General features: G+C 43.2%; 3 protein-coding genes and 1 pseudogene across 10 annotated transcripts; 3 read left to right on the forward strand and 1 right to left on the reverse strand.

Moving 5' to 3' along the window:
* The first annotated feature begins 1,890 nt into the window (after nt 1-1,890).
* Nucleotides 1,891-59,576, forward strand: LOC101422941 (lipocalin Can f 6.0101). Of its 8 annotated transcripts, XR_011649491.1 has the most exons (11): nt 1,891-1,988; nt 2,965-3,051; nt 9,411-9,514; nt 37,646-37,782; nt 38,537-38,610; nt 39,280-39,390; nt 39,732-39,833; nt 40,016-40,061; nt 41,011-41,190; nt 51,691-53,089; nt 55,786-59,576. XR_011649491.1 is itself a non-coding variant. In XM_071217050.1 (9 exons), the coding sequence occupies exons 5-9, from the start codon at nt 37,715-37,717 to the stop codon at nt 41,018-41,020; spliced, it is 309 nt and encodes a 102-aa protein (XP_071073151.1). In that variant the 5' UTR covers nt 1,905-1,988; nt 2,965-3,051; nt 9,411-9,514; nt 9,765-9,845; nt 37,646-37,714; the 3' UTR covers nt 41,021-42,574. The 8 variants fall into 8 exon arrangements, 3 of the variants coding, with proteins under 3 accessions (XP_071073151.1, XP_071073150.1, XP_071073152.1); XR_011649489.1 differs by lacking the exon at nt 39,732-39,833 and having other exon boundaries at nt 1,905-1,988; XR_011649492.1 differs by lacking the exons at nt 51,691-53,089; nt 55,786-59,576 and adding an exon at nt 9,765-9,845 and having other exon boundaries at nt 1,905-1,988; nt 41,011-42,574.
* Nucleotides 59,577-85,185: 25,609 nt separating this feature from the next.
* LOC105744900 (zinc finger protein 420-like) lies at nt 85,186-200,497 on the forward strand (the record flags this gene model as incomplete). The annotated part of the gene is given in 12 exon segments (XM_071216537.1): nt 85,186-85,867; nt 85,940-85,998; nt 144,468-144,481; nt 166,093-166,910; nt 166,913-166,924; nt 196,066-196,103; nt 196,855-196,991; nt 197,748-197,821; nt 198,486-198,596; nt 198,947-199,048; nt 199,231-199,276; nt 200,229-200,497. Coding segments are annotated over 12 exon segments (2,103 nt in total), but the record flags the coding sequence as incomplete, so codon positions are not given.
* On the reverse strand, nt 100,051-101,660 carry LOC101424255 (nuclear prelamin A recognition factor pseudogene; annotated as a pseudogene).
* LOC139439519 (lipocalin Can f 6.0101-like) lies at nt 119,520-124,088 on the forward strand. Its single transcript, XM_071217048.1, has 7 exons — nt 119,520-119,661; nt 120,457-120,593; nt 121,344-121,417; nt 122,082-122,192; nt 122,532-122,633; nt 122,816-122,861; nt 123,808-124,088. Exons 1-7 carry the CDS (start codon nt 119,566-119,568, stop codon nt 123,815-123,817), a joined length of 576 nt encoding a protein of 191 aa, XP_071073149.1. The 5' UTR covers nt 119,520-119,565; the 3' UTR covers nt 123,818-124,088.
* Nucleotides 200,498-244,268: the final 43,771 nt, after the last annotated feature.

Genomic DNA, 244,268 nt, shown 5'->3' on the forward strand with positions numbered 1-244,268 from the left:
TTTAAAAGTATATATAGTTACATAGTTAAGCATTTGCAATTACAATACATATAATTTGTATATACATGCATAGAAATAGCCTATGTATTTAAGTATACAATAGTGTGTGTGGCAGTTTGAGATAATTTTATGAATCCCCAAAAGAGAAAAATTATAACTTACACACTAATCTATTTCTCTGGGCCTAATATCCTTTGATTGCATTACATTCAGTTGAAGGGCCTTTGATTATATTATCTGTTAATACTGACTTGGGGCTTTGGATTCAACTATGTCAGTGGGTGTGACATAGGTTGAATCTCTGCCCCCTTGCTGGGTGTGCTATAAAGGACAGGTACACAGCCAGAGGAAGAGAGAGTGTGGTCATTTTTGATCAGACAGAAAGGAGAAAGCTCAAACATCTGAGGTCTCGGGAAGAGATGAGTCATCTGCCTGAGAGCTTATAGCTGACCTTGGGAAGAATGAGGAACAGCAGACACTGATATAAGAAACTCTAAGAAATAAACCCTATGCCAGCCTGCAGCTGAAAGCAGGAAGAAGCGGAGCAACTGTGAGGCAGGCTAGATTAGGGAATCAAGAGATGGATCTGGAACCTGGCAGAAAACCCATGTGGCCATGGAAACCCCACAGGTTGGCTGCTGGAAGAACCTCAGGAGAGCCCGGTTCAGAACAGGATTTCCTCCAGAATCAAGGAGAAGCCAGGATAGTCTCAAAGGGCCTTACCATTGGATCCTCCCAGGGATTGAGGGTTGGGTAATCCATCAAAACAGCAAACAACTGGGGTTCCTCTCCCAACATTAGCAAAGGGGCAGAATAATTAGAAAAAAAGTTATGCACATTTTCTTTTAATTCATTTTGGACTTTATTTTCAAGAGCAGATATGGGGAAGGACACAGATTCATCCAAAAAGATGTATGAAATCACTATTTATGGTAGGATTAACAGAAAGATATTTTATTTTATTTTTTAAGAAGATTTATTTATGTATTTCTCTCCCCTTGGCCCCCCCCCCCCCATTTGCCTGTTCTCTGTGTCTATTTGCTGCGTCTTCTTTGTCCGCTTCTGTTGTTGTCAGCAGCACGGGAATCTGTGTCTCTTTTTGTTGCATCATCTTGTGTCAGCTCTCCGTGTGTGCGGCGCCATTCCTAGGCAGGCTGCACTTTCTTTCGCCCTGGGTGGCTCTCCTTACAGGGCCACTCCTTGCACGTGGGGCTCCCCTATGCGGGGGACCCCCCTGCATGACACTGCGCATGGGCCAGCTCCACACGGGCCAAGGATGCCCTGAGTTTGAACCCCGGACCTCCCATGTGGTAGGCAGACACCCTAACCACTGGGCCAAGTCTTCCGCCCAGAAAGATATTTTAAAAGTTAGAATTTTTTTATCCAAAATGTGTTTCCTCATTCTTGGTTGGAAAATCGCTCTCGTGCTCCTCCTCTCCTCACTCTTCCCCCAACCTTCCCTCCCACCCTCTCTCCCTTCCCCTCTCACACACACATTGAATGCGGGTACATACATGTGTCAAATATACTTTTAGGATGCTATATATACACTACAGTGTTAAGAGTGATTATCTCAGTGTTACAGAATTCCTTTTTTTTTTCCCCATTCTTTTTTTGCTTAGCTGTTGGAGAGAACGTATTTGTAGATCACCTATTACAATGAATAAAATCATCACTTTTTCGTATAAGGGAGAAAATGTTAACGAAGACTGTGCAGCCCTTCAGATGTTTGCTTATCGTGAAAGAAAAATTTTTTTTTTTTTACCGATTTTCTCCTGTCTTTAAACAACGACAGAAAACAATGCTCATTTGCAAGTCGCAGAAATCGGTCAAGGCTTCCTTGGAGCTCCTAGGAGACGCCAGTTCCAGGGCGCCGCGCCTTGGCAGAGCATCCTGGGAAATGTAGTTTCAGGCGTCCGCGTGCGCAGGCGCTTCCTGACTCCCGGGTCTGGGTAACCCGACTGTGCTCTTCATTTTCGGTGGCGTGGGTAAGCTTTTTCCTACCCTGCACTTTGCATCCGGGCCAGGGTAGGGGAAGGAGCTAGGCTCGGGATGCTCCCCCACCCCAGGGGTTGTGGCGGGGCGGGAGGGTCCGCAGAGAGTGTATTGTGCGAGTACGGTGGTTGGGGGGTGAGGTGGGGTGTGAAGAAGCGAAGAAAGGCGGAGATAGGGGAATTAGGGCTGATACGTGGTTCTCCTTGGAATGGGGTGGGCGGGGAGGATGGTGTGCCGAGCCAGGGCGGTCTCTGGATTAGAGGCAGAGCCCTGTGGGCGTGTCCCAGGTTAAGGGTCAAGGGTTTGGACGGCCCTGTTTGAGGTGGAGGGTCCTGGGGACGAGCTGATGGCGTTGGGGTCTTTGTGATGGGATGGATTGGTCAGGTACAGAGGAGAACGTGGCCTCTTCAATCCTTGGAATTGCGAGAAAACGGTGACCTAGGTAATTAGTAGCACCAGACTTTAGGTCTCCAGTTGTTTGCTCTTTCCTGTGAATACACCTCCTCTCTAGAGGTAATTTTTATTTTGTTGTTTTTAAATTCCTGAAGCCACTTATCTAAAGAGCTGCGGAATTGACTCCCTACTTCCTAAAGGCTGTGACAAGCAGTTGGCTATGGAAATGGCATTTATGAATGAACTTTAAAAATATTTATATGTTTTACAAGTGTTGCTTATTTTCTTGTCAATAGATGAAGAGGGGGCTTGTGTCCTCTGTGTCACCCATTATGGGGGAACTAGAGCTTTGAAGATAACCTTTGTCTGGACTGCCAATTTAGGAGCTTTGAGACAGGGTCAGAGCTCCAGACAGCAATGTCAATGGCCTTTCCCTTTGTACTCTGCAGGGAGGATATCTGCCCCTAGATTCATTGTAATCTTATTTTTAGGGAGAATGTGGGTTACATCCAGGGAGTCAGACAGGGTTCCTATAAAGACAGTCCTGGTATTTCAAGGCCCCTTTTCTTTTTTCAGCTCTGCCTCCTCAGGTCTCTCCTTGCCTAGATAAGATGGTATTAAGGAGAAGTTCCTGACCCCTGGCTCCTAGCTACATTGTCCTCGGTGAGCAAACCTTTTCTTCAAGGTTTTTATACCACTTAAGCTGGGTTTGATTTCTAGAGTTGTCACCTAAAGTCTGAAAAATCACATATCGTCCAATATGTCTTTGAAAAAAATCTCTTAAATTGCTCATAATTTATACGTACATGTTATGTGTATATAACTATACAGTTACATATATGTATTAATGCACCAACACATGTTCTTTAAACATTAAAATAACTTTTAGCTTGGCAAGATGCTCACTTATGAGAGCTATGTGGGAATTGAGAGCATGTTTTCCACCTCACACTTTAACTACAGAGGGCATACTTTCTTGATCCTATTTGGTGAATTTATACATGAAAACATGCAAGTTAAGTGGGTCTGTAATGCAACTCTGCTGTACTTTTTTCTTTCCTGAAAATTTCTTTGTGCCCAGCGGTAGAAATGATTTTTTTTTTGCTTCCATTTTTTGAACAGATATTATTGAGGGCTTACTTTTTGCCAGGTAATGTTCTAGCTACTAGGAATACTGCAGTGAACAGAACAAAGTTCCTGCTTATATGGAGCTCCCAGTCTGGGGGCCACACAGACAATAAAAATGTTATCAGTGAGAAACTGGAGGAAACTGCATGGAGAGTAGAGAGTAAAGAGGTTAAGGAGAGCCAGGGGCAGCTGCTATTTTATGGATTCACTAATGGCATGACATTGAGTAGAGACTTGAAAATGAGGGAGGGAACTTTGCAGATATTTGGGGAGAGTGTGGGGGAAGGGGGAGGCAGCAAATGCATAGGTTCCAAGGTACAAATATGAGATGAGCAACAAGAGAGCCAGTGTGGACAGAGAAGGGTGAATATGGGTAGTATCCTTGGAGTTAAGATGAGAGAAGAGGGGTCCAGATTATTCAGGGTTGTGTAGGCCACTACGAGGAGCTGGGCTTTTATTCTGAGCAAAAGGGAAGCCATGGAAGGGTCATTGTTGTTTAATCAGCTTTATTGAACAGAATTTATATACAGTTTACCAATTTTCTTAGGACTTTGAGCAGAAAAGCGACATGATTCAACTTGTATTTTAAAGGAATCGTTCTGGATGGTTCATTGTGAATAGACTATAGGCAAGCTAATGTGTCTTCTCTGACAGGGAGACTGGTTAGAAAGCTATGGCAGTATTGCAGAAGGAAGATGGCTATGGCTTGGACTAGGGTGATAGCAGTGGAGGTGGCAATAAGTGGCCGAATTCTCTATATACTTTGAAAGTAGAGGATTCACTGATAAGAGATATGAGAGAAAAAGAACAAGAATGATTTCAAGATTCAATCCGAGCAACTGGAATGAGGAAGACTGTGGGAGGAGAAGACTTGCAGGGAGTGGAGAATGAGTACCTTGAATCTGGATTTGTTAAGTTTGAGATGTTTGTGAGACATCCAAGTGGAGAAGATGGATTTGGGAGTTAGATTTGAGTGGGCAAGTTTCAGGGCTGAGGTCTGGACTAAAGATTCATTTGGTGATGGTCAGAGTATGAATGGTGTTTAAAACCAGGGAAGGAGATAAGGTCCTGATGGGAGTGAATGCAGATAGAGAACAGCCAAGGTGGAAGGACTGTGCTCTGAAGCAGCCACCCTTCGGAGAATGGCTGATGAGGAGGAACCAGAGAAAGAGGCCGAGGGGAGCACTACTGTGATAAAGGAACTAAGGGAAAGTTGTGTCCTGGAGTCCAAGTGAAGAAAATCTTTCAAGGTGGGAGTGTTCAGCTTTGTCAGATGGTATTGGTAGGTTGGGTGATGACCAAGACTGATTATTGGATTTAAAACAAGGAAGTCCTTGATGACTTTGACAAGGGCTGTTTCAGTGACATAATCAATGCAGAAGCCTGATTGAAATGGGCTTAAGAGAGAATGAGAGGAGAGGAATTGTAGATCCTTTGTATAAGCATGTTGCTGCAGAGGGAGATCTGGGCTGTTGGTGATAGAGCTTGTTTGTATGCAAATGGGAATGATTCATAATAGAAAGGAAAAAACTGATGATGCAGGAGGAAGAGGAAGACAATTACAAAAACACTATAGTTGAGAGGAAGTGGAATCTGATGTAGATGTAGAGTGATTGGCCATAAATTACAGTGCAGACATTTCCTCCGTAGTCACTTCCAGGAAGGTTGGTGGATGTGGTGGTGAGAGCATTTAGGAGTTACTTTCTGGTCTCTCTTTCTCACTAAAATAGGAAGCATGATCGAGTGAAGATGGGGGTGGGGGAGGTACAGTTGGAGGTTTAAGGTGAACAAAGTATCAGAAAATGTCAGAAGGCTCAAAACATGGGAGAGTGAAGGGAATAGGGAAATGCGTAATTGCCAACAGCATTAAGGGCCTGCTTGAGGCTGGTAGTCATAAGTTTAATGAGATCATTCTGCAAGGATGTATGATTTATTCAACTGCATTGGTGCTAAAGCACTGTCCTGGAGAACTGGGTTTAACCAGACTGAATTTTCTAAGCAAATATGGCAGAGAGAGAGAGTGGACCAGAGGAGTGAAGGGTATATGCTAGGTAGAGATGCTAATATTGGATCGTGAGATCTAAGCTGGAAAAAGAGAAAAGTGAGGATGATGAAAAGGTGGTAGGAACTGTGGGTTAAAGATACTGATGAGGTGTTAGATTTAGGAACCGTTGTACTGGAGAGAGAGCTGGTAAGGGAGGAAATGGTGGTATCTTGAAAGAGAGATGAGAGAAGAGGTACTATCACTGATAATGACAAAGTGTAAGTTACCATCATGGGAGGCTGAGGGAGGTTGGAGGACAAGGTCATTACAGGAGAGAGCTCAAGAAACCGAGAAAGGGCATCTACTTGGATATTGAGATTACCAAGAATTAAGACAGTGATAATTAATGTAGCTATACAGTATTTCGATTTCTGGTATGGGAAAGATCTCCCTCATCTTTTCTTTTTTTCAAATATTTGTATTTATATATGTTTATTTGGAGGGAAATTGGCATGCTTTATCTCTAGTTCTCTGTAGTTTGAGAAGAGAATCCTGTATATGGTTTTATTGAACTTGCTTATGTTTTGAGCTCATCTTGAATCTATGCCTCCACTAGGAAAATATGCAACATATATTTCTTCAAATATTCTTTGTTTCCATTTTACCCCCTTTTTTGAGACTCCAGTTGCATGTATGTTAGACCTTTTGAGAGAGTCTCATATGTCTCCTACACGCTAATCCTTTTTTTAAAAGAGAGAATCTTTTATTAATGTCTGAATTATGAAAAGAACTATATAAAGTATACCATCAGGGTGTAAAACAAAAAAGCAAGACTACATTTTGACCAAAAGAAAAACAAAGGAAAATAGTTAATGTAAGTTGGAAATTAAAACGTAATGAAGTATCATTTTTTTAGTTTTGTTTAACAAACTTTTAATTTTAGAAAAGTTTTTGATTTATAGTAAAATTGCAGATACAGTACACACAGTTCTCATATATCCCCTAGCTAGTTTCCATTATTAATATCTTATATTAATATGATAATTTGTCACAATTATTGAACCAATATTGATATACTGTTATTAGCTAAAGTCCATAGTATTCAGATTTCCTTAGTTTTTACCTAATGTCCTTTTTCTATTCCAAGAACCCATCCAAGATAGCATGTTACATTTAGTTGTCATGTCTCCATAGGCTGTTCTTGGTTGTAATATTTTTTTCTCCTTTTTTTGGTTATCATTATTCTTTTTTTACCCTTTCTGTGTTTCAGTTTGGGTATTTTTTATTGATCTGTGTTCCTGTTAATTCCTGCTGTTTTCTTATGGGTCTGGTCTGTTGTTATAGCCATCTATTGAGTTTATAATTTCAGATATTCTGTTCTAGAATGCTTATTTGATTCCTTTTTATTGATTCCAAATAGCTATTAAAATTTTCTATCCTTTCCTCTATTTTGTCTCTCGTCCTATTTGATTTTCTCTTAATTACTGGTTATATGTTAATGACTCTTTGCATGTCAGGTAAGTTTTGATTGTACATCTATCATGATGTATGAAAGAACCATAAAAGTCCAAGTTGATGGCATCATTTCCAAGAAGTATTTTCCTTTTTCTCTTTTAGGTAGATAGGATCACTTCAGTCCAGCTGAATTAGGACGTGGTTTCTGTTTTGACAAGATTTAATCAACTTTTCGTTGCTTCTTTTCCTAGGGTGCAGATGTCCTGAGCATTCAGTTGAGAATATGGTAGGTCTTTGTCTCCTCAGCTCTGAAAATCTGTGGGAGACTTACATATGTCATTCAGAGGTTTTCAGCTTAGCTCTTTAGACTCTTACCCCTGTGGCTCCAAAATTCAGCAGATGCTTTGGGAGAGTCTAATCATGGGTTTGAGGCCCCTTCGGTCCCCGGTTTTGTTACTCTGGCCTCTTGTGAATGTCAAAATCCATGCTGGTTTCTCTGTCCTTCTTTTTTTTTTTTTTTAAGATTTATTTATTTATTTTAATTTCCCCCCCTCCCCTGGTTGTCTGTTCTTGGTGTCTATTTGCTGCTTCTTGTTTCTTTGTCCGCTTCTGTTGTCGTCAGCGGCACGGGAAGTGTGGGCGGCGCCATTCCTGGGCAGGCTGCTCTCTCTTTTCACGCTGGGCGGCTCTCCTCACGGGCGCACTCCTTGCGCGTGGGGCTCCCCCACGCGGGGGACACCCTTGCGTGGCGCGGCACTCCTTGCGCGCATCAGCACCGCGCATGGCCAGCTCCACACGGGTCAAGGAGGCCCGGGGTTTGAACCACGGACCTCCCATATGGTAGACGGACGCCCTAACCACTGGGCCAAAGTCCGTTTCCCTCTCTGTCCTTCTTGAGTGGCCTTCTGCTAGGTGGTCAAACTTGGATTCTCAGTCTCTAGCTTATGCCAGAAGTAAGAATTTAGTTCTCCCAGGTAAAATGTGGTCTGTTCAGTACTTTTCTAGATCTTTCTTTTTTGCCTGTTTTGGTTTCAGGCTCCCTTCCCTACCACTCAAATTTTTCTTTCCAACTTGAGGACATGTCTTTTAATAGCCAGTTTGGTATGTGTTCTATCTTTTCTATCATTTAGAGAGTGTAATAACAAAGGAGGGTCTACTGAAATATGAAATAAAGCAGACAGTGATATCAAAGTTGTCTGGGGAAGTTGATTTGGCTGGTTGATAGCCAAGGAATCTCATACTGTGACATTTATCTCGTTGAATTCCTCATGGACTAAGGTCTGGTCCTCATATTTGCAGATTCAGAAACTTGAAATCAGGGTAAAAATGGAATCACACTATGCAAACTTACAAGGGACTGAAGTATTAAACAGTGTTTTTATTATTTTACATTGAGATCTAGACCTACCAAGGAGTTCACATCTTTAGTTCCTCCGGCAATAAAAAATATATGAGAACCAAATTGGAATCCAAGGAGAGATGATGGCATGATGTAAATGTTTAATGCATTCATATTATGCTGTCTTTGGATTTTAGCTCCTTGGTGCCAGTCTTTTTTTCCCAAGACTACCTATATTATATAGGAAGAAATTACCGATGTTTGCATCTCTAATTTTCCTTCTCTCTGTGCTCTGGTACAATTACTTTACTTGTTTGTTTGTTTTTTTAAAGATTTATTTATGCTTCCCCCTCCCGTCCCCTGTTGTTTTGCATTCACTGTGTGCTGTGTGTGTCCATTCACCATGTGTTCTTCTGTATCTGCTTGTCTTCTCTTTAGGCAGCACTGGGAACCAATCCTGGGACCTCCTGGAGTGGGAGAGAGGCCCCTAATCTCTTCTGCCGTCTCAGCTCCCTGGTCTGCTGTGTCTCGTATTGTCTCTCCTCTGTGTCTCTTTTGTTGCATCATCGTGCCGGCAGTCCTGCACAGGCCAGCACTCCATGTGGGCCAGCTCTCCACTGAGGCCAGCTCACTGCGGTGGCCAGCTTGCCTTTACCAGGAGCCCCAGGATTCGAACTCTGAACCTCCCATATGGTACATGGGAACCCAGTCACGTGAGCCACGTCTGCTTCCCTAATCACTTTACTTTTGATTGATCCATTTTTCTTCATGTGTATTGTTACCACCAATAGGATTGTAAACAAGTCCTTGTCTGCACTACCTTCTTAGGATATCTCTTCACTTCTTGAGTTTATATTTCACCTACTAGAGGTCAATTTTATGTTCCCTTATTTTCAGTATCTTGGTAGAGACCCCTCATTATTGCTTCTTTATAATTTTGACATTTACATAGCAGACACCAAATGGAACCTTTGGGCACTTTTGAACTTAAGAACTTGTACCCTTTCTGAACATCACGTCCCTCCACTTTGTCATTTCTGGTTTCCAGCTTTATTCCTTCTTCCATTAATTGGGTGCATGAGTGATCCCTTAGAAAGTATTTGCTTGATGTTGTAGGAACCAGTGACACCAGAGGATGTGCCAGTGGACTTTACGTTGTAAGAATGAAAACAGACCATTACCAGAGACCCTGAAAAACCACATGAACTCTGTCTCCTTGGGTAAGTATAGCTTTATGATTCTATAGACTGAAGTTACTATTTCCTTAAATGTCAGCATCTATAGGATTTACAAGTGCTCGTCTGAGCCTGGGCTTTGAGTTTAGGGGCAAGAGATTTTTTGTATTTAGTAATGTATAGAGACAAGATTTTCTTTTATTACTAACCAGGTGAAAGCTATTTTGTTTTAAAACATTCTAAATAGATAGCTTTAGTGTGTTATCTGAGAGGCATCAAAATTCCTCTATCTCAGATTTCCTGAAGACTGCTGAGGACAAAATTCTGAGATGCTTCAATCCATCATAAACACCTAAGCCCAGATCCTTTGACAAAAGTAAGCTATCACCTTTTCCTAATCATTTATCTTCCAAGTGAGAAGAACCTTATTAATGGGTAACGGAAGAAAAAAAAGGAAAAAGTCACAAAATACATAGCCAAAAAAGAATCATCTAGCTAAGTAACAACCGAGTAGGTGGGATCCTTTGTAAGCAGCAGTCCATCTGTCCCTTGTGGGGATAGTAACAGTAGTGGTTCTAGGAGGTAGCTCTGGAAATGTGGGCTAGGGTCCTCTGCGCAGATCCCCCTTTTATGTACAGAAGATTGGTTTCACCTAGTGAGAGTATAGGGAGTATAGTATGGAGAAAGGAAGTTGACGTTGCTCCCACATGTCTCTGTGATCTCAGAGAAAGACATAGCCCTCTTCCATTGCTATTTAATCTCTCCAGATTCCATTCTTTTCTACTTATTCTAGGACGTTGCTTTAACAATTATTTTATGTTTCAGTCTTTCCCTGTTCATTAGCTCCTTTCCTTCTCCTTTCAGACGTTTAGGAGTTTATCCTGCTTTTAAAAACAAATACCTTGCCCAACAGCAATTTAATTTTTGTCTTCCCTTCAATTTTACTCTCTTCTTTTATTACCAAACTTTTAAAACTTGTAGCTAACAGTCTCAATACCTATTTTTTTAATATTTGAATTTATATTCTTATCTTCTGCTTTTCTAATAAACTTATTTTGAAGAGATTCCTGAAGTTTTTTTTCCTTAAAGCAGCGTATTCATAGTTTTTTCCTTAGTCAAACTTTCTTGTTGTGCTTGATATTTTATCTTTTCTGGTGTGACACCACCATGTTCTTCTCTATTCTAACGTCTTTCCAAATGCTTTCCATTAACTTTAATTCCTCTGTAATGAAAATACATAAACTTCTAGGGTTTATTCCCTAATTGTTTTTTTTTGTCTCAGAGAATCCATACATTTTGATATCCTCATATAGTTAGTCCTTCCATGTCTTAACCCTCTGTTTTAGTAAGGGTTCTTTAGAGAAACAAAATCAACAGGCTATATACGTATATAAATATTAAGAGATTTATTATAAGAATTAGCTCATGTGACTGGGGAATGGCAAGTCTGAATTCTGTAGTGTAGAATGCAAGTTAGAAACTCCAATGAGGGTGAAGTTGAATTACCCAGAAGAAGCTGGCTGGCTGGCTAGTAACAGTAGAGGCAGAAATTCTTCCTTCTGACCTCTGAAATCCTCAATTCCAGTGCCCAAGACTGCCAACTGATTGGATGAGTAGACCCCTCACGTTGCTAATGGAAATCTCCCCAATTTGCTGAAGTTGCAATCAACTATAGATGCAATCAAACTGATTACATATGCCAGTCCATTTACAAAATATTCTCACAGTAACAATTAGGCCAGTGCTGTTTGACCAAACAGCTGGATACCACAACCCAGCCAAATGAACACATGACATTAACCCTCATACTCCCTGAAATAAGTTTTTTAGCCCAGATATCTAATTTGCATTCTATCCTCATGGTTCCTCCTCCTTTGTCTCCACTTGAATGTCCCCCTTCACTTTAAATCACTTTAAAGTCAATATGTTGAAAAGTGAAATCTCCAACTTTTATTAAGTACCTCTTTTTCCTTCTTTACTCTTTCTGTCATTAGTGCCATTGTTCTTTGAGCCTACTAAGCTCCTAGAAACCGTTGTATTTTTATGAATCTTAGTTTGAAAAATTCCCCATAATCAATATCAATATTTTTTGTTTCTTCCTCCTTATATATTAGATTTACTCCTCCACTAAATTCTTATCAGTATTATCCCAGCCCAGGACCATATCATTAATTTCATGCTTTCATGCTGAATATGATAGCCTTATTCTCTTTTTAACCATTTTATTGGAATTAACAAGCATTTTCATCTAAACCATTACGTATTTTTAGTGATACTCTGAAAGAAAATTTAAACTCTTCTATCTCCTGCTGTATGATTTTGAATTTCTCTAATTGTGAGAACTCTCCATTATCTGATCTTATTTCATATTTTTATCTCTGTGTTCCAAAGACATGTATTAATATTTGAATTCATCTCATGGGCTGGTAGTCACGTCATATACTTTTCTGTGTTTTATCTTTGATTATACTATGCATTTTGTCTAAATGCTAGCATTTCTTTACCATGCCTATCTATATTGATACTTTCCTTTTCTAAACCCTCCTGTTAATCATGACCTATAGTGTATAATGTTACATTTTTAAATTGTACTGCCTTATTTTTATATTAAAATGTTTTTTCTATAACTGACATATGAGTCTTGTTTTTCCCTCTAGTTCACAGAGGGAAGAGATAGTGTCTTCTCCTTAATCTTGAATACCTTACCTGAAGTCAGAGCGGCACCTCCAGAGCAGAGCATTTCCAAAAGACAAATAATATTCTCACATGACATTAGAAAAATGTTCAAACAATGGTGCCTGAGATTCCACATTAGAAGAATTGGAATTCAGTGACCAGTTTGAAAACTACCAGTGTAACAAGATTGTAAGGAAAAGCTTATTCAAAAGAAAAATCATGAACATGGTAATTTTGGAGAAATAGTTAATTTGAGTGCAAACAAATTTAAACAACTGAGTTTCTCTAGGACAAAGACCTCATAATTTTGACACAAATGGTAGGGCTTGAAATACAATTCACTTTAATTGACATTTCAGGAAGGTCATGAATAAAAATTTATTAGATATAAGAAATGATGCATTTGTACCTCAAACCTTACTTATTCTGGGTACAATTTAAATGTAAAGCTATCGTTCAGTACTGATGGGACCTGAGAAAATTTGTATGAGAGAGAAATCTTATCAGTGTATTAAATGTGGGAAAGGGTACTCTTGCATTGCAAAACACATATTGGAGAAAAACTTTGTGAATGCACAGTATGTGGTAAATCCTTGAGCTGAAACACTAATCTTATTCAACATCAAAAAATACGTACTGGAGAGAAACCTTATGAATGTAGTGAATGTGGAAAAGCTTTTAGTCAGAGTACTAACCCTATTCAACATCAAAGAGTTCATACTGGGGAGAAACCTTACGAATGTAATGAATGTGAAAAAGCCTTCAGTCGTAGGTCATCTCTTAGAAATCATGAAAGAATTCATACTGGAGAAAAACCCTATCCTTGTAATGAACGTGGGAAAGCCTTTAGCCATATTTTAGCCCTTACTCAACATCACAGAATTCATACTAGAAAGAAACCACATAAAAGTACTGAATGTGGGAAAACCTTCAGCCGGAGTACACATCTTATTGAACACCAGGGAATTCATTCTGGGGAGAAATCCTACCAGTGTAAAGAATGTAGGAAAGTTTTTTGCCATAGCACATCACTAATCCGACATCAGAGAACTCACCCTGGAGAGAAACCCTGCAAGTGTGCTGAATGTGGGAAATCCTTCAACCATACCCCAGCCTTCATTCAACATCAGAGAATTCATACTGGAGAGAAACCCTGTGAGTGCAATGAATGTGAAAAGGCCTTCAGTCAGAGTGCACATCTTACAGAACACCAGAGAACTCAAACTGGAGAAAAACCCTTTATTTGTAAGGAATGTGGAAAAACCTTCAGCTGAAGAACACACCTTATGGAACATCTAAAAATTCATTCTTGTGAGAAACCCTATCAATGTAATGAATGTTAGAAACTATTTTGCTATAGAAATCACTAATTCGACATCAGAAAACTCACAGAGGAGAGAAAACCTACCTTTGTAATGAATGTGGGAAAGCTTTAGCTTAAGCTCAGCCCATACTAAACATAAGCAAACACATACATTAGAGAAACCCTACCAATCTAGTAAATGCGGTGATGTTTTTTTGTCATAATACATTGTTAGTTTGATATCAGAGAACTCATTTCAGAAAGAAAATCTTACCAGAGTAAGGAATGTGGGAAAGCCTGCAGCCATAATGGTCACGCATGAGCATTCACAGTGGCAAAAAACCCTAGGTTTATTATGTGAGTAAAACTTCAGGTGAATACCCATTCACTCAATACTATACTCTTTCTGCTAAGAAGAAACACTCTTCTTATAATTAATCTGGAAAACTTGTTAGCATTGAGAGAAAAGTTGCAATGGAATTATTCATCCAGACTGAGTTTTTTTTAAAAGACATTTAGGAAACTTTTTATAAAGACAATTTTTTGCAGATGTACATATTTACTTATAATTTAAAAATAAAGCCTTTCCAGTACACAGAATTTCTAGTGAAATGAAAATTGTTCACTGCATGCATAATCTCTTGTCTTTTTAGTAATTCCCATGTTAATTCGCAATGTTAAATACCTTTTAAAGAGGGTTTGAATAACAAAATTGACACGTTTGATTAATAGCCATAGGAAAAAGTATTTTTTACTCAACAGTTAAGATAACATTATTTTTCCAACATTCATCAAATATTTTTAATATGCTATAAATATGCCTAAAAAGAAAATCTGAACAAATTCCCCCAGAGCAAACTATTCAGAACCTTCCAATTTTTTTCTTACCAATAGAAATGGAATTGCAATAAAATTACAAAGAAAAACTAAAGGCTCGAAATTATTTAGAAATTAAAAATAAATCAGAAGAGGAAAAATGCAATTATTGGAAAACAATAAAGCTAGAACATAAACATTCAATGTATTGAAAATAGGAAAAAGAATAACAACCCCAAAGAAAAATAAAAGGAATGCCTTAATATAGATAAAAGCATGAATTCATAAAAGGAGTACAAAAATAGATTTGATAAACCAATAGACAAACTTTTAGGAAGTAGGAACAAGGAATAAAAGAGTAAACCACATCCAGGAGTAAGGAAATGAATAGAAATACAAATAAAACGGACGTTAACATTTCTAATTCAGTCACAAATCAGGTTTAGCAGTTTAATAAAATTAGTCATTAGGTTTATCCTGGTATTGCCCAATAGTTCAAAAGTATAAAAATACATTACTAAAGTAAAGAAGAAAAAGCGTATACATATATATATATATATATATATATATATATATTTTTTTTTTTTTTTTTGAGGTACTGGAGCCAGGAATTGAACCCTGTACCTCATATGTGAGAAGGTGATGCTCAATCCCTGAGCCACATCCACACCCCTGGGATGGGTTTTTTCATTTGCTTTTTTCATTTTGTTGTGTTTTGTTTTGTTTTTGGGAGGCAGCAGCTTTCATTGGGAAGCAGGCACTCAACTGGTGGAGCCACATCCGCTCCCTACATAGTATCTTAATAGATGCAGAAAAAGTATTTGATAAAATTCTGCAGGAATTGATGGTGTTTAAAAATCCAGAATAGAAGAAAACTTCCTTAAACTGATAAATGATATTTACCAAGAACCTGCAGTAAGCACCCTAAATAACTAGAAGCACTCTTAACCAGAAACAAGAGTTTCGTACAAAGAATGTTTGGTGTCACCCCACTGTTAGTCAACATTCTTCTGAAGGTCCTAGGCAATTCAATAAGAGAAAAAAGAAATAAGCTGCTAATATTTGTAAGAAAGAAGACTGACATCATTTGAGATGATGTTTGATTATCAAAAAGTCCAACTAATAAAAATAATAAGGTGGATATATAAAAGTGACATTCACAATAAATTTCTAAAAACACCAGAAATTTAAAGATTCTAAGATATAAGAATAGGTAAACCTTTTCTAATGAAGAGAGAGTATAATAGTTAATAAATATACATGATTGAAAATAATAGTATAAACATATCACTTGTCTCAAATTTATCTTTAATTTTGTACATTTACTCAATGGAATAAAAAAATTACAGCTCTATTGAGATGTCATTTACATGCCAGACAATAAACTTTTGAAAGTGTACAGTTCAGTGCTTTTTACTATATTTACAGAGTTGTGTACCCATCACCACAGTCGGCTTTAGAATATTTTCATCACTGCAAAAAAGAAAACCCTTATTCCTTAGCAATCACCCCCCATGCTCTCTCTTCCCTAGCCCCTGGAATACATTCATCTACTTTTTCTTACTATGGATTTGTCTAATCTGGCCATTTCATAGATGGGATCATAAAAGATGTGGGCTTTTTTTAGGGGGGGGAGGTGTACTGGGGAATGAACCCAGGACCTTGTACATGGAAAGTAGGTGCTCAACACTTAGCTACACCCACTTCCCCCTTTTGTGACTGGGTTCTTTCTCTTAGCATAATTTTTTCAGGTTCATCTATGTTATAGCATACATGCTTTTTATGGCCAAATAGTTTTCTCTATAATGGATATACCACCTTTTCTTTATCCAGTCATCATTTGATGGATTTTAGGGTTGTTTACACTTTTGGGCTATTAGGAATAGTGCTGTTATAAATGTGTGCAATATATGTTTTCATAAATTTGGGGGCCAAATAGTAATTCTGAAGAACTGTCAATCTGTTTGCCAAAGTGTTGCACTATTTTACATTCCTTCCAGCAATGTATGAAGTTTATCCACATCCTTATGAACATTTGTTATTATCTGACCTTTTGGTTATATCCTAGAGGGTATTAAGTGGTATCTCATTGTGATTTTGATTTGCACTTCATTAATGACTAATGATGTTGAGCATCTTTTTATGTATTTATTATTCATTTGCATATGTTCTTTGGAGGTATGTCTATTTAGGTCTATTGTCCATTTTTAATTTAGTCATTTATCTTTTCATTGTTGAGTTGCAAGAGTCCATTGTATTGTTTGGATACTACTTGATTTGCAAATATCTTCTCCCATTCTGTGGGTTGTCTTTTCACTTTCTCGATTATGTTCTTTAAGCACAAAAGGTTTTAATTTTGGTGAAATTCAGTTTCCCTAGTTTTTTCTTGTCCCTTGCCCCCTTGGTTTCATGTCTAAGAAATCATTGCCTAGACTAATGTCTTCTAACTCTGACATTTAGGTCTTTGAATTAATTTTATGCACATGGTATGAGGTAAGAGTCCAGCCTTTATTTTGTGGCATGTGGATATCATTGTCCCAACACCAGTTTTGAAAAGACTATTCTTTCCCTTATTGAATTGGCATGGCCCCTCACTCAATGGGATTTTAAAAAGAGGTTTGGTATACTAGAGATAATGTATGAGAATAACCAAAAGGATGTTAAAAACTAAAAATAATGAAGAGGCTTGCCCTCCAAGTAATTCAAATGTTAGTTTATATGAAATAAAACAGCTGGTACACCAAAGGTGTACAGATCCACAAATGGATTTGTAAAATGGAAAACACATATATATGGGAATTTGGTATTTGAAAACTGTCTTAGTTTGTTTGCTATGACAAATAACACTCAGTAGGTTGGCTTAAACAACATGAATTCAGGGTCTCATGGTTTTCAAGACTAGAAGTCCAACATCAAGTTCTCACTCCACAGGCTGTGCTTTCTCCTGGAGTCTGTAGCTTTCTGGTGCTGGTTTGCCACAATCGTTGGGGTTCCTTGGCTTGCATCTGTGCCTCCATCACTTGGTGATCTGCCTCATTCTCTGACATCTCCTGACTTCTGGCTTTTACTGATTGTGTCCAAATTTCCTCTGCTTATAAGAACTCGAGTCATGGGTTAAGGCCCACTCTGTTCAGTTTGGCCTATCTAAACAGGACCTCTGAATATCCTATTCACAAATGAGTCTGTACCTTAATGTTAATAATAATATCCTCAAGGTCCTATTTAGAAATGAGTTCACATCCACAGGACCAGCTGTAATGAATATGTCTTTAATGGGGAACATGATACAATCCCCCCCCTTACCCCAAAAGCATTTGAAAGCAGTAGAGAAATAATGGACTAGTCAATAAGTGATATATCATTGGCTATTCATTTGGAAAAAATAGGTCCTTATACACAAAAATTAATTCTGAGAGGAATAGAAATTCTGGAATAACTGATGCCATTTTGGTAGTCTTTCAGGATGTAGGAGCTAGGTACAGAAATTGCATATTAATTAAATATGTAAAAATGAAAAAAACATTTTGGTAAGGAAGGACCTGCTATCCAGGGAGACCTCTGTTGGTCTGGTTGCTTAGACCCTGGTTTCTAGAGTCAGTATTTAGACCCTAAGGCATTTCAATTAAAATGGGAGAATAAATGAAACTTCCAACTCAAAAAAACCTAGTAAAAATATCAAGAGAAAACTAGTTTCCTAGGACTGCCATAACAAAGTGCCACAGGCTGTGTGGCTTAGATGAACAAAAATGTATTGCCTTACTCTTCCAGTGCCTCACTCTTTTGGATAGAAGTCAAAAATAAAGGTGTTGGCAGGACCATGCTCCCTCTGGAAGTTTCTTGGGAGGACTCTGTTGCATCCCTCTCTCTTGACTTCTGGTGGCAGTCAATAATTCTTTGTGTTTCTTGGCTTGTGACAGCATTTCTCCAGTCTCTGCTCTGAATTCACATGGTCATCTTTTCTCTCCTGTCTCTTCTCCCCTTCTCATAAGGACACCAGTCCTATTGGATAAGGAGACAGCCCTACTCCAAAAGGGCCTCATCTTGATTTAACTAATTCTGTCTACAACAACCCTATTTCCAAATAAAGTGACATTCTGAGGTACTGCGGGTTAGCATTTCAACACATCATTTTGGAAGACGCAAGTCAACCTAAAAACGAGATAACACAGAAGGAAAAGCAGTAGAACCAGTATAGAAATCAAACTCATCTGAATCGTCTTTTGAAATACAGCTGCACAACCACCAGTTAATTTAATAAAGAACAAAGGGGGTGAGAGAAGCAAACAAAATACAGTTGTGAAAAATAATAAGGGGGAAAAGTGATCTCAGAAGCAGGATTACACAATTTGTATGGCCCTGTGCAAAATGAAAATATGGGGCCCTTTGTTCAAAAGGCAGGGAAAAAAGTGCCATTAAAGGTACTAAAATAGAAGGTTTTTTCCTTTCTGCCATGGTCTTCATGTTGCTTTTTATTTTCTATTTAATGCCTTTTTAAGTAAAAAAATAAAAGAATTCTAGCATAGTGTCCTAGCAGTTTGATGTAATTGATGAATTCCATAAAGAAATATTGGCTTATACTTGTAATTTGATCTGTACCCGGGCATGATTGAGTTATTATTAGGGTGTTGTGTTGCCACTCCTTGGTGGGTGGAGACTCACAGATAAAAAGGCACAGCGAAGAACAGAGTTGGAGATTTCTGATGTTAGAGTTTGATGCTGAAGACCTGGCAAGTCAGCACCCAGAGGAAAGGGAAGCTAGCACCAGGAAGGAAGGAACCTTGAACCCAGAGAAAAGCAAGCCCCAGGAATATAGGAACCCAGGGAGCCTGAGCCCTTGCAGACGTCGTCAGCCATCTTGCTCCAAATAGACTTTGGTGAGGGAAGTAACTTATGCTTTCTGGCCTGGTATCTGTAAGCTTCTACCCCAAATAAATACCCTTTATAAAAACCAACCAGTTTCTGGTATTTTGCATCAGTACCCCTTTGGCTGACTAATACACATGTATTTTACCCTTCATCTTTACATTGTGCAATGTCAAATTTAAATGCAAATGTAACAGCATTTAACTCATGCTGAATTACCAAAACTACATAATTTGCACTTAGTTCATATACACATATATATTACGTTCTACCAGAATAGTATACATGGTGCACAAAAATAATCATTCCCTGTGTTTATTTCACTTCGTGATATACACACCTTCTATCTACACTTTCCCTTCACCTTACTGATGAGTAAGAAAGGACTGAATGGGAAAGGAATTGTATGTTGTCTTATCTTTCTCTTTGTCATCATTTTCTTTTTTTTTTTTTTTTAAAGATTTATTTTTATTTATTTAATTCCCCTCCCCTCCCCCGGTTGTCTGTTTTCTGTGTCTTTTTGCTGCGTCTTGTTTCTTTGTCCGCTTCTGTTGTCATCAGCGGCACAGGAAGTGTGGGCGGCGCCATTCCTCGGCAGGCTGCTCCCTCCTTCGCGCTGGGCGGCTCTCCTTATGGGTGCACTCCTTGCGCGTGGGGCTCCCCTACGCGGGGGACACCCTTGTGTGGCACGGCACTCCTTGCGCGCATCAGCACTGCGCATGGGCCAGCTCCACAAGGGTCAAGGAGGCCCGGGGCTTGAACCGCGGACCTCCCATGTGGTAGACGGACGCCCTAACCACTGGGCCAAAGTCCGTTTCCCCTGTCATCATTTTCTGCATAAGTAAATATAGGGAAGTAATCCTAGTATAAAAGGATATGATGTATGGTTCCTTAATTGTTTCTTTTTTTTTTTTTAGATTTATTTATTTCTCCCCCTCCTTCCAGTGTGTGCTCTCTGTCCATTTGCTGCGTGTTCTTCTGTGTCTGCTGGTATTCTCATTAGGCGTCTCCAGGAACTGATCCTGGACCTTCCAGAGTGGGAGAGAGGTGATCATTTTCTTGAGCCACCTCAGCTCCCTTGGTCTGCTGTGTCTCTCATTATCTCTCCTCTTTGTCTCTTTTTGTTGCATCATCTTACTGCACCGCACCAGTTCTCTGCATGGGCCAGCACTCCTGTGTGGGGCAGCACTCCAGGCAGGCCAGGTTCCTGTGTGAGCCAGCTTGCCACACAGGCCAGCCTGCCTTCACCAGGAGACCCTGGGTATTGAACCCTGGACCTCCTATATGGTAGACGGGAGCCCAATTGCTTGAGTGACATCCACTTCGTTGTGTTTCTTATAGTGCAGTTGCCTTCTTTTTGAGTTTGAGCTTCTGGTTCAAATGGAAAGTGTGGCCTCTTTTAGTTGTCAGTACCCCGACTTAGTTGTAGGCGTAATGCCCTTACCTTTTTTGAGTCTTCTATACCCTGACACATTGTATGTTCATGTGACATTGTGAATGCTATATGCAAATGGAATGGCAAAGAATTACAGACACACATTGTGCATATATCTTCTGTTCATGCTCGTGCCGTTGTCCCACCAGACTTCACATACAAAGCATAAGCTTGAATATTAAAATTGTTAAGAATTTCAAGATAATGACAGTAGAACATTAAACCAAGAATGGGTCCCTTTTGAGCACTGATTCCTATGCAATTGCACAAGCAGCACACCCCCATGGCTCAGAAGCACATGCACGTGCATAGCCCAAACAGTTGATTTATCTGTCATTTTACACATTGATCCCTACTACAAGATATGGGCTGCATGTCACCAGGGGGCACGCAAAGGAAGTTGTCCACCAGAGCCAACAGTTCATCCAGGACCACCTCCAGTGCGTCCTTGTACTTGAAGAGTGTGACTATTATTCTGGTCATGCAGGCTCTGAGAGACGTGTGTCTGTGTTGTGTGGGGTCTTTCTATTATGTGATCCTTTTAAATATGATTTATACTGGAATTTCAATACTGGTAAGTTATTACATATCTTCTAAAAACTTTTGTTTTCCTTAGTTATTTATTGCTCTATATTATTCTGGTTATGTATTTTTCCCTTATTATTAAATAACTGTCAGAAGTATAAATCCCTTTTAGTTATTTCTTTTCTTGCTCCTCCTAGTCTTTTATTCTCCTCTTTCTTCTTCCGTTAAACACGAAGACATTCCTGGAGCTCTTGACCCACCCCAATAAGATATTTGCTTTCAGATCTACTTTGTTGCATTCATCTTGGGACTTTCCTTTTCCATTATCCTAGGACTTCCCTTTCATTCTCTCTTGTGTACCATCCCCTGCTTCTTGGATCCTTCATTTGTCTTTTTCTTGGATTTCTTCCTCATTTTGTGAGTCTCTTCGTCCATCAACTTCCTGAGAAAGGATACATGAAAGTAAAAGTTTTCAACTTTTTATAGGTGAAATTGTCTTCACTCTTATGCTTGATTGTTTGGGTAGATATAAAACTATAGGTTAAAAATCATTTTTTCCAGAATTTTAAAGGCATTTCTTTATTGGTTTCTAGCTTCACTGTTGCTAAGAATGCCATTCTGATTTTAAATGCTTTTTATGTGACTTGGATTTTTTTCCTTTATAAGTTTTTTAAAACTTTATTTTGTACATTTTGTAATTGAAAATATAAACAAAAACTAAAAAGAAAACAGTTGAAAAACATTTCTCAATTAAATGTACTGGATACCTATAAATTTTTTAAATCATACAATATGTTACACAATATATAGTGTCTAGTATAATGTATAGTATATGGTTCATAGTAATGCAGTCACCCAGTATTTGTCCTTTTGTGTCTCACTTGCTTCGCTCAACATAATGTCCTCCACGTTCATCCATGTTACATACTTTACGACTTCATTTCTTCTTACAGCTGCATAATATTTCATTGTGTGACTAGACCATCGTTTGTTTATTCATTCTTCTGTTGATGGAGATCTGGGTTGTTTCCAACTTTTGGCAATCATAAATAATGCCGCTATGAATGTCAGTGTGCAGATGTCTGTTCATGTCATGCTCTCAGTTCTTCTGGGTATATACCCAGTAGTGGCATTGCAGGGTCACGTGGCAAGTCTGTATTCATGTTCTTTAGGAACTGCAAACAGTCCTCCACAGTGACTGTACCATTCTGCATTCCCACCAACAGAAGATAAGTGTCCCTATCTCTCCACATCCTCTCCAACACTTGTAGTTCTCTGTCTTTTTAATAGTGGCCTTTCTGATAGGTATAAAATGATATCTCATTGTAGTTTTGATTTGCGTTTCCTAATCATTAGTGATGTTGAGCATTTCTTTTTTTTTTTTTTTTTTTGGCCGTTTGTATTTCTTCTTTGGACAAATGTCTATTCACTTCTTTTGCCCATTTTTTAATTGGGTCGTTTGTCTTATTATTGTTGAGTTGTAACATCTCTTTATATATCCTGGATATTAAGCCCTTATTGGATATGTGATTTCCAAATATTTTCTCCCATTGAGTTGGCTGCCTTTTCACCCTTTTGACAAAGACCTGTGAGGAGCAAAAGTGTTTAATTTTGAGGACGTCCCATTTATCTTTTTTTTTTTTTGTCTATTGCACATGGTTTGCATGTAAGATCCAAGGAAATCACCACCTACTATAAGATCTTGAAAACGTGTCCCTACATTTTATTCAAGTAGTTTTACGGTCCTGGCTTTTATATTTAGGTCTTTGGTCCATTTTGAGTTGATTATTGTATAGGGAGGGAGATAGGGGTCCTCTTTCATTCTTTTGGTTTAAGATACCCAGTTGTCCCAGCACCATTTGTTGAAGAGACTGTTTTGTCCCATTAACATTAACTTGGTAGGTTTGTCAAAATCCAGTTGACTGTATAGGTGAGGGTTTATTTCTGGGTTCTCAATTCTGTTCCACTGATTGATGTGTCTATCTTTATGCCAGTAGCATACTGTCTTTTTTTTTTTAAAGATTTATTTATTTACTTACTTATTTCTCCCCCCCCCTCGCCACCCCCGGTTGTCTGTTCTCTGTGTCTATTTGCTGTGTCGTCGTCTTTGTCCGCTTCTGTTGTTGTCAGCGGCACAGGAATCTGTGTTTCTTTTTGTTGAGTCTTGTTGGGTCGGCTCTCCGTGTGTGCCGGCACCATTCCTGGGCAGGCTGCAGTTTATTTTGCGCTGGGCGACTTACCTTGCGGGGCGCACTCCTTGCGCATGGGGCTCCCCTATGCGGGGGACACCCCTGCGTGGCACGGCACTCCATAACTGCAAAAACTGCAATAACTCAATTCAATTCTGACCCTAACTACTGGGAGTTAGACCAGACTCCAAAGGTACGGGCGATCCTCCCTCTAAAAGACTGTCTTACAGGCACCAACGGCAAGTTTGGGGGCCCAGGCTGCCCATGCTTCTGACCAATTGGCTACAAATTTGGGGGTTCCCACCATACCCATTAGGTTCGATAATTCACTAGAATGATTCACAGCACTCACTGAAGCCAGATACAGAAATGTGGGAATAGACACACGTGTGCCCTGCAGTACCCAGAAACATACACAAAAGATGTGGACGACTCATCTCAGTAAACATTTTCACATGCAGGTTATTGAGTGTTGCAATGAAGTTCGATTGCTGATCACCCTAAGCTAGCAATTACTCTCCACACTCAGATTCCCAGGTGTTTATTTTGCCTCAACCTCTTCTTTAGCCTTGAGTCCCAGGTGGCTCTGTACCTGTTTGAATTTTTTACCTAGCATGTTCAAAGCCAACTAAAAATCAATGCATCCAAACGGAATCATTTTTTCCTTCAATTCTCCCTCCTTCAGTGTTTCCTGTCTTCATGAGTACATTTGCAATTCATCTAGTTAGACTAATCAGGAAATTGGAAATTAACTTTGATCCCTCATACTCTGTAAACCCCATATCTACTCTGCTGCATTTCCAGATCTTATTTATTTTGCTTCTAAAAATTGCTCAGCTCCATCCACTTCTGTTCCAGCTAACATGTTCTCTTGACAGAATGCTGCAGTAGACTCCTAAGTCATCTCCCAGCATCCTCTCCTGCCTCCCCACTGCCCACTGCTATCCATTCTCTACACTGCTGCCAGAGTGAGTTCTAAAAGACTCCCTTCTGATCATACCTCTCCCCTGCTTTTTTTTTTTTAAGGGTTTAGAAGAATATATTTAGTGGTTTTTATTTTTATTTTTTAAAGTTTTATTTAGATTTACTGGTATTCTACTTTAGTCCATCGCTCATTCCCCAATCCTCAGGATTCTGGGATGGTCATGTCCACTCTACCTCTAAAATGAGATGGGGCTGCGATTCCATAGGGCCAGTGGATGGAACTCTCTTGCTTGCAGTTGTAAACACTCTCAGTTCCTCAGCCTGATAGTTGTCCATCATCATCTCCTTGTTAGTTGTCCTGGTTGAGACCAATGAACTGGAGTGTAGGTGTTGCAACTCGGTTGAGATTCAGGGCCCAGGTGGCACATGGACAGCCCAAAGATTTAAGTCTCTCTCGGATGTACACCTAACACCTCTAGTACTAATTATAGGTTCAAATAGAAGGGCTGAAGAGCCATGAGTAGGGAAACCACAGCGTCCAACTCTGTCACACTGGGGAGCATATATTCCAAAGTAGGATTCACTGGCAAGGCACCAAACTCCTGAACTGTCTGCCCTGACTTTAGTGTCTGGATGTCTCCAGAGCCCTCACAGCCCTGCTATCTGTGATAGTATCTACTTTGGCAGTCAGTGAGTTCTGCTGAGATGTGCAAAAGTGTAACTTCTGGAATGATCTCCTGACTCACTTTGGAGTCTCTTAACCATATAAACTCATTTGTCTTTATCTTTTCCCCCTTTTGGTCAAGGTCTTTTTCCAGTTGCCTTGCTAGCTGGTGCTTGGTGGTAATCCCTCAGTGCCAGGGAGGCGCATCCCAGGAGGCGCATTCCCAGGAGGCTTCCCTGCTTTTAAAACTCTTCGTCAGTTTCCCATTTTGATAGAGCCAAAATCCTTAAAATGACCTTCATGGCTCTGCATGACCTGGCCTTTGTCCCCCTCTCTATGCTCAGCCCACTTTATAATCTTGTTTCTATCTCTAGCAACACAGGCCTCCTTTTATTTCCCTGAACTTTCCAACTTCTTGACACAAGACCTTTGCTTATATAATATACTCTTGCTTCGACCTGGAATGCTCTTTTCCTCTTTCCTCTTTCTAATTGATTTATAATCATCCTTCTACTCTAAGTTTCCTTCCACATTCAATCATTTAACAAATATTCCTTGAGTGCTAATTACCTGGTTGGCACTGAGCTAATTGCTGAGGATGCCCTGGTGAACTAGGCATAGTCCTTGCCCCCAGTAGGCTTGCAAGTTTCCCCCAACTATATTGGAATCCTCCATTCTAAACCCTTTTGTTACTGTATTTCTATGACACTTATTTCGGTAATGTATTTTTTTGCAGTAAAATAAGCTCCCCTGCTGGACGCTGTATCAGTTTACTGTGGCTGTTGTAACAACTTACCACAATCTTGGTTTGAAACAATCACATTTATTGTCTTACAGATCTGGAAAGTCCAGAAGTCCAAAATCAGGATCACTGAGCCAAAATCAAGGTCCCAGCTGGGAGATGCTCTAGAGGAGAATGTGTTCCTATCCTCTTCTAGCTTCTGGCCCCTGCTGACATGCTTGGCTTATGGCCCTATCGTTCCACAGCCAGCATTTTCAGTTCTTTCTCTGTCCCATCTTCACAGCATTTTCTCCCCTCTCTGTGTGTAAAATCTTCCATTGCTTCCCTCTTATGCAAATTTTTTCATCTCACAACATGCAATATCACAGCAACAACTTTCTAAGCCAGTAAAACTAAACTTTCATTTCCTCATAGGGCGCCTGTAGGAAAATAAAATCTTTCCTATTCTGCCACCTTGTGGCTGTATCTTATTACTGCTTTGCAAGTTTTTTTAAAAAGTATTTTATGTGTTTTATTTTATTGTTTTATCTTATTTTATTTTTGAGATACTGAGGATTGAACCCGGGGACCTTGTATGTGGGAAGCAAGCTCTCAATCACTTGCGCTTCATCCGCTCCTCTTTGCTAGTTTTTTTAATGAAAAAGTTTCAGTGGACGCATCATAGGAAGACTGATTTTCCAAAAGAAAAAATCAAGATCCTCAGCAGTCGTCTGCCAAGATCCTTTTTGACCATATAGGATAACATTCACATGTTCCAGGGATTCGGATGTAAATAACTTTAGAAGAATGATTTTTCAACCTTTCCCAGCCTCTATACTCCACAAAGGGAAGGATCCCATCTGCCTTCCTTATTTTCTCTAAGCAGTAGCCCTTGCACAGAGATGCTTGCTAAATATATTTTGAATGAATGGATGACAGCACCCATGTGTAGTATTTCATAGCAGTCATGGCAATTTCCAGTTTTATTTTCATCTGCGTGCTTGTTCATTTAATGGCCATTTTCCCTACATTGGGCAAGAGTCTTGACCCTTCTTGGTTATTGCTGCCAAAATACTATCCCTGAATGAGGGCCAGGCATGGCGTATGCCTAATTAACAATCAGATTCCCCAAGTGGCTGTGTGAAAGGAGGGATCACAACTAGGGAAATGCCAAGTGTCCTCAGGAGTAAGCATTCAAAGAACTTTTCCCCCAGAATTGTCGAGGTTCCTCTCCAATAGCCTGCCTGACCACACTCACCTACTCCCCAGGCTCTGTTCCCTTCCAGTCTCCCCTAAATATGGTCTAGCATATTTGCTATAGACTCTGATTAAGCTAGGGAAAGTGATTCCCCAAATCACCTACCCAAATTTGAATTGCTTAAACTAATTGTAGTTGAAAAAAATGCAACAATATTTCCTTACAGACAGGTGACAATTAATTAGCAGATTTCCACTGTTCAGCCCACTGTCATGATTCTTATCAACGTATCACAACATGCAACTTTATAAGTGAGTGGTGCTAGGCATTTCCTCATTGGGTCCTCTGCAGGGAAAGAAAATCTCTCTTTTCCTGCCACCTTGTGGATACCTCCTAGTTCTGCTTTGCTGGTTTTTAATGAAAGAATCTCTGTGGAAACATGAATCTTATCAGGATTTAACATTTCTAGAAGGAAATTTATTTGGTTCTTTGGCTTATAGCACTTACTTCTTTTCAGGAGGTCAGACAAAAGGGTAGCCAATGAGGAAACTAGGTTTGGATTGAAAGTATAAATTTGGTGCCTGCTGTGGGCTAAGCTCAGCCATTCAGTATGTTTGGAATCAGAGAAGAATACAACCCGGTTGTTTTCCCTCCAGGGCTCAGTGTCCAGTGGAGGGAGATAGACAATTATGTGGTACAAGGCCATGAACAAAAGAATGAAGAGAAGGTAGGCTCTTTGGAAGGGGTGCACATGGAACGGAGCTAAGTGGCCTCAAGCTTTCTCCTGGGAAGCTGGGATGCCGTGGGTTGGTGCCCTCGGCAATAGGGTGCTTGTCTGTTCCCTGCTGGTTGTCAGGGACCTGTCTTCACCTCCACTGCTGTTCTTTGCACGGACCTGGGCACTCGGCAAAAACTAATTGGTTCCTAATTTGGATGCTTGCAACATTCTTTTTATCCATAAAATACGTCAGATCTTTGTGGCTGTAGGCAACAAAATGCAATAGCCTTTCTTCAGATGAGTCATCAACAACATGAAGCTTCATTTAAGGCATGGAATAATGTGCTGAATTGCTCAAATGTTTGGAAACTGTTAGGCAAAACAGGTCTTTGGAATGCAACTGTTTATCTCCCATCCTTTGAAGAGAACAGTGCGGAAGCATGAGTTTATTGTCAGAAGGGGCGATGCAAAGACCTATGGGGAAGAGCCGGTGTTTCTCAGTGGGGCATTACTGCTGTGCTGGCTGAAACAGCTCCTCCTTGTAGGGGGTTGGCCTCAGCACTGCAGAGCGTCCATCATCCCCGGCTTCTGGGCACCAGATGTCAGTAGTGTTTCTTAGTGACCATGAAGACCAGAAATACCCCTATTCCTCCCAGAGTCCCAAACCCCTCCTTCCCCCAGGACTCGTGCTGCCAGAGGTAAAGAACCACTGACGCTTCTCACTGTCATTGATGGGTGAATTGAGGGCCAGATTGAAGGAACTTGCCTAGGTCACAGACAAGCCATATATCAAACAATCAGAGAAGGTTTGCTGAAAACCTACTATAGAGAGCTCAGGCACTTTACTAGAGCTTGGGCAAGCCACAGAAGTACCAGAAATGACCAGTTTTCCAAAGAGGACAGAAAGAGTGAAGGAGCTAAGATTTATTGAGCATCCTTTGCATTCTAGCACCTTCGAAACCTGTCCATGTAAGATTTGCCACAACTCTGAGGAAACAAAGACCCAGAGAAGTTAATTGTGGAGTAAGAATATGATCCCAGGTTCTTCTGACTCCAAAGTCAGTTATCCATTCACTTATTACCTTTCCAGTGTATGTGCAAGCTTAGAAATTAGTGTTAAAATATTTTCCAAAATTTGGAAATAAGGTAAAAAGGATGATCATGTATCCTTTAAAAGTTATGCTGGAGCACTGTCTAAAAAGCCTTGCTAAGTGTCATCTGGCTCTCTAGTAAATATAACTATTTAACTTACTATTTACGATTGTTTAGAGCCCAGACTCTAAAGTTCGAGATCAACTAACAGAAAACCAAGAAAGTATAAATGATTTTTTTTTCCCAAGGAGGATAGATATGTAAACGATTCTGTCCAATAGAGAAGATTACTATAAGGTTGTAGATTTATTGCCTTGTAAAACACTCACTCCTTGTATCTAACTTAGCAGTTTTATTCCAGATTTTTTGTTTGTTTGTTTCTCACATCCTCTTTTGAACCAGCTGCCCTTCTTCTTGTTTCCTCAGTAATGAATTAATGAAACCATTGACACATGTTCACTATATAGTACGAGAATTAGGTTTTTAGTTCCTTGGAGATTATATTTTTTGGAGGATGGATTATATTTTGTACTACCATAAGCCAATATCACTTGGCTGCTGCAGTGTGAGAGTAAAACTCCAACTGCTGTATAGAACAAATGAGAAGGCTGAGAGCCGGGAGGGTCAAAGACAGGGCTTTGGAGGAGGGATAATATTTGAATAGGTAGCAATAAAGGAGGGCTCTCCAGGGGAAGATTGCAACACAAGCAAAGAAAGAAGGAAATTAAGCTTTTTGGTAGAAGCTATGATTAGAAGAAGGGTGCCTGGTTTAGTCTTTCTCCTTGGATCAAGTTCTTGACCTCATGAGATGTGATTGTGAAGATTTTTGTTTAAAGACTACTGTAAGTGGCCATGGTAGCTGTTGGGTGTGGGGAATGGGAGGAAGAGATGAGATATGGAGGCGTTTTCGGGATTGGAGTTGTCCTGGATAGTGTTGCAGGGACAATTACAGGACATTGTATGTCCTCCCATGGCCCACTGGATGGAACGTGGGAGAGTGTGGGCTATGGTGTGGGCCATTGACCATGAGGTGCAACGATGCTCAGAGATGTGTTCACCAAGTGCAATGAATGTCTCATGATGATGGAGGAGAATGATGCTATGGGGGGGGGAGTGGGTGGGAGTATAGGGGGACCTCATATTTTTTTAATGTAATCTTAAAAAAGACAAAAAGAAAAAAAGAAAAAAAAAGACTACTATAGGGGAGTGGCTGTAGCTCAGTGGTTGAGTGCCTGCTTCCCCTGTTCAAGGTCCTGGGTTCAAATCCCTGGTACGTCTTAAACAAACAAGGAAGCGGATGTGACTCAAGTGAAAAGGCCTCCACCTACCATATGGGAGGACCTAGGTTCAATCCCTGGGGCCTCCTGGTAAAAAAGAAGAAGAGAAAGCGTGCCCACATGGCAAACCGAGTACCCCATGGTGACCCAGGTGCCCATGCGGTGAGCCTAGTGCCCGCATGCTGAGCCAGTGCCCATGTGGCAAGGCAGTGCCCATGTGAGTCCCCACATGGTGAGCCAATGCCTGCGCGGTGAGCTGAGTGCCTGCACAGTGAGCCAGTGCCTGCGCAAGTGAGTCACGCAACAAGATGATGATGCAACAAAAGAGGTGAAGGGGAGAGTCAAGGTGAAGCGCAACAGAGACCAGGACCTGAGGTGGTGCAATTGACAGGGAACAGCTCTCCACATCAGAGGTTCCCAGGATCAAATCCCAGTGAATCCTAGAGGAGAAAGATGAGAAGACAAGAAGAGAAATAGAAGAGAAGATCACACAGCGAATGGACACAGACAGCAAAAACAACAGGGTGGGGGTGGGGATGGGGTGGAGGAGGAGAAGGAAAAAAAAACAAACCAAACAGACGAAAACTACTATTCAATGAGGGCAGAATTTGGAGCTAATTTATTCAACAATATATTCTTTGTTCCTGGACATAGTGGACCTGGAGAGGCTGTTTGTTGAATGAGTAAGTTCATCAAAATGGAAGACTATGATTAGGTTCCATTCATTGACCTGACCCTGTGCCAAGCTCTTTACATAAATAATTGCATCAGTTCTCACTTTGATCGTATGAAGGGGAATTTTCTAATTTTTTTAAATGGTTCTGCCTATGATAAAACTGTAACATGGATGATCTTTAATTTGGGGACCTCCTTAATCCTTTCTCCATGACTCAAGACTTATAATTATTCCTTCCATTGCCCAAACTTTCTCTTCCCACTCCAAGGCTGGTGGTGTCATCATTGGAATGAGTCAGTCCCAAATTATGTGCTGTTGAGAGAGGCCCAGAGGGCAATCTGGGTTACCAGGGACATGCATAAGTAAGTACTTGCTGAATTAAAAAAAAAAAAACTTGTATTTTCTTTTTTTATAAGATACTGAAATCAAACAAAATGTTACAATAAAAAAATATAAACGGTTCCCATATACCCCACTCCCACATCCCCCTACTCCTCCCACAACGACAACTTCTTTCATTAGTGTGGGACAGTCATTGCATTTGATGAGTAAATTTTAGAGCATTGCTACACAGCATGGATTATATTGCTGAATTTTAATGAGTGAATCTGGAGGCAACAATCCCTGAGGTCCTTGGTTTTCTGACCCACAGGGCACCCTGGTATTGTGGTGGGAATTTTAAACTAAAACAGAGGGAAAGTGGTTCTGCTTTCACCCTTATCCTTATCCCATGTGAGAAGAGATCTCTGGACCTCTTATGAGAAGACTCTCCATGTTTCTGGGTACTGGAATGGAGTCCCAGACAGAGATGTGTCACTCCAATTCTGCCTTCAAGAAAGGACTCACTATACTGCCCAGTTGTGAGGGGTATGGTTGACTGACAGCCTCCAACTGGTGACTCATTCAGATTCGCCTGGACCCTTGAGTCCAGGTACCAGTCTAGGATGGCTCCAGCCAATGACCGAGCAAGCGTGTGATACAAGGGCTTATCCATTTCTGCTTGATGTAGGACTCCTCTGATAACCTCTGGAGCCCCCCATTGGGAACAGAAACTTTATCTGATCTGCATGATGGTCTGATAGCTCCCCTTGTCCAATACTGCTTCCTCCCTTTCCCATTCACAAATATTGCTCCCTAATAAACATTAATCATTCTCAAGTCTGCTTCAGCATCTGCTTTTTGGAGAACCCAGCTAACACAGATGGGATGTTGGTAGTGCCAAACAATTTTCCAATGGTGAAGGGAATGGAGAATTTAAAATTGGATTTGAGCCAACATTAGCAGCATGTATATTGACCTGACTGCTAGGGACCAACAAATATTTCCACTCTGGCACGTGGATCAAATAAGCTTGTGTTTCTTGCTATTCTTCTTGGCACAGAATATGCCTTGGTATAGTGTAACATGGCTTAAATGTTGCCACTGGCTTTCTCAATGAGGAATTTGTCCAACTGATTGAGAGTGTAACTGAGGACAAGGTCATGAGTACTTTTCCAGCCAGCCAGTTCATTTCATTCAAGTTACCCGGTTATAGATGGACTGTTATCTGTTCACACATGAATTCCATAAACCCCTTGCCCACCCAAAGTCATAGTCATGACTTGGGCCACTTGCTTCTCAACAACCTGGAAGACTGTCATCCTTTTCTTGGGCCTCTTATAAAATGCCCTATATTTGGTATTGGTGCAAGAGTCTTAATGTGGTTATGACCAGGTATTTTTTGGTATGAAAGCAACTCCTATAATTCCTCATCAGAGGAGAAATACCCCTAAATCATCCATCCATCCATTCATCCATCCAATGATTGTTGATCGCCCTTTATTGCTCAGACTCTTGCAGCCACATGCCAAGCACCACATCTTTAAGAAATCTGCATGCAGCTTCTTCAGTAGCAACTACCAGGCAGACTCCTTTGAGGGCTGACAGCATTACTATTCCTGTCATCTGTTTTTCATGTCAGAAACAGCAGGCCCCAATTCATGTAGTGGAGCCAATAAGAGTGAGGGCTCAGGCCTCAGACAATCTCAGATTCAAATATGGGTTCTCCCATAGATACTTGCATGATTTTGGTAAGGTTACTTAACCTCTCTGAGCATTAGTGCACACGATTCTGTAAAATAAGATAAAATGGCAGCTCCCATGCAGAGCTTATGAAGATTTGATAAAATAATGTGCGTAAAGTGATCATTTAATGCTGACTGAGGGCTTACCGTATTTCAGACATTGAAATATTATTTTAATATATCTGGCCCCAGGACAAGGGAGATTTGGACTGCTACAAAACATACTTCCATTGTAACTATTTGTCTTGGTAAATGGACCTTGGCATAATCCCTGCTTGGAGCGCCCTGAGCAAATATGACTTTGTGACAAGATGTTCTTTCTTTGGTTACCAGGCTTTTGCCACAATTGTTGTATTGAAATCCAAGGGCCTTACATATTAAACTAGCTGATGCAATATGGCTCTAATGTAGCAGTTTGCAATCTATATGAGTGCTATGCTTGAAATGTGGAGATATAACTAGATAAACACTCTGCTCTTAAAAGATTGATCGATTGGGGGGCAGGTGACTGGGCAGCTCAACCCTGGAATGGCTGGCCATTCTTGACAAGAGTCAGGACCATATTCAGTGGTCCCATTAAAGACAAGGCCCAAAGGCCAGCTCTTCAGGGCAGCAGTAGACCAGAGGGTCACTTGTCCCATCTGCTGCTGTTCTGCTGAGACCCACTCATCAGAATTGCTCTTCCTCCCTCGGCAGAAAGGCAGGAGTCAGTGCCCCTGGACCTGTAGGCTGGCAGAACAACTCAGTTCTCACCCCTTTCTCCCTAACAGAAAGCACAGAACCTTGTCGGGAGTGGGAGAAACAGAAACCCTTTACTCCTCAGAGACCCTCCTTTTCCTTCCCTGCTGGATCAGGAGAGGACAGGATGTCACTGAAGAGTGCTTGTTTTCCGTCTTTACTTCTTGTGAATTTGTGCTCCTTGGGTAAAGCCCCATTTACCTGGAGGAAGAAACAACCATTCTGGCTCCATACCTGGAATTGGGAGTGCAGTCTTTAACTGGACCTGATCACGTTTCCCTTTTTTTCTCTTCTTATTCTTCTTCATTACTATTGGTTCTTCTATTTTCCTATATGAAATTGTTTACTTTCGACCTTATAATCAAATTGTTTTTAAATCATCCTCATACTGGCCAGGAGTTTCTTCAGGGCCCAGCCCCGACCTTGTCTATCTCTTTAGCCTTCCAAATGCCAGGTGTATGCCCAGCACATAGTAAGCATTTGATCATGATAAATGAACTAAGTTAAATCATCATTTTTCGAAATCTTTTAGAAACATCATCTTCTAAAGCAACTTGCTACACCACAGACAAAATTCCTCTGCAATCAAATGCTGAATCAGGTATCTTGCATTATACAGTAGATGCATTTCCTATAGATGGGTGGGTAAGTGACCCTTTGTAAATTAACTCTTTGTCCCATGTGTTTACATTACCATCTGAGAAATTCTATAACATGAGTACTTACTTTTCCGTTTCCACTTCCTCTTTTTTTTTTTCTTTCTGGTCATCCTTCCTTATCTCTCTGCCTCATTCAATGCTCCGCAATACAAAAGTTATTCTTTCATTCAACTGTGATATTTATTGATCACCGACAACCTGTGAGAGTGTTTTCAGATCATAGGTCCACAGCTCTTAGCACAAATATTTAAATGCAGCGCAAGTGTATTATTTAAGGGAACTCTTTTTCAAAGCAAAGTATCCCTCTTGACTCATTTAATTAGTTCATCTTTGGTTTTGTCTGGATTTTCTTCCACCAAGTCTCTAGATGGATTGCATTGCATCTATTGGGTATTTTTGCAGCCTTGTCCTTGCCATTTCAGTGCTTCTAGGCTTTCCTGGCAATGCCCAAGCTATTCGCCAAAACGTGGCAGATTTGAAATGGAAGCAAATAGCCAGAATGGGGAATAGTCAACCCTAATGTCTTAGTACATAAGATTTTCCAAAACATAAACTTTTGCTCATAGATTTTAGTTTAAAGCTCTCCCTCCACTCCATTGATACAATAATATAAATTAGGAGGTGAATGCCCAAAAGCAATTGTTATTTACAAAAGGATTTCCAAGAAGATTCACTTTAATAACAAGAATTCCTAGTGCTTTTAAAGATAGGATTTCGCATACAAAGCATTCCAAAGGTGGTGCTATGTAGCAGGTGCTACGAGAGGTACAAAGTTGACCAAGGTAGATATCTCCTCCTTCAGGGAAATTATTCCTTGTATGGAAAAAAAAAAAAATACCAGAATGTGACAGTATTGCACTACGGTATAAGAGTCCAGAGTTAGGAAAGCTGCGGGATGGGATAGGGATGGTGTGTGCAGCAGCGGCTGCTGACGCTCATGTCAGCCTCATAGCCCAGGAAGAGTTCATTGTGCAAACTGGCTGCTCATGGGCTGCCATCTTATTCTTGGAGAGAAGCAAATAGAGGGAATAAGGCAGTCAGCCTTTTCCACCAGATGCAAGCTCAGGTCAGCAAAACCCACTACCAGTCCATGATGGGTGAAGTGACATAAGCTTCAAGATACCAGAGATTGGATATTGGTTGAACATGAACAAGGAATGATCACTAAGGGGCTGGGGTGACTTTCTTTTGTAAGCAGGCCACAGATAGAAAGCCATGATTCTTAGGTCCTCTACCCACTCTCTTGTGCCCAGCTCCTCCCATGAGCTGTTTTCTGTTTTGGGAGTACACAGGATTCTGCCTCAGTATTCCTTCCACCTAGAGAAAATACTCTTCTCATCTGCACTACACATTTCCATACCTTCCCTACTTTTCAAGGCTTACCCCAAGCCCCACCTTCTCCAGGGAGCATTTTCTGACCTAACCGTCCAGACATTATGCTGCGGATTCTACACATATTGAGTCCCTACAGCCATCTGTTAGGTAAATTATCCCCAAAAGAGGATGCTTCAGTCCGGAGAGGTTAACTGACCTGTCCATATGGTTTCCTAATGGCAGAAATGGGAGCGAAGCCCAGCTCTGCATGACCCGAAGTCCATGCTCTTAAGCACTTCCTACATAATGGCTTATTTCATTATGCTTTTTCATTAGATTTTTTAGTGAGTATATGAAGCATTACCCCAACTTCACTTGAAAGAAGGGAAGCTATCCATTTCTCCCATGGGGCCCATTGGGTAGGGATATAGGCATCATAGTTAAAGAGTTCGTCATTAATTGTGGGGACAGGAAAGGCTGCAAAGGTTGGATGCAGAGAAGAAGGAAAAGTAACTAAAGAGTACTGAGTACCAGACACCGTATTTTAAAGACTATTTTATTCAGTCCAATTTTTATGCTTTATGACAGGTACTATCATCTTTTTTTTTAAGATTTATTTTTATTTATTTCTCTTGCCTTCCCCCCACCCGCATTGTCTGCTCTCTGTGTCCCTTCTCTGTGTGTTCTTCTGTATCCGCTTGCATTATCCAGCGGCACTGGGAAACTGCATCTCTTTTTTGTTGCATCATCTTGCTGTATCAGCTCTCCATGTGTGTGGCACCACTCCTGGGCAGGCTGTGCTTTTTTTGCGTGGTGGGCTCTCCTTGCAGGGTATACTCCTTGCATGTGGGGTACCCCCATGCTGGGACACCCCTGCGTGGCACGGCACTTCTTGCACGCTGCAGTGCTGCATGTGAGCCAGCTTACCAACCGATCAGGAAACCCTGGGGATCGAACCCGGTACCCTCCATATGGTAGATGGATGCTCTATCAGTTGAGCCACATCGCTTCCTACTATAATCTTTAATAGAGACAATTTTCTGTTTTGAGGTTCATGAAAACTTAATTCCTCTCATTATCTTTGACTTTTTTATTCCAAGCCAGATCTGCGGTTAAAACTGGTTCTAAAAGACAGCTCTTTATAACATCCACTATTTTTCTTGAGAACGTGTTTTGAGAAATTCAAGGTCACCAGGTAGATCTAAAAGAGATGGGATTGCCAATTTTCAAAAAGGGCAAGGATAATCCCTGGACCCACACCAGTGAATGCCAGACCATTTCATGGAGTGGGAGGAGGAAAGGTGGTGACCCATGGACAGAAAACTGGGCTCTGAATGGATATAAAGACAGAGGAGCTGGGGCATGGAGTCACTTTAGGCAACAAGTCACCCCAGGTGCCTGTAGAGGAGACGTGCTGTCCCCTGTCAAGATGAAGCTGCTTTTGCTGTGTCTGGGGCTGTCTCTGGTCTATGCCCACCAGGAAGAAAGCCATGATGTTATGACGAGCAACTTTGATATGTCAAAGGTAGAGTCTGTGAACTTCTGAGGGTGGATTGGGGGATTTTGAAACTAGTTGAGTCCTACTGGAGGGTAGGGGTTACTTGGCTTATTAGATAAAAGGGATGGTTTCAGACCTTGGACTAAAAGTGATTATACCATGTCAAAAGACGTCAACAGGAAGCAGACTTGGCCCAGTGGTTAGGGTGTCCGTCTACCACATGGGAGGTCCGTGGTTCAAACCCTGGGCCTCCTTGACTCGTGTGGAGCTGGCCCATGTGCAGTGCTGATGTGCGCAAGGAGTACTGTGCCACGCAGGGGTGTCCCCAAAAAGGAGTGTCGTGCCATGCAGGGGTGTCCCCGCGTGTGGGAGCCCCAGGCGCAAGGAGCGTGCCCTGTAGGGAGAGCTGCCCAGTGCGAAAGAAAGTGCAGCCTGCCCAAGAATGGCACTGCACACATGGAGAGCTGACGCAACAAGATCATGCAACAAAAAGAAACACAGATAACTGTGCTGGTGACAACAACAGAAGCGGACAAAAAAGAACACACAGGAAATAGACACAGAGAGCAGACAACTGGGGCAGGGGGAAAGGGGAGAGAAATAAAGAAAGAAAGAAAATCTTAAAAAAAAAAAGACGATAACACTTGGGGACCTCCATTCTCACTGGAGGGACAATGGAAAGAGTCCTGGGTGTTTTGCCAGTTGACCTGAGTCCTAATTCCATCTTCATATCTTATCCCATGGGCCAGCGTTCAAGGTGAGCATCATGTTCATATGTGTCTTCTCTCTTCTCTTCTTACCTCATCATTTTACTGATTTTTTTGCAGGTTGAAGGTGAATGGTATTCTGTTCTCTTGGCCTCAGACAGGAGAGAATCTATAGAAGAGAATGGTTTCATGAGGGTTTTTGTGAAAAGCATCCATGTCTTGCCCGACTCATCTCTGTTCTTTCAATTTCATATGAAGTAAGTGTGGCCTTTATTATCTGGGAGAGGAAAGTAGAAGCCTTGGTTTTGTCTTGGACCTCTACACCCACACACCCCCACATACACATGCACACATATGCATGTTGTGCATGCATGCTGGGCCTGTGCCCAAAATCAGAGTTTCTCATCTGGCACTGATCGAGGACTTGAAGGACCTAAGGCTTTTCCAGATTCAGAGACAAGAGTTGGTAACAGAAGGAAATGGGAGTGAGGGAAGTAGAGGACAGAGACACATCAGAGTCACAGGAAGTGTGGCAGTATAGCTTAGGTAAAGAGCAAAGAATTTGGATTAACAGCCTGAATTCTAATCTATCTCTATTCTTACTAGTTGTTTGACCAAGAAAATTCCTTTCTTTCCACTTGCATTTTCCCTTTGGTAAAAGTGGGTGATAATAACTGTCCCTCCTGGCTTTTTTTGTGAGGTAATGTTGTAAAGCACTCATCTGAGAGGCTGGCACGTGATGAGGACTCAGCTAACTGTCTAAACAAGTAGTTTCAGAAAGAGTAATAGTGAAAATAGTGGTAGGAGTAACAATAACAGGAAGAGTTGAGTTATTTTTATAGTATCAAATCAAGTGAAATAATGTAAATTAAAGTTCTTTGGAAATGGTATTAAAATGTTCAAAAGGTAAATGGAATGATAAACTCAAGTTATAGGTAGATTGGAGGTGGGGGGGGGAGGGAGCCTGCCCCTAGTGACATCTCTTGGACATCAATCCATTCTGTTTTACAGAATAAATGGAGAATGTATTTTATTAAATTTTACTTGTGACAAAACGGAAGTGCAGGATGAATACAGTGTTGAGAGTAAGTAAACAGAAAACTCTTTCTTAATTCTACTTCAGACTGCTAGGAATTTACTGAACCCCAATATCTTTGGTACCATGATCAATTGCTGATCAATGTTATTGTTTTTTTTTCTTAAGTAATATAATGGGGACCACCTAATAGTCAACATCCTGAGTTTGGGAAAACTTTGTTGTAAAATACCGATGCCTGGCTCTTAATGCCACTAGATGAAGAGAAGTGATTTGGTCATATGTCCCTCCTGCAAAAAAAGTAAATTGGCAGGACAGTCTCTCTCTTTCTGATGATGCCTGGTGGCCACTGAACAGCACATTGCTGAGGATGTAGCACGGGGTACATAGGCCAGTGGGGTTTAAACAAGAAGATGGAGACACGTCACGGCAGCGATGCTGAGGGAGGTGGGTGGTCTCAGGGAGGTAAAGAGGGTGAATGGCTGCTAGGGCTGAATCCTTCTGCCACTAGTGGTCAGTTTACCGGTATCCCTTTTCTTAGAATTCACCTCATACAGCACAGGTTGATGCAAATGGAAGGCATTAGCCATCCTCTGTCTCTACCTCTTACAGGACATGTACTTGAATTTATTTTGTGAGAGAGAACAGGTGAAGAGTTTCGCTTGCTTCCTTCCCATGGACCAATGAAGTTCTGAACTGTGTTCTGTTTCCTCCACAGATCGTGGAATTAATAAATTTCACATAATTGAAACTGATTATGAGAAATATATTTTTTATACACTCACAAATTACTACGAGGGAACACAATTCAAAGTGATGGAGCTCTATGGTAGAGTATTTTCCTGCTGGCACTCATCTTGGGGTGGGAAGAAAGGAACCCTGGAGACAAAATGGCCTTCCCAGGCTTAGCCTAGGAGATCCTCCCTCTCTGAAGACAGATGTTCACTTTGGGGATTCCTCAGTCTCAGTGATGGGAAGATGATGAAATCTTTCATCATGCCAGAAGGGAGAGTCTACTGATGTCAAATTGCAGGACAGCTCATATCCCCCACAACTCTGCCACCTGAGCCCCCAGAAAGTACCATCCATTCCCTGATCCATCTCTAGCCCCACCCCTCTCACTTGCCTCAGTGACAAGAGTCCCAGTAGTTACAGTCACTTTTCCTACAGCCCGAAAGAAAAACATTAACTGAAAAATCAAGAAAAGGTTTGAGAAACTTTGCCAAGAGAATGGAATTGTTAAGGAAAACATACTTGACCTGACAAAAGTCGGTAAGTTCAGCGATTTCTAGCTTTCTCTTCCTCGCTTTCCATATCGCTGAAGGGAAAAATCCAAGGGACAGTAATGCCTCCTCTATTCATTGCCCTTAGTCCCAACCCAGAGAATCATCTGGTTTCTCTCTGGGAAAGGAGCTGGGGTTGGGGTCTAAATGTGTTCTGCTCTGCCTCTACAGATCGCTGTCTTGAGGCCCAAGATACGGGAGACGCCCCAGCCTCCAGGTTGGTGATCTCTAATGCTGGGGAAGATGGGGTGGTCCAGGAGCTAGTGCCTTCTGAAAGCATTGGGAGTTTGTTACAATAAAAGCAACTTGGTAAGGAAGCTGGTGAGAAGAGCTTGAAATTTGAGTTGGAGGCCCTGGGTTCAGGACCTACTCCTACCGTGAGCTTTCCAGCAGATGACCTAAGGAATTAAGAAGCAAACAATGACATCGACCTTGTGGAGAGTGGATATAATGCTGGTGAAAAGGCACAGTCGTTGATAATGGGCTAAAGAATTACTGGCACTTGAAGTTTGAAATGGAAAAAGAGTAGCAGAGTAGCAGTATGAAACTCAAATACACTTCCTTGTTTGTGGCCCATCTGCCAAGCACAGGAAGTCCTCTCTGCCTCCACTTATAAGAATTTCTTCTTTTGTACTTCTTTTGTACTTGGCTGTGCCTGCTCAATCTCGACAGGGAGCTGTGTGGCCTTCCCATTTCCTCCAACCTGGCAAACAGACACTGAGTTTCCTCATCTGATTCCTGCCTCATAGTAACTGTGGGGCTTTATTCAGAGAACGTGTGAAATGTCTCAGCACCTAAGGCTTGCATAAAGTAAGCATTTAGTAAAAGGTTGCTGTGACTGTTTGCCATTATTCCTTAATCTATCACAAAGTCTTCAAAACTTCTAATTCTGGTAAATGGCAGATGCAAGCCTAGAAACCTTCAGTGCATTCTTTCTCTTTTCTTTAGTCTCAGTTAGAGGAAGACTAAGATGGCATCAGCCACAGAAAAGATGTCATTTAGTCAATGCTCTCCCTGCCCTCTTCTGGCAAATAACAGGTTAGATAGAATGCAGGCTGATATCTATTCCTTCACTATTTTTCTCTATAATGGAAGTTATTTCGGTCCTCAATTCAATGCAAAGAAAACTTAAGTTTCTATGTTCTCTTTCTCCTCTTCTTACTTAGCACCAAGTGAATGCTTCCTCACTTGGGCTCCAAGAGCTTCCTTTCCATGGTCTCTTCATCATCTCAAGATAAATTCTGCAACCTGATTTCCATCACTGTCGCATATAAAAGCCTGATCCCGCATCTTCAGGATCTTCCCTGATTGCCTCGGAAGACTCATCAATTCCCCAGGAATCAAAGGTTTTCTCTGAATTTCTGACTCTCTTTGCCATACCCAGGGAACTGTACCATGAATATATCCTTCCTCTAACTAGTCAATAAATGATAAACCTTGCTGTCATGTGATATGTCTTTGGATATGGGAGAAATGTGGGCTGATAGCAAGTGAATGAGGGGATTTCCTTGGCCCTGCACCCAAATTCCTCCACTGGCTTCTTAGACTCTTCCTAAGTTTCAGGACTCTTGCTCCTCTGCAGTACTTCTCTGTCCATTATCCCAAGTCCCTGTGAGCACTGCGTGCCTTTTGATTTTTCTACTTCTTAGGAAACTGATAAGACTGTTCCATGTACTATAAGAATGTAAGAATTTCCCCATAACTTCTCCATCTTAGAATTATCTACTGAGAGATAAAAATGCTGAGGCTGGTACCATATTGATGTGTTTCAAGACATGCCCCTGTAACATGAATATTGATTATTATTCATACTGTGAGATTGTATCCTTTCACACTTTTTATTTTTTATTTTGTCTTTATTCATTTTTTTAATATTACATTTTACAAAATGAGGTCCCCATATACCCCCCACCCCCTCTTTTCACACTTTTAGAGAGTATGTAAAACCCTTCTTCAACCACTGCTATTATCTACTGTGAACATATTAAGTGAGGTTCTATTAAATGTGAGATAGCAACGCCTCTCTTCTGTACTTGGTTATGTCAGGAGATATCAAGGGGTTAAATGTTATTAACTTCTTCTTTGAAGAGCTAACAGTCTTTGGGAAGAGGGAAATTATTGATCCTTCCCCATTTATTGTCCTTTCCCAGCACCACCAGCACATGAAAACAGCATAAATGTTACACATGGGTGTTGGGGCAGAGCAAGACGTGGGTGGAAGGCTGTCATGCCAAAAGAATGGTTCAGTCATAATGGAATAAAGGACTAATGAGATTCAACACAATCTCAATCAAAATTCCAACAGCCTACTTTGCAGAAATGGAAGAGCCAATTAGCTTTTTTTTTTTTTTTCAAACAGAAGGTCTCACATATTTATTACTGAACCAATATATTTATGCCAAAGCACAAAAATAACTTTTTCTTCTAATAAAGTCCAACTGTTAAGAAAGAAAAGAGTCTCCTCCAATAAGGTGTAAGTGAACTCAATACAGCGTAAACATGTGAGTTATTACATGTGCGATTCCTTACAGACCCACCTTGGTTCTTCTCCAATGTCTTCTCTTGGAGTTGTACCTGATTTTATTGCCAGTTTTCATTCGAATCCACCGAGGAATGGGACGATTCTGTTTTTGTTTCTTGGCCAGGAATCGCTTGATTCTAAAAGTCTTATGAGAAGACATGGTGAAGCTTGAAGTCAAACGCACACACAATGGCGGAGGAAGAGAGAAAGAGTCCAATTAGCTTTTGGAAGCTAATTTGTTTGGAAGGGTAAGGGGAACCAAATAGCCAAAAACATTATGAAAAAAAAGAATGAACTTGGAAGACTCACACTCTCTGACTTTAAAGCAAGTTACAAAGATACAGTTGTCAAAACAGTACCTACATAAGGATAGATACATTGTCCAGTCAAATTGAGTGTTCAGAAGTAGACCTATGGCCAATTGATTTTTGACAAGGCTGCCAAGTCCATTCAATTTTGAAAGAATAGTCTCTTCAACAAATAGTACTATGTAACAATTAGTCTTAAAGCCATAAAGAGCAATTGCATTTCTTTGTAAGATACATACCTCCAGTGACTGTGATCCCTCCCAGGAAATAAGTGGGTGCATTTTTTTTTTCCTTAGGTAAAAAGCCTCAATACTCTCTGGCCCATCTCCTTTTGTAGCCAGTTGCAAGAGATCAATGCCTCTAACAGATTGATTGAATAACTCATCATTATAAGCAACATAAATGTGAATTTTCTTTGACAAGTTAAAAAGGAAAGTACTAGATCTATAATAGCATTGCTAGAGCTAAAAAAGAAATTGTTGAGCAAGAATATCTAGTTGTTGAAAGCTGTTCACAGTGTGATACATTTGTATTAATTTTAAATAACATACAGAACACATGCTATATTATTTATGGATACCTATATGTATCTTAACACAGTTCTCATAATGTGCATAAATATCACCTCGGGATCTTGTTAAAATGCAGGCTCTGATTCACTAAATCTCAAGTGGGCTTGATATTTTGCAATTCTTTTTTTAAAATATCTTTTTCTTTATTTTTAAGGAAGTTTTAGACCACAAAAAATTACATTGAAAATATGAGGGATTTCCATATACCCTATCCCTTCCCTCTCTCATGTTTTCCCCTAATAATAACATCTTTCATTCGTGTAGTACATTTGCAATTCATAAGCAAATATTGAATCACTGGTACTAACCATGGTCCATAGTTTACAGTATGGTTTAACACTTTGCATTACACAATTTTATGTTTTGACAAAAGGTATTATGGCCTGTATCCATCATTGCAATATCATGCAGAACATTTATAGTGTCCCCAAAATGCCCCATGTTAAAGCTATTCTTCCCTCTCCCTCCCCTCAGAACCTCTGGTGACTACTGTCTTTACATCAGGGCTAAAAGTTCTTCCATGACTAGAATAACAGTAAGTCTACTATGGTCCATAGTTGCATTCCCCCCTTATGTTTGTTCATTCTCAATCTTGAGGATTTTGGGATGGTGAAGCCACTCTCCTTCTGATTGAGAGAGGGCTTAGATCCCAAAGCACAGATGGATTGAACTGTCTTCCTTGCAGTTGTAAGATACTCTCTGTTTTCTGGGATGGGCATTGTCCACCATCATCATTTTGTCAGTTGTCCTGGGTGATTCCAATGAATGGCAAGTAGGTGTTGGCTGTAACTGTGCTGAGAGTCAGGGCTCAATGACATATGAACAGACAGAAGATTTAAGTTGCTGGAACATATATTTAATAGGTACAGTGCTAATTAGAGGGTAAATAATAGAGGCATAAGAATCATGTGTAGGAAAATTCTATTACACTGGGGAGATAGATTAACATATATTCCAAGATAAGTCCCACCAATGGGCTGTTAATTTCCTGGGGTTGTCTGCCCTAACTATAGGTTCCAGATGTCTCTAGAGCTGTCAGGAGCACCCCTGCTTGAAGCATTGTTTACTGTGGCCATCAGTGAGATCCTCCACATAAATGTAACCTCTGGAATGACCTCCTGACTCCCCTTGAAAACTCTTAGCTGGAGAACTCATTTGCATGTAATATTTCCCCCTTTTGGTCAAGGAGTTTTCCTAAATGCATTGCTGGTTGGTGCTTCGTCACAATCCCTCAGTTCCAGGGAGGCCCATCCCTGGAAGTCATGTCCCATGCTGGGGGGAAGGCAGTGAGTTTATATGCTGAGTTTGGCCTAAAGAGAGTCCACATTTGAGCAACAAGGAGGCTTTCAGAAGGTAATTCTTAGACAACATATATTACTAGACTAAGTTTAAATTTTACAAGAATAAGGTTCATAAGTACATGCTTTAATATCAAAGGCCTGGCGTATTGGTCTGTCCTCTATTTCTAGGCATTGCCTATGTACTCTAGAGATTCTTGCAAATCTATTAGAGAATGTAGCAGGACTCCCCAGAAGATAATCTGCGGTGCTAACAAGTCCCCTAGTGATGTCAATGCTGCTAATCTGTGGTCTACATTTTGAGTAGCAAGATATTAAATTATTAACAAATATTGGAAGGGCATCTACCGGCTATCAATAGAATTTACTTCTGAGCAGTGAGTGAAGGGAATGAGATGGGGATGGTAGTCAGAGGGGATACAATCTTTTTTAAAATCAGTTATTGGGGAAGCGGTTGTGGCTCAACTAATACAGCGTCCGCCTACCATATGGCGGGTCCAGGATTTGATACCCAGGGCCTCCTGACCCGTGTGTTGAGCTTGTCCATGCGCAGTGCTGCCTGCGTGCAAGGAGTGCTGTGCCACACGGGGTGTCCTCCAAGTAGGGGTGCCCAACATGCAAGGAGTATGCCCTGCAAGGAGAGCCGCCCCATGAGAAAAAAGCACAGGCCACCCAGGAGTGGCACCGCACACACAAAGAACTGACGCCCCAAGATGATGTAACACCACCACCAACAACAAAAACTGACAGTTTCCTGGGGTCGCATGACAAGCATATAAGCAGAAACAGAAGAACATACAGCGAATGGACACAGAGCAGACAACAGGGGTGAAGGAGAGAAAAATAAAGAAAATGAATCTTTAAAAAAAATAAAAAATAAAATCAGTTGTTTAATTACTAGTAATTTTTTTAAAAGAGTATATGCATTACAATTTTGGAAAACAGGAAAAAAGGTTAAGAGTTGTTAATTCTGGGCAAGGGACATATAAGTGATTGTTGTTTTCTTCCTCCTAGCTTTCTGCATTTTAAAAATTTCTCCAAAAAGTGCTGGGGGGGGGGGTGGTAAAGGAAGGAAAGAGAGAAAAAAAAGGGAAAGAAATGGAGAAATGGTAAAGAATATAGAGAGGTGAGCTGAGAGCCAGGGAATGCACTAGAATCTACTTTTCTCCAGGGCTCATGGTTAGGAAAGCTTTTGGTGGAAGAGGATGAATTCTGAAATTCAGCAAGGCTTTTACCTGGACTGGAGGCTCCTCCCACCTTTCCCCAAACTCTAACTAAACCAAAAAATAAACAGAGTGAGTAAGGGGTGGTGAGGGGAGTGAGTGGGAAAGCTTAGGTCAACAAATCAATAGGCAGATAGTGTAAAAAGAAATGTTATATATCCATACAACGGAATATTATTCTGCCACAAGGAATGACGTTCTTATACATCTTACAACATGGATAAACTTTGAAGACATCACGTTGAATGAAATAAGTCAAACACAAAAAGACAAATATTGTCTGATTTCCCTTATATGAAATAACTAGAATATGCAAATTCATAGAGACATAACGAGGATTATCAGTTAGGAGGGCAGGAGAATGGGAAGTTAATGCATAATGGGTATAGTTTATGTTTGGGGTGATGGAAAAGTTTTGGAAATCATAGTAGTGATGGTAGCACAACATTGTGAATGATTTATATTATATATATATAACCACAGTAATTTTTTTTAAGTGAAGCAGGGTACAAGATTTCATTGGATATAACTACAGCTAAAGAAACAGGTTTTGGGGACAGACACAAAAAAGGAACCTCCCAGAACCACACTGTGGTTCTTGGTAGAAGTTTCTAAATAACTGGCTTTGAGAAGTTTGAGAACACTAATAAATAACATCCTTTTTATCCCTGACTAAATTTAGAATGAACCGAGACAGAGACTCAGGAGTCATGTCACTCAAGATGACTTTTTTTACCCAGAAATCTGTTGGAAAATACAAGTTGTGGCCAGGTGGATTTGCAAATCCACCCTCCCTTTCCCGTTAAACATCTCCTCCACATCCAGCAGAGAGCAGAGTGGTGTACCACGCTTACAGCCTGGTCAAGAGCAGACCAGAATACAAACTCTCAGAAAAAAGAACCCAGAATGGTCTGCAACAGTCATGTCCAGTTCCTTTTCTCCAAGTTATTAGGCAGACAAATCCTTCCTCCTTCCCAGGAAAAGGTTAGGAAGGAAGTGAGAGAGGCCAGGAATACTACTCATGGAGAAGTCTTCCTCTCTCATGAAAAGCATGAGGAAAGGGACACAGGATCCCCTCACGACAGCATCGCACTGATATTCTCTTCGGGGAAAGGATTGGTGCACCTTGACCATTTTTTCAATCCCACCCCACAATCACTTTCCAATCAGTTATTATCTAAACTAAAAGGCAGAGTGACTTTTCAAACCTCATTTTAAACTGGCTAGAATATCTAATGAAATCAGGAATCACATGGAAGTTATGGTGGAAGCTGCCATCAAAGGGAACTATGCTACTGCTTCTTGGTGCACTTTGCACAAGAACTACAAGTCCTTGCTCCCAATCAAGTGCCTTTGGGGATTTTCCACCATGATATTTGAATTCTAAGGTATTTTTCCCCTATCACTCTACCTCACTGCCTATCATCGTGTTCTTTGGGTCTGAAAACAAGTTGAATAAAGGAATGGAAAGAAATCCGTTGTTGAAGGCAGGGAGAGGAAAAAGAAGGTGTGATACGGAGGCATTTTCGGGACTTGGAGTTGTCTCGAATGATGTTGCAGGGACAGATGCAGGACATTATAAACCCTGCCATAACCGACTGAATGGAGTTGGAGAGAGTGTAAACTACAATGTAAACTATAATCCACGCTGTGTGGCAGTGCTCCAAAATGTACTCCTTAAATGCAATGAAGGTACCACACTAATGAAAGAAGTTGTTGATGTGGGAAAAGTGGGGGGTGTGGGGAGTGGGGCATGCAGGAACCTCCTATATTTTTTAATGTAACATTTTGTGTGATCTATGTATCTTTCAAAAATAAACATAAAATATGTTTTTTAAAAAATCTGCAAAGAGTACCACAGAATAATATGTCAGAGGCAAGCAAATGTGATATGCTTACTCAGTGACCATTCATGCAACACTTTGTTCCAAGAGTTTAAAATATTTGCAAGAAGACCCTGCCTGTGTATCAAAACAGCTATATTCTTTATGATAGGAGAAAGGGGTCCTGGATTAGTTTTCTTTTTTCTTTTTTTTTTTTAAGATTTTTATTTATTTCTCTCTCCTTCCCCCCCCCCCCCCCGCCCCCCGCCTCCAGGTGTCTGTTCTCTGTGTCCGTTTCCCGCGTGTTCTTCTTTGTCCATTTCTGTTGTTGTCAGTTGCACAGGAATCTGTTTCTTTTTGTTGCGTCATCTTGCTGTGTCAGCTCTCTGTGAGTGCGGCGCCATTCCTGGGCAGGCTGCACTTTCTTTCACACTGGGCAGCTCTCCTTACAGGGCGTACTCCCCACGTGTGGAGCTCACCCACGCAGGGACGCCCCTGCATGGCAGGGCACTCCGTGGGCACATCAGCATGGGCCAACTCCACACAAGTCAAGGAGGCTCGGGGTTTGAACTGTGGACCTCCCATGTGGTAGACGGACGCCCTATCCACTGGGCCAAGTCCGCCTCCCTGGATTAGTTTTGTATTACTGCTGAAGCACTTTACCATAAACTTGGTGGTTTAAAACACCACCAATATATTGTCTTACAGTTCTGGAAGTCAGAAGCCTAACATGGGCACTACTGGGCTAAAATCAAGGTGTTGTCAGGGTGGCATGCATTTCGGGAGACTCTAAGTGAGAGTCCATTTCCTTGATTTTTCCCCCTCCTGGAGGTCACCCATACTTACTGGGTCATGGCCCCATTCCTCCATCTTCAAAGCCAGCAACCCCAGGCCAAGTCCTTCTCACCCCACCATCTCTCTGCTTCTCTTCTCTGGCCCCCACTGCCTTCTACTTTTTTTAGGAGGTACCAGGGATTGAACCCAGGACCCTGTACATGCGAAGCTAAACCACTGAGCTACACCCACTCCTGCCTTCCCCTCTTAAGGACACTTGTAATTACATTGGACCCACCCAGATAATTTAGAATAATTTCCCATTTCAGGATCAGCTCCTCAGCAACCTTAATTCCCATTTACTGTGTAAACTCACAGATTCACAGGTTCTGGGGATTAGTATGTGGACATCTTTGGGGAACTCACCACAGGTCTCCATAGGATTTCTCCATGCCAGGCTTCCTCCACCTACTGTGGGAAATAGACCCTCCAAACCAACATTCATGCTTTGGGCTGCTTTTCTCTCCTTTTTCATTCAGGTGTTTCCACAATATTTTCTAAAAAATAGCACTCCTTTTTGTTTTTTTAACTTCTAATAAATTTAATTGAAAGAGGATAATGACATTACAGACCCATTTAAGTCTAGATAATTGGGCTTAGAGTTTATACACATTTGGGGCACAGTGTGGAAAACCTCATCATTCATAGTGCATATGCTAGAGTACTCAGAAATTCTTGCATCAGAAATTTAAGTAATAATTAAGTAATAATTAATCAGTATTAAGTAATAATTAGCCCAGACTCCATACTGCCATTGTTTTGATCAAATCTTAAAAGCAAGACCTAAAAGGATCTAATAATTTTCCAAGTTATTTCATTATGTCCCAGAACAAAGCTGAAGAATATTTATTGGAATACAAAATACACAACCTCGAAATCTGGCATTCAATCAAAAATTACCTGGCATATAAAAAGTAGGAAAATATGATCCACAATGGAGAAAAAATAACAATCATTGAAAAATTAACCCAGATCTAGCACAGGCATTAGACTCATTAGAACACCTTAAAACAGTTATGAAAATTGAACTTCAGGGAGTGTGTGTAGCTCAGTGGTTGAGTACCTGCTTCCCATGTATAAGCTCGTGGGGTTCAATCCCTGGTACATCCAAATAAATAAATAAATGTCCTTATCATACTCAGGGCCCCCCCCCCCAAAAAAAAGTGAGTGTCTACAGATGAAAACTACAATGTGTGAAACAACCTGCCCTGGATGGGATTAATGGCAGATTAGACAGTGCAAAGGAAAAGATTAGTAAATTTGAAGATAGAGCAATAGAAACTATGCAAAATGAAACAAAGATAAAAACTCAAAAAAATTATCTGAAAGTCACTGGGCTAAGGGACAACTTCAGGTGGCCTAATATACTTACAAATGGAGTCCTTGAAGGAAAATGGGGGGGGGGTCAAAAATAATTTGAAAATTTTATATAATAATGACTGAAAATTTTCCATGTCTGGTGAAAACTATAAATCTGCACATGCGAGATGCTCAATGAACCTCAAGCAAAGAAACATGCAGAAAACTACCACAAGGCATTTCACAATCAACTTATTCAAAACCAGTGAAAGGGAAGTGGACTTGGCCCAGTAGTTGTCCCGGTTCAAACCCCAGGCCTCCTTGACCCATGTGGAGCTGGCCCACGCACAGTGCTGATGTTAAACAGTGAAATTCTATTTTCTATACCAGGGATTGGCAGGTCAAATCCAACTTGCTGCCTATTTTTGTATGGCTCATAAGCCAATGACATTTGCAAATGATTTGATACTAGGAAAACCGACTTTCATCCCTAACTATTCCAAAAAGTGAATTCTAGTCTTCATATTAATAATCAATATTATAAAAAAGTACTCAATATTATATTTTTAATTTCATTTTTTAAATGTGGAAATGTGCTTTTTCTATTATATTAGCACCTATGTAATATCTACCACTTTGCCTCTTGGCTTGCAAAGACTAAAATATTTACTATCTGGCCATTTATAGAAAGTGTTTGTTGACCCCCTTTCCTATAGGACGGCCTTCAACCCTGACTGCTATTTACTATAGCTATTTCCCCTCAACAATCCATGGTTTAGGCATTTTAGGCCCTTTTTCACCACCTGTAAGATGGAAATAGTATTAAGAATACCCTAATCATGGATTGTTATCAAACTGAAGCCCTCAGAACACCTTGAATAGAAGAGGCATTAAATTACGTGACCGTGTAATTAAGGAGATATTTTTAAGTAGTCCTGTTATTCTCACCTTTAAATATCATGAAAAACTTAAACATGAATGAAGGAAATATGGATAAATGTTAAATAAACTTCCAGAATAAATATCAAACCCGGACACCCTGAGGTTATTTTGGGGCTTCAAGGACAAGGATGAAGACTCCAAATATCCATTCTTGGCTAGAGTACTTTGTCATTTGACTCTTTCCTCAGGACAGAACTTTGGTTGAAACTGTCTCATCCTGGAAGCAGGCCCATCAAGATACTGGATGTTGTTTTTAAAAATAAGCATTTCAGAGACACTGTTTTGTTGGTTTCAAAAAGTTTATAATCGGGAGGCAGATTTGGCCCAATGGATAGAGGGTCCACCTACCACATGGGAGGTCGGCGGTTCAAACCCAGGGCCTCCTGACCCACGTGGTGAGCTGGCCCACGTGCAGTGCTGATGCGTGCAAGGAGTGCCCTGCCACGCAGGGGTGTCCCCCGTGTAGGGGGGCCCCATGCTCAAGGAGTGCGTTCAGTAAGGAGAGCCGCCCAGCGCAAAGAAAGTGCAGTCTGCCCAGGAATGGCACTGCACACATGGAGAGCTGGCACAGCAAGATGACGCAACAAAAAGAAACACAGATTCCCGGTGCCGCTGACAGGAATACAAGGGGACACAGAACACACATTGAATGGACACAGAGAGCAGACAACTGGGGGGGGGGGGAGCAGAAAGGGGATAGAAATAAATAAAAAACCAATCTTTAAAAAAAAAATTTATAATGGGCCTGAATTGGTTATTAGAATAATAGACATAGACAATTATTGGCTAACCTCTGTGAAAAAGTCAGAGAACTGGAGAGCCACGTGGCTCGGAGAGTCTGGACCCAGAAAAAGGTCCAGCCAGCAGGAGTGCTGAGAGCCTGGGACACTCTCAGGAACCAGTCATTTCCCGGCCACCTGGATTCCCATGCCTAACACAGCTACCTGCATTTCCCCCATGTTTCTTAAACCTAATTAGTCATGAATGCAATTTTCCTCAAACACTCCATGAACAATCCCTCCTCAGGGTCCTTTCTCGGAAATACTCATCCCCGAGACATCGGCATGGCTCACCCCCTCATGTCCTGCTGGACTCTGTCGCCTCACAGAGAGTAAGACCCTGGCCCTTTCCCCCACCCCCCTTGACTGGCTTCTTATATTTATTTGTTAATTGCCTCTACCCACTCATTCTAGAATGTAAGTGCAAGGACATGCAGTTTAGTTTGTTCGCTGCCAAATGCAGTGCCTGAAAGAGCGCTTAGCCTGGCACAAGTACTGAGCGTGTATTGCCTTAAGAAATGGGTTCTCATGAGCTGCACAGAAATAGAGAACCCATTCTCCTTCTCCCAGGTCTTGTCCTAATATTTTAGAACAGATCAAAGAATGTGGGGTCTTTAGGGTTTTGCCCATTGTGGAATTGGAGAGATGGGACGTCTAAGGAGATCTCTTCATAAAATCAGTCTGGGTTCTTGGAACAGGGGCCTCGTTGGCCCTCATACATACAATCAGAGCAGGCCCAGTAATAAATCTCCTGAAGAGGAACAGGAGCCTCGTGACCCTTCCTTCCCACTTCCTACAGCCCTGGCCACAGTGCTATCCCACTCCCACTTCTATCCAGCCTCCCAGGATCCTGAGAGAACCTGGGATTTGAGAAGCTATCGAAATGGCAGGCACATGGTTGGTCAAGGAGGGGGATAGATATTTCTGGCATGTGACCAAGACCTCTGAGTTGAGTCTGGGTGGGTCCAGTGTTGGGGACCCTTAAGACAGCACTTGCCTTCAGCAATATCAAAGAGCACATAATGGCTGCCAGAGCTGATACAGTAACGGTCTACAGTATACTCAGCCTCCTTCATGGAAGAAGGTTCGCGTCCTTTCTCGCAGTTACCGCCCAGCCAACGCCTCAGGCAGTCAGTGCGACCACCAATCAGTAATTACCTCCTAACCTTACTTCTGCCATTTCCCTCAGTAACAGCCAGAACCAATCACCTTACCTCTGCCACTTCCCCCAGCAACAGCAGCTGCCAATCCCAAACCGCCACCTGTCCTTACCCGCCACCCCCCCTCCTCCCTAGAGTATATATGCTCAGCCCCTTCAATAAAATTTTGCGGCAGCAGCTTGATCTGAACTCTGTCTGACTGTCGTCCTTCGTGTCTCTTGTCCCATAACATTCCTCCCTGACTGGTACTTGAGCCCCCATCAGTGTCCCGCGGGCCGGGACGACCTTCACAGCTGGCGCCCAACGTGGGGCTCAAGAAACCACGCCAGGACAGGAACGCCACTTCACCACGGAGGGAGAGCGCTCTCCAGACACTTGGCTGAGGAAAAGGCCAATCTTCAGCGGCGGAAAGGAAGACTACAGTTGGCAGTTCCGTAGCAGCGGAAAGAAAGACTAGCGGAAACTCCACAGAAGACTTCAAAATAGGTAAGCCCCCCCACCTTCATTATGGGACAAGGATCCTCCACTCACCTGTTGTTTATTAGCCAAGTAAAAGAAGCCCTCAAGACACAAGGAGTTTAAGTTAAGAAAAAGGGTCTTATTCGTTTCTTTGATTTCATACTCAGAACCTGCCCTTGGGTTCCCCAGGAGGGTACTATCGATCAAAGGTGCTGGGAGAGGGTAGGAGATTGTTTAAATGACTATTATAGAACATTTGGTCCAGAAAAGATTCCGGTAACAGTCTTTAACTATTGGCAGTTGATTTATGATATGTTGAAAGTCACCCCTCTTGCCCCAGATATTAACAACATTATCAAAGAAGGAGAAAATATCTTAAAACTACATTCCCGTCCCGCCTCAGTCTGTAGCTCCATTACCATCAACATGCCTGAAGAGCCACCAATTAGCCCTACCACCCCCCCACTCACTCCTTGAGCGCTCCAGAAACTTCCCATAACATCGTAGAAGGCGCAGATTCTAAAAACGGCGGTGTCTCCTATAAAAAGGGTGAGCCGCGTCACCTCCCAGCCTTCCACCCCCCCCCCTTATGCGGTCACCCTGCAGCCAACTTTACACCCGCCCTGAAATTTACACCCGCCTCTCCTCTACCCGGCGGCAATTAAATCGGCCGCCGCCCTTGCATGAAGCCGTTGCCGCCTTTAAAGATTCCCTCACCCGGCAACTTGAGCAAGCCACTGAACTGCTCGCCGGTGTTCAGTTAGCCACCCAAAGCGTTTTATCTCTTACTTTCCCAAAACTGCAACACTCGACTTCCCGGTCACCAGAAGCCAGGCCCGACAACCGCCTGCCTCCTCTAGCGGAGCCCGCCAATGCTCTGGTGCCCAGGATGGCGACCAAGAACAACCTGATTCAAACGCACAAAATGGCAACGCGCCAGCAGACCCTGAATCCCAAAATGGTGACCAGGACGAAAATGGTAGTGAAGCCAACTCCCATTCTGATTCTGGTTCAGAGGATGAAAATGCCCCAAATGCCCCCGAGAGTGCCCCCCCTCTAAACCCACCGCTAGATACAAGCCCCTTAGTCTAAAATATCTAGAAAAACTAAAAAAAGCGGTGCATTCCTATGGCTCTACCGCCCCTTTCACGCTTGCTCTCCTCAAAAGCTTGAGCGATCAAGAGCTCGTGCCTAATGACTGGTTTCAGCTAGCCAGAGCAGCCTTAACTGGTGGAGATTTTCTGTTATGGAAATCTGAATATGAAGAGAATAGTAAAAATTTCGCCACCCGTAATATCTGTAAGGCTGACTCCAAAGATTGGACACTAGAAAGGTTTTTAGGTCAAAAACCCTACCAAACTAATCAGAAGCAGGCTCAATTTAGTTCTGGCCTCCTTGCCCAAGTACAAACGGCCGCGCTTAAAGCCTGGAAAAAACTTCCTCAAAAAGGCGCTACTACTTCCTCACTTGCGTGTGCAGGGTGCCGAGGAGCCACACACTGAGTTCCTTAGCCGCTTACAAAGCACTGCAGAGCTCCTGTTTGGAGATAGTGAAAGTGAAAGTGACTTTATTAAACATCTGGCTTTCGAAAACGCTAACGCTGCGTGTCAGGCTGCCATTCGTCCTTTCCGCAATACTGACCTCAGCAATTACATAAAACTTTGTGCCAATATTGGACCTACCCAAACCCTTGGGCTAGCCATCAGCGCAGCCTTTCAAGATCTAAAAAAGAGTCTAGATAGTCCCCCTGTGTGCTTTACCTGTAAACAACCTGGCCACTTTGCTAAATACTGCCCTACTAAAACCACCTCCCGCCCCCTCTTCACTCCCTTAGGCAATAACAACGTCAAGCGCCTGTCCTCTATTTCCCACGATGCAAAAAGGGCTTCCACTGGGCGTCTGAGTGCCGTTCTCAAACAGATATCAATAATCGGCCTCTCACACCCCAATGGCAGGGAAACTTCCAACGGGGCCAGCCCCAGGCCCCAGCCAAAACAAACCCAGGGGCAACGCGGTTTGTTCAACCATCCCCACCCACAATACCTACACTCCCAACTATTCACCACGCTGCTGTATCTCCGACTTATGGAGAGCAACAGCAGGGAGCGCAGGACTGGACCTCTGTGCCGCCTCCGAGTCAATATTAACCCCAGAATCCAGTCCCCTCCTCATATCAACAGGAGTCTATGGACCATTGCCTCCAAACACCTTTGGCCTCATTCTAGGAAGGGCTAGTGCTTCCCTTCAAGGAATTCAAGTCATCTTGGGCGTGATAGATAACGATTTTAAAGGCGAAGTAAAAATAATTGCAGCCACTTCTAATAATATAATCCCCGTTCCCGCTGGCACCCGGATAGCGCAGCTTATCATTCTCCCTATTCAACATGTTAATTCAAATTTCAAAAAGCTTCAGCGCTCCTCTGAAGACTCTGGATATTAATGGGCAATCTGCAGCCGATAGGCATTGGCATCCTACCACACAGATGCAGCAAGCCACCGTTATGTGGCACAACCCTTTAACATCACAATGGCATGGGCCTGACCCTGTAATCATTTGGGGACGAGGCTCTGCCTGTATATATGATCAAAAAGAGGATGGCCCTCGTTGGCTTCCTGAATGATTAATAAGGCAGGTTAATCCTCCTCTTCGAAATCAAACTCATACTAACCCTTCCAGGGAGGAGATCTCCCCCTGAGAAAAATATTCTCTCTCTCCCTTTCAGCCCTTCCATCAATCCAAGAAAAACGTCCGCTCCCGCTGCAACCCACCTCGAGAAGGCACTTCGTCTCAATCGAGTGGCCGCCAACAACCACAACGCCTCTGCCTTAAGTCTCGCTGGAGCCGGTACGGGATTGCAGCCCTCACCACGCAACAGACATCTCTCTCCTCTATTAGGCAAGCCGTGGATGAAGATATAGCCCACATCGAAACCTCCATCCTCCCATCTAGAAAAATCCCTGAATTCATTGTCCAAGGTTGTCCTCCAGAACCGCAGAGGTCTAGACCTCCTCTTCCTTAAGGAAGGGGGGATTTGTGCCGCGTTAGGAGAAGAATGCTGTTTTTATGCCAATCATTCCGGCCTTATCAGAGACAATATGGCCCAGCTTAGAGAGGGACTAGCAAAGCGCAAAAGAGAAAGGGAGGCCCAAGGAAACCTCTCCTGGGGATTTAATGGAATCCTTCCTTACATTCTCCCCATACTAGGCCCCTTAGTAACCATACTCCTGATAATATCTTTTGCACCTTGGGCCATAAAAAGAATTATACAACTAGTAAAAGACCAAATTGACTCCACTCTGGGCAAGCCTATTCAAGTGCACTACCATCCACTCCATCTTGCTGACCAAGGCATATCCTTGAAATATCTGGACACTGTCCAGCCCCCTCCTACGGGAGCAGCATGGAACTGGAAAATATGCTCCTCGCCAGGCAAGAACAACGCCTGAGCTGAGGTTGGTACCGCTGGGTGCGAGGCAAAGCACTGCAAAGGAGGGCCAAAACAAAAGGCCGTTTTCCAGCTCCTTGAGAAGCATGCCTCATTAGCATAGGGGTTCGCTCTGCGCAAAAGCAAGATTCGCTCAGTGCGAGTCCTACTCCAAAATCCCCTCCCCAGAAAAACAGAGCCACAAACGGCATGGGGAATGAGGCCTCTACTTCCCCCAGCAGGTTAAAGCCAAAAGAACGCTCAACGAGCATTCTTCCTCCAAACCCTTTAGAGAAAAAGGGAGGAGATGTTGGGGACACTTAAGACAGCACTTGCCTTCAGCAATATCAAAGAGCACATAATGGCTGCCAGAGCTGATACAGTAACGGTCTACAGTATACTCAGCCTCCTTTACCGCCCAGCCAACGCCTCAGGCAGTCAGTGCGACCACCAATCAGTAACTGCCTCCTAACCTTACTTCTGCCATTTCCCTCAGTAACAGCCAGAACCAATCACCTTACCTCTGCCACTTCCCCCAGCAACAGCAGCTGCCAATCCCAGACTGCCACCTATCCTTACCCGCCACCCCCCCTCCTCCCTAGAGTATATATGCTCAGCCTCTTCAATAAAATTTTGTGGCAGCGGCAGCTTGCAGCTTGATCTGAACTCTGTCTGGCTGTCGTCCTTCGTGTCTCTTGTCCCATAACATTCCTCCCTGACCAGTACTCGAGCCCCCCTCAGTGTCCCACGGGCCAGAACGACCTTCACAGTCCAGAACACAAGAAGTCACTGAATATACAGATAAAAATAAATATTCACAAATTAATGTCATCCACCAAATCAACAGGCTAAAGAAGAAAATAAGATCGTATATAGAGATGCAGAAAAGGTATTTGGCAAAAATCCAACATCCATTCATGATAAAAACTCAGCAAATTAGGAATAGAAGACAACTTCCTCAACACGATAAAGAACATCTACAAAAACCTACAACTAACATCATAATTAATGGTAAGAAAATAGATGTTTTCCTCCTAAGATCAGGTATACTAAACAAGGATGCCCCCTCTCAACACTCTAGAAGTCCTAGCTAATGCAATAAGATAAGAAGAGGAAATAAAAGTTATACAGATTAGGAAGAAATAAAACTCTCATTGTTGGAGATGACATGGCTGTCTTCGTAAAAAATCCCAAAAAACTGATTTTTTATAACCCTAGATTAAATGATTGTTAACAAGTTTAATATACAAAAACCAATAGCTTTCCTCTATACCAGAAATGAACAATTGGAACTTGAAATTTAAAACACAACACCATTTACTTTAGTACCATCTGTAAAATGGGAATCATATAATAATATCTAAATTGTTTATTGTTTAATAAGCACAATCTTAAGTGTTTGCTGTCATTCTTTTGAAGCATTTCTTGATTCAGTTTGCTAATGATAAAATTGTAATTTTTAATTGCTGATGCTTATCAGATTTGGGGGTTAAGGTAATGCTAACGTCATAAGATAAACAAGAGATTTCCACCTGAAAATAATTCAAATAGTTTGGAATTTTCTATTCTTTAAAGATTATACTTTAAATTACGGTGAATGTTTATATAAAACCAACTAGGCCATCATCTTCGGTAATCAGTTTCTTCTGATTTTCTATTTCTCTCAGGCGGTGCTCATTAGTGCTGTTCCCTAAATAGTACCCTTCTCCTAAGCACATTGTAGTTGGATGTGGCTTGCTTTGATGAGTGAGTGAAAAGTGAAAAGAATGAGATTTTTAAAAGCTCTCCAGGTGGTTCAGAAGTGCAGCCAAAGTTGAGAGCCTCTCACGAAGGTCAGAACTAGTTAAGCCACCTAATTCTAAATCAGAATCGGGAGGGATCTCCCAAAGTCATGGCTCAGTTTCTTTCCCTCCTCTTCCTCTTTTCTTCCTTTCCTCAATTCCTCTCCAGAATTTGCAGTGCGGGGAGGAAGCCAGGAAGGCGCGGGGGAGGCAGCAGCCCGGGGAGGCGGTGGGGAGGTGGGAAAGTAGCTGCCTCCGCGGCAGCTGGTGGAAGGCCCGTGCAGAGATGTCCACAACCCGGTGCACACAGGGCGGCGAGGACAGAGCCTGCAGCCGGTCAGTGGTTTGTCGTTCTCTGTAGCCGGCAGGTTTGTTCGGGCCAGCCCCTAGCAGCGTTGGGGAACCAGCGGCCTTTGCTTGCCAGAGCTGGGGCCCATATCTGTATCCCCAGAATCCAGATCTCTGAACCAGGTCTTGGAAGCACCAGGTGGTGCAGAACCAGCATCTGGCCTAGGTGCCCTAATTATTTTGGAGTCTTCACTTGCATCCAGCTTCCCCAGCGTCCCCAGCCCAATGCCTTTAAGAACTAAGGGAGGGAAGCGAACTTGGCCCACTGGATAGGGTGACCATCTACCACATGGGAGGTTCTCAGTTCAAACCCCGGGCCTTCTTGACCCGTGTGGAGCTGGCCCATGTGCAGTGCTGATGCATGCAAGGGGTGTCCCCCGCATAGGGGACCCCCACCCACAAGGAGTGCCCCCCATAAGGAGAGCCGCCCAGCACAGAAGAAAGTGCAGCCTGCCTAGGAATGGCTCTGCACACATAGAGAGCTGACACAGCAAGATGACGCAACAAAAAGAAACACAGATTCCTGGTGCCACTGATAAGGATAGAAGCGATCACAGAAGAACACAGCAAATGTACACGGGGGGTCAGGGGGGTGAGGGGGGAGGTGTGTGTGTGTTAAAAAAAGAACTAAGGGAGGAGCCTCATCTCAGCTACATCCCTGCCACCCCCCCCCCCCCAGGGCTTTGAGCTCCCTGCCTGGTGGGGCAAGTCCGTAATTCTTCTTCCAAATATTGGCCTCTTCTGCTTAACATCAGAAATGTGTGTGAAAATGCTGATTGGAAGGTTATTTCCTATTTTTAAGTAGCTTTATTGTGGTGTAATTGACATGCAATAAACAGCACACCATTCATGTGTAAAATGTGGTATTGATTATATGGATATGCCCGTGAAACCATCCCCACAGTCAAGACTGAATATATCTGTAGTGAGTCAAAATAAAATAAAGGCTTTGCGCTGTCATGAGGCCTCAGTATCTCAGACCTTGCCATTAGTAACAGAGGTCCCTCAGCGATCACCCCGAACCCCCACTTGTACAGGATAAACCATTTCTCCCTGTCCTCCCCTCGTCCTGTGTTGGCACCTCAAGTTCAACACAAACTCGCCAGTCCCCACTCTTCCTCCACCAATCCCACAGCTCATCCCCTGTAACCTTCTGAAGGCACAGGCCCAGGTCCACTGTAACCTTCCTCCTGCTTGGGGGAGCCTGCACCCCTGATGTGTTACTCCATGGGACCCTGCGAGCTGCAGGCGCCTCTCTGTTCTAGGACCCGTGAGGACGAACCAACTTTCCTTTCATACTTCTCCGGTGCCCCTGGTCCTTGCCACACCTGGCTATCCATATGAAGAGCCTTGCTGCTCATACAATTATCCATCACCCTCCAGAATGTTCTCATCCCCTCCTGACTCCTCCATCCCTCAGTGCCACCCCACTGCTCAGGTGACCCTCAGGTCGAACCGAGACCTGAGGGAGGGAGTGGGAATGAAAAAGGGACAAGAGACACAAAGAATGGAGGCAAGACAGGATTCTGATCAAGTCTCGTTTATTGAGGGTCAGTCAGGGGTTCTTATAGCCAGGGATGGATGAGGTGGTACATACTGACAACACATGTGTCAGTAAATGATTGGTTAACACGCACGTGCAGATGGTTATTTGGCAATGTCGGTAGAAAGACTTTCCTGCTTTTTAGGGAATGCCTAATTGGAGCCCCAGGGAGTGGCGTAAGAATAGAAACTTAATTGCTTTAGCGAGGGTGGGGAAAGGAAGCTTAACCCAGGTTAGTATCTAAAAATAGCGCTTAGCAACAAGATGGCCAATACAGCACCTGTGCCAGAGGCAGCTTCCCACAGGTCCCCCTTTTCTTTAATATTTTTAGCAGAAAAGGAAGACTGACAAGACGGCCTGTTCTGGGGGGACTGTGCCTGTCTTAGGTTAGGGCTGGCAAACAGACGACCGCATTAAACCTTACCCGTCATTGAGAATCGTGGCAGCGAAAGGCCACGTCCCTGTCTTAGGTGGTTGCTATCGTGAGAATGCCTTGCCCAGTTGCCCATCATTGACTAACCAGTCCAGCGCCTCAGAAGATGCTGACAAGATATTCATGGTCTGGGATCAGGCCTACCGGCTGGATCCATTTGCAAGTAGTGGTTAGATCCCTCGTCGTAATCGGCCATGTCCAGTCTATGATAATAGATGTGGGTGGGCTGCATTTTTATGGCATTTAGTTTGTTGCTTTAAAAAGGCCATAATCTTGCTAAAGAGAATAGGTCCTAGCGATAGAAGTATTAGTAAGCCAAGCAGAGGTCCCAAGAGGGGGAGTATGTAGGGTAACAGTCCATTCAACCCACTCCACAGGGGGCTGTCGCCGTAGAAGCGCGTGATGGCGCTCTGCAGGGCGGGCAGCAGCCGCTCCTGCATTTCGCGGCTGCACAGCATGTAGTCGGGCAGGTCTGGCCGGCGTATAACAGAAGGGCTCCAACGATAGTGATGAAGCTGCAGCGACTGAACCTGCGAGGCTAATTTTTTACCAATATAGGGAGGAAGGCGGCTCTCTTTGACACAGATGGGGATAGTAAAATTTTTTACTTTGCCTTCTCCATAGTATGTTAGTTGCGGGGTAATGGCTACTAGGATGCAAGGCCTCATTTTTATAGAATAGAGCATTTTTGGGTTATAGTTAATTTTCCAACCACAAACACATAAGGATCTCTTACACATGCCTGAAGATGAATTTGATTTAAATGCAGATATTGGCCATTCTTACTATTATTCCCAATCCATTCTATAGCAGGAGCTATTCCTAGAAAAACTTTCCACAAATTCTTTTGTTTATGTATAAATGTAATTATTTTTTGTTGTCCTTTACTATTTAGACCATGCCAAATAAATCTGTCATTATATTCGATGGGACTCCCCATAGGGGCACTTTCCCACACTATTCCATAGGAATCATTAAAAATGACAGATTCTCTTCCTATATGGCACTCTTGCCATCCTTCTTCATTCCTACTGTCTTTTTGTGGACAATCATAAGTAGGGTTTTTGGTTATGAATAAATCATAAGAGGGAAATAAAGTCACAATAAACTGAATATTATTTTTGCATTAGCTAATTGATCGTTTGGTGTTATAATACCATTATTTCCCCCTTTTTGTTTTAAAAGGGTAGTTTTCAGGGTATGATGACTGTGTTTAACTATGGCTTAACCTGTAGGATTATAAGAAATATTAGCAACATCTGGCTTGATTTGTGTAAGAAGACACTAAAGAAAGTCTTAGCAAGTTTTAAAACAAAGTGATAGCAACACAGCTGGACATTAACTTCTTGCAACAAACTAGCAGTGTTTGGGATAGCTGAATCTATGATAAGAGGTTGTTTCTGTGACATATACTCTTATAATAATTAAAACCATAAATAACCACATTGTACTTTTTTTTTAAAGATTTATTTTTATATATCCCCCCTCCCCCCCGCGGTTGTCTGTTCTCTGTGTCTATTTGCTGTGTCTTGTTTCTTTGTCTGCTTCTGTTGTCGTCAGTGGCACGGGAAGTGTGGGCGGCACCATTCCTGGGCAGGCTGCACTTTCTTTCGCACTGGGCAGCTCTCCTTATGGATGCACTCCTTGCGCGTGGGGCTCCCCTACACGGGGGACACCCCTGCGTGGCACGGCACTCCTTTCGCGCATCAGCGCTGCGCATGGGCCAGCTGCACACGGGTCAAGGAGGCCCGGGGTTTGAACCGTGGACCTCTCATGTGGTAGACGGACGCCCTAACCACTGGGCCAAGTCCGTTTCCCCTGTTCTTTTCTTAATATTATGCTGAAGTATTGGTAACTTTATACACTCTTAAGCATTCATAGGAACTTAACTGTTACTTTCATTTTTCTTCCAAGATAAAAGAACAAATCTCCTGTAATTAGTTTGAAATAAAAAGCTGCTTTTCAGGATCTGATTTTTTAGAAAGCAGGTTTAAACATTATTTCCTTTAAAAGAGATAAGACCCTTTCTTCCTTGAACACTGAGGAAATGATGAGGTTAAAGCATAAGAAGCTGTTTTGATAAAACAGACTCTTTGTATATTGATTATTCAGGATATAAACTTTCCATAAACTTTCACCAGAACAGACTAATGATTTCAGAGACTTTGAAAAAGAACAACATTTTTAACTTTGATACATACTACTTGATACTAAGGCTCTTTCAAACTTTATAGACAGACCCATCAAATCTTACTTAACTTTAACCATAAAAATTTCTTTCCACAAACCTTCTACACTTTCAGTATTAATTTGTCCCACATTTTACTCTTTCTCAATAATCAATCATTTTATTTCAGGATGAAATCATCTCCTTAGTAATAAAAACACATTCCATATATCCCACATACTAAGTTACCAGGCAAACTTCTTACAACATATCACTGCCATCAACACTAAATGAGCTTATTAAAATAATGAACTTTTCTTCAGTTTAAATACTTAGTAGCATGTAATACCAGAAACAGTCCCCTAGAAGCCAGTTTGCAGGGAAGACTAGCCACCAACAAGTTTTCCTGTTATAAAATTACCTTTTATTATTATTGTATCAATTCAGTTTTATATATATTTAATAATGACTTTTGGAATTAGCCATTTAAATACCTTAATTTAAACAATGCTTCATTAAACTTCTTATAATTATTTATAACCATATAGACTATATTATTTTAAGACAACTTTTACCTTCACAGAACACATTCCCTTACTTAAAGTTACCACAATACCTTCTACAACTCGCCACATGCAAATTAAGTTCCAAGAGTTTATGAAAAATTAGCCATCCTATTTTAGGGCAAAACTTAGTAAATTTCAGTCAGCATTCCCACAAACTTTTAACCTTCTTTAATATTTATTTAAGTTTTACATCCTTCATTTTATCCTGTGAAGAAAAATATTCATTTTAATCTAAGCAAGAATAATTTTTATGAAGACTTATAGTTAATTTTGTTAATCAAGACTTACAATTTTTATCATTGTAGATATCTTATTAACATTTAAACTTATGTATTAATATCGCTTATTTAATTTTTGGCCATTTGAATAGAGCTCTTTTATAAATTTTTATTAATTTATATTACCATCTGGAGATATCAAAGTATACACTGACATTGAACAAACAGACAGACAAACACAAAACAATTACAAACTTATAATTCTTACTTTCCTGGTATAGCTGCTTTTAAATCCTCTGCTATATAGCACATCTTAGATTATACCTTTCAAGATTTCTTCTGGAATTCATGTTGCCTGTAATATGCAGGCTTGTGCTTGGAAACATTATTAGTTATCAGCAATCAGTTAAAATAACTTGAGCAGCATAAATGTAGTTAAGTTTTTATTTTTGCAGTTTAGACAGACCATTAACACACATTTTTGGATTATTACTTTGTAAAACTATGCTGAGACTTGGAATTCTGGAGAAAACTATTGATTTAAAACTGAAAATTCCTTTTAGACCTTGATAAAAATTTTGTACTAATTTTATTATCTTGGTTAAATAAGCCCAATCAGAATTAGCATGGAAATAAAACAAAACACGAATGTTGCCACGTTTCTCTCTCTTTCCAGTGGATTAACTACATTAGCCCTCACTAGCCCAGAGCTACATTGTCATGTAGACAGTAGGGAGCCCGAAGAGTTGTGAAAGGGGTCTGCGTTTGCCGGAACAGAGTTGAAGCTTGTTTGGGTTTGGGGGCCTGGGGCTGGCCCTGGTTCCCCTTTCCCTGGGCAGGAGGTAAAGGTTGACCCTGGGCGTCAGTTGTTGATTTACATTCGTTAGCCCAGTGCCTTCCTTGTCGACATCGAGGACATAACCTAGGAGTAACGCTTTTCCCTCCTGAAAGCTTTTGACCCTTGCAGTTTTTAGCAAAGTGTCCCTCTTCACCACAGGTGAAGCATTTCCCTTTATTTTGCTGGGCCAAATATTGTTCAACTGTAAATCCTTGTAATGCCACTGCCATTGCTAGACCCTGTTGATATGCAGCTCCTATGTCTGAGCACAATCTAATATAGCCAGACAAATCTTTTTTTCTATACCGGCGGATTGCAGCTTGGCAAGCGGCATTTGCATTTTCATATGCTAATTGTTTTACAAATTCAGTGCCTGCCTCTGCATTTCCAAATATCCTCCCCGCAGCGGTTATGAGCCGATGTACGAAGTCTGCAAAAGGCTCATCCGGTCCTTGTTTTATGCTAGTGAGGGAGGAACTAAGATCTCCTTTGGCAGGTAATTTTCTCCAGGCTCTAGTGCCTGCAGCTTGAATTTGCGCAAATAAGCCCGCATCATATTGCATTTGGGTTTTGTTGGAAGCATAATTTCAATGGATTCTACAATAGCTAGGGTGTAGGGAGCGGTAGTTCCATATTGGGCGACCGCGGTTTTAATTTCCTTAATGAGTTTAAAGTCAAAGCCGCTATGGTGTCTCCAGGCCTGATTCTGGTCATCTGTGGTTTCAGTTACAGGAAAAACCTCGGGTTCACTTAAGGTAGTTAAAGGATTAGAAGCCTGGGGGTTCCTTAACGCTGCTCCTCGTGCGGGTGGCTTGGCGCGGGGCTCTATATTTTTAGTTTCACTTTTTGCTTTTCCTGTTTTCAGCTTTTCTAATTGGGATATAAGTTCTTGGTGCGCTTCCTCTAACTGGATTTGTTCTCTTAGTTTCTCTATTTTTTCTAATAACTCCTTCCTTGGGTCGACTACCGGCATAACTATAGGTGGGGCTGAGGGATAGGGAAGGTATGGCGGAGGTGGAGACTTTACCATCTCCTCAGATTCACCCGATTCTATACTAGAAGATTCATCATCAGTTTCCACCTTTACTCCTTGTGTCTTTAATGCCTCTTGGAGACCTTCTACAAATGTCTCATGCTGGCTCATTTCTTGCCCCATGATCGCTGATCCTAACCGCACAGCAGGTTCCTGGCGGTGTCTCTTTGTTCTCCGAGATCCTGACCGCAGGCTTTTGGCGGTGTCTCTTTGTTCTCTCTTCTTGCATTCTCTTTTCTTGCGAACTGGCCAGTTCCTCCATCCGCATTCCTCACTTGATCCCTCGTACTCAGGCCCCACATAGGGCGCCACTTTGACCTGACCCGCGGATGAGTCGAACCAAGACCTGAGGGAGTGGGAATGAAAAAGGGACAAGAGACACAAAGAAAGGAGGCAAGACAGGATTCTGATCAAGCCTCATTTATTGAGAGTCAGTCAGGGGTTCTTATAGCCAGGGATGAATGAGGTGGTACACACTGACAACACATGTGTCAGTAAATGATTGGTTAACTAGATTGATTCTGCAGATGGTTATTTGGCAATGTCCACGGAAAGGCTTTTGTGCTCTTTAGGGAATGCCTAATTGGAGCCCCAGGGAGTGGCGTAAGAATAGAAACTTAATTGCTTCAGCGAGGGTGGGGAAAGGAAACTTAACCCGGTTAGTATCTAAAAATAGCGCTTAGCAACAAGATGGCCAATACAGCACCTGTGCCAGAGGCAGCTTCCCACACTCAGGCAACCACTGCTCTGGTTTCTGTCACTATAGTTTGCATTTACTAGAGAGCGATACAAGTGGAATCATCAGTATGGACTCTTTTGGGTTTGGGTTGGCTCCTTTCACTAAGTTGATTCATGTCACCGTGCGTAGGCTGAGTAGCTTTCCATTGTACCGATATAGAATAAATTGTTTATCCAGTCGCCAGTTGATGAACATTTGGATTGGTCGCAGTTTGTGGCTACTACAGATAAAGCTACTGTGAATATTCGAGTACAAGTCACTGTATGGAAATATGCTTTTCATTTCTCTGGGGTTGTACCTAGGAGTGGAAGGCCTGGGTCATATAGTAGGAGCATGTTTAATTTTTTAAGAAACTGCCAGACTGTTTCCCAAGGCGGTTGCACTATTTTACATCTCCATCAAGCATGAGAGTTCCACATCTTCCATGTCCTCACCAACACCTCATACTACAAACAGGGAAATTGAAATGTTATCCATAACCCAAAACTCCCCACCAATTTCCTAAGCACAACAACGTGCCTATATGAAGGTTGCAAACTGTAATGATGGGACATAAAAGGCTTAAAACATACGGTTTTAAAACTGACATGGTTGCTTGATGTTGGACAACCTGTGGTGCTTTTCTTAGCACAGCAAAGATTCATGTCTCTTTTGTGGCTGAATCTGAAATTCTACCACTTGTATGTGCAATGTAATTCTAGCTTTTCCTACAGATTGTTAAAAACGTTGCATTATTTTTTGGAATGTCAACATAAAGTCTTCATGGTCAGGCAGCTGTCAAAAACCCCATTAGAATGAGAAATACATATATTCTATGAAAATTTGGGCATTGAAAACTAAAAGGTATTCTACTGGGGAAACATTCTGTACATATGTCTATTCCTTGGTCGCCCCTGGGGCACGCAATAGGATGACACTCTCCACCTCCTTGAAGTTGGGTGTGACCATGTGACTTGTTTGGTTAGTGATACGTGAGCAGAAACGTGTGTCCCCCATTGAAAGGCACATCAAGAGCCAGTACACAGCCCTCCCGTCACTCCCTCTTTGCCACGTGGCCAGCACACGTCTCCTCCATCCACCTGTCCCAGAGGACAAGGACTCAATGCTCAGAGACGAGCCACCCTGTGATGAACGATTTGCTTCGAGAAAGCAACCTTTTTAGTGTTAAGCCACTGAAATATTGAAGGTTTTTACCACAGTAGATCATGACTTCACTGCCTTCACGTTTTGCTGGGAAATCAAAATTCCTCCCGATTTTCAGGTTCATTGCCATGGAATTACATGCAGTAGTCTCATGTATTTTGTAATCTCTTCCAAATATGTCATTAGTTATATTGCCTTTTTTATTTTCAATTACATTTTTACTCTCTGCTATCTCTACCAAGCATACCAGGAATTTATATATTTCACTACTCTTTTCAAAGAGCCAGATTTTGGCTTTATTGGTTCAATTTTGTTTGTAGTCTAATTTCAGCTTTTATGTGAAGAAGAGTGTCTAGTGTGGTGGTTAAGAGTATGGGCTCGGAAGCAACTGCCCGGATTTCAATCCCAGCTTTGTCAGTGTCTGAGTGTGGCCCTGGGGAAAATACCCTCCCTGAACTTCAGTTACCTCATTTATAAAATGGGATAATGAGAGCACCCACCGCAGGTGGTTGCTCTAAGCATTAATGCAAGTAAAACAGGTGATTCGTATGTGTTCAGTAAGTATTACTATTTCTCTCCTGTTTCGTTCCTTCCAAAATGTTGAAATTAACTTCTGGTTCATTTCTTTTTACTCTTTAAAATACGAAAGGCATTAAAGCTAACATATGCCCCCAGAATGCAGCTTAAATTTTTCTTTTGGTACAAAATATTCCCTTTTTGATATTTTACAGTGTGCCTTAAATTATTTTGACTTCCTATTTGATCCAGGCATTTAATTTCATACTCTGTTCAAAGTAATTAAGAATTTGTCATCGATCATATTTTTTATTTTATTAATCAGAAAAGGACATGGGTTTTATGTCCTGTTTTATACGTTCCACTGAACCTACATTCTTTGCATTGTAAATGCCTTGTGTAGTTCTCTATAGATCTAGAACTGCAATTTCTTTCCAAAAAAGAATTTTTTTTGCCCACTAAATAGTCTGGTCATTTTTATGAGGTATTTTCAACAATTCCACTAAAATTGTTCCGTATTTTGGGAGATGTTTTGCTTTGCTTTGCAGTTGGCTAATGTAGGCCAAGTTTCACTGCCATATTTTCAATTTAAGCTCCAATTATCTAACATCCTTTGTCCTCTAAATGCGTTTAACAACCTTGACCTTCCTTAAATTTGTCAAATAACATTGCTTACCTATTTTGTTTTGATTTCCCCTTAATCTCTTTGCCTTTCTTTACATCACTCTAAAAACATCACTCTAAAAATCACAGCTATGCTTTTTAACCCACTCTGACAGCCCATTTAGTAATAGGAGTAGTCAGCTGGCTCCTCTTTAACTGATTTTTACAACTTGCTTCCTATTTTTACTGTTTACTCTTCACTCTTCCTGTTTCTTAGAATGGATGATTTGATCATGGTTTTTCATAATCCTTTTTTCTCTCATTAATTTAGAAGTTCTACAATGTTCATTCTAGGGGTTCCTATCCTGTTCTTAAATAAAATCTATTTCTTTATTGCTGTCATAAATTGGCCAGTAAACTAAGATAAGTATAAGAACTTGTTCTGGAAAGATGTTAAGTATTTTATACTTCTACACTCTGAACTTGACTCAAGTGGACTTAAGCAGAAACATGTTTTGTTCAACACCAGTACACCACATGCAGTAGGAAGTCATGTTCTTGATGTTCAAAAATACGCTTTAAAATTTGTAGACTAAAAGCACAATGCTAAAGAGGACTATGTTGTTAAGAGAGAGGGCTAATGCAAAGCACATATTTACTGGTAAATTGAGTTCTATATCCAGATGGTTTTTAGATGTTCTCTCCATTACAAACAGCTCCATCTTCAAAGTCCTTCACCTTGTTAGGACACTCTCTCAACATGTCTAACAGTTAACTTTAATGTTCTAGCAATGCCCCTTGGGCTTTGGAGGCAGGGCTGGTGAAGCAATACATTTAAATCTAAAGTGCTTGAAGTTAGTAGTAAGGAAATGCACAGTCAGCCAGGTACTCTGTAAGGCTAGTATTCAAGGAATTACCACTTGGACTGCCAGTTAAACACAGTACACTGGATACATGCTGGATATCTTCTGAAACCCTGCCAAGATGAATTGAAGATTGGGGAGGAGGGAAGGGAAATGGGGGCAGAATCCCGCAAAGACAGAGAGGACCAGCAGAGAAGCTGAACAAGGTTTTGGAATTTGGCAAGCACACCTCTGAGAGCTGCCTTAGCACCTAGAGAAAGCTGGAAGTGTAGCCTCTGCAGGGGCTGGGGGAAGTCAAGAAGTAGACAGAGCCTTAGCGCAGTACTCTGGAAAGGCACAAGGTACAGGCCCAGGGAACTGAGAATCCAGCCCAGCAGACAGCGAGGCAAAAGAACACCCAAAATGGTGGGCTCAAAACCCACTTCACCGTCTCCTCCTCACAAGCCTGGAGAGACAGTCCAGGTGAGGGTAGTAGAGGCAGTGAGAAGTGGAAAGTTTCTGGATACATTTTGAAGGCAAGCCAACAGGACTTCCTGATGGATAGGACATATAGCATGAGATAGAAAGAACGTTTTTGGCCATGGCAACTGGGGGAAAAATGAAGTTGACATTAACTGAAAAGGAGAACTGCAGGAGTTGCAGATTTAGGAATAAAGAACTAGAGTTCAGATTTCAATGTGAAGTTTGAGATGCCCTTGGGATTCAAGTAGCAATGTTGAGCCATTATCTTTATCCTGGTCAGAAACAAATCTGCCCTGTTACAGGCTGTTTGCCATACAGGCATCCTTAAGATATTCCAGGACATAAGCTGTCATAAGATGTGCAGAAATGCTGTTAGGGATTGCCCTCCCCAATATTTACCCCTTGTTTCCATTCTGTCCTGGCCACACGGTCAGCCACTGAGTAAGAGGAGCCAAGGCCAAATCTGCTCAGTTTGTATTCTAAGCAGAATTAGACCAACCTGCAGTGTTAACCTCAGCTATGCCCTCAGGGTTCCAACTGAGCAAATCCTTCACGCTCTCAATGTCTACCTTAGAGAACCAGGTGTCTGTCTTAAGTTTCTGTATTAACCCAATAAAGAAGATATTAGGTATGATTATAGGTTCTTAAATTGGTGGGACATAAGGACTTGGAGTGTGGAAAGGCAGAAGTCTTACAACTCCAAATGAGAAGGCTTCTACACAAGGCCACATGGAGGGTTGCATCCAGGGAGATCACAGAAGGCAGCTAAAGAATAGCCAACAAGGTAGCATTAGCTAGGTTGTGGGCACTTGACTAATTTGAATGATTCCATGAATTCCGGGGCCTAGAGGCTGATTGCTTGGCATGTGACCCCAGGGTGATGAGGATGGGCCCAGAGTGGTCCTGAAGGGCAAGTAATTGGGGTGTAGACTTAACACAGCTGCTCATGAAGGGGAACCAACAAGCCCTCCTAGCCATGTCAAGACAGAATTTCAAAGAAAACTATTATAGGACCCTGAAAAGTGGGCCCTACATTAGCTCACAGGCTGACAGTGACTAGCCTTCTACCTAGTTCTCATTTGGGGCATGTAATAGTTGGAAGTTCTTTTATGAATCCCCAAAGAGGATTATATTTTTTAATTAACCCATTCTGGTGGGTATGGGGCCTTTTGATTGGATTACATCAGTGAGGCGTGAACCAGCTTGGGTCTCCACCTTCTTGCTGGGTCTGATATGAACAGAGAAGGCGCCGCCATATTGATCCTGCCCTGTAAGGGAAGTCTGCAGGGAAAAGAAGCCCTGAGGGCTGACAGGTCCTGGAGTCAAACTACCAGAGCATCGAGGCACAGAAAGAGGCCTTCGAGGGATTGGGTCCAGGGAGCAGCTCAAGGTTCAGGAGACTAGCCCTGCCATAGGCCTGATGGCTCCCAGCTGAACTAGGAAGAAAGCTGAGCTGGCAAGACAGAAGAGGCAGGAAAGAGACAAGCCCTATGGCTGGTTGCTCACAGCTGAACTCCGGGAGCTGGGCTCCAAAAGCTGGTGAGCCTGGAGGGGAAGGTGGAGACCTGGCAAGAGATCGCCCACCATCTTGCATCACCACGTGGCTGCTGACTTTGCTGAGAAAGTACCTCTGATGGTACCTTGATTTGGCATTTCACTGCCTTAGAACTGTAAGCTTTTACCGTAAATTGCGGTCACCCCTCGGGCTGAAGTGTGGTTTGCTGGCCTGGCGGGGGAGCAGCCGCGGCAGGCCAAGCCGCTGCCCCCATAATAGGGTGGCTGGTCTGACTCACCGCCACCCTTTGAAGGGAGCTTGGCATGGGCGCAGAGTGCCCTCGGGTCTCCCCTTCTCGGCAGCCATGCTTCCGCGGCCGCCCCTCCTCCCGGGTGGCGCCACACGATGCCTGTGGGGCAGCACCCTTCTTCTTCTTTCTCCCTGCGCAGGCGCAGGGCGGAAAAATCCAGCCCGCCCTTTTCCCCTCCCCCGACAGCAGCAACAGCCAGGCATGGGCGGGAAACTCAAGTCTGCCCTCCACCCCAGCAACAGCAGCCACCAATCCCTAAACCCTGCCCCTTCCCCCAGCAACAGCGACAACCAATCCCTAACCACCACCCCTCCCCCGTCCAGTACCGCCCACTGACCTTTCGCCGGCAACCAATCAGAACAGGGCTTGGCTTCGACCAATCAGCCTTCCCCAGCCCCTATAAAACTGTTGCCTCTCCCTCAATAAAGTGGACTTGCGTGTTTACCTTGTCTCCACGGTAGTTCTTCTGCCGTGCGCCCTCCAGTCCTGAGAGCCCCCGACAAGGGCCTGGCCTCCCTTGTCCCCAGTTCGTCGCCTGCTTCTCCGGGCGACCCCTTCGTCGCCAGCTTCTCCGGGCGACCCCTTCGTCGCCGGCTTCGCCGGGCGACCCCATCAGCCGAACCGCGCAACCCCTGTGAGACCGATCCCTCGTCTGCTGCCGGACCGACCCCTCGTCCCAAGTGGGACCGACCCCTCGTCCCAAGCGGGACCGACCCCTCGTCCAGAGCTGGACCGACCCCTCGTCCGCAGCCAGACCCCACCTCTACCGACGGAGCAAGCCGCCGCAGTAAATAACATTCCCACTATAAGAGCCAACCCATTTCTGGTCCTGTCTTGGTTTGCCACAGGGCTGACGCAGGACTCTGAGGAGAGTCAGCCCAATATGTGCAATACCAGCTAGGTCTCTGGTATGTCGGGCAAAGGAGGGCAAACCCATTATCTATTAAGTTTCTTACAAAAGTTTAAGAAAGCCACACCAAGTGTCAGCATTCTGAAACAAGGCTCCAGGGGAAGTTCTGAAAGAAAAGGTCATTATGGCCCTCTCCCCCCAACACCTCCCAAGGTCTAACTAAAGTATTTCCTCCACTGCCACAAAACTTGGGCAGCCCATTCTAATAGCTGTAACTTCACTTTTATCCTCACCCTCCAGACCTTTCATCTGAAAGGGCCAGGTATACGAGAAGGATTAATCTTAAATTTTGAGTCCCCCAGAAGATGAGCTGACAGGTAAGCCTGGAGTTACTGTTAGGGGAACAAAGGCACACCGTGCCCAAGAGGGGTCAGGATCGCCATCCCTCTCACCCTGGCTGTTACTCAGGAAGCAGTCGAGGTGATCCCCTTTCTGGGGACAGCTGCATTCAGTGCCTCAACTACTTTAAGCTGTTTAGTCCAGGCAGAAATAGAGGTGAAGTCAGACTATCAGCCCACTGTTGCTTAGCTTATAAGTCACATTATCAGACTGCAAGTCATCTGGAAAGCTGAACACATGACAGATTAGCTTCAAGGGCCACAGCAGTGTGCCTCAGAGTTGATGAAACAGTTCAAGGGAGAGCAAAGGTCTGAGAGTCTGACCTGCTTGCGGTGGCCTCCCTTATCAAGGGACAAACCCGTCAGCTTCTGGCAGGAGGCACAAGTCTGTACACAGGAGTAGTTTCTGCATCAAAAACAGCTGGGTTGGAAGCAGATGTGGCTCAGGCACTTGGATACCTGCCTGCCACATGGGAGGTCCCAGGTTTGGGTCCCAGGGCCTCCTAAAAAGAGAGGGGCAGACGCCACCTCCCGCTGTAACAGAGCAGGGGCCACAAGCCAGCAGTGGCTGCAGTGCACAGAGAGTGGGTGTGGCTCAGCTTCTTGGGCACTTGCCTCTTATGTGGAAAGTCCCAGGTTCTGTTCTCGGGGCCTCCTGGAGAAGGCAAGCAAATAATGAGCAGACAGATGAACGAACCATCTGTCGGAGGAGGCATAAATAAAGAAAAACACAAATAAAAAGAAATCTTTAAAAAGGAAAAAAACCCCACAAAAACTGCTGGGTCCAACCAGCAACTTGAGTCCAATCTGTATAAACCAATCTTGGCCATGGGCATCTACATAAGAAGCAGATCAACAAGCACAGGACATCTTTAATCCACCACACTAGTTTTCCAAGCAGAACAAACCATAGGCCACTGGCAATAGCACGTGACTCAGAGTTACAACCCATGAGCAGGCCAACTATGTCCATTTCAGATCTGTTTGACTGGTACTGAGGCTGAATATATATATCATCCCAGAAGACACCATCAGATTTCAATTTAGCTAAACCATTTTTGGTCAGGCCCAGGAAGGTTGAACAGGGCCCTGATGAGTGGGGACATAGTTTTCCCCAGAGGGACTACAGCTATTTTTTCCCACGTTAAGCCAAGATGCCATTGGAGTCAGAACAGCTGTGTCCTTAAATCTACCATTTCTATTCCTGTGCAAGGCTTCCCTTTTTATTAATCTTGAGTCCAATTTGGTCCACCCCAAAACAGGAATTTCAAGATGGAGAGTTAAGACCTCTACAGGTCAGGTATTCCATTTCAAGAAGAGCCCAGCAGCTAGCCAATGGCTGATTTCCAAAAGGGGTGCACTTGGTAGCTTTTTCAGAGAGCCACGGGTCCGATACCCAAGGGCATCTCCAAGTGGAGGCAGCCTCCCTTTACCAGTGGCTCCATTTGACAGACACTCATTTTCCTTTTAATGCCTAGAGTCCAGTAAGGTGCTAGGGTTACTTTTTGGTGGAGGTGGGGAGGGGGAGGGCGAAGAGAGAGCATTTTGTCCTTGACTGCCAAGAAGATAGCAAGTCCTTAACTCACCCACATACTCCTAAGAAACTTTGATTGGCACACAGTCCCTGAACTTTCAGCGTTTAACAGCCACACCTGCTGAAGCATGATGGCTGAGGCTTTTGACTTGCCAACAAACACATTCATGTAGTGATAACTTTGCACATCAGAGGGTAGAGGTTCTCATGCTACATCCTGATCCATCCACCCGTGCCCAATGGCAGTGGAGTTTGTCCCACTAGCCCCTCTTACATGCAGTTCTTCCAAATGGGATAATCCCCTCTGGTTCTCATTGGATGGAGAAATACAAGCATATCATCAATTCCTGGTAGGTTTAGTATAGCCACAACAAAAACAGCATATTGAGGGAGCTGATGTGGCACAAAAAGTTGAACTCCTATCTCGCACATGAGAGGTCCGGGGTTTGGATCCCAGTGCCTCCGAAAGGAAACAAAAACAATACAAACAAAATAAATGAGAAAACCAATGCAGGGAAGCCAGTGTGGCTCAGTGGTTGAGTGCCGGCTTCACACAAAAGAGCAATATTGAATTCACTCAGATGAACCCATTCAGTCAATTTGTTCCCTCTCCCCTGCTCCAGTGTGAACTCCCCCAAAACCCTGTCCAAGCACCCCTTCCTGCACAAGACTGAGTAGGATGGCGATGTATGTCTTTATCCAACAGAGCTATTGTTCTTCCCTACCCAAAGTTCCCCCGCATACTCAGCTTTTTCCTTAAAGTGCCTGAAATGGGGGGGGGGGAGGGGGTCAAGGAGAAAAGAAGAAGGGAGGGGTGAAGGGAGAAGAGGGCTCCATGCCAGTAAGCACGACATGTTTGCTTTGTCTCAGCATCCCAGCAGCTGCTTATGGCCCAGCCAAGCCCTTCTGGTTCACTCCAAATCCTGTATCAGCTTTGGGGACTCCTTCCTCCCACTGAGAGGAAGGACAACCACTACCAAAAGCACCATTTGGGCTGCTTGTCTCAATCCTGCCTCACCTCTCAGTCTCACTGACAGGCCTGTGGGAATCTTACCTCCCCACCATTTGGGCAGAAGTATTCCCTGCCAGATCCCAGGGCTACCCACTTCTCCTATCCCTACCCCCCTGCCAAGGGTCTTCGTCCTTTCTCTTGCCAAAAGCCATGTCTCGGCCAGCCTTCTACTCTTATTGCCAAAGTTTTCAATAATTGGAGGGTCTGAGATTTCTATCCTACTGGCAACAAGTTAGCCTTCCACAGTTTCATGGATGCTGGCAGAAGACGTGAGCCCCCTGGGTCAGAGAAGACGTGAACACAGCAAGCAGCAGGACTTTCATGTTATCTCAGTTCCCTTTGCCCAGCACCTATAGGAAGTGTGATTGGGCCCATGTGTGCTGCACTCAAAATGGGTCTAAGGACAATTGATCTTTGGAAACTCCAATCTTTTAAAGGAAGTGCTAACAGTAACCTCCATTCCCTATCAAGATAATAGGGTTCCTTAAGATTGTTTAGAGCAAAGTCTTAGTTTCAGACAAGGCGAATCTGACAAGATGAGCAATCCTCACAAAGAGGAACCACTGACCGAGTTCCTATTGTTTCTCCTCATACTTCAGTATACTCTTAAATCCCAAACCTTAGGCTGGATGGCTAAAATGCAGAACATGTGCTCTCTAGAAGCTTTATTATATGGTCCTGATGATGGACTTCTTTTCTAGAGAATTCCATTTTTCTGATGACTTGGCTCCTTGACTTGCTCAATGCTGTAGGTGGAACCTGTGGAGGTGGGCAGAGAGATGAGACATATTCCTTCCCCTCTCCTAGGAGAGGTTCTCCTCACCCAGCCTCCATTGGCAAGAACCAGAGAACCCAGAGACCTACCTTCTATCAAGACTGTTCTTCCCCATCCCTTTTTAAGATTTCACTTCAGTGCTATTCACTGGTATTAACCTCTTCACAATCCAGATTTGGGGCCTCTAAAGTCTGGGGTCTGTCAGGAAAGGCTGCTGATTGGTGAAAGCAAAAGCACTGCAGCACTGGCTTTTTGGCCAATGTAAGTGGACTTCGTGGTATGAATAAGAATCTCTTCAAAGTTTTAGTCAGGGTCTAGACACAGGCTGGTGTCTCATGCATCTTGCTCAAGAAACTCTCAGAGGATTGAAGTGGTGGCAGGAAACCAGAATTTGAAGCCAACTGGGAGAGCTCAGGAGGGAAGTACTGGTTTTTTTTTAATCACTAGTACAAATTCCACAATATGACCCAAGGTCCATGTACAGTCATCACTCCAAGAGGATTTTCCTGAGCAAGAGAGAAGTCAGCGCAAGTTGAGCAACTCCAAAGTTGAGTTTCCTACCTGGAAGAATAGACCCATTGTGGAGTGCCTTCTAGCCTGACTTTCAAGATGTGTAAAACCCTGGAGAAGATAAAACAGGTGAACTTACCAAGCTGCCAAATAGAGTCATTAATGTATGACATACCTAGTATTCTCAGGCTGACTTTAAGAACCAAGGGTCATCCTACACTGTCTTTCAAAGGTGCTGGTCAGCAGGACCACTTGGTTCCCTCCAGCCTTTCTCTGGGTGTTAAGAAGGAAAAGATGGGTTTTGCCTAATTAAGGCTCCTGCTCTCCTTGAGTCTTTTGGGGCCTGACAGAACTGGAAATGGCTGCAATTGTTAATTAGCAATCCATTGGAGGTCAGCTCAGCGCTTTTCAAAGACTCCACAAGTGGGAGAGGAAATAACCTTAGCCTAGGGATTCTCAACTGAGGGCTATTTTGCTCCCCTCCCCCAGGGCACACGTGGCAATAGCTGAAGACATAATTAGTTGCTGCAACTGGTGGGGGAGAGTGCACTGGCATCTAACAGGTGGGGTCCAGGGATGCTGGTAAGTGACGTACAGCACAGCCCCTCAGAACTCTCTAGCCAAAAACACCGATTATGCCATGACCCAGATATCTTGCAGGGGGAAAGTATGATACTAACTTCAAATGAACTTGGTGGATTGTTTATTGGTCAGCTACTCATTCTAAGGCACTGCATTGTGAGGAAACAAAGCCCTCACTCAGATTCAGGTGCACTGAGTTTAAGCAGTATTGTCACCTATTAAGGAGGTAAAACTACTTTTCTGTAATTTCCAAGTTCCAGTGGCTGCTTCTGGCAGGAGATAATCTTGGTTATTATAGTTTGGAACTATGTCTCTTTGGGTTAATGTTCACTGACTTCAATTTCTCTCCCTTCCTCTCCCCATTTCCTCTCTACTCCCTCAGGATAGTCTAAATTACTAGGGGTTATTGTTCTGACTTTAGGGAAGAGCATCTGGACAATTATCCACACACGCCTGCAGATCTCCACCGAGATCTCTTTGCTCACCTGCACCCATCCCCACTCCCGTCATTGCCGAAAACTTCTCAGGCCCCATATCCTCCCCCACCCCCAACCTTTAGGTGTTAACAGCTTAGTTTCTCTTCATCTTCTCTTCCCCAAAAAGGCCCATTCCAAGTCTGCTAATTCTCTTTGCAGGAGGTTTGCCATTCCAAAGCAATGGTGAATTGTTACCCACTCCTACAACCCTCTGCAGCCCTGGGAAGCTGAGGTGGGGTGGTGATGGTAAACTAATCAGGCCTTCTCTTGGCCTTCAGTGCCCTGCAGCCATCTCCACTCAGCTGTATTTGCCCTAAGCAGGTGAGGCTCTTCTAGCCCAGGATCTTAGGCAGAAGTTCTGTACAACTCACTTGGTTTACTGGCCTCCCTGCAGATTCATGCAGGATTTCTGTTGTGACCCCACCCTTCAGATATACCCCCCAGGGGCTGTAGCAGAAGGAAGCAGCTCAGGGTCTCCCAGGAACACTCACTGACGTAACTCTTAGAGTCTTCTTCCAATTCTCAGTCCTTCCTCACCTGGGGTCTTCCTTTTGTGTCCAGAAACCTCTAGGTTTCTTCCACATCCTTTGCTTTTAATAAAGCAACATATGCTAGACAGAGGCAGTTGTGAGTAAAGAGGCCAAGAACAAGGAACAAGTGGCCATGCTCTGGCCTCAACTTAGAACATCTGTAACTAGAAGCATTGAGGAAAAAAGCGGCCTCTCATGTGTTCTGCTGCACTTTGCTGTTAACAGAGAAGGGATAAAACGTGAGTCGGGAAAAACCTGACTTTTCAGCAAAGCAGGCTGCTCCTGTGGCCCTCCACTGACCCCTGGGACCATGGTGAGAAGCACTGTGAAAGTTGCTGACTTCCCCAGGAGAAGCCACAGTCCTGGACATCATGTGAAGTGACTCATTTTAAGCATCACCAGGACTGAGTGAACTAAATAAGCCTGGTTTGCAGTCCTGACTTGCTCGGCCCTCAGGCCAGCGCTTGGCTGACCAGAAGTCCTTACAGAGAGTAGGAGGAGACATACCACCTGGAAGCGAGGAAGCCCCCTGTCACCAGCCCAAGTCCATTCCCACTGCCCCTCGAGGTTGTCAGGCCAAGCGCTCTAGAGTCCTGGGAACCAGGCCTCCCGGCTTAAATCCCTTCCCCCTTGAGTTCTCTGTAGTTTGAAAAGAGAATTCTGGATTTGGTTTTCTTGCTTATGGTTTGAGATCATATTGATTCTATGCATCCACTAGGAAAATATGCAACATTTATTTCTTCAAATATTATTTGTTTTCATTCTCTCCCCTTTTTTGAGACTCCAGTTGCATGTTTTGTTAGACCTTTGAGTGAGTCTCATAGGTCTCCTATGCGCTAATCCTTTTTTTAAAAAGAGATCATCTTTTATTAAATGTCTGAATTATGAAAAGAACTATATAAAGTATACCATCAGGGTGTAAAACAAAAAAGCAAGACCACATTTTGACCAAAAGAAAAACAAAGGAAAATTGTTAATGTAAGTAGGAAATTACAATGTAATGAAGTATCGTTTTTTCAATCTTAATAAACTTTTCATTTTAGAAATTTTTGATTTATAGTAAAATTGCAGATACAGCACACACAGTTCTCATATATTCCCTAGCTAGTTTCCATTATTAATATCGTATATTATTATGATAATTTGTCACACTTATTTAACGAATATTGATACACTGTTATTAGCTAAAGTCCATATTATTCAGATTTCCTTAGTTTTTATCTAATGTCCTTTTTCTGTCTCAAGAACCTATCCAAGATGTTACATTTAGTTGTCATGTCTATAGGCTATTCTTGGTTATAACATTTTTTCTCCTTTTTTTGGTTATCATTATTCTTTTTTTTACCCTTTCTGTGTTTCAATTTGTGTGTTTATTATTGATCTGTGTTCCTGTTAATTCCTGCTGTTTTCTTATGGGTCTGGTCTGTTGTTATAGTCATCTATTGAGTTTTTAATTTCAGATATTCTGTTCTAGAATGCTTCTTTGACTCCTTTTCATTGATTCCAAATAGCTATTAAAATTTTCTGTACTTTCCTCTATTTTGTCTTTCCTCCTATTTTATTTTCTCTTAATTACTGGTTATATGGTAATGACTCTTTGCATGTCAGGTAAGTTTTGATTGTACATCTATCATGATGTATGAAAGAACCATAAAATTCCAAGTTGATGTCATCATTTCCAAGAAGTATTTTCCTTTTTCTCTTTTAGGTAGATAGGATCACTTCAGTCCAGCTGAATTAGGACTTGTTTTCTGTTTTGACAACATTTAATCAACTTTACATTGCTTCTTTTCCTAGGGTGCAGACGTCCTGAGCATTCATTTGAGAATATGATAGGTCTTTGTCTCCTCAGCTCTGAAAATCTGTGGGAGACTTACATATGTCATTCAGAGGTTTTCAGCTTAACTCTTTAGACTCTTACCCCTGTGGCTCCAAAATTCAGCAGATGCTTTGGGAGAGTCTAATCATGGGTTTGAGGCCCCTTCGGTCCCCGGTTTTGTTACTCTTGCCTCTTGTGAATGTCAAAATCCATGCTGGTTTCTCTGTCCTTCTTGAGTGGCCTTCTGCTAGGTGGTCAAACTTGAATTCTCAGTCTCTAGCTTATGCCAGAAGTAAGAATTTAGTTCTCCCAGGTAAAATGTGGTCTGTTCAGTACTTTTCTAGATCTTTCTTTTGCCTGTTTTGGTTTCAGGCTCCCTTCCCTACCACTGAAACTTTTCTTTCCAACCAGAGGACATGTCTTTTAATAGCCAGTTTGGTATGTGTTCTATCTTTTCTATCATTTAGAGAGTGTAATAACAAAGGAGGGTCTACTGAAATATGAAATATAGCAGACAGTGATATCAAAGTTGTCTGGGGAAGTTGGTTTGGTTGGTTGATAGCCAAGGAATCTCATACTGTGACATTTATCTTGTTGAATTCCTCGTGGACTAAGGTCTGGTCCTCATATTTGCAGATTCAGAAACTTGAAATCAGGGTAGAAATGGAATCACACTATGCAAACTTACAAGGGACTGAAGTATTAAACAGTGTTTTTATTATTTTACATTGAGATCTAGACCTACCAAGGAGTTCAGATCTTTAGTTCCTCTGGCAATAAAAAATATGTGGGAACCAAATTGTAATCCAAGGAGAGATGATGGCATGATGTAAATGATTAATGCATTCATATTATGCTGTCTTTGGATTTTAGCTCCTTGGATTTTAGTCTTTTTCCCAAGATTACCTGTATTATATAGGAGGAAATTGCCGATGTTTGCATGTCTAATTTTCCTTTTCTCTGTGCTCTGGTACAATTACTTTACTTGTTCCTTTGTTTGTTTTTTTAAAGATTTATTTATGCTTCCCCCTCCCGTCCCCTGTTGTTTTGCACTCACTGTGTGCTGTGTGTGTCCATTCACCATGTGTTCTTCTGTATCTGCTTGTCTTCTCTTTAGGCAGCACTGGGAACCAATCCTGGGACCTTCTGGAGTGGGAGAGAGGCCCCCAATCTTTTCTGCCGTCTCAGCTCCCTGGTCTGCTGTGTCTCGTATTATCTCTCCTCTCTGTCTCTTTTTGTGGCATCATCTTGCCGTTACTCCTGGACAGGCCAGCACTCCATATGGGCCAGCTCTCCACTGAGGCCAGCTCGCTGTGGGGGCCAGCTTGCCTTTACCAGGAGCCCCAGGGATTGAACCCTGGACTTCCCATATGGTAGATGGGACCCAAGTCACGTGAGCCACGTCTGCTTCCCTAATCACTTTACTTTGGATTGATCCATTTTTCTTCATGTGTATTGTTACCACCAATAGGACTGTAAACAAGTCCTTGTCTGCACTACCTTCTTAGGATATCTCTTCACTTCTTGAGTTTATATTTCACCTACTAGAGGTCAATTTTATATTTCTTATTTTCAGTTTCTTGGTAGAGAAGCCTCATTATTGCTTCTTTATAATTTTGACATTTACATAGCAGACACCAAATGTACCTTTGGGCACTTTTGAACTTAAGAATTTGTACCCTTTCTGAACATCACATCCCTCCACTTTGTCATTTCTGGTTTCCAGCTTTATTCCTTCTTCCATTAATGGGTGCATGAGTGATCCCTTATAAAGTATTTGCTTGATGTTGTAGGAACCAGTGACACTAGAGGATGTGCCAGTGGACTTTACGTTGTAAGAATGAAAACAGACCATTACCAGAGACCCTGAAAAACCACATGAACTCTGTCTCCTTGGGTAAGTATAGCTTTATAATTCTATAGACCGAAGTTACTATTTCCTTAAATGTCAGAATCTATAGGATTTACAAGTGCTCGTCTGAGCCTGGGCTTTGAGTTTAGGGACAAGAGATTTTTTGTATTTAGTAATGTATAGAGACAAGATTTTCTTTTATTACTAACCAGGTGAAAGCTATTTTGTTTAAAACATTCTAAATAGATAGCTTTAGTGTGTTATCTGAGAGGCATCAAAATTCCTCTATCTCAGAGTTCCTGAAGACTGCTGAGGACAAAATTCTGAGATGCTTCAATCCATCATAAACACCTAAGCCCAGATCCTTTGACAAAAGTAAGCTATCACCTTTTCCTAATCATTAATCTTCCAAGTGAGAAGAACCTTATTAATGGGTAACAGAAGAAAAAAAAGGAAAAAGTCACAAAATACATAGCCAAAAAAGAATCATCTAGCTAAGTAACAACCGAGTAGGTAGGATCCTCTGTAAGCAGCAGTCCATCTGTCCCTTGTGGGGATAGTAACAGTAGTGGTTCTAGGAGGTAGCTCTGGAAATGTGGGCTAGGGTCCTCTGCGCAGATCCCCCTTTTATGTTCAGAAGATTGGTTTCACCTAGTGAGGGCATAGGGAGTATAGTAAGGAGAAAGGAAGTTGACGTTGCTCCCACATGTCTCTGTGATCTCAGAGAAAGACAGAGCCCTCTTCCATTGCTATTTAATCTCTCCAGATTCCATTTTTTTCTACTTATTCTAGAACATTGTTTTAACAATTATTTTTTGTTTTGGTCTTTCCCTGTTCATTAGCGCCTTTCCTTCTCCTTTCAGACATTTAGGAGTTTATCCTGCTTTTAAAAACAAATACCTTGTCCAACAGCAATTTAATTTTTGTCTTCCCTTCAATTTTACTCTCTTCTTTTATTACCAAACTTTTAAAACTTGTAGCTAACAGTCTCAATACCTATTTTTTTAATATTTGAATTTATATTCTTATCTTCTGCTTTTCTAGTAAACTTATTTTGAAGAGATTCCTGAAGGTTTATTTCTTTAAAGCAGCATGTTCATAGTTTTTTCCCTAGTCAAACTTTCTTGTTGTGCTTGATATTTTATCTTTTCTGGTGTAACACCACCATGTTCTTGTCTATTCTAGCCTCGTTCCAAATGCTTCTCATTAACTTTAATTCCTCTCTAATGAAAATACATAAACTTCTATGGTTTATTTCCTAATTGTTTATTTTTGTCTCAGAGAATCCATAAATTTTGATATCCTCAAATAGTCAGTCCTTCCATGTCTTAACCCTCTGTTTTAGTAGGGGTTCTTTAGAGAAACAAAATCAATAAGCTATGTATGTATATAGATACTAAGAGATTTATTATAAGAATTAGCTCATGTGACTGTGGGGAATGGCAAGTCTGAATTCTGTAGGGTAGAATGCAAATTAGAAACTCTAGTGAGGGTGAAGTTGAATTCCCAAGAATAGCTTGCTGGCTAATAGCAGTAGAGGCAGAAATTCTTCCTTCTGACCTCTGAAATCCTCAGTTCCACCTCCCAAGACTGCCAACTGATCAGATGAGTAGACCCCTCACATTGCTAATGGAAATCTCCCCAATTTGCTGAAGTTGAAGTTAACTATCGATGCAATCAACTGATTACATATGCCAGTCCATTTACAAAATATCCTCACAGTAACAATTAGGCCAGTGCTGTTTGACCAAACAGCTGGACACCACAACCCAGCCAAGTGGACACATGACATTAACCATCATACTCCCTGAAATAAGTTTTTTCAGCCCACATATCTAATTTACATTGTATCCTCATGGTTTCTCCTCCTTTGTCTCCACTTGAATGTCCCCCTTCACTTTAAATCACTTTAAAATCAATATGTTGAAAAGTGAAATCTCCAACTTTTATTAAGTACCTCTTTTTCCTTCTTTACTTTTTCTGTCATTAGTGCCATTATTCTTCCAGCCTCCTAAGCTAGAAATCATTGTATTTTTATGAGTCTTATTTTGAAAAATTCCCCATATTCAATATCAATACTTTTTGTTTCTTCCTCCTTATACATTAAATTTACTCCTCTACCAAATTCTTATCGGTATTATCCCAACCCAGGACCATATCATTAATTTCATACTTTCATGCTGAATATGATAGCCTTATTCTCTTTTTAACCATTTTATATGGAATTAACAAGCATTTTCATCTAAACCATTATGTATTTATAATGATACTACCCTGAAAGAAAATTTAAACTATTCTATCTCCTGCTTTATGATTTTGAATTTCTCTGTCTAATTGTCAGAGCTCTCCATTATCTGATCTCATTTCACTTACCCTGTCATATTTTTATCTCTGTGTTCCAAAGACATGTATTAATATTTGAATTCATCTCATGGGCTGGTAGTCACGTCATATACTTTTCTGTGTTTTATCTTTGATTATACTATGCATTTTGTCTAAATGCTACCATTTCTTTACCATGCCTATCTATATTGATCCTTTCTTTTCTAAGCTCCCCCCCATTAATCATGACCTATAGTGTATAATGTTACATTTTTTCATTGCACTGCCTTATTTTTATATTAAAAAAATTTTTTTAACTGACATGTGAGTCTTGTTTTTCCCTCTAGTTTACAGAGGGAAGAGATAGTGTCTTCTCCTTAATCTTGAATACCTTACCTGAAGTCAGAGCAGCACCTCCAGAGCAGAGCATTTCCAAAAGAGAAATAATATTCTCACATGACATTAGAAAAATGTTCAAATGATGTTTCCCGAGATTCCACATTAGAAGAATTGGAAATCGATGACCAGTTTGAAAACTACCAATATAACAAGATTATAAGAAAAAGCTTATTCAAAAGAAAAATCATGAACATGGTAATTTTGGAGAAATATTTAATTTGAGTGCAAACATTTTTAAACAACTGAGTTTCTCTAAGACAAAGACCTCATAATTATGACACAAACAGTAGGTGCTTGAAATACAGTTCACATTAATTGACATTTTTCAGGAAGGTCATGAATAAAAATTTATTAGATATAAGAAATGATGCAGTTGTACCTCAAACCTTACTTATTCTGGATACAATTTAAATGTAAAGCCATAGTTCAGTACTGATGGGACCTGAGAAAATTTGTTTGAGAGAGAAATCTTATCAGTGTATTAAATGTGGAAAAGGGTACTCTTGCATTGCAAAACACATATTGGAGAAAAACTTTGTGAATGCACAATATGTGGTAAATCCTTGAGCTGAAACACTAATCTTATTCAACATCAAAGAATAAATACTGGAGAGAAACCTAATGAATGTAATGAATGTGGGAAAGCTTTTAGTCAGAGTACTAACCTTATTCAATATCAAAGAGTTCATACTGGGGAGAAACCTTATGAATGTAATGAATGTGAAAAAGCCTTCAGTCGTAGGTCATCTCTTAGAAATCATGAGAGAATTCATACTGGAGAAAAACCCTATCCTTGTAAGGAACGTGGGAAAGCCTTTAGCCATATTTCAGCCCTTACTCAACATCACGGAATTCATACTGGAAAGAAACCCTATGAATGTACTGAATGTGGGAAAACCTTCAGCCGGAGTACACATCTTATTGAACACCAGGGAATTCATTCTAGGGAGAAATCCCACCAGTGTAAAGAATGTAGGAAAGTTTTTTGCCACAGCACATCACTAATCCAACATCAGAGAACTCACACAGGAGAGAAACCCTGCAAGTGTGCTGAATGTGGGAAATCCTTCAACCATACCCCAGCCTTCATTCAACATCAGAGAATTCATACTGGAGAGAAACCCTGTGAGTGCAATGAATGTGGAAAGGCGTTCAGTCGGAGCGCACATCTTATAGAACACCAGAGAACTCAAACTGGAGAAAAACCCTTTATTTGTAAGGAATGTGGAAAAACCTTCAGCCAAAGTACACACCTTATGGAACATCTAAACGAGAAACCCTATCAATGTAATGAATGTTAGAAACTATTCTGCTATGGAACATCACTAATTGAACATCAGAGAACTCATACAGGGGAGAAAACCTACCTTTGTAATGAATGTGGGAAAGCTTTAGCTTAAGCTCAGCCCTTACTAAACATATGCAAACACATACAGTAGAGAAACCTACCAATCTAGTAAATGCGGTGATGTTTTTTCGTTATATTGTTAGTTTGATGTAGGGTGGCACCGTGTGGGAGCGCAGCGACAGCAAGGGTCAGCTCGTCTCCAGGCGTCAGTGCGAGTCGGACCCGGGTGACGGGAACGGGCGTTAAGGCCCTCTGCTTGGGGTTCGGGCGTACTGCCCACCCCTCTGCCCAGCTGCACCCGCTTCCCCCTCGGTGGCCTAACCCCGCCTCTCCCCCGAGGGCCACCGCCGCGCCATGACAGCCCCGCCTCGCTGCCGCCGAGAACCCTGGCTACCCTGTCTTCTGCCCGCAACCAGTGATGCACCCCTGCACGAACCTATCAGCCGTCTGCCACCCCCCGGCCACGCCCCCTGCCCCTCCCCCATCTTCGCCCTATATTAACCGCTGTACTTCCTGAATAAATCAGACTTGCGCACAGATCCTCGTCTCCTCGGTAGTCTTCTTCCTACCGTGTGTCCTCCGCACCTTGCCGGCCCCGGAGCGCCTTCTCGGAAGGCCCCTCCGTGTGTTGCAGCCCTCCGCCCGAGCCCACACCGCCCCTGCAGCGGCCCTCCGGGCGAGCCCACACTGCGACATTTGGTGTCCAACGTGGGGGCAACAACTTCCCGGCCGGACCACCACCCACCTCGCCCGCAAGGTAAGGACCCCCGTCTTCACTAGGCCCCGCCGTCGGCGCCATGGGCGGTCATCTTTACTCCCGCCAGGCACCTCAGGTTAGGGCCCTTGCCGGCCTTTTAGACACCAATCATATGAATGTCTCAGTAAAGCAGCTCCAAACGTACTGGGACCTTTTGCTGCCTTTCAACCCCTGGCTCTCCACTTGCCAGCTGTGGGACCCGGACACGTACACTAACCTCATTGACTGCGTCACGGCGGCTATGGAGTATGAGAACAAGCGTTTTCCCCCCAGCCTTCTCCCCACGCTCATCGCCATTCGCTCGTGCCTCCAGGGCACCCCCGTCAATCGGGACGCTTCCCACTGCACCTGCGGTAAGAGCAAGGGAGAGGGGTCTCAGTCAGACAGTGATTCCGACACCGAGTCCTTGTCCAGCCGCCTCAACAACGCCCTGGACTCTTGCCCGCCCAAACCAGACGTGCCTACCTTGCCCCAAGATGGCGAACTTCCGCCTTCTTCTTGGGAGGATAAAGGGAAGTCCCTCCCCCTATACCCGCCCCCTCTGGCCACGGCGCCATCTTGTCCCCCACCGGAAGAGGAGCGGCCGCCATCTTACAAGCCGCCTACCCCCTGGGGCAGTCCGCCATCTTGTGAGGCACGGCCATCTTGTGACGAGCCACGTTCTCACCCCACCCCCTGGGCACCCCCCGCCGCGGATCCCTCATCCACCAGAGGGCCCATGGGTACTTGGCCCCCGCAGGCAGAGGCTCCCACGCATCAGACGCCGCTCTTATACCCGCTGAATGCCGCCCCCTTGCGGCACCGTCCGCAGGATTGGTACCCCTTTACAGCCGATGAGATAAAAAACCTCTGCAAGGCTGTTAAAGAGGACGGCCTCGGTAGCCCGTACACCCAACATTTGCTTGAGGAGCTTAGCACTCAGCTCGCGGTTCTGTATGACTGGGTTTCCCTCGCTCGGGCCATTCTAACCCCCGGCCAATTCATCGACTGGCATGCTCACTTTACATCAGAGGCAGAAAAGCAAGTGGCACACAACGCCCGTGTCGGGGCTCGCCATCCCCTGGACGCTTACACAGGCACGGGCCAATTCGCCAATCCGGCCCAATATCACAACGCCCCCCCCGAGTTCTGGCTCCAACTTCGCGAGCTGGCTTTATGCGCTTTCCGCAGCTGCTCCGCCACCAGACCTGAGCCACTTGCCAAGCTAGTCCAAAGAAAAGACAAAGACTTCGCCGACTTCGTATCCCGGGTTCAGGAGGCCTGCAAGCGCAAGGTCCCTGGCGAGCGTGCGCAACAAGCCCTTGCCCGGGAACTCATTCTGGAAGGGGCCACCAATGCCTGCCGACAAGCCATCCTACCAATGAAGGAAAGGGGAGTACACGACTGGATCCTGGCCTGCTCCCACATAGACCCGCAGGCCACCGCGCTGGCTCAGGCCATAGCCACGGCCATGTCCCTCTCCTCCAACTGCTTCAAATGCAGAGAAACCAGACATTTTGCCCGCGAATGCCCTCATGCCGCCCGACCACGACCATCCACGAACACGCCTCAAGACACCGGAGGAGCCAGACCACGCGCGCCTCCCACCCCATGTCCCCGCTGTGGCAAAGGATACCATTGGGCCTGTGACTGCCGCACCGCCAACAGCCAACAGCCAACAACAGCCTTTAAACGTGAGAGGGGGCAGGCCTCAGCCCCGCCAGCAAGAGGCCGCTCACCCATGCCACCACCCCCTGCCGTAATGTGGACCGTTCCACTGGGACCCAAGAAACCAATAATGGAGTTAGAGGTTGAAGGCCAATGGTTCGAGGGAATCCTTGACACCGGGGCAGAAATATCCTGCTTCCCAGAAACAGCCGCACACAACTGGGGTGTGCTCCCCAGCCCCCGCGTCATTGGAGCCACCGGAACAGCTCCCTCATTCCAAACCAGCCGAGATCTTATTTGGAAGGACAAGGAAGGCCGCCAAGGCACCTTCCACCCCCTTGTCCTGCCCGGCATCGACAATATCCTCTGGGGCCGGGATGTCCTCTCGAACTGCGGAGCCATTCTATCCACGGCTCCCCCCCAATGATATACGCCACTGCTCGCATTACACCTCCAGCACCCACTCCTCTTGAATGGGATACCGAGGAGCCCATTTGGGTGGAGCAGTGGCCCATCTCATCCCAGAAACTGTTAGTTCTCCAAGCTCTTGTCTATGACCAGCTCGATGCAGGACACATTGAGCTATCCACCAGTCCATACAACTCACCCGTCTTCGTCATTCAGAAGAAGTCAGGCAAGTACCGGCTCCTCCACGACCTGCGTGAGATCAACAAGCACATCCGCCCAATGGGCTCCCCCCAAACGGGGTGCCCCCACCCCATGGCTATACCTAGACACTGGTGCGCCGCCACCATCGACATCAAGGACTGTTTCTTCTCCATTCCACTGCACCCAAAAGACCGTCCAAAATTTGCCTCCACGCTCCCGTGCACCAATCACCAAGAAGTAGCTGAGTGTTACCAATGGCGAGTCCTCCCGCAAGGGATGCGAAACAGCCCGGCCATCTGCCAGCTTTATGTCAATAAGGCAATTCAGCCATTAAAGAACTTTGCATACATTGTTCATTACATGGACGACCTTCTCCTGGCGCATGAAACCCCCGGAGGCCTCCAAGCCATCGTCACGGCATTACTGCGCCATCTCAACGACCTTGGCCTACAAGTCCAACAAGATAAGGTACGCATGGAGCTCCCCTTCACCTTTCTAGGCTTCAACATCCACAACACCATCACGCCTGCGGCCCCCCAACTGGCCATTCCGCAGAAGCTATCTCTGACAGAGCTACAGCAAATCTGTGGGCACATCAATTGGCTCCGTTCGACTCTCCCGATCACCACCGCTCAACTACAACCCCTCTTCGCCCTCCTGCAAACCGACCAAGACCCTCCGCAGGCCGTAACAAAGAAAATCGCTATTACCTCGGCTGCGCAGGAGGCCATCCGAGCTGTCAATGATGCCCTGCGAGAATGCCAACTGCAGCATCATGACCCCAACCGAGCCATCTTGGCGCTGATCCTGCCTACCACGGGTACGCCCACAGGGCTCCTCTGGCAGAAGGGGCCCCTTCTCTGGCTCCATACCACCAAAAGCAAGCTCAGAAAAATCGGCCCGCAAGTCACCCTCTGGATCTCCTTGGCCATTGACCTCATCCAGCAATGCACCCACACATATGGTACTCCCCCTGACACCATTGTGTGGCCGCTTGATGCCAAGAAAACCACCGCGCTGCTTCTGTCCATTCCAGACATGCAAGTCCTTGTGGAACTCTTCCATGGCGAATTTGACAACCACTACCCCAGCCATCAGCTGCTTCAGGGCATCTCCCAGTTATCCTTCATCCCTCCGCCGCACCACCCCTTCTCGTCTCGCCGCCCCTACCCACATGCCACCACCGCATTCACTGACGCCTCCAAGCACAAGTTCGCAGCTGTCATCTACTCGCCTGGTACATCAGAGCCTCAAATACTCATCCACATCAACGTGAACTCTGTCCAGGTAGGAGAGCTCCAAGCCGTCATCCTAGCTCTCCGCGCCTGTCCCGACAGACCCCTCAACATCTTCACCGACAGCCTGTACACCTTGCAAGTCTGCCAAGTCTTGGCTTTCACCACGTTTTTTCCTGCCAAAAGGCCTATCGACCAAGCACTCCTAACTCTCCAGAGTCTCTTGGAAAACCGCACAGCGCCCTGGTACATCGCCCATGTGAGGAGCCATTCTGGCCTTCCTGGACCTATCGCCACCGGCAATAACCTCGCCGATCAAGCCGTCCAAGCCCTCCCAGCCTCAGTAGAGTGCTCGGGAGGCCGACCGCCCGCCCCTCCACCTGGCGACCTCCTCAACCAAGCCAAGCTACTCCACTCTTGATTTCACTTCTCTGCCAGGAGCCTTCACAAGTTGTTCCCGGAACTTTCCATCCAGGCCTGCAAGCACATGGTCAGATGCTGCTGAACCTGTGCACCCCTTCTGCCCCTTGGGCCGCTACAGCCACAAGGAGTTAATCCACGTGGGCTATGCCCCAATGCCTGATGGCAAATGGACGTCACCCACGTGCCCCAGTTCGGCAGGCTCAAGTGTCTCCATGTGGCCATCGACACCTTCTCCCACCTGTGCTATGCCGTTCCCCTCCCAGGAGAAACAGCCAAGCACTGCATTCAGGCCCTCAGACAAGCCATCCTCTTCATGGGAGTCCCATGGGACCTAAACACCGACAATGGACCAGCATATCGCAGCGCTTCCTTCGCCGCGTTCCTGAGGCTATACAACATCACTCATCACTTTGGAATTCCGTTCAACCCCCAAGGTCAAGGCATGGTTGAACGCACTCATCTCTTCCTCAAGCATCTTATTCAAAAGGAAAGGAGCAACCATCCCCGCCACACACCTGGAGAAATTGTCACCTCTGCCTTAATCCACCACAACCTCCTCTGCTTTGATGAGGATGGCCTTTCCCCAGTACATGCTCATTGGGGCCCGTCCTACCGGCCCACACAGGCCCCCCTTGTTCAGTGGAAAGACCCCAAGACTAACATCTGGTCAGGGCCTGCCCCCCTCCTTGCCCAGGGAAGGGGTTTTGCTTGTGTCTTTCCAGATGATGCCACCCAGCCCATCTGGATCCCAGGACACCTCATCCGGCCTGCCACCGCCGAACCGCCTGACCCGGAGAGAGAAACGTCGCCAGCGACACCTCGCCCCTCGGATGGCCATGATGACCCTGAATGCCGAGCCCGACCCTCTCCGCCAACAAGTTCTGCGGCTACTCTACCTAGCCCAAGCTGAAAGGGCCCGGCGGCCGCCGCCACCCACCTTCACCCCCCCCAAGACAGGCTTCTCGAACGCGCTGCCTGGCGAGGCCCCCCCCAACAAAATGAGCGCTGGCCCTTCCTCTTCCACCTTCTTCGGCGCTTAATAAAAGAAAAGGGGGAAATATAGGGTGGCACCGTGTGGGAGCGTGGCGACAGCAAGGTTCGGCTCGTCTCCAGGCGTCGGTGCGAGTCAGACCCGGGTGGCGGGAACGGGTGTTAAGGCCCTCCGCTTGGGGTTCGGGCATACTGCCCGCCCCTCTGCCCAGCTGCACCCGCTTCCCCCTCGGTGGCCTAACCCCGCCTCTCCCCCGAGGGCCACCGCCGCGCCATGACAGCCCCGCCTCGCTGCCGCCGAGAACCCTGGCTACCCTGTCTTCTGCCCGCAACCAGTGATGCACCCCTGCACGAACCTATCAGCCGTCTGCCACCCCCCGGCCACGCCCCCTGCCCCTCCCCCATCTTCGCCCTATATTAACCGCTGTACTTCCTGAATAAATCAGACTTGCGCACAGATCCTCGTCTCCTCGGTAGTCTTCTTCCTACCGCGCGTCCTCCGCACCTTGCCGGCCCCGGAGCGCCTTCTCGGAAGGCCCCTCCGTGTGTTGCAGTCCTCCGCCCGAGCCCACACCGCCCCTGCAGCGGCCCTCCGGGTGAGCCCACACTGCGACAGTTTGACATCAGAGAACTCATGTCAGAAGTAAAATCTTACCGGTGTAATGAATGTGGGAAAGCCTGCACCCGTAATCGTCACACATGAGCAGTCACAGTGGCAAAAACCCCTAGGTTTATTATGTGAGTAAAACTTCAGGCAAAATACCCATTCACTCAATACTATACTCTTTCTGCTAAGAAGAAACACTCTTCTTATAATTAATCTGGAAAACTTGTTAGCATTGAGAGAAAAGTTGTAATGGAATTATTCATCCAGACTGAGTTTTTTTTAAAAGACATATTTAGGAAATTATTTATAAAGACAATTTTTTGCAGATGTACGTATTTGCTTATAATTTAAAAATAAATCCTTTCTGGTACACAGAATTTCTAGTGAAATGAAAATTGTTCACTGTACACATAATCTCTTGTCTTTTTAGTAATTCCCATGTTAATTTGCAATGTTAAATACCTTTAAAGAGGGTTTGAATAACAAAATTGACAAGTTTGATTAATAGCCATAGAAAAAAGGCATTTTTTACTCAACAGATAAAATATACATTATTTTCCAACATTCATTGAATATTTTTAATATGCTATAAATATGCCTAAAAAGAAAATCTGGACAAATTCCCCCAGAGCAAACTATTCAGAACTTTCCAATTTTTTTCTTACCAATAAAAATGGAATTGCAATAAAATTAGAAAAAGTGAAGGCTCGAAATTATTTAGAAATTAAAAATAAATCAGAAGAGGAAAAATGTAATTATTGGAAAACAATAAAGCTAGAACATAAACCTTCAATTTAAGAAGATAGGAAAAAGAATAACAACCCCAAAGAAAAATAAAAGGAATGCCTTAATATAGATAAAAGCTTACATTCATGAAAGAAGTACAAAAATAGATTTGATAAACCAATAGACAAACTTTCAGGAAGTAGGAACAAGGAATAAAAGAGTAAACACCATCCAGGAGTAAGGAAATGAATAGAAATACAAATAAAAAGGAAGTTAACATTTCTAATTCAGTCACAAATCAGGTTTAGAGGTTTAATAAAATCAGTCATTAGGTTTATCCTAGTACTGCCAAATTAGTTCAAAAGTATAAATATACATTATTAAAGTAAAGAAGAAAAGCATATCTTTTTTTTTTGAAGTACTGGGGCCAGGAATTGTGGGAAGCTGACACTTCAACCCTGAGCCACATCCACTCCCCTGAGATGGGTTTTTTCATTTTGTTTTGTTTTGTTTTGTTTTTGGGAGGCAACAGCTTTCATTGGGAAGGCGGCACTCAACTGGTTGAGACACATCTGCTCCCTACATAGTATCTTAATAGATGCAGAAAAAGTATTTGGTAAAATTCTACAGGAATTGGTGGTTTTTAAAAAATCGGAAATAGAAGGAAACTTCCTTAAACTGATAAATGGTATTTACCAAGAACCTGCAGTAAACACCCTAAATAAGTAGAAGCACTCTAGCCAGAAACAAGAGTCATACAAAGAATGTTTGGTGTCACCCCACTGTTAGTCAACATTCTTCTGAAGGTCCCAGGTAATTCAATATGAGAAAAAAGAAATAAGCTGCTAATATTTGTAAGGAAGAAGATGGGCATCATTTGAGATGATGTTTGATGATAAAAAAATCCAACTAATAAAAATAATAAGCTGGATATATAAAAGTGACATTCACAATAAATTTCTAAAAACATCAGAAATTAATGATTCTAAGACATAGAGAAGAATAGATAAGGCTTTTCTAAAGAAGAGTATAATAGTTAATAAATATACATGATTGAAAATAATAGTATAAAACACATCACTTGCCTCAAATTTATCTTTAATTTTGTACATTTACTCAATGGAATAAAAAAAATAACAGCTCTATTGAGATGTCATTTACATGCCAGTCAATAAACCTTTGAAAGTGTACAGTTCAGTGCTTTTTACTATATTTACAGAGTTGTGTACCCATCACCATAATCAACTTTAGAATATTTTTATCACTTCAAAAAGAAAACCCTTATTCTTTAGCAGTCATCCCCCATGCTCTCTCTTCACCAGCCCCTGGAATACATTCATCTACTTTTTCTTACTATGCATTTTCTAATCTGGCCATTTCATAGATGGGATCATAGAAGATGTGATCTTTTTTTGGGGGGTGGTGTACGGGGGAATGAACCCAGGACCTTACACATGGAAAGCAGGTGCTTAACCACATAGCTACACCCACTTTCCCCTTTTGTGACTGGGTTCTTTCACTTAGCGTAGTTTTTTCAAGGTTCATCTATGTTATTGCATACATGCTTTTATGGCCAAATAGTTTTCTCTATAATGGATATACCGCCTTTTCTTTATCCAGTCATCATTTGATGGATATTTGGGTTGTTTACACTTTTGGGCTATTAGGAATAGTGCTGTTATAAACATGTGCAATATATGTTTTCATAAATTTGGAAGCCAAATAGTAACTCTGAAGACCTGCCAGTCTATTTTCCAAAGTGTTGCACTATTTTACATTCCTTCCAGCAATGTATGAAGTTTAGCCACGTCCTTGTGAACATTTGTTATTATCTGACCCTTTGGTTATATCCTAGAGGGCATTAAGTGGTATCTCATTATGATTTTGATTTGCATTTCATTAATGACTAATGATGCCGAGCATCTTTTTATGTATTTATTGTTCATTTGCATATGTTCTTTGGAGGAATGTCTATTTAGGTCCATTGTCCATTTTTAATTGAGTCATTTATCTTTTTATTGTTGAGTTGCAAGAGTCCATTGTATTGTCTGGATAGTTATTTGATTTGCAAATATCTTCTCCCATTCTGTGGATTGTCTTTTCACTTTCTCGATTGTGTTCTTTAAGCACAAAAGGTTTTAATTTTGGTGAAATTCAGTTTCCCTAGTTTTTTCTTGTCCCTTGCCCTCTTGGTTTCGTGTCTAAGAAATCATTGCCTAGCCCAATGTCTTCTAACTCTGACATTTAGGTCTTTGAGTTAATATTAAGCACACTGTATGAGGTGAGAATCCAACTTCATTTTCTGGCATGTGGATATCATTGTCCCAACACCAGTTTTGAGAAGACTATTCTTTCCCTCATTGAATTGCCATGGCCCCTCACTCAATGGAATTTTAAAATGATGGTTGGTATACTTAAGATAATGTATGAGAATAACCAAAAGGATGTTAAAAACTAAAAATAATGAAGAGGCTTGCCCTCCAAGTAATTCAAATGTTAGCTTATATGACATAAAATAGTTGGTACACCAAAGGTATACAGATCTACAAATGGATCTGTAAAATAGAAAACACATATATATGGGAATTTGGTATTCGAAAACTGTCTTTGTTTGCTATGACAAAAAGCACTGAATAGGTTGGCTTAAACAACATGAATTTATGGTCTCATGGTTTTGAAGAGTAAAAGTCCAGCATTTAGTTCTTACTCAACAGGCTGTGCTTTCTCCTGGAGTCTGTAGCATTCTGGTGCTGGTTTGCCACAATCGTTGGGGTTCCTTGGCTTGCATCTGTGCCTCCATCACTTGGTGATCTGCCTCATTCTCTGACATCTCCTGACTTCTGGCTTTTACTGATTGTGTCCAAATTTCCTCTGCTTATAAGAACTCGAGTCATGGGTTAAGGCCCACTCTGTTCAGTTTGGCCTATCTAAACAGGACCTCTGAATATCCTATTCACAAATGAGTCTGTACCTTAATGTTAATAATAATATCCTCAAGGTCCTATTTAGAAATGAGTTCACATCCACAGGACCAGCTGTAAAGAATATGTCTTTTATGGGGAACATGATTCAATCCCCCCCGCATCCCAGTAGCATTTTAAAGCAGTAGAGAAATAATGGTCTAGTTGATATATCATTGGCTATTCATTTGGAAAAAATAGGTCCTTATACACAAAAATTAATTCTGAGAGGAATAGAAATTCTGGAATAACTGATGCCATGTTGGTAGTTTTTCAGTATGTAGAAGCTAGGTACAGAAATTGCATATTAATTAAATATGTGAAAATGAAAAAAACATTTTGGTAAGGAAGGACCTGCTACCCAGGGAGACCTCTGTTGGTCTGGTTGCTTAGACCCTGGTTTCTAGAGCCAGTATTTAGACCCTAAGGCATTTCAATTAAAATGGGGGAATAAGTGACATTTCCAACTCAAAAAAAAAACAAGTAAAAACATCAAGAGAAAACTAGTTTCCTAGGACTGCCATAACAAAGTGCCACAAACTGGGTGGCTTAGATGAACAAAAATGTATTGCCTTACTCTTCCAGTGCCTCACTCTTTTGGATAGAAGTCAAAAATAAAGGTGTTGGCAGGACCATGCTCCCTCTGGAAGTTTCTTGGGAGGACTCTGTTGCATCCCTCTCTCTTGACTTCTGGTGGCAGTCAACAATTCTTTGTGTTTCTTGGCTTGTGACAGCATTTCTCCAGTCTCTGCTCTGAATTCACATGGTCATCTTTTCTCTCCTGTTTGTCTCTTCTCCCCTTCTCATAAGGACATCAGTCCTATTGGATAAGGAGACAGCCCTACTCCAAAAGGGCCTCATCTTGATTTAACTAATTCTATCTACAAAAACCCTGTTTCCAAATAAAGTGACATTCTGAGGTACTGCAGGTTAGCATTTCAACACATCATTTTGGAAGACACAAGTCAACCTAATAACGAGATAACACAGAAGGAAAAACAGTAGAACCAGTATAGAAATCAAACTCATCTGAATCGTCTTTTGAAATACAGCTGCACAACCACCAGTTAATTTAATAAAGAACAAAGGGGGTGAGAGAAGCAAACAAAACACAGTTGTGAAAAATAATAAGGGGGAAAAGTGATCTCAGAAGCAGGACTACACAATTTGTATGGCCCTGTGCAAAATGAAAATATGGGGCCCTTTGTTCAAAAGGCAGGGAAAAAAGTGCCATTAAAGGTACTAAAATAGAAGGTTTTTTCCTTTCTGCCATGGTCTTCATGTTGCTTTTTATTTTCTATTTAATGCCTTTTTAAGTAAAGGAAAAGAGTTCTACCCTAGTGTAGCAGTTTGATATAGTTGATGAATTCCAAAAAGAAATATTGGATTATGTTTATAATTTGATCTGTACCTGGGCATGATTGAGTTATGATAAGGGTGTTGCATCCCCACCCCTTAGTGGGTGGGACTCACAGATAAAAGGCATGGCAAAGAATAGAGTTGGAGATTTCTGATGTTAGTGTTTCATGCTGAAGACTTGGGAAGTCAGCACCCGGAGGAAAGGGAAGCTAGCACCAGGAAGGAAGGAAACTTGAACCCAGAGAAAAGCAAGCCCTAGGAACGTAGGAACCCAGGGAGCCTGAATCCTCGCAGACGTCATCAGCCATCTTGCTCCAAATAGACTTTGGTGAGGGAAGTAACTTATGCTTTATGGCCTCGAATCTCTAAGCTCCTACCCCACATACATACCCTTTATAAAAACCAATCAATTTCTTAAATTTTTATCAGCACCCCTTTGGCTAACTAATATATGTGGATTTTACCTTTCATCTCTACATTGTGCAATGTCAAATTTAAATGCAAATGCAACAGCATTTAACTCATGCTGAATTACCAAAACTACATAATTTGCACTTAGTTCATATATACATATATATTCCGTTCTACCAGAATAGTATACATGGTGCACAAAAATAATAATTCCCTGTGTTTATTTCACTTCGTGATATACACACCTTCTATCTACACTTTCCCTTCACCTTACTGATGAGTAAGAAAGGACTGAATGGGAAAGGAATTGTATGTTGTCTTATCTTTCTCTTTGTCATCATTGTCTGCATAAGTAAATATAGGGAAGTAATCCTAGTATAAAAGGATATGATGTATGGTTCCTTAATTGTTTCTTTTTTTTTTTTTAAGATTTATTTATTTCTCCCCCCTCCTTCCAGTGTCTGCTCTCTGTCCATTTGCTGCGTGCTCTTCTGTGTCTACTTGTATTCTCATTAGGCAGCTCCAGGAACTGATCCTGGACCTTCCAGAGTGGGAGAGAGGTGATCATTTTCTTGAGCCACCTCAGCTCCCTTGGTCTGCTGTGTCTCTCATTATCTCTCCTCTTTGTCTCTTTTTGTTGCATCATCTTACTGCACCAGTTCTCTGCATGGGCCAGCACTCCTGTGTGGGGCAGCACTCCAGGCAGGCCAGGTTCCTGTGTGAGCCAGCTTGCCACACAGGCCAGCCTGCCTTCACCAGGAGACCCTGGGTATTCAACCCTGGACCTCCTATACGGTAGACAGGAGCCCAATTGCTTGAGCCACATCCACTTCACTGTGTTTCTTATATTGCAGTGCCTTCTTTTTGAGTTTGAGCTTCTGGTTCAAGTGGAAAGTGTGGCCTCTTTTAGTTGTCAGTACCCCAACTTAGTTGTAGGCATAATGCCCTTACATTTTTTGAGTCTTCTATACCTGACACATTGTATATTCATGTGACAATGTGAATGCTATACGCAAATGGAATGGCAAAGAATTAGACACACATTGTGCATATATCTTCTGCTCATGCTCATGCTCTGTTGTCCCACCAGACTTCATATACAAAGCATAAGCTCAAAAATAAAAATTATTAAGAATTTCAAATTTTTTTTTTTTCACATTCACACACAACTTTGTGCTGTTTATTCCATAATCAGTTATTTTGAGGAATGGAAATTCGATTGAAAGCAAAAAATATACAATTTAACACAAAGTATGCTATTACCAACATATAGTTACACAGGGACAATCTAGACAGGGGAGGTAAAGGTCACGTGACACGCTGAGCACTAAAGAACGTCTTCCGCCTCCTCATGGAACCCGCCTGTTTATAAAACCACCCCCAGGCCACTGGCAGATGAACAATTTTGCAGGGTGACCCCCGATGGAAAGTTCCTGGATGCTGTCCGTGGCCAGTTGCTCAGCGGCCCTCTCCTCCTGTCTGTGCATAGGCGGCTTTCTGCGCCTCCCCATCCCTCAAGGCTGATACACCCGCCAGCAAGGGTGCCACGCCCAGCCCAGGGAGGTGTGAGGGAGGGTCCCCGCAGAGCAACGGGGGCCCCTGAGGCAAAGGACAGTGGGGGACATGGGGACACAGATGGGGGGATAGGGGAAGCTGTCCCAGCCAGCCCGGGACCGGGCAGTACCTCCCCCCTCGGTGGGAGGCAGCGGGCACCCAGAAGCGCAGGGCTTGACCCACACAGCCTGGCAGTCGGGCCCCAAGGCTCAGGGTGGCCTTCCGGCTCTCTAACCTGGTTTACATTTTTTTGCCTTTGGATAGTTAGATAGTTCTTAGTACCAGGGCCGGGTCAGACAGGTGCCCAGTGCTCGAGCCACCTCGCTCCCAGCGATGACCGTCTAGACCGTCAGCCCTCCCCCTGGCCTCACGGCAAGTTCACCTTGAAGCCGCACACAAGAGGGGCGCTGAGGGCACAGGGCCTGCGCCTACAGGGTCCAGCTAGAGCTGGGTCCCAGAAGGGCGGCCCCCGTGCCACCCCAGCACACAGCCTGTCACCTGAACTCGAGATCTTTCAAGAAAAACTAGAAATCCTGATTTATCTGGGAAGCCTCCTGGTTCCCAAGGCTGGCAATCCATTCAACTTCTAGGCACAACCATTTATCAGGGCCCACGGGTAAAACGCAGGGGCCGCGCTGGGCAGGGGCAGGCCGGGAGGTCGCAAGGCGGCGAGTCAGTGGCCCGCGGCCCACGGCCCAGCCTCCGCCATGCCTGCGTCAATCGTCTCTGAGAACTTGAGACGGGACCTCTGGAGGCTTAGGTTTTCCCAGGTCACCTTCATTTTTTTTTTAAACACCTAAAAGATAATAGTTTGTCTCTGTTTGTGTTCTTCGGGCTTTTGTCGTGGCCTTAGGATAAAGCGTATTTAATTGGGGAGCTCCTCTGTTACACCATTCCACACTCCACAGGAGAGCACCAGGAGCTGAGGGCGCCGGGCGGGCAGCGAGGTGAGCCCCAGCAGCCTGTCGGGTTTCTCCCGGTGCCCGCCACCCACGGCGCCTGCCCCTTCTGCTACCAGGTGATATGCAGGCCACTGGCAGGGAGCTTGGGGCCCGGGCCTGGGTGCGCGGTGTGCAGGGCCTGCTGGGCTCTGGGCGAGCCGGCGCCGTCCAGCCACTCCCGGTACAGCCTCTGCACCTGCTCGCTGCTTTCCGGGGGCCGCACCGGGAGCCCTGCGTAGATGCCTTCCATCTGCCGCAGCAGGGCTCTGTCCGCCTGCCCGTCCTTGGCCTGGGCCTGGCCTCTGCCGTTTAAGCACCCTCCCGGGCACGCGAGAACCTCCACGAAGTGGAAGGGGGACCCGCCCCTCCGCAGCCTCAAGACCACGTTCCGGATGTTCCGGAAGCCACAGGCGGCGGCAAAGCACAGCAGCACCGCCCCGTTCTTCTCCAGGGTGGCCTCCTGCAGGTCCTTGTTTCTCAGGGCCCGGCAGGTGACCCCCTCCACGTCCTCGCCGAACAGCTCCTTGGCTGCGTGTCTGAAGACGTGCGCCAGGTACCCGGCCGAGTTGGCTCCGTCGTGGCGCCTGACCTCTTCCTCCAAGTCTCCAAATAGGGTGTCAACGGCGGCTTCTGTCACCGGGAGGTCACTCTGCTCCATCATCTGTGCAACCTCACCTGACGTCAACACGCAGTCGACCGCCCGGCAGCAGTGCAGGGCCGCGTGAGGATCTTCTCGCAGTGCCTCCAGCTTCCTGTCGTGGCAGCGCGCCACGATGACATGGACCACCTTCTCTGGAGGCAGGTTCTGCCGCCTGGCAAAGTAATCCTTCACCAACGAGCCCATGATCTGCTGGGGGGACCTGGCGGTGCAGAGGTGGGGGGTGACGGGCTCGCCCAGCACCCGCTCCGGGTACTGAACCCAACCAGGACAGGCAGAGGTCAGCATGGATAAGGCCCGGTCGTCCTCACGGTGCTGGCGGTATCGGCGCACAAATTCTCGCTGGCTCTCCAGGATGCTGAAATCTGCAGCTATTGTCATGTCAAATACGTAGTGTACCCCAAGCCCTTTGAGGAAGCCACAGAGTCTTCTGGATGCATCAGTCACTCCGAGGCCGAGCTTAGCAGCGAAGTACGGCAGAGACTGAGGGCACACAGACACGGCCAGCACGCTGCGCGTCGAGAGGTCGCGCTTCTTGTTCAGGTTCAGGATGTGGAAGAACCCCCCCCCGCGCCCTGCCGGGCCACCTGGGCGCCCTCCTCCGCCGTCAGGCAGCTCTCGCACGCCAGGCAGTCACTCAGGAAGACGTTGGCATCAGCCAATTTATGGAATTCTCCTTTCTCTCCATTCTCATGGGCTGAGCTCGGGGTATCCACTAACGTATTTTCTTCATCATCAGCTTTTGTTTTTTTACTACATTCCTTGCGTGTGCAGTGCTCGCACTTCATCTGGAGCGCGGCGGGCGCGGGGCGCGCGGCTGAGGGGAGCGCGCAGACGCGGGTCAGCCGCCCGCCGCCCTTTGTTGGGGTTGACAGCCAAGGAGCCCCGAGAAAATCCTGTTGAACCGTGGCTCTTTAGTGGGCACAAGTGCCCTGATGAGCAGGGCCTGGGGGCGCTGGGGATATTGTTAACGAGGACCCCAGCGGATTCCAAGACCACGCTGAGAAGTGCGGCTTAGGGGGACTCTCTTTAGGGGTAAAAGCCCTGCGAGGCGTGTGGCAACGCAGGTGAACCTGGAAGGCGCCCCATGGAAGCAGCTTGTGGCACCTCGATGTCTTTGTCCACTTGTGTTTTGGGTGCGCTGCCGGGGAGGTGTGCGTGGGCCCATGTGCTGGGTCCCTTTCTTGGCCCTGGAGTGGTTTAAATGCTTTTGCACTTCACCTGCTGCTAAGTGGAGTGAGGATTTGCCATCAGCCCATTTCTGGCAGATCAAGAGAGACATCTATTTGAGTTGTTTTAGGACCATCGAGGATACATTTTCAATGCAGGATTGTGTTTTTCTCTTGCCTTCATCTCTTCACTCACTCCATTCATTCATTCATTCATTCATTCATTCATTCATTCTCAACAAATAGTACTGAATACTTCCTGTGTTCCAGGCATGGTGTGAGGCTCTGAAAATACAGGGGTGAGCACTCCGACAGTCCCTTGCCCTGGTCGCAGTCTCTGCGACAGGACGCCTCTCCACGGAGAGGCAGCCGGTGCATGTGGGGTGGCGATGGGGCAGAGACGGGACACCCACCTGGGTGGACCACCATCACCCGGCTCTCTGTGGGCAGCAGTGGGGGCGGTAGCCTGGGGTTGGCAGGGTGTTGGCTGAGCCTGGGGAGGGCAGGGGGGGAGCTGATCTCAAGAGCTCTGGAACATTCTTTCCCGGCATCTTTTCTGTCATTTTTCCGGAAGTCACAATGTTAACAGATGCAAACAAAAAAGTGCCTTAGAACTAGAGGTCTGGAAAGCCTAACCCCGAAGCAATGCGTGAATTCCTTTCACAAATCCTCTAGAATGACACCCCTATTTCTGTTGCACGCTATCTGAAGTTCCCTGGTTCGGTTTCTTGGCTGGTTGCCGTGGCTTTGGCACTCGATGCCCACACCCACCTGAGATACGAAGGCTTTTTGTGAGACACAAGAGATGCTTTTTCACCAGCGCGTGGCACATGAGTTTGGGAAGTGGAATTAGAGGCAAGGGTGTCAGGGAGGAACGGGCTACCTTCTACTTGCAGTAGGCTCCATCCTTACTTAATGCTTCTTATCAGTTATTCAAGAGCAACAGTTAGCCAGGACGCCCAAGAAGCAAATATTAGGACCAAATAGAATACTTCAGTAACAACTGTGTCAGAAGGAACTGTGGTTTGTGCATTCTATGACGTTTTTATAAAGGGCTGTATTTCTTTCGTGGAGGGGTGATGTGATGGAGACAGGCCAGACTAACTCATTTCATTATTTGCATTAAAATTACATTGGGCCTCTTCGAGTGGGCTTGGAGAATGCTCTGTGAATACCCATACCTGGATACAGGGAAGTCGGAGGCCCCCCCCCCTTCCTGTCATTGATAGGTGGCTGCCCTGCGTGCACTCAGCCCCAAGTCCTCGGCGGCTCTGTATCAGCTGGTGATGAACCCAGAGCCCCCAGCCCGCCTCGAGCGTACTAAACACAGGACCCCAGATGGAAGCCGCATCCCCGTTCAAAGCCTGCCTGGGTGGGGAGTTACTAAACTTGCTAATAGCTAAAAGGTTACTTACAATACACAGTTGTACCATTTTGTATATTGGGAGGGAATGGTGTTGGGGAAATGCCTAGAGCTTAAATCTGAATCTTGGTTTGGGGACAAATGTGATTTCAGGATAGTCTGATTCTTTCTACCTAATGTGCCTTTAAAACAGTCCATTTTCTATGTTTTGTATAATCAGAAACTGTACATGAAAAATAAAGTTTCAAACCAAAAAAAAAAAAAAATGACAGTAGAACATTAAACCAAGAATGGGTCCCTTTTGAGCACGGTTTCCTATGCAATTGCACAAGCAGCACACCCCCATGGCTCAGAAGCACATGCACGTGCATAGTCCTACACAATTGATTTATCTGTTATTTTACACATTGATCCCTACTACAAGATATGGGCTGCATGTCACCAGGGGGCACGCAAAGGAAGTTGTCCACCAGAGCCAACAGTTCATCCAGGACCACCTCCAGTGCATCCTTGTACTTGAAGAGTGTGAACATTATTCTGGTCATGCAGGCTCCGAGAGACGTGTGTCTGTGTTGTGTGGGGGCTTTATATTACGTGATCCTTTTAAATATGATTTATACTGGAATTTCAATGTGATTTATACTGGAAAGTTATTACATATCTTCTAAAAACTTTTGTTTTCCTTAGTTATTTATTGCTCTATATTATTCTGGTTATGTATTTTTCCCTTATTATTAAATAACTGTCAGAAGTATAAATCCCTTTTAGTTATTTCTTTTCTTGCTCCTCCTCATCTTTTATTCTCCTCTTTCTTCTTCCATTAAACATGCAGACATTCCTGGAGCTCTTGACCCACCCAATAAGATATTTGCTTTCAGATCTACTTTGTTGCATTCATCTTGGGACTTTCCTTTTCCATTATCCTAGGACTTCCCTTTCATTCTCTCTTGTGTACCGTCCCCTGCTTCTTGGATCCTGCATTTGTCTTTTTCTTGGATTTCTTCCTCATTTTGTGAATCTCTTCCTCCATCAACTTCCTGAGAAAGGATACATTAAAGTAAAAATTTTCAACTTTTTATAGGTGAAATTGTCTTCACTCTACTCTTGTGCTTGATTGTTTGGGTAGATATAAAACTATAGGTTAAAAATCATTTTTTTCCAGAATTTTAAAGGCATTTCTTTATTGGTTTCTAGCTTCACTGTTGCTGCTAAGAATGCCATTCTGATTTTAAATGCTTTTTATGTGACATGGATTTTTTTCCTTTATAACTTTTTAAAAACTTTATTTTGTACATTTCGTAATTGAAAATATAAACAAAAACTAAAAAGAAAAGAGTTGAAAAAAACATTTCTCAGTTAAATGTACTGGATACATTTTTTAATCATACAATATGTTACACAATATATAGTGTCTAGTATAGTGTATAGTATATGGTTCATAGTAATGCAGTCACCCAGTATTTGTCCTTTTGTGTCTCACTTGCTTTGCTCAACATAACGTCCTCCAGGTTCATCCATGTTACATTCTTTACGACTTCATTTCTTCTTACAGCTGCATAATATTTCATTGTGTGACTAGACGATTGTTTGCTTATTCATTCCTCTGTTGATGGAGATCTGGGTTGTTTCCAACTTTTGGCAATCATAAATAATGCCGCTATAAATGTCAGTGTGCAGATGTCTGTTCATGTCATGCTCTCAGTTCTTCTGGGTATATACCCAGTAGTGGCATTGCAGGGTCACGTGGCAAGTCTATATTCAACTTCTTTAGGAACTGCAAACAATCCTCCACAGTGACTGTACCATTCTGCATTCCCACCAACAGAGGAGAAGTGTCCCTATCTCTCCACATCCTCTCCAACACTTGTAGTTCTCTGTCTTTTAATAGTGGCCTTTCTGATAGGTATAAAATGATATCTCATTGTAGTTTTGATTTGCATTTCCTAATCATTAGTGATGTTGAGCATTTCATGATTTTTTTTTTTTTTTTTGCCGTTTGTATTTCTTCTTTGGACAAATGTCTATTTAATTCTTTTGCCCATTTTTTAATTGGGTTGTTTGTCTTTTTATTGTTGAGTTGTAACATCTCTTTATATATCCTGGATATTAAGCCCTTATTAGATATGTGATTTCCAAATATTTTCTCCCATTGAGTTGGCTGCCTTTTCACCCTTTTGACAAAGACCTGTGAGGAGCAAAAGTGTTTAATTTTGACGACGTCCCATTTATCTATTTTTTTTTGTCTATTGCACGTGGTTTGTGCGTAAGATCCAAGGGAATCACCACCTACTATAAGATCTTGAAAATGTGTCCCTACATTTTATTCAAGTAGTTTTATGGTCCTGGCTTTTATATTTAGGTCTTTGGTCCATTTTGAGTTGATTATTGTATAGGGAGGGAGATAGGGGTCCTCTTTCATTCTTTTGGTTTAAGATACCCAGTTGTCCCAGCACCATTTGTTGAAGAGACTGTTTTGTCCCATTAACATTAACTTGGTAGGTTTGTCAAAAACCAGTTGACTCTGTAGGTGAGGGTTTATTTCTGGGTTCTCAATTCTGTTCCACTGATCGATGTGTCTATCTTTATGCCAGTAGCATACTGTTGTTGTTTTATTTAAGATTTATTTATTTCTTTATTTTCCGCTCCTCTCCCCCCCGCCCCCTCCCTGGTTGTCTGTTCTCTGTATCTATTTGCTGCGTCATCTTCTTTGTCCACTTCTGTTATTGTCAGCGGCACGGGAATCTGTGTTTCTTTTTGTTGCGTCATCTTGTGTCAGCTCTCCATGTATGCAGCACCATTCCTGGGCAGGGTGCACTTTCTTTCACGCTGGGTGGCTCTCCTTACGGGGCGCATTCCTTGCGCATGGGGCTCCCCTACACGGGGGACACCCCTGCGTGGCACAGCACTCCACAACTGTAAAAACTGCAATAACTCAATTCAATTCTGATCCTAACTACTGGGAGTTAGACCAGACTCCAAAGGTACGGGAGATCCTCCCTCTAAAAGAGTGTCCTACAGGCACCAACGGCAAGTTTGGGGGCCCAGGCTGCCCATGCTTCTGACCAATTGGCTACAAATTTGGGGGTTCCCACCATACCCATTAGGTTCGATAGTTCACTAGAATGAGTCACAGCACTCACTGAAGCCAGATACAGTAATGTGGGAATAGACACACGTGTGCTCTGTAGTACCCAGAAACCTATAGAAAAGATGTGCATGACTCATCTCAGTAAACATTTTCACATGCAGGTTATTGAGTGTTGCAATGAAGTTCAATTGCTGATCACCCTAAGCTAGCAAGTACTCTCCACATTCAGATTCCCAGGTGTTTATTTTGCCTCAACCTCTTCTTTAGCCTTGAGTCCTCTGTACCTGTTTGAAATTTTTACCTAGCATGTTCAAATTTTACCTAGCATGCATCTAAAAATCAATGCATCCAAACGGAATCATTTTTTCCTTCAATTCTCCCTCCTTCAGTGTTTCCTGTCTTCATGAGTACCTTTGCAATTCATCTAGTTAGACTAATCAGGAAATTGGAAATAAACCTTGATCCCTCATACACTGTAAACCCCATATCTACTGCATTTCCAGATCTTATTTATTTTGCTTCTAAAAATTGCTCAGCTCCATCCACTTCTGTTCCAGCTAACATGTTCTCTTGACAGAATGCTGTAGTAGACTCCTAAGTCATCTCCCAGCATCCTCTCCTGCCTCCCCACTGCCCACTGCTATCCATTCTCTACACTGCTGCCAGAGTGAGTTCTAAAAGACTCCCTTATGATCATACCTCTCCCCTGCTTTTTTTTTTTTTAAGGGTTAGAAGAATATATTTAGTGGTTTTTTATTTTTATTTTTTAAAGATTTATTTAGACTTACTGGCATTCTACTTAAGTCCATCGTTCATTCCCCATCCTGAGGATTCTGGGATGGTCATGTCCACTCTACCTCTAAATGAGATGGGGCTGCGATTCCATAGGGCCAGTGGATGGAACTCTCTTGCTTGCAGTTGTAAACACTCTCAGTTCCTCAGCATGATAGTTGTCCATCATCATCTCCTTGTTAGTTGTCCTGGTTGAGACCAATGAACTGGAGTGTAGGTGTTGCAACTCAGTTGAGATTCAGGGCCCAGGTGGCATATGGACAGCCCAAAGATTTAAGTCTCTCAGATGTACACCTAACACCTCTAGTACTAATTATAGGTTCAAATAGAAGAGCTGAAGAGCCATGAGTAGGGAAACCACAGCTTCCAACTCTGTCATACTTGGGAGCATATATTCCAAAGTAGGTTCACTGGCAAGGCACCAAACTGCTGAGCTGTCTGCCCTGACTATAGTGTCTGGATGTCTCCAGAGCCCTCACAGCCCTGCTATCTGTGGTAGTATCTACTTCGGCAGTTTGAGTTCCGCTGAGATGTGCAAAAGTGTAACTTCTGGAATGATCTCCTGACTCACTTGAAGTCTCTTAACCATATAAACTCATTTGTCTTTACCTTTTCCCCCTTTTGGTCAAGGTCTTTTTCCAGTTGCCTTGCTAGTTGGCGCTTGGTGGTAATCCCTCAGTGCCAGGGAGGCGCATCCCAGGAGGCGCATTCCCAGGAGGCTTCCCTGCTTTTAAAACTCTTCAACATTTTCCCATTTTTGACAAAGTCAAAATCCTTAAAATGACCTTCATGGCTCTGCATGACCTGGCCTTTTCCCCCCTCTCTATCCTCAGCCCACTTCATAATCTACTTGTTTCTATCTCTAGCAACACAAGCCTTTTATTTCCCAGAACTTGCCACCTTCTTGCCACAAGACCTTTGCTTATATAATATACTCTTGCTTCCACCTAGAATGCTCTATTCCTCTTTCTAATTGATTTATATTCATCCTTCTGCTCTAAGTTTCCTTCCACATTCAGGCATTTAACTAATATTCCTTGAGTGCTAATTACCTGGTTGCACTGAGCTAAATGCTGAGGATGCACTGGTGAACTAGGCATAGTCCTTGCCCACAATAGGCTTGCAGTTTTCCCCAAATATTCTAAATCCTTTTTTTACTGTATTTCTATGACACTTATTTCAGTAATTTATTTATTTGTAGTAAAGTAAGCTCCCCTGCTGGACTCTATCAGTTTACTGTGGCTGTGGTAACAACTTACCACAATCTTGGTTTGAAATAATACACATTTATTGTCTTACAGATCTGGAAGCCAGAAGTCCAAAATTAGGATCACCGAGCCAAAATCAAGGTGCCAGCTGGGAGACGCTCCCTCCAGAGGCTCTAGAGGAGAATGTGTTCCTCGTCTCTTCCAGCTTCTGGCCCCTGCTGACATACTTGGCTTATGGCCCTATCGCTCCAACCTGCACAGCCAGCATTTTCTTTTCTCTCTCTGTTCCATCTTCACAGCATTTTCTCCCCTCTCAGTGTGTAAAATCTTCCTTTGCTTCCTCTTTTGCAAGTTTTTGCATCTCACAGCATGTAACATCACAGCAACAACTTTCTAAGCGAGTAAAACTAGACGTTCATTTCCTCATTAGGTCGCCTGTAGGAAAATAAAATCTTTCCTATTCTGCCACCTTGTGGCTGTATCTTATTACTGCTTTGCAAGTTTTTTTAAAAAGCATTTTATGTATTTTATTATTTTATCTTATTTTATTTTTGAGATACTGAGGATTGAACGCAGGGACTGCATATGTGGGAAGCAGGCGCTCAATCACTTGAGCTACATCTGCTCCTCTTTGCTAGTTTTTTTAATTAAAAAGTTTCAGTGGACACATCAAAGGAAGACTGATTTTCCAAAAGAAAAAATCAAGATCCTCAACAGTCATCTGCCAAGATCCTTTTTGACCATATAGGATAACATTCACATGTTCCAGGGATTCGGATGTAAATAACTTTTGAAGAATGATTTTTCAACCTTTCCCAGCCTCTATACTCCACAAAGGGAAGGATCCAATCGCCTTCCTTATTTTCCCTAAGCAGTAGTCCTTGCACAGAGATGCTTGCTAAATATATTTTGAATGAATGGATGACAGCACCCATGTGTAGTATTTCATAGCAGTCATGGCAATTTCCAGTTTTATTTTCATCTGCGTGCTTGTTCATTTAATGGCCATCTTCCCTACATTGGGCAAGAGTCTTGACACTTTTTGGTTATTGCTGCCAAAATACTGTCCCTGAATGAGGGCCAGGCATGGCGTATGCCTAGTTAACAATCAGATTCCCCAAGTGGCTGTGTGAAAGGAGGGATCACAACTAGGGAAATGCCAAGTGTCCTCAGGAGTAAGCATTCAAAGAACTTTTCCCCCAGAATTGTCGAGGTTCCTCTCCAATAGCCTGCCTGACCACACTCACCTACTCCCCAGGCTCTGTTCCCTTCCAGTCTCCCCTAAATATGGTCTAGCATATTTGCTATAGACTCTGATTAAGCTAGAGAAAGTGATTCCCCAAATCACCTACCCAAATTTGAATTGCTTAAACTAATTGTAGTTGAAAAAAATGCAACAATATTTCCTTACAGACAGGTGACAATTAATTAGCAGATTTCCACTGTTCAGCCCACTGTCATGATTCTTATCAATGTATCACAACATGCAACTTTATAAGTGAGTGGTGCTAGGCATTTCCTCATCAGGTCCTCTGCAGGGAAAGAAAATCTCTCTTTTCCTGCCGTTTTGTGGATCCCTCCTAGTTCTGCTTTGCTGGTGTTTAATGAAAGAATCTCTGTGGAAACATGAATCTTATCAGGATTTAGCATTTCTAGAAGGAAATTTATTTGGTTCTTTGGCTTATAGCACTTACTTCTTTTCAGGAGTCCAGACAAAAGGGTAGGCAATGAGGAAACTAGGTTTGGATTGAAAGTGTAAATTTGGTGCCTGCTGTGGGCTAAACTGTTTGGAATCAGAGAAGAATACAACCCGGTTGTTTTCCCTCCAGGGCTCAGTGTCCAGTGGAGGGAGATAGAGAATTATGTGGTGCAAGGCCATGAACAAAAGAATGAAGAGAAGGTAGGCTCTTTGGAAGGGGTGCACATGGAACGGAGCTAAGTGGCCTCAAGCTTTCTCCTGGGAAGCTGGGATCCCGTGGGTTGGTGCCCTCGGCAATAGGGTGCTTGTCTGTTCCCTGCTGGTTGTCAGGGACCTGTCTTCACCGCCACTGCTGTTCTTTGCATTGACCTGGGCACTCGGCAAAAACTAATTGGTTCCTAATTTGGATGCTTGTGGCATTCCTTTTATCCAGAAAATACATCAGATCCTTGTGGCTGTAGGCAACAAAATGCAATAGCCTTTCTTCAGATGAGTCATCAACAACCTGAAGCTACATTTCAGGCATGGAATAATGTGCTGAATTGCTCAAATGTTTGGAAACTGCAGTGTTTTCTTTAGACAAAACAGGTCTTTGGAATGCAACTGTTTATCTCCCATCCTTTGAAGAGAACAGTGCGGAAGCATGAGTTTATTGTCAGAAGGGGCGATGCAAAGACCTATGGGGAAGAGCCGGTGTTTCTCAATGGGGCGTTACTGCTGTGCTGGCTGAAACAGCTGCACCTTGTAGGGGACTGGCCTCAGCACTGCAGAGCGTCCATCATCCCCAGCTTCTGGGCACCAGATGTCAGTAGTGTTTCTTAGTGACCATGAAGACCAAAACTACCCCTATTCCTCCCAGAGTCCCCAACCCCCCCTTCCCCCAGGACTCGTGCTGCCAGAGGTAAAGAACCACTGACGCTTCTCACTGTCATTGATGGGAAAATTGAGGGCCAGATGGAAGGAGCTTGCCTAGGTCACAGACAAGCCATATATCAAACAATCAGAGAAGGTTTGCTGAAAACCTACTATAGGAACTCAGGCACTTTACTAGAGCTTGGGCAAGCCACAGAAGTACAAGAAATGACCAGTTTTCCAAAGAGGACAGAAAGAGTGAAGGAGCTAAGATTTATTGAGCATCCTTTGCATTCTAGCAGCTTCGAAACCTGTCCATGTAAGATTTGCCACAACTCTGAGGAAACAAAGACCCAGAGAAGTTAATTGAGGAGTGAGAATATGATCCCAGGTTCTTCTGACTCCAAAGTCAGTTATCCATTCACTTATTACCTTTCCAGTGTATGTGCAAGCTTAGAAATTAGTGTTAAAATATTTTCCAAAATTTGGAAATAAGGTAAAAAGGATGACTATATATCCTTTAAAAGTTATGCTGGAGCACTGTCTAAAAAGCCTTGCTAAGTGTCATCTGGCTCTCTAGGAAATATAACTATTTAACTTACTATTTACGATTGTTGAGGGCCCAGACTCTAAAGTTAGAGACCAACTAACAGAAAACCAAGAAAGTACAAATGATTTTTTTCCCAAGGAGGATAGATATGTAAATGATTCTGTCCAATAGAGAAGATTACTGTAAAGGTTATAGATTTATTGCCTTGTAAAACACTCACTCCTTGTATCTAACCTAGCAGTTTTATTCCAGATTTTTTTTTCTTTCTCACATCCTCTTTTGAACCAGCTGCCCTTCTTCTGGTTTCCTCAGTAATGAATTAATGAAATCATTGACACATGTTTACTATATAGTATGAAAATTAGGTTTTAAATTCCTTGGAGATTATATTTTTTGGAGAATGGGTTATATTTTGTACTACCATAAGCCAATATCACTTGGCTGCTGCAGTGTGAGAGTAAAGCTCCAACTGCTATATAGAACAAATGAGAAGGCTGAGAGCCAGCAGAGTCAAAGACAGGGCTTTGGAGGAGGAATAATATTTGAATAGGTAGCAATAAAGGAGGGCTCTCCAGGGGAGGATTGCAACACAAGCAAAGAAAGAAGGAAATTAAGCTTTTCGGTAGAGGCTGTGATTAGAAGAAGGGCGCCTGGTTTAGTCTTTCTCCTTGGATCAAGTTCTTGACCTCATGAGATGTGAATGTGAAGAGTTTTGTTTAAAGACTACTGTAAGTGGCCATGGTGGCTGCTGGGTGTGGGGAATGGGAGGAAGAGATGAGATGTGGAGGCGTTTTCAGGACTTGGAGTTGTCCTGGGTGGTGCTGCAGGGACAATTGCCAGACATTGTATGTCCTCCCATGGTCCACTGGATGGAACGTGGGAGAGTGTGGGCTATGATATGGACCATTGACAACGAGGTGCAACGATGCTCAGAGATGTGTTCACCAAGTGCAATGAATGTCTCATGATGATGGAGGAGAATGTTGCTATGGGGGGGGGGAGTGGGGTGGAGGTATGGGGGGACCTCATATTTTTTGAATGTAATATTAAAAAAATAAAGACAAAAAGAAAAAAAAAGACTACTATAGGGGAGTGGCTGTAGCTCAGTGGTTGAGTGCCTGCTTCCCATGTTCGAGGTCCTGGGTTCAAATCCCTGGTACTTCTTAAACAAACAAGGAAGCGGATGTGACTCAAGTGAAAAGGCCTCCACCTACCATATGGGAGGACCTAGGTTCAATCCCTGGGGCCTCCTGGTAAAAAAGAAGAAGAGAAAGCGTGCCCACATGGCAAACCGAGTACCCCATGGTGACCCAGGTGCCCATGCGGTGAGCCTAGTGCCCGCATGCTGAGCCAGTGCCCATGTGGCAAGGCAGTGCCCATGTGAGTCCACACATGGTGAGCCAATGCCTGCGGTGTGAGGTGAGTGCCTGCACAGTGAGCCAGAGCCTGCGCAAGTGAGTCACGCAACAAGATGATGATGCAACAAAAGAGGTGAAGGGGAGAGTCAAGGTGAAGCGCAACAGAGACCAGGACCTGAGGTGGCACAATTGACAGGGAACAGCTCTCCACATCAGAGGTCCCCATGATCAAATCCCAGTGAATCCTAGAGGAGAAAGATGAGAAGACAAGAAGAGAAATAGAAGAGAAGATCACACAGCGAATGGACACAGACAGCAAAAACAACAGGGTGGGGGTGGGGATGGGGTGGAGGAGGAGAAGGAAAAGAAACCAAACCAAACAGAAGAAAACTACTATTCAATGAGGGCAGAATTTGGAGCTAATTTATTCAATAACATATTCTTTGTTCCTGGACATAGTGGACCTGGAGAGGCTGTTTGTTGAATGAGTAAGTTCATCAAAATGGAAGACTATGATTAGGTTCCATTCATTGACCAGACCCTGTGCCAAGCTCTTTACACAAATAATTGCGTCAGTTCTCACTGTGATGGTATGAAGCAGAATTTTCTAATTTTTTTAAATGGTCCTGCCTATGATAAAACTGTAACATGGATGATCTTTAATTTGGGGGCCTCCTTAATCCTTTCTCCATGACTCAAGACTTATAATTATTCCTTCCATTGCCCAAACTTTCTCTTCCCACTCCAAGGCTGGTGGTGTCATCATTATTGTAATGAGTCAGTCCTAAATTACGTGTTGTTAAGAGAGGCCCAGAGGGCAGGCGATCTGGGTTACCTGGGGACATGCATACGTAAGTACTTGCTGAATTTTTTTTTAATTGTATTATCTTTTTTTATAAGATACTGAAATCAAACAAAATGTTACAATAAAAAAATATAAGCGGTTCCCATATACCCCACTCCCCACATCCCCACACTCCTCCCACAACAAGTACTTCTTTCATTAGTGTGGGACATTCATTGCATTTGATGAGCAAATTTTAGAGCATTGCTACACAGCATGGATTATATTGCTGAATTTTAATGAGTGGATCTGGAGGCAACAATCCCTGAGGTCCTTGGTTTTCTGACCCACAGGGCACCCTGGTATTGTGGTGGGAATTTTAAACTAAAACAGAGGGAAAGTGGTTCTGCTTTCACCCCTGTCCCTATCCCATGTGAGAAGAGATCTCTGGACCTCTTATGAGAAGACTCTCCATGTTTCTGGGTACTGGAATGGAGTCCCAGACAGAGATGTGTCGCTCCAATTCTCCCTTCAAGAAAGGACTCACTATGCTGCCCAGTTGTGAGGGGTATGGTTGACTGACAGCCTCCAACTGGTGACTCATTCAGATTTGCCTGGACCCTTGAGTCCGGGTACCAGTCTAGGATGGCCCCAGCCAATGACTGAGCAAGCATGTTATACAAGGGCTTATCCATTTCTGCTAGATGTAGGACTCCTCTAATAGCCTCTGGAGCCCCCCATTAGGAACAGAAACTTTATCTGATCTGCATGATGGTTTGATAGCTCCCCTTGCCCAATACTGCTTCCTCCATTGCCCATTCACAAATATTACTCCCTAATAAACATTTATCATTCTCAAGTCTGCTTCAGCATCTGCTTTTTGGAGAACCCAGCTAACACAGATGGGATGTTGGTAGTGCCAAACAATTTTCCAATGGTGAAGGGAATGGAGAATTTAAAATTGGATTTGAGCCAACATTAGCAGCATGTATATTGACCTGACTGCTAGGGACCAACAAATATTTCCACTCTGGCACATGGATCAAATAAGCTTGTGGTTCTTGTTATTCTTCTTGGCACAGAATATGCCTTGGTATAGTGTAACATGGCTTAAATGTTGCCACTGGCTTTCTCAATGAAGAATTTGTCCAACTGATTGAGAGTGTAAATGAGGACAAGGTCATGAGTACATTTCCAGCCAGCCAGTTCGTTTCATTCAAGTTACCCGGTTATAGATGGACTGTTATCTGTTCACACATGAACTCCATAAACCCCTTGCCCACCCAAAGTCATAGTCATGACTTGGGCCACTTGCTTCTCAACAACCTGGAAGACTGTCATCCTTTTCTTGGGCCTCTTATAAAATGCCCTATATTTGGTATTTGTGTGAGAGTCTTAATGTGGTTATGACCAGGTATTTTTTGGTATGTAAGCAACTCCTATAATTCCTCATCAGAAGAGAAATACCCCTAAATCATCCATCCATCCATTCATCCATCCAATGGTTGTTGATCGCCCTTTATTGCTCAGACTCTTGCAGCCACATGCCAAGCACCACATCTTTAAGAAATCTGCATGCAGCTTCTTCAGTAGCAACTACCAGGCAGACTCCTTTGAGGGCTGACAGCATTACTATTCCTGTCATCTGTTTTTCATGTCAGAAACAGCAGGCCCCAATTCATGTAGTGGAGCCAATAAGAGTGAGGGCTCAGGCCTCAGACAATCTCAGATTCAAATATGGGTTCTCCCATTCACGATTCTGTAAAACAAGATAAAATTGTTTTACAGCTCTCATGCAGAGCTTATGAAGATTTGATAAAATAATGTGCGTAAAGTGATCATTTAATGCTGACTGAGGGCTTACCCTATTTCAGACATTGAAATATTATTTTAATATATCTGGCCCCAGGACAAGTGAGACTTGGACTGCTACAAAACATACTTCCATTGTAACTATTTGTCTTGGTAAATGGACCTTGGCATAATCCCTGCTTGGAGCGCCCTGAGCAAATATGACTTTGTGACAAGATGTTCTTTCTTTGGTTACCAGGCTTTTGCCACTTTGTTGTGTTGAAATCCAAGGACCTTACATATTAAACTAGCTGATGCAACATGGCTCTAATGTAGCAGTTTGCAATCTATATCAGTGCTATGCTTGAAATGTGGAGATATAACAAGATAAACACTCTGCTCTTAAAAGATTGATAGATTGGGGGGCAGGTGACTGGGCAGCTCAACCCTGGAATGGCTGGCCATTCTTGACAAGAGTCAGGACCATATTCAGTGGTCCCATTAAAGACAAGGCCCAAAGGCCAGCTCTTCAGGGCAGCAGTAGACCAGAGGGTCACTTGTCCCATCTGCTGCTGTTCTGCTGAGACCCACTCATCAGAATTGCTCTTCCTCCCTCGGCAGAAAGGCAGGAGTCAGTGCCCCTGGACCTGTAGGCTGGCAGAACAACTCAGTTCTCACCCCTTTCTCCCTAACAGAAAGCACAGAACCTTGTCGGGAGTGGGAGAAACAGAAACCCTCTACTCCTCAGAGACCGTCCTTTTCCTTCCCTGCTGGATCAGGAGAGGACAGGATGTCATTGAAGAGTGCTTGTTTTCTGTCTTTACTTCTTGTGAATTTGTGCTCCTTGGGTAAAGCTCCATTTACCTGGAGGAAGAAAACCATTCTGGCTCCATGAAGAGCTCCAAGAATTGGGAGATCAGTCTTTAACTGGACCTAATCATGTTTCCCTTTTTTTCTCTTCTTATTCTTCTTCATTACTATTGGTTCTTCTGTTTTCCTATATGAAATTGTTTACTTTCGACTGTATAATCAAATTGTTTTTAAATCATCCTCATACTGGCCAGGAGTTCCTTCAGGGCCCAGCCCCGACCTTGTCTATCTCTTTAGCCTTCCAAATGCCAGATATACACCCAGCACAGTAAGCATTTGATCATGATAATTGAACTAAGTTCAGTCATCATTTTTTGAAACCTTTTAGTAGCATCACCTTCTAAAGCAACTTGCTACACCACAGAAAAAATTGCTCTGCAATCAAATGCTGAATCAGGTATCTTGCATTATACAATAGATGCATTTCCTATAGATGGGTGGGCAAGTGAACTTTTGTAAATTAACTCTTTGTCCCATGTGTTTACACTTTTACACTACCATCTGGGAAATTCCTTAATATCAGTAATTACTTTTCTGTTTCCACTTCCTCTTTTTTTTTTTCTTTCTGGTCATCCTTCCTTATCTCTCTGCCTCATTCAATGCTCCCCAATACAAAAGTTATTCTTTCATTCGACTGTGATATTTATTGATCGCCGACAACCTGTGAGAGTGTTTTCAGATCATAGGTCCACAGCTCTTAGCACAAATATTTAAATGCAGCGCAAGTGTATTGTTTAAGGGAACTCTTTTTTAAAGCAAAGTATCCCTCTTGACTGATTCAATTAGTTCATCTTTGGTTTTGTCTGGATTTTCTTTCACCAAGTCTCTAGATGGATGGCATTGCATCTACTGGGTATTTTTGCAGTCTTGTCCTTGCCATTTCAGTTCTTCTAGTCTTTCCTGGCAGTGCCCAACCTAATCGCCAAAACGTGGCAAGTTTGAAATGGAAGCGAATAGCCAAAATGGGGAATAGTCAATTCAAGTCTTAGTAGATAAGATAATATAAAACATAAGCTTTTGCTCATAGATTTTAGTTTAAAGCTCTCCCTCCACTCCATTGATACAATAATATAAATTAGGAGGTGAATGCCCAAAAGCAATCGTTATTTACAAAAGGATTTTCAAGAAGATTCACTTTAATAACAAGAATTCCTAGTGCTTTTAAAGATAGGATTTTGCGTACAAAGCATTCCAAAGGTGGTGCTGTGTAGCAGGTGCTACGAGAGGTACAAAGTGGACCAAGGTAGATATCTCCTCCTTCAGGGAAATTATTCCTTGTATGGAAAAAAAAAATACCAGAATGAGACAGTATTGCCCTACAGTATAAGAGTCCAGAGTTAGGAAAGCTGTGGGATGGGATAGGGACGGTGTGTGCAGCAGCCGCTGCTAACGCTCATGTCAGCCTCATAGCCCAGGAAGAGTTCATTGTGCAAACCTGGCTGCTCATGGGCTGCCATCTTATTCTTGGAGAGAAGCAAATAGAGGGAATAAGGCAGTCAGCCTTTTCCACCAGATGCAAGCTCAGGTCAGCAAAACCCACTACAATCCATGATGGGTGAAGTGACATAAACTTCAAAATACCAGAGATTGGATATTGGTTGAACATGAACAAGGAATGATCACTAAGGGGCTGGGGTGACTTTCTTTTGTAAGCAGGCCACAGATAGAAAGCCATGATTCTTAGGACCTCTACCCACTCTCTTGTGCCCAGCTCCTCCCATGACACCAGCCTCTTTCTGTTTTGAGAGTACACAGGATCCTGCCTCAGTATTCCTCCCACCTAGAGAAAATAGTCTTCTCAACTACACTACACATTTCCATACCTTCCCTACTTTTCAAGACTTACCCTAAGCTCCACCTTCTCCAGGAAGCATTTTCTGACCTAACCGTCCAGACATTATGCTGTGGATTCTACACATATTGAGTCCCTACAGCCATATGTTAGGTAAATTATCCCCAAAGGAGGATGTTCAGTCCAGAGAGGTTAACTGACCTGTCCATACGGTTTCCTAATGGCAGAAATGGGAGCAAAGCCCAGCTCTGCATGACCCCGAACTCCATGCTCTTAAGCACTTTCTACATAATGGCTTATTTCATTATGCTTTTTCATTAGATTTTTTAGTGAGTATATGAAGCATTACCCCAACTTCACTTGAAAGAAGGGAAGCTACCATTTCTCCCATGGGGCCCATTGGGTAGGGATATAGGCATCATGGTTAAAGAGTTCATCATTAATTGTGGGGCAGGGAAGGTTGCAAAGGCTGGATGCAGAGAATAAGGAAAAGTACCTAAAGAATATCGAGTACCAGACACCGTATTTTAAAGACTATTTTATTCAGCCCAACTTTAATGCTTTATGACAGGTACTATCATCTTTTTTTTTTTAAGATTTATTATTTATTTATTTCTCTCCCCTTCCCCCCAACCCCCCATTGTCTGCTCTCTGTGTTCATTCTCTCTGTGTTCTTCTGTATCCGCTTGCATTATCCAGTGGCACTGGGAAACTGCATCTCTTTTTTGTTGCGTCATCTTGCTGTATCAGCTCTCCATGTGTGTGGCACCACTCCTGGGTAGGCTGCGCTTTTTTTTTGTGCGGGGGGTCTCCTTGCAGGGCATACTCCTTGTGTATGGGGTACCCCCATGCTGGGACACCCCTGCGTGGCACGGCACTCCTTGCACACTGCAGTGCTGCATGTGAGCCAGGTTACCACACAGATCAGGAAACCCTGGGGATTGAACCCTGGACCCTCCATATGGTAGATGGATGCTCTATCAGTTGAGCCACGTCTGTTTCCCACTATAATCTTTAATAGAGACAATTTTCTGTTTTGAGGTTCATGAAAACTTAATTCCTCTCATTATCTTTGACTTTTTTATTCCAAGCCAGATCTGCGGTTAAATCTGGTTCTAAAAGACAGCTCTTTATAACATCCACTATTTTTCTTGAGAACATGTTTTGAGAAATTTAAGGTCACCAGGTAGATCTAAAAGGGATGGGATTGCCAATTTTCAAAAAGGGCAAGGATAATCCTTGGACCCACACCAGTGAATGACAGACCATTTCATAGAGTGGGAGGAGGAAAGGTAGTGACCCATGGACAGAAAACTGGGCTCAGACTCAGTATAAAGACTGAGGAGCTGGGGCATGGAGTCACTTTAGGCAACAAGTCACTCCAGGTGCCTGTAGAGGAGACGTGCTGTCCCCTGTCAAGATGAAGCTGCTTTTGCTGTGTCTGGGGCTGTCTCTGGTCTATGCCGACCAGGAAGAGAGCCATGATGTTGTGACAAGCAACTTTGATATGTCAAAGGTAGAGTCTGTGGACTTCTGAGGGTGGATTGGGGGATTTTGAAACTAGTTGAGTCCTACTGGAGGGTAGGGGTTACTTGGCCTATTAGATAAAAGGGATGGTTTCAGACCTTGGACTAAAAGTGATTGTACCATGTCAAAAGACGACAAAAGGAAGCGGACTTGGCCCAGTGGTTAGGTCGTCCATCTACCAAATGGGAGGTCCGTGTTTCTAACCCCGGGCCCCCTTGACCTGTGTGGAGCTGGCCATATACAGTGCTGATATGCGGAAGGAGTGCCGTGCCATGCAGGGGTGTCCCCGAAAAGGAGTGCTGTGCCACGCAGGGGTGTCCTCGCGTGGGGGAGCCCCATGTGCAAGGAGTGTGCCCTGTAAGGAGAGCCGCCCAGCGTGAAAGAAAGTGCAGCCTGCCCAAGAAAGTCACTGCATACATGGAGAGCTGACACAACAAGATGACGCAACAAAAAGAAACCCAGATTCCCATGCTGCTGAAAGCAACAGAAGCGGACAAAAGAAGAACATGCAGCATATAGACGCAGAGAACAGACAATTGGGGTGGGAGGGAAGGGGAGAGAAATAAAGAAAGAAAATCTTTAAAAAAAAAAAAAGACGACAACACTTGGGGACCTCCATTCTCACTGGTGGGACAGTGGAAAGAGTCCTGGGTGTTTTGCCAGTTGACCTGAGTCCTAATTCCGTCTTCACATCTTATCCAATGGGCCAGCATTAAAGGTGAGCATGTTCATGTGTGTCTTCTCTCCTCTCTTCTTACCTCATCATTTTACTGATTTTTTACAGGTTGAAGGTGAATGGTATTCCATTGTCTTGGCCTCAGACAGGAGAGAATATATAGAAGAGAATGGTTTCATGAGGGTTTTTGTGAAAAGCATCCATGTCTTGCCCAACTCGTCTCTGTTCTTTCAATTTCATATGAAGTAAGTGTGGCCTTTATTATCTGGGAGAGGAAAGTAGAAGCCTTGGTTTTGTCTTGGACCTCTACACCCACATACCCCTACATACACATGTACACATATGCATGTTGTGCATGCATGCTGGGCCTGTGCCCAAAATCAGAGTGTCTCATGGCACTGATTGAGGACTTGATGGACCTAAGGCTTTTCCAGATTCAGAGACAAGAGTTGGTAACAGAAGGAAATGGAAGTGAGGGAAGTAGGGGACAGAGAGGCATCAGAGTCACAAGAAGTGTGGCAGTATAGGTTAGGTAAAGAGCAAAGAATTTGGATTAACAGCCTGAATTCTAACCTATCTCTATTTCTTACTAGTTGTTTGACCAAGAAAATTCCTCTCCTTCCACTTGCTTTTTCCCTTTGGTAAAAGTGGGTGATAACTGTCCCTCGTGGCTTTTTTTGTGAGATAATGTTGTAAAGTACTCATCTGAGAGGCTGGCACGTGATGAGGACTCAGCTAACTGTCTAAACAAGTAGTTTCAGAAAGAGTAATAGTGGAAATAGTGGTAGGAGTAACAATAACAGGAAGAGTTGAGTTATTTTTATAGTATCAAATCAAGTGAAATAATGTAAATTAAAGTTCTGGAAATGGTATTAAAATGTTCAAAAGGTAAATGGAATGATAAACTGAAGTTATAGGTAGATCGGAGGTGGGGGGCAGGGAGGGAGTCAGCTCCTAGCAACATCTCTTGGACATCAATCCACTCTGTTTTACAGAACAAATGGAGAATGTATTTCAATAAATTTTACTTGTGACAAAACAGAGGTGCAGGATGAATACAGTGTTGAGTGTAAGTAAACAGAAAACTCTTCCTTATTTCTACTTCAGACTGCTAGGAATTTACAGAACCCCAATATCTTTGGGACCATGATCAATTGCTGATCAACGTTTTGTGTTTTTTTTTAAGTAATATAATGGGGACCACATAATAGTCAATGACCTGAGTTTGGGAAAACTTTGTTGTAAAATACCGATGCCTGGCTCTTAATGCCACTAGATGAAGAGAAGTGATTTGGTCATATGTCCCTCCTGCAAAAAAAGTAAATTGGCAGGACAGTCTCTCTCTTTCTGATGATGCCTGGTGGCCACTGAACAGCACATTGCTGAGGATGTAGCACGGGGTACATAGGCCAGTGGGGTTTAAACAAGAAGATGGAGACACGTCATGGGCAGCGATGCTGAGGGAGGTGGGTGGTCTCAGGGAGGTAAAGAGGGTGAATGGCTGCTGGGGCTGAATCCTTCTGCCACTAGTGGTCAGTTTACCACTATCCCTTTTCTTAAAATTCACCTCATACAGCACAGGTTGACGCAAATGGAAGGCATTAGCCATCCTCTGTCTCTACCTCTTGCAGGACATGCACTTGAATTTATTATGTGAGAGAGAACAGGTGAAGAGTTTCGCTTGCTTACCATGGACCAATGAAGTTCTGAACTGTGTTCTGTTTCCTCCACAGATCGTGGAATTAATAAATTTCACATACTTGAAACTGATTATGAGAAATATATTTTTTATACACTCACGAATTACTACGAGGGAACACAATTCAAATTGATGGAGCTCTATGGTAGAGTATTTTCCTGCTGGCACTCATCTTGGGGTGGGGAGAAAGGAACCCTGGAGACAAAATGGCCTTCCCAGGCTTAGCCTAGGAGATCCTCCCTCTCTGAAGACAGATGTTCACTTTGGGGATTCCTCAGTCTCAGTGATGGGAAGATGATGAAATCTTTCATCATGCCAGAAGGGAGAGTCTACTGATGTCAAATTGCAGGACAGCTCATATCCCCCACAACTCTGCCACCTGAGCCCCCAGACAGTACCATCCGTTCCCTGATCTCTCTTGAGCCCCACCTCTCACTTGCCTCAGTGACAAGAGTCCCAGTAGTTACAGTCACTTTCCCTACAGCCCGAAAGAAAAACCTCAGCCAAAAAATCAAGGAACGGTTTGAGAAACTTTGCCAAGAGAATGGAATTGTTAAGGAAAACATACTTGACCTGACAAAAGTCGGTAAGTTCAGCGATTTCTAGCTTTCTCTTCTTCACTTCCCATATTGCTGAAGGGAAAAATCCAAGGGACAGTAATGCCTCCTCTATTCATTGCCCTTAGTCCCAACCAAGAGAATCATCTGGTTTCTCTCTGGGAAAGGAGCTGGGGTTGGGGTCTGAATGTGTTCTGCTCTGCCTCTACAGATCGCTGTCTTGAGGCCCGAGAGACGGGAGATGCCCCAGCCTCCAGGTTGGTGATCTCTAATGCTGGGGAAGATGGGGTGGTCCAGGAGCTAGTGCCTTCTGAAAGCATTGGGAGTTTGTTATAGTAAAAGCAACTTGGTAAGGAAGCTGGTGAGAAGAGCTTGAAATTTGCGTTGGAGGCCCTGGGTTCAGGACCCACTCCTACAGTGAGCTTTCCAGCAGATGACCTAAGGAATTAAGAAGCAAACAATGACATCGACCTTGTGGAGAGTGGATATAATGCTGGTGAAAAGGCACAGTCGTTGATAATGGGCTAAAGAATGATTGGCACTTGAAGTTTGAAATGGAAAAAGAGTAGCAGAGTAGCAGTATGAAACTCAAATACACTTCTTTGTTTGTGGTCCATCTTCCAAGTGCAGGAAGCCCTCTCTGCCTCCACTTGTAAGAATTTCTTCTTTTGTACTTCTTTTGTACTTGGCTGTGCCTGCTCAATCTCAGAGTGGAGGTGTGTGACCTTCCCATTTCCTCCAACCTGGCAAATAGACGCTGTGTTTCCTCACCTGATTCCTGCCTCAGAATGATTGTGGGGCTTCATTCAGATAATGTATGAAACATCTCAGCACCTGAGGCTTGCATAAAGTAAGCATTTAGTAAAAGGTTGCTGTGACTGTTCGCCATTATTCCTTAATCTACCACAAAGTCTTCAAAACTTCTAATTCTGGAAAATGGTAAACGCAAGCCTAGAAACCTTCAGTGCCTTCTTTCTCTTTTCTATAGTCTCAGAGGAAGGTTAAGATGGCATCAGCCACAGAAAAGATGTCATTTAGTCAATGCTCTCCCTGCTCTCTTCAGGCAAATAACAGGTTAAATTAAATGCAGGCTGATTTCTATCCTCACCATTTTTCTCTTTAATGGAAATTAATTTGGTCCTCAATTCAATGCAAAGAAAGCTTAACAAGTTTCTATGTTCTCTTTCTCCTCTTCTTACTTAGCACCAAGTGAATGCTTCCTCACTTGGGCTCCAAGTGCTTCCTTTCCATGGTCTCTTCATCATCTCAAGATAAATCCTGCAACCTGATTTCCATCACTATCGCACATAAAAGCCTGATCCCCGCATCTTCAGGATCTTCCCTGACTGCCTTGGAAGACTCATCAATTCCCCAAGAATCAAAGGATTTCTCTGAGTTTCTGACTCTCTTTGCCATACCCAGGGAACTGTACCATGAATATATCCTTCCTCTAACTAGTCAATAAATGATTAACCTTGCTGTCATGTGATATGTCTTTGGATATGGGACAAACGTGGGCTGATTGCAAGTGAATGAGGGGGTTTCCTTGGCCCTGCACCCAAATTCCTCCTCTAGCTATTTAGAATCTTCCTTAGTCTCAGGATTCTTGCTCCTCTGCAGTACTTCTCTGTCCATTATCCCAAGTCCCTGTGAACACTGCTTGCCGTTTGATTAGTCTACTTCTTAGGAAACTGATAAGACTGTCCATGTAGTACAAGAATGTAAGAATTTCCCCCATAACTTCTCCATCTTAGAATTATCTACTGAGAGATAAAAATGCTGAGGCTGGTACCATATTGATGTGTTTCAAGACATGCCCCTGTAGCCCAGCTTCTCTATATTATTCATGCTAAGAGATTGTATCCTTTCACACTTTTAGAGAGTATGTAAAACCCTCCTTCAACCACTGCTATTATCTACTGTGAACATATTAAGTGAGGTTCTATTAAATGTGAGATAGCAACGCCTCTCTTCTGTACTTGGTTATGTCAGGAGGTATCAAGGGGTTAAATGTTATTATCCTCTTCTTCGAAGAGCTAACAGTCTTTGGGAAGAGGGAAATTATTGATCCATCCCCGTTTCTTATCCTTTCCCACCACCACCAGCACATGAAAACAGCGTAAATGTTACACATGGGTTTTTGGGCAGAGCAAGACATGGGTGGAAGGTTGTCACGCCAAAAGAATGGTTCAGTCATAATGGAAGAAAGGACTAATGAGATTCAACACAATCCCAACCAAATTTCCAACAACCTACTTTGCAGGAATGGAAAGCCAATTAGCTTTTGGAAGCTAATTTGTTTGGAAGGGCAAGGGGAACCAAATAGCTAAAAACATCCTGAAAAAAAGAGAACAAAGTTGGAAGACTCACACTCTGACTTTAAAGCAAGTTACAAAGATACAGTTGTCAAAACAGTACTGACATAAGAATAGATACATTGTCCAGTCAAATTGAGTGTTCAGAAGTAGACCTATGGCCAATTGATTTTTGGTAAGGCTGCCAAGTCCATTCAATTGTGAAAGAATAGTCTCTTCAACAAAAAGTGCTATGTAACAATTAGTCTTAAGGCCATAAAGAGCAATTGCAGTTTTCGGGACTTGGAGTTGTCTTGGGTGGTGCTTCACGGACAATTATGGGACATTGTAGATCCCCCCAGGGCCCACTGGATGGAACAAGGGAGAGTGTGGGCTATGATGTGGACCATTAACTATGAGGTGCAGCGACGCCCAGAGATGTACTTACCAAATGCAATGGATGTGTCATGATGATGGGAGAGAGTGTTGCTGTGGGGGGAGTGGGGGGTGGAGGCAGTGGGGTTGAATGGGACTTCATATTTTTTGAATGTAATATTTTTTTTAAAAAATGAATAAAAAAAAAAAAAAGCAAATGCATTTCTTTGTAAGATACATTCCTCCAGTGACTGTGATCCCTCCCAGGAAATAAGTGGATGCATTTTTTTTTTTCCTTAGGTAAAAAGCCTCAGTACTCTCTGGCCCATCTCCTTTCATAGCCAGTTGCAAGAGATCAATGCCCAAAACAGATTGATTGAATAACAGATCATTATAAGCAACATAAATGTGAATTTTCTTTGACAAGTTAAAAAGGAAAGCACTAGATCTATAATAGCATTGCTAGAGCTAAAAAAGAAATTGTTGAGCAAGAATATCTAGTTGTTGAAAGCTGTTCGCAGTGTGATTCATTTGTATTAATTTTAAATAACATACAGAACACGTGCTATATTATTTATGGATACCTATATGTATCTTAACACAGTTCTCATAATGTGCATAAATATCACCTGGGGATCTTGTTAAAATGCAGGCTCTGATTCACTAGGTCTCGAGTGGGCTTGATATTCTGCAATTCTTTTTTTAAAATATCTTTTTCTTTATTTTTAAGGAAGTTTTAGACCACAAAAAAGTTACATAAAAAATATAAGGGATTCCCATATACCCTATCCCTTCCCTCTCTCATGTTTTCCCCTAATAATAACATCTTTCATTCATGTAGTACATTTGCTACAATTCACAAGCAAATATTGAAGCATTGCTACTAACCATGGTCCATAGTTTATGGTATGGTTTAACACTTTGCATTACACAATTTTATGAGTTTTGACAAAAGGTATTATGGCCTGTATCCATCATTGCAATATCATGCAGAACATGCATAATGTCCCAAAAATGCCCCATGTTAAAGCTATTCTTCCCTCTCCCTCCCCTCAGAACCTCTGGTGACTACTGTCTTTACATCAGGGCTAAAAGTTCTTCCATGACTAGAATAACAGTAAGTCTACTATGGTCCATAGTTGCATTCCCCCCTTATGTTTGTTCATTCTGAATCTTGAGGATTTTGGGATGGTGAAGCCACTCTCCTTCTGATTGAGAGAGGGCTTAGATCCCAAAGCACAGATGGATTGAACTGTCTTGCTTGCAGTTGTAAGATACTCTGTTTTCTGGGATGGGCACTGTCCATATTCATCATTTTGTTAGTTTTCCTGGGTGATTCCAATGAACTGGCGAGTGGGTGTTAGCTGTAACTGTGCTGAGAGTCAGGGTTCAACTGACATATGAACAGACAGAAGATTTAAGTTGCTGGAACATATATTTAATAGGTATAGTGCTAATTAGAGGGTAAATAAAAGAGGCAAAAGAATCATGTGTAGGGAAAGTCTGGTTACACTGGGGAGATAGATTAACATATATTCCAAGATAAGTCCCACCAATGGGCTGTTAATTTCCTGGGGTTGTCTGCCCTAAATATAGGTTCCAGATGTCTCTAGAGCTGTCAGGAGCACCTCTGCTTGAAGCATTGTTTACTGTGGCCGTCAGTGAGATCCTCCACATAAATGTAACCTCTGGAATGACCTCCTCCCTCCCCTTGAAATCTCTTAGCTGGAGAACTCATTTGCATGTAATATTTCCCCCTTCTGGTCAAGGAGTTTTCCAAAATGCATTGCTGGTTGGTACTTCGTCATAATCCCTCAGTTCCAGGGAGGCCCATCCCTGGAAGTCATGTCCCATGCTGGGGGGAAGGCAGTGAGTTTATATGCTGAGTTTGGCCTAAAGAGAGTCCACATTTGAGCAACAAGGAGGCTTTCAGAAGGTAACTCTTAGGGAACATATATTACTAGACTAAGTTTCAATTTTACAAGAATAAGGTTCATAAGTACATGCATTAATATCAAGGGCCTGGAGTATTGGTCTGTCCTCTATTTCTAGGCACTGCCTATGTACTCTAGAGATTCTTGCAACTCTATTAGAGAATATAACAGGACTCCCCAGAAGATATTCTGCAGTGCTAACAAGTCCCCTAGTGATGTCAATGCTGCTAATTTGTGGTCTACATTTTGAGTAGCAAGATATTAAATTATTAACAAGTATTGGAAGGGCATCTACCAGCTATCAATAGAATTTACTTCTGAGCAGTGATGGAAGGGAATGAGATGGGGATGGTAGTCAGAGGGGATACAATCTTTTTTAAAATCAGTTATTGGGGAAGCGGTTGTGGCTCAACTGATACAGCATCCACCTACCATATGGAGGGTTCTATACCCAGGGCCTCCTGACCCGTGTGTGGAGCTGGCCCACACGCAGTGCTGCCTGCATGCAAGGAGTGCATTGCCACAAGGGGTGTCCTCTGAATACAGGTGCCCCATGTGCAAGGAGTATGCCCTGCAAGGAGTGCCGCCCCGTGTGACAAAAGCACAGCCCACCCAGGAATGGCACCGCACACACAGAGAGCTGACACACCAAGAGGACGCAACAACACCACCACCAACAAAAAAAGCGACACAGTTTCCTGGTGCCGCATGACAAGCACGCAAGTGGAAACATAAGAACACACAGTGAATGGACCCAGAGCGCAGATGACAGGGGTGAAGGGGAGAGAAATAAATAAAATGAATCTTTAAAAAAAATAAAATCAGCTGTTTAATTACTAGTAATTTTTTAAAAAGAGTATACGCATTAAAATTTTGGAAAACAGGAAAAAAGGTTAAGAGCTGTTAATTCTGGGCAAGGGACAAATAAGTGATTGTTGTTTTCTTCCTCCTAGCTTTCTGCATTTTAAAAATTTCTCCAAAAAGTGTGGGGCGGGAGGGGGGGGGGGCGGTTAAGGAAGGAAAGAGAAATTAAAAAGGGAAAGAAATGGTAAAGAATATCGAGAGCTGAGCTGAGAGCCAGGGAACGCTCTAGAGTCTCCTTTTCTCCTGGGCTGATGGTTAGGAAAGCTTTTGGTGGAAGAGGATGAATTCTGAAATTCAGCAAGGCTTTTGCCTGGACTGGAGGCTCCTCCCACCTTTCCCCAAACTCTAACTAAACCAAAAAATAAACAGAGTGAGTAAGGGGTGGTGAGGGGAGTGAGTGGGAAAGCTTAGGTCAACAAATCAATAGGCAGATAGTGTAAAAAGAAATGTTATATATCCATACAACAGAATATTATTCTGCCACAAAAAGGAATGACGTTCTTATACATCCTACAACATGGATAAACTTTGAAGACATCACGTTGAATGAAATAAGCCAAACACAAAAAGACAAATATTGTCTGATTTCCCTTATATGAAATAACTAGAATATGCAAATTCATAGAGGCATAACGAGGATTACCAATTAGGATGGAAGGAGAATGGGAAATTAATGCATAATGGGTATAGTTTATGTTTGGGGTGATGGAAAAGTTTCGGAAATCTTAGTAGTGATGGTAGCACAACATTGTGAATGATTTATATTGTATATATATTACCACAATATTTTTTTTTAAGTGAAGCAGGGTACAAGATTTCACTGGACATAACTACAGCTAAAGAAACATGTTTTGGGGACAGACATTAAAAAGGAACCTCCAGAACCACACTGTGGTTCTTGGTAGAAGTTTCTAAATAACTAGCTCTGAGAAGTTTGAGAACACTAATAAATAACATCCTTTTTATCCCTGACTAATTTTAGAATGAACCGAGACAGAGACTCGGGAGTCATGTCACTCAAGATGACTTTTTTTACCCAGAAATCTGTTGGAAAATATAAGTGTAGCAGGGTGGATTTGCGAATCCACCCTCCCTTTCCCGTTAAACATCTCCTCCACATCCAGCAGAGAGCAGAGTGGTGTACCACGCTTACAGCCTGGTCAAGAGCAGACCAGAATACAAACTCTCAGAAGAAAGAACCCAGAATGGTCTGCAACAGTCATGTCCAGTTCCTTTTCTCCAAATTATTAGGCAGACAAATCCTTCCCCCTTCCCAGGAAAAGATTAGGAAGGAAATGAGAGAGGCCAGGAATAGTACTCATGGAGAAGTCTTCCTCTCTCATGAAAAACATGAGGAAAGGGACACAGGATCCCCTCACGACAGCATCATACTGATGTTCTCTTCGGGGAAAGGATTGGTGCACCCTGACCATTTTTTCAATCCCACCCCACAATCACTTCCCAATCTGTTATTATCTAAACTAAAAGGCCGAGTGAGTTTTCAAACTTATTTTTAAACTGGCTAGAATATCTAATGAAATCAGGAATCAAATGCAAGTTATGGTGGAAGCTGCCATAAAAGGGAACTATGCTACTGCTTCTTGGTACACTCTGCACAAGAACTACAAGTCCTTGCTCCCAACCAAGTGCCTTTGGGGATTTTCCACCATGATATTTGAATTCTAAGGTATTTTTCCCCTATCACTCTACCTCACTGCCTATCATCGTGTTCTTTGGGTCTGAAAACAAGTTGAATAAAGGAATGGAAAGAAACCCGTTGTTGAAGGCAGGGAGAGGAAAAAGAAGGTGTGATATGGGAGCATTTTTGGGACTTGAAGTTATCCTGAATGATGTTGCAGGGACAGATGCAGGACATTATAAACCCTGCCAGAACCCACTGAATGGACTTGGAGAGAGTGTAAACTACAATGTAAACTATAATCCATGCTGTGTGGCAGTGCTCCAAAATGTACTCATCAAATGCAATGAAGGTACCACACTAATGAAAGAAGTTGTTGATGTGGGAAAAGTGGGGGATGTGGGGAGTAGGGCATATAGGAACCTCCTATATTTTTTAATGTAACATTTTGTGTGATCTATGTATCTTTTAAAAATAAATTTAAAATATGTTTAAAAAAAAGAAATCTGCTGCAAAGAGCACCACAGAATAATATCTCAGAGGCAAGCAAATGTGATATGGTTACTCAGTGACCATTCTTGCAACACTTTGTTCCAAGAGTTTAAAATATCTGCAGAAAACCCTGCCTGTGTATCAAAATCAGACAGCTATATTCTTTATGATAGGAGAAATGGGTCCTGGATTAGTTTCCTTTTTTCTTTTTGAAAGATTTCTTTTTATTTATTTCTCTCTCCTTCCCCCGTCCCCCCAGGTGTCTGTTCCCTGTGTCCTTTTGCTGCGTGTTCTTCTTTGTCCACTTCTGTTCTTGTCAGCGGCACGGGAATCTGTTTCTTTCTGTTGCATCATCTTGCTGTGTCAGCTCTCCGTGAGTGCGGCGCCTTTCCTGGGCAGGCTGCACTTTCTTTCGCACTGGACACTTCTCCTTACAGGGCATACTCCCCACGCGTGGGGCTCCCCGAGGTGGGGACACCCCTGTGTGGCAGGACACTCCCTGCACACATCAGCACTGCGCATGGGCCAACTCCACACCAGTCAAGGAGGCCCAGGGTTTGAACCGCGGACCTCCCATGTGGTAGACGGACGCCCTAACCACTGGGCTAAGTCCGTTTCCCCATTGTTTTGATCAAATCTTAAAAGCAAGACCTAAAAGGATCTAGTAATTTTCCAAGTAATTTAATTATGTCCCAGAACAAAGCTGAAGAATATTTATTGGAATACAAAATACACAACCGCCTTATCTGGCATTCAATCAAAAATTACCTGGCATATAAAAAGTAGGAAAATATGACCCACAGTGGAGAAAAAATAACAATCATTGAAAAATTGACCCAGATCTAGCACAGGCATTAGACTCATTAGAACACCTTAAAACAGTTATGAAAATTGAACTTCAGGGAGTAAGTATAGCTCAGTGGTTGAGTACCTGCTTCCCATATATAAGCTCGTGGGTTTCAATCCTGGTACATTCAAATAAATAAATAAATGTCCTTATCATTCTCAGATCCCCCCTCCAAAAAAAAAAAGTGAATGTCTACAGATGAAAACTACAATGTGTAAAACAACCTGCCCTGGATGGGATTAATGGCAGATTGGACAGTGCAAAGGAAAAGATTAATAAATTTGAAGATAGAGCAATAGAAACTATGCAAAATAAAATAAAGATAAAAACTCAAAAAAAATTATCTGAAAGTCACTGGGCTAAGGGACAACTTCAGGTGGCCTAATATACTTACAAATGGAGTCCTTGAAGGAAAATGGGGGGGGGTGGTGGTCAAAAATAATTTGAAAATTTTATATAATAATGACTGAAAATTTTCCATGTCTGGTGAAAACTATAAATCTGCACATACAAGATGCTCAATGGACCTCAAGCAAAGAAACATGAAGAAAACTACCACAAGACATTTCACAATCAACTTATTCAAAACCAGTGAAAGGGAAGCGGACTTAGCCCAGTGGTTGTCCCGGCTCAAACCCTGGGCCTCCTTGACCCATGTGGAGCTGGCCCACGCGCAGTGCTGATGTTAAACAGTGAAATTCTATTTTCTATACCAGGGATTGGCAGGTCAAATCCAACCTGCTGCCTATTTTTGTATGGCCCATAAGCCAATGACATTTGCAAATGATTTGATACTAGGAAAACCGACTTTCATCCCTAACTATTCCAAAAAGTGAATTCTATTCTTCATATTAATAATCCATATTACAAAAAGTACTCAATATTATATTTTTAATTTCATTTTTAAAATGTGGAAATGTGCTTTTTCTATTATAATAGCACCTATGTAATATCCACCACTTTGCCCCTTGGCTTGCGAAGACTAAAACATTGACTATCTGGCCGTTTATAGAAAGTGGTTGTTGACCCCCTTTCCTATAGGACGGCCTTCAACCCTGACTGCTATTTACTATAGCTATTTCCCCTCAACAATCCATGGTTTAGGCATTTTAGGCCCTTTTTGACCACCTGTAAGATGGAAATAGTATTACCAACACCCTAATCATGGATTGTTATCAAACTGAAGCCCTCAGAGCACCTTGAATAGAAGAGGCATTAAATTACGTGACTGTGTAATTAAGGAGATGTTTTTAAGTAGTCCTGTTATTCTCACCTTTAAATATCATGAAAAACTTAAACATGAACGGAGGAAATATGGATAAATGTTAAATAAACTTCCAGAATAAATATCAAACCAGGACACCCTGAGGTTATTTTGGGGCTTCAAGGACAAGGATGAAGACTCCAAATCTCCATTCTTGGCTAGAGCACTTTGTCATTTGACTCTTTCCTCAGGACAGAACTTTGGTTGAAACTGTCTCATCCTGGAAGCAGGCCCATCAAGATACTGGATGTGGTTCTTAAAAATAAGCATTTCAGAGACACTGTTTCGTTGGTTTCAAAAAGTTTATAATCGGGGAAGCGGATTTGGCCCAATGGATAGAGGGTCCACCTACCACATGGGAGGTCGGCGGTTCAAACCCAGGGCCTCCTGACCCATGTGGAGCTGGCCCACGTGCAGTGCTGATGCGTGCAAGGAGTGCCCTGCCACACAGGGGTGTCCCCCGCATAGGGGAGCCCCACATGCAAGGAGCGCGTTCAGTAAGGAGAGTCGCCCAGCGTGAAGAAAGTGCAGCCTGCCCAGGAATGGTGCCGGACACACGGAGAGCAGACACAACAAGATGACACAACAAAAAGAAACACAGATTTCCAGTGCCGCTGGCAGGAATACAAGTGGACACAGAACACACAGTGAATGGACACAGAGAGCAGACAACTGGGAGGGGGGGAGGGGGGCGGAAAGGAGGGAAATAAATTTAAAAAGTGTATCTTTAAAAAAAAATTTTATAATGGGCCTGGTTTGGTTATTAGGATAATAGACAATATTGGCTAAACCTCCGTGAAAAAGTCAGAGAACTGGAGAGCCACATTGCTCAGAGAGCCTGGACCCAGAAAAATGTCCAGCCCGCAGGAGTGCTGAGAGCCTGGGACACTCTCAGGAACCAGTCATCTCCTGGCCACCTGGATTCCCACGCCTAACACAGCTACCTGCATTTCCCCATGTTTCTTAAACCTAATTAGTCATGAATGCAATTTTCCTCGAACACTCCATGAACAATCCCTCCTCAGGGCCCTTTCTCGGAAATACTCATCCCGGAGACATCGGCATGGCTCACCCCCTCATGTCCTGCTGGACTCTGTCCCCTCACAGAGAGTAAGACCCTGGCCCTTTCCCCCACCCCCCTTGACTGGCTTCTTATATTTATTTGTTTATTGCCTCTACCCACTCATTCTAGAATGTAAGTGCAAGGACATGCAGTTTAGTTTGTTCGCTGCCGAATGCAATGCCTGAAACAGCGCTTAGCCTGGCACAAGTACTGAGCGTGTATTGCCTTAAGAAATGGGTTCTCATGAGCTGCACAGAAATAGAGAACCCATCCTCCTTCTCCCAGGTCTTGTCCTAATATTTTAGAACAGATCAAAGAACGTGGGGCCTTTAGGGTTTTGCCCATTGTGGAATTGGAGAGATGGGACGTCTAAGGAGATCTCTTCATAAAATCAGTCTGGGTTCTTGGAACAGGGGCCTCGTTGGCCCTCATACATACAATCAGAGCAGGCCCAGTAATCAATCTCCTGAAGAGGAACAGGAGCCTCGTGACCCTTCCTTCCCACTTCCTACAGCCCTGGCCACAGTGTTATCCCACTCCCACTTCTATCCAGCCTCCCAGGATCCTGAGAGAAGCTGGGATTTGAGAAGCTATCGAAACGGCAGGCACATGGTTGGTCAAAGGAGGGGGATGGATATTTCTGGCATGTGACCAAGACCTCTGAGTTGAGTCTGGGTGGGCCCAGGACACAAGAGGTCACTGAATATACAGATAAAAATAAATATTCACAAATTAATGTCATCCACCAAATCAACAGGCTAAAGAAGAAAATAAGATCGTATATAGAGATGCAGAAAAGGTATTTGGCAAAAATCCAACATCCATTCATGATAAAAACTCAGCAAATTAGGAATAGAAGGCAACTTCCTCAACACGATAAAGAACATCCATAAAAACCTACAACTAACATCATAATTAATGGTAAGAAAATAGATGTTTTCCTCCTAAGATCAGGTATACTAAACAAGGATGCCCCCTCTCAACACTCTAGAAGTCCTAGCTAATGCAATACGATTAGAAGAGGAAATAAAAGTTATACAGATTAGGAAGGAAGAAATAAAACTCTCATTGTTGGAGATGACATGACTGTCTTTGTAAAAAATTCCAAAAAAACTGATTTTTTATAACCCTAGATTAAATGATTGTTAACAAGTTTAATATACAAAAACCAATAGCTTTCCTCTATACCAGAAATCAACAGTTGGAACTTGAAATTTAAAACACAACACCATTTACTTTAGTACCACCTGTAAAATGAGAATCATATAATAATATCTAAATCCATGAATTAATATTGAAAAGCACAGTGCCTGACAAACAATAAGCATAATCTTAAGTGTTTGCTGTCATTCTTTTGAAGCATTTCTTGATTCAGTTTGCTAATGATATAATTGTAATTTTTAATTGCTGATACATATCAGATTTGGGGGTTAAGGTAATGCTAACTTCATAAAATAAACAAGATATTTCCACCTGAAAATAATTCAAATGGTTTGGAATTTTCTATTCTTTAAAGATTATACTTTAAATTACGGTGAATGTTTATATAAAACCAACTAGGCCATCATCTGTGATAATTGCTTTCTTCTGATTTTCTATTTCTCTCAGGCGGCACTCATTAGCGCTGTCCCCTAAATAGGACTCTTCTCCTAAGCACATTGTAGTTGGATGTGACTTGCTTTGATGAGTGACTGAAAAGCGAAAAGAATGAGATTTTTAAAAGCTCTCCAGGTGATTCAGAAGTGCAGCCAAGGTTGAGGGCCTCTCACGAAGGTCAGAACTAGTTTAAATCGGAACCGGGAGGATCTCCCAAAGTCACGGCTCAGTTTCTCTCCCTCCTTTTCCTCTTTCCTCCCTTTCCTCTCTTCCTCGCCAGAGTTTGCAGTGCGGGGAGGAAGCCGGGAGGAGGGGAGCTCACGACTGGCCCCTTGGGATTCGCCAGGTGCCCAGGGGAGCCCCAGGGTGCACCTTAGGTTCCCCAGAGGCGGCCTCTTGGGCGCTCCTGGCTCAGGCTGGTCTCCCCTGCGGGAGAGAGACGCACGCGGCTGGCGGCGCCCGCGCGGCGGGCAGATGCGGGGAAGCCCGGAAGCTCGGCGGCCCCTCGTGGGCGTCCTCGCCGGCTGCAGCCTCGCCGCCGGCGCGCTCGGGGCTAAGAGCGCGGAGTCCCGCGCATTCTGCAAGTTTGGGCACCAAGCGGCCACGGGCAACTTCCGGGGACCTCTCGCAGCGGGCCTGGGGCTCCCGCCGGCTTCCCCGGAGTCGCTGCAGGCCTGAGAGGCCAGGCCGGCCAGGCCGGCGCGGGGGAGGCAGCAGCCCGGGGAGGCGGCGGGGGCGGGAAAGTAGCTGCCTCCGCGGCAGCTGGTGGAAGGCCGGGGCAGTTATCATCCACAAGCCGGTGCACACAGGGCGGCGAGGACAGAGCCTGCAGCCGGTCGGTGGTTTGTCGTTCTCTGTAGCCCGCAGGTTTGTTCGGGGCAGCCCCCCAGCAGCGTTGGGGAACAGGCGGCCTTTCCTTGCCAGAGCCGGGGCCCATATCTGTATCCCCAGAATCCAGATCTCTGAACCAGGTCTTGGAAGCACCAGGTGGTGCAGAACCAGCATCTGGCCCTAGGTGCCCTAATTATTTTAGAGTCTTCACTTGCACCCAGCTTCCCCAGCGTCCCCAGCTCAATGCCTTTAAGAACTAAGGGAGGGAAGGGGACTTGGCCCAGTGGATAGGGTGACCATCTACCACATGGGAGGTTCTCAGTTCAAACCCCAGGCCTCCTTGACTGGTGTGGAGCTGGCCCATGCGCAGTGCTGATGCGCGCAAGGAGTGCCCTGCCATGCAGGGGTGTCCCCCACATAGGGGAGCCCCACGCGCAAGGAGTGCACCCCGTAAGGAGAGCCGCCCAGCACAGAAGAAAGTGCAGCCTGCCCAGGAATGGCTCTGCACACATGGAGAGCTGACACAGCAAGATGACGCAACCAAAAGAAACACAGATTCCTGGTGCCACTGATAAGGATAGAAGTGATCACAGAAGAACACAGCGAATGGACACGGGGGGTGGGGTGGAGTGGGGTGGGGGGTGAGGGTGGGGTGAGGGGGTGGGGGTGTGTTTGTGTAAAAAAAAGAACTAAGGGAGGAGCCTCATCTCAGCCACATCCCTGCCACCCCACCCCACCCTCCCAGGGCTTTGAGCTCCGTGCCTGGTGGGACAAGTCAGTAATTCTTCCAAATATTGGCCTCTTCTGCTTAACATCAGAAATGTGTGTGAAAATGCTGATTGGAAGGTTATTTCCTATTTTTAAGTAGCTTTATTGCGGTGTAATTGACATGCAATAAATAGCACACCATTCATGTGTAAAATGTGGTATTGATTATATGGATATGCCCGTGAAACCATCCCCACAGTCAAGACTGAATATATCTGTAGTGAGTCAAAATAAAATAAAGGCTTTGCGCTGTCATGAGGACTCAGTATCTCGGATCTTGCCTTGAGTAACAGAGGTCCCTCAGCGATCACCCCGAACCCCCACTTATACAGGATAAACCACTTCTCCCTGTCCTCCCCTCATCCTGTGTTGGCACCTCAAGTCCAACACAAACTCGCCAGTCCCCACTCTTGCTCCACCAACCCCACACCTCATCCTCTGTAACCTTCTGAAGGCACAGGCCCAGGTCCACTGTAACCTCCCTCCTGCTTGGGGGAGCCTACACCCCGATGTGCTACTCCGTGGGACCCTGCGAGCTGCAGGCGCCTCTCTGTTCTAGGACCCGTGAGGACGAACCAACTTTCCTTTCATACTTCTCCGGTGCCCCTGGTCCTTGCCACACCTGGCTATCCATATGAAGAGCCCTGCCATTCACACAATTATCCATCACCCTCCAGAATGTTCTCATCCCCTCCTCACTCCTCCATCCCTCAGTGCCACCCCACTGCTCAGGCAACCACTGCTCTGGTTTCTGTCACTGTAGTTTGCATTTACTAGAGAGAGATACAAGTGGAATCATCAGTATGGACTCTTTTGGGTTTGGGTTGGCTCTTTTCACTAAGTCGATTCATGTCACCGTGCGTAGGCTGAGTAGCTTTCCATTGTACCGATATAGAATAAATTGTTTATCCAGTTGCCAGTTGATGAACATTTGGATTGTTCGCAGTTTGTGGCTACTACAGATAAAGCTGCTGTGAATATTCGAGTACAAGTCACTGTATGGAAATATGCTTTCATTTCTCTGGGGTTGTACCTAGGAGTGGAAGGCCTGGGTCATATAGTAGGAGCATGTTTAATTTTTTAAGAAACTGCCTGACTGTTTCCCAAAGGGTTGTACTATTTTACATCTCCATCAAGCATGAGAGTTCCACATCTTCCATGTCCTCACCAACACCTCATACTACAAACAGGGAAATTGAAATGTTATCCATAACCCAAAACTTCCCACCAATTTCCAAAGCACAGCAACGTGCCAATATGAAAGCTGCAAACTGTAATGATGGGACATAAAAGGCTTAAAACATACGGTTTTAAAACTGACATGGTTGCTTGATGTTGGACAACCTGTGGTGCTTTTCTTAGCACAGCAAAGATTCATGTCTCTTTTGTGGCTGATTCTGAAATTCTACCGCTTGTGTGTGCGATGTAATTCTAGCTTTTCCTACAGATTGTTAAAAACGTTGCATTACTTTTTGGAATGTCAACATAAAGTCTTCATGGTCAGGTAGCTGCCAAAAACCGCATTAGACTGAGAAATACATATAATCTATGAAAATTTGGGCATTGAAAACTAAAAGGTATTCCACTGGGGAAACATTCTGTGCATGTGTCTATTCCTTGGTCGCCCCTGGGGCACGCAATAGGATGACACTCTCCACCTCCTTGAAGTTGGGTGTGACCATGTGACTTGTTTGGTTGGTGATACGTGAGCAGAAACGTGTGTCCCCCATCGAAAGGCGCATCAAGAGCCAGTACACAGCCCTCCCGTCACTCCCTCTTTGCCCCGTGGCCAGCACACGTCTCCTCCATCCACCTGTCCCAGAGGACAAGGACTGAATGCTCAGAGACGAGCCACCCTGTGATGAACGGTTTGCTTCGAGAAAGCAACCTTTGTAGTGTTAAGCCACTGAAATATTGAAGGTTTTTACCACAGTAGATCATGACTTCACTGCCTTCACGTTTTGCTGGGAAATCAAAATTCCTCCCGATTTGCAGGGTCATTGCCATGGAATTACATGCATGTATTTTGTAATCTCTTCCAAATTTGTCATTAGTTAGAATTGCCTTTCTTATTTTCAATCACATTTTTACTCTCTGCTATCTCTGCCAAGCATACCAGGAATTTATATATTTCACTACTCTTTCAAAGAGCCAGATTTTGGCTTTATTGGTTCAATTTTGTTTGTAGTCTAATTTCAGCTTTTATGTGAAGAAGGGTGTCTAGTGTGGTAGTTAAGATTATGGGCTCGGAAGCAACTGCCTGGGTTTCAATCCCAGCTTTGTCAGTGTCTGAGTGTGGCCCTGGGGAAAATACCCTCCCTGAACTTCAGTTACCTCATTTATAAAATGGGATAATGAGAGCACCCACCGCAGGTGGTTGCTCTAAGCATTAATGCACGTAAAACAGGTGATTTGTATGTGTTCAGTAAGTATTACTATTTCTGTCCTGTTTTGTTCCTCCCAAAATGTTGAAATTAACTTTTGGTTCATTTTTTTTCACTCTTTAAAATACGAAAGGCATTAAAGCTAACATATGCCTCCAGAACGCAGCTTAAATTTTTTCTTTTGGTACAAAATATTCCCTTTTTGATATTTTACAGTGTGCCTTAAATTATTTTGACTTCCTGTTTGATCCAGGCATTTAATTTCATACTCTGTTCAAGTAATTAAGAATTTGTCATCGATCATATTTTTTATTTTATTGATCAGAAAAGGACATGGGGTTTTATGTCCTGTTTTGTACGTTCCACTGAATCTACATTCTTTGCATTGTAAACGCCTTGTGTAGTTCTCTATAGATCTAGGACTGCAATTTCTTTCCAAAAAAGAATTTTTTTTTGCCCACTAAATAGTCTGGTCATTTTTATGAGGTATTTTCAACAATCCCACTAAAATCGTTCTGTGTTTTGGGAGATGTTTTGCTTTGCTTTGCAGTTGGCTAATGTAGGCCAAGTTTCACTGCCATATTTTCAATTTAAGCCCCAAGTAATTATCTAAAATCCTTTGTCCTCTTAATGCTTTTAACAACCTTGACCTTCCTTAAATTTGTCAAATAACATTGCTTACCTATTTTGTTTTGATTTCCTCTTAATCTCTTTGCCTTTCGTTACATCACTCTAAAAATCACAGCTATGCTTTTTAACCCACTGACAGCCCATTTAGTAATAGGAAAGGTCAGCTGGCTCCTCTTTAACTGATTTTTACAACTTGCTTCCTATTTTTACTGTTTACTCTTCACTCTTCCTGTTTCTTAGAATGGATGATTTGATCATGGTTTTTCATAATCCTTTTTTTTTTCTCTCATTAATTTAGAAGTTCTACAATGTTCATTCTAGGGGTTCCTATCCTGTTCTAAAATAAAATCTATTTCTTTATTGCTGTCATAAATTGGCCAGTAAACTAAGATAAGTACAAGGACTTGTTCTGGAAAGATGTTAAGTATTTTATACTTCTACACTCTGAACTTGACTCAAGTGGACTTAAGCAGAAACATGTTTTATTCAACACCAGTACACCACATGCAGTAGGAAGTCATGTTCTTGATGTTCAAAACACACTTTTAAATTTGTAGACTAAAAGCACAATGCTAAAGAGGACTATGTTGTTAAGAGACCGGGCTAATGCAAAGCACACGCTTACTGGTAAATCGCGTTCTACATCCAGATGGTTTTTAGATGTTTTCTCCATTAGAAACAGCTCCATCTTCAAAGTCCTTCACCTTGTTAGGACACTCTCTCAACACGTCTAACAGTTAACTTTAACGTTCCAGCAATGCCCCTTGGGCTTTGGAGACAGGGCTGGTGAAGCAATACATTTAAATCTAAAGCGCTTGAAGTTAGCATGAAGGAAATACACAGTCAGCCAGGTACTCTGTAAGGCTAGTATTCAAGGAATTACCACTTGGACTCCCAGTTAAACACAGTACACTGGATACATGCTGAATCTCTTCTGAAACCCTGCCAAGATGAATTGAAGATTGGGGAGGAGGAAAGGGAAATGGGGGCAGAATCCCTCAAAGACAGAGAGGACCAGCAGAGAAGTTGAACAAGGTTTTGGAATTTGGGAAGCACACCTCTGAGAGCTGCCTTAGCACCTAGAGAAAGCTGGAAGTGTAGCCTCTGCAGGGGCTGGGGGAAGTCAAGAAGTAGACAGAGCCTTAGCGCAGTAGTCTGGGAGGGCACAAGGTACAGGCCCAGGGAACTGAGAATCCAGCCCAGCAGACTGCGAGGCAAAGGAACACCCAAAATGGTGGGCTTGAAACCCACTTCACCGTCTCCTCCTCACAAGCCTGGAGAGACATTCCAGGTGAGGGTAGTAGAAGCAGTGAGAAGTGGCACGTTTCTGGATACATTTTGAAGGCAAGCCAACAGGATTTCCTGATGGATAGGACATCTAGCATGAGATAGAAAGAATGTTTTTGGCCATGGCAACTGGGGGAAAAATGAAGTTGACATTAACTGAAAAGGAGAACTGCAGGAGTTGCAGATTTAGGAATGAAGAACTAGAGTTCAGATTTCAATGTGAAGTTTGAGATGCCCTTGGGAATTCAAATAGCAATGCTGAGGCATTATCTTTATCCTGGTCAGTAACAGACCAGGATCTGTATCCTGCCCTGTTACAGGCTGTTTGCCATACAGGCATTCTTAAGATATTCCAGGACATAAGCTGTCACAAGATGTGCAGAAATGCTGTTAGGGATTGCCCTCCCCAATATTTATCCCTTGTTTCCATTCTGTCCTGGCCACACGGTCAGCCACTGAGTAAGAGGAGCCAAGGCCAAATCTGCTCAGTTTGTATTCTAAGCAGAATTAGACCAACCTGCAGTGTTAACCTCAGCTATGCCCTCACGGTTCCAACTGAACAAATCCTTCACGCTCTCAATGTCTACCATGGAGAACCAGGTGTCTGTGTAAGTTTCTGTATTAACCCAATAAAGAAGATATTAGGTATGGCTATAGGTTTTTAAATTGGTGGGACATAAGGACTTGGAGTGCGGAAAGGCAGAAGTCTTATAACTCCAAATGAGAAGGCTTCTACACAAGGCCACATGGAGGGTTGCATCCAGGGAGATCACAGAAGGCAGCTAAAGGATAACCAACAAGGTAGTGTTAGCTAGGTTGTGGGCACTTGACTAATTTGAATGATTCCATGAATTCTGGGGCCTAGAGCTGATTGGTTGGTATCTGACCCCAGGGTGATGAGGATGGGCCCAGAGTGGTCCTGAAAGGCAAGTAATTGGGGTGTAAACTTAATACAGCTGCTCATGAAGGGGAACCAACAAGCCCTCCTAGCCATGTCAAGACAGAATTTCAAAGAAAACTATTATAGGACCCTGAAAAGTGGGCCCTACATTAGCTCACAGACTGATAATGACTAGCCTTCTACCTAGTTCTCATTTGGGGCATGTAATAGTTTGAAGTTCTTTTATAAATCCCCAAAGAGGATTATATTTTTAAATTAATCCATTCTGGTGGAAATGGGACATTTTGATTGGATTACATCAGTGAGGCATGAACCAGCTTGGGTCTCCACCTTCTTGCTGGGTCTGATATGAACAGAGAAGGCGCCGCCATATTGATCCTGCCCTGTAAGGGAAGTCTGCAGGGAAAAGAAGCCCTGAGGGCTGACAGGTCCTGGAGTCAAACTACCAGAGCATCGAGGCACAGAAAGAGGCCTTCGAGGGATTGGGTCCAGGGAGCAGCTCAAGTTTCAGGAGACTAGCCCTGCCATAGGCCTGATAGCTCCCAGCTGAACTAGGAAGAAAGCTGAGCTGGCAAGACAGAGGAGGCAGGAAAGAGACAAGCCCTATGGCTGGTTGCTACAGCTGAACTCCAGGAGCTGGGCTCCAAAAGCTGGTGAGCCTGGAGGGGAAGGTGGAGACCTGGCAAGAGATCGCCCACCATCTTGCATCACAACGTGGCTGCTGACTTTGCTGAGAAAGTACCTCTGATGGTACCTTGATTTGGCATTTCACTGCCTTAGAACTGTAAGCTTTTACCGTAAATAACATTCCCACTATAAGAGCCAACCCATTTCTGGTCCGGTCTTGGTTTGCCACAGGGCTGACGCAGGACTCTGAGGAGAGTCAGCCCAATATGAGCACAATACCAGCTAGGTCTCTGGTATGTCGGGCAAAGGAGGGCAAACCCATTATCTCTTAAGTTTCTTACAAAAGTTTAAGAAAGCCACACCAAGTGTCAACTTTCTGAAACAAGGCTCCAGGGGAAGTTCTGAAAGAAAAGGTCATAATGGCCCTCTCCCCCGAACACCTCCCAAGGTCTAACTCCCCCAACACCTCCACTGCCACAAAACTTGGGCAGCCCATTCTAATAGCTGTAACTTCACTTTTATACTCACCCTCCAGACCTTTCATCTGAAAGGGCCAGGTATACGAGAAGAAGGATTAATCTTAAATTTTGAGTCCCCCAGGTTGCCACCCAGAAGATGAGCTGACAGGTAAGCCTGGAGTTACTGTTAGGGGAACAAAGGCACACCGTGCCCAAGAGGGCTCAGGATCGCCATCCCTCTCACCCTGGCTGTTACTCGGGAAGCAGTCGAGGTGATCCCCTTTCTGGGGACAGCTGCATTCAGTGCCTCAACTACTTTAAGCTGTTTAGTCCAGGCAGAAATAGAGGTGAAGTCAGACTATCAGCCCACTGTTGCTTAGCTTATAAGTCACATTATCAGACTGCAAGTCATCTGGAAAGCTGAACACATGACAGTTTAGCTTCAAGGGCCACAGCAGTATGGCTCAGAGTTGATGAAACAGTAACTTAAAAGAGTGGTAATGGTGAGCAAAGGTCTGAGAGTCTGACCTGCTTGCGGTGGCCTCCTTTATCACGGGACAAACCCGTCAGCTTCTGGCAGGAGTCACAAGTCTGTACACAGGAGTAGTTTCTGCATCAAAAACAGCTGGCTTGGAAGTGGATGTGGCTCAGCCACTTGGATACCTGCCTGCCACATGGGAGGTCCCAGGTTTGGGTCCCAGGGCCTCCAAAAAGGAGAGGGGCAGACGCCACCTCCAGCTGTAACAGAGCAGAGGCCACAAGCTAGCAGTCTCCGCAGTGCACAGAGAGTGGGTGTGGCTCAGCTTCTTGGGCACTTGCCTCTTATGTGGGAAGTCCCAGGTTCTGTTCTCGGGGCCTCCTGGAGAAGGCAAATAAATAATGAGCAGACAGATGAGCGAACCATCTGGGGGAGGAGGTATAAATAAAGGAAAAAGCAAATAAAAATAAATCTTTAAGAAAAAAAAAAAACACACAAAAACAGCTGGGTCCAACCAGCAACTTGAGTCCAATCTGTATAAACCAATCTTTGCCATGGGCATCTACATAAGCAGCAGATCAACAAACACAGGACATCTTTAATCCACCACACTAGTTTTCCAAGTAGAACAAACCATAGGCCACTGGCAATAGCCCAGTGACTCAGAATTATAACCCATGTGCAGGCCAACTATGTCCATTTCAGATCTGTTTGACTGGTACTGAGGCTGAACATATATATCATCCCAGAAGACACCATCTGGTATTTCAGTTTAGTTAAACCATTTTTGAGTCAGGCCCAGGAAGGCTGAACAGGGCCCTGATGAGTGGGAACATAGTTTTCCCCAGAGGGACTACAGCTATTTTTTCCCACGTTAAGCCAAGATGCCGTTGGAGTCAGGACAGCTGTGTCCTTGAATCTACCATTTCTATTCCTGTGCAAGGCTTCTCTCTTTATTAATCTTGAGTCCAATTTGGTCCACCCCAAAACAGGAATTTCAAGATGGAGAGTAAAGACCTCTACAGGTCAGGTATTTCATTTCAAGAAAAGCCCAGCAGCTAGCCAATGGCTGATTTCCAAAAGGGGTGTACTTGGTAGCTTTTTCAGAGAGCCACGGGTCCGATACCCAAGGGCATCTCTAAGTGGAGGCGGCCTCCCTTTACCAGTGGCTCCATTTAGCAAACACTCATTTTGTTTTTAATGCCTAGAGTCCAGTAAGGTGCTAGGGTTATTTTTTTTTGGGGGGGGGGGCAGGAAGGGCGAAGACAGCATTTTGTCCTTGATTGTCAAGAAGATAGCAAGTCCTTAACTCACCCACATAATCCTAAGAAACTTTGATTGGCATACAGTCCCCAAATTTTCAGCGTTTAACAGCCACACCTGCTGAATCATGATGACTGAGGCTTTTGACTTGCCAACAAACACATTCATATAGTGATAACTTTGCACATCAGAGGGTAGAGGTTCTCATGCTACATCCTGATCCATCCACCGGTGCCCAATGGCAGTGGAGTTTGTCCCACTAGCTCCTCTTACATGCGGTTCTTCCAAATGGGATAATCCCCTCTGGTTCTCATTGGATGGAGAAATACAAGCATATCATCAATTCCTGGTAGGTTTAAGTATAGACACAACAAAAACAGCATATTGAGGGAGCTGATGTGGCACAAAAAGTTGAACTCCTGCCTCCCGCACGGGAGGTCCTGGGTTTGGATCCCAGTGCCTCCTAAAGGAAACAAAAACAAAACAAGCAAATAAGTGAGAAAACCAATGCAGGGAAGCCAATGTGGCTCAGTGGTTGAGTGCCGGCTTCACACAAAACAGCAATATTGAATTCACTCAGATGAACCCATTCAGTCAATTTGTTCCCTCTCCCCTGCTCCAGTGTGAACTCCCCCAAAACCCTATCCAAGCACCCCTTCCTGCACAAGACTGAGTAGGATGGCGATGTATGTCTTTATCCAACAGAGCTATTGTTCTTCCCTACCCAAAGTTCCCCCGCATACTCAGCTTTTTCCTTAAAGTGTCTGAAATGGGGGGGGGGGGGGGGAAGTCAAGGAGAAAGGAAGAACGGAGGGGTGAAGGGAGAAGAGGGCTCCATGCCAGCAGGCAAGGCATGTTTGCTTTGTCTCAGCATCCCAGCAGCTGCTTATGGCCCAACCGAGCCCTTCTGGTTCACTCCAAACCCTGTATCAGTTTTGGGGACTCCTTCCTCCTACTGAGAGGAGGGACAACCACTACCAAAAGCACCATTTGGGCTGCTTGTCTCAATCCTGCCTCACCTCTCAGTCTCACTGACAGGCCTGTGGGAATCTTACCTCCCCACCATTTCGGCAGAAGTATTCCCTGCCAGATCCCAGGGCTACCCACTTCTCCTATCCCTACACCCCTGCCAAGGGTCTTCGTCCTTTCTCTTGCCAAAAGCCATGTCTCGGCCAGCCTTCTACTCTTAATGCCGACGTTTTCAATAATTGGAGGGTCTGAGATTTCTATCCTACTGGCAGCAAGTTAGCCTGCCACATTTTCATGGATGCTGGCAGAAGACGTGAGCCCCCTGGGTCAGAGAAGACGTGAACACAGCAAGCAGCAGGAGTTTCATGTTATCTCAGTTCCCTTTGCCCAGCACCCATAGAAAGTGTGATTGGGCCCATGTGTGCTGCACTCAAAATGGGTCTAAGGACAATTGATCTTTGGAAACTCCAATCTTTCAAAGGAAGTGCTAACAGTAACCTCCGTTCCCTATCAAGATAATAGGGTTCCTTAAGATTGTTTAGAGCAAATTCTTGGTTTCAGACAAGTCGATTCTGACAAAATGAGCAATCCTCACAATAGAGGAACCACTGACCGAGTTCCTATTGTTTCTCCTCATACTTCAGTATACTCTTAAATCCCAAACCTTAGGCTGGATGGCTAATATGCAGAACATGTGCTCTCTAGAAGCTTTATTATATGGTCCTGATGATGGACTTCTTTTCTAGAGAATTCCATTTTTCTGATGACTTGGCTCCTTGACTTGCTCAATGCTGTAGTTGGAACCTGTGGAGGTGGGCAGAGAGATGAGACATATTCCTTCCCCTCTCCTAGGAGAGGTTCTCCTCACCCAGCCTCCATTGGCAAGAACCCAGAGAACCTAGAGACCTACCTTCTATCAAGACTGTTCTTCCCCATTCCTTTTTAAGAATTCACTTCAGTGCTATTCACTGGTATTAACCTCTTCACAATCCATATTTGGGGCCTCTGAAGTCCGGGGTCTGTCAGGAAAGGCTGCTGGTTGTTGAAAGCAAAAGCACCGCAGGACTGGCATTTTGGCCAAAATAAGTGGACTTGGTGGTATGAATAAGAATCTCTTCAAAGTTTTAGTCAGGGTCTAGACACAGGCTGGTGTCTCATTCATCTTGCTCAAGAAACTCTCAGAGGATTGAAGTGCTGGCAGGAAACAAGAATTTGAAGCCAGCTAGGAGAGCTCAGGAGGGAAGTACTGTTTTTTTTAATCACTAGTACAAATTCCACAATATGACCCAAGGTCCATGTACAGTCATCACTCCAAGAGGATTTTCCTGAGCAAGAGAAAAGTCAGTGCAAGTTGAGCAACTCCAAAGTTGAGTTTCCTACCTGGAAGAATAGACCCATTGTGGAGTGCCTTCTAGCCTGACTTTCAAGATGTGTAAAGCTCTGGCGAAGATAAAACAGGAACTTACCAAGCTGCCAAATAGAGTCATTAGTTTATTCCATGCCTAGTATTCTTGTTGTAGAATTTGAGAGAAGTTCAATTATTTGAGTATAGAGAGGCCAGGACTCAGGAATGATTTTGAGAAGGAAAAATGGTTTATTGATGGCCGGCCTGACTCGGGAATTTTATGTTTCAATCCCCAGCCCAGAACAAGATTTTTTAGTCCCTTTTATACAGAGAGGAAAGTCCAAATGGTCCTTTTGCTTCAGTTCTCAATAGGCTTGAATTAGCATATATTTCCACATCTTAGGTAAGCTTTTAGCATAGACCTCAGGCATTTGATAAGCTTTTAGCATATTTGGTTTGCATTTCCCCTGAATACTTAAAGTGTATAGACCTTGCATTGTTAAACTGTTTCCTGCTCACCAAGGGCAGGACTGCAGCCTTTTATCATCCCACACCCACAAGTCACAGATAGTTTAGGTTATCTCTGAAGAGACAAAGAGCCTGCCACCCATAGCCCACATCATTCTCAGGCTGACTTTAAGAACCAAGGGTCATCCTACACTGTCTTTCAAAGGTGCTGGTCAGCAGGACCACTTGGTTCCCTCCAGCCTTTCTCTGGGTGTTAAGAAAGAAAAGATGGGCTTTGCCTAATTAAGGCTCCTGCTCTCCTTGAGTCTTTTGGGGCCTGACAGAACTGGAAATGGCTGCAATTGTTAATTAGCAATCCATTGGCGGTCAGCTCAGCGCTTTTCAAAGACTCCACAAGTGGGAGAGGAAATAGCCTTAGCCTAGGGATTCTAGACTGAGGGCTATTTTGCTCCCCACCCCCAGGGCACACGTGGCAATAGCTGAAGACATAATTAGTTGCTGCAACTGGTGGGGGAGACTACTACTGGCGTCTAACAGGTGGGGTCCAGGGATGCTGGTAAGTGACGTATAGCACAGCCCCTCGGAACTCTGTAGCCAAAAACGCCAATCGTGCCAAGACCCAGATATCTTGCAGGGGGCAAGTGTGATACTAACTTCAAATGAACTTGGTGGATTTTTATTGGTCAGCTACCCATTCTAAGGCACTGCATTGTGAGGAAACAAAGCCCTCACTCAGATTCAGGTGCAGAGTTTAAGCAGTATTGTCACCTATTAAGAAGGTAAAACTACTTTTCTGTAATTTCCAAGCTCCAATGGCTGCTTCTGGCAGGAGATAATCTTGGTTATTATAGTTTGGGACTATGTCTCTTTGGGTTAATATTCACTGACTTCAGTTTCTCTCCCTTCCTCTCCCCATTTCCTCTCTACTCCCTCAGGATAGTCTAAATTACTAGGGGGTTATTGTTCTGACTTTAGGGAAGAGCTTCTGGATAATTATCCACACACACTCCTGCAGATCTCCACCGAGAGCTGTAACCCCTGGTCTTTGCTCACTTGCACCCATCCCCACTCCCGTCATTGCCGAAAACTTCTCAGGTCCCATATCCTCCCCCACCCCCAACCTTTAGGTGTTAACAGCTTGGTTTCTATTCATCTTCTCTTCCCCAAAAAGGCCCATTCCAGGCCTGCTAATTCTCTTTGCAGGAGGTTTGCCATTCCAAAGCAATGGGGAATTGTTACCCACTCCTACAACCCTCTGCAGCCCTGGGAAGCTGAGGTGGGGTGGTGATGGTAAACTAACCAGGCCTTCTCTTGACCTTCAGTGCCCTGCAGCCATCTCCACTCAGCTGTATTTGCCCTAAGCAGGTGAGGCTCTTCTAGCCCAGGATCTTAGGCAGAAGTTCTGTACAACTCACTTGGTTTACTGGCCTCCCTGCAGATTCCTGCAGGACTTCTGTCGTGACCCCACCCTGCAGATATACCCCCCAGGGGCTGTAGCAGAAGGAAGCAGCTCAGGGCTCCCAGGAACACTCACTGACGTAACTCTTAGAGTCTTCTTCCAATTCTCAGTTCTTCCTCACCTGGGGTCTTCCTTTTGTGTCCAGAAACCTCTAGGTTTCTTCCACATCCTTTGCTTTTAATAAAGCAACGCATGCTAGACAGAGGCACTTGTGAGTAATGAGGCCAAGAACAAGGAACAAGTGCCATGCTCTGGCCTCAACTTAGGACATCTGTGACTAGAAGCCTTGAGGAAAAAAGCGGCCTCTCATGTGTTCTGTTGCGCTTTGCTGTTAATAGAGAAGGGATAAAACGTGAGTCGGGAAAAACCTGACTTTTCAGCAAAGCGGGCTGCCCCTGTGGCCCTCCACTGACCCCTGGGAGCCATGGCGAGAAGCACTGTGAAAGTTGCTGACTTCCCCAGGAGAAGCCACGGGCCTGGAGATACATGTGAAGTGACTCATTTTTTTTTTTTTAAAGATTTATTTATTTTTATTTATTTAATTCCCCTCCCCTCCCCCGGTTGTCTGTTTTCTGTGTCTTTTTGCTGCGTCTTGTTTCTTTGTCCGCTTCTGTTGTCATCAGCGGCAACGGCAGGGAAGTGTGGGCGGCGCCAATTACTCGGCAGGCTGCTCCCTCCTTCGCGCTGGGCGGCTCTCCTTATGGGTGCACTCCTCGCGTGCGTGGGGCTCCCCTATGTGGGGGACACCCCTGTGTGGCAGGGCACTCCTTGCGCGCATCAGCACTGTGCATGGGCCAGCTGCACACAGCTTGAACCGCGGGCCTCCCATGTGGTAGACCGACGCCCTAACCACTGGGCCAAAGTCCATTTCCCTGAAGTGACTCATTTTAAGCATTGCCAGGACTGAGTGAACTAAATAAGCCTGGTTTGCAGTCCTGACTTGCTCGGCCCTCAGCCCAGCCCTTGGCTGACCAGAAGTCCTTACAGAGAGTAGGAGGAGACTTACCACCTGGAAGCGAGGAATCCCCCTGTCACCAGCCCAAGTCCATTCCCACTGCCCCTCGTGGTCGTCAGGCCAAGTGCTCTAGAGTCCTGGGAACCAGGCCTCCCGGCTTAAATCCCTTCCCCCTTGAGTTCTCTGTAGTTTGAAAAGAGAATTCTGGATATGGTTTTCTTGCTTATGGTTTGAGATCATCTTGAATCTATGCATCCACTAGGAAAATATGCAACATTTATTTCTTCAAATATTCTTTGTTTTCATTCTCTCCCCTTTTTTGAGACTTCAGTTGCATGTATGTTAGACCTTTTGAGTGAGTCTCATAGATTTCCTATGTGCTAATCCTTTTTTTAAAAAGAGATAATCTTTTATTAAATGTCTGAATTATGAAAAGAACTATATAAAGTATACCATCAGGGTGTAAAACAAAAAAGCAAGACTACATTTTAACCAAAAGAAAAACAAAGGAAAATAATGTAAGTAGGAAATTAAAATGTAATGAAGTATCATTTTTTTACTTTTATTTTACTAAACTTTTAATTTTAGAATAGTTTTTGATTTATAGTAAAATTGCAGATACACCACACACAGTTCTCATATATCCCCTAGCTAGTTTCCATTATTAATATCTTATATTGTTATGATAAATTGTCACACTTATTGAACCAATATGGATACACTGTTATTAGCTAAAGTCCATATTATTCAGATTTCCTTATTGTTACCTAATGTCCTTTTTCTGTTTCAAGAACCCATCCAAGATATGTTACATTTAGTTGTCATGTCTCCATAGGCTGTTCTTGGTTATAACATTTTCTCTCCTTTTTTTGGTTATTATTATTCTTTGTTTTATCCTTTCTGTATTTCAGTTTGGGTATTTTTTATTGATCTGTGTTCCTGTTAATTCCTGCTGTTTTCTTATGGGTCTGGTCTGTTGTTATAGCCATCTATTGAGTTTTTAATTTCAGATATTCTGTTCTAGAATGCTTCTTTGACACCTTTTTATTGATTCCAAATAGCTATTAAATTTTTTTGTCCTTTCCTCTATTTTGTCTCTCCTTCTATTTTATTTATTTATTTATTTTTTGCCTGAAAACATCCTTATTTTTGCCATTGATTTTTTTTAAATCACAAGAGTAATCTTTAATAACAGAAGGTGTGGAACACATAACTCTTTTTAAACATAAAAACATTGCAAAAAGTTTACATATGGGCTTTTAAAAAACTATAATTTTGTTTAAAGAAAATCTGCTCACTTAGAAAGGCACTATTCTTTTCTGAAATCTTTCCATTTTACCTCAACTACTTAAATGCTAAAAAGAAAAAATTAGTCCTAAGGCTAAAATATTTCCTATTTTCCCTTTTTTTTTTCTTTCTTTCTTTCTTTCTTTATTTATTTTTATTGACTTTGTAATAATATTACATTAAAAATATATATGTGAGGTCCCATTCAACCCCACCCCCCACCCCCCCTCTCCCCCCCCCCACCAACAACCGTTCCCATCATCATAACACATCCATTGGATTTGGTAAGTACATCTTTGGGCACCTCTGCACCTCATAGACAATGGTTCACATCATGGCCCATACTCTCCTCCATTCCATCCAGTGGGCCCTGTGAGGATTTACAATGTCCGGTGATTACCTCTGAAGCACCATCCAAGGCAGCTCCATGTCCCAAAGATGCCTCCACCTCTCATCTCTTCCTGCCTTTCCCCATACCCATCGTCCACCATGTCCACTTTTCCCAATCCAATGCCACCTCTTCTATGTGGGCATTGGATTGGTTGTGTCGATTGCACCTCTATGTCAAGAGGAGGCTCAGATTCCACATGGATGCTGGATGCAATCCTCCCATTTTCAGTTGTAATCACTCTAGGCTCCATGGTGTGGTGGTTGTCCTTCTTCAACTCCATCTTAGCTGAGTGTGGTAAGTTCAATAGATCAGATTGTAGGTGCTGGAGTCTGTTGAGGCTCAGGACCTGGCTATCACATCGTCAGTCCAGAGATTCAAATCCCCTAAATATATCTTAAACCCCAACATTAACTGCACCTCCAGCACATTAGCATGAAAGTCTTATGAAGGGAGATCCCATTTGAGTCCAGATTCATCACACATAAACACCATTTCCAAAGAGGGGCCATCTGCCCTGGTAGTTAACCCCATTGGCCATGACCATAACTCCCATGGGTCTCTTTAGCCCTCAAAGGAACCAATATCTGGGGGTTGTATCTGCTTTATCTGTCTCTCTGACTCTGCTCAGTTGTGCATGAGGGCAATCCTTCTGCCAGCCTCCAGACTCTTTTTTAGAAACTCGTAGCCATATAAACTCATTTGTCCTTTCCATTTCCCCCTTACTTTAGGTCAAACAGCATTTTAAAGTCATGGTATTTTATGTAGACATGGATATTCTGCTGATCCGCATTGAACCTTCCATATAAGGTCATTTTCCAGTTGCATCATCAGTTGGTAGTTGATAGTGGTCCCTCGGTGCCAGGGAGGCTCATCCCCGGGTGTCATGTCCCACGCTGGGGGGAAGGCATTGCATTTACATGCTGAGTTTGGCTTCGAGACTGGCCACATTTGAGTAACATGAAGGCTGACAGGAGGAAACTCCCAGGCACAATGTTGCTCTAGGCCTTGTTCTTATTTTAGGTTTATCAGCTCACAAGCATAGTCATTAGCATCAGGGGCTCACTGTTGAACCCTCACTCCCTCCCGGTCCCCGCCACTGTACCTGGGAGACTGTCGCTGCTCCCCTAGGGACCATGACAGAGCACCACTGGCCAGGAACCCAGTACCCCCCCTGCTGTGGTTTTTAATTGTTGCCACTATGAGTATATCCAAACATTACCATGCACCCTGGACATATGTTCTGTACAGCTCCCTGTCAGCCATATATCACCTGTCATTGGTATCCCATACCAGTATCCCTCCATTGCCATTGTTGAAACACTCTGTGATCCAGAACTCCCCGAAATTTGAAGCCCAATATAATTTCATGGTCCCTTACTAGGGAATGGCATATAGCGATGAGCTTAAAGGATAGATAAAGAACTTGGATAAAGTTAGATAAAGAACTTAGATAAAGAATGTTGACTTGAAAAAATTCCACATCCTATCTTTTTCTTTTTTTTTTCCCCCCCCTAATTATTCAGCTTTTCTTCACAGGAGTCCTAGACCACAGCAATGTATATATATAATATACAGCACTCCCACACATCCACCAGAAAACCTTTTCCCTTCCACAGTGATACTCTTACGCCCTATTCATATCATATTTACTTAAAGTGATGTACAGAGTCTGAGACATTAGCTTTCTAACAAGGTGACATCTGTGCTTACATTATGGTGCATACTTTAGGATACACAGTTCTTTACATTTTTAGTTATCCTATGTTTTACATTATGGTTTACATTATCAGTCTGTCATCTCCTATATGTTATGGTGTAATATTGCATGTTTTATATCCATCCTTGTGTACTCTCAAGAAACTCCTCTCTTACCCCCTATTTACTTTGGTTCCACACATTTAACACCCATTTTCCCTTCCACCTTGGTGCCCACAGTGACAGCCAACCTCCGTTTCCTGAGGAGCCACTTCCAGAGATAGATGGAATAGTGTTCAGGGCCTAACTTGCTCAACTGCCCCAATGCCCTGGGAGCCACCCTTTCTCTCGAGGGATACAGTTCCCTCTATTTGATGGCATTAGTCCTCCCCAGGATGTGGGTCCACCCCCACTCTCACTACTTGGGTTTCTACCCCATGGTGTCACCCACTCTGGCAGAATGAGCATTTAGACATTCCCCAGGAGCCCGTCCTGCATCAGACCCTCCCCTCCGAGCATTCTGAACAGGTAACCCTCTTTATTATATTTTGATATGATTTTCTCGGCATTTTACTCTCCACCAACACCTGACCCTCTCCTGTGTTCGTATGCTACCCCTCCCTCCCCCCACTTTTGGGCAACGTTACCCATCCGTCCCTCCCCAGCCACCCTCAAACCCGCAAAGCCCCAACCAAAGGCACCCCCTTGCCCCCCTTTTATCTCTTCTTTGTGTTCATACTTACCACCATCTCGTCTTAAATTCCACCCCTGCAGACATCGGCTCATATCCTTCCTCCACCCTCCGATTTCCTGTAAGCCTATCGTTCAGTCTCCTGCTATCTAGGGCAGCTTGTTTATTTCATATCATTGAGGTCATGTAGTATCTGTCCCTCAACACCTGGGTTGCCTCACCCAACATAAGGTTCCCAAGATTCATCCATGTCATCACATGTGTTTGTAGTGTGTTTGTTCTTACAGCCGAGTAGTATTCCATTGTGTGTACACACCACATTTTATTGATCCACTCATCCGTTGATGGGCACCTGGGTCTACTCCAACTCCTGGCAACAGTGAACAATGCTGCCACGAACATTGGCGTACATATATCGGTTTGTGTCCTTGTTTTCAGTTCTGCTGGGCATATACCCAGCAGTGGCACCACTGGGTCACATGGCAAATCCACGGCTAGCCTTTTGAGAAACCGCCATACTGTCCTCCAGAATGGCTGGATCCCTCTGCATTCCCACCAGCAGTGGATGAGTGCCCCCCTTCCTTCACATCCTCTCCAGCACTTGTATTCTTCTGTTTTTTTCATAGCTGCCAATCTTATGGGTGCAAGATGGCATCTCACTGTAGCTTCGACCCGCACCTCCCCGATAGCTAGAGATTTGGAACATTCTTTCATGTGCTTTCTTGCCATTTGTATTTCTTCTTCGGAGAAGTGTCTGTTTAAGTCTTTTTCCCATTTTTTAAATGGGTTGTTTATCTTTTTATTTTCAAGATATAGGAGTTCTTTATATATGCAAGTTATAAGTTTCTTATCAGATATATGATTGCCAAATATTTTCTCCCACTGTGTGGGCTCCCTTTTTACCTTCTTGACAAACTCCCCTGAGGTGCAGAAGGCCTTAATTTTGAGGAAGTCCCATTTATCTATTAGTTCTTTTGCTGCTCGTGCTTTTGGTGAGATATTCATAAATCCACCTCCTATTACAAGGTCCTGTAGATGTTCCCCCACACTGCTCTCCAAGGTTTTTATGGTCTTGGCTCTTATATTTAGGTCTTTGATCCATCCTGAGTTGATCTTTGTATAAGGTGTGAGATGGTAATCCTCCCTCATTCCTCTACATATGGCCATCCAGTTCTCCAGACACCACTTGCCGAACAGGCCACTCTCTCCCAGCTGAGAGGGTTTGGTGGCTTTATCGAATATTATGTGGTTGTATATGTGAGGTTCTATATCAGAGCTTTCAACTCGATTCCATTGGTCTATGTGTCTCTCCTTATGCCAATACCATGCTGTTTCCACCACCGTAGCTTTATAGTATGTTTTGAAGTCAGGTAGCGCGACCCCTCCAACCTTGTCCCTCCTTTTCAGTATGTCTTTGGCTATCCGGGGTCTCTCTCCCCTCCAAATAAACCTCATAGTTAGCTTTTCTAGTTCCTTAAAGAAGGCTGCGTTGATTTTCATTGGGATTGCATTGAATGTGTAGATCAGTTTTGGTAGGATAGACATCTTAATAATGTTCAGTCTTCCTATCCATGAACAAGGAATAGTCTTCCATTTATTTAGGTCTTCTTTGATTTCCTTGAACAATCTTGTATAGTTCTCGGTGTATAAGTTCTTTACCTCTTTAGTTAAATTTATTCCTAAGTATTTGATTTTTTTATTTACTATTGTGAATGGTATTTGTTTCTTGATTTCCTCCTGATCTTGCTCATTATTGGTGTACAGAAATGCTACTGATTTTTGCGCATTGATCTTATACCCTGCGACTTTACTAAACTCATTTATGAGTTCTAGAATCTTCGTTGTAGATCTCTCAGGGTTTTCTATGTATAGGATCATGTCATCTGCAAATAATGAAATTTTGACTTCTTCCTTTCCAATTTGAATGCCTTTTATTTCTGGTTCTTGCCTCAGTGCTCGAGCAAGTACTTCTAAGACAATGTTAAATAGGAGCGGAGACAGTGGGCATCCTTGTCTTGTTCCTGAGTTTAGAGGGAAGGAGTCTAGGATTTCTCCATTGTAAACAATATTGGCTTTAGGTTTTTCATATATACTCTTTATCATGTTCAAAAACTTCCCTTGTATTCCAATCTTTTGGAGTGTTTTTATCAAGAAAGGGTGCTGTATTTTGTCAAATGCTTTTTCTGCATCAATAGATATAATCATGTGATTTTTTTCCTTCAATCTGTTTATATGGTGTATTACGTTGATTGATTTTCTTATGTTGAACCATCCTTGCATACCTGGGATGAATCCCACTTGGTCGTGGTGTATAATACGTTTAATGTGTTGTTGAATACGATTAGCAAGTATTTTGTTAAGTATTTTTGCGTCTAGGTTCATTAGAGAAATTGGTCTGTAATTTTCCTTTCTTGTGATGTCTTTGTTTGGCTTTGGTACTAGGGTAATGTTGGCATCATAGAAGGAGTTGGGTAATGTTCTTTCTGTTTCGATGTTTTGGAATAGTTTCAGCAGGATTGGTGTCAGTTCTTTCCGGAATGTTTTGTAGAATTCACCTGTGAAGCCATCTGGCCCTGGGCTCTTCTTAGTTGGGAGATTTTTAATAACTGATTCTATCTCTCTGCTTGTGATTGGTTTGTTAAGATCATCAATTTCTTCTTTTGTCAATATGGGCTGCTTATGTGTTTCTAGGAATTTGTCCATTTCCTCTAGATTGTCATTTTTGTTGGAATATAGTTTTTCAAAATATCCTCTTATGATAGTCTTTATTTCTGTGGGGTCAGTGGTGATATCGCCTTTCTCATTTCTTATTTTGTGTATTTGCATCTTCTCTCTTTTTTTCTTTGTTAGTGTTGCTAAAGGTTTGTCAATTTTGTTAATCTTCTCAAAAAACCAGCTCTTGGTCTTGTTTATCTGTTCAAGTGCTTTCTTATTTTCTATTTCATTTAGTTCTGCTCTTATCTTTGTTATTTCCTTCCTTCTTCTTCCTGTTGGGTTATTTTGTTGTTGTTTTTCTAATTCCTTCAAATGTGCAGTTAGTTCTTCAATTTTTGCTCTTTCTTCTTTTTTGATATATGAATTTATTGCTATAAAGTTCCCTCTCAGTACTGCTTTTGCTGCATCCCATAAATTTTGGTATGTTGTGTTATCATTATCATTTGTTTCAAGGTAGTCATTGATTTTTTTTGAGATTTCCTCTTTGACCCACTGTTTTTCTAAGAGTGTGCTGTTTAATTTCCAAATCGTGGTGTGAAATCTGGGCTTCTGTCCCTTGCAAATCTCCAGCTTGACTCCACTGTGGTCAGAGATAATGTTTTGTATGATTTCAGTCTTTCTGAATTCGTTCAGCCTTTCTTTGTGGCCTAGCATATGATCTATCTTGGAGAATGATCCATGTGCGCTTGAGAAAAATGTATATCCTGCTGTGTTTGGGTGTAGCGATCTATATATGTCTATTAGATCGAGCTCCTCTAATATACTATTCAGATGTTTTGTTTCTTTGGTGATTCTCTTTTGAGATGTTCTGTCCAGAGTTGATAGTGGTGTATTAAAATCCCCCACTATAATTGTAGATGTATCTATTCTTTCACTTAGTTTTTCCAGCGTTTGCCTGACGTATTTAGAGGCACCCTTGTTAGGGGCATAGATATTTATGATTGTTCGATCTTCTTGACAGATTTTCCCTTTCACTAAAATGTAGTATCCTTCTTTGTCTCTCACAATTGTTTCACATTTAAAGTCTATTTTGTCTGATATTAATATAGCTACTCCTGCCTTTTTTTGGTTATTGTTAGCTTGTATGATTGTTTTCCAGCCATTCACTTTCAATCTCCATGCGTCTCTGGGTCTAAGATGTGTCTCTTGTAGACAGCATATGGATGGGTCATATTTCCTTATCCAATGTCCCAGTCTGAATCTTTTGATAGGTGAGTTTAATCCGTTGACATTCAGTGTTATTACGATCAAGGAATTATTTGTGTTAGCCATATTTTGATTGGATTTGTGTTTGTCATATTTTGTTTGTATATTTTTTTTTGTCTTTTTTGTTGTTGTTGTTGGTCTTATACTCTCCTCCAACTTTGCCTTTCCTGTTTTTTCCTTTCTTCCTGCAGAACTCCCTTTAGAATTTCTTGAAGGGGAGGTTTCTTGTTGGTATACTCTTTCAGTTTCTGTTTGTCTGCGAATATTTTGAACTCTCCATCATGTTTGAATGCTAGTTTAGCTGGATAGAGTATTCTTGGTTGGAAATTTTTTTCCTTTAGTACCTTGACTATATCATACCACTGTCTTCTTGCCTCCATGGTTTCAGAAGAGAAATCAGCACTTAATCTAATTGAGCTTCCCTTGTATGTGATGGTTTTCTTTTCTCTTGCTGCTTTTAGGATTTTCTCTTTGTCTTGAGCCTTGGATAATTTGACAAGTATATGTCTTGGGGTGGGCCTGTTGGGGTTTATGACTAGTGGAGTGCGCTGTGCTTCTTGGATATGTACATCTGTCTCTTTCAGTAGATTTGGGAAGTTTTCAGCCATTATTTCCTGCAACACTCCTTCTGACCCCTTTCCCTTCTCTTCACCTTCTGGAATGCCTATAATACGTATGTTTGAGCGTTTTGCATTGTCATTCAGGTCCCTAAATCCTAATTGGATTTTTTCTATCTTCTTATTAAACCCTTCTACTATCTGTTTGATTTCTGATGTACTGTCTTCCACATCACTAATTCTCTGCTCTGTCTCTTCTAGTCTGCTGATATTTGCTGCAAGTGTATTTTTGATTTCTTGAACTGTGGTGTTCATTCCCATCATATCTGTTACGTTTTTGCGTATGTCTGCAATTTCCCCTCCAAGTGATGTCTTCATGTTGTTAACCTCTTTCATTACTGCATCAAATTTGTCGGTGATAAATGTTCTGAGATCTTTCATTGCTTGTGCCAAGTTTTGCTCCCCTTCGTGATTATTGGTTTGTTGATTGGATTCAGCCATGTTTTCCTGATTATTGGTTTGGTTTGTAGATTTTTGTTGCTTTCTGGTCATCTCTTTATTTTGACGAATTTAATCAGTTCCTTAGCTTCTTTGTCTGCTCTTGGAGGTTAATTAGTTGTTATTTTTGCATAGGTGTTATATCTTCTCTTTGTCACTTTTTTCTTCTTATTCTAGTTACTTGTTGTTGGTTAAGCTCACTTTAGAGGAAAGTATTAGTGTTGGGGAAAGGCAATTGTGTAAGCAAGGGAAAAATGTAAAGTAGTATTGGTGATGTATGTTAACAAAGCAAGAATATGAGATCTGGGAGGATGGAGGTTAGATTCGTGTAGATTGTATAGAGTTATAGCTGTGGGTAGAGTACCTTTTATGAAGTAGATGACTGAATATGGGAGGAATATGGTATGAAGTACAAAGCTTTTGTTTTCATGAGAGAGGGAAAAAGAAAAGAAAGGTAATAGTTTCAAGAGTGGATAACAGACAGAAAACAGAACAAAGGTATTAGAAATTAAGAGTTAGACACTTTGTGGATCAAAGAACGGGAGGTGGGGGGTGGAATATAGGAGAGACAGTAGATGATAGTGGATATCAAGATGCAGGGGAAGGGGGATAGTGTAGGTAGCCTAAATCAGTTCACACAGAAACGAGACAGTGGAGGATGGGAAAACCCCAGCAAATGTGAGGTGTTCCCTGTAGCACCTATTGTATACTTGAATTAAAATAAAATAAGTGGAAGATGAGGGACAAGAGGGAAAGAGAAAACTGAAAAACAAAAAAACTAATTATAATAAAGAAAAAAAGAAAGACAAGAAGAAAGGAAGAAAGAAAAAGAGGATGGGCAAACGGTGGGGAACGGATAGGGGGAAGAGAGATACAGGTATACACGTGTCACAATTGCAACACTATCTAAAACAACAGCTTCCCCCCGCTTTGCCCTAAAACCCCCCGTCTGTCTGCCCAAATGGGTCTGCGTGCACCTCCCTTCCCACAAGCCCCCAATAGGCCGCCCAGGGCCCACGAACTCCCCAGTACTGCAGATGCTCCAAAAAAAAAAAAAAACAAAGAACAGAAACCCCTCCGCAGGCCCGGCTCCGCCCGCCGCTGCCCTCCGCGGAGGCCTGGACCGGCTCTGCCCGGCTCCTTACGCCGCCGTGGCCTGGCCTGGCTCTGCCTGGCTCCGCTCACTACAGCGGCCCAGCCGGCTCCCGCGTCCACCTCCCGCCGCCGTGGCCTGGACCGGCCCCGCCCGGCTCCGTACGCCGCCGCGGCCCGACCCGGCTCCGCCTGGCTCCGCTCGCTACAGCGGCACGGCCCAGCTCTGGCGTCCGCCTCTCGCCGCCGCGGCCTGCACCGGCCCGGCCCGGCTACGCCCGGCTCCGCTCGCTACAGCGGCCCAGGCCAGGCTCCGGCGTCCGCCTCTCGCCGCCGCGTCCTGGACCGGCCCCGCCCGGCTCCGCACGCCACCCGGCCCGGCTCGGCCCGCCCGGCCCTGCTCACCGCCGGCGCAGCCCGGCCCCGCTCACCGCCGGCGCAGCCCGGCCCGGCTCCGGCGTCCGCCGCTGCAGCCCGGCCTGGCTCAGCCCCACCGAGCGGGGCTAGATGCCTCGTCTCCGCCTACCCAAAGAGGGAATCCTCTACAGGTAGCTGGGATCTCCGTGTATATTTCACAGACGGATCCTCTCTGTTACCTTCCCTCCAAATCGATGTCCAGACACCTCCGGATCAGCAAAAATTCCGAAACAATCCAGTCCCAAAGAGTCTCCAACGCCGCCCAGCCGATTCCCTGCAGAAGACCCTAACAGGGATGTTCACTCAGCCGCCATCTTGCCCCCTCCCCTCCTCCTATTTTAATTTTCTCTTAATTACTGGTTATATGGTAATGACTCTTTGCATGTTAAGTAAGTTTTGATTGTACATCTATCATGATGTATGAAAGAACCATAAAATTCCAAGTTGATGGCATCATTTCCAGGAAGTATTTTCCTTTTTCTCTTTTAGGTAGATAGGATCACTTCAGTCCAGCTGAATTAGGATGTGGTTTCTGTTTTGACAAGATTTAATCAACTTTTCGTTGCTTCTTTTCCTAGGGTGCAGATGTCCTGAGCATTCAGTTAAGAATATGGTAGGTCTTTGTCTCCTCAGCTCTGAAAATCTGTGGGAGACTTACATATGTCATTCAGAGGTTTTCAGCTTAGCTCTTTAGATTCTTACCCCTGTGGCTCCAAAATTCAGCAGATGCTTTGGGAGAGTCTAATCATGGGTTTGAGGCCCCTTCCATCCCCGGTTTTGTTACTCTGGCCTCTTGTGAATGTCAAAATCCATGCTGGTTTCTCTGTCCTTCTTGAGTGGCCTTCTGCTAGGTGGTCAAACTTGGATTCTCAGTCTCTAGCTTATGCCAGAAGTAAGAATTTAGTTCTCCCAGGTAAAAAGTGGTCCTTTCACTACTTCTCTAGATCTTTCTTTTGCCTGTTTTGGTTTCAGGCTCCCTTCCCTACCACTCAAACTTTTCTTTCCAACCAGAGGACATGTCTTTTAATAGCCAGTTTGGTATTTGTTCTATCTTTTCTATCATTTAGAGAGTGTAATAACAAAGGAGGGTCTACTGAAATATGAAATATAGCAGACAGTGATATCAAAGTTGTCTGGGGAAGTTGGTTTGGCTGGTTGATAGCCAAGGAATCTCATACTGTGACATTTATCTTGTTGAATTCCTCGTGGACTAAGGTCTGGTCCTCATATTTGCAGATTCAGAAACTTGAAATCAGGGTAGAAATGGAATCACACTATGCAAACTTACAAGGGACTGAAGTATTAAACAGTGTTTTTATTATTTTACATTGAGATCTAGAACTACCAAGGAGTTCAGATCTTTAGTTCCTCTGGCAATAAAAAATATATGGGAACCAAATTGTAATCCAAGGAGAGATGATGGCATGATGTAAATGATTAATGCATTCATATTATGCTGTCTTTGGATTTTAGCTCCTTGGTGCCAGTCTCTTTTTCCCAAGACTACCTGTATTATATAGGAGGAAATTGCCGATGTTTGCATGTCTAATTTTCCTTTTCTCTGTGCTCTGGTACAATTACTTTACTTGTTTGTTTGTTTGTTTTTTTAAAGATTTATTTATGCTTCCCCCTCCCGTCCCCTGTTGTTTTGCACTCACTGTGTGCTGTGTGTGTCCATTCACCATGTGTTCTTCTGTATCTGCTTGTCTTCTCTTTAGGCAGCACTGGGAACCAATCCTGGGACCTTCTGGAGTGGGAGAGAGGCCCCCAATCTTTTCTGCCGTCTCAGCTCCCTGGTCTGCTGTGTCTCGTATTATCTCTCCTCTCTGTCTCTTTTTGTGGCATCATCTTGCCGTTACTCCTGGACAGGCCAGCACTCCATATGGGCCAGCTCTCCACTGAGGCCAGCTCGCTGTGGGGGCCAGCTTGCCTTTACCAGGAGCCCCAGGAATCGAACTCTGGACCTCCCATATGGTACATGGGAACCCAGTCACGTGAGCCACGTCTGCTTCCCTAATCACTTTACTTTTGATCGATCCATTTTTCTTCATGTGTATTGTTACCACCAATAGGATTGTAAACAAGTCCTTGTCTGCACTACCTTCTTAGGATATCTCTTCACTTCTTGAGTTTATATTTCCCTACTAGAGGTCAATTTTATATTTCTTATTTTCAGTATCTTGGTAGAGACCCCTCATTATTGCTTCTTTATAATTTTGACATTTACATAGCAGACACCAAATGTAACTTTGGGCACTTTTGAACTTAAGAACTTGTACCCTTTCTGAACATCACGTCCCTCCACTTTGTCATTTCTGGTTTCCAGCTTTATTCCTTCTTCCATTAATGGGTGCCTGAGTGATCCCTTAGAAAGTATTTGCTTGATGTTGTAGGAACCAGTGACACTAGAGGATGTGCCAGTGGACTTTACGTTGTAAGAATGAAAACAGACCATTACCAGAGACCCTGAAAAACCACATGAACTCTGTCTCCTTGGGTAAGTATAGCTTTATAATTCTATAGACTGAAGTTACTATTTCCTTAAATGTCAGCATCTATAGGATTTACAAGTGCTCGTCTGAGCCTGGGCTTTGAGTTTAGGGACAAGAGATTTTTTGTATTTAGTAATGTATAGAGACAAGATTTTCTTTTATTACTAACCAGGTGAAAGCTATTTTGTTTAAAACATTCTAAATAGATAGCTTTAGTGTGTTATCTGAGAGGCATCAAAATTCCTCTATCTCAGAGTTCCTGAAGACTGCTGAGAACAAAATTCTGAGATGCTTCAATCCATCATAAACACCTAAGCCCAGATCCTTTGACAAAAGTAAGCTATCACCTTTTCCTAATCATTTATCTTCCAAGTGAGAAGAACCTTATTAACGGGTAACGGAAGAAAATAAAGGAAAAAGTCACAAAATACATAGCCAAAATAGAATCATCTAGCTAAGTAACAACCGAGTAGGTGGGATCCTTTGTAAGCAGCAGTCCATCTGTCCCTTGTGGGGATAGTAACAGTAGTGGTTCTAGGAGGTAGCTCTGGAAATGTTGGCTAGGGTCCTCTGCGCAGATCCCCCTTTTATGTTCAGAAGATTGGTTTCACCTAGTGAGGGCATAGGGAGTATGGAGAAAGGAAGTTGACGTTGCTCCCACATGTCTCTGTGATCTCAGAGAAAGACATAGCCCTCTTCCATTGCTATTTAATCTCTCCAGATTCCATCCTTTTCTACTTATTCTAGGACGTTGCTTTAACAATTATTTTTTGTTTTGGTCTTTCCCTGTTCATTAGTTCCTTTCCTTCTCCTTTCAGACGTTTAGGAGTTTATCCTGCTTTTAAAAACAAATACCTTGCCCAACAGCAATTTAATTTTTGTCTTCCCTTCAATTTTATTCTCTTCTTTTATTACCAAACTTTAAAAACTTGTAGCTAACAGCTTCAATACCTATTCTTTATTATTTGAATTTATATTCTTATCTTCTACTTTTCTAGTAAAATTATTTTGAAGAGATTCCTGAAGGTTTATTTCTTTAAAGCAGCGTATTCATAGTTTTTTCACTAGTCAAACTTTCTTGTTGTGCTTGATATTTTATCTTTTCTGGTGTGACACCACCATGTTCTTGTCTATTCTAGCCTCTTTCCAAATGCTTTTCATTAACTTTAATTCCTCTCTAATGAAAATACATAAATTTCTAGGGTTTATTTCCTAATTGTTTATTTTTGTCTCAGAGAATCCATACATTTTGATATCCTCAAATAGTCAGTCCTTCCATGTCTTAACCCTCTGTTTTAGTAGGGGTTCTCTAGAGAAACAAAGTCACCAGGCTATATATGTATATAGATACTAAGAGATTTTTTAATAAGAATTAGCTCATGTGACTGTGGGGAATGGCAAGTCTGAATTCTGTAGGGTAGAATGCAAGTTAGAAACTCCAGTGAAGGTGAAGTTGAATTCCCCAGAAGAAGCTGGCTGGCTGGCTAATAGCAGTAGAGGCAGAAATTCTTCCTTCTGACCTCTGAAATCCTCAGTTCCAGCTCCCAAGTCTGCCAACTGATCAGATGAATAGACCCCTCACATTGCTAATGGAAATCTCCCCAATTTGCTGAAGTTGCAATCAACTATAGATGCAATCAAACTGATTACCTATGCCAGTCCATTTACAAAATATCCTCACAGTAACAATTAGGCCAGTGCTGTTTGACCAAACAGCTGGACACCACAACCCAGCCAAGTGGACACATGACATTAACCCTCATACTCCCTGAAATAAGTTTTTTAGCCCAGATATCTAATGTGCATTTTATCCTCATGGTTTCCCCTCCTTAGTCTCCACCTGAATGTCCCCTTTCACTTTAAATCACTTTAAAGTCAATTTGTTGAAAAGTGAACCCTCTAGCTTTTATTAAGTACCTCTTTTTCCTTCTTTACTCTGTCATTAGTGTCATTATTCTTCCAACCTCCTAAGCTAGAAGCCATTGTATTTTTATGAATCTTATTTGAAAATTTTCCCATAATCAATATCAGTATTTTTTGTTTCTTCCTCCTCATATATTAGATTTACTCCTCTACTAAATTCTTATCAGTATTGCCCCAACCCAGGACCAGACATTAATTTCATACTTTCATGCTGAATATGATAGCCTTATTCTCTTCTTAACCATTTTATATGGAATTAACAAGCATTTTCATCTAAACCATTATGTATTTTTAATGATACTACGCTGAAAGAAAATTTAAACTCTTCTGTCTCCTGCTATATGACATTGAATTTCTCTGTTTAATTGTCAGAGCTCTCCATTATCTGATCTCATTTCACTTATCCTGTCATATTTTTATCTCTGCATTCCAAAGACATGTATTAATATATGAATTCATCTCATGGGCTGGTAGTCACATCATATACTTTTCTGTGTTTTATCTTTGATTATACTACGCATTTTGTCTAAATGCTACCATTTCTTTACCATGCCTATCTATATTGATCCTTTCCTTTTCTAAACCCCCCTGTTAATCATGACCTATAGTGTATAATGTTATATTTTTTCATTGCACTGCCTTCTTTTTATATTAAAAATTTTTTTTTCTGTAACTGACATGTGAGTCTTGTTTTTCCCTCTAGTTTACAGAGGGAAGAGATAGTGTCTTCTCTTTAATCTTGAATACCTTACCTGAAGTCAGAGCAGCAGCTCCAAAGCAGAGCATTTCCAAAAGACAAATAATATTCTCACATGACATTAGAAAAATGTTCAAATGATGGTTCCCAAAATTCCACATTAGAAGAATTGGAATTCAATGACCAGTTTGAAAACTACCAGTATAAAAAGATTACAAGGAAAAGCTGTTTCAAAACAAAAATCATGAACATGGTAATTTTAGAGAAATAGTTAATTTACGTGCAAACATTTTAAACAACTGAGTTTCTATAAGACAAAGACCTCATAATTATGACACAAATGGTAGGGCGTGAAATACAATTCACTTTAATTGACATTTTTCAGGAAGGTCATGGATAAAAATTTATTAGATATAAGAAATGATGCAGTTGTACCTCAAACCTTACTTATTCTGGGTACAATTTAAATGTAAAGCCATTGTTCAGTACTGATGGGATCTGAGAAAATTTATATGAGAGAGAAATCTTATCAGTGTATTAAATGTGGGAAAGGCTACTCTTGCATTGCAAAACACATATTGGAGAAAAACGTTGTGAATGCACAATATGTGGTAAATCCTTGAGCTGAAACACTAATCCTATTCAACATCAAAGAATATGTACTGGAGAGAAACCCAATGAATGTAATGAATGTGGGAAAACTTTTAGTCAGAGTACTAACCCTATTCAACATCCAAGAGTTCATACTGGGGAGAAACCTTATGAATGTAATGAATGTGAAAAAGCCTTCAGTCATAGGCCATCTCTTAGAAATCATGAGAGAATTCATACTGGAGAAAAACCCTATCCTTGTAACGAATGTGGGAAAGCCTTTAGCCATATTTCAGCCCTTACTCAACATCACGGAATTCATACTGGAAAGAAACCATATGAATGTACTGAATGTGGGAAAACCTTCAGCCGGAGTATACATCTTATTGAACACCAGGGAATTCATTCTGGGGAGAAATCCTACCAGTGTAAAGAATGTAGGAAAGTTTTTTGCCACAGCACATCACTAATCCAACATCAGAGAACTCACACCAGAGAAAAACCCTGCAAGTGTGCTGAATGTGGGAAATCCTTCAACCATACCCCAGCCTTCATTCAACATCAGAGAATTCATACTGGAGAGAAACCCTGTGAGTGCAATGAATGTGGAAAGGCCTTCAGTCGGAGCGCACATCTTACAGAACACCAGAGAACTCAAACTGGAGAAAAACCCTTTATTTGTAAGGAATGTGGAAAAACCTTCAGCTGAAGAACACACCTTATGGAACATCTAAAAATTCATTCTTGCGAGAAACCGTATCAATGTAATGAATGTTAGAAACTACTTTGCTATTGAACATCACTAATTCGACATCAGAAAACTCACAGAGGAGAGAAAACCTACCTTTGTAATGAATGTGGGAAAGCTTTAGCTTAAGCTCAGCCCATACTAAACATAAGCAAACACATACAGTAGAGAAACCTACCAATGTAGTAAATGCGGTGATATTTTTTTGTTATAATACATTGTTAGTTTGACATCAAAGATCTCATTTCAGAAATAAAATCTTACCAGAGTAAGGAATGTGGGAAAGCCTGCAGCCATAATCGTCACACATGAGCATTCACAGTGGCAAAAAACCCTAGGTTTATTATGTGAGTAAAACTTCAGGTGAAATACCCATTCACTCAAAACTATACTCTTTCTGCTAAGAAGAAACACTGTTCTTATAATTAATCTGGAAAACTTGTTAGCATTGAGAGAAAAGCTGTAATGGAATTATTCATACAGATTGAGTTTTTTTAAAAGAAATTTTTTATAAAGACAATTTTTTGCAGATGTACATATTTGCTTATAATTTAAAAATAAAGCCTTTCTGGTACACAGAATTTCTAGTGAAATGAAAATTGTTCACTGTACACATAATCTCTTGTCTTGTTAGTAATTCCCATGTTAATGTGCAATGTTAAATACATTTATAGAGGGTTTGAATAACAAAATTGGCAAGTTTGATTAATAGCCATAGAAAAAAGGTATTTTTTACTCAACAGATAAAATATAATTTTTCCAACATTCATAGAATATTTTTGATATGCTATAAATATGCCTAAAAAGAAAATCTGAACAAATTCTACCAGAGCAAACTATTCAGAACCTTCCAATTTTTTCTTACCAATAGAAATGGAATAGCAATAAAATTACAAAGGAAAACTAAAGGCTCAAAATTATTTAGAAATTAAAAATAAATCAGAAGAGGAAAAATGCAATTATTGGAAAACAATAAAGCTAGAACATAAGGGGAACAGACTTGGCCCAGTGGATAGGGTGTCCATCTACCACATGGGCAGTCTGCAGTTCAAACCCCTGGCCTCCTTGACCTATGTGGAGCTGGCCCATGCACAGTGCTGATGCGCGCAAGGAGTGCCGTGCCATGCAGGGGTGTCCCCACGTAGGGGAGCCCCACGCACAAGGAGTGCGCCCCGTAAGGAGAGCTGCCCAGCCCGAAAGAAAGTGCAGCCTGCCAGGAATGGCACCACCCACATGGAGAGCTGGCACAACAAGATGACACAACAAAAAGAAACACAGATTCCTGTGCCGCTGACAACGACAGAAGTGGACAAAGAAACACAGCAAGGGAAACGGACTTTGGCCCAGTGGTTAGGGCGTCCGTCTACCATATGGGAGGTCCACGGTTCAAATCCCGGCCCTCCTTGACCTGTGTGGAGCTGGCCATGCACAGTGCTGATGCGCGCAAGGAGTGCCGTGCCGCGCAAGGGTGTCCCCCGCGTGGGGGAGCCCCACGCACAAGGAGTGCGCCCGTGAGGAAAGCCGCCCAGTGTGAAAGGAAGGAGCACCCTGCCCAGGAATGGCGCCGCCCACACTTTCCTTGCTGCTGACGACAACAGAAGCGGACAAAGAAACGAGACGCAGCAAATAGACACCAAGAACAGACAACCAGGGGAGGGGGGGAAATTAAATATATAAATAAATCTTTAAAAAAAAAAAAAAAAAAAAAGAAACACAGCAAAATGGACACAGAGAGCAGACAATGGGAGGTTGGAGGGTGAAGGAGAGAGAAATAAAAATAAATAAATAAATAAATCTTAAAAAAAAAAGCTAGAACAAAACATTCCATTTAAGAAGATAGGAAAAAGAATAACAACCCCAAAGAAAAATAAAAGGAATGCCTTACTATGGATAAAAGCATACATTTATGAAAGAAGTACAAAAAGAGATTTGATAAACCAATAGACAAAATTTCAGGAAGTAGGAACAAGGAATAGAAGAGTAAACAACATCCAGGAGTAAGGAAATGAATAGGAATACAAATAAAAAAAGAAGTTAACATTTCTAATTCAGTCACAAATCAGGTTTAGCAGTTTAATAAAATCAGTCATTAGGTTTATCCTAGTACTGCCAAATTAGTTCAAAAGTATAAATACACATTACTAAGTAAAGAAGAAAAAGCATATATATATATATATATATATTTTTTTTTTTTTTTTTTTTTTTTTTTTTTGAGGTAATGGAGCCAGGAATTGGACTCTGGACCTTGTATGTGGGAGACTGACACGCAATCTCTGAGCCACATCCACACCCCTGGGATGGGTTTTTTCATTTACTTTTTTCATTTTGTTTTGTTTTTAGGAGGCAGCAGCTCTCATTGGGAAGGCGGCACTCAACTGATTGAGCCACATCTGTTCCCTACATAGTATCTTAATAGATGGAGAAAAAGTATTTGGTAAAATTCTGCAGGAATTGGTGGCTTTTAAAACATTAGGAATAGAAGGAAACTTCCTTAAACTGATAAATGACATTTACCAAGAACCTGCAGTAAACACCCTAAATAACAGAAGCACTCTTCTCCAGAGACAAGAGTCATACAAAGAATATTTGGTGTCACCACTGTTAGTCAACATTCTCGTGAAGGTCCCAGGTAATTCAATAAGAGAAAAAAGAAATAAGCTATTAATATTTGTAAGGAAGAAGACTGACATCATTTGAGATGATCAAAAAACCCAACTAATAGAAATAATAAAGTGGATATATGAAAGTGACATTCACAATACATTTCTAAAAACACCAGAAATTTAAAGATTCTAAGATATAAGAAGAATAAGTAAGCCTTTTCTAAAGAAGAGGGAGAATAATAGTTAATAAATATACATGATTGAAAATAATAGTATAAACACATCACTTGTCTCAAATTTATCTTTAATTTTGTACATTTACTCAATGGAATAAAAAAAATAACAGCGCTATTGAGATGTCATTTACATGCCCGAAAGTAAACTTTTGAAAGTGTACAGTTCAGTGCTTTTTACTATATTTACAGAGTTGTGTACCCATCTCCATAATCAGCTTTAGAATATTTTCATCACTTCAAAAGGAAAACCCTTATTCCTTAGCAATCACCCCCATGCTCTCTCTTCGCCAGCCCGTGCAATACACTCATCTACTTTTTCTTACTATGGATTTGTCTAATCTGGCCATTTCATAGATGGGATCATAGAAGATGTGAGCTTTTTTTTTGAGGGGGGGGAGGTGTACCGGGGAATGAACCCGAGACCTTGTACATTGAAAGCAGGTGCTCAACCACTTAGCTACACCCACTACCCCCTTTTGTGACTGGGTTCTTTCTCTTAGCATAATTTTTTCAAGGTTCATCTATGTTATAGCATACATGCTTTTTATGGCCAAATAGTTTTCTCTATAATGGATATATCACCTTTTCTTTATCCAGTCATCATTTGATGGATTTTAGGGTTGTTTACACTTTTGGGCTATTAGGAATAGTGCTGTTATAAACGTGTGCAATATATGTTTTCATAAATTTGGGGGCCAAATAGTAATTCTGAAGAACTGCCAGTCTATTTTCCAAAGTGTTGCGCTATTTTACATTCCTTCCAGCAATGTATGAAGTTTATCCACATCCTTGTGTACATTTGTTATTATCTGACCTTTTGGTTATATCCTAGAGGGTATTAAGTGGTATCTCATTGTGATTTTGATTTGCATTTCATTAATGACTAATGATGTTGTAGCTTTGTAATGTCAGGCAGTGAAATTCCTCCCACATTGCTCTTCTTTTTTAGAACGCTTTTGGCTATTTGGGTGCACTTTCCTTTCCAAATGAATTTGGTTATTTCCTTTTCTAATTCTGTAAAGTAAGCTGTTAGTATTTTGATTGTATTGGATTGAATCTATAAATCAGTTTGGGTAAGATTGATATGTTCACAATATTTATTCTTCTAATCTATGAACACGGAATGTCTTTCCATTTGTTTAGGTCTTTTAAAATTTCTTTTAGCATTGTTTAATAGTTTTCTGAATATAGGTCCTGTACTTCTTTGGTTAAATTAATTCCTAGGTATTTGAGTCTTTTTGTTGCTATTGAAAATGTGATTTCCCCCGATTTCCTCCTCAGATTGTTCAGTACTAGTGTACAAAAACATTACTCATTTTTGGGTGTTGATCTTGTATCCTGCCACTTTGCTGAACTCATTTGGTAGCTCAAGTAGCTTTGTTCGTTGATACTTAAGGATTTTCTAAGTACAGGATCATGCCATCCACAAACAGTGAGAGTCTTACGTCCTTTTTTCCTATTTGGATGCTTTCAATATTTTTTTCTTGTCTAATTGCCCTAGCTAGAACTTCTAGTACAATATTGAAAGACCATGGTGACAGTGGGCATCCTTGTCTTGTTCCCTCTATAGAGGGAAAGCTTTCAACCTCTCCCCACTGAGTATGTTGGCTGTGGCTTTTCACATATGCCTTTTTATCCTATTGAGGAATTTTCCTTCTGTTCCTAAATTTTGAAGTGTTTTTATCAAAAAAAGGATGCTAGATTTTGTCAGATGCCTTTTCTGCATCAATTGAGATGACCATGTGTTTTGTTTTCCTTCAACTTGTTAATGTGGTGTATTATGTTGATTGATTTTCTTATGATGAACCAGCCTTGTATACCATGAATAAATCCCACTTGGTTGAGATGTGTAAGTCTTTTGATATGCTGTTGGATTCAATTTGCAAGTATTTTGTTCAGAATTTTTGCATCTATGTTCATTAGAGAGACTGGTCTGTAATTGTCTTTTCTTGAATATCTTTATCTGGCTTTGGTATTAGGGTGGTATTGGCTTCATAAAATGTGTTGGGCAATTGTCCCTCCTCTCAAAATTTTTTGTAAGAGTTTAAACAGGATTGGTGTTAATTCTTTTCAAAATGCTTGGCAGAATTCACCTGTGAAGCCATCTGGTCCTGGACTTTTCTTTGCTGGAATATTTTTGATAATAGATTCAATCTCCTTAAATGTGATTGGTTTGGTAAGTTCTTGTATTTCTAATAGCATCAGTGTAGGTTGGTTGTGCATTTCTAGGAAATTGCCCATTTCATCTTGGTTGTCTAATTTGTTGGCATACAGTTTGTCTTTCATAATATCCTCTAATGATTCATTTTGTCTCTGTGGGGTCAGTTGTAACTCCTCTGCTTTCCTTTCTGATTGTATTTATTTGCATCTCTCTCTTTTTCTTTGTTAGGCTATAGGGGTTTGTCAATTTTATTGACTTCTCAAAGAATCAGCTTTTGATTTTGTTGATTTTTCTCTTGTGGGTTTTTTTTTTTTTTTTGTTGTTATTCTCAATTTCATTTATTTCTGCTCTAATCTTTATTATTTCTTTCCTTCTGCTTGCTCTGGGGTTGGTTTGTTGTTCTTTTTCTAGTTTCTCTAATTGTTCAGTTAAATCTTTGAGTTTAGCTCTTTTTTCTTTTTTAATATAGGCATTTAGGGTTCTACATTTCCCTCTCAAGTCTGCCTTTGCTTTATCCCATAAGTTCTGATATGTTGTATTCTTGTTTTCATTTGTCTCAATATATTTAGTGATTTCATTTGCAATTTCTTCTTTGACCCACTGATTATTTAGGAGTGTGTTGTTCAGCCTCCAACATTTCTGAACTTGCTTCTTCCCTGTCTATTATTGATTTCCAGTTTCTTTGGAAATGAATTATGATCTGAGAAGGTGCTTCGTATAATTTCAATCTTTTTATATTTATGGAGAGCTGCACTGTGCCCTCACATGTGGTCTATCCTGGAGAAAGATGCATAGGCACTTGAGAAGAAAGTATAACCCACTAAGTTTGGATGCAGTGTTCTGTAGATGTCTGCTTATCATATTGTTCAGTTTCTCTATTTCCTTGTTTTTTTTCTGTCTAGTTCTATCTAATGATGTGAGTGGGGTGTTGAAGTCTCCAACAATTATTGTAAAGAGGTTCTATTTCTCCCTTTAGTTTTTCCAGAGTTTGTCTCATGTATTTTGGGGCACTCTGGTTAGGTGCATAGATATTTTTGACAGTTATATCTTCCTGGTGGTCTTTTCCTTTTATTAATATATAATGACCTTTTGTATCATTAATAACTTTTTTACATTTAAAGTCTGTTTTGTCTGATAGTAGCACAGCTATCCCTGCTCTTTCCTGGTTACTATTCGTGTGAAGTATCTTTTTCCAACCTTTGACTTGCAGCTGGTTTGTATCCCTGGGTCTAAAGTCAGTTTCTTGTAAGCAGCATATGGCTGGTTCATGGTTTTTTATCCATTCCATCAGCCTGTATCTTTTGATTGGGGAGTTTAATCCATTCACATTCAATGATACTACTGTAAATGTGCTATTTACTTCCTCCATTTTATTCTTTGGTTTTGATATGTGATATTTTTGTCTGTCTTGTTACTATTTTGGTTATCCTTTCTGATATTCTTTCTTCTAAATTCTTCCCCAAGCCTGTCTCTCCTGTCTTTTTCTTTCTGGTTCTAAGGCTTCCTTTAATATTTCCTGCAAAGGTGGATTATTTTTTGCAAACTCTCTTAGGTTCTGTTTGTTTGTGAATATTTTCTATTTACCTTCATATTTGAAGGACAGTTTTACTGGATAAAGAATTCTCAGCTGGTAGTCTTTCTCTTTCAGTATCCTAATTGTATCATACACTGTCTTCTTGCCTCCAGGGTTTCTGAAGAGAAATCTGCGGTAAGACTTATTGGGTGTCTCTTGTACATGATGGTTTGCTTCTCTCAGAATTTTCTCTTTATCTTTGACATTTGACATTCTGAGTAGGATGTGTCTTGGAGTATGTCTGTTCAGATTTATTCTGGTTGGGGTATGGTGTGCTTCTTGGACTGTAAGTTCAGTTCTTTCACAGGAGTTGGGAAATTTTCAGCTATCATTTCCTCAAATACTGTTTTGCCCCTTTTCCCTTCTCTTCTCCTTCTGGAATTCCCATGACATATGTTATTGTGTTTTGTGTCATCATTTAACTTTCTGAGTCCCTGCTCAATAAGATTAAGTGCTGATTTCTCACCGAAAACCACGAAGGAAAGAAGACAGTGCTATGACATATTTAAGATACTTCAAGAAAAAAACTTGCAGCCAAGAATCTTATATCCAGCAAGACTCTCTTTCAAAAATGAGGGTGAGATTAGAATATTCACAGATAAACAGAAACTGAGAGAATTTCTAAGCAAGAGACTAGATTTTCAGGAGATAGTAAAGGATATGCTAGAGCCCGAAAAGAAAAGACAGCAGACAGAGGCCTGGAAGAGAGTCTAGAAATGAAGATTATATCAATAAAAAGAACTAAAACTGTCAAAAGAGTAGTGAAAGTAAAATATGACATAAAATTCCAATAGTCAGGGAAAAACTTAAACAGTGATGTAAAGCACTTGTATTCAGAAAACTGCAACTCAATGTTAAAAGAAATTTTAAAAGACATAAATAACTGGAAGAATATTCCATGCTCATGGATTATAAGACTAAATATCATTAAGATGTCAATTCTACTCAAATTGATATACAGAATCAATGCAATCCCAATAAAACTTTCACCAGCACTTTTTAAAAAAGTGAGTACATGATTATCAAATTTATTTGGAAGGGTAAGTGGTCCTGAAGAGCCAGAAACATCATCAAAAGGAAAAGCAAATCCTCATCTCCAGACTTTAAATCATATTACCTAGTGATAGTGGTAAAAACAGCATAGAAGTGGCATAAAGACAAACACATAGACCAGTGGAACCAAATCAAAGGTTCAGAAACAGACCCTCACATGGACAGTCAAGTGATTTTTGACTAGCCTGTCAAACCCACACAGCTCGGGCAGAATGGTCCATTCAACAAATGGTGCTGAAAGAACTGGATATCCACAGCCAAAAGAAGGAAGGAGGACCCCTAGTTCACACCTTATCCAAAAAATTAACTCGAAATGGATCTAAAACCTAAAAATAAAAGCAAGAACCATAAAACTTCTAGAAGAAATTGTAGGAAAATATCTTCAAAACCTGGTGGTAGGTGGTGAATTCTTAAAGGAGATAAGAGAAGGACTGAGATGGACTGCTGATGTTTAATATATGTAGAAGTTTTAATTAGCTTTACCGTAAAAGTGTGGAAATGTATAGAGTGAATGGTAACAAATAGTGATGTGGCTGAAAATGGTAGTCTAGGTATGTAAATGCCAACTGACAAAATGCTAGAGAATAATCTAGGGACTGAATAGCACTGTAAACCAAGAGGTGGATGAGAATTGTGGTTGATGGTACAGATGCAAGAGTGTCCTTTGCGAACTAGAGCAAATGTATATCACTACTGCAGGGTGTTGGGAATGTGGAGACGCATGGGGAAAATACAGCTGGAGTGACCTATGGACTGTGATTAGCAGTAATAATATAATATTCTTGCATCTATGTCGAAGATGTACTGTGTTGATAATGGGGCAGTATGGAAAATGTGAGCCAAATATACGCTATGGACATGGTAACAATCATATGATATTATCTTATCTGTAACAAATGTTCCACCAGAGTGGTATGTTGATAGAAGGGTGTTGTTTGGGAATTCTGCACATGTGCATGATTGTTCTATAAGTTTACAACTTCTGTCATAAAAAATATATTTAAAAAATAATAATAGGGTGGGTTACGGGAAAAACACACCAAATGTAAGATAAGGAATATAATTAATAGTAAGACTTTGACAATATTCTTTCATAATCTATAGCAAACATCTCATGACAATGCAAGGTGTTGGTAAAGGGTTGATGCATGGGACCCCATATGATATTATGCATGTTTGCTTTGTAAGTTTACAACATTTACTGTACACTTAATTGTTTATGTATGTTCATATATAAATGATATAAAGATAGTAATAGGGTGGGTTGGGGGAAAATACTTCGGTTAGTAGTAATATTTAGACAATGCTCTCTAATCATTAGTTAAAAAGGTTTAACAACAGTGCAAGGTATTGGTGGTAGGGTACGTTATGAGAGTCTTGTAGGATGTCATATATGTTTGTTTTGTAAGTTCACAACTATTACTATACACTTATTGTTTATGTATGTTTATGTATTGTGTATCTTAAAGCTCATTTTTTAAGTGCATGCATATTTAGAATAGTTATGTCTCTTGATGAAATGAACCTTTTATTGATACGTAGTGCCCCTCTTTATCCCTGGTGACTTTCTTTGCTCTGAAGTCTACTTTGATGTTAATATAGTCACGGCAGCTTTCTTGTGATTGGTGGCATGTCTCTATCCATCCTATTACTTTCAATCCACCTATATATACATATTTGAAGTACGTTTCTTATAGACACATATTTGGGTCTTTTTTACTTATCCAATCTGACACTCTCTTTTAACTGGTATATTTGGACCATTCAAATTTAATGTAATCATTGATAAGTTTGGATTTTTCCTTGTTTTCTGTCTGATTCCCCAGTTTTAGTCACTCTATATTTCTCCTTTTCTGCCTTCTTTTGGATTCTTTGAACACATTTTACTATTACACTTAAATATAAATTTGTTTTATTTTGACTACATTTCTTTATATTTTTAAAAAGATTTATTTATTTATTTATTGTCCCCCTTCCCTTCCTCCCACCCCTCTGCTCTTTGCTGTCTGTGTTGTCTCCTCCTCTCATCTTTTCTCCTCTACGATTCACTGGGATTTGATCCTCAGACCCCTGATGTGGGAAGAGGTCCCCTGTCAATTGCGCCACCTCAGTTCCTGGTTTCTGCTGTGCTTCACCTTAGCTCTCCCCTTGTCTCTCTTTTGATGGGTCACCATCTTGCTGCGTGACTTGCTTGCATGGGCCCTGGCTCGTCCCGCGGGTACCTGCCCGGGCACTGGCTCACTGTGCAGGCACGCTTTCTCTTCTTTTTCACCAGGAGACCCCCAGGGATCAAACCCACGTCCTCCCATATGGCAGGCAGAAGGCCCACCACCAGAGCCACTTCCGCTTCCCTCTTTGTATATTTTTTAATGGTTGCTCACAGGACAACAAAATACATACTTTTCATGCTGTACTTAGAATCAATATTTTCATTACTTCATTTGGAATGTAGATGCCTTACCACCATATAGTCACCTTACTTGTTCCTTTTATGCTGTATTTGTCTCACATACACATTGAATAATTTGGGGTTGTGTTCTGGATAGTTTGAATATGAATTTATGAGACAGTGGGTCTTGTTTAAACACTTCCTGGTTTAGCAGGTAATTGACTCACTTAGGTTCAGGAAACTCACTGAGTTTGAATTTTTCCACCTTCTTTCTGATACTTTTAAGAGATCTCAAATAACTGCCTATGCATTTCTAGATTTTACAATTGTGTTCAATGGGAAAGAAAGTCTGGTGTGAGTTTACTCCTTCTTGTCCAGAACTGGAACCAGTCAACATGTTTGCCGTGTGACCCAGCCATTCTACTCCTGGGTATATTTACCCTTCCTCTCCCCTCCAGATGAAACCACAGGACCACACACAGACTTGTCTCCAATCTGAGGCTGCAGGGACTCGGCTAGTTTACGGACCTGACCTGGTGCTCCGGCGCTAGTGGTGACGGGTAACCGCGCCCGAGGCCGCTCCCGCGGGAGGTGGCCCCGCCCTTATCGCGGCGTCTCTTGGGGCGCGGCCATCTTGGCGGCATCAAACTCTTTCAGCCGAGCCGAGTTTCTTTACACCCAGGCGGCCTCAGCAAGAGGGGAGCAAGACAGAGGGAGGGGTCTATTTGGGTGCTTCTTTGGACAGTTTTGTTTCGGGGTGGGGAGGAAGGGGCTGGTGGTGGTGGAGGGTAGTCGGGGACTCCACAGGGAGACTGCGCGGCCCGCTGTGTCCAGCGCGGGGAGGGCTTGGGACAGAGGCAGCTTGGGCTGGAGAGCAGCGAGGGCGAGGAGCAGGAGACCAAGATCCGATCCAGGGAGCAGGCGACACCAGCCGACAGGCCGGCCCAGCTCATCCTCAGTCCCGGCGGGCCCTGGGAAGCTGAAGCTCAGAGAAACAAGCAGCGTTTTTCATTCCATGCAGCCAGTAGAACAGGAACACGAGCCTAGTCCAGAGTGCCTCCTGTCTGTTCACGGAAAGCTATGCCTTCTCCCTTCCTTTCCCGCCAACACATGCAGGGGCTGTTGATTCCCACCTGAAGGTGAGAAGGGACTGGACTCCCAGAAATTATCTACCTTGAACCATCTAGGAGAGAGCGTAGTAAATAAATTTTGACTATTTTTGATACACAATTTTCTGAGATCTTGGGCTAATTTCCTCTTTTGAGAAAATTTGGTAGAATGTTCAATTGAGAGAATGCTAAAAGATTTGTAAAAATATGACCAATAACTAACCAGTGTCCTGAAGTGATTTCTTTTGTCCTGGTGACACCTGGGCTACTTATGTATCTTCAGAATCACAATGTGAAAGGCTGTTTTATTTGCTCATGGCTTATGGCTTTTCTTAGAACTGAAAAGAAAAATTTTGAAAGCTTTTTAATACACTTGGGCATGAAGCAACCAAAACAGGGTTTTTGGAATGCCACACAGCAGGTCTCTTTCCATTCCTTTATTTATTTGCCACATGTTTGTTTAGGTCATGCATTGTGCTCTTGTGGCCATTGACACGGCAGGTAACAAGCAGCCGGTGAAAGAGGTAGCCAAGTAGGGCCCAAGGTTGGACCTGGAGAAGCCAGCACAGGCAGGAATCAGCTTGGTTTTCTAGGAGTATAGAGAAGACATTGGAGGTTTTGAGTAGAGGAGTAACATGATCTCATTTCCATTTTTATAAGTTTGCTCTGGAAGCTCTGAAGAAAATAGGTTGCACTTGTGAATGAAAATCAATAAGGAAACGATTAGAGCCAGAAGCCATTGCTACTTTCTAACATTTTTCCTCAGCTAATTTCAAAAGGGGACCATGAATATCAGTTCTGTATTCTGCTGAGGCTCTCCAACTAATTGTGGCAAATTATGTTTACGCTGATGTATGTGTGTAATAAACACCGGGGAATACTCCTGATCACAGAAACCTTCCTACCCTGCACAGAGGAAGAAAGAAAGGCGGCTTCTGTGGTGTGCTGTGGCATGCACTTCCGCGTCGACTGGCCAGCAGGGGGCGACGCTCAGCCTTGCTGCGCTGCCAGCTCCTGCTCTTTCAAGGCATGCAGTGGGCCCATCAGCTGTCCTCTTTGCCAGCTTCAACCAGCTTCAACTGTGTCCCAAGCTGCTGATGGAAAATCGAGTTAGAAATTCTTCCCCTTTCTTCCACGGATGAGCTGAAGCAGATCCGAGCATGGACAGTGATCTTGGAGAGGCTGCTGCTCCTGTGGCCCCATAGGAACAGAGCTTCTAAGGCCACCTATTATCTACAAGATACTAAATCAAATGGACGTTTTCAGTCCTCATTTTACTTGACTTTTCAGACAACACTCTCCAAGACATATCATTACATAGTGTTTTAGTCTGCTGGGATGCAGAAATGCAATATATCAGAAGTGGGTTAGCTTTTACAATGGGGATTTATTGGCTTGCACGCTTACAGTTTCAGGGCTGAGAAAAAGTCCAGATCAGGGCATCATCAGGTGATGCTTTCTCTCCAGAGACCAACTGCCAGCAATCCTGGACTCCTTTGTCACATGGCAAGGCACACGTGGCATCTGCTGGGCTCTCCCTCCTCCTCTGGGCTTCCTTGCTTTCATCTTCTTGCTTCCATGGTTCTCTCTCAGCTCCTGTGTCTGTCTCTTCCCTATTTATCCCATTTATAAAGGACTCCAGGAAGAGGATTAACACTTACCCAGGGTCATGCCTTACTGAAGTAACATAATCCAAAGGCCCTTAACTGAAGTAACACAATCAAAAGTCTGACCTGCAGTAGGTTCACGCCCTCAGGTGGGGTCCATCCAGCTTCAAACTGTCACACATGGTCTACACCACATGTGGTTAAGCTCAACATCACAGTCATTTAACACAGAATGACATTTGGTCTTTCTCATTGTATAAAACTGTGTCTTTAGGTGACTGATAAAAAATAACAAACACATTGTACAATACTGGATTTGGAAATAAGGTATTTGAAGATTCTGGTACACTTTAAAAAATATATTTCAAATAAATCTGTCCCATATATACTATTTAGAGACTATTTTGATTTCTCTTGAATTCCAAATGAAATCTAAGTGCTAAAATAAAAACTGATGGTTACCCCCCCAAAATTAGTCAAACTCCATGGCATACAGGCACTGCATTAATGTGTATTTGGTGAATTAAGTAGAGCAAAACCAAGTAATATTAGTTATTGCCAAATTCTTTTAGGCAGTTAACAGTTTCACTTTAAGCATTCCTCTAAGAATTTATGTTTCTTACATTATTGATTAAATATGCTTACAGTACTAAAAATTCTCTTATTTTTTATCTTTATTTTTTTATTTTTATATTTTTTTGTCTTTTTTTTTAATAATAAATTCAAAAAATATGAGGTCCCCATCCATATACCTCCCACCGCCCTCACCTCACTCCTCTCCCCACAACAACAATCTCCTCCATCATTATGAGAAATTCATTGCACTTGGTGAATACATCTCTGAGCACCGCTGCACCTCATGGTCAGTGGTCCACATCATACATCATAGCCCACACTCTTCCACATTCCACCCAGTGGGCCATGGGAGGACATACAATGTCCGGTTACTGTACCTGCAGCACCACACAGACAACTCCAAGTCCCGGAAACGCCCCCACATCACATCTCTTCCTCCCACTACCTACCCCCAGCAGCCACCATGGTCACTTTCTCCACACCAAGGCCACATTTTCTGCAATTACTAATCACGATAGTTCATCAATAGAATATCAGTAAGTCCACTCTAATCCATACTCTATTCCTCCATCCTGTGGACCTTAGAATGGTTGTGTCCACTCCACATCTATATCAAGAAGGGGCTTAGATTCCACATGGATGCTGGATGCAATTCTCCTGCTTTCAGTTGCAGGCAGACTTGGTTCCCTGGTGTGGTGGTTGACCGTCTTCACCTCCATGTTAGATGAGTGGGGTAAGTTCAATAAGCCAGAGTGTAGGAGTTGCAAGTCTGTTGAGGGCAGGGCCTGGCTATCACATGGTCAGTCCAGAGATTCAGGTCCCCTGGGTATACATTAACCCCCAGCACCAACTACAGTTCCAGTAAAAGTAAAAGGAGAGACTTGTGGACAAAGATCACATCTAAGTCCAGCTCCATCGCACAGAAACACAAACTCCAAAGTAGGGCCAACTGAGATGGCACTGAACTCCATCTGCCATGGCCATAGAACCTGTGGGTCTCTATAGCCCTCAGCAGAACCAATAAATAGGGCTGTATCTACTTTATCTGTCTCTGGGACTCTGCTCAGGTGTGCATAAGGGCAACCCCTCTGATAACCTCCTGGCTCTTTTTGAAGACTCATAGCCATATAAACTCATTTGTCCTTTCCATTTCCCCCCTTTTATTCAGGTCAAGAAGCATTTTTAACTCCTAGTATTATATGTAGACTGAGATAGTCTGCTGGTCTTGGTTGACCCTTTTATTCAAGGTCATTTTCTAGTTACATCATCAGCTGGTACTTGGTAGTAATCCCTCGGCACCAGGGAGGATCATCCTCGGGAGTCATGTCCCACGCTGGGGGGAAGGCAACACATTTACATGCTGAGTTTGGCTTTGAGACTGGCCACATTTGAGCAACATGGAGGCTCTCAGGAGGTAACTCTTAGGCACCCTGCAGCTCTAGGCCTTGTTCTTATAAAAATTATTTTATTTCACATCAATGATTACAGTTCAGGAAAAGAAAATCATCAGTAGTATCACTATTATTTGTTTGAACCACATGAAACTTCCAAACTCTGTCCTCTAAAAATGGAAGTTTCATATGAGTCATCTCAATACATGCTAAGGAATAAAGTCCTAACCATAATTAATAAAACCATTCATGATAGGATACATAGAAAAATATGTTTTAAGTGGAGATAAAAAGAACACAGCAGGATTTAGCCACACCATGAAATCCCTGAGAAAGGTGAAAATTTGAACGCATTGTATGTACATTATTTTAATATCTGTCCTTGTGGGCTCATGTGGCATCTGCTTATATTAAAACACAATAAATTAAACATACACATGCACACACAGATATAACTAAAATATTGGCACGGCTTTCCTCCCTGATTCTGATTTTTAAAAAACAACAACAGTTAAATGCTATCCAAACTGTTTAAAAATATCTATGAAAACCATCAAATGAGTGTGAATACACTCATTTTGAGGAATGAGAATATAAAAGTCTTGGCAGTCATATTGTAAAGGGCACTAAAAACTCAATCAACAACTGCAAAAACTGCAATAACTCAATTCAATTCTGACTCTAACTACTGGGAATTAGGCCAGACTCCAAAGGTACAAGCAATCCTTTCTCTAAAAGACTGTCCTACAGGCACCTACGACAAGTTTGGGGGCCCAGGCTGCCCATGCTTCTGACCAATTGGCTACAAATTTGGGGGTTCCTGCCATACCCATTAGGTTCAATAATTGACTAGAATGATTCACAGCACTCACTGAAGCCAGATACAGAAATATGGGAATAGACACACGGGTACTCTGCAGTACCCAGAAACATACACAAAAGATCTGGACGACTCATCTCAGTAAACATTTTCACATGTAGGTTATTGAGTGTTGCAATGAAGTTCGATTGCTCATCACCCTAAGCTAGCAATTACTTTCCACATTCAGATTCCCAGGTGTTTATTTTGCCTCAATCTCTTCTTTAGCCTTGAGTCCCAGGTGGCTCTGTACCTGTTTGAAATTTTTACCTAGCATGTTCAAAGCCATCTAAAAATCAATGCATCCAAACGGAATCATTTTTTCCTTCACTTCTCCCTCCTTCAGTGTTTCCTGTCTTCATGAGTACATTTGCAATTCATCTAGTGAGACTAATGAGGAAATTTTAGAAATTAACCTTGATACCTCACACTCTGTAGACCACATATCTACTGCATTTCCAGATCTTATTTATTTTGCTTCTAAAAATTGCCTGGCTCCATCCACTTCTGTTCCAGCTAACACGTTCTCCTGACAGAATGCTGCAGTAGACTCCTAAATCATCTACCAGCATTCTTTCCTGCCTCCCCACTGCCCATTGCTATCCATTCTCTACACTGCTGCCAGAGTGAGTTCTAAAAGACTCATTTCTGATCATACCTCTCCCCTGCTTTTTTTTAGAGTTAGAGGAATATATTTAGTGGTTTTTTATTTTTTAAAGATTCATTTAGACTTCCTGGTAGTCTACTTTAGTCCACCGTTCATTCCCGAATCCTGACGATTCTGGGATGGTCATGTCCACTCTACCTCTAAATGAGATGGGCCTGCGATTCCATAGGGCCAGTGGATAGAACTCTCTTGCTTGCAGTTGTAAACACTCTCAGTTCCTCAGCATGATAGTTGTCCATCATCATCTCCTTGTTACTTGTCCTGGTTGAGACCAATGAACTGGAGTGTAGGTGTTGCAACTCAGTTGAGATTCATGGACAGCCCAAAGATTTAAGTCTCTCGGATGTACACCTAACACCTCTAGTACTAATTATAGGTTCAAATAGAAGGGCTGAAGAGCCATGAGTAGGGAAACCACAGCGTCCAACTCTGTCACACTGGGGAGCATATATTCCAAAGTAGGTTCACTGGCAAGACACCAAACTCCTGAGCTGTCTGCCCTGACTATCGTGTCTGGATGTCTCCAGAGCCCTCATAGCCCTGCTACTTGTGGTAGTATCTACTTTGGCAGTCAATGAGTTCCACTGAGATGTGCAAAATTGTAACTTCTGGAATGTTCTGACTCACTTTGAAGTCTCTTAACCATATAAACTCATTTGTCTTTACCTTTTCCCCCTTTTGGTCAAGGTCTTTTTTCAGTTGCCTTGCTAGTTGGTGCTTGGTAGTAATCCCTCAGTGCCAGGGAGGCACATCCCAGGAGGCGCATTCCCAGGAGGCTTCCCTGCTTTTAAAACTCTTCGACAGTTTCCCATTTTGACAAAGTCAAAATCCTTAAAATGACCTTCACGGCTCTGCATGACCTGGCCTTTGTCCCCCTCTCTATGCTCAGCCCACTTCATAATCTACTTGTTTCTATCTCTAGCAACACAGGCCTCCTTTTATTTCCCTGAACTTTCCAACTTCTTGACACAAGACCTTTGCTTATATAATATACTCTTGCTTCGACCTGGAATGCTCTTTTCCTCTTTCCTCTTTCTAATTGATTTATAATCATCCTTCTACTCTAAGTTTCCTTCCACATTCAATCATTTAACAAATATTCCTTGAGTGCTAATTACCTGGTTGCACTGAGCTAAATGCTGAGGATGAATTGGTGAACTAGGCATAGCCCTTGCCCCCGGTGGGTTTGCAGTTTTCCCCAACTATATTGGAACCCTCCGTTCTAAACCCTTTTGTTACTGTGTTTCTATGACACTTGTCCTTTGGTAATGTATTTATTTGCAACAAAGTAAGCTCCCCTGCTGGACGCTGTATCAGTTTACTGTGGCTGTTGTAACAACTTAACACAATCTTGGTTTGAAAAAAATCACATTTATTGTCTTACAGATCTGGAAGCCAGAAGTCCAAAATCAGGATCACTGAGCCAAAATCAAGGTGCCAGCTGGGAGATGCTCCCTCCAGAGGCTCTAGAGGAGAATGTGTTCCTTGCCTCTTCCAGCTTCTGTCCCCTGCTGACATGCTTGGCTTATGGCCCTATATCTCCAACCTGCACAGCCAGCATTTTCAGTTCTCTCTCTGTCCCATCTTCACAGCATCTTCTCCCCTCTCTGTGTGTAAAATCTTCCTTTGCCTCCCTCTTATGCAAGTGATTACAACTCACAACATGCAACATCACAGCAACAACTTTCTAAGCCAGGAAAACTAGACATTCGTTTCCTCATTAGGTCGCCTGTAGGAAAATAAAATCTTCCTTTCTGCCACCTTGTGACTGCATCTTATTACTGCTTTGCACGTTTTTTAAAAAAGCATTTTATTTATTTTATTTTATTATTTCATCTTATTTTATTTTTGAGATATTAAGGATATAACCTGGGGACCTCGTATGTGGGAAGCAGGCGCTCAATCACTTGAGCTACATCCGCTCCTCTTTGCTAGTTTTTTAAATGAAAAAGTTTCAGTGGACGCACCATAGGAAAACTGATTTTCCAAAAGAAAAAATCAAGATCTTCAACAGTCATCTGCCAAGATCCTTTTTGACCATATAGGATAACATTCACATGTTCCAGGGATTCGGATGTAAATAACTTTTGAAGAATGATTTTTCAACCTTTCCCAGCCTCTATACTCCACAAAGGGAAGGATCCAATCGCCTTCCTTATTTTCTCTAAGCAGTAGTGCTTGCACAGAGATGCTTGCTAAATATATTTTGAATGAATGGAGGACAGCACCCATGTGTAGTATTTCATAGCAGTCATGGCAATTTCCAGTTTTATTTTCATCTGCGTGCTTGTTCATTTAATGGCCATCTTCCCTACATTGGGCAAGAGTCTTGACCCTTCTTGGTTATTGCTGCCAAAGTACTGTCCCTGAATGAGGGCCAGGCATGGCGTATGCCTAGTTAACAATCAGATTCCCCAAGTGGCTGTGTGAAAGGAGGGATCACAACTAGGGAAATGCCAAGTGTCCTCAGGAGTAAGCATTCAAAGAACTTTTCCCCCAGAATTGTCGAGGTTCCTCTCCAATAGCCTGCCTGACCACACTCACCTACTCCCCAGGCTCTGTTCCCTTCCAGTCTCCCCTAAATATGGTCTAGCATATTTGCTATACACTCTGATTAAGCTAGAGAAAGCAACTCCCCAAATCACCCTACCCAAATTTGAATTGCTTAAACTAATCGTAGTTGAAAAAATGCAACAATAGTTCCTTACAGACAGGTGATAATTAATTAGCAGATTTCCACTGTTCAGCCCACTCTCATGATTCTTATCAATGTATCACAACATGCAACTTTATAAGCGAGTACTAGGCACTTCCTCATTGGGTCCTCTGCAGGGAAAGAAAATCTCTCTTTTCCTGCCGCCTTGTGGATCCTTCCTAGTTCTGCTTTGCTGGTGTTTAATGAAAGAATCTCTGTGGAAACATGAATCTTATCAGGATTTAGCATTTCTAGAAGAAAATTTATTTGGTTCTTTGGTTTATAGCACTTACTTCTTTTCAGGAGGCCAGACAAAAGGGTAGCCAATGAGGAAACTAGGTTTGGATTGAAAGTATAAATTTGGTGCCTGCTGTGGGCTAAGCTCAGCCATTCAGTATGTTTGGAATCAGAGAAGAATACAACCCGGTTGTTTTCCCTCCAGGGCTCAGTGTCCAGTGGAGGGAGATAGAGAATTATGTGGTACCAGGCCGTGAACAAAAGAATGAAGAGAAGGTAGGCTCTTTGGAAGGGGTGCACATGGAACGGAGCTAAGTGGCCTCAAGCTTTCTCCTGGGAAGCTGGGATCCCGTGGGTTGGTGCCCTCGGCAATAGGGTGCTTGTCTGTTCCCTGCTGGTTGTCAGGGACCTGTCTTCACCTCCGCCGCTGTTCTTTGCATGGACCTGGGCACTCGGCAAAAACTAATTGGTTCCTAATTTGGATGCTTGTGGCATTCCTTTTATCCAGAAAATACATCAGATCCTTGGGGCTGTAGGCAACAAAATGCAATAGCCTTTCTTCAGACAAGAAAAATCAACAACATGAAGCTACATTTCAGGCATGGAATAATGTGCTGAATTGCTCCAATGTTTGGAAACTGCACTGTTTTCTTTAGGCAAAGCAGGTCTTTGGAATGCAACTGTTTACCTCCCATCCTTTGAAGAGAACAGTGGGGAAGCATGAGTTTATTGTCAGAAGGGGCGATGCAAAGACCTATGGGGAAGAGCCAGTGTTTCTCAGTGGGGCATTACTGCTGTGCTGGCTGAAACAGCTGCACCTTGTAGGGGCTTGTCCTCAGCACTGCAGAGCGTCCATCATCCCCGGCTTCTGGGCACCAGATGTCAGTAGTGTTTCTTAGTGACCATGAAGACCAGAAATACCCCTATTCCTCCCAGAGTCCCAAACCCCTCCTTCCCCTAGGACTCGTGCTGCCAGAGGTAAAGAACCACTGACGCTTCTCACTGTCATTGATGGGTAAATTGAGGGCCAGATGGAAGGAACTTGCCTAGGTCACAGACAAGCCATATATCAAACAATCAGAGAAGGTTTGCTGAAAACCTACTATAGAGAGCTCAGGCACTTTACTAGAGCCTGGGCAAGCCACAGAAGTACCAGAAATGACCAGTTTTCCAAAGAGGACAGAAAGAGTGAAGGAGCTAAGATTTATTGATCATCCGTTGCATTCTAGCACCTTCGAAACCTGTCCATGTAATATTTGCCACAACTCTGAGGAAACAAAGACCCAGAGAAGTTAATTGTGGAGTAAGAATATGATCCCAGGTTCTTCGGACTCCAAAGTCAATTATCCATTCACTTATTACCTTTCCAGTGTATGTGCAAGTTTAGAAATTACTGTTAAAATAAATATTTTCCAAAATTTGGAAATAAGGTAAAAAGGATGACCATGTGTCCTTTAAAAGGTATGCTGGAGCACTGTCTAAAAAGCCTTGCTAAGTGTCATCTGGCTCTCTAGAAAATATAACTGTTTAACTTACTATTTACGATTGTTTAGGGCCCAGACTCTAAAGTTAGAGATCAACTAACAGAAAATCATGAAAGTACAAATGATTTTTTTTTCCAAGGAGGATAGGTATGTAAATGATTCTGTCCAATAGAGAAGATTACTGTAAAGGTTGTAGATTTATTGCCTTGTAAAACACTGACTCCTTGTATCTAACCTAGCAGTTTTATTCCAGATTTTTTTTATCTTTCTCACATCCTCTTTTGAACCAGCTGCCCTTCTTCTGGTTCCCTCAGTAATAAATTAATGAAATCATTGACACATGTTCACTACATAGTATGAGAATTAGGTTTTTAGTTCCTTGGAGATTATATTTTTTGGAGGATGGGTTATATTGTGTGCTAGCATTATGCCAATATCATTTGGCTGCTGCAGTGTGAGAGTAAAGCTCCAACTGCTATATAGAACAAATGAGAAGGCTGAGAGCCAGCAGAGTCAAAGACAGGGCTTTGGAGGAGGGATAATATTTGAATAGGTAGCAATAAAGGAGGGCTCTCCAGGGGAGGATTGCAACACAAGCAAAGAAAGAAGGAATTAAGCTTTTTGGTAGAGGCTGTGACTAGAAGAAGGGCGCCTGGTTTAGTCTTTCTCCTTGGATCAAGTTCTTGACCTCATGAGATGTGAATGTGAAGATTTTTGTTTAAAGACTACTGTAAGTGGTCATGGTGGCTGCTGGGTATGGGGAATGGGAGGAAGAGATGAGATGCGGAGGTGTTTTTGGGACTTGGAGTTGTCCTGGATGGTGCTGCAGGGACAATTACTGGACATTGTATGTCCTCCCATGGCCCACTGGATGGAAAGTGGGAGAGTGGGGGTTATGATGTGGACCATTGACCATGAGGTGCAGCGATGCTCAGAGATGTGTTCACCAAGTGCAATGAATGTCTCATGATGATGGAGAAGAATGTTGCTATGGGGGGAGGAGGGGGGTGGGGAGGGTTTGGGTATAGGAGGACCTCATATTTTTTGAATGTAATATTTAGAAAATGAAGAAAAAAATAAAAGACTACTATAGGGGAGTGGCTGTAGCTCAGTGGTTGAGTGCCTGCTTCCCCTGTTCAAGGTCCTGGGTTCAAATCCCTGGTACTTCTTAAACAAACAAGGAAGCGGATGTGACTCAAGTGAAAAGGCCTCCACCTACCATATGGGAGGACCTAGGTTCAATCCCTGGGGCCTCCTGGTAAAAAAGAAGAAGAGAAAGCGTGCCCACATGGCAAACCGAGTACCCCATGGTGACCCAGGTGCCCATGCGGTGAGCCTAGTGCCCGCATGCTGAGCCAGTGCCCATGTGGCAAGGCAGTGCCCATGTGAATCCCCACATGGTGAGCCAATGCCTGCGCGGTGAGCTGAGTGCCTGCACAGTGAGCCAGTGCCTGCGCAAGTGAGTCACGCAACAAGATGATGATGCAACAAAAGAGGTGAAGGGGAGAGTCAAGGTGAAGCGCAACAGAGACCAGGAACTGAGGTGGCACAATTGACAGGGAACAGCTCTCCACATCAGAGGTCCCCAGGATCAAATCCCAGTGAATCCTAGAGGAGAAAGATGAGAAGACAAAAAGAGAAATAGAAGAGAAGATCACACAGCGAATGGACACAGACAGCAAAAACAACAGGGTGGGGGTGGGGATGGGGTGGAGGAGGAGAAGGAAAAGAAAACCAAACCAAACAGACGAAAACTACTATTCAATGAGGGCAGAATTTGGAGCTAATTTATTCAACAACATATTCTTTGTTCCTGGACATAGTGGACCTGGAGAGGCTGTTTGTTGAATGAGTAAGTTCATCAAAATGGAAGACTATGATTAGGTTCCATTCATTGGCCAGACCGTATGCCAACCTCTTTACACAAATAATTGCGTCAGTTCTCACTTTGATTGTATGAAGCAGAATTGTCTAATATTTTTAAATGGTCCTGCCTATGATAAAACTGTAACATGGATGATCTTTAATTTGGGGACCTCCTTAATCCTTTCTCCATGACTCAAGACTTATAATTATTTCTTCCATTGCCCAAACTTTCTCCTCTCATCCCAAGGCTGGTGGTGTCATCATCATTGGAAGGAGTCAGTCCTAAATTATGTGCTGTTGAGAGAGGCCCAGAGTATCATCTGGGTTACGCAGGGACATGCATAAGTAAGTACTTGCTGAATTTTTTTTTTTAATTTGTATTATCTTTTTTTAATAAGATACTGAAATCAAACAAAATGTTACAATAAAAAATATAAGAGGTCCCAATATACCCCACTCCCCACATCCCCCCACTCCTCCCACAACAAGTACTTCTTTCATTAGTGTGGGACATTCATTGCATTTGATGAGTAAATTTTAGAGCATTGCTACACAGCATGGATTACATTGCTGATTTTTAATAAGTGGATCTGGAGGCAACAATCCCTGAGGTTCTGGTTTTCTGACCCACAGGGCACCCTGGTATTGTGGTGGGAATTTTAAACTAAAACAGAGGGAAAGTGGTTCTGCTTTCACCCCTGTCTCTATCCCATGTGAGAAGAGATCTCTGGACCTCTTATGAGAAGACTCTCCATGTTTCTGGGTACTGGAATGGAGTCCCAGACAGAGATGTGTCGCTCCAATTCTCCCTTCAAGAAAGGACTCACTATGCTGCCCAGTTGTGAGGGGTATGGTTGACTGACAGCCTCCAACTGGTGACTCATTCAGATTCGCCTGGACCCTTGAGTCCAGGTACCAGTCTAGGATGGCCCCAGCCAATGACTGAGCAAGCATGTTATACAAGGGCTTATCCATTTCTGCTAGATGTAGGACTCCTCTAATAGCCTCTGGAGCCCCCCATTAGGAACAGAAACTTTATCTGATCTGCATGATGGTCTGATAGCTCCCCTTGCCCAATACTGCTTCCTCCCTTTCCCATTCACAAATATTGCTCCCTAATAAACCTTTATCATTCCCAAGTCTGCTTCAGCATCTGCCTTTTGGAGAACCCAGCTAACACAGATGTAATGTTGGTAGTGCCAAACAATTTTCCAATGGTGAAGGGAATGGAGAATTTAAAATGGGATTTGAGCCAACATTAGCAGCATGTATATTGACCTCACTGCTAGGGACCAACAAATATTTCCACTCTGGCACATGGATCAAATAAGCTTGTGCTTCTTGCTATTCCTCTTGGCACAGAATATGCCTTGGTATAGTGTAACATGGCTTAAATGTTGCCACTGGCTTTCTCAATGAGGAATTTGTCCAACTGATTGAGAGTGTAACTGAGGACAAGGTCAGGAGTACATTTCCAGCCAGCCAGTTCGTTTCTTTCAAGTTACCCGGTTATAGATGGACTGTTATCTGTTCACACATGAACTCCATAAACCCCTTGCCCACCCAAAGTTAGTCAAGACTTGGGTCACTTGCTTCTCAACAACCTGGAAGACTGTCATCCTTTTCTTGGGCCTCTTACAAAATGCCCTATATTTAGTATTGGTGTGGGAGTCTTAATGTGGTTGGTGACGAGGTATATTTGGTATGAAAGCACCTCCTAATTCCTGATCAGAAGAGAATTACCCTTAAATCATCCATCCATCCATCCATCCATCCAATAGTTGTTGATCGCCCTTTATTGCTCAGACTCTTGCAGCCACATGCCAAGCACCACATCTTTAAGAAATCTGCATGCAGCTTCTTCAGTAGCAACTACCAGGCAGACTCCTTTGAGGGCTGACAGCATTACTATTCCTGGCATCTGTTTTTCATGTCAGAAACAGCAGGCCCCAATTCATGTAGTGGAGCCAATAAGAGTGAGGGCTCAGGCCTCAGACAATCTCAGATTCAAATATGGGTTCTCCCATCCATATTTGCATGATTTTGGTAAGGTTACATAACCTCTCTGAGCATTAGTGCACACGATTCTGTAAAATAAGATAAAATGGCAGCTCCCATGCAGAGCTTAAGAAGATTTGATAAAATAATGTACGTAAAGTGATCATTTAATGCTGACTGAGGGCTTACCCTATTTCAGACATTGAAATATTATTTTAATATATCTGGCCCCAGGACAAGTGAGATTTGGACTGCTACAAAACATACTTCCATTGTAACTATTTGTCTTGGTAAATGGACCTTGGCATAATCCCTGCTTGGAGCACCCTGAGCAAATATGACTTTGTGACAAGATGTTCTTTCTTTGGTTACCAGGCTTCTGCCACATTGTTGTGTTGAAATCCAAGGGCCTTACATATTAAACTAGCTGATGCAATATGGCTCTAATATAGCAGTTTGCAATCTGATATCAGTGCTATGCTTGAAATGTGGAGATATAACTAGATAAACACTGTGCTCTTAAAAATTGATAGATTGGGGGGCAGGTGACTGGGCAGCTCAACCCTGGAATGGCTGGCCATTCTTGACAAGAGTCAGGACCATATTCAGTGGTCCCATTAAAGACAAGGCCCAAAGGCCAGCTCTTCAGGGCAGCAGTAGACCAGAGGGTCACTTGTCCCATCTGCTGCTGTTCTGCTGAGACCCACTCATCAGAATTGCTCTTCCTCCCTCAGCAGAAAGGCAGGAGTCAGTGCCCCTGGACCTGTAGGCTGGCAGAACAACTCAGTTCTCACCCCTTTCTCCCTAACAGAAAGCGCAGAACCTTGTCGGGAGTGGGAGAAACAGAAACCCTTTACTCCTCAGAGACCCTCCTTTTCCTTCCCTGCTGGAACAGGAGAGGACAGGATGTCATTGAAGAGTGCTTGTTTTCCGTCTTTACTTCTTGTGAATTTGTGCTCCTTGGGTAAAGCCCCATTTGCCTGGAGGAAGAAACAACCATTCTGGCTCCATACCTGGAATTGGGAGGTCAGTCTTTAACTGGACCTGATCACAATTCCCTTTTTTCTCTTCTTATTCTTCTTCATTACTATTGACTCTTCTCTTTTCCTTTATGAAATTGTTTACTTTTGACTTTATAATCAGATTGTTTTCAAATCATCTTCACACTGGCCAGGAGTTTCTTCAGGGCCCAGCCCCCACCTTGTCTATCTCTTTAGCCTTCCCAATGCCAGGTATACACCCAGCACAGTAAGCATTTGATCATGATAATTGAACTAAGTTCAGTCATCATTTTTTGAAAACTTTTAGTAGCATCACCTTCTAAAGCAACTTGCTACACCACAGAAAAAATTGTTGTGCAATCAAATGCTGAATCAGGTATCTTGCATTATACAATAGATGCATTTCCTATAGATGGGTGGGCAAGTGAACTTTTGTAAATTAACTCTTTGTCCCATGTGTTTACATTATCATCTGGGAAATTCCTTAACATCAGTACTTACTTTTCTGTTTTCACTTCCTCTTTTTTTTTTTTTCTTTCTGGTCATCCTCCCTTATCTCTCTGTCTTATTCAATGTTCCCCAATACAAAAGTTAATCTTTCATTTGACTGTGATATTTATTGATCACCGACAACTTGTGAGTGTTTTCAGATCATAGGTCTACAGCTCTTAGCACAAATATTTAAATGCAGCACAAGTATATTATTTAAGGGAACTCTTTTTCAAAGCAAAGTATCCCTCTTGACTGATTCAATTAGTTCATCTTTGGTTTTGTCTGGATTTTCTTTCACCAAGTCTCTAGATGGATGGCATTGCATCTATTGGGTATTTTTGCAGCCTTGTCCTTGCCATTTCAGTGCTTCTAGGCTTTCCTGGCAATGCCCAAGCTAATCGCCAAAACGTGGCAGATTTGAAATGGACGTGAATAGCCAGAATGGGGAATAGTCAACTCAAGTCTTAGCAGATAAGATAATCTAAAACATAAGCTTTTGATCATAGACTTTTGTTTAAAGCTCTCCTTCCACTCCATTGACCCAATAATATACATTAGGAGGTGAATGCCCAAAAGCAATTTCTTATTTACAAGAGGATTTTCAAGAAGGTTCACTTTAATATCTAAGTCCCCTCTTGATATAGATATGGAGTGGACACAACCAATCCAAGGTCCACAGGATGGAGGAATAGAATATGGATTACAGTGGACTTACTAATATTCTATTCATGAACTATTGTGATTAGTAATCGAAGAAAATGTGGCATTGGTGTGGAGAAAGTGGCCATGGTGGCTGCTGGGGGTGGGGAATGGGAGGAAGAGATAGGATGTGGGGGCATTTTCGGGACTTGGAGCTGTCCTGGGTGGTGCTGCAGGGACAATTACCGGACATTGTATATCCTCCCGTGGCCCACTGGATGGAACGTGGGAGAGTGTGGGCTATGATGTGGACCATTGACCATGAGGTGCAACGATGCTCAAGGTTGTCTTCACCAAATGCAATGAATGTCTCATGATGATGGAGGAGAATGTTGCTATGTGGGGAGGAGTGGGGTGAGGGGGGTGGGGGGTATATGGGGACCTCATATTTTTTTAATGTAATATTAAAAAAATGAATAAAGACAAAAAAATAAATCCAATAAACTTAAAAAAAAAAAAAAAGAACCCCTAGTGCTTTTAAAGATAGGATTTTGTTTACAAAGCATTCCAAATGTGGTGCTATGTATCCGGTGCTACGAAAGGTACAAAGTTGAACAAGGTAGATATCTCCTCCTTCAGGGAAATTATTCCTTGTAGGGAAAAAAAACACCAGAATGTGACAGTATTGCACTACGGTATAAGAGTCCAGAGTTAGGAAAGCTGAGGGATGGGATAGGGACGGTGTGTGCAGCAGCAGCTGCTGACACTCATGTCAACCTCATAGCCCGGGAAGAGTTCATTGTGCAAACTGGCTGGTCATGGGCTGCCATCTTATTCTTGGAGAGAAGCAAATAGAGGGAATAAGGCAGTCAGCCTTTTTCCACCAGGTGTCAAGGTCAGGTCAGCTAAACCCACTACAATCCATGATGGGTGAAGTGGCATAAGCTTCAAAATACCAGAGATTGGATATTGGTTGAACATGAACAAGGAATGATCACTAAGGGGCTGGGGTGACTTTCTTTTGTAAGCAGGCCACAGATGGAAAGCCATGATTCTTAGGTCCTCTACCCACTCTCTTGTGCCCAGCTCCTCCCATGACACCAGCCTCTTTCTGTTTTGGGAGCACACAGGATCCTGCCTCAGTATTTCTCCCACCTAGAGAAAATACTCTTCTCATCCGCACTACACATTTCCATACCTTCCCTACTTTTCAAGGCTTACCCCAAGCCCCACCTTCTCCACGGAGCTTTTTCTGACCTAACCGTCCAGACATTATGCTGCGGATTCTACACATATTGAGTCCCTACAGCCATCTGTTAGGTAAAACGATCCCCAAAGGAGGATGCTTAAGTCCAGAGAGGTTAACTGACCTGTCCATACGGTTTCCTAATGGCAGAAATGGAGGCGAAGCCCAGCTGTGCATGACCCCGAAGTCCATGCTCTTAAGCACTTTCTACGTAACAGCTTATTTCATAAGCTTTTTCATTAGAATTTTTAGTGAGTATGAAGTGTTGCCCCAACATCACTTGAAAGAAGGGAAGCTATCCATTTCTCCCATGGAGCCCATTGGGTAGGGATATAGGCATCATGGTTAAAGAGTTCGTCATTAATTGTGGGGCAGGGAAGGCTGCAAAGGCTGGATGCAGAGAATAAGGAAAAGTACCTAAAGAATACTGAGTACTAGACACTGTATTTTAAAGACTATTTTTTTCAACTCAATTTTAATGCTTTATGACAGGTACTATCATCTTTGTTTTTTCAAGATTTATTTTTTATTTATTTCTCTTCCCTTTCCCCTACCCCCATTGTCTGCTCTCTGTGTCCATTCTCTGTGTGTTCTTCTGGATCCACTTGCATTATCCAATGGCACTGGGAAACTGCATCGCTTTTTTTTGCATCATCTTGCTGTATCAGCTCTCTGTGTGTGTGGCACCACTCCTGGGCAGGCTGTGCTTTTTTGCATGGGGGGCTGTCCTTGCAGGGCACACTCCTTGCGTTTGGAGTACCCCCATGCTGGGACACCCCTGTGTGGCACTGCACTCCTTGCGCGCTGCAGCACTGTGTGTGAGCCAGCTTACCACACATATCAGGAAGCCCTGGGGATTAAACACTGGACCCTCCATATGGTAGATGGATGCTCTATCAGTTGAGCCACGTCTGTTTCCCACTATAATCTTTAATAGAGACGATTTTCTGTTTTGAGGTTCATGAAAACTTAATTCCTCTCATTATCTTTGACTTTTTTATTCCAAGCCAGATCTGCGGTTAAATCTGGTTCTAAAAGACAGCTCTTTATAACATCCACTATTTTTCTTGAGAACATGTTTTGAGAAATTCAAGGTCACCAGGTAGATCTAAAAGGGTTGGTATTGCCAATTTTCAAAAAGGGCATGGATAATCCCTGGACCCACACCAGTGAATGCCAGACCATTTCATGGAGTGGGAGGAGGAACGGTAGTGGCCCATGGACAGAAAACTGGGCTCAGAATGGATATAAAGACAGAGGAGCTGGGGCATGGAGTCACTGTTAGGCAACAAGTCACCCCAGGTGCCTGTAGAGGAGACGTGCTGTCCCCTGTCAAGATGAAGCTGCTTTTGCTGTGTCTGGGGCTATCTCTGGTCTATGCCCACCAGGAAAAAAAGTTGTGACGAGCAACTTTGATATGTCAAAGGTAGAGTCTGTGGACTTCTTTTTTTTTTTTTTTTTTTTTTTTTTTTTAAAGATTTATTTATTTATTCAATCTCCCCCCCTCCCCTGGTTGTCTGTTCTTGGTGTCTATTTGTTGCGTCTTGTTTCTTTGCTTTTGTTTCTTTGTCCGCTTCTGTTGTCGTCAGCGGCACAGGAAGTGTGGGCGGCGCCATTCCTGGGCAGGCTGCTCTTTCTTTTCACGCTGGGCGGCTCTCCTCACGGGCGCACTCCTTGCGCGTGGGGGCTCCCCCACGCGGGGGACACCCTTGCGTGGCACAGCACTCCTTGCGCGCATCAGCACTGCGCATGGCCAGCTCCACACGGGTCGAGGAGGCCCGGGGTTTGAACCGCGGACCTCCCATATGGTAGACGGACGCCCTAACCACTGGGCCAAAGTCCGTTTCCCGAGTCTGTGGACTTCTGAGGGTGGATTGGGGGATTTTGAAACTAGTTGAGTCCTACTGGAGGGTAGGGGTTACTTGGCCTATTAGATAAAAGGGATGGTTTCAGACCTTGGACTGAAAGTGATTGTAACATGTCAAAAGACAACAACACATGGGGACCTCCATTCTCACTGGAGGGACAGTGGAAAGAGTCCTGGGTGTTTTGCCAGTTGACCTGAGTCCTAATTCTGTCTTCACATCTTACCCCATGGGCCAGCGTTCAAGGTGAGCATGTTCATGTGTGTCTTCTCTCCTCTCTTCTTACCTCATCATTTTACTGATTTTTTACAGGTTGAAGGTGAATGGTATACCATTACCTTGGCCTCACAGAGGCTAGAATATATAGCAGAGAATGGTCCCATGAGGGTTTTTCTGGAAAGCATCCATGTCTTGCCTAACTCATCTCTGTTCTTTGAATTTCTTATAAAGTAAGTGTGGCCTTTATTAGCTGGGAGAGGAAAGAAGAAGCCTTGGTTTTGGCTTGGACCTCTACACCCACACACCCCCACATACACATGCACACATATGCATGTTGTGCATGCATGCTGGGCCTGTGCCCAAAATCAGAGTCTCTCATCTGGCACTGATTGAGGACTTGATGGACCTAAGGCTTTTCCAGATTCAGAGACAAGAGTTGGTAACAGAAGGAAATGGCAGTGAGGGAAATAGAGGACAGAGAGGCATCAGAGTCACAGGAAGTGTGGCAGTATAGCTTAGGTAAAGAGCAAAGAATTTGGATTAACAGCCTGAATTCTAACCTATTTCTATTTCTTACTAGTTGTTTGACCAAGAAAATTCCTCTCCTTCCACTTGCATTTTCCCTTTGGTAAAAGTGGGTGATAATAACTGTCCCTCATGGCTTTTTTGGTGAGGTAATGTTGTAAAGCACTCATCTGAGAGGCTGGCACGTGATGAGGACTCAGCTAACTGTCTAAACAATTAGTTTCAGAAAGAGTAATAGTGTAAATAGTGGTAGGAATAACAATAACAGGAAGAGTTGAGTTATTTTACAGTATCAAATCAAGTGAAATAATGTAAATTAAAGTTCTTTGGAAATGGTATTAAAATGTTCAAAAGGTAAATGGAATGATAAACTGAAGTTATAGGTAGATCGGAGGTGGGGGGCGGGGAGGGAGTCAGCTCCTAGCAACATCTCTTGGACATCAATCCACTCTGTTTTACAGAACAAATGGAGAATGTATTTCAATAAATTTTACTTGTGACAAAACAGAAGTGCAGGATGAATACAGTGTTGAGTGTAAGTAAACAGAAAACTCTTTCTTATTTCTACTTCAGACTGCTAGGAATTTACAGAACCCCAATATCTTTGGGACCATGATCAATTGCTGATCAACGTTTTGTGTTTTTTTTTAAGTAATATAATGGGGACCACCTAATAGTCAATGACCTGAGTTTGGGAAAACTTTGTTGTAAAATACCGATGCCTGGCTCTTAATGCCACTAGATGAAGAGAAGTGATTTGGTCATATGTCCCTCCTGCAAAAAAAGTAAATTGGCAGGACAGTCTCTCTCTTTCTGATGATGCCTGGTGGCCACTGAACAGCACATTGCTGAGGATGTAGCACGGGGTACATAGGCCAGTGGGGTTTAAACAAGAAGATGGAGACACGTCATGGGCAGCGATGCTGAGGGAGGTGGGTGGTGTCAGGGAGGTAAAGAGGGTGAATGGCTGCTAGGGCTGAATCCTTCTGCCACTAGTGGTCAGTTTACCACTATCCCTTTTCTTAGAATTCACCTCATACGGCACAGGTTGACGCAAATGGAAGGCATTAGCCATCCTCTGTCTCTACCTCTTGCAGGAAATGCACTTGAATTTATTATGTGAGAGAGAACAGGTGAAGAGTTTTGCTTGCTTCCCATGGACCAATGAGGTTCTGAACTGTGTTCTGTTTCCTCCACAGATTATGGACTTAATAAATTTCACATACTTGAAACTGTTTATGACAAATATATTATTTACCTACTCACGAATTACAACGAGGGAACACAATTCAACGTGATGGCGCTCTATAGTAGAGTATTTTCCTGCTGGCACTCATCTAGGGGTGGGGAGAAAGGGGAGAAAGGAACCCTGGAGACAAAATGGTCCTCCAAGGCTTAGCCTAGGAGATCCTCCCTCTCCGAAGACAGATGTTCACTTTGGGGATTCCTCAGTCTCAGTGATGGGAAGATGATGAAATCTTTCATCATGCCAGAAGGGAGAGTCTACTGATGTCAAATTGCAGGATAGCTCATATCCCCCAAAACTCTGCCACCTGAGCCCCCAGAAAGTACCATCCGTTCCCTGATCCATCTCGAGCCCCACCCCTCTCACTTGCCTCAGTGACAAGAGTCCCAGTAGTTACAGTCACTTTCCTTACAGCCCGAAAGAAAAACATTAACCGAAAAATCAAGAAAAGGTTTGAGAAACTTTGCCAAGAGAATGGAATTGTTAAGGAAAACATACTTGACCTGACAAAAGTCGGTAAGTTCAGCGATTTCTAGCTTTCTCTTCCTCACTTTCCATATTGCTGAAGGGAAAAATCCAAGGGACGGTAATGCCTCCTCTATTCATTGCCCTTAGTCCCAACCCAGAGAATCATCTGGTTTCTCTCTGGGAAACGAGCTGAGGTTGGGGTCTGAATGTGTTCTGCTCTGCCTCTACAGATCGCTGTCTTGAGGCCCGAGAGACGGGAGATGCCCCAGCCTCCAGGTTGGTGATCTCTAATGCTGGGGAAGATGGGGTGGTCCAGGAGCTAGTGCTTTCTGAAAGCATTGGGAGTTTGTTATAGTAAAAGCAACTTGGTAAGGAAGCTGGTGAGAAGAGCGTGAAATTTGCGTTGGAGGCCCTGGGTTCAGGACCCACTCCTACCGTGAGCTTTCCAGCAGATGACTTAAGGAATTAAGAAGCAAACAATGACATCGACCTTGTGGAGAGTGGATATAATGCTGGTGTAAAGGCACAGTCGTTGATAATGGGCTAAAGAATGATTGGCACTTGAAGTTTGAAATGGAAAAAGAGTAGCAGAGTAGCAGTATGAAACTCAAATACACTTCCTTGTTTGTGGCCCATCTGCCAAGCGCAGGAAGCCCTCTCTGCCTCCACTTATAAGAATTTCTTCTTTCGTACTTCTTTTGTACTTGGCTGTGCCTGCTCAATCTCGACAGGGAGCTGTGTGGCCTTCCCATTTCCTCCAACCTGGCAAACAGACACTGAGTTTCCTCATCTGATTCCTGCCTCAGAATAACTGTGGGGCTTTATTCAGAGAACGTGTGAAATGTCTCAGCACCTAAGGCTTGCATAAAGTAAGCATTTCATAAAAGGTTGCTGTGACTGTTTACCATTATTCCTTAATCTATCACAAAGTCTTCAAAACTTCTAATTCTGGAAAATGGCAAATGCAAGCCTAGAACTCTTCAGTGCATCCTTTCTCTTTTCCATAGTCTCAGTTAGAGGAAAGTTAAGATGGCATCAGCCACAGAAAAGATGTCATTTAGTTAATGCTCTCCCTGCCCTCTTCTGGCAAATATCAGGTTAGACAGAATGCAGGTTGATTTCTATTCCTTCACCAATTTTCTCTACAATGGGAATTATTTTGGTCCTTAGTTCAATGCAAAGAAAGCTTAACAAATTTCTATGTTCTCTTTCTCCTCTTCTTACTTAGCACCAAGTGAATGCTTCCTCACTTGGGCTCCAAGTGCTTCCTTTCCATGGTCTCTTCATCATCTCAAGATAAATCCTGCAACCTGATTTCCATCACTGTCACAGATAAAAGCCTGATCCCACATCTTCAGGATCTTCCCCGATTGCCTCGGAAGACTCATCAGTTCACCAAGAATCAAAGGTTTTCTCTGAGTTTCTGACTCTCTTTGCCATACCCAGGGAATTGTACCATGAATATATCCTTCCTCTAACTAGTCAATAAATGATTAACCTTGCTGTCATGTGATATGTCTTTGGATATGGGAGAAATGTGGGCTGATAGCAAGTGAATGAGGGGGTTTCCTTGGCCCTGCACCCAAATTCCTCCTCTAGCTTCTTAGAAGCTTCCTAAGTTTCAGGATTCTTGCTCCTCTGCAGTATTTCTCTGTCCATTATCCCAAGTCCCTGTGAACACTGCTTGCCGTTTGATTTGTCTACTTCTTAGGAAACTGATAAGACTGTTCCATGTACTGTAAGAATGTAAGAATTTCCCCATAACTTCTCCATCTTAGAATTATCTACTGAGAGATAAAAATGCTGAGGCTGGTACCATATTGACGTGTTTCAAGACATGCCCCTGTAGCCCAGCTTCTCTATATTATTCTTGCTGTGAGATTGTTAGTATCCTTTCACACTTTTAGAGAGTATGTAGAACCCTTCTCCAACCACTGCTATTTTCTACTGTGAACATATTAAGTGAGGTTCTATTAAATGTGAGATAGCAACGCCTGTCTTCTGTACTTGGTAATGTCAGGAGGTATCAAGGGGTTAAATGTTATAAACCTCTTCTTTGAAGAGCTAACAGTCTTTAGGAAGATGGAAATTATGGATCCTTCCCCATTTATTGTCCTTTCCCACCACCACGGGCAAATGAAAACAGTGTAAATGTTATACATGGGTGTTTTGACAGAGCAAGACGTGGGTGGAAGGTTGTCATGCCAAAAGAATGGTTCAGTCATGATGGAATAAAGGACTAATGAGATTCAACACAATCCCAATCAAAATTCCAACAATCTACTTTGCAGGAATGGAAAAGCCAATTAGCAAATTTGTTTGTAAGGGCAAGGGGAACCAAATAGCCAAAAACATCTTGAAAAAGAACGAACTTGGAAGACTCACACTCTCCGACTTTAAAGCAAGTTACAAAGATACAGTTGTCAAAACAGTACCGGCATAAGGATAGATACATTGTCCAGTCAAATTGAGTGTTCAGAAGTAGACCTATGGCCAATTGACTTTTGACAAGGCTGCCAAGTCCATTTAATTGTGAAAGAATAGTCTCTTCAACAAATAGTGCTATGTAACAATTAGTCTTAAGGCCATAAAGAGCAATTGCATTTCTTTGCAAGATATATTCCTCCAGTGACTGTGATCCCTCCCAGGAAATAAGTGGGTGCATTTTTTTTTTCCGTAGGTAAAAAGCCTCAATACTCTCTGGCCCATCTCCTTTCGTAGCCAGTTGCAAGAGATCAATGCCCCTAACAGATTGATTGAATAACAGATCATTATAAGCAACATAAATGTGAATTTTCTTTGACAAGTTAAAAAGGAAAGTACTAGATCTATAATAGCATTGCTAGAGCTGAAAAAAAATTGTTGAGCTAGAAAATCTTGTTGTTGAATGCTGTGGGCAGTGTGATACATTTGTAATAATTTTAAATAACATACGGAACACATGCTTGATTATTCATGGATACCTATATGTATCTTAACACAGTTCTCATAATGTGCATAAATATCACCTGGGGATCTTAATAACATGCAGGCTCTGATTCACTAGGTCTCGAGTGGGCTTGATATTCTGCAATTCTTTTTAAAAAAATTTTTTTTTAATTTTTAAGGAAGTTTTAGACCACACAAAAGTTACATTGAAAATATAAGGGATTCCCATATACCTTAACCCTTATACCATATACCATATACCCTAACCCTTCCCTCTCTCATGTTTTCCCCTAATAATAACATCTTTCATTCATGTAGTACATTTGCTACAATTCACAAGCAAATATTGAAGCATTGCTACTAACCATGGTCCATAGTTTATGGTATGGTTTAACACTTTGCATTACACAATTTTATGAGTTTTGACAAAAGGTATTATGGCCTGTATCCATCATTGCAATATCATGCAGAACATTTATAGTGTCCCCAAAATGCCCCATGTTAAAGCTATTCTTCCCTCTCCCTCCCCTCAGAACCTCTGGTGACTACTGTCTTTACATCAGGGCTAAAAGTTCTTCCATGACTAGAATAACAGTAAGTCTACTATGGTCCATAGTTGCATTCCCCCCTTATGTTTGTTCATTCTGAATCTTGAGGATTTTGGGATGGTGAAGCCACTCTCCTTCTGAGTGAGAGAGGGCTTAGATCCCAAAGCACAGATGGATTGAACTGTCTTGCTTGCAGTTGTAAGATACTCTGTTTTCTGGGATGGGCACTGTCCATATTCATCATTTTGTTAGTTTTCCTGGGTGATTCCAATGAACTGGCGAGTGAGTGTTAGCTGTAACTGTGCTGAGAGTCAGGGCTCAACTGACATATGAACAGACAGAAGATTTAAGTTGCTGGAACACATATGTAATAGGTATAGTGCTAATTAGAGGGTAAATAAAAGAGGCAAAAGAATCATGTGTAGGAAAAGTCTGGTTACATTGGGGAGATAGATTAATATATGTCCCAAGATAAGTCCCACCAATGGGCTGTTAATTTCCTGGGGGTGTCTGCCCTAACTATAGTTTCCAGATGTCTCTAGAGCTGTCAGGAGCACCTCTGCTTGAAGCATTGTTTACTGTGGCCATCAGTGAGATCCTCCACATAAATGTAACCTCTGGAATGACCTCCTCCCTCCCCTTGAAATCTCTTAGCTGGAGAACTCATTTGCATGTAATATTTCCCCATTCTGGTCAAGGAGTTTTCCTAAATGCATTGCTGGTTGGTGCTTCGTCATAATCCCTCAGTTCCAGGGAGGCCCATCCCTGGAAGTCGTGTCCCATGCTGGGGGGAAGGCAGTGAGTTTATATGCTGAGTTTGGCCTAAAGAGAATCCACATTTGAGCAACAAGGAGGTTTTCAGAAGGTAACTCTTAGGCAAAATATATTACTAGACTAAGTTTAAGTTTTACAAGAATAAGGTTCGTAAGTACATGCATTACTGTCAAGGGCCTGGCATATTGGTCTGTCCTCTATTTCTAGGCACTGCCTATGTACTCTAGAGATTCTTGCAACTCTGTTAGAGAATGTAGCAGGACTCCCCAGAAGATATTCTGCAGGGCTAACAAGTCCCCTAGTGATGTCAATGCTGCTAATCTGTGGTCCACATTTTGAGCAGCAAGATATTAAATTATTAACAAGTATTGGAAGGGCATCTACCAGCTATCAATAGAATTTACTTCTGAGTAGTGATGGAAGGGAATGAGATGGGGATGGTAGTCAGAGGGGATACAATCTTTTTTAAAATCAGTTATTGGGGAAGCGGTTGTGGCTCAACTGATACAGCATCCACCTACCATATGGAGGGTCCAGGATTCTATACCCAGGGCCTCCTGACCCGTGTGTTGAGCTGGCCCACACGCAGTGCTGCCTGCGTGCAAGGAGTGCCGTGCCACGAGGGGTGTCCTCTGAGTAGGGGTGCCCCCTGTGCAAGGAGTATGCCCTGCAAGGAGAGCCGCCCCGCGCGACAAAAGCACAGCCCACCCAGGAATGGCACCGCACACACAGAGAGCTGATGCACCAAGAGGACGCAACAACACCACCACCAACAAAAAAAGCGACACAGTTTCCCGGTGCCGCATGACAAGCACGCAAGTGGAAACATAAGAACACACGGTGAATGGACACAGAGCGCCGATGACAGGGGTGAAGGGGAGAGAAATAAATAAAATGAATCTTTAAAAATAATAAAATCAGTTGTTTAATTACTAGTAATTTTTAAAAAAGAGTATATGCATTAAAATTTTGAAAAACAGGAAAAAAGCTTAAGAGCTGTTAATTCTGGGCAAGGGACATATAAGTGATTGTTGTTTTCTTCCTCCTAGCTTTCTGCATTTTAAAAATTTCTCCAAAAAGTGTGGGGCGAGGGGGGGCGGGGGGTGTGGTTAAGGAAGGAAAGAGAAATTAAAAAGGGAAAGAAATGGTAAAGAATATAGAGAGCTGAGTTGAGAGCCAGGGAACGCTCTAGAGTCTCCTTTTCTCCTGGGCTGATGGTTAGGAAAGCTTTTGGTGGAGAGGATGAATTCTGAAATTCAGCAAGGCTTTTGCCTGGACTGGAGGCTCCTCCCACCTTTCCCCAAACTCTAACTAAACCAAAAAATAAACAGAGTGAGTAAGGGGTGGTGAGGGGAGTGAGTGGGAAAGCTTAGGTCAACAAATCAATAGGCAGATAGTGTAAAAAGAAATGTTATATATCCATACAACGGAATATTATTCAGCCACAAAAAAGAATGAAGTTCTTATACATCCTACAACATGGATGAACTTTGAAGACATCACGTTGAATGAAATAAGCCAAACACAAAAAGACAAATATTGTCTGATTTCCCTTATATGAAATAACTAGAATATGCAAATTCGTAGAGACATATCGAGGATTACCAATTAGGAGGGCAGGAGAATGGGAAATTAATGCATAATGGGTATAGTTTATGTTTGGGGTGATGGAAAAGTTTTGGAAATCTTAGTAGTGACAGTAGCACAACATTGTGAATGATTTATATTGTATATATATTACCACAATAATTTTTTTAAAAAGTGAAACAGGGTACAAGATTTCATTGGACATAACTACAGCTAAAGAAACATGTTTTTGGGACAGACTCAAAAAAGGAACCTCCAGAACCACACTGTGGTTCTTGGTAGAAGTTTCTAGATAACTGGCTTTGAGAAGTTTGAGAACACTAATAAATAACATCCTTTTTATTTCTGACTAAATTTAGAATGAACTGAGACAGAGACTCAACAGTCATGTCACTCAAGATGAATTTTTCTACTCAGAAATCAGTTGGAAAATGTAAGTGTGGCCAGGTGGATTTGCGAGTCCACCCTCCCTTTCCCATTAAACATCTCCTCCACATCCAGCAGAGAGCAGAGTGGTGTACCACGCTTACAGCCTGGTCAAGAGCAGACCAGAATGTGGACCATTGACCATGAGGTGCAGAGGTGCCCAAAGATGTACTTACCAAATGCAATGGATGTGTCATGATGATGGGAATGAGGGTTGCTGGGGGGTGGAGAGGTGGGGTGGGGGTGGTGGGGTTGAATGGGACCTCATATATATATATATTTTTAATGTAATATTATTACAAAGTCAATTAAAAAAAAAAAGAGCAGACCAGAATACAAACTCTCAGAAGAATGAACCCAGAATGGTCTGCAACAGGCATGTCCAGTTCCTTTTCTCCAAGTTATTAGGCAGACAAATCCTTCCTCCATCCCAGGAAAAGGTTAGGAAGGAAGTGAGAGAGGCCAGGAATCCTACTCATGGAGAAGTCTTCCTCTCTCATGAAAAGCATGAGGAAAGGGACACAGGATCCCCTCATGACAGCGTCACACTGATGTTCTCTTTGGGGAAAGGATTGGTGCACCTTGACCATTTTTTCAATCCCACCCCACAATCACTTCCCAATCTGTTATTATCTAAACTAAAAGGCCGAGTGAGTTTTCAAACCTCTTTTTAAACTGGTTACAATATTAATGAAATCAGGAATCAAATGCAAGTTATGGTGGAAGCTGCCATCAAAGGGAACTATGCTACTGCTTCTTGGTACACTTTGCACAAAAACTACAAGTCCTTGCTCCCAATCAAGTGCCTTTGGGGATTTTCCACCATGATATTTGAATTCTAAGGTAATTTTCCCCTATCACTCTACTTCACTCCCTGTCATCCTGTTCTTTGGGTCTGAAAACAAGTTGAATAAAGGAATGGAAAGAAACCCATTGTTGAAGGCAGGGAGAGGAAAAAGGTGTGATATGGGGGTATTTTCGGGACTTGGAGTTGTCCTGAATGATGTTGCAGGGACAGATGCAGGACATTATATATCCTGCCATAACCCACCGAATGGACTGAGAGAGAGTGTAAACTACAATGTAAACTGTAATCCACGCTGTGTGGCAGTGCTCCAAAATGTACTCCTTAAATACAATGAAGGTACCACACTAATGAAAGAAGTTGTTGATGTGGGAAAAGTGGGGGATGTGGGTAGTAGGGCATATAGGAACCTCCTATATTTTTTAATGTAACATTGTGTGTGATCTATGTATCTTTTAAAAATAAATTTAAAATATGTTTAAAAAAAGAAATCTGCTGCAAATAGCACCACAGAATAATATGTCAGAGGCAAGCAAATGTGATATGGTTACTCAGTGACCATTCTTGCAACACTTTGTTCCAAGAGTTTAAAATATCTGCAGAAAACCCTGCCTGTGTATCAAAAACAGACAGCTATATTCTTTATGATAGGAGAAATGGGTCCTGGATTAGTTTTCTTTTTTCTTTCTTTTTTTTTTTAAGATTTATTTTTATTTATTTCTCTCTCCTTCCCCGCCTCCCAGGTGTCTGTTCTCTGTGTCCTTTTGCTGCGTGTTCTTCTTTGTCCACTTCTGTTGTTGTCAACGGCACGGGAATCTGTGTCTCTTTTTGTTGCGTCATCTTGCTGTGTCAGCTCTCCGTGTGTGCGGCGCCATTCTTGGGCAGGCTGCACTTTCTTTCATGTTGGGTGACTCTCCTTATGGGGTGCACTCCTTGCATGTGGGGCTCCCCTACGCGGGGGACACCCCTGCGTGGCACGGCACTCCTTGCGCGCATCAGCAAGGGCCAACTCCACACGGGTCAAGGAGGTCCAGGGTTTGAATCGTGGACCTCCCATGTGGTAGACGGACACCCTATTCACTGGGCCAAGTCCGCTTCCCTGGATTAGTTTCCTATTGCTGCTGAAGCACTTTACCACAAACTTGGAGATTTAAAACACCACCAATATATTGTCTTACAGTTCTGGAAGTCAGAATTCTGACACGGGCATTACTGGGCTAATATCATGGTGGTGTCAGGGTGGCATGCATTTTGGGAGACTCTAAGTGAGAGTCCATTTCCTTGATTTTTCCCCCTCCTGGAGGCCACCCATACTTACTGGGTCTTGGCCCCATTCCTCCATCTTCAAAGCCAACAACCTCAGGCCAAGTCCTTCTCACCCCACCATCTCTCTGCTTCTCTTCTTTGCCCACCACTGCCTTCTACTTTTTTTAGGAGGTACCAGGGATTGAACCCAGGACCTTGTACATAAGAAGCTAAACCACTGAGCTATACCCACTCCTGTCTTCCCCTCTTAAGGACACTTGTAATTACATTGGACCCACCCAGATAATTTAGAATAATTTCCCATTTCAGGATCAGCTCTTCAGCAACCTTAATTCCCATTTACTGTGTAAACTCACAGATTCACAGGTTCTGGGGATTAGTATGTGGACATCTTTGGGGAACTCACCACAGGTCTCCACAGGATTTCTCCATGCCAGGCTTCCTCCACCTACCATGGGAAATAGACCCTCCAAACCAACATTCATGCTTTGGGCTGCTTTTCTCTCCTTTTTCATTCAGGTGTTTCCACAACATTTCCTGAAAAATAGCACTCCTTTTTGTTTTTTTAACTTCTAATAAATTTAATTGAAAGAGGATAATGACATTACAGACCTATTTAAGTCTAGATAATAGGGCTTAGTTTTTATACACATTTGGGGCAAAGTGTGGAAAACCTCATCATTCAAAGTGCATAGGATACTCAGAAATTTCTTGCATCAGAAATTTAAGTGGGGTGGCCGACTTGGCTCAATGGTTAGGACATCTGTCTACCACATGGGAGGTCCACGGTTCAAACCCTGGGCCTCCTTGACCCGTGTGGAGCTGGCCCATGTGCAGTACTGATGCGCGCAAAGAGTGCCATGCCATGCAGGGGTGTCCCTTGCGTAGGGGAGCCCCACATGCAAGGAGTGTGCCCCATAAAGAGAGCCACCCAGCATGAAAGAAAGGGCAGCCTGCCCAGGAATGGTGCTGCACACACGGAGAGCTGACACAACAAGATAACGCAACCAAAAGAAACACAGATTCCTATGCTGCTGACAACAACAGAAGCGGACAAAGAAGACGAAGCCAATAGACACAGAGAACAGACAACCGGGGTGGGGGGGGGGGAGAGAAATGAATAAATAAATAAATTTTTTAAAAAGACATTTAATAATTAAGTATTAATCAGTATTAAGTAATAATTAGCCCAGACTCCATGCTGCCATTGTTTTGATCAAATCTTCAAAGCAAGACCTAAAAGGATCTAATAATTTTCGAAGTTATTTCATTATGTCCCAGAACAAAGCTGAAGAATATTTATTGTAATACAAAATATACAACCTCGATATCTGGCATTCAATCAAAAATTACCTGGCATATAAAAAGTAGGAAAATATGACCCACAGTGGAGAAAAAATAATCATTGAAAAATTGACCCAGATCTAGCACAGGCATTAGACTCATTAGAACACCTTAAAACAGTTATGAAAATTGAGCTTCAGGGAGTGGGTATAGCTCAGTGGTTGAGTACCTGCTTCCCATATATAAGCTCGTGGGTTTCAATCCCTGGTACATCCAAATAAATAAAGAAATAAATGTCCTTATCATACTCAGACTCCTCCCCCCCCCCCAAAAAAAGTGAATGTCTACAGATGAAAACTACAATGTGTGAAACAACCTACCCTGGATGGGATTAATGACAGATTAGACAGTGCAAAGGAAAAGATTAGTAAATTTGAAGATAGAGCAATAGGAACTATACAAAATGAAACAGAAAAAACTCAAAAAAATTATCTGAAAGTCATTGGATAAGGGACAACTTCAGGTGGCCTAATATACGGATAAAAGGAGTCCTTGAAGGAAAATGGGGGTGGGAGGGTCAAAAATTATTTGAAAATTTTATATAATAATAACCGAAAATTTTCCATGTCTGGTGAAAACTATAAATCTGCACATGCAAGATGCTCACGAACCTCAAGCAAAGAAACATGAAGAAAACTACCACAAGGCATTTTACAATCAACTTATTCAAAACCAGTGAAAGTGAAGCAGACTTGGCCCAGTGGTTAGCCTGGTTCAAACCCAGGCCCCATGACCCATGTGGAGCTGGCCCACGCTCAGTGCTGATGTGCGCAGGAAGTGCCATGCCATGCAGGGGTGTCCCCGCATGGGGGAGTCCCATGCGCGGGGAGTGCGCCCCATGGATAGAGCCACCCAGCGCGAAAGAAAGTACAGCCTGCCCAGGAATGGCACTGCATACATGGAGAGCTGACACAACAAGATGATGCAACAAAAAGAAACACAGATTCCCATGCCGCTGACAACAGAAGTGGACAAAGAAGAACTCACAGCAAATAGACACAGGGAACAGAAAACTGGGGTGTGGGGGTGGGGGGAAAGGGAGAGAAATAGAATAAATACATAAATCTTCAAGGAAAAAAATAAGTGAGAAAGAGAAAGTACTAAAAGCAGCTAGAGAGGAAAGTAAGGATTACAGCAGGTTTCTCATTCTAGTCCACAGAAAAGAGAATAAAGTGGACCATCTTTAAAATACTGAAAGGGAAAAAAGTACATCTATCTAGAATTCTATACCTAGCTAAAATATCCTTTAAAACCAAGGGAGGGTGTAGAGCCAAGATGGTGGTAGAGTAAGGAGCTCCTGGAGTCAGCTCGTGTAACAAGGCAGTTGGTGGTCACCCAGAGCTACCTAAAGTACCTGTTTGGAGGACCCAGGAGACCAGAGGAGTATCCTGCAAAATCCTTGAGAGTGTGGAAGGAAGAGACTACCCATCTGCACAGAGGAATCATGAGTAGAGCACTCCATGCCACAGAGGTCAGTGCCTGTGGTGTGCAAGCTGCCTCAGGAGCTGTGCTGTGGTTGGAGTTCGACGTTCCATTTCCCCCAATAAAAACAGGAGGAAAACACAGTGTGGCACTGAGTTCAGCTATTGATTAGTGGATTCAGTGGGCTGAAGTAGAATCCTAGGAACTACTAAACTTTGAACCTGTCCAGGTCCGAGGGAAACTATTGGCCACCATTTTGACTCAGCCCCAGGCACAAGGGGAAGTGGCGCTGACTGAAAATCATAGTGCTCATAAGGACCAGCTTCTTTCCACCCAGGGTGATTGCAGGTCTAACCTAAATCCCAGTTCCAACTCCAGCAGGAGGAAAGCTAGAGGGACCTGCACCATCTCTCTGAGGAAGCTGTAAGCCACGCTGTGCAGGCAGGTGCCCATCCTACTCTGGGGGTGCAGGCTGCCTCAGGAGCTATTCTGTGGCTGGAGTTGGAGGCTCCATTTTCCACAAACAGTCAAGGAAGAGATAGATGTCTACTGACCTCAGGTACCAATTGGTGAACTCAGCTGGCTAAAGTATAATCTTAGAGATAGCTAAGGTCTGTGCATGTCTGGGCGGGAGGGAGTCCAGTGGCCACCATTTTGACTCTGCCCCTGGTATGCGTGGAAGCCTGGCTGACTGAAATCCAATGAAGTTAGGGACTGGTTTCTTTCCACCAAGATTGGGCTGCAGCCCTAGCCTAGGCTCCAGCCCCATGTCCAACAGAGAGGTAGCTGGAGGGACCTGCACCAGGCTCTCCAGGCAACTGCAAGTGCTCTCCCCAAGAGAACAGGAGAGGAGCTGGGTATCCTCAGTCTCTCTGGGTAATGGCAGGAGTTTTCAGCCCACACGAACGGGTTTGTTGAGTGCCTTTGAGTCCATCTCCACCTCTGTCCTGCCACAGGATAGGAGGGGGCTGGTGTTGCCTCAACCTCTCAGGGCAACTTCAGGCAGTTTTGGCCTGCTCAAGCCTGACTCTTGGGCACCTGTGGCTCAAGCTCAATCCCCAATATAACAAGAGATGGACTGTGTTTGCCCATCCTCTCTGGGTAACTGCAGGTGCTTTTGGCCCACACATCCTGGACTGGTGGGTACTTGTGGACCCTCCCTCACCCTCCAGTAGGAAAGAAGGGGGCTGGTGTTCCACAGCCTTTTGGGGCAACGGCAGACTTTTGGCCTGCATGGACTGGACTATTGGTGCCTATGAATCCACACCCACCCCCAGTAGGATAGGAGAGGTCTGGTGTCTCCATAGCCTCTCCGGATGACAGTGGGTACTTTCAGCCAACAGGGACTGAACTGTAGGTACCTGTGGATTCAAGCCCATGCCTTAAGAGGATGAAAGGGGGCTGGTGCTTCCTCGGCCTCTCCAGGCAATGGCAGGTTTTCTCGGCCTAAAGGGACTGAACTCTTGAGCATCCATAGAACCAACCCTACCACCCAATAGAATAGGAGGAGGCTGGGTACTTACTCAGCCTCTCCTGGCAACAGTGGGTACTTCCAGCCTACCCAACTGAACTGTTGAGCATTTGTGGTTCTTTTCCTACCTCCTAAAGGGGAGAAGGGACAGTATTGCCTCAGCCTCTCAGGGCAACTGCAGGCATATTTGGCTCACAGAGATTAGATTGGTGGGTACTCCAGAGGGTCCATTCCCACTCCCGGCAGGGAGAAGGTCTGGTGCTACATCAGTTTACCTGAGCAACTGTGGTCATTTTGGACCCACACAGCATAGATTTCTGACCAAAACTATAGCTCCATCCCTGCCTAAAGGAGGGGAGGAAGGGGTTTGAAGCTTCATCAGTGTCTCCAGGTGACTACAGAGAGTCTTGTTGTGCCCAACTTGGATTATTATACATGGCTGCAGCTCTGTCCCTACCCCTGACAGAGGGAAAGGTGGGAGAAGCTTCATCACTTCCTGGGGCAATGTGGGAAGTTTCAGCCTCCATAGCTTACAGCACCAATTACATCCTGGCCTCCTACTACACAAATAGCAAGGGAGAAAAGATTTTAAAAATTACTAAACTAAAAGGAGAAACTGTACCCAGAATAAATACATCTAGCAAGCCACATGCGGAAACACCAACAAAAAATTACAATCTATACCAAGAAACAGGAATAGATGACCCAGGTTAGAGGAACAAAATAAGCCTGCAGATGACATAAAGGAGCTGAAACAACTAATCGTAGGTTTTAAAAAAAAAAAATCTCCTTAATAAATTCAATGAGATGGCTAAAGAGATTAAGGATATTAAGAAGACATTGGATGAGCACAAAGAAGAATTTGAAAGCATACATAGAAAAATATCAGACGTTATGGGAACGAAAGGTACAATAAATGAAAAAAAAATGCACTGGAGGCCTATAACAGCATATTTGCGGAAGCAGAAGAAAGGATCGGCGAGCTCGAAGACATGGCCTCCAAAAGCAAACAAACAAAAGAACAGATGAAGAAAAGAATGGAAAAAGTTGAACAGGGTCTCAGGGAACTAAATGACAGCAAGAGACGTGCAAACATACATGCCATGGGTGTCCTAGAAGGATAAGAGAAGGCAAAAGGAATATCTGAAAAAATAATGGTGGAAAATTTCCCAACCCTATTGAAGGACATAGATATCTCTGTCCAAGAAGCATGATGTACTTCCATCTGAAGAAATCCAAATAGACCAACTCCAAGACACATATTAATCAGACTGTCAAATGCCAGAGACAAAGAGAGAATTCTGAGAACAGCAAGAGAAAAGCAATGCATAACATATAAGGGATACCCAATAAGATTAAGTGCCAATTTCTCATCAGAAACCATGGAGGCAAGAAGGCAGTGGTATGATATATTTAAGATACTGTAGGAGAAAAACTGCCAGCCAAGAATTTTATACCCAGCAAAGATTATCTTTTAAAAATGAGGGTGAGACAAGAATATTTACAGATAAACAGAAACTGAGAGAGTTTATAAAAAAAAGACCAGCTTTGCAGGATATACTAAAGGAAGTGTTATAGACTGAAAAGAAAAGACAGGAGAGAGATCTGGAAGAGAGTCTAGAAATGACAAGTGTATCAGTAACAGTAACTAAAAGTGTCAATATAAAATGACAGACAAGGGAAACGGACTTTGGCCCAGTGGTTAGGGCGTCCGTCTACCACATGGGAGGTCCGCGGTTCAAGTCCCGGGCCCCCTTGACCCGTGTGGAGCTGGCCCATGCGCAGTGCTGATGCGCGCAAGGAGTGCCGTGCTACACAGGGGTGTCCCCCGTGTAGGGGACCCGCACGCGCAAGGAGTGCACCCATAAGGAGAGCCGCCCAGCGAGAAGGAGGGAGCAGCCTGCTGAGGAATGGCGCCGCCCACACTTCCCGTGCCGCTGATGACAACAGAAGCGGACAAAGAAACAAGACGCAGCAAAAAGACACAGAAAACAGACAACCGGGGGAGGGGAGGGGAATTAAATAAATAAAAATAAATCTTTAAAAAAAAAAATGACAGACAAAATGCAAAGATCAAAATCAATTAAATAAGAATGTCTTTACAGTAATAACATTGAATGTTAATGGTTTAAACCCCCCAATCAAAAGACACAGACTTGCAGAATGGATAAGAAAATATAAGCTGTCTCTATGTCGTCTGCAATAGACTCACCTTAGACCCAAGGATACCAATACACTGAGAGTGAAAGGTTGGAAAAAGATATTCCACACATGCAGTAACCAAAAAAAGCTGGGATAACAATACTTTTATCAGATGATATAGCCTTCGAAAGCAAAACTGTTATTTCTTTAAAAGAAATAACCATCATAAATATATATGCACCTAACCAGGATGCCACAAGATATATGAGGCAAACCCTGGCAAAACTGAAGGGAGAAATAGACATCTTGACAATAATAGTTGGAGACTTCACTATACCACTCTCAGCATTGAGAGAACATCTGGGCAGAAGATCAGTAAGGAAACAGAGAGCTTGAATAATATGATAAATGGACTAAACCTAGTAGACACATGCAGAACATTGCATGCCATAACAGCAGGATATACATTCAAGTGCTCATGGATCTTTCTCCAGGATAGACTGTATGTTGGGTCACAAAGCAGATCTCAATAAATTCAACAAAATTGAAATTCTACAATGCACTTTCTCTGATCATAATAGAATAAAGTTAGAAATGAACAAGTGGCAAATAAAGGGAAAATTCACATGTATAGGGACATTAAACAACACACTCTTAAATAATCAGTGGGTCAAAAAGGAAATTTCAAGAGAAATCAATAAATATCTTGAGATGGGAGTGGCGGACTTGGCCCAGTGGTTAGGGCGTCCGACTACCACATGGGAGGTCAGCGGTTCAAACCCCGGGCCTCCATGACCCGTGTGGAGCTGGCCCATGCTCAGTGCTGATGCACGCAAGGAGTGCCATGCCACGCAGGGCGTCCCCCGCGTAGGGAAGCCCCACGAGCAAGGAGTGCGCCCCGGAAGGAGAGCCGCCCAGTGCAAAAGAAAGTGCAGCCTGCCCAGGAATGGCACCGCACACACGGAGAGCTGACACAGCAAGATGACGCAACAAAAACAAACACAGATTCCTGTGCCGCTGACAACAACAGAAGCGGACAAAGAAGACGATGCAGCAAATAGACACAGAGAATAGACAACTGGGGTGGGGGGGGAGGGGAGAGAAATAAATAAATAAATCTTTAAAATAAATAAATAAATAAATATCTTGAGATGAATGACAATGAGAATACAACATATAAGAACCTATGGGATGCTGTGAAGGCAGTGTTGAGAGGAAAATTTATAGCCCTCAATGCTTACATTAAAAAAAGAAGAAAGACCTAACATCAATGACCTAACTACGCAGCTGGAGGAATTAGAAAAAGAACAGCAAGCTAATCCCAAAGCAAGGAGAAGAAATGAAATAAGAAATATCAGAGCAGAATTAAATGAAATTGAGAAGAAAAAAAAAACAATAGAGAAAATTAACAAAACCAAAAGTTGGTTCGTCGAGAAGATTAACAAAATCGACAAATCTGTAGCTAGACTGACTAAGAAAAAAGAGATAAGATGCAAATAAATTAAATACAAAATGATAAGGGGAACCTTACTACTGACCCCACAGAAATAAGAGAGATCATAAGAGGATACTGTGAACAACTTAATGATAAAAAACTAGACAATGTAGATGAAATGGAAACATTCCTAGGAATGTACAAACAACCTACACTGACACTAGAAGACATAGAAGACCTCAACAAACCAAACACAAGTAAAGAGATTGAAATATTCATCAAACATCTCCCTAAATGAAAAGTCCAGGACCAGATGGTTTTACAGGTGAGTTCTACCAAGCATTCAAAGAATATTTAACACCAGTCTTACTCAAGCTCTCCCAAAAAATTGAACAAAAGGAATGCTACTGAACTCATTCTATGAAGCCAATATCACCCCAATACCAAAGCCAGATAAAGATATTACAAAAAAAAGAAAATTAAAGACCCATTTCTCTAATGAATACAGATGCAAAAATCCTCAATAAAATACTTGCTAATCAAATCCAACAACACATTAAAAGAATTATCCATCATGATCAAGTGGGTTTTATACCAGGCATGCAAAGCTGGTTCAACATAAGAAAACCAACCAGCATAATACACCGCATTAATAAATCAAAGAAGAAAAATCACATGATCTTATCAGTTGATGCAGAAAAGGCATCTGACAAAATACAGCATCATTTCTTGATAAAAATACTACAAAAAATAGGAATTGAAGGAAACTTTCTCAACTTCATGAAGGCCATATACAAAAAACCCAGAGCTAACATTGTATTCAATGGTGAAAGACTGAAAGCTTTCCCTTTGAGATCAGGGACAAGACAAGGATGCCCACTGTTACCACTATTGTTCGATATGGTGCTAGAGGTTCTAGCGAGAGCAATCAGGCAAGAAAAAGAAATAAAAGGCATCCAAATTGGAAAGGAAGAATTAAAATATTCACTATTCACAGATGATATGATTGTATATCTAGAAAGTCCCGAAAAATCTACAACAAAGCTGCTAGAGCTAATAAATGATTTCAGTTGAGTGTCAGGATACAAGATCAATATGCAAAAATCAGTGGTGTTTCTATTCACTAATAATGCACAATCTGAGGAGGAAGTCAGGGAAAATTTTCCATTTACAATAGCAACTAAAAGAATCGAATATTTAGGAAAAAATTTAACCAAGGATGCAGAGCACTTGTGTTCAGAAAACTATAATGCATTGCTAAAAGAAATTTAAAAAGACTTAAATAATTGGAAGATCATTCCATGCTCATGGATTAGAAGTCTAAACATTGTCAAGATGTCAATTCTACCCAATTGATATCCCAATAAAACTTCCACCAGCATTTTTTAAGCAAATGGAAAACACAATTATCAACTTTATCTGGAAGGGTAAGAGGCTCCAAATAGCCAGAAACATCTGAAAAATAAAAACTGAAGTTGGAGGACTCTCACTTCCAGACTTTAAATCATATGACCTGGCTATAGTGGTAAAAACAGCATGACATTGGCATAAAGATAGACACATAGACCAATGGAATTGCATTGATGGTTCAGAAACAGACCCTCACATCTATGGCCATGTGATTTTTTTTTTTTAAAGATTAATTTATTTATTTAATTTTCCCCCCTCCCCTGGTTGTCTGTTCTTGGTGTCTATTTGCTGCGTCTTGTTTCTTTGTCCACTTCTGTTGTCGTCAGCAGCACGGGAAGTGTAGGCGGCGCCATTCCTGGGCAGGCTGCACTTTCTTTTCACGCTGGGCGGCTTTCCTCACGGGCGCACTCCTTGCGCGTGGGGCTCCCCCACGCGGGGGACACCCTTGCGTGGCACGGCACTCCTTGTGCGCATCAGCACTGCATATGGGCCAGCTCCACACGGGTCAAGGAGGCCTGGGGTTTGAACCGCGGACCTCCCATATGGTAGACGGACGCCCTAACCACTGGGCCAAAGTCCGTTTCCCTGGCCAAGTGATTTTTAACAAACCTGTGAAGCCCTCCCACTTGGGGCAGAAGAGTTTATTCAACAAATGGTGTTGAGAGAACTGGATATCCACAGCCAAAAGATAGAAAACCCCTCTCACACACCTTATACAAAAACTCACTCAAAATGGATCAAAGACCTAAATGTAAAAAGAAGTACAATAAAGCTCCTAGAAGAAAATGTAGGGAAACATCTTCAAGACCTGGTGGTAGGTGGTGGATTCTTAAACTTTACACCAAAAACACAAGCAACAAAAGAAAACATGGATAAATGGACCGCCTCAAACTTAAACTTTTCTGTGATTCAAAGGACTTCATCAAGAAGGTGAAAAGGCAGCCCAGTCAATGGGAGAAAATATTTGGAAACCACTTATCCAATCAGGGTTTGATTTCCCTTCTATATAAAGAGATCATACAACTCAACAATAAAAGAGCAAGCAATCCAATTTAAAAATGGGGAAAATATTTAAATAAACATTTCTCCAAAGAGGAAATACAAATGGCCAAAAAGTACATGGAAAAGTGTTCCATATCACTAGCTATTAGGGAAATGCAAATTAAAACAACAATGAGATATCATCTAACACCACATAGCCTGGCCATTATTTTAAAAAACAGACAATAAGTGCCAGAGAGGATGTGGAGAAATAGGAACACTCCTTCACTGTTGGTGGGAGTGTAAAATGGTGCAGCCTCTGTGGAAGACAGTTTGTAGGTTCCTCAGGAAGCTAAATATAGAACAGCCTTATGATCCGGCAATTCCTCTACTAGGAATATATCCAAAAAATCTGAAAACTATGACATGAACAGACATCTGCACAACAATATTCATAGCGTCATTGTTCACAATTGCCAAAAGATGGAAACAATCCAAGTGTCCATCCACCAATGAATGAATAAACAAAATATGGTATATACGTATGATGGAATACTATGCTGCAGTAAGAAGAAATGAAATTGGGACATATGTGACAACATGGATGAGTCCTGAAGACATTATACTAAGTGAAGTAAGTCAGACACAAAAGAACAAATATTTCATGGTCTCCTTAATAAGAACTAAATACAAATAATAAACACATGGAATTAAAGCCTAGACTATAGGTTATTAGGAGATAAGAGGAGGGTTGAGAAGAACTATGGATGCTTAATGTATGTAAAAGTTTTAATTAAGTTGACTGTAAAAGTGTGGAGATAGATAGAGTTGATAGTAACACATTATAGTGAGTAGCAACTGGATTATAAACAGGTTTGTGGCTGAAAAAGGTAGTCTGGGGAAGTAAACATCAATAGAAAGAAAGCTAAAGAATAATCTGGGGACTGAATAATACAGTGAACCCAGAGGGTACAAATGCAAGAGAGTCCTTCTGTGAGCTAGAGCAGACGTACATCAGTATTGCATGGTGATAGGAATATGGAGAAGCATGGGATACAATTGGTGTTACCTATAGACTGTGGCTAGCAGCAATACTCTAATATTCTTGCATCAGTGCCAAAGCTATACTGTGTTGATAATGGAGGTGTATGGAAAAAGTGTGTGTGATGGTCAGGCTATTGTGTCAACTCAGCCAGATAATTGTACCCAGTTGTTTGGTCAAGCAAGCACTGGGCTAACTGTAATACAAGGACGTTGATGGACTTTAGTCACCATTGACTTTACTGCAGAGGTAAAGCATAGATAGCTGGTTAAAATTACATCAACCAGAGAGATTGCCATAGGCAGTGAGTGACACTTAACCCAATCAGTTGAATCCCTTAAAACGGGAAGTGATTCCAGCATTGAGACAGAATTTCCCAGCTCGTCTTTGGACAGCCAACATCTCATAGAACTAGTCAAGAATCTTCACTGGACTTTCATCAGAGCTCCTGCTTTCAGCCTGCCTGCAGAACCTGAACTTGTGCATCCCCATGGCTGCATGACAGACTCTGATAAATCTCTTACTATCAACAGATATCCCTTGTTGATTCTGTTTCCCTAGAGAACCCTGACTAATACAGTGTGTCACATGTATGCTATGGACCATGAGTGGTGATAATAGTCTGATGATATTGTTTCATAATCTGTAACAAAAGTTCCACCATGATGTGGAGTTGTATGGGAAATCTACCCATCTTATGACTGTTTTGCAAGTTCACAATATCTGTAATAAAAGTATATTTTTAAAAAATAGTATGGGTTGGGGGGAAAATACACCAAATGTAAGATAAGGACTATAGTTTACAGTAATATTTTGACAATGCTCTTGCATAATTTGTAACAAATATTTCACAACAATGCAAAGAGTTGGTGGAGGGGTGATGTATGAGATCCCTGTGTGATGTTATGTATGTTTATTTTATAAGTTTACAATCTTCACTATATATTTATTGTTTATGCATGTTCATGTATGAATGATATACTACAATAAAAATAAATTAAAAATTTAAAAATAAAACAAAGGAAAATATTTAAATTAACATCAGCAGACTCTAAGTACAAGAAATATTAAAGAAAGTCCTTCAGGTAGAAAGAAAATTATGCCAGATGAAAATAAGAATCTGTACAAAGTTTTACTGAGCAAGTGGGTTTGTTGCCCAATGTACATAGAAGGCAATACTATGACGACAGGATTTCAAGAAAAGAAAGAGCTTTATTGTGAGGCTGCCAGGCAAGGTGACAGGAGATGAGACAGGAGATGAGCTCAAATCTGTCTTCCCAAGTTGAAGAAGCTTGGGATTTTTATGGTATACAAAAAAGGGAGGTAGGGATTATGAAGAAATCCAAATTGTCATGTACCAATTGGTTGTTGATAGAATCACCTGAATAGGCAGGGGAAAACTTTGACTACATAGTCATGATAACAGAACATGCACATGCACAGATGGAAATTCAGCAGGGCAGACATCAACAGGTTACTTTCAGTCACAGTTAGTGGGGAGGGTGCAAACACGGGTCCAGGAAGGTTCCGAGAACTGATTAAAACTACTTGGAGTTAGAATAAACAGGGTATAAAGGAGGGGGCAAAGGAGTATTCAGTAATGATGACAACTGAAGGTCAAGTAGAGCATCTGGTTACAATGATTAAAGATTAATAAATCACTTGGCTAAAATAACTATAATAAAAAGTGAAAGCCAAAAGGAAGCATCTGGTTAATGCAATGAGTAAGGATTAATAAATCTTGTTTTAGCTGTTTAATAAGCAATTTGAGCAGCCACTCAAATGTCAGGGACAGTCATGCAGCAACTTCAATAGGAATGAAGAACAGAAATGGTGTGTGTGTGTATTTCTCGTTATTTATATCAGTTAAAAAGATACTTGACTGCTTAAACAACATAATAACTATTTAGCATGAAGTTTTAACATATTTAGAAGTAAAATGCATTACAATTTTAGCACAGAGTCTGGGAGGAGAGCAATGGAAATATGCTGTTGTAGGTTCTTTTACTATACATGAAGTGGTATAATATCACTTGGAGGTAGGCTGTGATAAGTTAAAGGTGTATGCTATAAAACCTAAAGCAACCTTAAAATAATAAAAACAAAGAGTTACAAGTATGTCTTAGTCCTGCCTTAGCTGCTGTAGCAATGTGATATGGTTATGAATTCCAAATATAGATATTGGATTATGTTTGTAATCTGGTCTGTACCTGGGCATGCTTAAGTTATGCTTAGAGCTTTGATTGGGCCACGTCATTAGGGTGTTGAGTCCCCACCCCTTGGTGGGGAGTTTTTCTGCCCCAGGGTATGGAGAGTATGGGGACTCAAAGATAAAAGGCATGGCAAAGGACAGAGTTGAGGGTTTTTGATGTTGGAGTTCTGATGCTGGAGTTTGATGCTGAAGTCTTAAGCTGCAGCCCCAGGAAGTAAGCACACAGAGGAAAGAGAAGCCAGCCCCAGGAAGAGAGGACGTGAGCCAGGAGTAGCACATAGAGGAATTGAGATGGCTCCTTAGACATGGTAGAAACCCCAGGGAGAGAGACAGAGCCATTCACCTGTAGTCTACAGCTGATGTTGTGGAGAGAGGCAAAGTCTAAGGAGGCTCATAGTCTACAGCTGACCTTGTGGAGAAACCAGATGCGCTGAGCCCAGAGGAACCCAGGAAGCCTGAACCCTCACAGACATTGGCAGACATCTTGCTCCAACAGGTGGAAATAGACTTTGGTTAGGGAAGTAATTTATGCTTTATGGCCTGGTATCTGTAAGCTCCTACCCCAAATAAATACCCTTTATAAAAAACAACCAATTTCTGGTATTTTGCATCAGCACCCCTTTGGCTGACTAATACAGCTGCTATCACAAATACCATGCAATAGATTGACTTAAACAAGCATTTATTGGCTCATGGTTTCAGAGGCCACAAGTCCAACATCAAGGTATTAGCGGGGCTTCCTTTCTTCCCAAAGGCAGCATGCTGGTGCTGGTTTGCTGCAATCCTTGGGGTTCCTTGGCTTGCATCTCTGTCTCAGGTCACATAGAGGTGTCCTCTCCTTTCTTCTGTCTGTTTTTCTGGTGTCTGCCTGACTTCCTGCTTCTGGCTTTTTATTAGGCTTCTAGTAACCCAGATTAAGGCCCATCCTCACTCAGTTGGGTCACACTGTCTTAGTTTCCTAGCTGCTAAAACAAATACCATACAAGGGGTTGGCTTAACAACGGAATTCATTGGCTCACAGCTTCAGAGACTACATGGTTCGTTTCCTTCTAAGGCCAGGATCTTCTGGCTGCCTGGCACTCTTCAGGTTTCCTTGGCTTTTCTGTCACATAGCAATGCACTTAGCAGCTTCTTCTTTCTCTTCTGGTTTCCATTGGCTTTCAGCTTCTGACTGCTACCTGTGCCTTCTCTCTCTGTGACCAATTTCCTTTGCTTATTAAAACTTCAGCCGTATTTCTTTAAGCCCTGCTCCCATGCAGTTTGGGCACATCTTAACTAATAATATCTTCAAAGGGCTTATTGAAGGTTCTGGGTTCATACCACAAGACCAGGGGTTTGGACCTAAACATGCTTTTTGTGGGGACATGATTCAATTCCCAACAGTGGTTTTATTTTATTCATCCATAAACATTTTACTATGAGCTCATTGAGTTCCTCTAAAAGTCCAATCCAAATTTTCATTGGAAATACATTGAATTTATGGATTTACCTAGAAAGAACGGAAATTTTAAAATATTAAACCATCCATCATGAGCATGGAATATCTGTCAATTTACTCAGATCATCTTTATGTTCTTTCTTAGAATTTTAAAGTTTTCTTCCTGGTGATTACCTTGTGTATGCTTGGCTATTAACGCCCATATACTTTCACACTTTTTTGAAAGATAACTTATTTTCGTTACCATTAGCTATCATTAACTATTGCTAGTAGATAGACATGCTCTTGATTTTTGTAGATTGATACCTCTAGCAACCTTGTTGAAGTTTTTTTTTTTAAAGATTTATTTTTATTTATTTAATTCCCCTCCCCTCCCCCGGTTGTCTGTTTTCTGTGTCTTTTTTTTTTTTTTTTTTTTTTAAAGATTTATTTATTTATTTAATTTCCCCCCCTCCCCTGGTTGTCTGTTCTTGGTGTCTATTTGCTGCGTCTTGTTTCTTTGTCCGCTTCTGTTGTCCTCAGCGGCACGGGAAGGGTGGGCGGCGCCATTCCTGGGCAGGCTTCACTTTCTTTCGCGCTGGGCGGCTTTCCTCACGGGCGCACTCCTTGCGCGTGGGGCTCCCCTACGCGGGGGACATCTCTGCGTGGCAGGGCACTCCTTGCGCACATTCAGCACTGCGCATGGGCCAGCTCCACACGGGTCAAGGAGGCCCGAGGTTTAAACCGAGGACCTCCCATGTGGTAGACGGACGCCCTAACCACTGGGCCAAAGTCCGTTTCCCGAAGTTGATTCTATAAATTGTGGAGGTTGTTGGCTTTTTAGGCATATGATCATATTATCTGCAAATAATGTCAGTGTATCTCTTCCAAACCTTAACACTTTTTTTCCCTTTTCTTTTAACTTTAGCCACATTCTCTAGGATCATGTTAAACAGTGAAATTCTATTTTCTATACCAGGGATTGGCAGGCCAAATCCAACCTGCTGCCTATATGCCAATGACATTGTATGGCCCATAAGCCAATGACATTTGCAAATAATTTGATACTAGGAAAACTGACTTTCATCCCTAACTATTCCAAAAAGTGAATTCTAGTCTTCATATTAATAATCCGTATTACAAAAAAGTACTCAATATTATATTTTTAATTTCATTTTTTTAAATGTGGAAATATGCTTTTTCTATTATATTAGCACCTACGTAATATCTGCCACTTTGCCTCTTGGCTTGCAAAGACTAAAATATTTACTATCTGGCCGTTTATAGAAAGTGTTTGTTGACCCCCTTTCCTATAGGACGGCCTTCAACCCTGACTGCTATTTACTATAGCTATTTCCCCTCAACAATCCATGGTTTAGGCATTTTAGGCCCTTTTTCACCACTTATAAGATGGAAATAGTATTACTAACACCCTAATCATGGATTGTTATCAAACTGAAGCCCTCAGAGCACCTTGAATAGAAGAGGCATTAAATTACGTGACTGTGTAATTAAGGAGATATTTTTAAGTAGTCCCGTTATGCTCACCTTTAAATATCATGAAAAACTTAAACATGAACGGAGGAAATATGGATAAATGTTAAATAAACTTCCAGAATAAATATCAAACCAGGACACCCTGAGGTTATTTTGGGGCTTCAAGGACAAGGACGAAGACTCCAAATCTCCATTCTTGGCTAGAGCACTTTGTCATTTGACCCTTTCCTCAGGACAGAACTTTAGTTGAAACTGTCTCATCCTGGAAGCAGGCCCATCATGATACTGGATGTTGCTCTTAAAAATAAGCATTTCAGAGACACTGTTTTGTTGGTTTCAAAAAGTTTATAATCGGGGAAGCGGATTTGGCCCAATGGATAGAGGGTCCGCCTACCACATGGGTGGTCGGCGGTTCAAACCCAGGGCCTCCTGACCCACGTGGTGAGCTGGCCCACGCGCAGGGCTGATGCGTGCAAGGAGTGACCAGCCACACAGGGGTGTAAAATGGGAATCATATAATACCTAAATCATGGATTGTTGTGAAGATTAATTAATCGTGAAAAGCACAGTGCCTGACAAACAATAAGCACAATCTTAAGTGTTTGCTGTTATTCTTTTGAAGCATTTCTTGATTCAGTTTGCTAATGATATAATTGTAATTTTTAATTGCAGATGCTTATCAGATTTGGGGGTTAAGGTAATGCTAACTTCATAAGATAATTAAGAGATTTCCACCAGAAAATAATTCAAATGGTTTGGAATTTTCTATTCTTTAAAGATTATACTTTAAATTACGGTGAATGTTTATATAAAACCAACTAGGCCATCATCTGTGATAATTGCTTTCTTCTGATTTTCTATTTCTCTCAGGCGGTGCTCATTAGCGCTGTTCCCTAAATAGGACCCTTCTCCTAAGCACATTGTAGTTGGATGTGACTTGCTTTGATGAGTGACTGAAAAGCGAAAAGAATGAGATTTTTAAAAGCTCTCCAGGTGATTCAGAAGTGCAGCCAAAGTTGAGAGCCTCTCACGAAGGTCAGAACTAGTTTAAATCGGAACCGGGAGGGATCTCCCAAAGTCACGGCTCAGTTTCTCTCCCTCCTTTTCCTCTTTCCTCCCTTTCCTCTCTTCCTCGCCAGAGTTTGCAGTGCGGGGAGGAAGCCGGGAGGAGGGGAGCTCACGACTGGCCCCTTGGAATCGCCCGGTGCCCAGGGGAGCCCCAGGGTGCACCTTAGGTTCCCCAGAGGCGGCCTCTTGGGCGCTCCTGGCTCAGGCTGGTCTCCCCTGCGGGAGAGAGACGCACGCGGCTGGCGGCGCCCGCGCGGCGGGCAGATGCGGGGAAGCCCGGAAGCTCGGCGGCCCCTCGTGGCCGTCCTCGCCGGCTGCAGCCTCGCCGCCGGCGCGCTCGGGGCTAAGAGCCCGGAGTCCCGCGCATTCTGCAAGTTTGGGCACCAAGCGGCCACGGGCAACTTCCGGGGACCTCTCGCAGCGGGCCTGGGGCTCCCGCCGGCTTCCCCGGAGTCGCTGCAGGCCTGAGAGGCCAGGCCGGCCAGGCCGGCGCGGGGGAGGCAGCAGCCCGGGGAGGCGGCGGGGGCGGGAAAGTAGCTGCCTCCGCGGCAGCTGGTGGAAGGCCGGGGCAGAGATGTCCACAACCCGGTGCACACAGGGCGGCGAGGACAGAGCCTGCAGCCGGTCGGTGGTTTGTCGTTCTCTGTAGCCCGCAGGTTTGTTCGGGGCAGCCCCTAGCAGCGTTGGGGAACAGGCGGCCTTTGCTTGCCAGAGCCGGGGCCCATATCTGTATCCCCAGAATCCAGATCTCTGAACCAGGTCTTGGAAGCACCAGGTGGTGCAGAACCAGCATCTGGCCCTACGTGCCCTAATTATTTTGGAGCCTTCACTTGCACCCAGCTTCCCCAGCGCCCCAGCTCAATGCCTTTAAGAACTAAGGGAGGGAAGGGGACTTGGCCCAGTGGATAGGGTGACCGTCTACCACATGGGAGGTTCTCAGTTCAAACCCCAGGCCTCCTTGACCCATGTGGAGCTGGCCCATGTGCAGTGCTGATGCGCGCAAGGAGTGCCCTGCCATGCAGGGGTGTCCCCCACATAGGGGAGCCCCACGCGCAAGGAGTGCACCCCGTAAGGAGAGCCGCCCAGCACAGAAGAAAGTGCAGCCTGCCCAGGAATGGCTCTGCACACATGGAGAGCTGACACAGCAAGATGATGCAACCAAAAGAAACACAGATTCCTGGTGCCACTGATAAGGATAGAAGTGATCACAGAAGAACACAGCGAATGGACACGGGGGGTGGGGTGGAGTGGGGTGGGGGGTGAGGGTGGGGTGAGGGGGTGGGGGTGTGTTTGTGTAAAAAAAAGAACTAAGGGAGGAGCCTCATCTCAGCCACATCCCTGCCACCCCACCCCACCCTCCCAGGGCTTTGAGCTCCGTGCCTGGTGGGACAAGTCAGTAATTCTTCCAAATATTGGCCTCTTCTGCTTAACATCAGAAATGTGTGTGAAAATGCTGATTGGAAGGTTATTTCCTATTTTTAAGTAGCTTTATTGCGGTGTAATTGACATGCAATAAATAGCACACCATTCATGTGTAAAATGTGGTATTGATTATATGGATATGCCCGTGAAACCATCCCCACAGTCAAGACTGAATATATCTGTAGTGAGTCAAAATAAAATAAAGGCTTTGCGCTGTCATGAGGCCTCAGTATCTCGGATCTTGCCTTGAGTAACAGAGGTCCCTCAGCGATCACCCCGAACCCCCACTTACACAGGATAAACCATTTCTCCCTGTCCTCCCCTCATCCTGTGTTGGCACCTCAAGTCCAACACAAACTCGCCAGACCCCACTCTTGCTCCACCAACCCCACAGCTCATCCTCTGTAACCTTCTAAAACCCTGCCAAGATGAATTGAAGATTGGGGAGGAGGGAAGGGAAATGGGGGCAGAATCCCGCAAAGACAGAGAGGACCAGCAGAGAAGCTGAACAAGGTTTTGGAATTTGGCAAGCACACCTCTGAGAGCTGCCTTAGCACCTAGAGAAAGCTGGAAGTGTAGCCTCTGCAGGGGCTGGGGGAAGTCAAGAAGTAGACAGAGCCTTAGCGCAGTACTCTGGGAGGGCACAAGGTACAGGGCCCAGGGAACTGAGAATCCAGCCCAGCAGACAGCGAGGCAAAGGAACACCCAAAACGGTGGGCTCAAAACCCACTTCACCGTCTCCTCCTCACAAGCCTGGAGAGACAACCCAGGTGACGGTAGCAGAGGCAGTGAGAAGTGGCACCTTTCTGGATACATTTTGAAGGCAAGCCAACAGGACTTCCTGATGGATAGGACATATAGCATGAGATAGAAAGAACGTTTTTGGCCATGGCAACTGGGGGAAAAATGAAGTTGACGTTAACTGAAAAGGAGAACTGCAGGAGTTGCAGATTTAGGAATAAAGAACTAGAGTTCAGATTTCAATGTGAAGTTTGAGATGCCCTTGGGATTCAAGTAGCAATGTTGAGCCATTTTCTTTATCCTGGTCAGAAACAAATCTGCCCTGTTACAGGCTGTTTGCCATACAGGCATCCTTAAGATATTCCAGGACATAAGCTGTCACAAGATGTGCAGAAATGCTGTTAGGGATTGCCCTCCCCAATATTTATCCCTTGTTTCCATTCTGTCCTGGCCACACGGTCAGCCACTGAGTAAGAGGAGCCAAGGCCAAATCTGCTCAGTTTGTATTCTAAGCAGAATTAGACCAACCTGCAGTGTTAACCTCAGCTATGCCCTCACGGTTCCAACTGAACAAATCCTTCACGCTCTCAATGTCTACCGTGGAGAACCAGGTGTCTGTGTAAGTTTCTGTATTAACCCAATAAAGAAGATATTAGGTATGACTATAGGTTCTTAAATTGGTGGGACATAAGGACTTGGAGTGCGGAAAGGCAGAAGTCTTATAACTCCAAATGAGAAGGCTTCTACACAAGGCCACATGGAGGGTTGCATCCAGGGAGATCACAGAAGGCAGCTAAAGGATAACCAACAAGGTAGCATTAGCTAGGTTGTGGGCACTTGACTAATTTGAATGATTCCATGAATTCTGGGGCCTAGAGCTGATTGGTTGGTATCTGACCCCAGGGTGATGAGGATGGGCCCAGAGTGGTCCTGAAAGGCAAGTAATTGGGGTGTAGACTTAACACAGTTGCTCATGAAGGGGAACCAACAAGCCCTCCTAGCCATGTCAAGACAGAATTTCAAAGAAAACTATTATAGGACCCTGAAAAGTGGGCCCTACATTAGCTCACAGGCTGATAATGACTAGCCTTCTACCTCGTTCTCATTTGGGGCATGTAATAGTTTGAAGTTCTTTTATAAATCCCCAAAGAGGATTATATTTTTTAATTAATCCATTCCGGTGGAAATGGGACCTTTTGATTGGATTACATCAGTGAGGCATGAACCAGCTTGGCTCTCCACCTTCTTGCTGGGTCTGATATGAACAGAGAAGGCGCCGCCATATTGATCCTGCCCTGTAAAGGAAGTCTGCAGGGAAAAGAAGCCCTGACGGCTGACAGGTCCTGGAGTCAAACTACCAGAGCATCGAGGCACAGAAAGAGGCCTTCGAGGGATTGGGTCCAGGGAGCAGCTCAAGGTTCAGGAGACGAGCCCTGCCACAGACTGATAGCTCCCAGCTGAACTAGGAAGAAAGCTGAGCTGGCAAGACAGAGGAGGCAGGAAAGAGACAAGCCCTATGGCTGGTTGCTCACAGCTGAACTCCAGGAGCTGAGCTCCAAAAGCTGGTGAGCCTGGAGGGGAAAGTGGAGACCTGGCAAGAGATCGCCCACCATCTTGCATCACCACGTGGCTGCTGACTTTGCTGAGAAAGCACCTCTGGTGGTGCCTTGATTTGGCATTTCACTGCCTTAGAACTGTAAGCTTTTACCATAAATAACATCCCCACTATAAGAGCCAACCCATTTCTGGTCCGGTCTTGGTTTGCCACAGGGCTGACGCAGGACTCTGAGGAGAGTCAGCCCAATATGAGCACAATACCAGCTAGGTCTCTGGTATGTCGGGCAAAGGAGGGCAGACCCATTATCTCTTAAGTTTCTTACAAAAGTTTAAGAAAGCCACACCAAGTGTCAACTTTCTGAAACAAGGCTCCAGGGGAAGTTCTGAAAGAAAAGGTCATTATGGCCCTCTCCCCTCAACACCTCCCAAGGTCTAACTCCCCCAACACCTCCACTGCCACAAAACTTGGGCAGCCCATTCTAATAGCTGTAACTTCACATTTATACTCACCCTCCAGACCTTTCATCTGAAAGGGCCAGGTATACGAGAAGAGGGATTAATCTTAATTTTTGAGTCCCCCAAATTGACACCCAGAAGATGAGCTGACAGGTAAGCCTGGAGTTACTGTTAGGGGAACAAAGGCACGCCATGCCCAAGAGGGGTCAGGATCGCCATCCCTCTCACCCTGGCTGTTACTCGGGAAGCAGTCGAGGTGATCCCCTTTCTGGGGACAGCTGCATTCAGTGCCTCAACTACTTTAAGCTGTTTAGTCCAGGCAGAAACAGAGGTGAAGTCAGACTATCAGCCCACTGTTGCTTAGCTTATAAATCACATTATCAGACTGCAAGTCATCTGGAAAGCTGAACACATGACAGATTAGCTTCAAGGACCACAGCAGTGTGCCTCAGAGTTGATGAAACAGTAACTTAAAAGAGTGTCAAGGGAGAGCAAAGGTCTGAGAGTCTGACCTGCTTGCGGTGGCCTCCCTTATTACGGGACAAACCCGTCAGCTTCTGGCAGGAGTCACAAGTCTGTACACAGCAGTAGTTTCTGCATCAAAAACAGCTGGCTTGGAAGCCGATGTGGCTCAGCCACTTGGATACCTGCCTGCCACATGGGAGGTCCCAGGTTTGGGTCCAGGGCCTCCTAAAAAGAGAGGTGCAGACGCCACCTCCCGCTGTAACAGAGCAGAGGCCACAAGCTAGCAGTCTCCGCAGTGCACAGAGAGTGGGTGTGGCTCAGCTTCTTGGGTACTTGCCTCTTATGTGGGAAGTCCCAGGTTCTGTTCTCGGGGCCTCCTGGAGAAGGCAAATAAATAATGAGCAGACAGATGAGCGAACCATCTGGGGGAGGAGGTATAAACAAAGGAAAAAGCAAATAAAAATAAATCTTTAAGAAGAAAAAAAAAACACACAAAAACAGCTGGGTCCAACCAGCAACTTGAGTCCAATCTGTATAAACCAATCTTTGCCATGGGCATCTACATAAGTAGCAGATCAACAAACACAGGACATCTTTAATCCACCACACTAGTTTTCCAAGTAGAACAAACCATAGGCCACTGGCAATAGCCCAGTGACCCAGAGTTACAACCCATGTGCAGGCCAACTATGTCCATTTCAGATCTGTTTGACTGGTACTGAGGCTGAACGTATATATCATCCCATCTGAAACACCATCTGGTATTTCAGTTTAGCTAAGCCATTTTTGGTCAGGCCCAGGAAGGCTGAACAGGGCCCTGATGAGTGGGAACATAGTTTTCCCCAGAGGGACTACAGCTATTTTTTCCCACGTTAAGCCAAGATGCCATTGGAGTCAGGACAGCTGTGTCCTTGAATCTACCATTTCTATTCCTGTGCAAGGCTTCCCTCTTTATTAATCTTGAGTCCAATTTGGTCCACCCAAAACAGGAATTTCAAGATGGAGAGTAAAGACCTCTACAGGTCAGGTATTTCATTTCAAGGAAAGCCCAGCAGCTAGCCAATGGCCGATTTCCAAAAGGGGTGTACTTGGTAGCTTTTTCAGAGAGCCACGGGTCCGATACCCAAGGGCATCTCCAAGTGGAGGCAGCCTCCCTTTACCAGTGGCTCCATTTAGCAGACACTCATTTTGTTTTTAATGCCTAGAGTCCAGTAAGGTGCTAGGGTTATTTTTTGGGGGGGGCGGGGAGGGCGAAGACACAGCATTTTGTCCTTGACTGCCAAGAAGATAGCAAGTCCTTAACTCACCCACATAATCCTAAGAAACTTTGATTGGCATACAGTCCCCAAATTTTCAGCGTTTAACAACCACACCTGCTGAAGCATGATGGCTGAGGCTTTTGACTTGCCAACAAACACATTCATATAGTGATAACTTTGCACATCAGAGGGTAGAGGTTCTTATGCTACATCCTGATCCATCCACCAGTGCCCAATGGCAGTGGAGTTTCTCCCACTAGCTCCTCTGACATGCGGTTCTTCCAAATGGGATAATCCCCTCTGGTTCTCATTGGATGGAGAAATACAAGCATATCATCAATTCCTGGTAGGTTTAAGTATAGACACAACAAAAACAGCATATTGAGGGAGCTGATGTGGCACAAAAAGTTGAATTCCTGCCTCCCGCACGGGAGGTCCTGGGTTTGGATCCCAGTGCCTCCTAAAGGAAACAAAAACAAAACAAGCAAATAAGAGAGAAATCCAATGCAGGGAAGCCAATGTGGCTCAGTGGTTGAGTGCCGGCTTCACACAAAACAGCAATGTTGAATTCACTCAGATGAACCCATTCAGTCAATTTGTTCCCTCTCCCCTGCTCCAGTGTGAACTCCCCCAAAACCCTATCCAAGCACCCCTTCCTGCACAAGACTGAGTAGGATGGCGATGTATGTCTTTATCCAACAGAGCTATTGTTCTTCCCCTACCCAAAGTTCCCCCGCATACTCAGCTTTTTCCTTAAAGTGTCTGAAATGGGGGGGGGGGGGTAGTCAAGGAGAAAGGAAGAACGGAGGGGTGAAGGGAGAAGAGGGCTCCATGCCAGCAAGCAAGGCATGTTTGCTTTGTCTCAGCATCCCAGCAGCTGCTTATGGCCCAACCGAGCCCTTCTGGTTCACTCCAAACCCTGTATCAGCTTTGGGGACTCCTTCCTCCCACTGAGAGGAGGGACAACCACTACGAATAGCACCATTTGGGCTGCTTGTCTCAATCCTGCCTCACCTCTCAGTCTCACTGACAGGCCTGTGGGAATCTTACCTCCCCACCATTTCGGCAGAAGTATTCCCTGCCACATCCCAGGGCTACCCACTTCTCCTATCCCTACCCCCCTGCCAAGGGTCTTCGTCCTTTCTCTTGCCAAAAGCCATGTCTCGGCCAGCCTTCTACTCTTAATGCCGATGTTTTCAATAATTGGAGGGTCTGAGATTTCTATCCTACTGGCAGCAAGTTAGCCTGCCACATTTTCATGGATGCTTGCAGAAGACGTGAGCCCCCTGGGTCAGAGAAGACGTGAACACAGCAAGCAGCAGGACTTTCATGTTATCTCAGTTCCCTTTGCCCAGCACCCATAGGAAGTATGATTGGGCCCATGTGTGCTGCACTCAAAATGGGTCTAAGGACAATTGATCTTTGGAAACTCCAATCTTTTAAAGGAAGTGCTAACAGTAACCTCCGTTCCCTATCAAGATAATAGGGTTCCTTAAGATTGTTCAGAGCAAAGTCTTAGTTTCAGACAAGTCGAATCTGACAAGATGAGCAATCCTCACAATAGAGGAACCACTGACCGAGTTCCTATTGTTTCTCCTCATACTTCAGGATACTCTTAAATCCCAAACCTTAGGCTGGATGGCTAAAATGCAGAACATGTGCTCTCTAGAAGCTTTATTATATGGTCCTGATGATGGACTTCTTTTCTAGAGAATTCCATTTTTCTGATGACTTGGCTCCTTGACTTGCTCAATGCTGTAGGTGGAACCTGTGGAGGTGGGCAGAGAGATGAGACATATTCCTTCCCCTCTCCTAGGAGAGGTTCTCCTCACCCAGCCTCCATTGGCAAGAACCAGAGAACCCAGAGACCTACCTTCTATCAAGACTGTTCTTCCCCATCCCTTTTTAAGATTTCACTTCAGTGCTATTCACTGGTATTAACCTCTTCACAATCCAGATTTGGGGCCTCTAAAGTCTGGGGTCTGTCAGGAAAGGCTGCTAATTGGTGAAAGCAAAAGCACTGCAGCACTGGCTTTTTGGCCAATGTAAGTGGACTTCGTGGTATGAATAAGAATCTCTTCAAAGTTTTAGTCAGGGTCTAGACACAGGCTGGTGTCTCATGCATCTTGCTCAAGAAACTCTCAGAGGATTGAAGTGGTGGCAGGAAACCAGAATTTGAAGCCAACTGGGAGAGCTCAGGAGGGAAGTACTGGTTTTTTTTTAATCACTAGTACAAATTCCACAATATGACCCAAGGTCCATGTACAGTCATCACTCCAAGAGGATTTTCCTGAGCAAGAGAGAAGTCAGGGCAAGTTGAGCAACTCCAAAGTTGAGTTTCCTACCTGGAAGAATAGACCCATTGTGGATTGCCTTCTAGCCTGACTTTCAAGATGTGTAAAACCCTGGAGAAGATAAAAGAGGTGAACTTACCAAGCTGCCAAATAGAGTCATTAATGTATGCCATACCTAGTATTCTCAGGCTGACTTTAAGAACCAACCGTCATCCTACACTGTCTTTCAAAGGTGCTGGTCAACAGGACCACTTGGATCCCTCCAGCCTTTCTCTGGGTTTTAAGAAGGAAAAGATGGGTTTTGCCTAATTAAGGCTCCTGCTCTCCTTGAGTCTTTTGGGGCTTGACAGAACTGGAAATGGCGGCAATTGTTAATTAGCAATCCATTGGAGGTCAGCTCAGCGCTGTTCAAAGACTCCACAAGTGGGAGAGGAAATAACCTTAGCCTAGGGATTCTCGACTGAGGGCTATTTGCTCCCCTCCCCCAGGGCACACCTGGCAATAGCTGAAGACATAATTAGTTGCTGCAACTGGTGGGGGAGAGTGCACTGGCATCTAACAGGTGGGGTCCAGGGATGCTGGTAAGTGACGTACAGCACAGCCCCTCAGAACTCTCTAGCCAAAAACACCGATCATGCCATGACCCAGATATCTTGCAGGGGGAAAGTATGATACTAACTTCAAATGAACTTGGTGGATTGTTTATTGGTCAGCTACTCATTCTAAGGCACTGCATTGTGAGGAAACAAAGCCCTCACTCAGATTCAGGTGCACTGAGTTTAAGCAGTATTGTCACCTATTAAGGAGGTAAAACTACTTTTCTGTAATTTCCAAGCTCCAATGGCTGCTTCTGGCAGGAGATAATCTTGGTTATTATAGTTTGGAACTATGTCTCTTTGGGTTAATGTTCACTGACTTCAGTTTCTCTCCCTTCCTCTCCCCATTTCCTCTCTACTCCCTCAGGATAGTCTAAATTACTAGGGGGTTATTGTTCTGACTTTAGGGAAGAGCATCTGAACAATTATCCACACACACTCCTGCAGATCTCCACCGAGAGCTATAACCCCTGGTCTTTGGTCACCTGCACCCATCCCCACTCCCGTCATTGCCGAAAACTTCTCAGGTCCATATCCTCCCCCACTCCCAACCTTTAGGTGTTAACAGCTTGGTTTCTATTCATCTTCTCTTCTCCAAGAAGGCCCATTCCAGGCCTGCTAATTCTCTTTGCAGGAGGTTTGCCATTCCAAAGCAATGGGGAATTGTTACCCACTCCTACAACCCTCTGCAGCCCTGGGAAGCTGAGGTGGGGTGATGATGGTAAACTAATCAGGCCCTCTCTTGGCCTTCAGTGCCCTGCAGCCATCTCCATCAGCTGTATTTGCCCTAAGCAGGTGAGGCTCTTCTAGCCCAGGATCTTAGGCAGAAGTTCTGTACAACTCACTTGGTTTACTGGCCTCCCTGCAGATTCCTGCAGGACTTCTGTTGTGACCCCACCCTGCAGATATACCCCCCAGGGGCTGTAGCAGAAGGAAGCAGCTCAGGGTCTCCCAGGAACACTCACTGACGTAACTCTTAGAGTCTTCTTCCAATTCTCAGTTCTTCCTCACCTGGGGTCTTCCTTTTGTGTCCAGAAACCTCTAGGTTTCTTCCACATCCTTTGCTTTTAATAAAGCTACACATGCTAGACAGAGGCAGTTGTGAGTAAAGAGGCCAAGTACAAGGAACAAGTGGCCATACTCTGGCCTCAACTTAGAACATCTGTAACTAGAAGCCTTGAGGAAAAAAGCGGCCTCTCATGTGTTCTGCTGCACTTTGCTGTTAACAGAGAAGGGATAAAACGTGAGTCGGGAAAAACCTGACTTTTCAGCAAAGCAGGCTGCTCCTGTGGCCCTCCACTGATCCCTGGGACCATGGTGAGAAGCACTGTGAAAGTTGCTGACTTCCCCAGGAGAAGCCACGGGCCTGGACATCATGTGAAGTGACTCATTTTAAGCATCGCCAGGACTGAGTGAACTAAATAAGCCTGGTTTGCAGTCCTGACTTGCTCGGCCCTCAGGCCAGCGCTTGGCTGACCAGAAATCCTTACAGAGAGTAGGAGGAGACTTACCACCTGGAAGCGAGGAAGCCCCCTGTCACCAGCCCAAGTCCATTCCCACTGCCCCTCGAGGTTGTCAGGCCAAGTGCTCTAGAGTCCTGGGAACCAGGCCTCCCGGCTTAAATCCCTTCCCCCTTGAGTTCTCTGTAGTTTGAAAAGAGAATTCTGGATTTGGTTTTCTTGCTTATGGTTTGAGATCATATTGATTCTATGCATCCACTAGGAAAATATGCAACATTTATTTCTTCAAATATTCTTTGTTTTCATTCTCTCCCCTTTTTTGAGACTCCAGTTGCATGTATGTTAGACCTTTGAGTGAGTCTCATAGGTCCCTATGCGCTAATCCTTTTTTTAAAAAGAGATCATCTTTTATTAAATGTCTGAATTATGAAAAGAACTATATAAAGTATACCATCAGGGTGTAAAACAAAAAAGCAAGACCACATTTTGACCAAAAGAAAAACAAAGGAAAATTGTTAATGTAAGTAGGAAATTACAATGTAATGAAGTATCGTTTTTTCAATCTTAATAAAGTTTTCATTTTAGAAATTTTTGATTTATAGTAAAATTGCAGATACAGCACACACAGTTCTCATATATTCCCTAGCTAGTTTTCATTATTAATATCGTATATTATTATGATAATTTGTCACACTTATTTAACGAATATTGATACACTGTTATTAGCTAAAGTCCATATTATTCAGATTTCCTTAGTTTTTATCTAATGTCCTTTTTCTGTCTCAAGAACCCATCCAAGATGTTACATTTAGTTGTCATGTCTATAGGCTGTTCTTGGTTATAACATTTTTTCTCCTTTTTTTGGTTATCATTATTCTTTTTTTTATCCTTTCTGTGTTTCAGTTTGTGTGTTTTTTATTGATCTGTGTTCCTGTTAATTCCTGCTGTTTTCTTATGGGTCTGGTCTGTTGTTATAGTCATCTATTGAGTTTTTAATTTCAGATATTCTGTTCTAGAATGCTTCTTTGACTCCTTTTCATTGATTCCAAATAGCTATTAAAATTTTCTGTACTTTCCGCTATTTTGTCTTTCCTCCTATTTTATTTTCTCTTAATTACTGGTTATATGGTAATGACTCTTTGCATGTCAGGTAAGTTTTGATTGTACATCTATCATGATGTATGAAAGAACCATAAAATTCCAAGTTGATGTCATCATTTCCAAGAAGTATTTTCCTTTTTCTCTTTTAGGTAGATAGGATCACTTCAGTCCAGCTGAATTAGGACTTGTTTTCTGTTTTGACAACATTTAATCAACTTTACATTGCTTCTTTTCCTAGGGTGCAGACGTCCTGAGCATTAATTTGAGAATATGATGGTCTTTGTCTCCTCAGCTCTGAAAATCTGTGGGAGACTTACATATGTCATTCAGAGGTTTTCAGCTTAACTCTTTAGACTCTTACCCCTGTGGCTCCAAAATTCAGCAGATGCTTTGGGAGAGTCTAATCATGGGTTTGAGGCCCCTTCCATCCCCGGTTTTGTTACTCTGGCCTCTTGTGAATGTCAAAATCCATGCTGGTTTCTCTGTCCTTCTTGAGTGGCCTTCTGCTAGGTGGTCAAACTTGGATTCTCAGTCTCTAGCTTATGTCAGAAGTAAGAATTTAGTTCTCCCAGGTAAAAAGTGGTCCTTTCACTACTTCTCTAGATCTTTCTTTTGCCTGTTTTGGTTTCAGGCTCCCTTCCCTACCACTGAAACTTTTCTTTCCAACCAGAGGACATGTCTTTTAATAGCCAGTTTGGTATGTGTTCTATCTTTTCTATCATTTAGAGAGTGTAATAACAAAGGAGAGTGTACTGAAATATGAAATATAGTGGACAGTGATATCAAAGTTGTCTGGGGAAGTTGGTTTGGTTGGTTGATAGCCAAGGAATCTCATACTGTGACATTTATCTTGTTGAATTCCTCGTGGACTAAGGTCTGGTCCTCATATTTGCAGATTCAGAAACTTGAAATCAGGGTAGAAATGGAATCACACTATGCAAACTTACAAGGGACTGAAGTATTAAACAGTGTTTTTATTATTTTACATTGAGATCTAGACCTACCAAGGAGTTCAGATCTTTAGTTCCTCTGGCAATAAAAAATATATGGGAACCAAATTGTAATCCAAGGAGAGATGATGGCATGATGTAAATGATTAATGCATTCATATTATGCTGTCTTTGGATTTTAGCTCCTTGGATTTTAGTCTTTTTCCCAAGATTACCTGTATTATATAGGAAGAAATTACCAGTGTTTGCATCTCTAATTTTCCTTTTGTCTGCGCTCTGGTACAATTACTTTACTTGTTCCTTTGTTTGTTTTTTTAAAGATTTATTTATGCTTCCCCCTCCCGTCCCCTGTTGTTTTGCACTCACTGTGTGCTGTGTGTGTCCATTCACCATGTGTTCTTCTGTATCTGCTTGTCTTCTCTTTAGGCAGCACTGGGAACCAATCCTGGGACCTCCTAGAGTGGGAGAGAGGCCCCTAATCTCTTCTGTCGTCTCAGCTCCCTGGTCTGCTGTTTCTCATATTGTCTCTCCTCTGTGTCTCTTTTTGTTGCATCATCTTGCCGTTACTCCTGGACAGGCCAGCACTCCATATGGGCCAGCTCTCCACTCAGGCCAGCTCGCTGTGGGGGCCAGCTTGCCTTTACCAGGAGCCCCAGGGATTGAACCCTGGACTTCCCATATGGTAGATGGGACCCAAGTCACGTGAGCCACGTCTGCTTCCCTAATCACTTTACTTTGGATTGATCCATTTTTCTTCATGTGTATTGTTACCACCAATAGGACTGTAAACAAGTCCTTGTCTGCACTACCTTCTTAGGATATCTCTTCACTTCTTGAGTTTATATTTCACCTACTAGAGGTCAATTTTATATTTCTTATTTTCAGTTTCTTGGTAGAGAAACCTCATTATTGCTTCTTTATAATTTTGACACGTACATAGCAAACCCCAAATGTACCTTTGGGCACTTTTGAACTTAAGAACTTGTACCCTTTCTGAACATCACGTCCCTCCACTTTGTCATTTCTGGTTTCCAGCTTTATTCCTTCTTCCATTAATGGGTGCATGAGTGATCCTGTGGGTTTGCTATTTTGAGCTTGCTACTTTGAGTTAGCAACCCACGAGGACCGGGCGGGCTTCCACGGCTCGGCGGTGAGCCCTAGGCCAGCGCGTGGGCCTAGGTTCTCCAGGTGTGGGGGACGCGCGGTAAAAACCACGGAGACAGCCTGTGAGAGTGAGCTAGTCCACTTTATTGTGGAAATACACTTGATTATATAAGGTCGGGTCAAGGGAGGGGTAGGAACAGGAGCGGATTAACTACGGGGCAGTAGTGGATAGGCGGAGCTGTGCAGGCAGCTATGAGGTAGGCGGTGAAGGATAGCAATGGCTGGAAAAGGGAGATAACAAAGGCTAGGAGGAGGGGTGAAGGGAGGCAGCAACAATTGCTCCTTTTGTTTTATAAAAAAAAACGTGAGAGAGTAGGGGGATGGGCTGTGGAGGGTGAGAGAAAAAGGGGGTAGAATTGACTGGCGATGGGCAAATGACATATCATTTGGCCAGAATGTATGCATAGCCCTTAGGGTCGGTGCGTGCCGGTGCTAGACGAAATATCTAACATGATGTTGCGCACGCTTTTTTTTGGGGTGGATAGCGCTGTGGCTGGCTTAACCGCGAAGGACTCTCAGACATATAGCAATAAAGGGGGGCAGAGGGTGCACCCAAGCCCTTTACACCGAGGGAAACAAACCCGTGCCGGCGGCTAAGGTCAGGGAGTTTCACAGCAAGCAGCTTCACAGGCGGGAAGTACGGTGGGAAGGGGGGCGAGGACAAGGGCGGGATTGGGGAGCGAGATCAGAGGTAGCAAGACGGTGGTAATGGATTTGAACAAACGAGGAAAATACACTGTCAGCGTGATCCTTGGCAAGACGGATGATTCGTCGAATGGCCCAAGGACCAACGGTGAGACCTAGGATGATGAGCAGAACTGGGGTTATTAGCGGGAGGAGATAGGGGAGGAGGGGCTGCAGGAAGCCCCAGGAACCAGCAGTTTGGGCTCGTTCAAGTCGGCGTTGGTTGAGACCTTTTTCAAGTTCTTTTAAGCTGGAGTCTACTAAACCGGTATAGTTGGCATAGACACAGCATTCTTCTCCCAGAGCTGCACATAGGCCACCTTCTTTGAGGAGGAGGAGGTCAAGGCCTCGGCGGTTTTGCAGGACAACTTCTGAAAGGGAATTGAGGGAGTCTTTAAGATATTTGACTGCATCTCGGAGGTAGATGATATCAGAGTCTACTGCTTATCTGAGGTTTTGGAGGGCGGAGGCTTGTGTGGCTAGGGCTGCAACACCAGTGGCAGCTCCAGCTGTAGCTAGGAGGGAAGTGACAGTGAGTACAGCAGTAATAGGTTCGCGTTTGTGGAGGTAAATAGCTTCTTGAGTGTGGTCAAAGGCTTCAAAGAAATGTAGAGGAGTGTGATAGATGACTCGAGGCGTGAGGAGGATGAGAACACACGTTTCTTTGGTCTTGTTAAGTGTGGCAACAGATAAGCATGGGGTAAGTCCGGTGGAAGAGCAGAGCCATTGGGTGGTGTTTAGGGAAACTAAGTATTTGGCAGAGATGTTTGGGGAGGTATAGTTGGTACAGGCAGTAAGGCTAGGAGTGTGGGAAGAACGGGGGTGAATGCATAAACCTTTGGAAGAGATGTGCGTAAAAGTGAGTGGGACATGAGTAGATTGATTCCAATTGCAGGAAGAGGGGGAATCTTTGGTGGAGGAAGTAAAGAGTGGTGAAGGGATAGCAAGTGGATCATAGAGGGGGAGGCTGGGGGAAAGACACAACCAGCAAGAGCGAGTGAGGTTGGGGTGGGAGGCGTTGAGAGAGGAATAGGAGGCGTTTAGGAGTTTGAAGTAGGGACTAGAGGGGATGAGAGGATGTGGTTGTATACCTGAAGCGGGGGGGGGGGGGGGGGAGTGGGGCTTGTAGAAGGGACGACGGCGGCCGAGGTGGAAGAGATTTTGAGGGGGGTAGATGAGGATGGAAGAAGGTGAACAGTGGGTGAGGGAGGAGGGTTAAGGATGTGGTTGGGACCAATAGCAGAGGGTGGGGTGGAGACAACACGCTTTTGGATTTCAAACAAAGCGCCACGATCATAGTTGCTCATATACAACCGGAGTCCATAGGGGCGAGCGGCCAGCCATGTATCGTCGTTTGGGTTTTTTACTGTCAGCCAAATGAAGTCCCAACGGGAATTGTTGGCTACTTGGAGAGAGAGATACGGGTCTCTGTTGGGGGCGCCGGACCATCCATGGGCCATGGTCACACATCCCCAAGAGGGGCAGTAGAAGTGTGATGGGTCATGACAACCTCGAGCACTAGCAGGACAGATGTAAAAACCAGACACAGGGTTGAATTGAGGGCCAAGGAGACGGTTGTTTCGAGAAAGCAGGCATGCTGTATTCCCGCCTCGACAGGATGAGGAGGAGTGGTGGCCTACTTTCGCTTTTCTGATGTTGCTTACTTGGCATTCGGGACGGAAGGAAATTCCAGCAAGAGGGCAGACGTGTGTGAGAAAGGAGGGAGCGACACTAGTAACATTATAAGCGAGAATGCGTTTTTCCGGGAATGTCTGCAAGGTCCAGTTGAATGGCTGATGGGATGAGGAGCTTTGGGCAGAGGAGGCTAGAGACAACATGAGAATGAGGAGATGGATGAGGTAGGGAAGGGTAGGGGAACAGGAGGCGGGGGTGTGAACAGAGCGGGCCTGTCGGAGGAGCTGGAGAACTTGGCGCTCGATGGGGTCATCGTCTTCAAGGGAAAGACGGCTTAAGCGGCGGGCAAGGAAGCGTTGTCGACGTCGTTCGCGGCGAGAAGGAGCTGGTGTGGTTCTCACGGACGGTGGTGTTGGAGAGGTAGGCTCGAGTGAATTTACTTGGGGGCGCATGGTGGTCATGGGAGGAGGGCGACGAGGGAGGTGAAAACGCCAATTAGAAGTAGAAAGGCGACAGCAAGGAGAAAGCGTTGGCGGAGGTTCCAATCTGCTGGGGCTGTAGCCGCGAGACAGACAGCTGAAAAGATTGTTTAAAAAATGAAGACTATAAAAAAGAAGTATAAAAGTGGGTGAGGGTGCGAGGGGAGTGGGAAGAGCATCTGCACTGAGAGTTCTTCTCTGATAAGTTGTAAGGCACGTTTCGGTGGAGGTTAGGCACTTGTCAGCAGCAGGTTGTAGAGGCGGCAATAAGGCTCTTCTTGTAGACTGTGCAGAGGTGAGTCCTTTTGGGGAATCTGTAAAGACAAAGAAAGGAGAAGAGAGCCCTCATAGGGGAGGGACAATCAGCAGAAGGAAACTCGGAGAGAGCACTTATCTAATATAAACATTTCAGGGAAGGGCTGGTTGGTGCTGGATTTGAGCGAATGGGGCGACATCTGGGCCTCCGCAGTCAATGTTGTCTCTTACAGAGGGCATAGTGTGTTCATCATTCGGTGGAACTTTGGGGTCGGTGGCAGGCCTGATGTAGCGCCCAGGAACCCAGAGTGGTTGTGGCTCGGAGTCTGGGAAGATACAAGCAAAACCTCTCCCCTGTGCTAGCAAGGGAGCTGGATCTTGCCAAAGGTTTGTGGCGGGGTCTTTCCAATGAACAAGGGGAACTTGCGAAGGTTGCCACATGGGTCCCCAATGTTTATGGGTTGGGGAGAGTCCTTTGTCATCGAAGGTCAGGAGATTGTGATGGATAAGGCAGGCAGTAATGACGTCGGCAGGGGCCTTGTGGGGAGAGGAAGCTTTTTCCTTTTGAATGAGTAGCTTGAGCTGCTGGTGAGTATGCTCAATAATTCCTTGCCCTTGCGGGTTGTAGGGGATGCCGAAATGATGTGTGATGTGGTACATCTGCACAAAGCTGGCAAAGGTGGCACTGCGATAGGCTGGTCCATTGTCGGTTTTGAGATCCCAGGGAATTCCCATGAATAGAATGGCTTGCCGAAGCGCTTTGATGCAATGTTTGGCACTCTCTCCTGTGAGGGGCACGGCATAGCATAGGTGCGAGAAGGTATCAACTGCAACATGAAGATATTTAAGGCGCCCAAAAGCACTAACATGGGTGACGTCTAGCTGCCAGCGGGAGTTAGGCCGCAGGCCGCGGTGATTAGCTCCGCGGGGCTGCAAGGGTCCAAGGGGTAGCAAAGGTGCGCATGTTCGGCAGGAACGCACAAGATGTTTGCATGTTTTGATGGGGAGGTCTGGAAAGAGCCTCTGGATAGATCGCTCAGAGAAGTGGAATTGAGAGTGTAAAAGTTTGGCTTGGTTGACGAAGTCTCCTAGTCTTGTTTTGTCAATGGAATCTTCTCGAATGGCAGCTGGGTATACATGGCGGCCGGACGCTAAGCCGTCAGCAAGGGCATTTCCTTGAGTCAGTGGTCCTGGCAGGCCAGAGTGACTTCTGATATGAGCGATGAACCAGGGTTGTTGCCTTTCTTCAAGCAGTCGCTGTACAAAGGCGAGTGCTTGGTCTATAGATGAGTCGCTGGGTAGAAAGGTAGCAAGTGGGAGGCTGCGACATACCTGTAAGGTGTACAAGCTGTCTGTAAAGATGTTGAGAGGCTGGTCTGGGTAAAGATTGAGGACTGCAGCGACAGCTAAGAGTTCACCCACTTGAACAGAAAGGTGATTGGCAAACATCAACTGTCGTGGCTCAAGCTTTCCTGGCACATATATGACAGCAGCGAAGCCCCTTTTTGAGGCATCAGTGAAAGCAGTGATGGCAAAGGGGATTGGCTTTCTTGCGGGCAGCGGATGGAACGGGTGGAAAATGCTAATTGAGATACACCTTGCAGCAGTGAATGATGAGGATAGTGGTTGTCGAAGGAGCCATGAAAGAACTCTATCAGGCTCTGCATTTAAGCATTATTCATGATAAGGGAAGTAACTTCTTTTGCATCAAAGGGCCAAACAATGGTGTGTGGCGGGACGCCGTACGTTTGTATGGAGAGAAGTACTAAGTCAGTGGCTAATGTGATCCAAGCCCTTGTAAATGGGCAGATTTTTGGGAGTTTACTTTTTGACGTGTGTAGAAAGAGAAGAGGACCATCTTGCCATAGGAGACCCGTTGGGGTGACTGGTGTTGGCAAAACTAAGGCAAGGATTGGGAGATTGGGAGAGAATCGCTCTAGGCGGCATTGCTGGAGTGCAGCATTTACTTGTTGGATGGCTTCTTTGGCAGCTGGGGTGATGGTGATGGGGCGAACGACTGCAGCGGATGGACTGCATTTAGTCTGCAGGAGCTCGAAAAGGGGTTGCATCTGCGCTGTTGTGATGGGGAGTGCTGATCGAAGCCAATTGATTTGTCCGCAAAGCCGTTGGAGCTCAGTCAGCGTCATGTGATCAGAAACATGGATTTGTGGGCTGGTGGGCCGAATATATTGATGAAAATGAAAGCCTAAGAACTGGAAAGGTGGCTGGGGGTTAACTTTGTCAGGTTGCACTGTTAATCCAAGACTTGAGAGGTTCGTCATAACTGCAGAGAGTAGATCATTGAGAAGTGTGTTAGAACTTGCTGCTAAAAGAAGGTCATCCATATAGTGGACGATGTATGTGTGCTCTGGATGGAACTTAGAGCGTAGCGGCTCAATGGCATGATTGACATAGAGCTGACATATAGTTGGACTGTTCCGCATGCCTTGTGGTAGTACTCGCCATTGGAATCGGAGTGCTGCTCCTTGATTGTTGGTACGCGGGACTGTAAACGCAAACCGTGGACAGTCTCACGGGTGAAGAGGAATGGAGAAAAAGCAATCTTTGATGTCAATAGTGGCTGCATAAAAATGCTGGGGGACTGCAGTGGGATGCGGGCAACCAGGCTGAGGTGACCCCATTGGCTTAATATGCTTGTTACTTTCTCGAAGGTCGTGGAGGAGGCGAAACTTACTTGTGTTCTTTTTGTTGATGACAAAAACTGGCGAGTTATAGGGACTGGTAGATGGCTCAATATGCCCTGCCTGTAGTTGCTCTTCAACGAGGGCAGAGAGAGCTTGTAGTTTGTGAGTTGGCAAGGGCCACTGCTCGACCCAGATGGGCTCCTCTGTGTCCCATTCCAGAGGGATAGGGTCAGGTTTTGAAACAGGAGCAGTGGCCCCTATAAGGGGGGGGGGGGCGGTGCAGCTAAGAAGGCTTCTGTGGTGATTCGAGCTTTTAGCTGGCTGAGTACA

The sequence above is a fragment of the Dasypus novemcinctus genome, chromosome 8 (genome assembly GCF_030445035.2).
Source record: "Dasypus novemcinctus isolate mDasNov1 chromosome 8, mDasNov1.1.hap2, whole genome shotgun sequence".
In the NCBI taxonomy this organism is placed as follows: Eukaryota; Metazoa; Chordata; class Mammalia; order Cingulata; family Dasypodidae; genus Dasypus; species Dasypus novemcinctus.

Bases quoted from the DNA above. Each gene is read 5' to 3' on its own strand.
- LOC101422941 (XM_071217050.1), top strand. From the start codon at position 37,715: ATGAGGGTTTTTGTGAAAAGCATCCATGTCTTGCCCGACTCATCTCTG. The intron at 37,783-38,536 runs GTAAGTGTGGCC...TCTGTTTTACAG, and splicing joins TTCTTTCAATTTCATATGAA to AATAAATGGAGAATGTATTT. The intron at 38,611-39,279 runs GTAAGTAAACAG...TTTCCTCCACAG, and splicing joins GGATGAATACAGTGTTGAGA to ATCGTGGAATTAATAAATTT.
- LOC139439519 (XM_071217048.1), top strand. From the start codon at position 119,566: ATGAAGCTGCTTTTGCTGTGTCTGGGGCTGTCTCTGGTCTATGCCGAC. The intron at 120,594-121,343 runs GTAAGTGTGGCC...TCTGTTTTACAG, and splicing joins TTCTTTCAATTTCATATGAA to AACAAATGGAGAATGTATTT. The intron at 121,418-122,081 runs GTAAGTAAACAG...TTTCCTCCACAG, and splicing joins GGATGAATACAGTGTTGAGT to ATCGTGGAATTAATAAATTT.